At 38.7% G+C, this 288,358-nt stretch overlaps 2 protein-coding genes across 2 annotated transcripts; one reads left to right on the top strand and one right to left on the bottom strand.

Annotated features, from left to right (window-relative positions):
- Positions 1–14,687: 14,687 nt before the first annotated feature.
- DIPK2A (divergent protein kinase domain 2A) lies at positions 14,688–32,762 on the bottom strand. Its single transcript, XM_075418015.1, has 3 exons — positions 32,050–32,762; positions 19,926–20,229; positions 14,688–17,279 (listed from the first exon to the last, which is right to left on the bottom strand). The coding sequence occupies exons 1-3, from the start codon at positions 32,701–32,703 to the stop codon at positions 16,948–16,950; spliced, it is 1,290 nt and encodes a 429-aa protein (XP_075274130.1). The 5' UTR covers positions 32,704–32,762; the 3' UTR covers positions 14,688–16,947.
- A 35,104-nt stretch (positions 32,763–67,866) lies between these two features.
- On the top strand, positions 67,867–287,892 carry SLC9A9 (solute carrier family 9 member A9). The gene is made up of 16 exons (XM_009931818.2): positions 67,867–68,105; positions 78,948–79,150; positions 83,211–83,288; positions 83,908–83,984; positions 118,205–118,320; positions 126,907–127,012; positions 154,054–154,192; positions 156,271–156,376; positions 166,593–166,681; positions 186,529–186,642; positions 188,324–188,435; positions 193,821–193,974; positions 223,202–223,250; positions 228,810–228,889; positions 282,900–283,005; positions 283,529–287,892. The coding sequence occupies exons 1-16, from the start codon at positions 67,931–67,933 to the stop codon at positions 283,739–283,741; spliced, it is 1,917 nt and encodes a 638-aa protein (XP_009930120.2). The 5' UTR covers positions 67,867–67,930; the 3' UTR covers positions 283,742–287,892.
- The last annotated feature ends 466 nt before the right edge of the window (positions 287,893–288,358 follow it).

Below are 288,358 nucleotides of genomic sequence, written 5' to 3'. Positions count from 1 at the left end.
CTCAAAGCCCTGTCCAGCCTGGCCTTGAACACTGCCAGGGAGGGGGCAGCCGCAACTTCTCTGGGCAACCTGTGCCAGTGCCTCACCACCCTGAGAGTGAAGAATTTCTTCCTTATATCTAATCTAAATCTGCCCTCTTTCAGTTTGAAGCCATTACCCCTTAGTTGCATGATCAGCTTGATGTAGTCATGATAATAGTTTCCTAAATATTTCATTTGTTTTTAATTTTCTATTCTAGTCATTAAAATCTCAGAAAAACTAATGGACAGCAATCCCAGTGGACATTAAGGTTACATCAAATTTAGACATAATTAATTTCCTCTGGTGTCTGATAAAGGTTTCCTGAAAGGATGCATGCACTTAACTGTCCTCAAACACATTTTAAACTGACACGAATGTAAACTTGATTCTGTGCAACTTCACTTAAACTTCACTTTAAAGGGTGTGTTTAAGTGCTTTGTCGAATCCGTTCAGCATTTTGATATGGGCAAGACTACAGTGTTTAAATGTTAATCTTTCAAAACCAATTCTATTAGGACAGACTTGTTCTGATCCTTCCAAGCTGACAGGAAAGCATGGGTGTAAACAGAATCAAAGAGCACAGAGAAATCTTTCTCTTCTTTGCAAGACAGAACAAGGACAAGTTACTGCTGGAACTCCCGAGTTACCATTTTCCAGAGATTTGCATTATGAAACTCCGTACAGGCAATTATTATCATGTTATGGTATGATATGTAAATGCATTTATGTGACAGTATTGTGAACCTAGATCTAAAAGCTAAAGAAAAACTAAGAAAAATTTGTGTGTGTAACCTGGGCGAAAGGGAGGGGGAAGGAGTAAAACTTTTCAGTGTATAAAATCCTAGAGAATCTGACCCAGCAATACAGATTTCCTGAAAACCAGAACTGTAGCCCAGATTTTTCATGTATTTCACATTTCAGGATTAACCGATTCTTTGCCACCTCTCAGCCACCCTTCTCCTCTTCAACTTACTTGCAATAAATTTCAAGGTATTTTCAAGAACATTTATCAGAGGACTGCTGGACGTCTCTGAGCCCACACACCTGAATTTTCCTTCTATGAAACCCAGTATGGGCAAGGGAAACAGGCTTGAGCATTATTATGCCTCTCCTTCCAGCCTTGGAAATGTTTCCTGTTTCACACTTTACAAACAAATAAACATATACATGTTGTAGTACAAACCTTGAGCATTCAGTCTTCTGTGAGAGAGATTTTCACAGTTCAGCCACACTTTAAAGCCCCGAATATAGCATTTTACTTACCCTAAAGGACTGCTTAAGCAGGCTTAAACAGTTCAGCCACTCTCAAGAGTTTCCCTTCAGGGAAAGACTTGGCCCAGAACAGTCTACTTTAAGTCCATATGTAGTAAACCATCTCCAGTGAATTCTTGTGTGTCCTTCACTGCCGGCACCTCATCGTCTCCTTGCTGAACTGTAAAGTGATAAAAGATTCCCTCGTTCCCTGCTGCCACGATGCCTACAGGCAGTACAAAATGGTAACAGTTAGGCTGGTAAACTGTGACAGCAACTTCCAGCACTGACCAGGTTTGTTTTACTGCTGCTTCCTCCCACACCTTTTGCTGGTCCATCCACATGTAGACTAATGTCTAAACTGTTACTCTCTGGGTCAGGATTGTCTCCTTGCTTCTCTATTTCACAGAGATCCTTCACGGAGAGGCTCGGTCCTTGCAGTGCCTAGATATTACCATAATATAAATTACTTCTACTAATAATAGTATCATTATTGATGTTACTTTGTATGTCATACAGAGAAAGATTTCTAACAGCACCTTAAACAAGTCCAGGCTTTGCTTTGATGTATGTGAGCCCATTCTTGAAGACCAATACTAAAATACAACCTCAGCACTTAAACATTACACACATCCCCTGTTTATGATCTCCGTGCAGCAGCAATCAATACTTCCCTTTCTGAAGAGCTTTCTACAAATACCAGCCTTCAAAAACCGGTAAAGTCTCTGGTAACATACTGCACCTACCGGTAGCACAACAGTAAGGGAAAAATCAACCTTTTGATTTTTAAACTTTGCACAAACCTTGGCACACTGTGTGCCTTCACAGTGCTGTTCTAGTGCTCAAACATCACTGCACGGCAAAGCCAGCTGTAGGCGTCTTCAGCAGGGAAAACTGTGTGGCACATATATGTCTGGCTAAGCCACGGTGACCTGCACCACACCTCAGCATGGTACACGTTGGCAGCAAAAGGCTTTCCTTCTGCTGCCTAGGGGAAAGGAGACAGCAGCTAGGTATGTATACCGTATTTTTGCTACAAGAGTTCACAGCACCCATCCCTGCTTTTCTCGACTGTGTGTCTTCAAAACACAGCATCATCTTTCAAGGACTTCTGGAGGAAGGACTTCTCTGGTACAGAGTGGAACAGCCGGTCAGGAGGTGAGTGAAGCCAATACTTACTCGAGATCTCTCTCCAGGGGTATTCAAGGATCCATGGCCCTGTCAAAGCTCGATGTGATTAAGAGTGGGAACATCCCCTAGGTTCCTATTACACGGCAAAAAGCTTAAACATTTTACATTTTATTAACTGTCCATGAGGGTGGGTAGGTGAGATGGTCTCAGATTCTTTTTTCTTTTTCTTTTTTCTTTTATAATTTCTCCAAGCATTGTTTTGTTCCACTGAAAATGAAGGATTATCAGAATTTTATTTTTTCCAGACATCTTACTGCTGTAAATTGGTTAACTATAATGAAAAGATCCTCTATAGAATCATAGAATCATAGGTTGGAAAAGACATCTAAGATCATCAAGTCCAACTGTCAACCCAACACCACCATGCCTGCTAAACCATGTCCCGAAGTGCCATGTCTACACTTTTTTTGAACACCTCCAGAGAGGGGGAGTCAACCAGCTCCCTGGGCAGCCTATTCCAATGTCTGGCCACTCTTTCAGTAAAGATATTTCTCCTAATATCTAATCTAAACCTCCCCTGATGCAACTTGAGGCCATTGCCTCTCGTCCTATCACTAGTTACTTGGGAGAAGAGACCAACACCCACCTCACTACGCCCTCCTTTCAGGTAGTTGTAAAGAGCAAGAAGGTACCCCCTCAGCCTTCTCTTCTCCAGGCTGAACAGCCCCAGTTCCCTCAGCCACTCCTCATAAGACTTGTTCTCCAGACCCCTCATCAGCCTCGTTGCCCTTCTCTGGACACACTCCAGCACCTCAATGTCCTTCTTGTAGTGAGGGGCCCAAAACCGAACACAGCACTCGAGGTGCGGCCTCACCAGTGCCGAGTACAGGGGCACCATCACCTCCCTGCTCCTGCTGCCACACTATTCCTGAGACAAGCCAGGAGGCCGTTGGCCTTCTTGGCCACCTGGGCACACTGCTGGCTCATGTTCAGCCAGCTGTCAACCAACATCCCAAGGTCCTTTTCTGCCGGGCAGTTTTCCAGCCACTCCTCCCCAAGCCTGCAGCATCTCATGGGGTTGTTGTGACCGAAGTGCAGGACTCGGCATTTGGCCTTGTTGAAACTATCACATGGTGTTATTAATATAGAGACCTTACACACAGCAGACAGGAGGAAGTGAGAGGTTTACCATAGCCTGCTGCACTATTTTAACTGGCAATTAACATGCCTATTATTTTATTCTATCTTTTTTCACTAGGAAAACAAGTTGGCAGTTAAGAGGATATCATGTAGTTAAATATTACTGGATTTTAGCATATTCAGCAAGTAATATAAATGCTACCATTTTCAACGCTGAGCTTTGAAAATCTGGTCTGTATGTATTAAAATATTCCCAAACATACTAGGGAAAAAAACCTGGGGAAAAAAACCTGCAGATGTATAAAACAAGATGAATAAAAAGGGTACCTGTGAACATTTTGACCTCAAAACCGTACTCGGTATATAAAAAATATAACTTCTAGAAACATCACCTTGTTTTGATGCCCTTGAATGCATGCAACATTTTTCTTAAGTGACCAAATTACTTCAAAGTCATTTCTGACACCTTGGACATCTATTCAAAATTACGAAACCCATAAGGCATTGGTAGACTGTTGTCTCATCTCCCTCCAAGGTTTGTCAAAGTGCTGCAAATGTCAAGGGTTATCCCTTAATAAGACAACTAGCAAGAACATAGAGGCCTTATCAAAACGCTAGAGAAGAATGGACCTCAAATAAGTGTATCATTAAATAAAACAGATCTTTGAATTGCAAACATATGATCTGAATACTCTGTTAAACAGTTTTCTTGTAGGGGAATCATCTGACCATACATTTCAGCCATTGAGAATTACAGCTCAGTATCCCTTTCTACTACATCCACTGATAGACAGTCAGATACTGGTGGAGGTAAAGTTCCCAAGAAACTGGACTTGGTCTGGTCAGAGTAATTGCAAAGAGATCTCCAAGATATACCGCTATTCCCAGAGTTAAACACTGTTTTCTCTTCACATGGAACCTTACGAAGGCACACTGGCTAATGTCTGCCACCGTAGGCTTCCTGCTGCAAGCTAGAACTTTGCATCAAACTGAACTAGGAAATAACATATCCTGAGCCCTCTGAACTCTGAAACATCGTAGAGGTAAAGCATTCCGCCTCTACCTGCATGCTGCTGCTCTAATATTTTTTGTTCTCTGAAGAGCAACCAGTATCCACCAACACTTGGCCTTCGACTCTTTTGTTACTAGACAAAGAAAAGTGTAAGTCAAATTAATTCTGGCTCTTGATTGCAAAGCAGAAAACAGTTACCAAAAGGAAATCGGCAGAACAAAAGATCAACATCTACCTGGAACTCAGGGCGATTATGGGCTGCTGAACAGATTTCCTTCCGTGGACATCTCTCAGCTGCCTGGACTGAGGGGCTATGTCAGCAGACATCCTCCCCTCATTGTTTCTTCTTCGGAAGAAACAACTCTTACCATGGTTCATGGTCGTCCCATTATATTTCTTTTCTTTATGCTACATACTGAGCACAAATAAATCTTAAAAACAGATCCTACCCACCCCAATACCTGCTCTTCCTGCGATTCAGTATGCTGATATCATTGTATACCAGATGCAAATTACCATGTGTAGCTCGCTGGGAACAAAAGCTCTTCTAAATGCAATCTCGGCTCCCTGGATGACTTTCCAGTGTGTAGGCTATTTTAGACATGGTTCACTCTCCCTACAGTGCATGTGAAGTAAGAGAAGTCTGACTTACAATCAACTTCTATGGTATATTTTCAATTAGTGCACTTTCTCTAATCTAAATGACTGCATTTATCTTATTGCAATACTTCCTAAATCACCATATGCACTTAGAAACCATTTATCACTCAGTTACCATACTACTAATACCATTTTCAACTTCTCCCCAGCATTTTTTACAGAGACAGAACACATCACAGAAATGGGTGTATTTAAGAAGTTACCACATTTGGACTGTGCAGCACCTTCTTCCCCACGCACTCTCTCTGTAGGGAATCCACCACAAAGCTGTAAAAGGAGAAATGACCTGCAAAATGTTTTCAAAATTAATTTAAAACTACATCAGGAATGAGTTTTTTAATAGATACATGCTGTAGCACACTCCTGTGTTACATCAAAAGAGTCTTAATCTCACCATAACATGGTGATTATAAATTACCAAAATGTCTTTTGTAGATATGTAAATCTCCTAGATGTCTTTAGCAGACAGTCAAGTCCCGTTTTTTCACACATCTTCCAGTTATTTGCCTATTCCCACAGAGTGTAGTTTCCCACACGCCTTGACATTTCATCCTACAATGTAGAACTGGCCAAAGAATATTAAATTTTAATACTGATTTTTAATAACATTTACATAATAGGAATAACCTCTCTGCTTGGTAGACTATGAATTATGAATATTTCTGAAATACCAATAAGATGATGAAGACATTGTCGTAGGTAATTGATTTAATTGCAGTTTTTATGTAGCCCAAGTTTCCCTGTCCACTCTGTGACTGATCTGGTATCTAAACAGTAAGATGGGTTCCCTCCTTTACCTTTCCAAACCCAAAGTAAGGTTAAGAAATAGCCTTGAATTAATTGTGCACATAATTTCAAAGGGTTTACCTTCTCTGGAAGTGAGGATGGCAAATGGTAACAGACAATAAAAACTTTAGAAGTTTAAGAATACCAAAAGCAAACAGGTGCAAAATGGGTGCTGAGGCCCTTCTCCCTGCCCTTTGAAAGGGACATCACTATTAGCAAGGCCATGTGCTGCTCCAGAAAGCACTTTGACCCTGTGAGCAATTTGCAGATGTCTGATTTAAATTTGTAACATGGCAACTTCTAAAAATATGCGAGGCCTTAGGCTTTAGGCACTCAGAGACTGTGTCACAGTCCTGATCAGAGCTGCTCCTACTGCCCCCATCGTGCTTGTACCAGTATACGTAGTCATCTACCGTTCCCCTTTAAACCCTTAACTCCTACATCGCCAAGTATTAGGTAGGATTTTGATATATTCTTTAAAAAGTCACAAAATAAAATATTTCTAATGAGATCCTGTGTCCTTTATTTATTTCCATCAGAGGCTTTCCTTAAGAATACTAAGTAGGAGGGAGAGACAGACTTTCTTTTGTTTCTCTTCAAAACCAAATGTTCTCTCCTAACACTTCATTTCTGTCCACTAAAAGCATACAAATTTAGACCTGTTTAAATACTTTTTGCTTCTTTCTAAAAGCATAAAAAGGTAAATGAAATCACGATGCACAAGTGAGACCAAAAGCACATTTTAAATCTTAAATCCGTGTTTAAAAGTATTGTGAAATTCTACGAACTAGTGCATCTGGTAATCTAAATTCAGTTTTCTGGAATGTGGGATCCAAAGAAAAATAAGAAATACAGCAATCAGAGCTACCTTTTAAAAAAAGGCTTTAAAAGCTGCTTTAAAAACTAATGGCATAAATGACCATATAAGGCTACGTGTCGATCATCTGAACTCTCTACTTACAGGTACCTCATTTTTCACAAAGTAGACTTAAAAAAGAAGAAAGATTAATTGTAAGTCAAAGAATAGCAAGATCTGCCTCTTGCTGGAATAACTTTTTAACCACTAAAAAACCTGAAATCATTAGGCATGGTCTTCTAGTCAAAACAGTACACCTTTAATTTGAAAGTTCATCTTCCTTGACTCAGAAGTCCACTATTAATATTACTTCAGTGGAGTACTGCCAGTATGCAGTTCATTAGCCATGTCAGTGTTCAGCTGCCTGCCCCTGAACCATCGACTTTGCTTGGAACTGCTGGGTAATCCAAATATACCATTGCTCCACAATTCCTAAGCTCTTTCCCCTACGTTTTAACTAACTTCTTTAGTTCAAGTTAAAGATCACTGAATCTGAAAGACACTTCTACACTGTAGTAGCTTATGTAGTTGGAGACAGAAGCTAGAATTCAGGCATCATTTTTATATAGACTGACACCTTGGTCTATATATCATATTTTCCTTTACCTTGTTTCTTGGCTACTTGCACATATGTATGTTACTGCTCAGCTGCTCAGGCCCAGGCTAAGCAGGATCCCAACTAACAGTCCTTTTTTCTTTTCCCCCAACACAAACATGGTAGAAAAATTGTTCAGGCAGTACATTGCTGTAGTGTACAGCAGTACACAACACAACATACACTTATTCAAGCAGTACTAAAATAGCATCTCTGGATCAATGTGTCTGAGCTACAAAAATTTCGTTACCTGAGATCCACTAAACATTATTCTGTATCTAACATGGGCTTAATTAGTAACATAGAAAGCAAGTTTGAACAATATGGGATTAATTTGTATGTATTCTGTAAAAAACTCTATGTCGAAAACTATGTCCCTCCTAATAAAGTTACCATTTTTTAAAAATATTTCATCCCACTCCATAAAAGATCTGCTCTATGTTTTCTTAATCACAAAAGAAAAAAAGTAGAGATTTTCCATTTGTGCAGTGCATGTATTTGTTCTTTCCTTTCTCTGATTCTTGACCTGTCTGCTTGTCATGACCACAAGTCTGACGTGACACGGTACCTTACATGATCTGTGGTGCAAGCTCTGTGAATACCAACTAACAGCAACCCACCTGTCACAGCTGAAACATATCCAAGCAATTTGCTATACACTAAAAGCAAGTTAGTCAACAGAATGGCTCATTGCTTAGATACAAACTCCAGTATGGCTGGGGCTTTGGCATCTCGCAGGAGCAGTAATAAATCCAGCCTAGCGAGGAAGTCCATAGGAGCAATGGTGGTTAAGGCTTCTCTGCTGCTGAGCCACAGCCACGTTACAGCACGGCCGTTCAGCGCCCTGAACTCCTGCATTGCTCTTTTTGTGCTGAGACACAGAAATCCCAATCACAGTATTTCTCTTTTTCAACGAGATAAAAATGTGCATTTGGTAAATTTCAGTGTAGCTTACGATGCTTTACTTACCCAAGTTGTGCTTGCTTCTTCCATGCACCATTCTTTGTTTCACTCCTCAAACTACTGTTTCTAATTTCCGGACTTCTGACAGGTTGTAGTCTGAGGCTGGTGAAGTGCTACGTCTCCAAATCACCTTGTACATTAATACCTTTGTGATATTTTAATATTTGCTAAAAATGAGATTGCTGGCAATGCATCTATGGAAGCTTCTAATGCAGCTACTGCTTACAGTCCTGGGTACTTTTAATTCACTACAGTCCTGGGTACTTTTAATTCACACAAATATAATTCGTATTGTGGCTAATGTCATGATTTCTAAGCAATAGAACACATTTTTATTTCTTTATCTGCATAATACAGAAGTTCTGATGATCTACTAATGAAGAGCAGTGCCGGAGATCAAGAACAGGTACTACCTGTTCAATCAAACAATCATAATATGAAAACATGGTTAAACATGGCAGAAGTGTTTGCAGTTACTGCTCATTTATGGAAAAACAGCCCATTATAATTATAAAATTCTAGTTAAAAAAGTAACTCAAAATTTCTAAAAAGTGATTTTGCCAAGATTTTAACATAATCACCTTTGTAATGATCAAAACAATCAATAATCACAGTTCCTTATCATATAAAGACAACAGTGGCATATATTCTCAGTTATTGCATCAGAAATCAAAAAACTTACTAAAGAATTACTTAAAAAAAGAATAGGAAGATCATTAGTCTGTTTCAAACAACACCTAGTTATAGATTAACACCAGTGTAAGATCAGTTTTTAGGTACTTCAGACATCAGATCTGCTGATCAAAGTGACTTAGGTAAAGACAACAAAGCAGGGAAATAAAATTATCAGACTTTTCACAAGTAAAAAAAAATCCATTAAGTAAAACATCAGTCTTAGCCAAGAACTTGGAGTCCAATCAGAATTTTGCAATAACAGCTTATGCTAAATATACATATATAGAGAGTGTATAGATACACACAAATTTCATTTTTACACATTTACATAAGTAAAAATTGTGTGTGTATATTTGTACATGTATATACATTTGTATATATCAACAAAACTTGAATGTGACATTTGTCATTATGTATAAACTTAAATTATGTATAAACTTAAGAACTCTGAGGAAGTTCGGTCAATGCAGGGTCTTCACTGTCTAGTGAAGAACCCATTTAGCTGCTGGAGTCTGGGTTTACATCAACATTTTGTTTCTGAGAAGTAAGGCAGATTTGAAGTGAATCTTTCAGACACCTTCTCACTTGCAGGTGTTGGTTTGGTTGCAGAGTAGTGTTGATGCATGTGAACCAGGTTTCCTGCAGAGAAAACTAAGCCAGAAGCTCTTAGCCACGTGCATGCCAAATGTCTTCCAAGCCCTAACAGCTACACGCAAGTTCAAACCGCTAATTGAGCATAAACAGACGGAAGATGCTCAACTGAGGAGACAAACCTCAATTTAGGTTTAAGCAAAATCTCAGACACGTAGACAGCAAAGATGTAGGCTTTGGCACCAACGCTACAGCCTGCTGACCAGCTCCTGCTGCCCTGAACCACGCAGCAGGAGAGACACAATCCCATCCTAGCAGACACAGCAGCAGTTAGTACCAGGCAAAGAATGGCTGTGCTGCGCTCAGGGGACAAAGACCTTGCAAGCTTTTGTCTTCTTCCTATTGTACTTCCTGTTAAAGTATCTGGATACATGAAAAACATTTATAAATTCAGACAGCGGTGTCCAGAAGCAAAAGATTTCTACAAAACTGATAAAAAAAAGGTTTCTGACAGTGTATGTATTTGATGATGGGGCAGGTGTACATCATAGCAAGTATATGCCCTATAGAACTAGATATTGGTCCATACTTCTGTAGTATAGCACAACCACGCTTCCATTAGCTAGGCTTTTTTACCCAAACCCCACCTTCCTGAAAGGAAGGAGGAATGCAATGACCCTTTGTTTCAACTGCCAATTAATTATTAAGGAAAAAAATACAATGTTAGCAGAAAGCAAATCAAATCTATTTATACTATGATTGTACTTAATGATTATGCTGAAAATAAACAGTATTTAAACAGAAGAAAAATCATTTAATACCATGTATACATAATTTTCCTATTTAGCAGAGACAAAATACCACCTCTCCTAACAAAAATGTTAACAAAAACTCTAATAACACAGTCTTGTATAATGCCTTCGGAAAAAAACCTACAGTATCCCAAATAATTAGAAAATTAATTAGAAAAATGATGCAATGGCATAGCTGACAGTATCTGCAAAAAAGACTGGGAAGAACTGTAACAATGTGTACAGCTGAGAAGGACTGGAAGGTGAGCAGCTGAAGGGATAGCTATCCAACTGTTTTTATCTGCCTTGTCAAGTTCTCCTTTGTAAACTAGGAAGTTTTTAAACCAAATATCACCACCAACAAAAATAAACACAACCAACGGCATGTAAGTCAAAGAATGTACAGCTGCAGTCTGAGAAAGAAACGTGTTTTTCCATCCTTGGTCAAGCCTGTTGTTCCTCTAGAATAAACGAAGTGACAGCTGCCAGGCTTTAAAAAAGCAGTTAGGTGTTCACATGTATAGCTTTCATAAAACAGCAAGAAAATTAAAAGAGAAATGATTTTTTCAAGTATATTGATTAATGCTCCAGACGAGAACTGGATAACAAGCGGGAGATGAGTTTCAAGAAATTAAGACCCAAAGCATACTTTGCCATATTCATGTAACTTCATGCATTCATGGTACAAATATTCTCTGCTCATTCACTGAGCGTGCTGGCTGTTGATAAAGAGCAAGCTCCCTTAAAGAGAGCAATTCTTAGATGTTGTTGACAACTACATCTGCTTTCTGCCAGAGCTCTAAATTTACCCTTAGGAAAGCAAGCACGAGCATCTCAACATATAGTTTCTAAAATGAGTATCTAAATAAACAACTAGACCTGCTCTTGATATTCTACAAGAAGTGAAATAATTACAGTCACACAATAGTTTGGGTTGGAAGCACCTTTAAAGGCCATCTAGTCCAAGCCCCTTGCAGTGAGCAGGGACATCTTCAACCGTGTCAGGTTGCTCAGAGCCCGGTCCAACCTAACTTTGAATGTCTCCAGGGATGGGGATGGAATTAGATGGAATAAGGTCCACTATTGGTATACTGATTTTCTACTGTGAGGCACTGATGTCAGCAAGTTCAAAATATTCCCCTGATTTTTTGTTTCCTCAGAATTCTGATCATTCTTTCATCATGTTCTCTCTCCAGATGGAGGTAGGACCTTCTCCCACAGTGAAACTGCAAGTTAACTTACAACAATAAGAAAAAATTTTAATATCTGAAACTGCCAAAAAACCCCACAAAATGAGAAAACTGTAAGCTTTCTTGTAAGGAAAAAATATTTGTTAAGGTCCAGGTGGCATAGTTGCACACTGAGAACTGCTAGATCTTAAAGAAAACCAGACATTCCTATCCCAGCTTGAACAACCAAAGACGATGAGATCTTTCAAGTCAACATTAAACTGCATTAATGGTTGGAAACAATGAAATCAGCTGCTCTACTATTTTGAGGAGTTTCACAGCTACTTTTGGAGGAAAAAAAAGCACAAAATAAAAATGCATCCGATTTTGCAAACCCCATCCCTTTAAAAAGATACCAGGCATCTATTTGGGAATCTGTAGTTATGCCAACGGCACATTAAATTGATGCACTAAGCCTCCATTAATGGTATCAAAAGCTAGAATCTGTAGTAAAAGTTAAGCATATACAAAAGCATCAGATTGTTCAGAACAGAAAGATGTCTATTAAAATTCTTTGACTAATAGACAAGCTATTTGAAACACTGACCTAAAAAAAAAAATGCTCTCTTTTTTCTATCTGAACATAAGTTGTATATTAAACAGTCTATTTTGCTTTGAAGTATATTCTGCTCTGACATCTCTGTCCTCAGAAGACCGGAGTTAACCCACCAAATATAAAAAACAGCCTCAGATATCTTTTCTTTTAAAGTCTGGACTTTCCTGCTCTGACCTGAACAGGCAAGTCAGTATTTGTGGCAAATGTTCATTACTAATGCTCCTGAAATTTGTCTAGCTTTTGAACCACACAAAAGAGGTATAGTCTCACACTTCCAGTGTGGCAACAACAGACTCATCTGCTGCCAAAACAACAGACTCCTCATTGTCCCAACATCACATGCACACTCCACAAAGACATCTAGCAGCCACAGGGCCTTTCTGCATCTTGCAAAAGCTCATTAGTGCAGCGTACAGTACTACCAAAGACTTTTGCCCAGAAGAATAGTGAAACTTGTTCCTAAAACTCAGTATGAAATATAAAAAGAATTTGATGCTTAGAAGTACCCCAGGCAAACTGACACTTGTCAGATCTAGAGAGTCACATTAAAAAAAAAAGGACAAATCAGTACAGGAAAAATGTCTTTAAAACACCCTAAAACTAAACTAGAAGGAGATAAAGGTGTATTTAAACTAGTTGTACATCTTTGAACACGATCTGGAAGTAAGGAAACAGAAAACAAGTCACTGGCAGACATCTCAAGTAGAAATAACAGTGATGTTAATAATAAGTGAACTGGTCAGACGAAGGCTATCAAATAAATTAGCACGCTTGTATTATGCAACTTCAAAAAAAAAAAGTAGGTGAAACCAACACTAATGCAGTTTCCATTTGATGGACTGGATTTCTCAAGGCTTAAGAAGACTATGAGATAGAAAGAAACCATGTGGAACTTCAAAAGCAGTTTAAGTAGGCTGCACACGAAATCTTCAAACGGAGCAATATACTTCCCTAATAGGACAATGCTCACTGGACACGTGCACTTTGACAGAGGTTTTGCAGTCCAATCTATCACAATCTCCAAAGCACAGGTTTCAAACCACATACATAACTAACAAAACAGCTTAGAATTTACTACTGAATTGAGACATGTCATATGGAAAAACAGGAATCCATGAAAACACCGTTGCTGGTTTCTGCAAAAACTTCAGACTGACTGCAGAAATCCAAAACATTTTAATGTCTTTTAAAGACAGCCGAGGTCTCCACTCTAATAAAGACAAATGCATTTAACCTCGTCTCTATGGTAAATCAAAGTAGCATACAAAGTTTAACATATTTGAAGTGTGTCATAAGAGAGTATCACAACGAAAAAGTACCTGGTAAGAGAGTACCAGATACACCCTGTCTTGAAGTTCAAGGCAACCAGGATCCGTCTATGCTCTACTCCGGAAACTGTTGAAAGAAAAGATGCAGCAGTTATTCATGTTGGTTTCTTCTTAAGATCATAATGATCTTGACATCAGAGGCACGCTGGAAGTTTTCAAGTTTCAATCTGCATGTTTGCAGTTCCTGGAGATGTAAGTTCAGGCAGCAAGAATGCAACTAAAAAAAATTACAAATCCAAGTGTTTTTGAGACAAGTTTTTCCTATATTTACACAGGCTCAGAAAGTCAGAAGGGAACATACACTCTAGTATAACCGCAGGATTCAGTTTCAAATGCAAATGCTCACTGAAAAATCCAGAATAAAGCAGAAACATCAAAAGTTATTATGTGTTTATATTACATTAACTGCTAGAATATTGTTCAGAAGAGACAGTGGTACTAGCAATATCAATGACTCTAAATACAAGGAAAAAAACATTTCTCAAATAATAAAGAGAGAAGACATCAACTTGTTTCATTTGAAAATATTTTCTTTCAGTTAACAGAGCAGAGATATATGGCTTGATCAAGTTCTTTTTAAGAAAATGAGTCCTACTCATGATAATCTCAAAAACAAAAAGATTCCTGACAGATCATTCTTTGGATCAGTCTACTAGAAAGAAGGAGGGGGGGAAAGTTCCTGTCTGTCACTTTGACAATGGTCCATTCTGCAATACCACACAAACTAGTTCTATGTATATTTTAGTGCATCCTAGACTAAGTCAATCTTAAAAGTCTGATTGATCTGAAAATCAATATCTGAGATGAGGTTCTTAAAGTATTCTTTATTAATATCATTAGAAGTTGCAGAAACAACTTTCTTGTAATATAAAGGCACAGGGAGACAGTTTTGATAAAATATTCCAATCAAACAGTAACTTACAGTACAAAAGGACAATTGTAATGCACATACAAACCCCAAACACCTCATTCAAAAATATTTCACTGTGTTCATCAATAATTATGGGCAATGACTAAAAATATAAATTGTTATTGTACAATAAATATCTGATAGGTGCAAATGGAACAAGATTTATTGCTCTCCACAATACTTTCCCTGTAGTTTGTTTTTGTTTTTTTTTTTTTTTAAGTTCCAAATTCCTTTTATAATCAGCTTTAGTAAATTATTTCTGAGGGAACTAAACCCCAAACCAAATCTGACAGGACATTCTGACAGTTACAGAACTGCCTCAAGTAGTAAACAGAACTGGCAGTGTTTGTTTCTTTTACAACTTGAACAATCATACTCCACTCGCTCATTGGGAAATGTGGTAAATATTTTAAAATCAACTTTAGTGATAAGTCAAGGCTTTTATGGTAGGCTAGTATTACCTAGTCTGAGGGCTAGTCTATTTTCTTCAAATAAGTGGATATTACGACAAAAAATAACATGAACCTTCTCTGACAGCTTGTGCCAGGGCAAGTATGTAAAACCATTTTCAAATGAGGGGAGGGGACAAATGAAAATTAAAAGCTGCACTGGGCATTTTAACTTCAGAAAACAAGACAATGGATTGGGAGCAAATTAGGACTACATAGGCAAAGATGACTTCAAGTGAGAATTTTGAATTCTAAAATATCCTTAAAATAGTCATCTAAGAAATCAAAAAGCACTTTGCATCTTTATATGGCTCAACTTCTTGAGCTTTGAGAAAGAAGGGCCTGCTAGTGAGTTTGCCATTTTCCTCACCTTGCAATAATTTGGTAAAGCAACTGTTTCCATCAGTCTTCTGGTGCAGTCTGCGAGCTATACTAGCTCTGCTTTCGAAAGTAGCACATACTACCTCGCTCAGAATTCTTTTTAGCTTGTATGAAATATTGTTTTACACACACATTTAAGAAATAGTCGTTTCCTTCATTACTGTTACAAGAAGTAATATGCATACATTTCCTAAGAGTATCTTTTTATGAACAAGACTTCAGAAAAATGAAGCATTATAGCAGTTGTAAAAAAAAAAGCAAGCTTTGAAGTGAGTTCTTGTAGCTTTAACAGATTTTTATAAAAACTGTAATTTATGAGAACAACTCCAGATTTACACAAACCTCAGCAAGTCAGTTTGAACTGCACTGGGAACAGGCCAACAATAAAAGGTGTTGTTCAATAAAAGGTGTCCAGAGTGAATACCACTAGATCAATTTAGTTGGTAAACCAAAAGATGAATATTCAGTAAACTCCATTACACTTTAATTCAACAGAATCAGGAATGATGTAAAACAAACTGCTAACTTTCTAGACGTTATTATTATTCAGATCAGGGTTTTCTTCTAGTATAAGCACACAGTTTTAAAAGTTCTTCAAAGAGTAAACAAGGACAACTGAAATTTGAATCTTGAGAATTACTACCTTTGCTAGCATTTTTTTTTTGTTACTATTTGTTTAGAAACTAATAAACAAAACCATTTTCTTTGGTCTACGCTTAACTACATTGGACTAATGAACTTTTACTTTTAGTCAAGCTTCTATCCCCAATTTAAATTCATACAGATCTTTTTATTGTAGTCTCTCTCCAATTCTCAAATTATCTCTGTTAAAAATAAGAGTTTGCTCACACCATGATTTCCTGCTAAACAGTCATGTGTATATACTGGCATGAAGGGTAAAAGTTTTGTACAATAATTACATCAAGTGATATTTCCAATGGCAGAACTACAAAGGACATCAAATGAATGGTAGTTCAAATGACAATTGAGTTTATGATGAACTTAAAAAAAATACACAATGTCTAAGCATAGTAAAATACAGTGTAAAACTCCCTAAAAATAGACAGTAAACATGGGAATCCTGCACTCACAGTAGGAACGTGCTGCACAGTACTAACATGAAAGCCCGTTAAATTTGCAACAATGCAGACAGCTAGATTTACGTGGATGTGAATGCCACTTCAAGGTGTTTAAACAAACACAAAAATGAGACAATGATGTCAGGAAAACGGCCTTTAAAACAGGCCATCAGTCTAACTTGACTTTCCAAGTAAGAAAATCAGCTTCACAAAACTGTGACACTAATGTAGTTTTATGTAAAGTACCCTTTGACACACAAGCTGTCAATTAAGCTATCACAGTCTTTTTTTACCTACTCCCTTTTAAATAGTTAGGGAGGAGAGTCAATAGTAGCTCAAGTTTTAGTTCAGTGAGTACCTTGTCTGTTTGCAAAGGAACATTATAACACCATAAAATTATGTTTTTATGGTACTTAGAAAACTGAGAAACTAGTTTCTTTTTATTTTATTTTCTCTTTTTAATACGTAAGTTCAAAACTTCATTTTCTATGTGTCTTTGCAATAGTGTTTTAGCCAGTGTTGCAAAAAAATTTTCACTGTGGACTACCTCACATTGTTACTCAATTGTGCAAGGTATTCACGCAGTTCTTTCGCCGCTTGGAATCTACCATATCGCTTCTTTGGGTTGGCACACTCATCCAGCAAGGCCTCAAGCCGGCCATCTTTGGCAATTTCAGCTGGGGGGTCATGAAGTAGTCCTCCAGAAGTGCCACGCCACGTGGCATGTCTTGATAAAAGGTTCTGACAAATAGCATAATAATTGTGGTCCACAGTGACACGAGCACAAAGAATTTCTTTCGAGAAGGACAGACAAGCTTCTTTGTCACAGTCATCAAATTTGCTTTCATACCATACATCCCAGTTTTCAGGTTTATCTGTGAAATATAAGGAGACAGTAAAAAAACAAACTGAGAGAGAGGAGGAAAGGGCATATGTGCATCTGAATACAATCAAAAGCTCAATACACAGCAAACTGGTAATATTTAAACTACAAACCAACTCTATTTAGATGACTTCTTAAATGTTCTAGTCTAAGATTGCATCTGACGGTTTGATAAACCCTTCTGCTGAAATGGTCCTGGCAATACAAAAAACAAGGGAATGAAAGAAAAAGGGTAAAATAGGTAGCAAAGAGAAGGAAGCAGAAAAAACAGCCCACTAAAACACATGAAATCTACATTCACACAGATACCCAAAGGAAAAAATGTAGCACGAACAAGTACAAGAGAATGATTCACTACTGAAGTTCACAGAGAAACAAGTAACATGATTTATTTTAGCAACACAGATTTGGTTTCCCCAGTTGCCCTGGGAACTAACAGTGGTAAGTGGTCTACCAAAGCACAAAAAAAACATTGCAAAGTAATTGCCATAAACTTCTGAAACGTTATCTTCCAACCTCTTACTTTAGACATGGTAGTAACTAAGAAGGGCGTATAAAAAAGCAGATGCATTTCATATAATCTCTGAATAGAAAAAATTCAACAAAACAAACGGCATTTACATACATCTATCAACCCTTCCTTATATGTATTTAAAAAGTTATCAAAATTTGAAGGTGTAACTAGTGGCTTTGTCACAAAGCTTTCTTTAACTTAAAAACCTGATTTACAGAAATTACCTTCTACAATAACACATAAAAGGTTATTAAGTATGAGATCTCCTGAGTTCTTACTACTTTTTGTTAGAAAACTTTCATCTTAAGTTTCTAGATTACTGCCAGGTTTGAGAAGAGGTCTGTATCATGGAGTCTCATAGTTTTGCAGATCTCTTTTAGCACTGTGATGTACAAAGAAAAATGTATCTGTGTTTGGTAGTGTCTGAGCTGACTACTGGTCCACTCATTTATGGTGTACTGCAAGCCAGACTAGGGAAAAAAATCATGTACTGAAGGCTGACTGCTAAAACTGTAAAAATATGATGTAAAATTCATACAATGAACAGCAAACCCGAATTGAAAAAAAGTCAGCAAAGCAGAATGGAGAAAAAGGGCTTCATCAAACTCAGCTATGATATCCCACATAGAGTACAATCAGATATTACTGTACAGTGCAATTAGACAGAATGTACACATTCAACTATCTAAACAGGCATATTAATCACTCTAGCCAGAGATTGTTTAATGAAACTTTACAGGATATTAATGAAATCAGTATTAAATGTCAAATTATATAAAGACTAAGAACTTTCTTGTGTCTTTATTTGTTTTCTGTGTTCTTGACTAATTGTTAGATTACAAATCGTGCAGCAAAATCCTAGTTAGATCCAATTAGTCTGAGAACAATAGACAACAGACGTCAGCAGGACACTTTTGGCATTTAGCTTCTGCAAGATGCTACTTGCTCTTATTCCATGTACACATCAACTTTGAAAAAGTTCATTTGGTCATATTTGTGACTGAGCAATTCAGACACGCTCCAAAAGTCAAAGTCTTAAGTAATATTATTTTAAGAGGGTGGAAAAAGAAAAAAAAAAAAAAAAAAGAAAGTTTGTTTGTGTAGCCCATAAGTACTAAAGTAAGTGTAACGGATATCCAATACATTAAAAGGTTTTCTTGGTAGACTCACATAATTTCAATCCAAGCTCCTTGAGAACGTATAATAAATCTAACACAAAAACAAAACAAAAACTTCACACCACCAAAAAAAAACCAAAAAACATACTTCCTTGTAGAAAAGTATGTGGATAGCAAATACCATCTCATTCAGCAGCACAGCATATGAAGTGTATTTGCAAAGCTTAAAAAAAAAAAAAAAACATTCACCCAAAGCAAACTGGAATCACTTGGCTTACTGCCATGAACTTCTGTCGAATCTTGGGTTTCATGTTCAGCCTTTAGGTCTGTAAAGTTTTCCTTATAAGCTCAAAAGGAATATAAACCCATGTAATGACACTTTGTCAAACAACTCTTCTGCTGCCACTGCTTTGAGCTTTTACAGTTGACAGAAAGATGAATGAATTTTCACTATTCCCATTTGGAAACAGCACTAAAATTACTCATTCCTTCAGCTCCATTGTTACAGAGCACCGACCTGAACAACTGAACCAGAGGCAGGCTATGTAACCAAGGCAAAGCAGGCCATAAGACCGTCTTGTCATTCACAGAAAACAGAATGCCAAGACTTCCATCCTTACAGACGTCTGGAAAAAAAGCAAGGAACGTCTCCTAGCTACTGCAGACAAGCCAGCCAGCCCATCTGTCTGCCTGTCCATCCATCTGTACAAACCCGTCCAAGGTCCAAACCCTCTCCTCCCACCTCCACCTCCCCATTTAAGCAGGATTACAGAGATTAAAAGTATATGTAAATTAAGTTCAGGTAAGCGCAATGCTTCATAAAATTGACAAATTGGTCAAGTTAATTAGTAATCTAATTGCAGATGAGAGATAATTAGTTTGTTAATTAGTAATCTAGTTATAAAGCCAACAAAATGGATATTTAGCAACTACACATACTTTAAATATTGTGCTTGCAAAGAATCAAGAGACATGGCGTGAGGGGAAGGGAGAGAAAGAAACTTACTCTGTCTGATTAACCTTTTATCTGCTACCAGAACGTTTTCTGCATCTACAATGATAACTTTCCCATCTCTTGGTCCAACTGCAAAGTTGTCAAAGCTGACATCAAGGAGGTAGAGTGCAAATTCAAAGTCATTATTTGTCAGCTGCTCAGCTATTTCCATTAACTGCCAGGCCAGATCCACTCGTTTCTCCCATGGTGCATTAAAGTAACTCCACAGCTCTTCTCCAACGTAATTGACAGCCACCATTCTTCCACATGCTCCTAAGTACTTTGCGAATGGCCAGCCCTCATCAGATGGAAAACTCTGTACATAAAAAGATTTTTTAAAATTTTCATTAATACAAAACAGCTTAGATTTTAAAAGGCTGTTCAATAAAATTTAGGAGAGACACCTGTAAACATCCATCAACACTACATTTCCATGTACTTCTAAGTTAGGGGGGAAAGAAAAAAACAACACAAAATATATTTACGTGAGCAAGAGGCCCTGCTAGACTACTAAAGGGAAGATACACATTTTCACATACACATGCACAATTCCATCAATTATCTTTTTCTATTGGTGTTTCATACACATCTGTTGTACTAATGCAAGTGTACTTCCCACCAAGATAATTCTGTATCTGACATTTTTAATTAAAAATGATTTTTTTAATAACCTGAAGGAAAAAGATTTAAAAAGCGACACCTCCTTCTCCCCTCCCCTTCCCATTTTTCCCAGTTGATTGGATTCCTTTGAGGATCCTCTCACTTGAAGATTTCTTACAGAAAGGATTACAGAACAGATTAAGGTATAAAAGAAAGCTTAGGCTTTCTTACGCCTCTAGTACTCCTTAACAGGCTACCTCTTGATTAATTGCTACATAAATACTCTGTGTGTCTATTACACACAGCCACATCACATTTTTATCAAAAGTAAAATCTGTCTCCAACAGCAGCTTTCATGGAAGTTAACATAAGAGACTGAATAGTAATAACATACTACAAGTGATAAAAACAAAAACACACCAGCGTATTTTTCCTACTTCTGTTAACTGAATGTGCCCCAAGACTTCAATCTGAACAGACAAGCATTTAAAAGGTATCCTCCATACTATGCATCAGGCAGAAACCAGAAAAACATTAATTTGAGAAGCCCCAAACGCGCAGAAGTTAGCACTCTCTCAGAATATAATGTACACTAATTTAACAATTAGGAGATATCACTGTGCACATGCTCCTTTGCCATGCACTACTCTGCTATCGTGTCACCAGAAACAAATCGTAATCAGTTCTGCAACGATGATGTAGCAAAGGTTTTACCACATTTGGGTTGAATGGCATGGTGGGTTTCAGTCCAAACAGAAGCTTTATACCTCCTGAAATCCATGATGGCAGAAAACATATACGGTAAATGGAGAAAAAGAGACACTGGAAGGAAATACATCATGCAGAACAGATCTGAACTACAAGACCAGTCAGGGAAGAGGTGCCCAGCACTCACCCATCTGTGTGTGTATCCCACTTCAAAAAACAAAAAAATTTAGAAAAGTTGTGAGTGCTTACATACCCAATTACCATAGCCTTAGAATTCATACCTCCCTTACAACAATCCTTAATTTTACCTATGTCTGTGCTTCCTTTGCTAACAAAGTTTTGATCATTTTATCTTAAACATTAGGCATCAGCTGACGCTAAGCCAAGGTTAGAATACTGATGTTAGTCAGAAACACTAGAAGCTCTGTAATACAGAAGGAACTGCAAGCCACATCTACTTGGAAGAATTAATACTGCTTCTTGAAACGCAAACAGCAAAGTTAAAGCTATACTCAATTCACACACTAAGACTCCAAATTTAGTATTAAAAAAGCCCTGAAAAAACAAAATAGATTGGCTTAGATCCCAACAGTCAATACAGTAATATAAATCACCCATACACACTCCAATCTTTATTCACAAAACTTGCTTGCATGTTTCACTAGTGGTTTTCTGTGTAAGCACGCTTCCACGACAGTGGAACCAAGTTTCTTTAAAGAGACTACTAACTAGCCTCTGATCCAAAAAGTCATTGAATCAATGAATTCTCCAGCAATATCCAAGGGGAAAATTCTTTCAAATGAAATTAGTTATTTACAAAGGAACAGTCCAAATGTATGTACCTTTCAGTCCTATATCCCATGCAAGTCTACTTTATCCATATCTGATAAAACCAAATTTGTATCTTCAATTGGAGAAAATTTATCCGGTTACTTTTTCTGATAAACACAGGTTTAACTGATTTCACCAACTGTGCATAATATTTTCATATTGCTGCATTTAATCAGCACTCAATGCAATATATTCACATAAATTGCTACAGCAATGATACCTAAATATTTTTATCTAAGTATGACTTCGGAAGACCTCATTCCTTTTCTTTTCCATGTCTCTCCTTTCCTGTATTCCAGTCCTGCTCTGCTTATGCCTTTGCCTCCCTTTCCAAATACAAATTCAACCACAAACAGTTGAAGTTGGCAAAGGCCATGCTACCATTGGAAGTGAAGGTGTCCATCCCTCCCAACCCATCAAGAACACTCATTTCCATCCCCTCCTCCATGTCCTTAGGAAAGCAATGCAGCTGGTACTCTCTGGGCTGGTGGTCAGCTGGATCAGTAGCCTGATCCAGCTCATCACATCACCACATCATGCTAGTACTGACAAGAGGAAGCGAGAAGGCCTGAACAGCCAGGTGCAGAAAAGAGGAAAGGAGCTAAGAGAACCTTTCCTTTCCATCAGCAGCAGGGATTTACGTAATGGATTAAACTGATTTTGAAAGCACAGCATTAGCCACAATGGTACACTGATCTTCAAAACACATCTTTTAAGCTTCCTCCATTGTGTACACTGAATTTCATTTCACACAAGAAATTCTAGGAGCAGTTTGGTTTATTAAGAAGTGAACATCTCAAACAGTACTAGTAAAAATCTCCATGCCATACTGTTACACAGATATATTTATAACTCTGTGGCAATAAAAAAGACCCTTTGACAACAGGAGTGCAGGGAATCCTGCCAACATCTGCACATGTACAAACAACATCTCTCTTTTGGCACCCTTCCAACTGGCACGCAACAGCCACATCTACACTCCATTACCCAAGCCAGTAGCCGAGGAAGGGGATAAAAATATGTACAAGTGCCCCATTCAGCAGGTTTATATTCACTTGGTGAATTTGGCAAGAATATTAATTGAAGTGCAGATCTGTTGTCTTTGCAAGCAGAGATTTGTAACTTTTTGTACTATTTTATTTTTAAAGCATCTTTCTAGATGAAATTGCAGCTAACTTAACATGAGGATCTTTTTTCATCATGTACTAAAATTTTGAAAGCCAGTAAGACATGAACACAAATTTGTATGGTCCTTAAACACGTTTTCCATGCACAAGTTGCATTTAGAAACAAAAAGCTTACATAGCTGCCAAAAATCTCAGATTTCTGTGGAGTAATGCATAACATTATTTTATTTTTTCTTTTAATTCTCAAATTATTAGTAGTATATTTAATTAGATATTTTTTATGTGAATATGCTATTTAAAGACTTTAAAATGTGCATTTGACCATTAAGATAAAAACTAAGCTCTTGTTCAAAACCAGAAACAGCTATCTGACAAAAGAATCTGCAATTCTGATGCACCCACTCACATTTTATCTGTGAATATACACATAAATGCCATGGAAACCACAGACAAATAAGCTTTTAAAAGCTGTTTAAAATACAGTAATGCATACGAAAAACTACAAACAGGTAGCTTAGTAAGTTTTCCCTCATTAAAGTTGTTACCCTTCTCTATTCACAGAGAAATATGTATAATCTTCTAATAGAAACATGGAAAACATAATTATGACAAAAACTTCTGCTACCTCCATTCCCAGTGACACATATATCAAAAAAATATTTTAGTTGCCCTAATTAACGTAACTACAAGATACCTCTCTAAGCACGGTTTAAAAACCTAAATAAACCATGTCAAAGGGACAAAGCACATTTTGTTCCTCAAAGAATAATGCTGCATCTATGTCTTTTAAAAAAAACACACTGTAGTCTGACAATAAATATTGACAGTTAATAGGGTGAATTTATCATTTCACTGAAGCATAAAACACACTATCAGTGCATTTGTCTTCCTCACTTCCATCTGTCTAAACATTAGAAGATATACAAATCTGCCACCAGTTTTGAGCATTCAGAGCTGTGAATTAGATCATGCAGTGAATACTCACCAGCTTGAAGCTGATAAGGCATATTGTAGTCTGCAATAACACAAATCCCCTTTGAATTAAACACTTAAAAGAATATTAGTTTATCATAATCAAGCATATAACTCGTCCTAATAATCAAGTCCAAAAAAAGCCAAACCAGTTTAACAACTGACATCTTTGAGCTACAGTTCCACTGTACCATTAAAAAAATATGCTTTTCATTTTCAAAACTACTCTACAAGATGCTATGTCACTACCAATTTTTGTATAAAGTGAGTTCCATCTAAAAAAAAAAACCACACACCCCCCAACCCCAAAAACAAACAAAGAGCTACACCTTAAATATGATGAAATTAAAAACATCTGCAGAACAGAGTGGGGACTTCTCTTCCGACTCCTTATGACCTTGAAGACCTTCATGGCAAAATTACACCCTTTGTCATGCCTTTGCTAAAATCATCCAACTAAACTGTGTTTGCCCAGGCACAAACTGGCATGGCAAGTAGAATTTAAATATGCTCCTCCTCAAAAGGAAAAAAATTAGTTCTGTCTCGCAGAGTACTGTTGATTCTGCAGTGTAAACAGAAGTAGCACTTGTATTCGTCACCAAGGCAAATAAGTAGAGCTCTGGAACCACAAAGACCTGGAGATCAGATTTTACAATTAAACTTTTCAGATCAAAGAAGGTTAAAAAGCACAGTCTAAACACAGATGCCTTCTTTTGTCAGGAAATGATGTGCATTCTAGAAGATAGGTATTCAAATGTATATGTGAATGCTAGTGAGTATAATGAAAACAACTGAATTCTCAACTATACACAAAATAATTTTACATTCAACTAAAACTCCCACGAAAATTAAGCATATACATATATATAGTCTACATAGACGCAATGAAGAGTGGGTTTCATTGAATATTCCAAATATTAGTATTCCCACTGAAACTACATTTCTTTCATTTATTTGACTTTTGTTCAGTTTTATTACATTTCAACCACTTACTACATACAATTCATGCAACAAGAGATACATATCAGGCTTAACTGGCACACTATAGGACAAAAATACACAAACAACTCTAAATATAAACCCACCCAGAATTGGAAGTTGCTCAATGATTAAGTTGAACACTTGAACTGTAAAAGGTGTATTTCACAATGTTAGCAGAGGTATGTCATTTCTCCAAACAAATTAATGAATAATGATTAAAGACAAGAACAAGAGAAAAGAAAATTTAATGTCGTATTGTTTTTTACCTGTTCAAATTAGTTTGTAGTTGATTAAAGCTTGTTCCAATTAAATTTGCAATAGATGAAAATTATCAGTATCTACTTCTCATCAGTTACGAGTCTGGAATATCTCACAATGAAGAAGTCCTAGCAGATATGGCCTACTCTGAAAGTTAATTTACAAAATTGAAGAGACTAAAACAAAGTCTCAATTACTTAATTCAGGGAAGTAAAATACAGCTCCCTCCTCTACATCAGACATACTAGAAGCAAATGGACAACACTGGTATTTCAAGGTTTGGAATGTGGGGTAACACGCTTCTTTTGTGTTACTGGAAACTGCTAAGAATTGCAATTTATCAGGAGGACTTCTGTTTATGTCTGTAGGGTGATTTCTCAGCAGCCTCTAGATTAAGACAGTCATTCATCATAATACCTACCCCACAATAACTTGAAGAATTTCTACACTACTCTAAACCATTCCTTTTACTTTGCTTACATGTCTTCACTTCAGGAAAGTTTCACCAAGAAGCACGACAAAAATAGTTTTGATTATTTAAGGAACATAATTAAACATAACATAATTAAATATGATAAAATGACAGTATGAGCCAGCTCTGGTCCAACATGTATGCTCATATGTCACTGCAAAAAATAACTTAATATATCTGTAGCAGTATACAGTGAATCTTTAAAAATGGAATAACATGAAATTGCAGATAATCATAGAGTCTCACATCAGCTGGAGATAACATGACAAGTAACCATTGATCTCAAACAAGTAGGTTTTAACTTTTTCATAAAGATCAGAGGAAAATATTCAACATTTTAAAATACTACACACTAAACACTAGTTAGTATGTCACAACGCCAGTATCCGTATGAGGCAGGACTTAAATAATACAAGTGCACTAGAGGACACATCAGGCAGTGCAAATAACTGCCTCAAATCCACTACTTGCTATTTAGCATAGGAATTCTGTATCGGAAACATCAAACTGAATGAAGAAAATTTAAAAGGCACCAAGTATTAAACTGGCTGGCATTCTACCAACATATTTAGAATAGAATTACAGAAAATAACCTATGACTAGAACAGTGTCTACGATAAAAGAAGAATAGAGAAATCCCAGGCAAGAAAAGTTGCCCATTTACTTCTTACTGAATTATGTATGGATCAGTAAAATAATTCTGTAAAACATTTGGCTAAATTGATACTTTGTGTGAATTCAGTGCAAGAAACTGTTTCAATGAGATCACAGTTAATGCTTTAATATATGTTTACCAGATGTCAATTATTGTTCTTCCCGTAACCAAACCGAACAGAAACCCCAATGATGACATGAAGAAAAACCGGAAGCATTTTCGGTTATGTGGCCAAAGACTGTGCATGCAGAGTAATTATACTAGGAATAGAGATACAGCTGTTGGTTTGGTTTTTTTTTTTCCATGAGGAATAACAATGATCAGAAGTTGTGAGAAGAATAAAGCCATTAAGTTTAAGCATTTAGAAAGCTAAATACATATCTGAGGGAAGGGCAATGATTTACACAGCCTACTAAAAAAATGCAGAAATACTGCTACTTTCCATAAAGGTATTGGTATTTTTCTTAAGAGTCAGAAAAATAACAGTCTTTGAGACTTGTAATTTACACAGGAGATACAAACATTCACCATGTTCTTTGCAGAATCTCCATTTTAAGCAGGCCGTTAAAAGCTCCAGCTCGAGACAATGTTGCATTAATGCACTCTGGATATAATGCACAGACACCTACAGTTTGAAAAACCCTCACATTACTTGCAGCATTTTCTTTACTTATATTTTAATAGCAAAGTTTGTGTGCAAACGTCAAGTTTGCTCTGAAAACAAAGCAAATGCATTGTCATTGGAATAGTGCACCCAGCGGTACCGTACACCAGTACAGCAGCCAGCACAAAGGCAGCACTGAGCATTGCAACGCCAGCTCTAGGTGCACTTTTGCCACAACGATTCCTAGAACCTATGTTTCAGTTTCACCAGGACAGATGTAAGCTGCCTTTTCAGCTAAGCATAACATCTTAAGGAGAAATACAACCACTTTCCTGAAAAACACAATTTTCTTACCTAGAAACAATTTCTTACTTTCAGCAGCAGTGAGTTCTACTGTAGTCTCCCTAACTCCCAGAACAAGGGATTCTCCACTTCGCCCTGTTTTTTGGGCATTGTTGGTTTTGGGGGGTGGGGTGTCATGTTTCAGGACAAAACTTCACATTTTGTCACAGGCCTTCATGTGTCGGACAACGCGTGGTTGCACACTGCTCAGAGCACGGCAGCTATGGTGGCACCATGACAGCAGCTCAAAACTGTTAAGAGACAGCCACAGTGGCTCTAAATAGGAAATGTGGAGACTGATTGAGATCAGGAGCTCTATGGAAAATAAGAGGTATGTCTAGAAAAAGCTAAACTATTTCCCCAAATCTTTTGTGTTGAACTGCCTTGGTTTTGGAAAAAAAGCTTGTTAGGAATTGGGGGGTGGGGAGAAGAGCAGAACTTGTGTAAGAGTCGAAGACTGAACAACAATCTTGGCCTCTACAGAAATTAGCAATAGGCAGCAAACATTTTTGATTCTGTAACAGTAAGTTCATGTTTCTATTTGCCAGTGAAGATAAAAATTAATCATGTTACTTCATAAAGTTGAGTAAGATTCATTATTTGAGCGCACATCACAGTTAAAAAAATGAAGAAAGTTTCTCCACTACAGCTATTTTTAAAAGACAAACTAGAAGGTGGGTGGTTTATAAAAAGTCATAGGGTGAGAATAAACCTACTTACATCCATGCTGGTTCTATGAATTCTGCAAGAATTGAATATTCACACTGTACTCAGTCTGCAATCCAATTTATTTTTAAAATTTTGCTGTTTCTTCACAAGACAACTTTGGCCGACCGATATTTGCAAGTGTTTGACGCACACAGCCATCATATTCAATTACGAATCAGATGCCATGCACAGATCCTATCCTCTAGGTGACTCCTATTTAAAATACTCCCTTTTCCTTTAAACGAGTTGAAGGGAACAGTAGCAAGTTTTGTTGTTGCTTTTGTCCAAATAAGCTGTTCATGTTTATATAAAATATTGGTTTAGATGTAGTAAATTTTTATTACAAATCAGAACTTATTTTACTAAAAACTATTTGCCTTTATTGCAGGAAAGGACTGTTAGAAAGAGGAAGGAAAATACCCAAGCCTCTCAGAAGTTAAATCTTAAATATTTACACTTCAAGCTAAAAAATTCTTTCCTCAACCTTCACATATAGGTTGTTTCATTCAAATGTGAATTCAGATTAAAAAAATATGAGAGGATTTAATTACTGACTAGTTTAGCAAGATTCTATGAAAGTAAAAATAATATTTTAATACCTAGAAAAGATGTAAACTGTACCGAATAATAACGCAGCTGTCCTTCCATTTGCTTCATGAAGTTCAATGGCAAAAGTGGCTGAATTCTTCACTGAATACACCTATGCAACTGTTTAACAAATGTGGCTAAAGAAGGTTAACAATAAAGCTATAAAAAATACAGATATTGAGTAAGGGTTAGAAGAAGTAATCTATACAAAACTGTGCTGGTTTACTACTGTTGAGAGACTTGTAACAAAAGTATATCCTGCTGTGGGTTACAGCCCCACCGGAAAACTTCCTGCAGCAAAAGCTGTAAGTCAGTTGTCACAATATGCACTTTGTAAGCAACGCCACTTTAGGAATAATCCATACTCCAAATAGGCTTCAAGCTAAAATCCCACCCTCTGATAAAGTCTTATAATCCACAAACTACTACCTCTAGCAGATGATGACAGTGAATTTTCTACTATAAATCAAAGATCAAGCTTTAAATTCAGTGCTTATTTACATCTGGTTGCTCCTGTAACTTAATTAAACAACACAGAACTTTAACACACCGAACACTGAGAATTTAGAAGTTCTCTGCTTCTAAACTAAAACTGTTATTCATGACAGTGTTTTAAACAGTCACAGTAGTGTTTCATGAAAAGCCCAAGGCGAAAACTAGCAATACTTTTCCTTGTGCCTTCCAGTGACAGACAGACAGCACCAGTTATCCATTATTATGCATCCATTTTTTATTTATTTATTCATTTAAAATTAAAATCTGAATCTTCACATGATGCGATGCGGGTTTCCTTTCTTGGAAGCAGCTGATTTTTAGAGCAAGCCTACAAGTCATTCCCATGCCAACATGTGCCCTCATCAATACTGCAGACACTGTACTATAAGATGTTTTACATATGTCTAAACACAAGCAAACTTCTCAGTAGTCAGTTATCACTTGTGGAAAGTTACTCCACCTCTCATAAAGAGTGTCCTGCATCTTGCTGTTGCAATAGCTGCATAACACAGAATTCTCCATTCCTCACGTGTGTCTCGGGTAGAGGCTGATAATGGAGTGGTACGTGACATGTTATGCAAATGAGAAGAGTTCATTTAGATTCATATATTTAAGACATTTCATTCCCAACTGAGAGAAGGTATTCAAGCCATTAGTACCTGCTAGCAAAGTTGATTAATACTCTTCTAGAGAATATGCTAAGAGTGTTTCAACACACAAAGATGGCCCGAAGTCCCCCAGAAATATTTCCCAGGATATGTCTATTCATCAGCATTTACCAGACTCTGCAAAGCACTTTTGATCTGATAAGAGGTGACAGACAACTTTACCATGCTCTGGACTGGTAAAGGCTGCCTCACTCCCACCGATTTGACCTGCTCTGCTCTCAGCAGCACCTTCGCTCAGATAAATGGCGAGCAAAGTACTTGCTCAGTTCACATTCAAACATTTTCATCTCTTCAACAGACCTGCTTGTCAGCCTCAGGACTCATCCACAGCTTATCAAGAAGCTGACAGGAATCAAGGCTCTCAAATCAAGCAGTGCTGCCCACTGCCTTTGATCCACCCCACAACAGTAAATGCTGCAACTGTGCCATACCCCTTGTCTGTGAAGAATACATTGGCGTGGCAAATGATGAAGAAACATACAGAGCTGTTTTCTGGCCATCTAAGTCTATGCTTAGTATGCTGGAACCAGTGTTCAAAACCAAAACTGTAAGTTACATGAAATGCAGCCAAAACAAATTGATTGTCGAAGAATTTCCAAACATATTCAGCCAAGCAGGTTTGATTTTCTTGCTTAAGTGGAGTTTCCTTTTTCACTGTGCTCAGGAGCAACTTCACGGCAAAATGGAAGAGACATGCTGTACCCTAAGTCCACTGAGAAGCAAACTGCAAACTTTGAAAACAAAACCCAAGAGCTGTACACAGAGAGACGGAAGGGCAGAAGACTTACTACCCAAAAAGCATATTTTTCATTAAATAGAGTTCATAAGTGCATTCTCTAGAAATTAATCAGCAGGTGAATTTGCTGGAGGGTAAAGCCTGCAGCGCAGCTTTTTGAGCATTAGATATTTCTTGGCCTCTTACTAGAGAAACAGCAGATGTTTATAACCGTAATCATGCAGTGATGCTTTCAAACATATTTGCAAATATTCTTTTCATCATACATTGGATAAAGGCAAGGATAGTCCAGTAGTCAGACCAAACAATTCTGAGTCCAAACTTTCACTAAGGGCACACTTGGAGTTCCGTCAATAGTGTTAAGAGCCAAAATACAAAGCTCCCAACCTAAACACAAATGCAATAGAAGCAACTGAGTGGTGCCAGAGAATAAAGCAGTTTCGTAACTGAAAATTTACATGGCACGTTAAAGCACAAACTTCTGGTCTGCGCACATAACCAGTCCTCCTAATTAAAGAGTATAAACACATAACTGCTGAAAAGAGAATACTGTTCACTTATTTGTTGCTCTGTTTTCAGGCTATGAAATACCGATTTCTAATTTTTACCAACAGAAAAACAAAAATTATATTTAGTTAAATAAAGAACATAAGAACACGAGCTAGCACGAGTCCCGTTCTTGACAAGGGAAGCACAACAGCATTACGGTAAAGTCTCTACCCACCGCCTATTTAAACCAGACCCTACAAAACCAATCACCGATTCCCACAGCAGCCTAGGGAGTGTGTATTACGGCAGATGCCACAGGATCAAAGCCCAGTGCTGAACGAACTGTAAGTCGGGCACAGACCCGCCAGCACGCAGCTGCCCCGCAGCTGCCCGCCCGCCGCCTCCCCGCCACCTAGCAGCGGAGCGCGCTCCCCGCCTGGGCCAGGGCGGCGGGAAGGACGGAGAACGGGCTGCAGCCTTCGGGCACGGCAGCACCGAGGAGGAAGGCAAACGAGGAAAACGCAAAACAGAGTCTTTGAGGGAGAAAGAGAAACTGTCAGACCGAGCGAGACAAACAAACGCCTCCCGCCCCGGGTGGCGATCGGAGAGCCCCCCCGCAGCCCCCCCGCGGCTCTGGGCTTTACGTGGGAGTCCCTGCGAGGGCACAGACCCAGAGGAGAACCCCGCCCGCTGCCGCTGCTGGAGGCCTGCCTGGCAGGGCCCCGCTCCCCCCGACACGGCTGCGACGGCGGCCGAGACCCCAGCCAGAGGGGGGAGAGGGGGAGGGAGGGCCGCGGAGCGAGGGGCCCGGCCGGCGCGGGCGGGCGGGGGCGGCCGTGCAGTACCAAGGAGAGCAGGCGATGGCGGGCGGCACTCGCCCGAGCGCCGTCGGGCGCGCTTACCTGCAGGACCAGCGGCTCGGGGTTGAAGGCGAGGGTGATGAGGAGCTGCATGCGCTCCGAGTCCTTCAGGTTGCGCAGCAGGAAGCTGCCCGAGTCCTTGGTCTCGGCGTAGCGGCGGACCAGGCGGTCGAGCAGGCGCTGCGAGGGGCAGTGCACCAGGTCCGACCAGCCCTCCACGGCGTCGGGGGTGAGGAGCCGCACGTCGCCGTTGAGGCTGGCGAACTCGGTGGCGTGCAGGGCCTGCAGGAGGTCACAGCGGCCCCTGCCGGTGGCGCGGCGGCAGATCTTGGAGTCGATGTCGGCGAGCTCCTGCGCCGAGCCCAGGCGCTTGAGGACGACGCGGCGGCTGCCCTCGCGGGGCTCCCCGTAGCGCGCGAAGTAGACGTTCTTGACGTTGAAGAAGTCGAAGAGGCGCAGGCGGCCCCAGCTCTCCAGCCGCAGCTGCCCGTTGAGGAACTTGCGGCACCAGCTGGTGCCCCAGCAGGCCGGGCACTTATTGAGCTGCAGGAAGCGCCGCTCCGACAGCTCGTTGCGCTGCAGCGAGGCCAGCAGCGAGTGCGTGTTCAGCACCAGCGCCGCCGCCAGGCTGCCCAGCACCGCCAGCTTCACGTAGCGGTACAGCCGCCCCAACTTCAGCGACACCAGCCGCAGCATCGTCCCGGGCCGGCCCGGGCACCCCGCCCTCCGCCGCGCTCGCTCCGCGCCCCGGCCGCGCCGCGGCTCCGGCACCAGTAAACTCTCCGCCTCGCCGCTCGCCCGGTAAAAGGCGGCCAAGTTACTGAGGGGACGGCGGGGAGGGGAGGGGGGGGAGGCGCCAGCAGCCCGCCGGCCCGGGCGGCCCCGCCCCCGGGGAGGGGCCCCGCCGCCGCCGCCGCTCCCGCCGCCGCCGCGGAGGTGGGCACGAGCCGCGCACCTCCCCCCCTCGCCCCGCCCCGCGGGGTCTCCTCCTCCCGCCGCTGCCCCCGCCCACACGGGGTGGGGCCTCGGCCGTGGCGGTTGGCTGCGCGTGACGCGGCGCGGTTGCGTGCGGTCCAACCCCCCCTTCCCTCGGCGCCGGAGGGAGGGGCCGCCACGCACGCGGTTGGAAGCGGAGAGGGCCGTGCGCGCGCGCTGAGGAAGGGGCGGGGCGGGGTGGGGTGCCCTTCCCGCCTGCGCAGCCCCGTGCCCGTCGGAGTCTCGCTCCGCCCGGGCAGCGAGCTGCGCGGTCGGCAGCTGCCACCGCCATGTTGTCCGCCTTCCGCCCCGCGGCCCCGGCGCTCACCAGCTGCCAGCGGGAAGCGGCCCGCCCAACACCGGCCCGGGCCAGCGGCGCTACGCGACCGGCGGAACCCGAATGCGTTGCGGCCAGTGCGGTTTCCATCACCTCGGGCGGCCCTGCCCGCCCCGCCGCAGCCCGCGCCTCAAAGCCACCCTCAAGGGTCGCCGACGCGGTCCCGCCGCCGTCGCCTGGCGCGGTGGTACCGGCGCGGTTCAGACCCGCCGCTGAGCGGCTGTTCGCTGGCGCGCATGGCGGTGCCGGGGCTGCCGAGCGCCCGGGACGGCGGGACCGGCCGCCCGCCCTCGGGGCAGGCGCGGCCCTTCGGCGGCGGGAGCCCTACCCGTCGTGCCCGGTTTGCCGTGCTTTTCGTCAGGGAAGGAGCACAGAACAGAGGTTCCTGCAAAACACCTCATGCAACCGCGTGTAGTTTACGAACAACTGAAGTGAGCTTACAGCTTACAGAGTGAGTTTGGCTCTCTGGGGCCGCAGGACAGGTTTTCCACTTTAAACTTCCAGCGCTGGCGCGAGGCAGTTCGTGTGTTTGATTAACGTCTCGGTTTTGTGGTGGGTTCGCTACACCTGATCCTTCAGAACGCATTCGTCCTGTCAGTACATGCCGTCACCGTCTCATCAGTGGAAAGGAGAAGGTAGCGTGCTGTGCAGGCAGCCTTCGCGTGCTCTGCTGTCAGTGCTGTCGATGCTACTGGCCACAGGTGAAGAACCATTCTGTAAAGCTGACACAGAACAGAATAAAAGAGATTAACTAGAAAAAAGGGTGAAAGTCTTAATCTCTTCCAGTATGGCTTTCCTTCAAGTGAGCCTGTGCTCCCCCAAGTTAAAGACAACCTTCATATTACCTGTTCAGTCTCAAAAGTACAGTAGGGATATGATGGTTGGGGGAAGAAGTGTAGCAGATGGATAATTTCCAGTTATTTTCATTTGCATGATACATAAATTTAAGTGCTTAATAGGTAGAATATTGGAAATATATTTGGCTTTTTACCTTAGCATGTACTGATCTCCCTGTGTACTGTGTTTTGACCTTTATATGTATAAAAACTAAAGAATCCATCATACTGAGGTTTTGTCACGCTGTTGTGTGTACAGTGATCTGTCAAGCATGACCATATCTCATTCAACACGTCTTGTTAAATGCTGTTTGTAGGGTCAAATCATCCGATCAGCAAGTTCTGGTCTGCAAACCACCGGTTTTACTAGAAAATAAATACATATACATAACAAATAAATATACGTAGTCTTCCTTTACTCAGGTATTCATTTGTGGACACACTGCTTGATGCCACATTTCAAATAATAATAGGTCCTGAAAGATGAACTGTTTCTTTTGCTGGATGTAAACTCCAAACTCACTAGCCAAGCTTGTCTCGTCTTCTTTACATGCTGTTTCTCCATCTAAAATTAGTTACTCTGTAGCTTAATAAGTCACTAACAAATCCAAATATACACAAATACATTGAAGTAATGTTTCTTTTCTACGTTGCTTATTTCTCAGGCTTCCTCATTTGCTCCGTTGTAGGAAAACAGCTTGATCCTTCTGAATATGAACAGAATATTTTAATCTTTACTAGGTGAAAACATCATTTTAAAGTACAAAGAATCTTCTGAATAGTTTAACTAATACGCTTTTCCAACAACAATGTAGTGTTCTTAAAGCATTTGACATTGCAAATCCATAAGCAAACAAATCTGCTATTTATAAACAGATCAGACAACTTGTTCTGAGTTACATAGAAGTTGCTATTTCTGGTTTCATAGTATTCATTGGAGACTTTGGGGGTTGTTTCTGAGGGATAAAGGAAGGTGGAGGCTGCCTTTTTGTACAATGTGGTTGTAATTTGGTTTCACAGATTTACAAATTTTGCTTAAAGAAACAAAGGAGACAGGAAGATGCAACTGATTGCATTTGGAATACTGAAAAGTGAAAAAAAAAGTTGAGGCAGAGTTGGTAAGTGAAAGCAAAGGAGGGAGAGCGACTGAGTAAAAATGATTAATTGCGAAAATGGTAGATGCATCTTGTAGCTCTTAAAAAGCATGATTTGTGAATGATACATGTCAGGAGGAAAGGGGAATCCATTTCAAGGTTCAGGGGAATGCAAAACAAACTAGATAATGCACTATAATATGCATTTCCTGTTTTTCTAGAGTTGCTGCCTTCCAACTAAGCTTCAAAATAAACTGCAGTAGTTTTCCTGTGAAGACTTGTTATGTATGACAATGTAATTCATCAAAGATTCCAGTGACTGGAACGAAAATACAGACTATCAGTGGACTGCAAGCACGTGAAGTTCTCTGATGTATAGCAGGTTAGTATAGGTACAGATGGCTGCTTTGCAGTAGCTCAGCAATAGGGTCTCAGTTTGCTGTATGTTATGAAGTGTCTTTCTAACAGTTACCTATTATGGCTGGCTCCATATATGGATATGTTTCATCTCCCATAACAATGTTGTGTTGGAGTTATGCATAGACCTTTAATGTAAGTGGACATAATACATTCCCACTGTTTTCGGAGACATCAAGAGGCTTCATGAAAATCACAGACTGTATGGCTACAGAGATGTCTTGCACAGCATTAAATTATCTAGTATATTGATCTGAAAGAAGACTTGAATAGATCCAGGCCTTTTGTCTCCATAACGAGAAAGCAACCACCCACCCAGAATTACTAGGGTACTTCACTCTGAGCTCTTATTTCAAACTACAGAATGAGCAGCTGTCCAAAATGACAGCTATCTCAAAATTCTTGCAGATACTGCAAATTAGAGTATCCTCTTTTTTTTTTTTAATTGTCTGAGACTCATTCCCATATTCAGTCACAGAATCCACTTGCCACTTTCAAAATAGGGATCATTGTCTCATTGTCACTTTACCCAGGCAAGTCTGAAAGATGTACCAAGAAGAATAATTCAAAGTTCTGCAGCTTTATAATCAAGAGTTTACGTATTTATGTTCACATGCATCAGACTGACTACATACACATAGTTCAGAAGTGTGTGTCACAGGAATAGCTGCAGTGGGCATGCCTGAGATTTCTGAAAATTTTGCCTTTTTATGTTGGGGGACATCCACAGATTGGGACAAACGTTCAATATCCTCCGACATCTTTCAAATTCAGTCTCTTAGCAGAAAAGAGAACATAACTGAAGGAATCTGGATATGCGGCTGGGCTGTGTAAACTGTCTATCCAGCCAACGGTCTATCCCAGTCATCTTGGAGACCAAGAGGGAGGGATGATGTTTGCAACTGCCTGAGGACGTGTAGCATAACCTCTGTTCTGTGCTCTACCTGCTTGGCATTCTTCCTCCATTACTTCTTCCTTTTACTTTCTTCCTTGCTTGTATTATATTCTTTGAACAGCTGAAGAACCTTACAGGTTATTTGAACAGCTTAACAATGGTACAGGTTATTTTGCTGAATCAACATCCTAGCAAATGTGCTTTATCATCATGATATGCACATTTGATGATTATAGCACTGAACTTGAATATCAAAATTTCCAAAAGTATTCACATCTTCAAGTACAGGTTAAGGATAGTCATTATTTTTGTCCTTTAAAATCAGCATGGATTTTTATTCTGATTTCATGCAGTACATTCTTTATATTGGTGTAACAGTAAGGTGACAGTGCTTATGTTATTGTGTGAATTTATTTTATTTGTTTCTCGTGGAAACTGTGAAGTGTCTCAATGAAAATTATTTGTTTTCATCTTCAAACTTTACACAATAGTTTTACAATAAACACATAAGGTATTTTCTTTCAGCACAGAATTTTGCTGCTTTTACACGTAGCTTAATTTTGTTCAATTAGTTCTATGTGTAAGTATACATCTGTTTATTTAAATGTATCATTGCTTAATGTGGGTTTTCAGGTTTGTCTACTGGGAGGGTTTAGGGTGGGGTTTTTTTTGTTTTCTTCCTATATACCACTCAATGATCAGTGGGCAAGTTTTACATTAATCAGAATTTTCATGGCATGAAAATTGTGGGCCCCTGAAAGTTGTTCTTCTTTTTGTATTATTTTATACAAGTATGAACCTGATAAGACAGCACCAAATTTAATAGAAGAACATTGATTGGACATTGGCTTGGACTTTTCATGAGTTGTCCTGGGTCTGATGTTACTGATTTCAAAGGATTCTTTATAAGTAATTACTCAGATTGGAAGAAAGGAACTGAAAACCAACTCTCTAATTTACTTCATCATGTTCGTTCAGTGGTGACTGTCCATCTGCTAATAAAGTTATCTTATTGTAAACAGCGAAAATCTGTAATACAGGAAACCATATGAATGCTATTGGCAAATTTTGCATTCTTCTTTACTAAAGCCCCTATTATTATAAATGAGTCTCTAAGTGACTATGGGAATGCATTGCTATGGTAACTATGATCCACAACAGCAGCTGCTTGCTTTCCATTGCTGTTGCATATATACATTAAAGATGTCTCTTCTTTCAATTTTAATGTATTTAACCTGAAAAAAAGATATCAGCATTTCAAAAGCTACACATCTAATGTTAAATGAAGCCGATCTATAAGTTAGGTTTAGTTGGTTTTTCCATTTCAGTCTTAGAGTTGTTAAATATTAGCTAAAACCTTAGCTTTAATGTGATTTGTGCCATGAGATGTTACTGCACAAGCAGTAACGCAATGAAGTCCCTTCCGCACTGTTTTGTCAAATTCAAAAGATGAGAAGATTTTCCAGTAATTCAGTTTCAGGAAAAATGTGTATAACAAATACTTATCAATTTTTATAATTATAGTCAATAGTTGTGAAGAAGTTTTCCTCCCTTGACAGCCTTTCCAGGAGGAATATATAATTGGGACTTCTGTTCCAGTAGTTTGTTTTTTTTAATGTCCCATACTCTAGAACTAAAATCCAGTCAGTTGTCCTCCGCTGCTACCCTGTACTCTATTTTACATTTCAGAGCAGTCTTTAGATCTAAGCTATGCCATTCTGCTATCTGTTTTGATACTTCCTAAACAGTGTGTCTCTTGGTGCAGGAGGCAGAGGAAGTACAAAGTGTGTTCCTTATGTCGGTAAGAGTAAAATAATCCCATTAGTCTTCTTAACAATCTTGTGAGAGAAGTATATTATCCCTGATTTAAAAATGAGGAAAATATAACACAGAAAGATTACAAGTCAGATTCAAATCTCTAGTATTACCTACAGCAGTAGAATATTCCTTGACATAGAAAACAGTCAAAAGAATTAAAATCCTGTGTTATGGTTTGCCATGCTGGTCTTGTTATCTGCTATATCAAAAAATGTAAACTATGACTGGAAAAGTTTCAGAGAAGAGCTGAAGGGTGATCAAAAGTATAACTTCCTTGCCAGGAGCAATTAAGTAAACTAGGACTGTTCAGTTTCAGAAACAGGTATCATGGAGGGATATGATAAAAGTACAAGATGGTGAGTATAATGGAAAGGCTGGATACATCTCAGATGTTTATCATCTTTTCTACTGCAAGAATTACAAGAAACAGTTAAAAACCTCACAATTTAGGTTAATAGCATCCTGATTCAGAGCAATAAAATGAGTATTGCAATGAGTAATAGAGCTGTGGAACTCCTTGTTGAAGAGCATGGCAGACCCTCAAAGTTTGTACTGGTTCTAAGGAAGACTGGGCAGGTTCACGAAGAGAAGCACATTGAGGCTAGCTGTGTACACAGAAACTGCATCTGACTTTGGAAGTCCCTGAGATGAAAAGGATTGCTCAGGTGTGAAAAGTCTGCAAAAGTATATGTCCACCCTATTTGTGCTTCTTCACAGAATCACAGAATGGTAGTGTTTGGAAGGGACCTCTGTGGGTCATCTAGTCCAACTCCCCTGCCGAAGCAGGGTCACCTACAGCAGGCTGCACAGGACCTTGTCCAGGTGGGTCTTGAATATCTCCAGAGAAGGAGACTCCACAACCTCCCTGGGCAGCCTGTTCCAGTGCTCCGTCACCCTCAGAGGGAAGAAGTTCTTCCTCATGTTCAAACGAAACTTCCTATGCTTCAGTTTGTGCCCATTGCCCCTTGTCCTGTCGCTGGGCAGCACTGAACAGAGTTTGGCCCCATCCTCCTGACATATCTCCCTTGAGATATTTATAAGCATATATTAGGTCCCCTCGCAGCCTTCTCCAGGCTGAACAAGCCCAGCTCCCTCAGCCTCTCCTTGTAGGAGAGATGTTCCAGTCCCCTCACCATCCTTGTAGCCCTCCGCTGGACTCTCTCCAGCAGCTCCTCATCTTTCTTGAACTGGGGAGCCCAGAACTGGACAGACTACTCCAGATGGGGCCTCACTAGGGCAGTGTAGAGGGGAAGGAGAACCTCCCTCGACCTGCTGGCCGCACTTCTCTTGATGCACTCCATTAGCTTTCTTGACAGCCAGGGCACACTGCTGGCTCATGGTCAACCTGTAGTCCACCAGGACACCCAGGTCCCTCTCCACAGAGCTGCTCTCCAGCAGGTCTGCCCCAAGCCTGTACTGGCGCATTGGGGTTGTTCCTCCCCAGGTGCAGGACCCTGCATTTGCCCTTGTTGAACTTCATCAGGTTCCTCTCTGCCCAGCTTTCCAGCCTGTCCAGGTCTCACTGAATGGCAGCACAGCCTTCTGGTGTATCCACCACTCCTCCCAGTTTGGTGTCATCAGCAAACTTGCTGAGGGTACATTCTAACTCTTCATCCAGGTCGTTGATGAAGAAGTTAGACAAGACTGGGCCCAGTACTGACCCCTGAGGACACCACTAGTTACCGGCCTCCAACTAGACTCAGCGCTGCTGATGACAACTCTCTGAGTTCTGCCATTCAGCCAGTTCTCAATCCACCTCACTGACCACTCATCCAGCCCACACTTCCTGAGCTTCCCTAGCAGGATGTTATGGAATGCCTTCCTAGGCATCCACTTCATGGATACAGTTAAATGGCAGGATGTTGGTCTACATGGATATTTGTTTTGGCCCATTAGGCTTGTCCTTACATGCCCATACCCTGTAAACAGCATCACCTTTCAAAATATAAAACAACAATAAAATATTTAGTGTTACTGTATTTGGTTTTCAAACTTGAAACAAATGCAAATATTTGAAAGTTTTTGGCAGATCAGCTCTTTGACAGTAGTTCCATTATTATTCTCCTTATAAAACACTGCATTTTTAAATGCTTGATCTTCAGTGTAAGCTGAAGAGCTTAAACACTTGCTTTCATGTCCATTTATTGACATATTTTTTAAAACCTAACTGAACGTTTCCTGCCACTGGGATGAATCTTCTAAAGGATGTAGAAGTTCTCTTAACTGCATTTTGTTAACTTTCAAGAGTAGGGAACATAATATGAAATCACTGAGCTCATTAAAATTAAGTCATACTAGAAGAAACAAAGAGTTGTTGACTGTGAAAGTACTTACCACAGTAATGAAACGTAGAACTTGAGTTAGAAATTGCTGCCACAAAGGACACTACATTTTAATAATTGAGGTTTTCTCTGTTTCTTAAGGAATATAGCTTAAAGTGTGTTCATACCACCCTGTAGCCTTTCCGGAGGCAACTAAATATTTTGAATATACTGTACTTGCCAAAGTGTTATAGCTCCACCTGGCAGACCAGTAACAAACTATTCAAAAGGAAAAGATAAATTAAATAAATTTTACTGTCATACAAAGTACATTCTAGAAGAGTTTATGACAGCTAATGAGAATGGTGGTAACGAGAAATAAATTCTAAACTATAATAACAGGGATGAAGTTTTAGTAAGGAGAGTAAAATACGAAGAATAAAGACAGAACATACTGTATAGCAATAAACATGTTTAAAAATTAAGGTTAGATATAGAAAAGATAGGTAGAAAGTGGTAGATAAGGTCAAGCCTTAGCTTCTCAAAATCTTAAAATGTTGCCATCTAACTGTGAAGAGACATTTTGCTAGCAAAAATACTTACGTGCTTGAAGTTCTGCTGTGTTCAGAAGGGCTGAGCATATCTTACAAAGCTTTAGTCCCTTCAGATTTGAAAACAACAGTAAGCAATCCTTTGCCAGTGTCACCTGAATGGCATAATTCAATAGGATGATGGGCACATCTACCAGATGTATCGCATCTATCAGTCAAAGCTGCTTACCTGTCATCCTGTCTTTGCATCGTACAGGCCCTAACAAAGGATTTGTGATTCCACTGTGAGAGTCAAGAGCTCAAATGCAGTATGCAGCATTCCCTGTAGCAGTGCCTGTTCTGAATACGACAACCCAAAGACCTTCTTTCTTTGGAGTGTGCTGCACTGAAAAGTCTGGGAAGCTGGCCCAGCAATTTTTTTTGTTTTTTCTTCATTTCCCTAATGAAGACTTAATCTAAAGGAATCTCTGAAATCTCAAGTTCATCAAAATAAAAAAGCAAGTCTTGAACAAGGTAAAAAAAGGTACCACTTTTTGTCTTCAACTAGTTTTAATGGGGCTGCCAGTATAACTGTGTCTTTAACCAGAGCTTCTGTAATACACTGCAAACTCTATTGTAAATAGTTATAGTCAAAGGGACTGAATGAATAATTATAATCAAGGGACTCAACAATTTTAAGAATTTTTGCTAAGGGAGCGAAGATCTGAAATTGGCTTCTAATTAGAAAAACATTGCAGTCAAGATTAGGCTTTCTAAATAAAGGATTAGACACTGAAAGTGTTACACTGATCCACTGTTTGCCCACATGACCCTCTGTAACTAAGGATACTTTTTTTTCCTATGTGGACTCTTCCCACCTTGTTTTCTCCTGCTTGTGTCAGAACTGAAGCTACAGATGTCTCACTTGTCAGAACTACCACAGATGCACCAGTACGAATTCCTTACAGGTTCAAGTGTAAATGATAAACAAACCTCTCATTTTAAAAACAATTGTATCTGATAAGTGAGAGCAGCAAGGAAGTATATGTTAAAGCAACAAACAGTAAAGGGTTTTTTAAAGGCGTGGAAGGCTCACTGAGTCAGTAAGAACAGGACTGCTAAAGAGAGTTAAGATATTTTCTTCTGCTTTAACACTCTTATATAAAGCTTGGATTTTACAGAATGGAGAAAATACTCAAAAGATGAAGTAAGGCTTTTACATTTTACAATAGTGGATAAAACTAAACTAATTTCATTACTCTTATATGAAAGAGAACACTTAGAGAATCAGAACCTGCGGGATACGAAACCGCACCAGGAGATACGGATTTTTAAAAAATGGTAAAGGCCATGCTTTTAAAGAAAAGTCTGACCACATAAGAATTTAGCCCACCTCTTCCCCCAAAAAATACATTTCAAAAAAGAATAGAAGTTTTTTTCGTAACTGTTAAAAATGTTATTTAGTCCAGAATCAGCAGTACTATGGTATAGGAGCTATGAAAAGTTCAGGTTGTCCAGTGATTGGTTTAGTCCAGGAAGAAATCTCTCCTAAACTATTTGTCTAACACAAGAGAAACTTATTCTTATCTCCAGCAAGAAAGTAATTCTCTAGAACAGTTTTACATTGGTTTACACAGGCAGTTTTTTCTTTGCATTCTTCTAAGTCAAGCAACCACTGAGGATTCCTAAACATTCAATAAAACAACCAAATGTCGTGGAAACAGATTTCTCTTTCATCATTGCTGTTTTAGAATTTGGAAAGAATCTTGCTGAGAGGCAAAATACACTATGTCACAGTCAGCACCACTAACTGTAGCCAAAGACTGTTCATAGAATCACAGAATGGTAGGGGTTGGAAGGGACCTCTGTGGGTCATCTAGTCCAACCCCCCTGCCAAATCAGGGTCACCTAGAGCATGTTGCACAGGACAGCGTCCAGGCGGATCGTCAATACCTCCAGAGAACGAGACTCCACAACATCTCTGGGCAACCTGTTCTAATGCTCTGTCACCCTCAAAGTAAAGAAGGTCGTCTTCATGTTCAAACGAAACTTCCTGTGCTTCAGTTTGCACCCATTGCCCCTTGTCCTATTGCTGGGCACCACTGAACAGAGTCTGGCCCCATCCTCTTGACACCCACCCTTAAGATATTTATAAGGTCCCCTCTCAGCCTTCTCTTCTTCAGGCTAAACAAGCCCAGCTCCCTCAGCCTTTCCTCATAGGAGAGATGCTCCAGTGCCCTCATCGTCCTCGTAGCCCTCCGCTGGACACTCTCCAGCAGCTTCTCGTCTTCCTTGAAGTGGGGAGCCCAGAGCTGGACAGAGTACTCTAGATGGGGCCTCACTAGGGCAGAGTAGAGGGGGAGGAGAACCTCCCTCGACCTGCTGGCCACACTGGTCTTAATGCACCCCAGGATCGCACTGGCCTTCTTGGCAGCCAGGGCACACTGCTGGCTCATGGTTAACCTGTCAGCCACCAGGACACACAGGTCCCTCTCCACAGAGCTGCTCTCCAGCAGGTCCACCCCAAGCCTGTACTGGCGCATTGGGTTGTTCCTCCCCGGGTGTAGGACCCTATACTTGCCCTTGTTGAACCTCATCAGGTTCCTCTCTGCCCAAATTTCCAGCCTGTCCAGGTCTCGCTGAATGGCAGCACAGCCTTCTGGTGTATCTACCACACCTCCCAGTTTGGTGTCATCAGCACACTTGCTGAGGGTACACTCTGACCCTTCATTCAGGTCATTGACGAATAAGTTGAATAAGACTGGGCCCAGTACTGACCCCTGAGGGACACCACTAGTTACAGGCCTCCAATTAGACTCAGCGCCGCTGACAACAACCCTCTGAGTTCTGCCATTCAGCCAGTTCTCAATCCACCTCACTGACCACTCATCTAGCCCACACTTCTTGAGCTTCCCTAGGAGGATATTATGGGAGACAGTGTCGAAAGCCTTGCTGAAGTCGAGGTAGACAACATCCACTGCTCTCCCTTCGTCTGCCCACCCAGTCATGTCATTGTAGAAGGCTATCAGATTGGTCAAGCAAGATTTCCCCTTGGTGAATCCATGTTGACTACTCCTGATGACCTTCTTTTCCTCCACTTGCTTAGAGATGACATCCAGAATGAGTTGCTCCATCATCTTTCCCAGGATGGAGGTGAGGCTGACCAGCCTGTAGTTCCCTGGGTCCTCCTTCCTGTCCTTTTTGCACATTGGAGTGACATTGGCTTTCCTCCAGTCTTCAAGTAGTTCTCCTGTTCTCCATGACCTTTCAAAGATGATGGAGAGTGGCTTAGCAATGACATCTTGCCAGCTCCCTCAGTACTTGTGGGTGCATCCCATCAGGCCCCATGACTTTGTGAGTGTCCAGTTTGCTTAAACAATCTCTAATCTGATCCTCCTCGACCAAGGGAAGGTCTTCCTTTCTCCAGGCTTTCTCTCTTAACTCCAAGGACTGGGGCGCCTGAGGGCCAGCCTTAGCAGTGAAGACTGAAGCAAAGAAGGCATTCAGTAACTCCTCCTCTGTCACCAGGGCACCCACCTCATTCAGCAGTGGGCCCACGTTTTCCCTAGTCTTCCGTTTCCAGATTAAATTACAGATGGATCTTAGCCTTTGTTGTTGCATCCTTGCATGCTCTGACAATGTTTCTGTATTCCTCCGAAGTGGCCTGTCCCTGTTTCCACTTTCTGTAGACCTTTCTCTTCCATTTGAGTTTTACTAGAAGCTCCTCGCTCATCCATGCAGGTCTTCTGCATCCATTGCTTGATTTCTTACTCATAGCGATGCACCGATCCTGAGCATGGACGAAGTGATGCTTGAACAGTAACCAGCTCTCTTGGACCACCTATCTTCTAGAGCCCAAACCTATGGTCTAAGTAGGTCCTTGAAGAGACCAAAGTTAGCTCTCCAAACCCCAGGGTTGGGATCCTACTTATTGCCCTGCTTGCTCCATGCAGGATCCTGAACTCCACCATCTCATGGTCACTGCAGCCAAGGCTGCCTCTAACCTTCACATCCTCAACCAGTCCTTCTTTGTTTGTCAGTACAAGGTCCAGCAGCATACCCTCTCCTCATTGGCTCCTCCACCACCTGTGTCAAAAAGTTATCATCAGTGCTCTGCAGGAACCTCCTGGACTGTGTGCCACTAGCTATGTTGTCTTTCCAGCAGATACCAGGGTGGTTGAAGTCTCCGCATGAGAACCAGGGCCTGTGATCATGAGGCTACTTTAAGTTGTCTGCAGAAGGCCTCATCAACTTCCTTTTCCTGGTCAGGTGGCCTGTAGTAAACACCCACAACCGTGCCATATTAGTCTGTCCCTTAATTCTTACGCATAAGCTCTTGACTTGTTCTTCATCCACCCCTAGCCAGAGCTCGGTACATTCCAGTTGCTCGGTTGAGTTGTGTTGCTTGGTTAGAGATGACATCAGCTCTGATGTACCACAGAGCCATACCACTGGTAGGTACACTAGGTCTTGTTGATAACAAGTTGATAACAAGCCTAGAAGGGCAGGACTGAGGCCTTCTGAAATTAGCTGAAGGCAGCCCATGCTGGATGTACTTTTATCAGGGAAATGGACTAGATGATATTCAGACACCCTCTGAAACCTAAATTAATCAGTGATTCTGTGATATTTTCCAATTCAGAATTACAGAATAAGCTGTTGGTTGGTTAAGCAATAGATTTAACTGATTTAGCTTAATAAAGGGCTGACTGAAATTTAACTGTATGCAATATGTAAGACACCTGACTGGATGATTTAATAGTCCTTTCTGGTCTGGGAAGCTGTGAAGCACATGAAAATGCAACCCATTTTTTTAATGTTACAATATTAGATATACCACAAAGTAGAAAAATGGATTTGATATGTACTGTCGTCTGCTTAGCACTTCTACTGAAGCTTTGTTAAGAAATAAAAAATAACAAATTGCTATCTTGTCAGCATAACTTAAAAGCTCATTTTAGGTAGCTTTTGTTTCAGCCAACAGTTTCACATATGGAAAAACATACATTGCTTACTCTGCTTTGCAGATAAACACTGTAGCAAGGCCTACGTGTTTGCAGACCCTATAACAAAGATGACTAGAATAAGGAATATCATGGTTAATCATGCCCCAGACTTTCAGGAAAGTTGGTTATGTCCACACAACTGAAGTTGTATAGATCAGAGCCACGTCTTGAATAATCCGGAAGGATATGTTTCTTTTATTGTAAGAAGCACAACTAAGTAAAAAAGTATGGCTTCAGTGCTTAGCAAAGTGGCTAAAAAAACTAGGTGAGATAAAAATTAATCAATAGGGAGCAGAGAATTAAAAAGGAAAAAAAAAACCCACAAGTAAAAAAAAATGAGAGAAAAAAATAATCAGAAAATTCATTAAGAGAGAAATGGATTTAACCACTTGGTAATTAAAGAGAAGTCCACTGATTCATCTGTTAACTGACAGCTAATTAAAATTTTCTAATCACAGACAGTTAACAAGCAAAGATACCAAAAATGAGGAAATAATTGAATTTGTATCTTTAAAAAGGAGGGAGCAAAACCACAACCAGTGTTAGAGCTGGAATGGTCAGGAAAAACTTGCAAGATTAACATCTTGAAAGGGCATGTAGAATCCCAGTGCAAGATCTCAGCCAAACTTATAATTAAGTGATTTTAGAGGTGATCTTTTCCTCCTGTAAGTGTTGTTATGGTGGCCCACTGTACATTTGTGACTTCTGACATGCATTTGTCTGCAGAAGCAATACTCAGTTTTGGTTTGTATAACTAGAAATATTTTCTAAATGGATCTCAAAAGTGCTATGTGGGCATAGTTTATTCTTGGATAACATGGATACAGTAGCATATTCAAAATAAGCAAGAGTGTTAAGATGTACTCTTCTAGAAATAGAAACAGTAGTCTAAAAGTGGAAAAACTAGCATATGGATCAAATTATAGATCTAGCATAGTGGGAAGAACAAGACAAATGAGTAAGCTTAGATTCACTAATCACAACACAGATCTAAGGATAAAAATTAGCCACAGACAGAATGAAAAAGAAATAAATTATTTCATTTTAGTTCATTTATAGTAATTGGGAAATAAAGGATTACGGCTATCACAGACAGAAAAGTTAGTTACTTTTTAAATATGAGTTTGGGAACATAAATTACAGAATAGTAAAAAAAGGCAAAGCAAAATGATACACAGAATTTTGGCATCATATCTATTAATCACTTTAGGACTATGACAGTGAGCAAAATGTGACCACCTGTGTTCAAATAAACGTTTGGCATGCAAGTGCACCATGTTCAGAACTCCCATTAAAATCATTTTACTACAGTTTAAATATTACAACTAGAAAGTATAAACTTAACTGAAAGCTAGTTGAAATGAATGCTTTGCCTGCAGGATAATAGTGTGCAGAGGTAGAGGTTGGTTTCTTTTTCTCTGCTCATTAAATCACTGCATGATCTAGACTTTCATTAACTGGAAAAGGTCTAGAGACCTAAGACAAACAAATATATTTTAAAAAGCTGTTATTCACTTATTGTTTAACTGCCTACTAAAACAAAAATGAAAGGAAAATTGCTTGACGAGGTGAAACATTTGGACAACATTGAAGACAGCTTTGCCAGTAATATATATTTTGAAGTTTCTGACTGTCCTAATAAATACTTTTTCTTGTTTGTACTGTAAAGCACTCAAAAAGATGTAAGTTTACAGCTGGATTTTTTCTGTTTACCTGACTTCTGTTCAGGAGACAGCTATACCTCTGGTTTGATTTCATGAGTTGCATTAGCCTTGAACATTTGCCACGCTGAAAGGCAGCTTAAAAATGTTTGTAGTGTTATTCTAGTCATAAACAGTGACATTAAAAAAAAAAAAAAAAGGGTGCCTTATATTTCCTGGAAAGCAACACTCTGCCCGATTTTTTTTTTAAATTAAAGCACTGGAAGAAATGAGGGGGTACAATTAAGGTAGCACTATTTGTTTAATTTTCGTTTATTTCAAATTTGATTTTCACTGGTTTTGATTGAAAAATTAGTAGCTCACAGGAACAAACATTAGTGACTGCTTTGACAGAGGTCCTCACATTTTTTTAACTAGGTTCCGTAAAAGACCATTATATATTGCTGGTTACATAGACAGAAAACATTGGTTCATTGATTCTGAAGTATTTCATTTTAAATATCTTGGGTTCAACAAACTTTTGCTGAAGCCAAGGTAGAGCTCCCTCAGAACTCTACCAGGGTGCAGCCATGATAGTAATGGACAATCTGAGCATCTTTCATTGTTACAAGACAAAGTGATAAAGAGCATGCGCCCAGTCAGAAGAGAGAGCAAATGCTTGTTTTCCTCCGTACATATCTGAGGTCATAGAATTGAGAAGCAGTATTACAGAGTGTTATTTTATTAAAATAACATGTCTTTCAAGTTCACAGATCATTCACATTTCAGAGCAACTTTTGCAGCACTCCTTATCAGTCACTGGTATACTTGGTATGAGAGAGAAGGAAGAAGGAAATGTCCTTCCCAAGTCCAGACATCAGTAGTTTTATCTTCTGATTCTGAATTAATTCCTACAGAGGCAAGGTCAGTTAAATTACATACTTTCTGTACTTTACTCCAGCTGACAATCTGCTGGTTATAATGCAAGAACACAAGGGCTCAGATAGATTTTTCTGACATGGTGTGCCATCTGGCACAAAGCAGTCTTACAAATGCTGCTTCCCTGCTCTGCTTTTGCAGATCTAGTGACAGCGTAATTGTAAGCCCTGTCAGTTTTCAGTAGCAAAGTTAGCTTAATACAATCTATCTGTAGGTATCAAAATCACTGTTGCCAGATGCAGTGTTTCATGGTCCCAACTTGAAGATGTAATTATATTTCCATGCAGAAAGATTCTCCAACATTAGAAGTACACTTGAAAGTGCAGCAGGATTAAAACAGGTAGGGAATTATATCTGTGACTGGTTGGTATATTGGTACTTAATGGAGTAACACATTAGGTAGCAAATGAGTTATTTCACTGTTATGGGGCCAGATTGTGATCTCATTTCCTCAGGTGCAAGAGACATGAGAATCTGCTTTTAGTAAGTGAAGCAGAAACAGAATGAACCATCATGCAGTAGCACTGCTTAAGCGTTCCCAAGCAGCACTATCAGTACATCTCACTACTGAGGCAAGGATGCGTGTCTTTGCAGCTTTGATTTCATAGCATTCTGAATGATGCTGGAATGTGTGGTAATGTTATGATGCTGCACAGATGGTGACTGGCATAAAATTACTGTTTCATTTGTGATCCAACTCACAATTCAACCCTAGGTGTCCAGCAGGGACAGGACAGTAAACCAACTCACTATGACAGTTTTTCAGTGAAATTTTTAAAGGTCTGGCTAAATGCTGCTGTTACTGATGAAAATCTTGTTTCCTAGACATTAATGCTACAAGGGAGAAAAAAGATTGCAGAGTTTATAGTAAGAGTACCGTGTAGTCAGATATGCTGAATAGCCAGGTCCGCAGTTCTGAAAAATACCTCCTACACAAAGATTCCATCATAGTTTTTCCACACTTATTGATGTACAGCACTAAATGGTGTTGATTTCATCTTCCTCAGTGTACTATTCAGTGTCCAAGCTAACAGAAGACTCTCCTTCAACCTAGTTACAATATAATATTGCTCAGTGGAATCAATATATATTTCATACTGTAGAGGTACAAAAGAAATTGTGTACACTTGCATTTAACAACCATGATTTTGTACTCCTACAGTTTAACTGTAGGAGTACAAAACACTTCTGAAAAATCAGAAACATGTGAAATAGCTTTCTGTAATTTACCTACTCTATCTTAAACTGAAGCAAAGGCAGTTGTTACTGCAAATTTACAGGACAAATGAAAATATTACCCAAAGCATAGATTATAGCAGGGGATTTTCTTATTTCCCAGAAGATTCCAAACATATGTCATAGTTTTGCAGAAGTGACAAGTACTGTATCTGAACAGATCTTTTTGGTATGCCACTGTAATACTTTACTGTTTAGGCTGCATGACTGGCAAGATCCCAGCTTTCTGTGATTCTGCAATTTTAGAAATGCCATTCTCCCATGGAAACCTCTGTGCACTGGAGAAGTAAGTTAAAAATGGAAGCCCATGAGTTCCACTCCATACTTTAGCACACAGGGAACAAAGACATTAGTTTTCTGCAAGTGGGATTGAAATGGAGGGCACAGTTGAAAGAAAAGATGCATTTTCTGTATAGCTATTGGCAGCTTTTCTTCAAAAGCATATCGTATTTACAAATCAAGTTTTTTAGCACTATTAAAGAAATACATCTATTTTTCCCTGTTAAATAACACTGTATTGGCTTCTATTTGCCTTGCAACAGAAGCTCAAAAAATGGTATTACTAGCAACTTTTGCTTACTGATATGAATGCTGGAAACAAAATCCATTATTTACAGTATTTTTGAACATGTTCTCTCACAGTGAAGATGTTTGGACAATTTAAAGTAACTTCAGTGCTTCCTTAGGACAAAGCATATACTCTGTATAATCATTTTAGCTGACGTTTTCAGAAATAGAGGCCTAAAGTATCTAAATTCATATGTAAAAATCTGAAATGGGATTCATTTTTATAATGAATCCAGGTAGAATGGAAAAACACAAGTAACAAGTAGTGAATTGCTTGGGTTTATGGCAATATCGCCTTTATGAACTGCAAAACAAATGTGTCTGCATTGGATTTACATTGCACAGAGAGAAAAAAGCCAAGCTGAAGCAGAATAACAGTAATTTACGGCTGAGCAGATGACTAATTAGGCTAACCCTAGATGTGATTCCAGACAAAAAGTTCAGTTTAAAAATACATTGTTTATCTGGCTAGCTATTCTTATGGTCCCTCCCATCCATTTCAAATGAGTAATAAATTTGAGAATTATCTCAAAGGGATTCTTTCAATACCAAAAATCATACTATTTTCCTTTACAACATTATCATTTTAATAGAAATTCTAAAAGTGTTAAGGAAGGACATAGAAATTTGCCAATTCCCATTTGGTGTGCAAATATTCCTCTATTTTCCTGCTATGACTGCAATTCAGTTTAAGATGTGCTCTTATTATATCTTTTAAAATACCAAATATATTTTGAAATATCACATGAACACTGATGTGACCCACTTTTTTTTTTTTAAATAAAGCAGTGCAGAAAAAGGTATTTCTCAGTGTACAATATTCCATTTTGGGGATATGCTGAATGACTTCTATTAGTCAGTAACTTTAAATAACATATGAAAACATTTTTACTGACTTTTTTTCTAAAAAGTCTAGCTCTTATGCAAGATGTGAATTACTAAATTCCATGGAACCAATTTCTGTAGGTGATTTAGGAGACTGACATCTGAATTTTCATTGGGAAAATGCAACCCATTGTATTACCAGAATACTAACATACTCACTTTTTTTGTCTACCATCTTAAGACATGAAAAATATGTATCATTATAAAAATTACAATATCTACATTCCAAATACTTCTAAAATGCATAATTCCTAAATAAAGAAACAACTCATGAAGCCAAATTATGGTATTTTCAGTTTTACTTCTTTCAAAACACCTAAAAATTAATTAAGTATGCAAGATGCAAGTATAACCCAAGTGATTGCATTCTTTCAGAGCCAATAATTGACCTTTTGCTCACCCATAACATGTCTTTCAACAAAAGGCCATGTTCAAAACCAGACTTAACAAATACTCAAACAAAATAGCCTGTGCTTTGCTGGCAGAGTCTTCCAGAGTCACAAAGAGAACTTTAAAGCCTGCACATTAACTAAACCTAGCAAACATCTTTTAGGATGTAATATATCCCATTTAACACCCTCCAAAAGACCCTGTTTTTTCCCATGTGGAATACTGAAGAATATATGAAGAACTACATTCAAAAGCTATTTCCCTGTACCTTTAGAAGGTGGAAAAAAGATGAAAGCAACAAGAGGAGGAGTGCTGAATCTTTATGACTCTTTTCGTCTCCAAATCCAGTAAAATCCAGCTTGTCAGGAGGTGCAAGTTTTTGTCTTTTCCAGGACCAGTTCAATTCACTCCACTTTGGAGTAACAGAATATGTAGATGCACAAAATTTCTAGGGTTTGCTGCTACTAAAACAAACAAACAAAAAAAGGACTGTTGTGAGACATTGATCTAATAATCTCTTATTTATGGCTCTTCTCATTTTAAAGAACCTTGGTTCTGGTAGGAGAGGACCTATCCTGCTATCCTCTGTACACCTTGGAGGGCTGTACTCAAGCAGGTAGAGTGTTGCCAGGTTTAGACTCTCAGAAATGGTGGAGAGAACATTCTTCATGGAATAATGCAAGCTGTGCTCCAGAGGAGAAAAGTCTAGAAACAGCAATATGTAATCTAAGTTCAAACCCTTTTTCTTGCTTTTTGCTGAAACTGCCTTATAAGGAACAACTGTTTTTCCTCGCCTGCATCCAGTGGAGATGGAAGACGACTGGCAAGACAGAGGACAACAAGGCCTGTAGAGAACACTGTAAACAGCATGTCTGAGAACAAAGCAGCAATACCACAAGTGCTGGCTCTGCATGAATAACTTCCTACCACTTTATATCTGGGATGCCTAGCTGATTTCTCCTAATATTATTTCCTTTTACATTTAAGGATGTTGGGAAGATACTCTGTTTTCCTTAAGAATCATCTGAGCTGTGAGAGACATGAACATCCACAGAAGTCCTAGTGTCATGGAAGCACACTGGTTAATCAGTTAAGCACTTAAGGAGCACTTGCCAGGACAACATGTGTGATTTGAAAGCACACAAATCTAGCTCTGTTCCAAGCCTTCAGTAAACTGGGATGGTGAGCCCCTCTATTACTCTCCCTGCCAGTGCCAGAGAACTATAAATTTTAATGTGGGGCATGGGTGGAAAAAACATCCTCAAGCAGGGTATTAGTATCTGTTCTCCCTCCGATAGCAACAGAGACAGCTTTGAGTTAGTTTATTGCTTATTTCAGATAGAGTATTCTTACTAGAAGGATATGGAAAATAATATCTCTCTTTCAAACACCAGAATATAGTTTGTCTGTAAGTCATACAAGAATGCACTAGGCATCCAAGCAGAGCACGTGAATAATCCAAAATACATTATGTACACACGCAAGACAACAGGAAAGAATTCCTCACATGCCTCAGAAATAGAACAGATTAGCCAGTACATAATTCATAAAGATTTTTTCTGTGAAGCAGAGTAGTAGAAAATCTCACCAAAATTAGTGGTCTCCACGAATTTTCAGTATTTCAGTTCCCTGTGTCTCCCACAGCAAACAGATCAGTGGAAAATATTCATGTAATGCCTAAGAAAGTGAAACTTCAGCAACAAAAACAATAGTTCTAATGTTATTCCGTGACGAGACTGACAGAGGAATGAAAATGCAGGAGTCACCATATGATGCTTTGAGTACAATGGAATTTATGTATAACTTTTTAATTTCAGTTCTACGTTATAAATGGATTTTGTGCACATAAATTCTTCAGACTGCTAACTTAATTCTGAGTGCAGTACTTGTTCGCTTCCACTCTTCTCTACCTGCAAGTTAAAGACCTAGAAAACAAAACAGCAAGGCACTGAGTAATTTGGAGCCTGTTCTAAGCTGGCTCAGGCTTTGGAACAGATGACCCCCGCAAGTCTCTTCAAACCTGAATTATTCTTTCATTCCAATTTTATGATGCTAAATCAATCAGAAATTCCAAAACATTATTGCACAAGTTTCATAATCAACAGTTGTTAACAACTCATGAGCCTCTATTCACAGAAAACCTAGCATGCCTAAACAGCAAGAACAACCAGTTTGCTCAACAGGCTAGTATCAAAACAAAGAAATGCCTAATATGGACTTTGATCGTCAGATGAGTCTGATCACCAGAGGAGAGCAGAATTCATAAGAGAGGATTTTTTTCATTACTTATTCTAGGAGTCTTCCACAGCTTAGCTTTGGAGAACAGTACAAGAAAGAGAAACAGAAGTGACTGCTGCAGCAAAAAGAAATGCCAAATTTTGAGGAAATTATATGAAGGGAAAGAAAAGAGAAGTGAGCCTGGATTCCCTGAGTCTTGGCCTGGGCCCAAAAAAATGCTACAGAGCAGTAAGCGTACCAAAAACATGGGAGTACGCACAGAGTTCTAGTGTTCTGCATGTATCTAACAGTACCTGGGGAGCGACTCTAGTAGAAATCTGTACAAAATATGTGCTGATACAAGGTGTGATTTACTAAAGACATCAGTTTTTCTGTTGTAAAGGCAATGATTCTCCACTCCGTACTCTTGCCTTAGCAAATCAAAAACTTGAGTGTGATCATTTTGGCCTAGATCTTACGAAAGAGATCAATGGTAGTTATTTCAGGTACTTTCATAATTTTTTCATCTGTTCCTGACTGATTAAAATGAGCAGATTTCCATACCAAATAGGCACAGTAGAAGTCTGTAAGAGGACTTCTGGATTTTTTAACTTGGCAGCAGCTGTTAAAGTGGACATGTCAGAGGTTTTATTCTGACCATGCTGAAAATTAGACATTCTATAATCTTGCCTGTAAATTAGACCTTATTGAGGGGATCAAGGGGAAGAACTTCTGTAGTCAGAAGAAACTCAGAGCAGATTTCCCTAAAGCTTCACAAAAACAGTGGATAAACAGGAGAACAGTAATGAGTTCCTAAAAACACTGCCAGATGAAGGAACAAGTGACTACAACAGTCATATGATAATCTGGGCATAACCTAACAAAACAAACATAATTGGAAGGACACATCAAATATAGTGCTTTCCAATCTCAACTTGTACTTGAATTGGATTCCCACAACTTTAAAACTATCTCCAGGGTACCTTAAATAGAACAGAAATAGCTCAAAGGCAAAGTTGGCTTTAAGACATTCTTCAGAGGTCATTCCCATAGCGTTGAAAAAAATCAGGGAGACTGCCAAGAAATAATGGCCTTTGGAAGAACAGCATTATATCTGCCTTTTCAGTAGGCATACCCCTACTCTGATGTGAAGATATTTCACTGAAAATATTTACTCTCTTGTCACTATTTCCACAAAGCAACAATAGGGAAACATTTCTCCTTGAAGAAAAGCAAATGATCTAAGATTTTTAAAGATGACATTTTCATTTCATGATTTCTCTCTCTAAAAGAATACACACACACTCCAAGGACCATGATATTTTTGATCCAAGAATTGTCCATTTTTCTTATTTTAGTAAAGACTGATTTAAATGATAATCTCTTTCAGAAATTATAGTCACAGACATCCAAGTTTTGTTACCAGGTTCAGATGTTACTAACTGAATGAAACCAAACTCTGTTTGCTGCTGTGCTGAAAGTGGATTCCTTTTGTTATTTATGTGCGTGGGGGTTTAGGACCAAACTGTGGTCACACTGAAGTTAATGGCAAAGCTCCCACTGACTTCAATTAGAACAGAATTTGGCTCACAGTCTCATTACTGAGCATAACAATTAAAAGAAGCTTTTACAAGCTGTATTGCTGTGTAAAAGGGCATGAACCATGTAGCAGATTTCATTGAACCCATAGCCAACAGTCATTACTATGGCAACTGAGGTTCTAACAAAGGTAGTCACTGTCTCTGTAATCATCAGGTGTCTCTATAGCAACTAGAGTTTCCAGAGAATAAGAGAAAAATATTTGAAAACTGTCAGTTGGAAGAAAAGAGGTCTGTGAATAAGAAGGTTGGAACCAAAAGCAACATAAGGGTAAAACATGGCTCAGAGTGAAGAGAAATGATTGTGTGGAACCTATGCAGACAATGGCAAAGGAAGCGAGAGCACAGGCCGAGGGCTAGACTGGATATGAGAAAGGGGGCAGTTCAGGCATTCCCTTGGGTAAGGGAAGCAATACGGCACTCCAGGCACATATTCGCAGGTCTAAATTACCTATGTTTTAGACGTTATTCTCTTAAAAACTGGATACTACAGAAGAGAAGCAGGGCTAAACCTCGTCTGCAATAGGAGTTTAAGTCCACCAGAATTTTCAAAAGCAAATACTTGCACTTCTTGTGCCTACATTTCTTTACAAACAGACCTGTTTCTCTTCAGTATGGAAGAACGCAACCTGTGTTCTTGAAATGCTGCTGCTGATAGCACAGTGCAGTTATGTAGAAACGATGATTAGGTGTTCTTAATGTATCTTATTTACAAGTTTTTAAACAGCGTTCAAGTGAGAAAGGAACAGCTGCTGTTTGGATACTGACAGATGAAAGCAGTATTGCTTGTCATAGGTCTATTTTGGTACAATATGTTTTTAGGCTCTCAGGTAGGAAGACAGCAGCGTTACCTTCACATAAGAAAGGCCGGTGTATGTAAACAATAAACCCCTGCCAAAAACCGCTTTCTTTTGTAACTTCTGCCAATATCATTAACAATTTTGACCTAATCTGATTCCTGCTGAACTCAGGGAGATATGAATTTGGGCGAGATGTTTAATTTAATTAGGAGTAATCCAAATTGTTCATGTTCAGAGACTAAAAATAATTCAGTTAGACCAGCATGCTTCCTCTGAAAATAAAGTCACAAAACTATTTATATGTTCCAAATGGGGTCTTATCCAGTATAGTGATGGACTACAATACATTTCTTACATAAAGCAAAACACCTGTCTTTAGCCTGAAGAATTGATAGAAGATCCAATATTGCTAAGTCAGATTTTCATTTCACGTGTAAAGAGAGCCCTCTCCTGGAAAATACTTTCAGATTCAACTCACGAGAAGGAACACTGCTTGTCATGTAACAGCCAGTTAAATCAGGTGTTCTTCCCACTTTCCTTATTAGTACACAGTACGATGTAATATAATTTGTATCTGAAACAGAAGTGACATACATTTGTACAACCTACCTGAGAAAAACAAAATGCACTGTAGCAATATACTTTGTCAGGCAGCTCTTTTTTTTTTTTTTTTTGTTAAAGATTTAAATGTCAGCCACAATCAGGATGTATACTGCTGCTGCGTGCCAGTCCTGGATTTGGTTGCGTTTCTGTAGTTGCTGTATACCCACCACAAATGAATAGGTGATGTGGTATCACTGTTCATATGGAAGGGCAGGGTATTGTCAGTGTCAGCAGCCCAGGGGAGCTGAGTGATCTTCAAAGATAGCTTCCTCAAAGCACAAGAACCTCCCAACGTGCAGAAAGTCAAGCAAGCATGGCAGAAGGCCACTGTGGATGAAGAAGGAATACCTGGCTGAGCTCATATGGGAAAAGGAAGCACAAAGAAGGTGGAAGCAGGAACAGGCAACCCAGGAGGAATACAGAGACATTGCCAGAGCATACAGAGAAATGCTTAAACAGGTGGAGTTGAAACTCACTAGGGATACAAGGAAAAGGGCTCATATGAGTACAATGGCAGCAAAAGTGGCTATTGAAAATGTAGACCCACTGCTCAGTGGGGCAGAGAAACTAATGACAAAGGTATTCAATCCACTCCCAGCCTGCAGCACAATCTGTGGGACTGATGCGTTACGTGCTTTATATGTAACTAAACTTAAACCAGTAGATATGCACAAGTCCATGCTTCCACAAGTTGAATGTAAGCAGTGTGCTACAGTCCTTCCAAAAATGGGCTAGCTAAGAAGCAAATCAACCTTTATGTGTGCTGAGATTTCATTAGAGAACAATGAGAACATTACATTTCATTGTGAATCCCTCTCCTCTTTTTAGCTCCCTATAGTAGTTTCCCAGTAGGAATCACAGAATGGTAGGGGTTGGAAGGGACCTCTGTGGGTCATCTAGTCCAACCCTCCTGCCGAAGCAGGGTCACCTACAGCAGGCTGCTCCAGAGAAGGAGACTCCACAAACTCCCTGGGCAGCCTGTTCCAGTGCTCTGTCACCCACAAAGTGAAGAAGTTCTTCCTCGTGTTCACCTGGAACTTCCTATGCTTCAGTTTGTGCCCATTGCCCCTTGTCCTGTCGCTGGGCACCACTGAAAAGAGTCTGGCCCCATCCTCCTGACACCCACCCTTGAGATATTTATAAACATTTATAAGGTTCCCTCTCAGCCTTCTTCAGGCTGAACAAGCCCAGCTCCCTCAGCCTTTCCTCGTAGGACAGATGCTCCAGTCCCCTCACCATCCTCGTAGCCCCCCGCTGGACTCTCTCCAGCAGCTCCTCATCTTTCTTGAAGTGGGGAGCCCAGAAGTACTCCAGATGGGGCCTCACCAGGGCAGTGTAGAGGGGAAGGAGAACCTCCTCGACCTGCTGGCCACACTCCTCCTAATGCACCCCAGGATCCCACTGGCTTTCTTGGCAGCCAGGGCACACTGCTGGCTCATGGTCAACCTGTCGTCCACCAGGACACCCAGGTCCCTCTCCACAGAGCTGCTCTCCAGCAGGTCTGCCCCAAGCCTGTACTGGTGCATTGGGTTGTTCCTCCCCAGGTGCAGGACCCTGCACTTGCCCTTGTTGAACCTCATCAGGTTCCTCTTTGCCCAGCTTTCCAGCCTGTCCAGGTCACGCTGAATGGCAGCACAGCCTTCCGGTGTGTCTACCACACCTCCCAGTTTGGTGTCATTAGCAAACTTGCTGAGGGTACACTCTAACTCTTCATCCAGGTCGTTGATGAAGAAGTTAGACAAGACTGGGCCCAGTACTGACCCCTGGGGGACATTCTTTACAATTGGTATCTTTAAGTTAAATCTTGCTATCTAGACTGTTTTTCAGTTTATTAAAATATGAAAAAAACCCACACCACAAGGTGGAAAATCAAGCTGAAAATGAATATTAAACCCACAGAAATAAACTTGGAAATATCTCCTTCACGATCCTGACATTTAACAATGTGGATTAATTTAAACTGTATAAATAGGTAATAGCAATTTGTCAGAATTTCATAATAAATCATCTCAGTTCTGAACCTATTGGCTAAAACTGCCTAAAACAGAACAGATCAACTGTAGTTTGATAGCTCATAGAAGCAAACTGTTCTCTCTCTGAAAGTTTTAATTTCTCCAGAAGTGCTGGCATTTCTGTCTTCTCAGAGAGAAAAATGCACATGAGCATTTCAGCCCTCACTTAATTGAAATTGTTCTGTAAATGTTGGTTCCAGCATGATAATTACAGTGTGTTCAGCTGGTCGTTACATCCCAGGGTGCATTGAATTCATTGGTGCTCAAAAGGGAGAAAAGATTCTCCTGTGTTGATACAATGCCTGGAGACAGTGACATATGAGCAGAAATATCGCAGCTCTCTGGGAGATTAAAAGTCCCATTCCACTTAATGTATATTCATCATTTGGTTAGACAGTAAAACAGGCTCTGGACCAAGAAGGAGGAAAAAAAAAACCCAAAAACCCCACACTCTGCCTTCTGGATAGAAAGATGTATTCCAGTAAGCAGATATTATTTTTAAAACTATTTTTGACTAAGAGTAGTAGACGTAACATACTAGATATATAGCTTATGTGGACTTATTTCTATCATTAGAGACTCCATGACTCATATAGATAGAATACCAGCAATACAAAATAAGCAATAGTAAACCAGAGTTTGACCTCAGAAAAAAAAAAGAAAAGAGAGGACAAGATCAATAGCAACCAGCAAATAAACTGATTTCATAGGAGGGCTCTTCTAAGCAGTAGAAGAACAGATTTCAAAATCCATTGAGGCCTGGCAGTTACAAACTGACACTTAGCCCACCAGTGTGGGGCTTAGTGGCCTTAGTCCACAGTATTTCACAGGCAGCTGTGTATCAGAACAGGAGCTAGCAAGGCAGATCTTCCTGGCTGGAATGGATTAAAGAAAGATAACCAGTTGTGATCCCACTAATCCTGTTCCAGTCTGTCTGGGGATTTTAGGCAAGCAAGCTGTGACAGAACATTTGTTGTCTGTGCACTGGCAATGTGGTTGATTTCTCAGTTTCAGAGATGGTTTTGCGTGGTTTTGTATTTACATATGTAGATGCACTGGTTTTCAATGTTTGTTTTTACTTTTGGCTGTACTTCTCCTATGCTTGCATAATTGCCAGTGTTGCTAAAGCATTGTCTCTTTGCTTGGAATTCCCACTAATTATAATTACTATAATTAATTACAATTTTTACATTGTGAGTTTTCTGACAATATTTTCCAAGATGAGAATCTCTTTACTGATTTACAAGACTCCTCTTGCTTTCTATTCAATCTTGATAGTTTCTGTAAGAGCAGACTTCTACATCTGCCAAGCTAAGGGAGGAAAGGATTATTGTTCTGTGAAATTCATGGAGTTGATAAGGTGAACATAGAAAATAAGCAAGACTGCTACCTCTTGTTCATAAAAATGACATGCCAAGGGAGATGAAGCAAATATTATTTGTAGTAAGAGCACAGTATTATGAGAATTACTTGAAATACTACCCTCCAACAGAAACTTTAACTTGTCTTTGGCCTGTTAAAAAAAGTTCAGAATATCTTCCCTGTGAAAACTTTCATCATTCACCTGCTAGCCTGTTCTGAAAACCAAAATGTAACTTTTTATTTTATCCAGATCCCTTTCTTCTTGATTTATCATCTGTTATCAATATTGTAAATGTGATGCAGCTCCTGCAAAGCTTTGTCTTTCTACCTGACCTGCAAAAAAACCATAATTTGAAGAGAAATTCTTCCACTTGGGAGGGGAAATGGATGAGGGGGCTGGGTAGCACTGAAAACGTGGTTACATACAGAAACGTGGAAAGACCTGAGCACAGAAAAATCGAACAGATTATCTGGTTACCTTGCCAACAATTTTTCAAAGACTGATAAGGTTTTCTGAGGCCATACTGTGTTTCGCTTTTTTTTCATAGATGGGTCTGCTTTTTCAGCACAGCTGCTTCTTGTCTACCCACATTTACCCTTTTTTCCAGAACTGTGCTTAGCAAAATATCCCTGAAGAAACACTGGAGAGGTGAATTGGTTTAATTTATCTCAAGAGGTATCTGGTTCTTTGTACCTACATTTCTAATAAAATAGTGTAGCATACAGAGAACAATGATACAGTTATACCATTCATCACAAAATATAACCAGACTAACTGGATTGAAACTTTTAATAGAGGCTTTTTTATTACTTACAGGTTTCACATTAGCTGTTCACCATGTACGACCCTGAACATTTGGGACATCCTTCTGAGTAGCCTATACATGACAAAATGTCATCAGATTATTAAAAGTAAAAAGCATTCTTAAGGTCCTCTACCAGATAGCTCCAATCTATTTCCCCCAGTAATGCATGCATAAAATAGTCACTTGCAAACACGTTGCATCAGATAGTTAGCTTGCCTTAATCGTCATGTCTTTATATTTTTTGTATATTTCAGACAGCGTATAGCAATAATATAGTAGTGAACTCCTGTGTGGATTGCTGCAGCTGAACATCTGGCCTACTTCAATATGAAAATTTGCTTCTCTGCATCCTCAGCCATTACATTGTTTTTCAAATGCCTTGTCTGATACAGAAGGAATAGGAAATAAGCACCAGTTCCTATTCGTAAAGCAAACTTAAATAAGTGAATGCCAAAGGCTGATATTAAGATTACCTTTTATTCAGAGAGCACTTTTCACTCAATGATCTCAGACCATCTACAAATATTAATGAATTCCTAAAAAGCCTTGTGAATTATATAAACAGTGCTATTCCTAATCCTAAAATTAGAAAGTATTGTACTATCTGTAAGGAATCAAGCTAAATCAATGGTATTCCACAGTTGTAGATAAATTGCGGCAGGTAGCTAAAAACAAGTATGCCGTGTTTTGCAGAAAAAACCATGCTACCTCTTGTTTTGTAGCACTTCTTCATAGTGAATGATGGCACTAAATTAGAAAGATTAGAAAGAAAAACAGCGATTTCTGGCAAACATGTTGTCAAATAGGAACAACCGTGTTGTGAGACACATAATGTTTTTCAGTTACATACACAGATTTTCCTCTGTATTTTAAAAAAAATTTGAAGAAAAGTATTCTCTTCGAGGTCAGGCCCTTAGCACAGATCACCTTATGAAAAGTATTTGTATGTTTCAGTCTGTATTACTCAGTCACTAGAAGAGTCTGCAACACCAGCTTTCTACTTGCTAGCACTGCATGTGAATTTCTTCCAAGATCTGTCTGTGGATAAGCTTACACTGCTTCAACATGGCCATTTTAAATACCTGATTCTTTAGAACCTTCATGAACATTAGTAGTGGCAACAAGTTCACTTGTAAACCTATTTTATCTCCTTCCCAAAAAATGCAAGTTTAACTCAGTATGTGGAAAAGAGGCCCACTGATGCAAACCTGCATTAATTTCTTTGGAAGAGCACAGTACGAATACATACTAAGAATGCTGAACTGTTCTGGTTGGAGGGGAAGAGAGTTTTGTTAAAATCATTAGGACAAAGTCCCTGGAAAATGAGTATCTATGATAAATCTTTCATCAAGATAGAATGTATCCACACAAATAATGAATTTCATTTAGAATTTAAAAAAAAACACCTTAATACGTAATTTGGAGAAATGCCTTTGCCCAGAATTCAGAAATCTTATGGAATTCACAGGGAATGCTCTATGAACCAAGTGACATGGAAGATGAAAATAGTTGACAGAAAAAGCCATTTGAAGACATTTAGAGTGTAAAAAGGAAAAAAAACTCAAACCACACAACACATGGAGTTAAAGAAAAGGAGATTTTATAAATTTTTTTTCTGAAAGCTAAATGCTTCGTTTCAAGTAATCAAAATTTATTTTTAAAGAAAAAGAGGAAAAACTGTTTGTTTGGCATAATGGACACACAAGCTAAAAATTCTATTAGTGTCAGCTGCAGACATGGATACAATTATAGGATTAGGCAAATATACAAGGCTCTGTGAAGGATTTATACAATATTTGAGAATTTGAAGAAAAACAACAGTTTCAGATGTCACTTCTGGGTTCCTCACAAGCAGTAACTATGATGGGTGGCTACATCTGGAAAGCTGATTTTAAATTTTCTTGTGTTTCTGAAAGGAAAGCAATACCTAAAAGCCCAATCCTGTTACATGATGAATGCTATTTAGAGCCAGATCTCCCTAAAATTGTACAAGAAGCTGTGCTCAATTTTTGGCAGAATTTAAGCCCTGAGTCCAACACCTGCAAGCCTAAAACTTTCACTCAGCTAACAGAAAACTCTGATTACAATGTTTCCCCAGCGTGTAGTGTAGTGCTTCTATGTATGAAGGAAAGTATTAAAAAAAAAAAAAAAAAATCACTTGCCAAACTCAGAGTATATGTAGAAACAGGACTATTTAGCCTAGTATTTAAAGCCATTACTGCAAGAGGTAAAACCTGATTCATCTCATTTATCCCAACTTCTTTGTAGCTATCACAGATATTCTAACAGTTTAAAGAATAGAGACACTTGGTCTCAGACTCCAAAACCATGGTTACATTTCCTCAAAGGTGGCCTTGAAATATTTAACTATTTTCTGTAGAGGTGTGAGTTTTTTCTACTCAAATAATTCACTTCTATGTAACCTAAAACATGGAAGCATTTAAAGTAATAAAATACATAATTTATCCCTCATCCATTACAGCAATAAGCTCTTGAAGAATAAGGATCTTTTTATTATGCCAACATTAAGGAAATATACCCCTTTAGCTATCAGTAAAGAGAAAGTTTGATACGTGTCTGGATTAGTTTGTTAAGTCCAAAACCTATTCAGTAAGCAAGGCTTAAGTCAGTTAAGTCACTGATTCAAGTTAAGCACATAGTCAAAAGTTTGTAGAGCTGGGACACTTGGCCTTACTTCTCAGATTCAGTCTTTTTCAAAGCCCTTATGCTGTGAAGATTCAAACTTCAGAAACTTACAACCTACCAAAAAGTAAATCTCGCACAAGCCTGTGGTTTTTAATTCAGTAGAAACAAAAGAACAAATAAAACCGGTTAAACAAATATAACCCCCTCAACATTTTCCCAAAAAGGGCAAGGTTTTGTAATGTCTGAAGCAAAATTACTAGTAGCTAAATTGTCTTTCCTGAGGACAATGATGTTTTCGGAGTAAAGCTTTTATTGATACAGATGTCTTCTTACATAAAAGAAGTCTGGAAATGCCTTCAGTGCTTCTCTAAAAAACCCACACCTTTCTCTCTTATGATCTTCTTTCTCAAACAGTTTCATATACAGAAACATGACTGATCACCCACTACACAATTTAATTATTCTCACAGCATGTCCATTTCCTTCTGAACAAAGTCCAGTCTTTTGGTATCTAATGACCATTTTTTTAGTTTTGGGGTTTTTCCCTTGAATTATGCTTTTCCATATAAACAAGCAAATAGAAAAAGAACCCTAGACACATAAGAGCTCTATGTCAAATTCTTTACTGGGGAATCAAAGAAAGGGAAACTGTACTACTTTCTGCCCACTAATACCCTGCCTAGCAATTTGTACTCTATATGCAATAGTCAGAAAATTCTTCTTAATATTTTCCTCAGGATGTTCAATACACTCTAAAATACTTCATATTAAAAGACAGAGTGCAAGAGAATTCAAGTTGTTTATGAAATCTAGATTCTTTCTCCTTTGCTCCTAAGCAATATACCTTTTATTCACAGGATCACCCACTGGGGTTTTTTTAGTGTAACTGATGTGACCAGTATGCAAATGGATAGGACACAGAACAAATAACTATGAGATTTCCGTCATTTCCACCTCCAGTTATGGATCAATAAATTAAAATATGTTTATTGTTCAAATGTGATACTAAATCTAAAATTATTTGTTTCCATTTAAGCTCTGTCACGGTGCAAATTGCTATAGCGTGTGATTGTTTCACAAACATGCATCAGATTACCTTGTGAGACAGGGCAGAATTATAACCCTATTTTGCAAAAGGGGAAATGCAGCTTTGGGAAATTAACGCTTACACATTTCAAATATTTCCTACTACAACTGTTCTAGCAGTAAGGATGAGGAACGTTGTTGTCTGGTGAGAAATATGGGTTCAGGTAAATTCAAATAGAAAAGGGAGTTGAACCTGGTCTGCCAAATCTGAGGCAAATAGTCTCATCACTGAGATTCTCGGTATAAAAAGACCTCCTTTCACTGTTTTATGCATCTTTTTCCATTGATTTTACTATAGCCCCTTCAAGTGACCTATTTGACAAGGGTAGCAAAGAGCTCTGGCTTTCCTAATAAATAAATCTTTGTTTTTCATTGTGATGGATACTGAATGTGGTTATTTTCAAATGACTTTTGTTTTGTTTTTGATACTTCCATATCAGAGAGGGGTGATCAGTGTCACAATATTAAAGTCACTGTTATTTCTAAACTGTGAATCACAGAATCACAGAATCACAGAATCACAGAATAGTAGGGGTTGGAAGGGACCTCTGTGGGTCATCTAGTCCAACCCCCCCGCCGAAGCAGGGTCACCTACAGCAGGCTGCACAGGACCTTGTCCAGGCGGGTCTTGAATATCTCCAGAGAAGGAGACTCCACAACCTCCCTGGGCAGCCTGTTCCAGTGCTCCGTCACCCTCAGAGGGAAGAAGTTCCTCCTCATGTTCAGACGGAACTTCCTGTGCCTCAGTTTGTGCCCATTGCCCCTTGTCCTGTCACTGGGCACCACTGAAAAGAGCTTGGCCCCATCCTCCTGACACCCACCCTTCAGATATTTGTAGGCATTTATAAGGTCCCCTCGCAGCCTTCTCTTCTTCAGGCTGAACAAGCCCAGTTCCCTCAACCTCTCCTCGTAGGGGAGATGCTCCAGTCCCCTCACCATCCTTGTAGCCCTCCGCTGGACTCTCTCCAGTAGCTCTTCATCCTTCTTGAACTGGGGAGCCCAGAACTGGACACAGTACTCCAGATGAGGCCTCACCAGGGCAGTGTAGAGGGGAAGGAGAACCTCCCTTGTCCTGCTGGCCACACTCTTCTTGATGCACCCCAGGATCCCATTGGCCTTCTTGGCAGCCAGGGCACACTGCTGGCTCATAGTTAACCTGTCGTCCACCAGGACACCCAGGTCCCTCTCCGAAATGATATCCAAATATCTCCGAATATGATATCCAAATCAAATCTTCATTTTATTTTTTTCCTTTATATAAGCCTTGGCTGTGTGACTAACATTTTAAAAAGAGTTGCATCAGTTGTATAATGAAATTGCTACACCCAATTCCCTTGTATGTTATTTTGTGATTCAAAATACAGTAGTGAATAATTCTCAAAAAATACGGTTAACATAGAAGTTTTATCCTTACTTGAAATTGGTTTGCATGGTTCATTAATTTGGGAACTATCAGCTGGTTTTTGCCAGCTTTTCACTTCAGAGAGACTCCATTGATAATCGATTCAGAAATAACAGTTTTGATTTAAATAATTCTGAATGTGTTTTGCAAATTATCAGGTAAAATTACAAAAAGAAAGAGAAAATGAGAGAAGCACAAAGGAGAGAAGATAGTGAAACAGTGGAGGGGGCAGAGTAAAACTAGTGGCAGAGATTGAAAAAAAAAAATCTGGTAAACAAAGAAAAAGCATTAATTAACAAATAACTAGAAGGAAACTGCTTTTCATACAAAGTGAAAGCAAAAATGAAAACCTGTAAAGCGTGATGAAATTAGTTCACACAGAGGACAGAATTGGTTGGTTGCCACGCAAAAATTATTTTAAAACACTGAAGCAACAGTGCCTCCTTAGGAGCACTCATACTGTTACAAGCTACAGCCCTGAAATTACTGAAAGCATGAATATCTAGGTATTTATTTCTATTTTATTCACCTTTGATAAATACCTGACTCGGAATGGATAGTGTATGGATTAGTTTGGCCCAAAATGCTTTTAAAATAAAATTTCATGAGACTGTGACAAAAAAATGAAAAGATTGTCCTTTTCTTAATGGGAAGTAGAATCAGGATTTCTTTCTTATGAAAATGACAGTTTATTTGGAATCCTCCAGTATAATACACATATTGCAGCCTTGGGCTTGGACAGAGAAGCTTCTGAGAATTAGCTACAAATACTAAGATAATTTCTACTAGTTTTCTGGCTTGAGTAATGTAAATGAAAACATGCAAACCGCAGAAATGACGGAAAGTAAATCCCACTGCATTTTATTCGGTTTGATGGGGTTTCTTCAGTGGTTTTAATTCTAGGTAATGGGACCTCTGCTTCTACAGAGATGTCTCAATCTTCCTGCAGGATCAATACAAGTTCAAGGCCTAAATCTTGAAATCCTTATGCATTGTTTTCTTTTCTTTTTCTGTCTTTGCACCGTAGTAAAGTGCCACCTTTATTCCCTGTCACTTGCATTTAGAAGTGCAAAAGAGGAAAGATTTTAAAACTTCAAAAATGTGCCAATGGTTGCTATGCTATTCTTTTAATGTCAGTTTTTCCTTCTTAAACTGTCAAGACAGAAATATGATTTTTAGGATAGAAATTATGCTGTAAATTACAGGAACAAACACCATGAACAGACGAAGTTTTACAACAAAATTTTAGAAACTGACAGAGCCTGAGCCTTGGAGGTGATTTGTGCATCTACAGCGAGAGCAAGCGCAGTCCAGCGATGCAACCGTGACATTAAAAATGAGACAGGGCAGCTTTAAGAGAGAAACAGGAAGCTGTAACTAGAATCCAGCTGAATTCTGAGCTGGGGCACTTTACCCGGAGGCTGCAAATGAAACAGATGTGCTTGCTGTGAATTTCTGTAGTACCTGGACTTTTTTTTTTTTTTTTACCAAGGGTGATAACACTTTCCTTACTGTGATTTTTTTTTTTCTTTTATCTTGCACATATTTTCCATAAAGGGAATGAAATGGAGAAGTTGAAGAAATATGTATCAGTGAAACATGAAGATAAGTTTTATCATCAGGGAGCCGTGGAGTTGCTGGTTTTTAACTTTCTGCTCATTCTTACAATATTAACAATTTGGTTGTTTAAAAACCATCGATTCCGCTTTCTGCATGAAACTGGAGGAGCTATGCTTTATGGTGAGTACAAATTCAAGTGCCAGCTTAACACGGGATGTTGCGTATTTATGATTAAGCACTTCAGATCAAGTGCTGACAAAGCTCAGAAAATGTGCTGAATTAAATGTCATCCGCTTCATAACTGTACAGTAAAATAATAATGTAACATCATCTCCCATGAAGCAGCCAGAGGCTGACTTGTTAAGGGAGTGACTATCATACGCTGCTTATCCTCACGATGTGCACATTGTGTTCCTCTATGGGCAGACAGCCACTGCACGACACTTTGGGAGTTAGGGAGTTTACCGTTTTCAGATGAATGAAATGCCCTCAGTGACAGAGATCATTTAATTTGAGTCTTTCCCATGCTTGTTTTGTGTAACATTCAAAGCTGTTAGACTGAGGAGCCTTGTGGATCCAGCCATGTTCTCTAACAAAGTTTAAATGATCCTGGTGTTTTTCTCCTGGTTTTTCTCTGTGCCTTTGAAAAACAGACTATGAAGAATGCCTCTCATGTCTTCTCTGAATGCTGTTGTTGTACTGTAATTTCAGTTTGCTTGTCTAGTTCTAATATTCTTTTATGAAGTTTTGCAATATTGTGTATCACTTTCCTGTAGAACTTTCTGCATTGTCCACTGATAAGAAGTACTCACTAGTTTAATGGTATACACTTACTTGTGTAATTTCTTCTCATTCTCTTACAATTGTTTCACTTGGAGAAAAGGGTGTGACTTCCATTTCTATTACCATAAAACACACATAGGAGGGTAACACTCTCAAAATGGAAGATATAAATCAACAGCTCAGTTATTATGTATCTAAATGCCAGCCTGTTTTGACTCAGACTCATTCTATACACATCACGTACTCTAGCAGTGTAATACCCAAAACTGGTTTTGTTAAGATTGAATATTCTGAAGAATTTTTGTTTATCACGGCACACGGCATGCAAAAAGGTCTATGGAGGTTTAACTGCAAGTCTGCAACAGAAAAGGTAACCAACTCCTGCATTTTGAAAATAAAAAGCTTAATTTGTTCTTTCTATATCCAGCGTTTTAAGACGCTCTCAGTTCCACTGCAGGACTGCAGCTGAAGACCACAGTCTTCCTTGTATCCCTTTCAAACTATTTCATTAGATAAATTACCTGTATGGAATTTCAAGAACGTAGGCTATTTCATCATCTTGACTCACTTGTTATTTTCACAAGTGACTTGATACTTCGCAAGAAAGCAAGTAAACAAGAAACTCTTGTATGAACCCAGTCACTGAAACCCTAACACCTGGGTGAGCAAGTCTGTGAGATCTCTTAATTCTCATCTGCCTTGTACTTATTTCAAAGTTGTGAAAAAATATTTATTTGATAATATGCCCTTTTTCTAATCTTGAAATCTGTTGCACATAGAAAACACACTTCATCTGAATCAGCTGAGACTGAAATACACATCAAACAATACTTGGTTAAACGCAATGGTTTTCATTGTCAGACATCAGTTAGATTGTTGTTAAACAGTTTCATGGCGTACAAGCTACATCGCATCCCTGAGAATACATTTACTTGTTGCATTTCTATTAACATCTATCAAAAGGAAAACCATGAAACATTGTGCAACATATTAAATAAGATCAACTTGTAAATTGCAACACTGTTTCTCTAGTTACATGAGTGACTGTTCCATAGTAGCTTCCTTTACTCTATTGTGCTGTTTCCCATGCGCGTCTGATGACATTTGTTGAAGATTTAGGCAAACGCCTATCAAAACAGAAATGAAATACAGGGGAATACAATATTACACAAATAAATCAGTATTTAATTAGAGTTCTATCTGTCTTTTGGTTCTGTTTTGCTGCCTGCCCGGAACATGATCTGCACATCATGAGGATAACCAGCTCATGATATTCTTTTGATCAGTTAAGAGACTGGTGCTCCAGCAGGACAGAGCTTTTGATTTATTAAAACATTCATGAACAAAGGATACATTCCTCATGATTGTAAATAAACTATTTAGTGTTGCATTAGTTATGGCAACCTTCAAAGAGTGGAAAAAAGCTTATTCATAGGAACCAAAAAGCTGATGATGTCCTTTTTATTGTTAAAAATTTTGGATATGGGTTTAGGTATCTTTACCACTGGGGAATAGCAATAGTGAAAGGAAAGTAGAATTTCAGAAGTCATGGTAGAGGTGTCAGATCAACAGGCAGCAGCTTTGGGAGAAAATCTTCGTGGCACCAAGCACTAACAGTGAGTTAAATCCTGCTCTTGCTTAATTTTTTGCCTTCATTATCAGAACAATTCTGCTTTATACCTGTTTTGTAGAAACCAAAAGTCTCCGTCCTACAGTTTGCTTTACTTCAGCCCATTGAACTGTTTGCTGGATATGTGAATAGCAGCAGAAGAAACTGATAATTTTCCTTCGAGTAATAGAATCATATGGCCACTTATTTGCAGACTGTGTTCCACAGTATGATAGATGGGTCTGTATTCCTTATCAAGACAGGGTGCCACTGGGGGTATAGCAGTGGAAAGGATGGAGAAAGTGAAATATGAGGAAGACCAGGAGAAAAAAACCCTGCAGAAATACAAAAACAGGAAGAAGTTTTGCAGTTACTGCAAAGTGCTGAACAGCCACAAATTGAACACTAGGAACAGCCTGATAGAAAGTTCTATTTAAAGTATAGAACAAACAAAAGGGTTGTTTGGGGGTTTTTTGCATATGCTTTGTAGGAGAATGCAGTTTTAGGCTGAATAGTTCCAGCTAAAAAAAAAGCCCATACTGGAAAACTGTCCATTTAGAAACTTTAAAAACCTAGATAGATTATTCTTTTTCTCAAAGCAACCATTCAACACTAAATATAGCTATATTTAAATACACTATAAATAACTTTCTGCAATTGCAAAGAAAAAAGCCAAAGCATTTAGCATAACCCAGAATTCATTCACAAAATTAATTCAACAGGAATTCAACATTATTTCACAAAAAAAATTAGACATATGTGTGTTTACATTTCAAGGCATTTAGCTTGAAAGTATTTATACACTCAAATTGTTTTGTTTGTTTTGACACTAAACTGAAAAATCACTTATAAACAAGAAGAATAAAGACCTACCTGTTTATTCATTCATTCCTTTGTTTTCTAGTATCTCACAGAGCAAGAGCATCCTTTATATACATTATCAGCACAATTTTCTATACAAGAGCATAGTCAAAATTGGTGTAGTAGATTATCTACACAAGCAGTACCAAAAACTGAATGCACAATGAAAAACTGAGTGTCAGTATCCAAATTTCTCATCCCTCCCAAAATTTAAGTATCAGGGCTACATACAGGTGCCACCAGTTACCTCTGATTAAGAGGCTAAAGTAACCTGCAGGTGAGCAGCCAGAACTAGACTTTAACAAAAAACCTAACAGACAAAAAAAACCCCAAACCCACCACCAACCCACCAATACAATCCATGCCTTTGACCTGCTAGGTTAATTAGCAGCTTTGGTTGAAATTGTTCTCAGTTTGAATAGTTGTCACCCCCAGGGAATGTGTGATACTCGTTGGGGTGGAGGTGAGGCTGACTGAAGATGTACCTGCCTTCAAAGTTGTGCTCTGTAGAACAAGTTGATCAGGCTGGAAGGACAACAGAAAAGGATGAATGATAGAACATGGTTATCGTTAGCTCTCACAAGAAATGGCTTTGTGCTGTAGTGCTTAGAGATGCTTCCTGAAGTTCTGAGGGGACTGGAGCATAGTCAGGACCCTAAAATTTAGGAGGGCAAATTTCCAGCTCTTCAAGGAGATAGTCAGAAGGACTCCCTGGGAAACAGTCCTCAGGGACAGGGGAACAGAACAGAGCTGGCAGGTCTTTAAGGATGTATTCCAGAGAGTGCAAGAGCTCTCGATCCCCAAGTGTAAGAAGTCGGGCAGAGAAGGGAAGAGACTGGTATGGCTGAGGCAAGAGATGCTGGTCAAGCTAAGGAAGAAGAGGGAACTGCACAGGCAGTGGAAGCAGGGACTGGCTTCCTGGGAAGAGTATAGGGAAGCTTCCCTGTTGTGTAGGGATGAGGTCAGGAAGGCCAAGGCACAGCTGGAGCTGAACTTGGCAAGGGATGCAAAAAATAACAAGAAGGGCTTCTACAGGTATGTCAGCTGGAAAAAGATGGTCAAAGAAAGCATACCCCTGCTCACAAGTGAGACCGGCAAACTGGCAACAGCAGATGAGGAGAAACCTGAGGTACTCAACAACTTTTTTGCCTCAGTCTTCACTGGCAACGTCTCTCCTCACCCCTCCTGAGTCGATGGATGGCATGAAGGAGACCAGGAGGGTAAAATCCCTCCAGCTGTAAGTGAAGACCATGTTCGGGACCTCCTGAGGAACCTAAATGTACAGAGGTCCATGGGACCTGATGAGATGCATCCCAGAGTCCTGAAGGAACTGGCTGATGTAGTTGCCAAGCCACTCTCCATGATATTTGAAAAGTCATGGCAGTCAGGGGAAGTCCCCAGTGACTGGAAAAAGGGAAACATTGTGCCCCTTTTCAAGAAGGGTAGAAAGGAAGACCCTGGGAACTACCGACCTGTCAGCCTCACCTCTGTGCCTGGGAAGATCATGGAACAGATCCTCCTAGAAGATATGCTAAGGCACATGGAGGCCAGGGAGGTGATTCGAGACAGCCAGCAAGGCTTCACCAAGGGCAAGTCCTGCCCGACAACCTAGTGGCTTTCTATGATGGTGTAACGACAAGGGTGGACAAGGGAAAACCAATGGATGTCATCTATCTGGATTTTTGTAAAGCCTTTGACACGGTCCCCCACAACATCCTTCTCTCTAAATTGGAGAGCCATGGATGTGATGGGTGGACCATTCGGTGGATAAGGAATTGGTTGGATGGTCGCAGCCAAAGGGTAGTGGTCAAGGGCTCAATGTCCAGATGGAGACCAGCGACGAGTGGAGTCCCTCAGGGGTCCGTACTGGGACCGGTGCTGTTCAATATATTTATCAATGACATGGACAGTGACATCGAGTGTACCCTCAGCAAGTTTGCAGATGATACCAAGCTGAGTGGTACGGTTGAGACACCAGAAGAACAGGATGCCATCCAGAGGGACCTGCACAAGCTGGAGAGGTGGGCCTGTGTGAACCTTATGAGGTTCAACAAGGCCACGTGCAAGGTCCTACACCTGGGTCGGGGTAATCGCCGGTATCAATACAGGCTGGGGCATGAAAGGATCGAGAGCAGCCCTGCTGAGAGGGACTTGGGGGTAGTGATAGACGAAAGGCTGGACATGAGCCAGCAATGTGTGCTGGCAGCCCAGAGGGCCAGCCGTGTCCTGTGCTGCATCAAGAGAAGCGTGGCCAGCAGGTCGAGAGAGGTGATTCTGCCCATCTACTCTGTTCTGGTGAGACCTCACCTGGAGTACTGTGTTCAGCTCTGGAGCCCTCAGCACAAGAAGGACGTGGAACTGTTGGAGCGGGTCCAAAGGAGGGCTACAAAAATGATCCGAGGGCTGGAGCACCTCTCCTATGAGGACAGGCTGAGAGAGTTGGGCTTGTTCAGCCTGGAGAAGAGAAGGCTGTGGGGAGACCTGATTGCAGCCTTTCAGTACTTAAAGGGGGCCTATAGGAAAGATGGGGACAATCTTTTTAGTAAAGACAGCAGTGACAGGACGAGGGGTAATGGTTTTAAACTAAACCAGGTTAGGTTTAGGCTGGATATAAGGAAGAAGTTCTTTACAATGAGGGTGGTGAAACACTGGAACGGGTTGCCCAGAGAGGTAGTGGAGGCCCCATCCCTGGAAACATTCAAGACCAGGTTGGACGGGGCTCTGAGCAACCTGATCTAGTTAGTGGTGTCCCTGCTCGCTGCGGGGGGGTTGGACTAGATGTCCTCTAGGGGTCCCTTCTGACCCAAAACTTTCTGTGATTCTGTGATTCTATGATTCTATGGAGGAGCGGGATTGGAGGTCTACCAATTTTTTTTTCTGTTTGCCTCCAATTGTTGAGCTCTTGGTGGGTGTGGAGTGGCACAGCTGCCTCACAGTAGCCCTTCCTCAGCCTCTTCTGAGGATCACCTGCAGCATGTTTGGAAGTGAGGCACATATCACTGTTCTTGATTCAACTTTGGTGGAGGTGTCTAATGATTAAGCAATATGATTCTTATGCCTCCTAAATCCATTATGCCGCTTGTGTAGAATAATTGTAGTTTCCTTGTGAATGTGAGTGTGGTCTGAGTACCCCTAATTCTCAAAGGCAGCAATGGATGGAAGAAGTCCCAGAAAGAGGAATCTCTAGCCCTCAATAAAATAATGAAGAGCACTTCTTAGTCTTCCGGACTACAACATTCATAACAAAGAGAGATTGTCAGGATTCAGAGAAAAGCATGGTGAAATCATGATCAAGGCAGAAACTGACATTTTGTAGTGGGCAGGTGAAAAGAGGAATAGCATTGTTGAGGCAAAAAAAAAAATTTGGAAGAAATGCTAAAATATTTGGTGAAAATCAAGTAATGGCTAAAACTGCATCCCTGAGAGTCATTATTAAGGAGGGCGTTTAACAGCTGACTAGGTAAAATCCTGGGGAAAGAACAGTGCTGTTGAGCTCAGGAGTTTGGCGTGAGTGACTTAAATCCTTTCCAATACTCTCCAATCTATGATTAAGGATTTCATCCTGCTTCCATTGAAGAAGCTGGAGAATCTGAATTGCCTTCAGTTGAAACATAACTGAGCTCTAGTTAGAGTGAGATTTTGCTGCAGAATCTTACTTCAAAGGACAATTGAGACTTTTTAAAAGACATATGTAACATTAAATACACCCTTTTCTGTTTCCATCTTGCATTTAAATAAATGTGGTTAAAACACAAATTAAATGAAGCCTTGGAGCTAGTTTTGAAGGACGGTGTCTTAAATAAGGGGAAGCTGAGACGAAAACATTTATAATTGGACTTGGACTCCTACAATACAGGATAGGTACTCTACTTTGTGCTAGTACACTCAAGTTTAGGCTTGCATAAGAGTTTGCACTTACAATTACCTACATCCTTAACTGATGTAATACTATTTGAAACTTTTTAATTTGTGCTAACCAGTACCTTAGTATAATACCTACTTGTGATGTCAGGTGACGGATGCAGCATTATTCCTGAGTCATCTTCAAGGAGATTTAGCTGCTGAATTCCTGGACTTACATGGTAAAGCCAGGCTTTCTGTGCATGCCACTATAAAATCAGAGCTATTTGTACAGAAGGTATGATTTCACATACCAAAGTTCATAGAACTCTGTGAGAAAAACTTCGTGCTTAGCTTTTCTGCCACGAAACACTGATTGCAAGGAAATTAGAAACTATTAGTCTTTTTTCATAGTAGATACATCAAGATGATATTTCCCAAATGTCGGGGTTTTTTCTTTAAATTAACTAATGTTTCAGAAGATACATTACAAAAGTATGATTTCAGTTTGGAAGGAGGAATAGTGGAGAGTGAATTATACACCTATTTAAAAATGAATTATTTCTGTTAGAATATGCTCTGGGCTCCTGAATTCTATCATGAAAGAAATGATATATAACAATTCAAAGCAGAAAGTGCATTCCATAAATGATGCACCTACTAAAATATTAAACACATTTCCTAGATTTTTAATTCACCGGGGGTTTTATATACAGTCTTTGGCACATTTATTATTACTGAAGGAAGAATACAATCCCATCACTTATGTTGACATTTGCAATGTAGTGTACTGATAGCAATTGTCTTTGTCTGAACTTTCCACAGAGCATTTGAGAATATTCTGAGTCAACCCATCATTATGGATCCCATCCACATTTTGTTCAAATTTAATACGTTATAGAATTTCCTTGAGAGCTACAAGGACCTCAAAGCCCCACTGATCGCCTGAGAATATCGATTGTTAGAGTCTTCTCTAATGTAATTTCTCCAATATATGTATGCTGTTGGATACTCTTACAATTTCCTTGTTCTTTCATTATGATTTCATTGCTTGTGTGGCTGTGTACATTAACCAGATCTGGACTCCATCAGAGGATAAGATCTAAAACTGGCAGAAGAAAACCCAAAAGGCAAACTTGAATTCCATCTGTAAATCTCAGTCAGCACTGATCTTTATTGCTCTGCAGCTACTGTGATCATATTTTATACACTATAATTGAGGACAGTTGTTTTCTTTTTTAAAACTATCAAACAGAATTTTTTCAAAGTATGTGCTATATTTGCCAATATAACACGCATACTAGGAATCTCAGAATGTTGTAGGGCACAGTAGTCCACCTGCCTGAACAACAGTGATGGTAAAGGCAGTGTCAGCCGGTCTCCGCTGATCTCCCCTGAGCAGTTCCATGTTGCCACTCAGACAGTTATTATGTGTGCAAACCACATAAACAGTTAAACTTCAAAGGCTAAAAAATAAATCAGAAGAACTCTGAATAGGAGGATTTAAACTCTAATTTAAAAAATAATTTTCATGTTTCTAGCTCTTCATTCATTATTCTTGAGCTCTCAGTTAAAAATAGCACTATTTCCTTAAAGTCTTATCTTCTGTACGCGTCAAGAAGACTGTTACTTGTACCAATAAGCATGGTGCTCATCATTACCGGTATAACAGAAACAAGGCTAGGAGAAAACAAGATTACTGTCCTGCATAATTTTGGAAGACATAATGTGAGGGTCTAGGTAAAACTATCCAGAAGGCGGCAGGTTAATATGACAGATGCTGCAAACAAACAGGTAAATGTTAGAGGCCAGGAAATGCAGCAAGACAAGAAGTTGGGCAAGCACAGAAGAATCATGTGTGGGAGAGATAATGAGGGACATACAGGGAAATTTTCTAAGCAGACAGAATGCAGAAGGAAAGAAAAGGGAAATGAAAGAGGAGACGACAGGGTGGGTGAACAGGTTGTAACGGCACAATCATCTAACCAAACACTTCTGTCTTCTGACTGCTCAAAGCCTGTTCCATCTTGAGACCTGATACTGATTCTAGCAAACTGTGTTGCCAAATATTCCTGTTCTTGAGTAGTCTTTTTCTGTCAGTGTCCTTGCACAGGCATGGGTGAACATCTGAAAAATATTTCTGTTACCTGAGCTGATTAAGTCTATGTAATACCTGAAAACAGAAGTGCAAGACAGGCTATAGTGTAAAACATTGAGTGATAGGAACGAAGATGGTAAAGGAAAAACTAAAAGTTTTCTGTTCCAGAGAATGAGAAGGAACTATCAAGCCTTGTCCAAGCATCACATGAAGTTGAATTATCCATGTCTTTGAAATTGAATTTGAAAATCAAACATGTGGTTCTTCTGGAGGAAATCTAATAAAAATAAGATGAAAACCCTGACTGTTTGAACTAATTAATGGTTTTCCTGGGTTCTGACTTATATTTTTGGACATCTGGGGCTGACCACTGTACAAAACATATTTCACAGCAGCACATGCAGTGCTTGCTTCCCTTTTCCCATACTTGCTTTCCCCTAAAATTTTGAGGAATTCTGTCTTTTACTACAGCTAGATTTATTATCTGATTTATTGCACAAATGCTTTATAACTTAAGAAAGTGGCCTTGGGATTTTCTACTGCTTGTCTGAATCTTCTACCATTTAAAAAAAACAGCCATACTATACAATAGATACAAAACAAGCATATATACATATGCCTGCTAAACAACCAATACAGCTATTACTCTGTTGTAGTATCAGTCCAGGAAGCTACAAACTTGCCTTACATATGCAAATCTGCAGCTCAGAGAGTCTCTGTTACAGGAAAATGTGATAATAACAAGACATCCTATTTATCTCTCTGGGGGTTTATGATCACTTCTATCACCATGGCATCTGATTACTGGATAAAATGTAAACTTTAATATCATATTTTTCAGATGCTTATTAGCTATTTCCTGTACTTTCATTAATTTCTTATCTTTCATTAGTAAATATATCTATCTAGATGTTTAGATGTCTTCCATCAATATTTAATCTGAGTATTCTTAGCATTTTATGAATGTGTTCATAATTAGTAACTGTAAAGCTGTTCATCATATATGTGGAACATAAAATCTAGACATAGGACATAAAAGAAGCATAGAAATTAATTTTGAAAGCAAATCCAAGCCTCTGAGGCTGGAAATAATCTCAGTAATGTTATCTGGCTAAATATTAGTCACCTCTCCTGAAGTAATCATGCAAGTTCCCACTAGAGCCAACAGAAAGAACCTTCCAGAGGATAATTGCAGAAGTAGATTTTCCTCTCTGTTAACTGTAAAGGGAGCCGAAATGTCTGTCTTAATTAAGAGTCCTAAACTGTAGATAATCAAATCAATTAATCCCACTCTTAATCTTCCTTTCCTTCCCGCTTTTGTTTTCCCATGTTTATACAGTCTCAAAAATACAGTCTTCTACAGACAGCAGAATGTGCCCAAGGATATAGTGTCAGCATTTTGCCCCCATGAACGAAGTGTGTAAAATCACCAAAAACTCGCTGATTTCTGTATGCTGAGTACAGAATGTTAGTTATGCAGGCATCCCTCTTCACTACGTATCTATCGAAAATGCAGTGGTGGAGCAACTCAGTTAATAACTATATCAAAATAATTCCAGCAACTGGATCGTAAAAATAGGAGTACAACTGAGCATATGTCAAACCAACATCTGTATTCTAATGAGATAACCATTTTGGAAGAATGTTTTATGGTCATCCATGAAGTGTTGAGTGAGGTGTACCTCTGTGAAGGTGGAAACATGGAGAAAGTGGTGTCCTAGCTTTAAGAGAGTTCATTTTTCTCCAAATCAGTAATTATGTAGCACCAGATACTTAAAAGTACCTGAATGTCTGTGGTTTTTCTTCTTTTTTTTTTTTTTTTACTCTCCAGGCCTTGTAATGGGATTAATTTTACGATATGCAACAAAAGTATCAGATGTTGAAAGTGGAACTGTTTATGAATGTGAAAAGCTGAAGTCTGGGCCATCCACTCTACTTATTAATGTAACTAATCAGGTCTATGAATATCAATACAAAAGAGAGATCAGCCACCATAATGTCAATGGTCACCAGGGCAATGCAATGCTTCAGAAGGTAAAACCTATCTTATTTTTGTTCTAAACTGTCTAAGATATTTCTTTTATTTACACCCTTGAGAGAGGAAAACAAGTTTTAAGCTAAAATATGACAGAGAGAGAAAGGCTATTCTGAATTTAGGGTGAGAAGGGTAAGTGAGGAAGGAGAACAGGAGTGGAAATCAGGTGCAGTAGAAACCTGACCATCATTTAGCATACAACTGGCTGTACACATGCAGAATTGTTGCCTGATCTCCTTTAGGTGACAGTCCCACCTCCTGCAGACACTGAGTTCACTTGCAGGCAAAGCTGTTACCTTGGATTCGTTGCCACCAAAACTTTATAAACTCCATGTATTTCTTTATTTGTCCTCTGTCTTAAGTGACTTGCTCTGGTAGCAGAATGCAAAGGAGGCTTACCTCCTGTTTATAGCAGAGTAACTACAAACCCTAAACATTTTACAAAGTATAAACTTGTAAATATGTAAACTTGCATAGAGAAGTGGGTTTTGTTACAACGCTTAAATGCATCACAACGTTCTCATACAGTCATTTGCTACTGCAGTGGTCCTCAGTGGGGATTTCACTGGCTATCCCCCAGCCTGGGGAGCCAGCATTGTGGCACTCCAGGCTGATGCAGAAAGGGAAGTGTGGGATGAAGTTTACAGTCTTCTACAATGCATGGCCTTTTCTGTTTTCTAGTATATAACAATTAAAATATTTACTTTGTTAGTATAGTCTTCCCCTTCCTTCCAATATTTACTTTGTGTAACGTTCACTTAAAAACTGACAGCAATTTAAAGAACTCACAAGTGCAGAGGGACTTTCTGAAACCTGGATTTTATGCTCAAAGACATCACATATTCACATGAAGCTTCTAAGTTCTTACCATTTTTTTTTTTACTATACTGCAATATATTATTTTGCTTTTTTCCAAGTATTATTGTTTATCTAGCACATTAATACGTGTTCCTGGGTATTATAGTAGTTACCATTATAAAAACTTTTAAATTATGCTTAGAATGTAGACTGGGGAACTTGGTGAAATTAGGATTTAACCATCTGCTCAAATTCCTTGCTGATGCAGCACCATTTTGTGCCTGTCTGTCGTTACTGCCAGATTCTTGCCATTTTCAGAAGGAACTAGACTGTCCAGGACGCTTAGAGCTGTGGTGGGTGCAGACAGGAAAATACTGTGGCAATCAAACTAGTTAGATTTTGCTGAATCTTCACCCTTTTTCCTGCTTGTTGGTTGCAAGAGGTTTGTCTTAGTCAAAGTGTGTGTTTAGTTTCCAAGGCATATGTACTAATCCATTACATTTGAACATCTTCGTCAAACCTGGTATACTGAAGGTGACTTGTGTTATCAGAAGGGGGGAGCACTAACTTGCACAGAAGTTTCTGTTGCCCTTACAGGGGATTGTCCACTCTGCTTTCCATAGTCTCACATTGCCGGAAGATTCTTACAAGACTCAACTGTGAATGTGGGTTTCTCTGTGTTGCTGGAGAGGCCTCAGCCTGCCTAGATTTTCACTCCTTTTTCCTTTAAAATTCTCCAGCAAATGCCCTCTTAAAAAAAAAATAAATAAAAAAGGAAAGAGGGAGGAATTAAACAGTATTCAGGAGACTGTAACAATGCCTGGCAACCTTCCTGACTAGCAAAAGCACTAACATAAAAACCAGAAAACATGACCACACTATGCTCTGGTTTTTGTACAACTGTCATTCCCTTTTGACCTCAGTGTAAGAGTTTACCAAGTGCATTTAGCAGGAAGAAGAGACTGTGCCATGACGTAAAAACCTATATCCTTCAGAACACAGTTTTGAATAATAAAACATGCAGTCAGGATTTCTGATGTCTATGGAAAAAATATTTTAATGTATTTGTTGAATTAATTCCAAAATTAACATTTAGTTAGGCTATTAGTTCAAAAGTGAAGAAAATCCTTTTTCTATCATGTTTTCCATGAAGTTACCAGCACAGCTAAAGTTGCTGGCACATTATTTGCCAGCTAGGTTTTTTTCAACTTTGTAATTCAAAGTAAGCAGAATGGAAAAAAAGGCTGAGCTTTCACTTCCTGTTTATCAAATCAAGCCGTCTGTTAGTAAGAAGACAGAAGTAATTTTGTAGGCAGGTCTTACTCTTTTGAAGCTAAATAATTCATCTAGAATACTGTAGCCTTAAAATATCACTTTATCTGAACAAAGGAGCTGTGAGCCATTGCATTCATTACATCCTGTCTGTTTTAAAAGTATTGGTATAATATAGCCTGCTGACAGAACAGTAAACAGTACACAGGCTTATGAAAATATTTTTTTCTCGAGCGACACTGTGGTTTTAAACAGGATTCTGTTTTACTGAAAGCTACTCATCAAGAAGTGCACCAGCTGAACATTGTCGTTGGTCTCTCTCCATGCAACTATGAACAGTGTAGTGACAACAGCTGGAATAAGAGCTTTTTGCCTTGCCTAACATCATTCTCATTCTAGCATTACTTTAAAATTTTTAATAGATATTCTGTGAACTGTTTCTGAATGTTATAGAAACAAAAATGAATGTTTCACATGAAGGGGCTGACTGAGTATAACAAGCTGCATAACAGAGGATGAAGAGGTGTCTGCTGCTGTGCCAGCTGGTGGCTTGGAACAGGAACCATGAAGAGAGTAACCCAGTACCATACCTTCAGTTCTGAAAGTAAATAGCACCTTAGCTATGTCTTTGCAGAAAATTCAGTTAGTCTTTGCAGAATGGCTGAATCTAGTCCTTAGCTTATTGAGAGTATAAGGAAACCCCTTTGGCTATGAAACAGATACAAGATACGTAGGCAGTAGGACACGGTTAGTGCCTCTCGGGTTAAGTAACACAGTGCTATATTGCATCTTCAGTAACACAGAGGTAGATAACTGCCACCAGAAGCCAATTAGTTTCATTGCTATGACCATATGACTTACAACGTCAGCACATGCAGAAACAAAAAAAACAGCAAGGAACCAAGGATGTTACTGGTAAATTAGTTGAGCTGCTAATAATTAAGACCATCACAAAACCCTCAAATCGAAATCTGGAAGAAAAGGCTTTATGCCATTTGCGAATTTCATGTCTGTGTAGGCAGTCCTTTTGCCAAAAGGGATAATTTGTTCTTTGCTACACTTACATTTTGTTAGGAATTAGAAATAGCTAGTTACTGTGGAGAGTATAGAGCTTGTTTTGTTGCAGTCAGGCCAAAACTGATTGACTGGATTGGACCAATCATATTTTACAAGATGTGTTACAATGGAAATGATGCTACAGAAGCAGTCAGCAGATTTATTGAGAAACTTTAGGACAATAGAAACCTGTGCTGGCAAGTTAGCAGAACTGATTATACAATTATAGTTGAATGAGTTATGTAGCATCTGAGCTACTACCTAGCCCCATGAATGTTCCTTTCCTGCTAAAAGTGTGAGGTAAAATATATTTTTTATCACTTTCAGGTTAACTCAAGTGAAGTACTGAAGATGATCAAAGTGTGAACAGTTATCATGTGCAGTAATTCCAGAAAGCACATATTAGCTGACAGCCAGTAGTTCATTAAGCAACATTAGCAAGCTCTGTCTGTGCCTAAACAGATACACTTCAAAGGAAACATTACATTTGTTTTGGTGGTATAGGCCTTTTCTTTGACTGCCACTCTGTTTGTGGGGAATTGAGGCACAACACTGATGCTGTGACTTCCCTGAAACTGAGCAGGAAGTCCATGGCTGAACGAGGGATTAAGCTGTGGGGCTGTCAAGCTGGGTGTCTGCTAATGCAGGTACTTACTATCACAGGTAACACTGCTTGAATGTGTTCCCTGTAAAATAGTGCATGACTGGTTTCCTTCTTTAAGGAATACTTTTCAAGTAGTATTCTACATATATAAGCAGTAAAGAACTGCACATTAATCCTTGTAAGAAAACAACTCAGAATAACATTCTGGCCTGCAGAGATTGAAGCTGCTCCTGAGATTAATCCTGATAAGAAGTTACAATTAAAACCTATGCTATCAGATTAAATGCTACTTTATTTGTCCTTACCCTGTCTTTTGTCCTTTCTGGCAGATGACATTTGATCCTTCTATCTTCTTCAATATTTTGCTGCCACCCATTATATTTCATGCTGGATATAGTTTAAAGAAGGTATGTGTCTGTTTCTTATATTACAATAGTGACTGAATGTGATTGTTATTTTGTAGATCCAACAGGCCAGTGACAGAGTCAGTTAATGTATATTAATATATATTAACATATATTAACAGTTAACATTATATTGCATGAGAAGTACTGGACAGGAAAGGAAGCAAATGAGAGATGCATGGACCTAATTCCGCTCCCTTTCTGCACCTGTGCAAAGATTTGATTGTGCAGTTTATAACACTTGGGCATTCCTGTTTTCAGAAGAGACTGCTTTGAATCTGGTGACACTCCATGTAGGCAGCAGCCTGTCTGTGTTTTCTATACTGCATGATCAGAACTTTGTTCAAGGGGTGGGGTTGTGGTACGGTTTGCATCCAGTACGTTCAGTGTGAACTTCTGTTCTAATCCTGGCTGGATACATAAGAGAGGGAATTTTGATGGCATTCCACCAGGCTAAAAATTAATCATCTTTAAGTGTATTCTCCAAAATAAATGATGTAGCCTATATTGTTTGATCCTATATTTGAGATATGGCACTTCTAGATGTAGTGTTTCAACTTGTTCTGAATGTTCTTTTATTGACTGTATTACAAAGGACTTGTTTTCAAACTTTCCTCCCCAGAGACATTTTTTTCGTAACTTAGGATCGATTTTAACCTATGCCTTTTTGGGAACTGCCATCTCCTGCATTGTCATAGGGTAAGTGAATGTCTTCTGCTATTATTGCTGAAGCCATTATTAATGTGTGGTATTTTTTCTCAGTTAAAAACTAAACTGTAAAAAGAATTCCAGACTCTGCATGGTCAATATACTTCATAATTTGTGTAACAGATAAAGTGATTACTTATCAGGGAATGCTGAGATGGAAAAGAAAAAACTCTTGGATAGTAAGAACTATCCAGGGCATTTGGGAAATTGTGTCCTTGATTTCTGGGCTGTGACTGATGTAAGTATGAACTGCTTTCTAAAACGCTGTAGCTTTAACCATCTGTCCTGAGAAACAGAACCACTCTCTCGATTGAAATTCCATGTTTCTAACCAGAATTCCTTCTAGAGGAGCACAGATCTCAACAGAAAAGGCAGGATTTTAGATCTCAAGAAGGGGAGGAACAGACACCTAGTGGCATATATGTAAAATACCTGGAGTAATTTCAGAGGCTAAGTGAAACTTTTTAGTTGAATATTATGCAAAAAGCCTCAGTCTGGAACTATGTGTGCATTTAGCCTGGATATGACTAAATGGCTTATGCAGAAAAAGAGGAAGGGAAAGAAGCAGAGGAGCAAAAAGTCCTGTTTTATTTCCGTACCTCCTTAGTGAAAAGTTTCTAATTTTGTTTCAAAATTTGCCTAATTAAAGAAAAGAATTGCTAGTCAGAAACGGATTGTATATTTCCAGGCTAGCATGATGTGAAACTTTTGTTTGTCTGTTTGGTTAGCTCAATCAAAATTAAACCAACCATTTAAAAATCCTTTTGGATCTTGTAAGTCCATGTGTTTCACAGTATTTACGAATATCACACAGACAGTTCAACTCTCATGTTCTGGAAAAATTCCTGATGCAGGTGAAAACGAATGACCAGAGTTGGTTTCTGCAGCGTAACTGTGTAACTGGGTAACTGTGCCTGCTCAGAGCCTGACTGAGAAAGGCAATGCACTGTTCACAGTTTAACCTTAGCATTGTTAGGCATCCCATGGCATTTCTGTGCTACGGAGTGGTGCAGAGACAGCTGAGCTAGCTGAGTTTGCGTGGTCTGTGGAGGTGATGGAGCAGTGCTGCATGTGAGTGAGTAAGTCTTGCTGGGAGGCGTTGATCTTGCTGGGATTGTGCAGAGTCAAAATGCGAAAAAGTCACGGAACTTTCTGGTGTTCAGGTTTTAGACTAGGAAGCACACTACGTCTTGTAGGATTTACTTGAGGTCCTGGGCTGTAGAACTATGAAATATACCATTTAAATCTCTGCATGATATGGAAAGATTAATGGAAACACTTCGGGTTTTGTGAGGGTGCTTGAATTTAAAACTGGTCAAAATTCTGTACCTATGAACAGTACTTTCAAATTGTAGAATCAATTGTTTATTTCTGTCTTTTGCCTCTCTTTATAATGGATGTGCTGCATCAAAGTATAAGCTCCTTGCTGGCATTATTATGAGTTAGAACTTTCTCCTTTAATGTCATTTTGATAATAGTAAAACACATGAATGACCTATAACTTACAGTTCAATGATTTTAAAACTGTTATTTTATGGGTATGTCATCTTGGCATCCTAGACTCCTAATAATCAAGTAGCTTAGTAAGCATAATGTACCTGAGGCACTGTGGCTATTAAATGTTCTGCAAGCTATGGCCGCTCCAAATGTCAGGAAATTTTAGACTGCACAATGAAAAGCAACATTCAAATTAAGAACACCCTCCATGCTGAAATAAAAGGAATGTCAGCTCTGTCTGTGGCTGTTTCCCCTTCATGTGAGAAAAACTGCTGAATATCTATGGGTTAAGGAGAAAGGATACTTTCCATTTCAGACACAAAACTGTAGCTCCAGGAGACAGTGTGACATATATCTCACTTACGGGAGAGGAAAAGCTTACTCCTGCTTTTCTTTCTGAAATTTTGCTTTCCTTGAGAAATGGCACCTCATCCTCTCACCTCCCCTATTGCTTGTTCTCCTCTGGAGAAGGATGTGAGGCAGAAAGCTCTGGATCTCAGGGATCCTTCTTTTCTAATGGGAACAGGCATGGAATTTTAAAGACTAAGAATACACAGGATTCCACAAAATGGCATAATCAATCAAAACAATTTCCTGCCTGGTTGCTTGATGTCTCTACATTTAAACCACTCAATTTCTGTTTGAGGCTCTACAGCTTGTCATAGAGCTCCAAAAGCACTTATCCACATGAGAGAGAAACATCAGTATCATAGCATTGTCACTTGGGAAATGAATGTCTGCTCATAGATCCATGAAGATCACAGTTTGGACAACTACACCACTCGTGTATTTCCTCCATCTCTATTTGCAGCAATATACACCTCCGTATGACCATAGCTCTTGGAGTTGCTTCTTTTCATACCCATTTATGTGGCCATTAGCACCCCTAAGGTTGCAATTATAAATTCAGTAAAAAATCTATATCCTGATAACGGTTTGAGCTGAACGCTAGCACATTACTGAGGTAACAGTGGTTCTGGATCTCATTAGGACTCTTCCTGTGCTTCCTCTCACTTCTCTTAGCCATTGAACATTTCTCTCCTCCAATTCTTAATAGCTCTGTGAGACTGCAGAAAAGCAGTAGCGCTGTCCAGCCCAGTGATGCTCTTAAACATGCATTTGGTTTATGAGCTCTGACACACATCATTGCCCTTTGTAAATGGAAAATGCCAGAGCACCTTTGATAAGCTTGTTAAAACAAGCATAATATATTGTTTAGCCTAAATTCCAAATACTGTCATTCCTGTATCCATGTTATTTTATCTAAAACAGAATAAATGCAGATAGAATCACAGAATCACAGAATGACAGAATCACAGAATGGTAGGGGTTGGAAGGGACCTCTGTGGGTCATCTAGTCCAACCCTCCTGCCGAAGCAGGGTCACCTACAGTAGGCTGTAGAGGACCTTGTCCAGGTGGGTCTTGAATATCTCCAGAGGAGACTCCGCAGCCTCCCTGAGCAGCCTGTTCCAGTGCTCCGTCACCCTCAGAGGGAAGAAGTTCTTCCTCATGTTCAGATGGAACTTCCTATGCTTCAGTTTGTGCCCATTGCCCCTTGTCCTGTCTCTGGGCACTACTGAAAAGAGCTTGGCCCCATCCTCCTGACATATCTCCCTTGAGATATCTGTAAGCATATATTAGGTCCCCTCGCAGCCTTCTCCAGGCTGAACAAGCCCAGCTCCCTCAGCCTCTCCTCGTAGGGGAGATGTTCCAGTCCCCTCACCATCCTCGTAGCCCTCCGCTGGACTCTCTCCAGTAGCTCCTCATCTTTCTTGGACTGGGGAGCCCAGAACTGGACACAGTACTCCAGATGGGGACTCACTAGGGCAGTGTAGAGGGGAAGGAGAACCTCCCTCGACCTGCTGGCCACACTTCTCTTGATGCACTCCATTAGCTTTCTTGGCAGCAAGGGCACACTGCTGGCTCGTAGTTAACCTGTCGTCCACCAGGACACCCAGGTCCCTCTCCGCAGAGCTGCTCTCCAGCAGGTCCACCCCCAGCCTGTACTGATGCATGGGGTTGTTCTTCCCCAGGTGCAGGACCCTGCATTTGCCTTTGTTGAACCTCATCAAGTTCATCTCTGCCCAGCTTTCCAGCCTGTCCAGGTCACGCTGAATGGCAGCACAGCCTTCTGGTGTGTCTACCACACCTCCCAGTTTGGTGTCATCAGCAAACTTGCTGAGGGTACATTCCAACTCTTCATCCAGGTCCTTGATGAAGAAGTTAAACAAGACTGGGCCAAGTACTGACCCCTGGGGGACACCACTATTTACCGGCCTCCAACTAGACTCAGCGCCACTGACGACAACCCTCTGAGTTCTGCCATTCAGCCAGTTCTCTATCCACTTCACCGATCACTCATCCAGCCCATACTTCCTGAGCTTCCCTAGGAGGATATTATGGGAGACTGTGTCGAAAGCCTTGCTGAAGTCGAGCTAGACAACATCCACGGCTCTCCCTTCATCTACCCAGCCAGTCATGTCATCGTAGAAAGTTATCAGATTGGTCAGGCATGATTTCCCCTTGGTGAATCCATGCTGACTTCTCCTGATAACCTTCTTTTCCTCCACTTGCTTGTTGATGACTTCCAGGATAAGCTGCTCCATCATCTTTCCAGGGATGGAGGTGATGCTGACCGGCCTGTAGTTCCCTGGGTCCTCCTTCTTGCCCTTTTTGAAGATTGGAATGACATTGGCCTTTCTCCAGTCCTCGGGCACCTCTCCTGTTCTCCAGGACCTCTCAAAGATGATGGACAGTGGCTCAGCAAATCTACTACAAAAAGTTTTTACTAGGACCAAGTCCTGCTAGCAATTGAAAGTTCAAGCCCATAGTCAGGGATAAAGATCTAAAGGAAGCTCTAAGGTAGAGGACTAAGCACTGAGCAGCACTGAGCCTTGTACTGTCCCCCACACAAACTCACAACCCCCACTGAAATCATTGCAGACAAGGCAGTAACATATTCAGAATAGGGCTTATGTGAATGTGAAGCATGTTTGCATAATGTATGTGCCAGGATAAGAATGAGATAATGAGTGCAAGAAGAAGAAAAATTATATAAAAACTTTACTGAAGGGAACTAACAATGAGTCCTAAAAGAAAAACATATCCTGATAGATGGGATGAAGGGCTATAGCTGTTACCAAAGAAAGAACAGAACCCTGAGTTACTTCTATATTGCATTGCTGCAGACAAATATTTTGTGCATAGGCATGATTAAACATGTGCTTACTTTTTATTATATATGTACAACACATATACATGTACAGTACATCCACATACACCGGCTTAGGCTCCCTCTATCTGCAGCCTCTCGTTGGGACTGCACTCTGCCTGCCTGGGTGAATTACACAGCACCCCATTGCGAACTCCTCCCGTGGGGCTCACTGCAGAGACAGGGTACCCCCTATGACAAAGAAGGACCAGACCTCTCTTTGTAAACCAGAAACAGCTGGGAAATATCATTAATAAAGAACAGGAGCATCATTTGGATTGTGCAAACTCTTTGAGTGCTAAAAAGTTGCCACAGCACACACTCATACAATGCTGTCTGTCTCCTCTTTGTAAATCTTTGCCTTTGTGTAAGAGTCTGTGTTCTGGCACCAAGAAAGAACAACTGTGTGAAATTTGAGTCAAAAGCGTATAATCAGATATTCCCACTGAGGGCAGGGGAAGGAGGGGTGGGAGGGATTGCTTTTTTTTAGTGAAGGCAGTGCTGAAATGTAATTGCTTTCGACTCAATACTGCTCTAAGGAATGCCTGCCCCTGTTAGCCGTGATACTGTCTTCAGCCACTTAATACACATGCAAGTTACAGTAATTCCCAAGGTCTTCCAGCAAGGCCAAATTATGCCCTTTGCACTAAGTCTGACTAGCAAGGATCCATGCAGAGAGATCCCATGAGGGAAAGGAGAAACTCCGCCACTCCCAGCCATATCAGCTCTGCAGAATTGCTGAAGTTGTCCCTGTCATGGTGAACAAGTCTGCTGATGCTGGGTCTCCATGATACAAGTTCATATAAGATCCAGTCTCTCAACAGATCTTTTCTCTGCCAGGGGGTTCCAGCTTCCTGTCTGCTGAATAATAGTGTGGGATGATCCATGACACTGCTCTTTACTCCTAAGAAAAATCATATAGGTTAAGTCTCTCTGAGGCCTTCTCCGATACAGGGTGGGCAGTCTCTTGCTGTAGCAGACTGCCTGAGTTTCCCAGACTCAGAGAATAATTTAGGTTAGAAGCAATGTCTTGAATATTTCCAAGAATCGAAATTCCACTGGCTGTCTGGGAAACCTGTTCCAGTCTTAACCACCCTCACTACAAAGATTGTTTTTCTGTATATACAACCGGAATTTCCCTTGCTTCAGCCTGTAACCATTTCCTCCCACCCTTTCACTATGCATCCCTCAGAAGGTGGCTTCATCTTCTCCTTAACCACCTGTTCACTGAAGAGAGCATTTAGCTCCCCTCCTAGTGACAAGAGAAAGCTAAGCTGCTTTTCTGGAGGCTGAAATAACCCAGCCCTTTGTCTCTTCTCATACATCATACCTATCAGCCCCCTAATGTTCTTGGTAGTTCTCTGCTGGACTGTCTCCTATCAGTCTGGGGGTCCAAAACTGCATTATTCCAGATGCCACCTCACAAGTGCCAAGAAGAAGAGACTAATCACTTCATTTGCTCACTACACTTCCATGAATGCAACCTGGTTTGAAGTTAGTCTTCATAGCTGCAGTTATGAAGTCCACTTCTGACTGATGCTCAACTTGATAACCTCCAAGGCTCTAGGCATTTTCTGCACAGAGCTGTGTAGCCAGACAAGGTCCCATGTGACTGCTGCGTGGGGTCACTCCATTTTTGCAATATGTATTAGCGGTATATTGGTATTAGCTGTATATTGATGACTGCCTGTAAGTTAAAGCAGCACTGAGCTGACTGCTCAGTGAGCCCATGGAAACTGAGCTGTGGAAAAATGAAATGAACACCTGCCCTGGTTGCCTTTTTTTTTTTTTTTTTAACCTTTTAGAAGAAGCAGGGAGAAGAGCCTAACATTAGCTTCTGCAAAGAATAGCATTCTCTTCCCTTAGGTTTCTTTTTAATAAACAGCTGCTAGGATGAATCTTCCAGAATCAATGCCTGTGATAGATATTTTCAGTTTTGATAATGGAAGAGTGCTTAAGTATTTGGAAGAATCTTGACACTATGGTAAGAACCTATCAGAGCAATGTATGAGGTACTGAGTGAAGGGACAGTGGAAAGATTTGCATTTTTTTTCCCCCTCTTGAAATCATCTTGACTTCTTAGATCATCAGCGTTCTCAGTGCCAGCCAGGGCCAAGATGGCTGTGCACAGGGGCACTGCTTTCAGAAAGTTGGCCTTAACCATGATTTTTGATTCGGTTTCACTTGGGTTCTCTTGAATTGCAATGCCAAAATCACATTTTAGTTATTCAGAATGCAGCATGTTTGCAGTCACTTACTCATATTTTTCCAGCCTGCCTAGTATGTTTGGCAAGGCCTGATTTTTCTGGAATTTAAAGCTCTCTGAATGTGCAATTCAAATAGAAAACATATTTGCAGATGACTTAGGCCAAGTTTGATCTGTCTTTGTGGCTGCAGTGAGAATTTTGCTTGGATAAAGCTGAGACAAAAAATAGGGTTTGGATCAGAAAAAGACAGAGTAATTGTAGTTTCAAGACGGTGAAGTTGTGAAATAGAAATAGCTGATAATACTGGTGTTAGGAAGAGTCATTCCAAGATCATCACTGTTTTGAGAGGAAAGATGTAGTTGTTTATATTAGCTACTCAGTTTGTATAGCCTTCTCTGGCTGGTGAGGTAGGACTTCTCCATATTCCAGCTAAAGCCAAAGTTGGTTATTTTGGCCTGATTAGTTCCAGCACAAGTCTGTGAGTGCATGGATGTTTGTTTTAGAATAAGCGTATCAGATTGTCTCATGGTAATCAGTGCCTAAAAGTGAACTTCTTATTAAAGAAAACTCCACAGAGAATCAAAATATTTCTTCTGTGCATCTGTGTTTAACTGCAGCGGCTAACAGTTTGGACAAAGAAGTCTCTTCTGACATTTAAATTAAAGTGTAAGGAATAAGTCATGATACTTGTTTCTTACAGTCAGTCAAGAATCCTTTCCCTTGCCATTCCTTGCCATTCTACAAATGAATATTCAAATACTTGTTGCGTATGATCACTAAAAGCTGAGTATAATATAATATAATACATTTCCTAAATTCTTTCTTCCAAAAACTGAATCTTAAATGGGTGTCTTTGAAAACCAGAACAATTTTTTGTTTCTATACACACACATACACATATATAAATATAAATTTATAAGAAAGAAGGAAAGAAATATGAAGAAATATCAAATACCACTCCAGATATTTTTGAGGGGAAAAAAAGGCATTAGATTCGGTTTTCCAATATAATCTTTCTATGGAAGTAGTATTTTGCATTCAAATATCTGTGGTATCACGATTCAATCATCATGTGAAAATGTTTTTAGTTCACTCTTAACTGCACACTTTTAGCAGGCCGTCTTTGTGCCTCCTAAAGTAGGAAGGGATGGGCTGAATTAATAACGGTGTCGCTAAAAAGAAGCAGTAGCACGACATGTTCAACTTTTCTTCACACAGTTTATATGGGTATGATGCATCCTGACAGAACTATACAGTGAAAGACTTAGTTGTCTCATCAGTATACTTGTCCAAATGTACTCCTATCAATTAGGAGACAAATTCCTTCCCCTGGCATACCATTTAAACACACTATTTACAATTAATCCTTTTTAGTAGAAAACAATCTTTCAAAACAAAAAAAAGTGTGACTTTTGTGTGTGTGTGGTACTTTCATTTCCTCCTGAAAAATTAGCTTATTTTACAACCTTCTTCTCAACAAGTAGCTCGCTTATAGTAACAGGAGACGGACTATTGATATACTGATATAATTACATGTTTTCAGTAGACACAGGTTCTATCTCTCACTAAATGTGTGGCAGCACATGCCTGAGAGGTTCAGCATGCAATAGTTATGTTTACTGAGCACTGCATGACTCGGGATTTTTTTTCTTTTTTTTTTTTTTCATTTTCATAGATATTTTGGTAATTTGGCAAATGCCAAATGGATGTTCAGTTAGGTTATAGGTGTGTTCTATATTCCTTTCTGACTGAAGCTTAATGGAATACACAAATTGGGTCTGCTGATGTGAAGCAGTATTGAGTTTCCAATCTGATTATTCTTTCTGATTTGAGGGCTATGGATAGACTTTACAACTTGGAAACTAAACACTTGTAGCTATGTGCTTCATTAGAGCGAAACCAAATGTTTGGCTTGAATCTACTGTGCAGTGCTATGGGATTCTTCTGATTTTGGGAACTGCAAGGAAAAATGAGGCCAGGTTAAGGGTAACAGAAAAAAAACTCTCTGTTACAGATCTCTTCATAAACTAAGCAAATATCTTTAGAACGATTATCTGCTGCTACAATTCCTAAGCTCTTGCCTTCCCACATGATCATTTTTGTACTAATATAAAATTAGTTCATGTACAAGGAAAGTAGTATTTTTTTCTAATTACAATATTGTTTTCTGCTGCACGTTCCCACCAAATGACACAAAAAAACCCAGGTCGATCTTTCCTCAACACCCCACCTGTAAATAGCAAATGCTTAACCTCCCTACAGGCAAGAATAAAAGCTTTATTTTTGGTACAGACAGAAACTGGTTAGGGGGAGTGTTAAAGTGCCTTGGTGCTGTAGAGATTAACTGAGAGAGAAAGAGGGAAAAATTATATGTAGACCATTTGTCCTCGGCAGTGATAAAACTCCCTGAACATCAGATATCTGGCTTTAATAATTTCCATTAATCTTTTGAGGCCAGATATTCAGCCTATGACTGGAAATAAAGACAAAACTAGTAAGCAGACATTCATCTGAATCTAGTATAACTTTTGCAAGAGCACAGCACCTGTGTTGGTACCCTTTTTGGTTTTTTCACTGCTTTCATGTCCGATCTTGGAGTGAATGCTGGCATTTTCTTGCAGTCATGAAGCAGTATTTCACCATTTTTGCATTGACTACAGGAAACTCAACAGGCATGATTTAGCTGAAAAATCAAGCAAAGTCTCTGCAGAGTTCTCCAAAGAAGGCAAACTAACACTGAGCCCAGCAGGAGAAGAACTGGTGTGTTCAGCTGATATGTGCACCTCAGTGCCCCAATGCAGTAGCTTTGATTCTTTGGTCAGCCCCAATCTAAAACAACTCCATTGCAGTCTGTGGAGTGCAAAATGCAACTCACAGCTGCGGTTGCAAGGGGCAGTTCCTCCTTATCACTTTTATTTAGTGGTGTTTGGAGAATCCAAAAATGGGTTAGTAAAGTATGAGTTTAGAGAAGCTTGAAAATATATACTCGCTATGATATCTGGGTGTAGGAATTTGCAAACGGGGTAAAAAGGGAAGGGGCTTTTTTGTAGACATAACTCTCAGAGAGTTCTAGCAGTTCTAAGTTATACAGTAGTAGAAAAAAGCCTCTAATTTGAATGACTTGTCAACTTATGGATAAAAAGTTAAATCAGTTAAATCAAGACACTGATATAAAATAGTGTTTCCCAGACCACTAACACCCACACAGAGCTGAAAGTTCTTCCAACAGTACTTTGATGCGTTCAAGTATGTGTGTTGCTGCAAGTTCAGTCACAATTTGTAGATATTTCGCAATAAACATCTGACATTGTTTACTGCAGCAGAGTTGATCATGCAGAAAGCGCAATTTTTCTTCTCATAAACAGATGTGGTGAACAGCAGGGTGTAATTATTTGTATCTTCCAGGAGAACCCCTCAGCATACTAAAGATATTGAAAGAATTGTATTATAGGGAACACTAAAGGTGTGGGACTGCAGAGACAAACAGAACCTGTTTTAATTTGGTACTTGATACCCAGTGGGTTCTCCAGGAATCCAGAAAAAAAATTTAAAACATGCACTCTTCTGAAAAATGTGCAAATAGCATTTGTTGCAAAATAGGAAAAACACTTGAGTCCAGATATTTCTCAGGAAGAAACCCCACACTGGAGGGAAGAGTTTATTTGGGGTTTTCATGTTCGTTTGTTTGTTTGCTGGGGTTTTGTTACAAAGTTTCTTCCCAGTTGCCTTGGAAGTTGAAGTTTTTTACTGCAGGAATGAATACTTTTGGATATATCTCCTAATGCCTTCTTCCTTGATCTTCAGGGATCCTATAAGGCTTTACACCCAGCTTCCTTGGCTGCAGCATCATTTAGAAGTCTCAAGTCTGCAAGACTACTCTCATAGTATCTATATTAACTTTCAGGGCAAACATCTTTACAGAGCTGGTGAAATGGAAAATACACATCCCTTCCGGCCCCATATCCTGACAGTCCACTGCCATTCTTAGAAGTACATACCCTTTTCCCAGAACAATTCCAGGCTACACAGGAGATGAAAGCAGAAAGAGGAGGTATACTGACTCTGGTGTCTTTGTTCTTTTTCCGCCTCCTACAGATATTCTTCCACACTGCATGAGAAACCTGCACACAAAGCATATGAGAAAGGCATCTCTACTTCAGCCCATACTATGCGTTGCTTCAGGCCATACATAACTGTATGGGTTTGCTAGGTAGTAAGCCATGCCACACTTCCTTCTGAGTCGAGGTGGGCAATGACATGACCTCTATAGCGTACACAGGAATTTGTGAATTGGTTGCAAAGTGCTTTGAGTTTCTTCAGGGTGAAAAGTGTAACAGAAATTTAAAACAGAGGAGGAAAATCCTGTTCTACTTCAGTAGGGTGGAGCTGCCTGCAACCTTTAGTCTCTTCAAAATGACAAGTTTACTGTTAGACAGATAAAATGCTGACCAACATTTGGAAGTGTACAGGCGGTAACTCACTGGCGTGCTTGACTTGGAGCAGAAAGGGAGAGGGTGACACTCATCTCCTACCTTTTACCTTGAAAAATTTCATAATAAGCCAACTCAGAGGATGCTTTGCTCACTCACCCACCACCATTTTACATATCCCTCTTCAGAGCTGGTTGATCAAATTGTACGCTTGCATCTGATTGATAAAACTTTTATGGAGCACAACTGCTATTAGGCTGAAATGTTTTGTAAGCACATCAGCTTTCATGATGGCTCTGGGATAGACACTACACTCAGTGGAGATGGAACCTACAACAGTTGGTCTGATCAGACAGTCAGATTCTCCGCAGTGAAAGACAGATGACACTTACATAATTTACAGAGCTTTTCTTCAGCTCCTGGTTGTTTCTGAGTATTAAGATAACAATGAACCATGTAAGGTGTTGCCGTAGTCTCTGAATACTTTCTGAGAAGAAATTCCATTACATTTGACTCCATACTCCATACATTTGACTATGTTGATAAACTGCAACAAGTTCAGTGGATGGGAACCAAGACAGACAGGGGCTGGGACATTTGCCCTGTAGGAAGAAGCTGAAGAACCTGAGCTTGTTTAGCCTAGGTAAGAGAGGCTTTGAGGGGAGGTTATCAAGAAGACAAAGCCAAGCTCTTCGCAGGAGTGCATGGTGGGAGGACAAACTGACAGACATAAATTGTAAATTAAAAAAGGTCTGACTTGATAGAACCAAAAACTTGTTCAGCATGAGGGCAGTCCAGCACTGGAACAGGTTGTCCAGAGATGCTGTGCAATCTCCATCCTTGGAGGTTTTCAAGATCTAAGTGGCTAAAGCCCTGAGCACTCTGGTTTGATCTCATAGCTGACCCTGCTTTGAGTAGGAATTTGGACTGGCGCTGTCCTGTAGTCCCTTCCAACGTAAGTTTGTCTACAGTTCTGTGATGCCATAAATAACATACATTAGAGCAGAACGTATTCTGCCCCTAGTCCATTCCTTTAAGCCATTTTGTACTTTCAACTTTTCTACCACTTTTTCTTTTGATTCAGTTATCTTAGTCCTCATCATCCCATACCAACAATTAGTTTCCTGGGCAGTTTTTCTTTCTCCTTACCTGTTTTTGAAATACGGAGTTTGCAATTAAAAAGTCTTACTGAAGAGAAAACGACTAGGATTATTTCACTTCCTGCTACAGCAAGGACTTTATGCATGCAGATGGCTCTTAAAATGCTAATTAGCCTCCGCTCATAGCCAGCTCCCTACCTTAAAAAGGAAAAGTTACTTTCATTTCTGTAATACACTGGTTGGGCATTTGCTTGCTCTTTGCACCATCACCTCTCCCCAGCTAACCACTCTCTCTCTGAAGCTTAGCAGCAACCCATACTGAAATGTCAAACCATCACAATCTCCACGCCCTTTTGACCTCTCCCTTACTGGGAGCAAGGGTGCTTTTACCTGTTATGTGGTATTTGTGTGCATGCTGCAAGTTTTGAGCACAATGATGTCACTAGTGAAAAATACTTGATCTGTAAAAAAACAATGACTAATAGTGAAACTCTGCAACAAGAACGTAAGGTCATATATAGACACGCTGACTGACCTAGATACTGCACCAGCGGTGCCTTTTTGTAGCCCACTTATGTCATATGAGAGGTTTGCTGTTACTCAGACTGAAAATGCAAAACAACATATTTTTTAAATAGGCCACCTTCCTTTCACGCATCCTTACAACCCACTCAGTGGTGACAACAAGGAAAGACTCATTTTGCTGAGAAATAGGGATTACGTTCAAAGTTCTGTTCGCCTGCTTGATTTAATCCAAGCGTGACTGCACATGAAAACACTAGGTGTGTTCCCTGAGATTGATTTTCATTTATTTGATTTTGGGAGGGGAAAGAGTGTGTGTTGGTGCAATCTCTATGGAACAGAAGTATCATAAAGTGAGATTAGGCAAGCAGAGGAACCTGTCTGATGTTGTTCAGTCCTCTTACAAATGATGTAATCTGGTTTATGCAGTTGCCCCCCATTGTTCATCAGGATATGGACGCAGCTGATTTCAGTTTCTGCCTCTTCAAACAAAATTCTGAGTGAGATTGCTCTTCACCACTCGTCGCAGTCATTGAATAATTTAAGGTGGAACTGACCTCAGGTCCAGCCTACTGATGAAAACAAGGCCAACTTCAAAAGTTAGAGCAGGTCACTCTGAGCCTCGTCTGGCCACGTTCGGAATACATCTCAGCATCCGTCTCTGAGGAACAGCATTAGTAAACAAGTGCTAGCCGGATTTCAAACCAATGTTTGTGACTTTTTGAGACCAGTCGGAGAGTCGTTTTTCCACCCACAAGTTCTTCCATGTTAAATGACTTGATTTAACCAGCTTTCAGTGATCTTCCTGTTCACGTTGTCTTATCTGGGCCGTACAGAAATCCACAATTTGTGCTATAGCATAGCATTATTACCCATCTAACCCATCTACTACATGGACCTTCTCATTCAAAGAAGTTAAAATACCTTTGAAGCTGGGCTTGATTTCTAGGCAGCAGAATATTGCCCTCACGTTAGATGTGGGGCAGTGGACTTGCTGACAGGCGAAGGGCTGCAGCGGTTCACTCGGTGCCAGCAACAGAGCTGGGAGGCAGCCCCGAAGCCCCGGGCCCTGCTCTAACCACGGGGCCGTGGTACGTACAACTACCAGCACCTGAAAAGCGCCATTTTGCCACCAGCATTCAGGCGGCTCGAGAACCCGCGTGCCACCGGAGGGAGAGCGGTCCGGGGGAGGCCGGCGGCGGGGGGCACGGCCCGAGCCAGGGGGCTCCCGGCCGCAGCTGGGTCACCCGGGACCCGGGTCCCCGCGCAGCCACTGCTCCTCGGCGATAGAGGTACCTCACGGTAGCAGCCAGCACCGCGGTGAGAATAAAAGCAGCACGAAGCACGCTCTGGTGCATGAGGCGGCTGCGTGGAGAATTCCGCCCACAACCGCAGCGGGCCTCGCGCCGCCCTCACACCGGCAGCGCCCGCCAGCAGCCAGCAGGTGGCGGCCGCGCTCTGCCTGCGCCCGCCCGGCCTGGCCCCGCCCCCCTTCCCGCCAGAGGCCCCGCCCCGCCGCAACGCGCCCGCCCCGGCGCTGCTCCGGGCTGCGGCGCTCGGGTAGGGCGCTGCCCTGCTCTGCCCGGGCCTTGCCATGCCCCAGCTCCGCCCGGCCGGCCCCGCCGCTGCGCTGCGAAGCGGTGGCCCCTAAGCCCGGTCAGCGGCCCGGCGGCGGGGAGCGAGGTCCGGGCGCGCCGCGTTGGCGGGGCGCTGGCTGGGAGCTGCGTGTGGATGGGTGGGGGGGAAGGCGGGCGGGAGAAACGTCAGGCGGACCCAAAGGCAGGTTTGGGGTTAGGTTTTAGATGATTAAAGAGACGTATTAAGGAGGGAAGGAAGCATTTTACCTCAGACAAAACTTTTTTTTCAAATGTCTGGTTTCTATTTAGAGCTCTTCTCGGGGCGGGGGAGGGGGGACACAGCACACCTATCCTGGCGGTGGGCCTAGCGTGGGGGCATCCAGATTCAGGATGGCTGGAGCAAGGCAGCGCTCCGACTGCAGATCGGGAAGGGCCCGCGCCAGCTCTCCTCTTCATTGTGCTCTGGGAACAGCTTCCAAAGTGTGCAGGAGCCCCCCTGCTCCGCTTTTCTCCAGCTTTAAGCTCCAGTTGTAAGGGCATGCTACAAGTTATCAAACAAGTGTCACCCTTCACAGATCACTCTCCAAACACTGACCTGTCCAAGGACTCTGAATAACACAGTAAAATAAAAAATTCTGATGAACTATTACTAGAGAACTAGGGATGTCGCGGATGTGAGGGAAGCTTTTAGCTAAAGTTGTTGTCCAGTATGCCTAAATGTCAGAATGTCAGTAATCAGCTTTCAAATGTTTTCACTTAGTTTTCTAAATACAGACTTTGAATCATGACACAGTGATTTAAGGACATCACTAAAAAAAATTACATTAGTTATGGGAACATTTGCAGGACTGGAAGTGACTCAGAAGCCCGAACCAGTTGTTGCAGTGCACTTCTAGTTAAAGGAATCGACTGCAAAACCCATTACAGTTGCAACCTCTCACTGGCAAATTGCAGCCTCATTAGTAATCTTGGCAAGATGACAGGAGTTTTACATTAGTGATCCTCTTGTTAGCCCCTCAAGTGTGCGACTGAAGCGCTCTTTTGGGAGCAGTCTGTGGGAGTCAATGTTGTAAATATGTTTCCTTTATAGGCAAACAGATGCTCTCTGTCTTTGGGACCATCAAACTGGCGCATTCACGAACACACAACTCAAAAATAAATGGGAAGAGAAGGTAGTCATTAAACCTGCCAAAAATTAAGATCCAATGCTAACTGTAAGCACATAAATTTTGTTATATTTTCCCAGTGAGCCGAGACACGTAAAGCAACTTCTCCCTCTCCTTGCAAAACTGTCTCTTCATTGGTGTGGATGTTCTATATCACTCATATATGATAGGGATGACTTATGTAATTTTTTAAAATGAAAGAATAGATTAATCTGTTAATGACATCTTGACCTGTAATGTGTTAACATTACTACAGAGCAGCATCAGTTGTTATTGAACCAGCAGTAGGCAGTCCTGTTCGTGTACTCCACTAAAACAAGAAATTTATATAATTAGGAACAGGTCTGCCACAAGTATCCACAACTCCTTCATGTGTCCCTCACACCACAGTCTAGCTGAAAGCATGTGTGATGCATGTGGCAAAGGAGCATTATTATCTCTTAACTGTGTCTGGGAGCTAAGAAGGTAGCAAGACTTTTCCCCTACTGGTGGAGCAATTGAGTAAGAAAAAGAAAAAGAGTAACGAGTAACAAAGCCAGGATAACAAACCATTGTGCTGTTAGAGCAGCAAGGAGAGCGTCATCAACTGGTGATCAAAGCTTATGGTGAGGGAAGGGTACCTTTGATTTTGGTGTTTGCCCAGAGAACAGGTGCACGTTAGTAAAATCTGTAGGGCTCAAATACGTGTCCATGAGTGTCAGGGTCTGGCCACGAGAAAACACTGCCTAACGGGACAGCTGGCACTGCTCACCCAAGGTTCATGAGCTATGCAGACTTCATGCCTTCAGAGTATTCAGCCTCTTTCTCTGGCTGAATTGTCAGTTCATAGGCTTTCAGTGCAAGGTAGAGACAAACAGCCATTGGGTTCTAAAGGTAAAGATGTTCAATACAGCGTAAGGACAGACTCCAGTTTTTGTCACAGATTCTTTAAACCAGACTTGTTCTTTCAGTAGGGAAACTGTTCTTTCCTTAGGTTGACCTGGGAAAGCTGTGGAGCATCCAGGCAGGCAGCTTCCACATCAGCAGAGCACACTGGTAGCAGGTTAACAAATTTCCCAATAATTGCCCACGAATGCTTTATGAAGGACAAACAGTTCCACAAAGCTTCTCAGATAATGTTCCCCCTGATTAAAAAGCCTCAGGATGGGCTTCTCTGCTGAGGAGAAGAAAATGCCACACCGTGAGATTAGTTTGTCGTGGGCTGTAAACAAGGCCTCTGTAGCCATACCATTCAAAGCTATTGCTCCTCTGTGTTCTTCCTCTGTTCATTGAGTGCTGGCCTCTGGGTGGCTTCTGCTTTGAAAGAATTAATTATTCAAACTCTGCCTAAATATCTCTTTTCAGCAACAACTAACCCCGTTGTATTACAAGGACAAAAACCTTTGATAACAGCCAGGACAGATGGCTGAAGCTAAGCAATGCATTGCAGAGGTGTGCCACACCTCTGTGTTATCAAACCTGATTTTACTGGCAAACCTCATTATCTTTGATATTTTCATTAAAGTGCCACACTTGAGGATGTTCTTGTTGTTCAAAAAAACTCATATTCTATTATTTTTAATGCCTCATTATGAAGAAAAACTGGAAAACTTGATCCAAGTGCAAACTAAAAGCTGAACAATCCAAAGAATGTGAACTATGTCATTTAATTAAAATCTTATTTGAGGACTTATTATTTATCTTGTGGTGTTTTTTTATCATATTGGGGATGGAAACACTGCAGTGTTATTCAGCGAATATCCATGCTGGAATGCTCTCTTCTTTCCATAGTGATACTGCATAAGCCCCTGTCTCAAGGGAATGTGGAATAGTGCAGTGCCAAGTTGCTGTGCCGAGGTATTTGTGCCTTCATGCTTTCTTTTCTGCAAGGCCTTCTGCCTCTAAAAAGACATCTGAGCTACTTTTCTCTCTTTCTCTCATTTCTTTGATCTGCTCGATCATTATAGTCTAATCTATTCTTAATTTCCTCTTGGTAGCCCATTTTGAAAGCCTCATGTATGATTTCCAGTTGATAAAATTGCCATTGGGATGCCCTTTCCCTTCCTTTAGCGTTGATCATCATCACTGGTGAACAGATGCTGGGGAGGCAGATGATCTTTCAAGTGCAGCAGGGAGGACTAGGAGGAGGGTGCCTGGAGGCAGACTGAGCCACTTAAAAGCATGTAGTCACACACGGTGGTGTTAGCTTGCTTCGGGTAGGAAGGGGACTGAGCGCTGAACATCAAAGTGCAATGGAAATGTAAAATTCTTAGTGCCGTCATTTCCTCCTTTCATCTGTGCTTTTTCTCCTGGCAAGGTGTTGCAGGCAGTTCTGCTTTCTATGCCACCAAATGGATTCAAGCTTCAGTGAATGTAAATGGAGCTCCTAGATCTGTTTTTCATCCTTTAGAAGTTCTAACACTCACTAAAATCAACTTGAGATTGAAAATATTTTCAATCAGCGAAAGCAAAAGCAGTCTTTCTAGGACAAACAAGGCTCAGATATTCTTCAGGTTCAAGCTGCAACAGGATGGGGAAGAGCAGGAAAATTGGGAACAATCCATGCTAGGTGACTTCTTAGGCCAGGTCAAAGTCAGATGCTGCATGGTACCGACAGATTGGCTTCCGGGCCAGGAGCTCTGGTGCAGAATCCTGCCTGTCCTTTCAACCCTGTGTCACATCCCAGCTGCAGCCAGCTGAAGTGTTCAAAAAAGATGTGGAAAACAAAATGTACCAAATTTGTACTTAGAGCTCCCTTTCTGGGTCTGTGCTGGGAGCTGGGAACACCCCAGAATCAAGCTCGTGTAACATTTTGCGAAGGGAAAGGCTACTGGAAGAGAATGATACCCCCTCTTTTAGTTCTGTCCCCCAGAAAATACAATTTGCTTCAAACAAGGCTTTCCCTTGGTGAAATGCCTGGCTGCTGCTGGGGTAGGGTTGGACAGCAGAGGGTGGCAGAGCACAGGTCTAGGGCGGACAGGGGGTGCTGGTGGGTGCTGGTGGGCCCCAGTGATTCCCCCCCACAATCCGGGTGGCTTTGTGCGGCTGAGCAGGTGTTTAACATTCATTTCCAGTCCCAAGGCTTCCTCATCTATCATGTGGGATCAAGATTTATTCCCTGATCTCTTGTCACTAGTGCTATTGCTTAACTGCAGACAGCTCTGCTGTGCTCTTCTCTCTTGTCTTGCATATTCTGTTTGGTTTTTCCCACATATTCAGTTACTAGAAAAAACATTGTCATCATTATTTCCTTGTACAGCCCAAACCTCTGTTGACTTCAGTAGGTGTTTGACACGTGTGAGTAATTCTGTAACGGCTTTAACCTTTTCAATGCTCCAAAACATAGATCAGTGATAATGGTACAGGAGAAGTCGCCGTGAAAAAAGAATGCTGCATATGTGCGTGTATATCAAAAACTGAAACGTAATATAAAAAGTATAAATATGAGTTAACATAGCTAGAACTCCAAACTAAAGGAAATAGAGATCCTAAGGCTCATTTTTAAAGCTTTGTTAAGAAATTCTGGAAATACTTACTAACTTAATTACTACTACTTAATTAGAGCTATACCAACAGGCAGCCTAAACCAGTGAATGTTTACTTCTTTCTGAAGCACTTTTGTGCGTAGTCTCAAAAATTTTTCCCATCTGTGGAGGCCCGGCCGGATTGAAGAAAGACTTCTCTAATGTGTTAAGAGCAGTATCTCATAAACTGTGGTTCAGCCTGTGGTACAAACTGCTACTGGCAAGCATTTTGAGTAATCAGTTGTCCATATGAGATTAAAGAGAAAAAAAAAAGATTTCTGCAACTTATAGCTTACAGTGAAGTCTAAGTAGATACTCTGTAAAACTGTGTTTGTGTGTTAAACGTATTTGGCTACAGCTGCCGAGTCATACCACAACCAAAAGTTACCATAGTTCATAGTGGGCAATGCTCAGTGATGTACTATCAGTTAATTTATACTGGTGCCCTCCCAAGAAAGAAATATTCTTCAGTCTTGCTTGTTTAGGAATATAAACTGTCTCTGATCTTTGAAGTCATGAAATGAAGGAGCAGATCATGAAGGCACAAAAATTAGAGCAACAGAAGAGCTGTTAGACCATATAGCTCATTATTCTGTCCCTAAAAGGCTACTCTGCAGTGCATTCTTGAGTACTTTGTCCTGTATACATAAAAACCTGGGAGCATGGAAATAATGAAGGAGTAATTCTAGTGTGCAGAAATGTCAGGCCTTTTCTCTCTGCTTTGATCCAGCTATAGGATGAAGCAAAGCAGTAATTGCTGCCATTATAGAGAACAAATCTATTTGCATTTCTACAGTGCTTCAGCTTTAGCTGTGAATGTCTAATCAGTCCTATTACTGGAAAAATATTTTCCAGCCTCTTGTCAGATCTATGTCTGATTGCAGTGCATTACTACATAGCCACTTAACTCCACCCATGTCCTGGCCCACAGCAGTAGAGAGCTGTGGTGAGGATTTTTGAAGCCACTGCTGGGGTGTATGAAACATAATATAGCAGCGTCAGTGGTTCAGTAAATACTCCTTTTACCTCTAATAGAATACTGCCCAGCATAACATGCAAGGGTAACTGTGCTTCTAGAACTGTAAAACTGAATAATGCATGTATGAAGATCCCATTGCACACTTTTGCAGGAATAGTGATATTTGCCCCAGTGTCCTTACTAGCTTTAGCCATAAGAACTACATTGCATTTTTCTCACCCAGACTTCCCCTGCAGTTCAGATTGTAGTCCGTATTTCTCATTCCCCATTCTACATGCTTTATCAGAGTGATGAGCACTACTGAGTGACTGCTACATTCTGATGCAAGCATAACTGCACAACGTGACACATATTTATGAATTTACCCTGAATATGAGTAAGTTGCATTTGCTTTTCTATCATCAGTAGTGTTCTGCCTTCACAAACCTAGAAATTTAAGGTCAGTTTAAGCTTAATACACAGTTCTCAGGTCTGACATAGCCTGCTTGTTTCCATCACCCAGCACAGAAGTCTTGTAACCTGGCCAGGTTACAGATCCCTGTAGGAAAAGGAGGTGACTGGAATAGCACAGAACTGGCACACTGTCAAACTGCTCATGTGAGCAGTAGACATACTAGAAGTGAGGACAGATCATTCATTACTCCTGAGTTCCAGCTCTGCTCTCTCCTTGATAGCCCTTGGTTCAGCTAAAGGAGCCCTAATATAAAATGTTGTTCAATCGGTTATCATAGACTAGGCGGGAAAAAAAACCAAAAAGTGCAACTTTCAACGAAATAACCAGCTTGTTCTTACAGGGGAAGTTGAGTTTGCTTTTCTCCTTTTTGTTATCAGTTAATTTATGTTTGTAAGTATAGTGTCTTATGAAGCATTTTATCACATGGATTTGTTTTGCTGGTAGGCAAATGTTTGTATGATTCATCCAACACAATTGTTCATGCCTAGAAAAGAAAAGGGGACTCTTTCTCCAAGCTCTTTTAACTACTCAAAGATCAATAAAGCATACAAAACATGTTCAGGGCGGTGCCAGGGACGACAGTCATGCCCAGTGAATAGCGATGTAAGTCCAAAGTTATTCATGCAGTTACTCTGCACTTACACCCTATTGACAGAAATCAGCGTCTAGGAGCAATACTCAATCTGAGTAAGTGAAAAAAAGGGGACACAACAGTCTTTCAGTGTTATTTTCAACTAGCCAAGTTCCATATGCTTGCATTATGCATGTTTGTATTTAATTTGATATGTAATTCACAGAAGTTAGGCAAAAATTGTTTGTCCCCTGGTTTGATGATTTTGCGCACCCATTTAAGAATTATATTCCCTGTAATCCACCATCACTGTTAAAGCTGTTCTGAAGTAAAAATCTTTTATACAAATATCTCAATCTTTTCTCATCAAAAACATTTATTCTTCATATATTTACAAAGTAAATTTTCCACGTGAAAGCAGGCAATACCTCACAACTGCATTTCCATTTAATCAATTTAATTATCATTCGTTTGCCTCACCCAGGAAACATTTAAGGCAATTTTCCACTTAATCATTTCAACTAAAAGCTACAGTAGTAGCTTTAGATTTTAAAGATTGTCAAACCTCATCCTGTAGAATAAGAAATTTTATTTGTTAAATAAGACACGACCATTCTAAAGATCCTGTAATGGGAATAGCGTGCCCTGTAACTGGGCATGTGCAAGCCTTGGAGTTTAGATAAGTGCCCTTCAGGAGACGCATCGAGTCACACTGCCCTAAAGATGTTACTTCCACAAACTGTTCAGAAGTGCTATGGTAAAACTCTCTGTTATACACCAGACTTGTGCCTGTGTAAGTCTTCTTAATTGGATCCTAGCGCTACTAAAATAAAATACAATTCTTTAGAAGGTTGTTCTGCCTTCAGGGGAAAGGAAATGAAAAACTGGAGAGAGTGAAGTAGATCTTGACATATCTGTAGATTTATGCTAGAGGTTCAATCATATATCCTACAGGATCCTTCCTATAGGTTGATATCCTACAAACCTTCCACCTACTGCCTTCTACTAGCAATAACCAACTACATTTCCTGGCAATTCCTAAGCTTAAACGGGACCTGTCTTTGGTTGTTGTCAGTGAGGAGCATGGGTATAGGAAAGAGCCACAGAATATACTGCTGTGTGGGAGGTGTTCGTGCAGTATGAACTCCACTAAAAGAAAAAAAATAGTGATTTCTACATAGGGCTTTTTACAGGGTTAAAGCCTGTGAGGCAGAAGTTTGTGGATCACTCTGGTATGGTCCAGATCTGACAGAAAGCAGCATGCACTCTGAATATCTAGCACATTCTTGGTAGAAAGGACAGGAGGTTTTCATTTGAAATGTCATTCATTACCTCGAACTGGTCACTTGCTTTTAAACATAGTTGAAAGCAGAGGATTAGGGCGTGACTTCTCTAATCCCGTCCTTCACACTTTCCTCAAAGAGCAGTTGCCTAACGTGCAGTGCGTTTGGTTGTGACTAGTCTTTGCCCCAAGGGATTTTCTGGAGCAAGGTAGTTTAAAGCCTTCTTGGAGCTGAATGTAGATATTTTTGGCAACCAATCTGGTGGAATTTTTGGAGACCATCTTTGAGGCCAGTCACTGGCATAAACCACTCCGTGGTGCTGCCTGAGGAGCAGGGAGGGGACAGTGAATGTAGAAACACAAGTCTTCTGATTGCTATTTAGTGGCCCAGTGTTCACTCTTCCACGATTCCCCGTGCCTCTCAGGTACGGTAACTCACTGAGCTATGTTTGCCATACACGTTCTGTGGCATCAGAGAGAAAAAAGTCAAATCTTCAGCACATCATTGTCATTACCATAATTAGCCATAATTAAAGAACTGTTTTAACAGATGCATATTTGATGCATTTTGATATAAAAACAACAAAACTACAATGAAGTAAGAGCTGTGTTCTATGGAGCAGAACTGACAACACTGTGTGAAATATCTGATTAAAATATTTGTTTATCTACTGAACAATGTAATCTGTGTGATACAGTAATATAATCAGGGTGGGGAAGGTACAATTCTCATGATGCTGCAGACTCATAGCTGCAGACTTAGCTTCTTCATAGGACACTGATACTTGTCGAATTTTTTAATATTAATACTTCAGAAGCCACAAACCTATTAAATAAGAGTGTTTGAGAATTAAAAAAAGTACCACAATGGTGGACTTCTTTCGACTCTGCTGCTATATTTCATGTATTAAAGGAATATTTCTATCCAGCACACCAATGAAGGATAGAAGTGTAAGCAGGAGATAACCTGTTTGGCATAAGTTAACTAACTGTTTTGAAGCTCATGTCCTGCTGACACATTCTGAATCATATCAGGACAAATACTTTCACCCTAAGAAGTTATTTACTGCCCTAGAAGGTTCCTGTTTCTGAAAGTTTATTACAGTAGTTTCATGTCACATTAGACCTATCTGTATGTCTGTCATTCAGTTAAATTTTAAAGTTTTTTCCAAGAAAAAAAATCGCAGTTTTCAGCTGACCAATGAACCTCATTGCACGTTAATACTCTTATATCCCTAGAAACAGGAGCTAGCCTGAACACAAAAAATCTTGTCATTCTCCTCCATCCTTGCTTGCTATAGCAAGGATGCTGTTTAAAAAATAAAACCAAACTTAAAACTTTTGTTAAAGGTTGGATGGGTTTCTTTTCCAGTCTACACACTTAGAGAGATTCTCAGACTTTCAGTGGTCTAATTTTTGGATTTCAGTTACTAAAGAAGAAAATATGGCACAAGACTGAACCATATCCCAAGAGGTAGCCACACCCTAGTTTAGAAACATGAAACACAGGGTTGATATTAAGTGTCCCTTATTTCTATGGGAGACTGAACCCTACCCAGGTAGATACTCGAAAACTCAGGCTTTAGCAAGGTCCCTGTCTGTCCTAAAAACATTCAACTGCTTCATCAAAAAATTTAATTTATATTTCAAAACTGCACTATAAATTAAATGTCCGTCTTGGGTACCTGACGATCTCTGCTTGTGGTATGGGTGTGAATTTCTCTTTGTTCTTGAGCACTTGTATCACTGTTTGACTGAGCTAATCCAATAAAAATGCTAAAAAGGTTTAAAACATGTTTCTCCATAGTTCATTTCATGCCCTATTTTACAGCAGGTTATTCTGTAATCTAATTTACATTATTCTGAAATCACAAATTATCATATTATCTTTTAATGGTAACACAAGCTCATTTAAAGAGATGCCCAGTCATCATGAGGTGCTCCAGTGAAAACCCACTGTAACAGGGCTTTGCAAACCTAAGATCATGCGTTTTATATATTTTGATTGGAAATATTAAATGAAAATATTTTCATATTTATATGTAAAATTCTATATTTACACTGTATTTTTAAATACGAGGCAAAAATATTGCTGTTTCATAATCTTGGGGGGGGTTCTTTCTGAAATGTAGAGAATAGCTGAATTATTAATGAAATAGTTCAGAGTGAATAATAACCAGAATCAGGAGTCTGTCTTCCATGTAGATTGGTAGCAGGTTAGTGTCTAGCAATGCTTCTGTACTTCGAGAGTGAGTTCAAAACATCATTGGTTTTCACTTTCTTGACTCAAAATACTTTTCTTCTGAATTTCTGCTGAATCAGACTTTTTTCCTTTTAATCATTCAGGTCTGTGAGGTTTGAAGACTTTCCCAAGACAGGTCTTTTATGCTAACACTCTCAACTGTCCTGAAACCTATTTCTGAAAGTCAGATCCTACTGTTACAAGGAGTTCTGAAGAAAACTCATATAAAAGTTTTTTTGACACAGGGCATGTTCTTGAGGTTGAAAAGAAAAGACAAACTGATCCTCATTTATCCCTCTGTCAATATAATAATGAGGTGATACTCAATGATATTAAAGGTTAGCTCATAAAAGCTGATCAAAGGTGAGGGAAACAGATACAAACCTTTGTTCTTGGTCTGCAGCTAATCTGTGATACTTAATGCTATCAGATGTTTTTAAAGCCATGGATTTAGCAGCATCTTTATTAAAGTCAGAGATTTATGTTGATAATGAGATGGGATTAGGGGTCTTCGCATTTCAGAATACAAAGAACCCACTCATCTGAGAACTAGAAAGTTAATTCTCTTATAAAAGACAATTTTATAATTAGCTGCAACAGGTTTTCTTGAACTGACAAAAACTCTTGAATACTTTGACCAGACTAAATTCTTCAGAATATTGATGTCTTGTAGGTAAAGACAGAACCTTGCATGTTAGAATTGCTATAATAATGATAATCATTGAAATAACTCATTGATGTACTGAATTCATTGCTGACTGAATGAATTAGCCAATTAATTAGTGAATCTGATTTACCTGACACCCTGATTGACTTCATGTTTTAATTCAGTATGTGACAACAGTTGTGTAATCTGAGAACTCAGAATTATTGACGTTTAATTACAAAGTTTTAAACTCCTGTAGGTAATACCCTGTCACTCTCTTATTTTCCCTCTGTAAACTAGGTATTTTCAGTCCTTCTCTTTTCATATAGAAATCTCTTAGTGTTGCTAATATTTTTTTTTAGAAATCCATGACCTTCTGTACAATGGCGATTTAGGCATTTATAAAATAATCTACCATTATTGCAACTGGAAAATCTTGTACCTATGTCTGATTTTTTTAGATTTTATTTTTACTGTCGTGAGGATCTCCATCTCAAAATATGCATGTAAGATTGTCAATTATTCAGCATCTATTGGAGGTTCTCTCAATTAGTAATATTGAGTAAAGTAAATCCTGATGTAATGTTTAAATCCTTGTAGTGCAGTAAAGTATTCCATGGCACTATGATTTGGACAGAGGACAGTTGACAGTGTTTCATGGCTCATTTGCCCAAGTAATTATGAGATTTTAGTCATCACTCAAAGATCAAGTGCAGCTTTTTCATTGCAAAGAGATTCAGGTTTTCATATATATAATGCGTAATGGCTCTGCTTTAGATGGAGCCCAGGAACACAGGGATCCTGAAGCCGTATTATACTCATTGGAGGAATATTAAAAAAGCATTAAATAATATTATGCAGTTGTGAGCAGTGGTGAATTGGTCTGTGTGTCTTTGATGCAAAATGTTGTAAAACTATAGTACAGTAAGGGCTATTTGAAAGACATTCTGAAAAAAGAAGGTTTTAAAAAAAAAAAAAAAACCAGCCTGAAATACCATTTATTGAGAGTTTCCAAATATGTCTGGTGACCTCAACTAACTTCTCGGCTCACGTAGGTCCACACCTTACTCCCTTTTGTTCACTCCTCGCTTACTTTTGCTACCTTGTTAGCATTACTTAGTAAAATCTACCTGGGCAAAATATTTTTTTCCATTTTAAAGGAAAGCATCTCCATATCTCAATAGGTATTTTCTGTGGTCAAATGTACTACATAAGACTAACCAAAATAAAATTCATACTGACATATAGCAGTTCTTTACTTTGTTGAGCACAACTCCGTAGGAGGTTGGTTTTAAGTAAGCAAAGGCTCAGACATTCAAGCTATGTGACCACTTGGGCGTTCTGCGTGGTGTCATTCAAGCCAGTCCTAAAGCATCAAACACAAATGTGGTTGGTCTTCCCTAAAGTCAAAGGACTAAGCTTACTCGGGTGTGACAGCCTTGCAGTTGGGTGGAGGTGCAGCAAACACAGTAACCCCTGAGCTGGCTGGTGGGGATGCGGCGGTGACAGACTGGTGCAGGCCTCCGCCACCATCCTGCGTACGTGCACCTTGCTGAAGCCCGTGACTGGATGTGTTCGCAGGTGTTTCCATTGACCTCTCCTGGTGTCAGTGTACGAGCAGTCTCTCACTTTTGTCCTATACAAATAAAGGTGGGTTGTAGAAACTAAGGTAAATATTTTGAGGCATGTTTCAGATCTCTTCACTTTTTCTGTTACCAGTGGCCCCCAAATTGACTGATATAGAAACCTAGGCTGTCTTTTCTTCATCCACGTTCAGTATCTGTTTGCTTGACTGTGAATAACTGAGCAGCCATCACTTTCCCACAAGTCCAATACCACAAGAATATTTAAGAAGTTTAACTGTGTTGCTCAAACATGGCCTTTGTTACTCATACCCACATACATCAAAACTCTGAGTTGTAAGGTGTGTTTCCCTCCATCAGGCCTTTCTGTCAAAACCTACGATTTAAGAAGCAAACAGAAGATAATCTGTGACTACTAAAAGAAAAAATCTTCATGGTAGATCTTTTTCATTGCTCATTGGGAAATGCTAAGCGAAAGTACTTCTTCCATCACCAAATGTCCTGCCAGGAGCACAGCTGTGCTCACTTGAACTCTTTGTCAGATGTACAGATGCTACAGGAATGCACAGAGTTCTAATACTCTGCTGTTGAACAGTCATTGTGGCTCAGGTAACTAGGTATGCAGTGGACTTGTAAAGCCAGTTTCTTTTGTGTCCTTGCAGTTATTTCTATAGCCAAAGGGGTTTTCTTCATGTGCGATTTACACAGAATAGCTAAAGGTAAATTTACGATTGGTTGATTGTTACCTGAGACACTTCACTGAGGTTTTCCGTTGTTTTGATTAGTTAGCAAATGACTTATTGAAGAAAAAGCCATGACAATACCCTTTCTAGTGACAAAATTGATTTAAAAGATGACAAAAAGAAGAATATACTAGTACATAGAGCACTTTGAAATAATGGATCACTGTAGCCAAAACATTTGATGTGAAGCATTCAACTGTATAGAAAACATTATAGGAATATATTGGTGTAGTAGAAATAGAAAGATCAGAATAAAGGAATGAGTATTTCATTTTCATGTCTACTATTTATGTTCTTCAACATACATTTTAAATTCTGATTAGTGACATTTTATTACTGTTGTGATATTGATCAGCCAATTGCTATGTTACGTCATACACGAGCAAGAATAAAATCATCCACTTTTCCTATTGTTGGCTTACGAATATTGCTGTTCCTTGTGAAAAGAAGGAAATGCAACTCAAGCTTTTTTCATCTTTTGCTTGCATGATTACAATCTGTAGCTATGTTCAACTGGCTTCAGGCTACAAGATAACCATGTCTAGATAGAGCAAGATTCTTTAGGGAGTTAAAATACAAGATGAAAAATTCTCTGCAGATTAGAAAACATATTTGGCAAGAAAGATTTAAATTACAAGTCTCATTCATGCTCCATAGCACAACTACACAAACACTTTAAAGCTGGAATTATGCTTTTTAAATCTTTAACACAATAAAGACCTTTTGCAGTGAGATTCAGCAGTGATGTTGGAATGAACAATAACACTAAAGAAAATACGACTGCTGATAAAATCATCAGGCAGATGGGGCTGTCTGTATGGAGGATAGGGTACGTACATTGTACGTCTACACTTAGCAGATTCTGTTACATTCTAATTATGTCCCCTACGGCTTTAAATTAAGAGTAGATTCTTTCAGAACTGATAGGCTTTCCCTTTAGCTTGCGTGTGAGGGCACAGTTACTTATCAAAGCAGCAGCATCATGTAAACCAACCTGCCAATATGTATTTATTGCCATAATTTTTTTCAGTTTGCTCTAATGCAGAGGGGTTGATGCTGTGATGCCAGTTTGTGCAAGCCGGAGATTTGGCCAGGATTTTTTAGGAAGCAAAGCTGAGCACAAGACTTCTCACCTGACTGCACCATTCAGGCATATTTTTACCATGAGAGATTTGTAGGATTTATTTCAGCTTGTATTTGTCTCATTTCTCACATGTACCTAAGATACCTTATGCAAAGGTAGCCTGCCTGTCATTGTCCTCTTGTCCCCATTTTTTCACCATTCATGCATTTATAGCCCTTCTCAACAGTTCCTTTGGACACCATGTTGTCTTGCATTCCCAGAAATGCTGGTAGCTTGGGCTGGTTTTTTACCAGTTGCATTTAGGTATTGCACAGCCTTTTGTTCTGTGTTTAGATGTTGAGTATGCTGCTTACTGACATGTTACTTATATGGCCTTTTTCATCCACCCATATGGGTAAAACTCTTGCCAGGCTTTTGTCTTGCCTGCCTTGATGACTCCAGTATCTTTTTCCTTCAGATAAAGATGTGGTCTGATCCCATTTGTGGCTATTCACAGTGCTTCTGTTGAAATCTCCCAGCCCCCTGACTGCTTCTTTCTTTGCATCTTTCCTCCAGCCTCCCCATCCTGTTCTGTGTCAGACACACCCAACTTGCCTACACTTTAAAACCACAAATTATGTCTCTTCTACTAGCAGTATGCTGAATAGAAGTTTTACTGTTTAGAACTTTCTGACAAGAGCTTCTGTAAAACCCCCAAAGCAGTTTCACTATCCCTTTTTAGATCCCCTCTTAAAACCAGCTGTTGCTAAAGGAAACTCTTGCAAAAAAAAAGGGCTTCTGCTGAGCTGCATCTAAAGCACTTCCTGAGCATTTGGATAGTTTCTTGTGCAGTAATTACTCTGTAGAGTCCTTCGGAGAGGGCTTTTTTTCTCCCTCTAGATTTAAACAGCAGCTAGTTCAAAATGTCCTAATCCCAGAGTATCCTTCCTAGAGAGCAGCTTTATAAATAAATTCACTTGAAACTTCCAGCAGTACCCAGACAGCCAATGTGCTCTCCAAACTCCTTTACCCAATGCACGGCAATAAAAGATTAGTAGCAGAGCAACTGTGGTAGTAAAAAACCTGGACCTTTGACATACGGAGATTCTTCCCTCTTTTTTCACACAGGCAAGTTTTAACTGAGTCCAGGTTCAAGAATATAAGGACAACCAACTGCTCAGAATCATTAAAGCCTTGCAGAATTTTTGTTCTGGTTCTTCAGTGTCTGTTATTTACTTTGATTTTTTGTCAGTCTCAAGCTTATTTTGTGGTGGTGTACTGAGATTTTATGCAGTCTACTTGCCAATTCATACTGGAAATTATGGTAGTTAAAGCTTAGTTTCCCAGAAAAGAAGACGATTCTTACTTCAGCAAGTCAAATATTTATATGGTATCTCCTCTACTGTGTAATGACAGCATTGTATGTAGCATTTTTTAGAGATGAGACACTTTTTAAGTGCCAGACTTGCATAATCTGGAAAATTCTGAATTCTCCTGTGTTTCATTACATTACTGTTTTTTTCTTTTCCTGTTGAAGTGGCAAAAATAGTTGCTCTAGCTTGATGGGCTCCTCCCCACACTTTCAAAAAGTTATGTTTGTGTATAGAAAATGTCAGCTTTCCTGCAGCAAAGCTAATCTGAGTTTTATTCTTCTATTGTATTGCTTTATTAATATTCCAGATCCATGACCAAATCAGTTATTCACAAATACTATTTGCAGTACCAAACCATCACTAAGTCCAACTGAGAAACCTTCAGTGACTTTTTATTACTGATCAATTTACTTGCCATTTCTTTGTAAAATACAATGTTTCTAATCATCTTGTTTCTGATCACACAAAAAAAATTGCTGAATTTGCACATTTATTCATGACAATATGAAGTTCATAAGGAGATAGGGCAACCCGCAAGCCAACTCCGTGTTCTATATTGATTGTATGAAGCTCCTTGAACAGTTGTATATTCCTAGATGCAAAAAAGACATGGTTTGGGACACTGTCACCTAGCAGAATCCTTTAAGTTGCCTATACAAAGCTGGAGGGACAGAGCAGGGAAGAATTACACTTCAAAGTGTAGGGTCAAGCTCAGACTCCCTTCACCCAGGATGAGGACCCAAATCACCTGATACCACATCACGCTTTCACATTCATGCACTTTCTAACTGTTTAGGTTAATGAATAATGGTTATTGACTAACAAGGTGGAGCAGCTTCTGGGCACTGGGAACCCAGAGTCACTCTCTGGCATGGTCTTAGTATCTAGGAAAAATGAAGAAGGTGAATGGTGTGAAGAAAGGTTTTGAGTCTGAGGCTCACATGTCTTGCTCTGTTAGAGTTGAGTGAAAAGGGACTGCAAGTGGAACCACCTCTTTTTCATTCAGCTTTGGGATTTGTGAGGCCCAGGTCTCAGTATCTCTCTAGCAGACCTCACTGGCAAGACAGTCATTCACTAGTTTGTGAAGCCCAAATGTTCTTTAGACAACCAGTATGTGCATTGTATAGTGCTGCACAAGACCCTCCCCAAAAGACTTGCTGGAGTTAAGAGGCTTTGTGGATGAAAATTAAGGGTCGTAGAGCTCTATGACAGCAGAACTGAGGATTCAGATTTTCAACAAAAGCCTCCCATCTAAGTCCTTTCATGAATCTGTGCCTCCTTCTTTTTGTTCTACAGAATACTACTTGCTAGTTCATTTTGGGAACACAAAAGAACAATTATCTCAAGTGGCTAGTACAGTATTCTAACTGATGCACACTTTGCAGTATAAATGCAAAATCCAGACACATACAGAAAATTGCAGCTTGTGATATATCTAGAGAAATATAAGAAGGTAAATTCCGATTTTTTTAGTAGATGCATGAGTTTATACTGTACTATGACAAATTTATTAAATTATTCTCGTCTGGTCTAAACTGCCATTGTTCTGTTAATTTTAAAATCATCACAGAACGTATTCCAGTTCAGAACTGCCTTTTGATTTCTAGTTTTCAAAACAGCATTTAAGTGAACTTTTTTGTGTAGTTGGGAGAAGATGACAAGTAACCAAATTTTGAGATGACTAGAAAATTATAATTGAAAATGAAAAAAAATGTTTCTGTTTTATTGCTACTTAAAGTTATTGTAAAGTTACTGTAAGTGAAGGAGGAGTTGCATTTTCTATGGCTGTGTCTATTAAGAAATGACTGATAAATGATTAATGATAATTAAAATATATTACTTTCATTAAAAATACACAGCTGTTAAAGAAAAGACAAACCACTGTGTTTTAAAAGTTAATTTACAATAGAACATGATTTCTATGCGTGTTTTCATATGTGTTAGGTGGAGGTAAGTACAGATTCTTGTGGTTTATTTAAGCCAGCAGTCTCTCACAGAATCACAGAATCACAGAATAGTAGGGGTTGGAAGGGACCTCTGTGGGTCATCTAGTCCAACCCCCCTGCCGAAGCAGGGTCACCTACAGTAGGCTGCACAGGACCACGTCCAGGCGGGTCTTGAATATCTCCAGAGAAGGAGACTCCACAACTCTCATGTAATCCAAAACTATGTCTGCATTTAGTTGGGTTTATGTCTGAAAAGGTGGACCTTTGCCATTTTAGCATTACCAAAATGTATTAAGTAGTTAATGAATTAAAAAAAAAAAGTATTCTGAGTTTGCTATTCTCTTTTCTCAGCTGGATGAGCGTTAACATCTCAGTGATTAAATCAGCACCGTTGTTTAGTTCGATCTTCAGCTTTATTTGCCTTTGCAGTGCAGCCAAGAATTGAGTGGTATGTGAACTAAGACCAGGTTCTGTAAGTTTTCCACAGTCCTAAACTTTATGGCAAACTTAGACCTCCTCTGTCAATGAAAGACTCCTGAATCCAATCTTGTCCAATTCCTCTGGAACTTCGTGTAGACAGTAAGCAGAGACAAACTGAAAATACTTACTAATGTATAAGAAAAAATGCTAAAGACCAGAATGATATCTACATTGGGTGTTTAAGGAATTATCATGACTAAATTTGCCAGGTAGTCAAAACTTGATTTTATTTATTATTTTAAAATATTTTTAACGGAGTCAGAAGAGTATCTCTTGTCAAAACTGCAAGCAGGTTTGGGCAGTTATTTCTAAAAGGCACGTGTATACTCACATTATTATTAACTTCTGAGACAACTGCAAATCAGGATAGCAGCACCACAGTCAGTTTTTGAAGAACTCATTCCTTAAAGCAAACATATTTGTGCCAGGGATAAAAAGACTGACTTCACTGTAGGGTCTTGAATCACTGTTCTTTGGGAAGGGAGAAGGTGAGCTCATCAGTCAAGAAGACCCACAGCTGGATAAATTGTTTTAGAACACTGGGTGGCTAACTGTTTGCTAGGCAGCTTATGTAAATACAGACACAAGTACTTCGGACCATTGGGGAGTTCTGTGGTGACCTGTCTGCTTCCCCGTACTTCAGAAAATCTACAGCTCAGTAAAGTATCTGAAAACAATTTGTAATTAACTCTCAGGCTGTTTGTTTAGTAGTGCTTTATCTGCCACTCTGATCTTCTGTACTTTGTGACTTCAGAAACATCTTAGCAGTATCACTGAGGGCAAAAAGTAGCTAAATATGTGAATACATGTAGCTCTGTTTATATGATTTTTTTTTTTTAGGTCTGTAGTTAGAAGAGCACAGTTGTCAATCTGTGTGTTGTGTTTATGCAAAAAGTACTGCATGCAATGGAGTATTTTATTAACTAGACTGGAAATGTACAAAAATTTAAAAATCTACTACAGGTTCTAACAGCAACTAAATTCCTTTTTCAAGATATTTAAAGACTCTTATTTGAATACATGTCTCAGATTATTATTAATTACCTAATTATATAAAAAAATGATAACACTTCCTGTGAAACTAGGGACGACTTCGCAGTGCATTCTCAAGTGTGACTTTGTTGCCTCACTGTCATTGTGAGTTGTTAAATATCTGTCTCATTTGGAGACCTCATCTGGAACTCTGAATACAGCCAATATTTAAAAGCTGATAGAATAAAACAATTCATTTAGAAATATTAGGGGAAGCCACATAGTAGAACCGCCTTTGTTTAAATGTTCTATAACATCAGACAAACCAGTCTTAATAACATCTTCTTAAGCTTACATTATCTTTCCTTTTGAAAAATAAACAGCTAAAAGCATTGTCTTCTGCTACCAGCAGATGACAGTTATTCAGAAAAGTCTTTGCTTTGGAATTGTCTGTGATGTTCCAATACAATACTTGAACAGTTCAATAGGAAATAGAATTTTTATATGACAGCAGTTTATGTTCAGTATTCATATGATATGTTTATTTAGAAGACACTGAATAGAAGACCTGCTTAATACTGAATAAGATCTGCTTAATATTGTAAATTAAGAATAAGTGTTATATACTCTGCCTGAATGCCTGTCTTATCTTCCCCCTGACAGGTTGATAATGTATGGTTTTGTGAAGGCCATGGCACACATTGGCCAGTTAAAAGGATGGGAATTCCACTTCACTGACTGTTTATTTTTTGGATCACTGATGTCTGCCACAGATCCAGGTAAGCGTCAAAATAAATTACTTTTGAAAAAGTCAGAAAAGTAAACAAGAACAACTGAATGTACCATAGAAATGTTCAAATTCTCTGTTCTTGATTTTTTTTATCCCCATAGCTGTTAAGTGTCTGGTATTCTGATAATTATAAGTCATACTGGCTCCAGAGATCCCTTGTGTTTGTTTTAGTATCTGATTTACCTTGGTTTAACTCACAAAGTTTATAAATGGAGTAGCTAGGGAGATTGGAAAAATGTTGTTCTCCAGCCTTCAGGACACCTGTCTGTTTATTGCTGATACGAAAGCTGCTGTAATGCTGGACCCTCATGATTAATAATTTAGACATTGCATTTGTGTGTGATCTAGCTCACTTTAAAGATATGGGGACCCGACCTTTCAGATTTGGCCATATAAATGCCTTTTATAAGGTATCAGTTTACAATTTGAATGCAGCATTTCATGATAAATACAACTCTAAAAAGACAGATACCAGCAGGTTGACTTCAATTTGCAGATGTGAGATTTAAAACCTAAAGTTACAGTAAATAGCCAAGTCTGGGAAACAGACTCAGTGAATTTTGGAATCACAGAATTACAGAATCATTTAGATTTGAAAGAACGTCTGGAGGTCTTCTAGTCCAACCTCCTAATCAAAATAGGGCTAACCTCAATGTTAGCCTTAAGGTTTCATAGATCTGTCCAGGTTTTGTTACGTTAAAAATGTTAATAGGAGTACTCTAATATTAGAAGGAAAGTATTGCTTTTTGCATCTGTGGGACAATGTTGAAGGAAGAGGTGAAAAAAGGATTTTTTGATATGTTATCTACAAAGAGACAAAGTAGAAAGTCTGCAAAGGTACACAGGGTTTTTGCAAAATTTTCAGTTGAACTGTTACAGGCAGTGGAACAGAAAGCATTTTATGATGCACATGACATGCTGCATTAGTGTAACTACCCTTGAGAAGCTTCTCTGAGAAACTTATAAGTCTTTCAAATTCATGACTATTAAAACAAATGACAAAAAGAAACATTGTTCTACAAATTCTTTCCATTCTTTAAATGAACCCTCAATATTTAACAAAAGACTTTGAGCTTGTGATTTATCATTCTAATAGCTTAAAAATGTGGTATAAAACAATTTATTTCTACAAAACCGGTTGTTGCAAGATTGCTGTAAAAGCTGCATCAAATTGTTACTCTCAAATTAATCCAAGCATCCAATATGCTGCCACTTATAAAGTCCCCCAGCTGCTTTAATAAGATTCAGCACATGATTGGAGGCTATCCTCAGAGCAAGAGAAAAACACAGAAACTGAAAGCACAAAGAAAACTAGGAAAATAAGTTGCTTATGGAGTACAAGGTTGCTTAGAGCTTCTAAGTACATTTCTTGATCGTGCTATGAATAGAGTTTTGCAGTTGGCTTCGTTTCTTTTCCTATTTTCCAGTCCAATACTATTTAGTTTCACAAATGAACATGTTGACTTATGAGGAGAAATCTATAAGACAAATGCACTGATTTTAATTATAATAGTATTAAATCACCACTGATTAATCTGGAACAATCATGAGAAAAAAAAAAAGAGAAGCTCTTCTTGTGCTGGAAGGAGTAAGAAGTACAAAGATTACTCTTGCCAGATTTTTAAATAGGCTTAAAAAGCTAACATGCAGTTGAGAAAACTACTTTTAGTGTTACAAACTATCATTGATTAATACTGTTTGTAATTACTCTTCTGCTTATATTGAGTGCCTGTGTATATCCAAAAGTTTTTTTTAATGCTGTCTTTCTCCGTTATCTATTCACAATGTTCTAAGTCCTTACATGTTTTAGTAATCTTATCTGTAAATTTCAGTCCCTCAAAGACTTAGAGAATTTTGAAAGAAATTTTTGCTTAATTAAATGGTAGACATTGCTGAAAGTATTTCATTGCGTTGTAGGATTTGCCTGTGAATTATAATCTCAAACCCTGTAAAGAGCTCATTGGAATTCCAAAATCAATTAAAATATGGTCCTCTGGAGGACTGACACATGCTAAGGCATAAAATGCTCAGTCTAATGATTTTATATGTAATATCTAGCTTTAAAAAAAACAGAAATCTCTGGTAAAATGTTGTTAGTCTTGTAGAAGTAGGATAGAATAATGAACTACTGTCCTAAGATGAAATAATAAATTCCTGTCAGATTTGCTACCTGGTTTTTGATTTAATTCTTCGCTGTGTTAGATTATAAGATCATTTCAATAAGAGATTTAATTTCCCTTGGATGTGGAAAGCAATTGAGTCTCAAAAAATGTTAACAATGTTGACTTGACAGAAGTTGTTTTGATTGTTCCTTATCTGTAATAATAAAGATAACTGGTGAAGTTTGCATACTAAATGAATAATTTTACTACAAGGTGAGTAGATAAATGTATGCCAGCTGAAAGTTGCTAACATTGTTAGGAAAAAGGAAATAATGTCATAACACTTTGTAGGTCTTAGTTTTGAAGGGTATTGTAAGATCTTTAATATAGAGATTTTTGCATAAAATTAGTTCAGAAGAATTGCTCCTATATGCTATGGGCTCCCTTATATAGAAAACTGGCACCTGAACTAATATTAAGAAAAGAATTTATGATGGGATATACTTGGGACAGTGTTTTGCATTATACACTGTGATCCCCAAACATCTATGATACTTAGGGATGCCTCAGACAACTCTCACATCTCTAGAAAAAAAAAAAAGGTAGAAACTTTATGGACAAAGCAAGGTTACTTTTATTTGAATCACTCATTTTGCAGGAAATATCTCCTAATTATTTATCATTTTCAGCAGAAAAAGTTTCTCATTTCAAGACTTCGGGTGAGAGGTTTAGTTTCTAAGAAACAGAATCTTAAAATTCTGATATTCTCTCTTTATTAATCTTTGATTTAAAATGTCAGACCAGTATTTGTATTTTTCTTTATTCTGATCTATAGGTATCATTTATCATGTAGTTGGGGAAATAATTTCTTCTTATTATTCCATCTGCGTAAAACAGCACAGATTTCACTCTTAGCTGTTGAAAGGGCTTCTCTTGTGTTAGTATTGTGTTTTGATTTCCAGTATAACCTGACTCTGCAAGTTTTTTGGTGTGATCCCTTCAAAGGGGACGGAGCAGTTCCTCCCTATGTTCTGGTACACGCGTCACTCATGAAGAGCAGCAAAGAGACTGTGGAAAAGGTGCTGGTGTGGGGAGTGGAGCCCCCAGCTCTCGGCCCTGAGCATCAGAGACCTGCAAAATGAAACTGCCTCCCGTGTGAGCACGGAGGAGGATATTCTGATAGCTGTCCTCTGCAGTTGAAAGGCAGACAGAGCAATAAGCCCAGCAAAAGACAGCTGCAGGGTACCAATGATTGTAATGGAATAAGGGGAAGGACTGAACAAAACTGACACGTGAATGAAAAGATTTGACCTCTGCCTTAGCCACTAAAAAAATAGCTGGGAAGTACAGCTTTGGCAGTTTGTCTTAGCTGTTGTTATTAACACATTCTGTGCAATGACCTTACAATCCAAAGATATTTCTTTATCTTGGGGTTTTTTTAACTTTTGACATTTCAAGCACAGAAAACAGATTTACCTTCAAAAAGTTTGCTGAAGCACAGCTATTTCTGAGCTAGATGAACCCCCCTTACCTGTGGTCACATTGATAATCACACAGCTCTTCTCTATTTGAAGTTACTATGGTTACAGCTGAACTGGAGATGTGAGTTGCACTGCTGTTGTTATTGATAAAATCGGTTATTTATCAGAAAGAGCAGTTTCTGTTTCTCATAAAATCATATTATTTTCTGTTAAGAAGCATAATTTATAAATACAACAAATTAATAATTTTATACACTGGTTATATAAGACTGTTTATAAATGTGTTTTTAATTAAAATATTTTTATGCTTTCTTCTCATTCACCACTGAACTAATCTGTGAGTGGTGTGACTGATTAGTAGGGAAATTAGACTATAATTAGATTTGGAATTGTTATTTATAGAGAAAAATGGATAGGAAACAGAAGTGAAATTTCTCTCATCTTATTTTCTTCACATTTGATACTACCTTCCTAAAAGAATTTAGGCGCATGAACTATGAAAGACATTAACAGTTCTAGTCAGAATACTGAGGTATAATAATACCAGTACTTTATATAATGATCTCACTTATTTTCTGAGCTTCCTTATTCTTTTCAAACATAACAGCAAAGAAATACTGGATACAGTTAGCTTAGGGATTGTTGTAGTTTGCTGATATTTCAGTTGTGCATGCTTTTTACAGGAACTAGTAACAAGCCAATTTGTTTCTACATATGTCAAAAGATATCTTTCACAAAGCAGCTCCACAGACACTTGTTCTGACTTGGGTACAACCAAAATCATCCTAGACTTAGCATCTAACAGATGTTACCTCAGTCCATGAAGTCAAGGAAGAAGCGAATCAGATTTCTGTTGGCACAAGTTCTGTGAACATCTTAGATGCTTCACTATTTCTTGCTTCCTGTCACTGAATTTTTTAATGAAGTTCACAACCCTTTCTGAGTCAGGAGCTCTGATACATGTTATTTCTATTTGTGTCCATTTTCTACTGCCACAGTAAATGTTTGTTTGCTGTCCCCCAGTTACCTGACCTTCTAGCCATCTAGTTCTTTACCTATCTCTATCTCTGTCCTCGTATGCTTAATTTGGAATAAGAGTTGAAGAGATGCTGTGTACTTTAATGAAAATTAGTTTAGTATTTTATAATGCATATTGCAACTAATGAATTACATGAGACTTTGAGTAATCTCCAACAAAAAATAAGCCCTACTTACTGTTACTCAAAAGTGCCTTCAGAAAGCCAGAGGCCGTACTTACTGCAGTGTAGTATCTACGACCTTTACTTAGATATGAAAGTTATAGAATCATAGAATCATAGAATGGTAAGAGTTGGAAGGGACCTTAAAGATCATCTGGTTCCAACCCCCCTGCCATGAGCAGGGACACCTTCCACCAGACCAGGTTGCTCAGAGCTCTATCCAACCTGGCCTTGAACACTTCCAGGGAGAGGGCAGCCACAGCTTCCCTGGGCAACCTGTTCCAGTGTTTCATCACCCTCATGGTGAAGAATTTCTTCATCATATCTAATCTAAATCTGCCCTCTTTTAGTTTGCAGCCATTCCCCCTTGCCCTATCACTACACACCCTTGTAAAAAGTCCCTCTCCATCCTTCCTGTAGGCCCCCTTCAGGTACTGCAAGGCTGCTATAAGGTCACCCCAGAGCTTTCTCTTCTCCAGGCTGAACAGCCAAAACTCTCTTAGCCTGTCCTCGTAGGACATTCTCACAGATTCGATATTTTACTGTGGTATATGAGAGCAAATACTGATTTTTTTTAATTAATTCCCTGGGGTTTTCATGTCATCCATCAGGAAAAAGCATGATGTGACTACTTTGGACAATGATGATTATTCACAGAGTATTATTCTATCCAGAGAGTAGTTTAAATTAACTTTTGTCAATAGCAGAGTATCACATCCCTTTTAATATGCCCATTATGAACTATATCCATGGATTCTTGTAAGTAATGAAGGCAAGTGTGATCTTGAGGAAATGACTAGACAGTAGTTAGTGAAAATGTTTTACTGAACTCTTAAACAGGGTGGATGTGCTAAAGATTATGCAGTTCTCTGTTCTTATGCAGATACTATTTAACATTTTCGTTAAAGATTTTGCTAATGCAGCGGAGTATGCTTTTTTAATGTACAATAATATGCTGGGAGGAGATCACAAGCACTTTGAAGGACATGATTAGAACTCAATATGATTCTTGCAATGATTTAAAATCCACAAGGATAAATACTACGCTTAGAAATAATCAACTTCATAGACAGACGATAAGAAATGAGCGTTCACTGCTGAAAAGAATTTTAAGTTTACAACCTGAAAATGAGTCATCAGTACCAATACATAGCAAAAAAATGAAAACAGGATTTATTAACATGTTCTAAATCATCTTTTCACTCTATCTCTTGACAGCAAGTGCCAGCTACAGTACTCGGATCTGATTTTGGGCACTGTATTTCAGGAAAGATACGGACTGATTAGAAGTGATTAGAGGGCTAGAAAACATTACTGAAAGGAGGGGACTGAAAGAAGTGAGTCAGCTGAGGGAGGAGATGTCTGAAATGAGTCTGAATAGGCAAGATATTGCTGGAAAGAAAAAAGGAATAAATGTGACAAATTATTTGTGACTCATTAGGCTAGGAATGGAAATTACACAGACTTGAAGAGCAGGAGGGGAGATTTAGTTTTGACATTCAGGAATAACTGCATTTATAAATTGTATGAATACTGAAGAGCAGGTTAGTCTCCCTTGGGATTTTTGGAACCAGCATCACTTCAGCTCTTAAAAACAGATCAGATAAATATCTGTCAGCAGCGGTCTGGCTGAAGCTTGCTGTGTCTTGGGCCAGACAAGCATACGGACAGAGCATAGACCAGAATTCTTCAGTCAGGGACAGGTACTGCTGTAAAGAAGATCCAATAACATCCACTGGGAATGGGAGAAACATTTGAAATCAAAGATTATTTCTGAGAACCCAGTGAACTGGGGAGGCTCCCACAGAAGAGGCAATCGATGCATTACTGTGTTGCTTGCTTTATTATTTTGCTTTCATTTGAAAAGATTTTAAGTCAGATTTTTGGGGTAGAGTTGGGGGAGAAAGCAAGAAGAGAAAGCTATTTTCTGAAGAGGCAAGAGGAAGGAGAGGAATGTGTAGGCATCTGTCTAATTGGCTTGGGCTGCTACACATACATACCAACAGTGCATTGGACTATGATTACTACTTTATTTTCCTTCTGTCATTATTGCAGGGACTATTAATGTGAGCCCAAACTAATTAGCTAATAAGCAAAAGCTGGAAGCAGCAAATAGTTTTAGAAAACAAGTCATTTGTTATGCCAATAACATGAAAGAATGGGAGACTAAATTTGAGTCCACATTTAGCACATTAAGGCAGTGTTGCTAATCAAACAAAAACCTGTATATAGATATTGGTGAACCAAGAAAATGTCTTTTGCCAAGAAAACTCCTTCCTACACCTTTGAGCTGTCTGGGGAAAGAACTATTTTCCTGGTTTAAATTATAAGAGCACTGGGAGTAGATAGGCAAGGTTACCAGGATGGTTAACTAGCTAATTTAAATATAGCTATATCAGCAAATGTTCAACTACACAGATCTCCTAAATAATCTTCTGTAGAATAACACTTCCAAAATTCTTCAGAGATAACACATCAACAGAGATCACTGACATAAAATCTCACAGGAGAACTGAGAATCTATTTTAGGTTTATAAACTGATTTTTAGATTACAGAGACATTTATGTGCCATTTATAAAATCTTATGGGTAATGATTTCAAAGTTCCAAGAAATGTTATTAAGACAAAGCATAATCACCTGTTCATGATTTCGTGTGAATTATCAGCAGTCATATCAATGTGAAAGTATATAATTTCTGAAATGTCAGATGTTAAGATGGCATCCCAGAGGCACTCCTAATCTTTGGGATTCCTGGGATATGAGGCTGAAGTCAATTGCACAATTATGTACTAGAATGAGCATCAGTGAGTTACTGTGTAATTTTTAATCATACAAATAATTAGGAGCCTTTACATTAAATTCTGTTTGAAAAGAGAAAGCTCTGCTTTGTCCATGTGAAGAGAGAATAATAATATCAACACAGAATGTAGATAGCCTACTTCATTTGGAGATTCTGAAGTGCTAGGTAGATCTTGGGGAGGTTTGTGATCGCCTGTTTACAGGTGAGGAAACTGAGGCATGAAACAACTAAAGCATCCTTTAATACCCATAGGACTTAATTACCTGAATATGAGCCAAGCATCTAAATGCCTTCGAAGATGTGTGTCTAAATGACTTTCCCAACTTCAACCTAAATTCAACACACGCTATTTTTTCTATTGCACTGGTAAGCTAAAAATCAAATATAGCGTATAGCTCAGGGAGAAGGAAGGGACTTGAATTAATGATACGCTGAAGGAACCTTAAAATGGGTTACAAGTATCAGATATCCTGATCTAAATGAGAGGGCTTCATGACTACAGATATGCTATGCTTGAGGTGAAAATGGTTATGCTGCTGGTGGGACAGGGTATAAGGTTATTATACATGTTCCTGAGTGAACGTGCGTAGCAGATAGATAAGTATTATTATATCTTTCTCAAAATGGGTAGACTGCTACTCTCATCACACAAAAAGTCCATGGCAAAACCCATCTTGTCAGCACCCTTATTTCTCCTTGCTCACAAGATCACAATCGTTTATGCACAGTAAAATATGCTGTGACATTTTCATTTATGCATGCGTCTCTGTGTGAGAGTTTCTTCCTAACTCATCTGAAGGGCCAAAACTTAGAGACTTTCTGGACGTAAGGATCTTATATATTTTAGTTGATCCCTTTCAGCTTATTGTTACCCACTCAGGTAATAAATAAGAATGGACTTCTCAAACCTCATATTCTAATACTGCTGTATTTCTTGAACTGCCAGAGGAATATGCAAATAACAAACTCACTTTGCTTTGTCTCCATACAGTGACAGTCCTTGCTATTTTCCATGAGCTGCATGTGGATACAGATTTATACACATTCCTGTTCGGAGAGAGTGTCCTCAATGATGCTGTGGCTATCGTGCTGACGTAGTAAGTACACACACCTCCATTCTTTACCTGGTGAGATAATTACAAGCTTTAATTGCTGATATAATTCTCACTAATATAGTTTGTGCTAGTATAGGTATAACATCTGAAGATTTCACTACAGAGATGTAGTTCTGGAGTTGTTCTTGGTTTGTTAAACACCGAAATTCCAATATTCTTAATGATAACTGTGTATCCAGAATGTAATTTTAATGCATTTTCTTCAACCTAGAAAGCAGAGTATTCCGTAAAATGTGCAAATTTAATTTAATATGATTTCTCATCTAAACAAGATGTCTTGAAACAATGCTGAATTAGCACCTAGGACATAGGGCAACTATAAAATTGGAGACAGGTTCTTTTTATTTTTTGTAATCTATTATTTTCTAAGATTAAGACCACAAGGTGATACAGAGTACCTCAGTTTATCTACTTCTGCCTATTGAATCTGACAGAGCTTCAGCTGATAATATTATCTTAAATTTATATATAGCCGTTTTATTGTCAGGAATTCTTAAATAGATCACAGATGATGGGCCAAAGTATGATGGGCACAAGTATGTGCTGTCTAAAAGCACAGATGCTAAGTACATGACTAACAGGATCTCAAGTTAACTCCACTCTACATGTATTATATGCTTCCTGGAGCTTTGCTAGAAATGCAAATAATTCTCTCAGATGGTCTTAAAAGTAACAGAACTCTGCAAAATCAAATTCAGTTTTCCAGGATGCTTGAAGATGCTTCATAGTAAATCCCCAATCCAGTGCCACCTTTTTCCTTAAAATACTGTTCCCCAAACTAGGATTTATCCTATCCTTCAGAAAAACAGACTTTTACAGAGTTTACAGTAGTTAAAAAAAATTCAACTTTATATTTTGTCTGAAACCCCATGGAGAAACTTAGAAGTATTGAATTGCAAAAAAAAACAAACCAAACAAAATTGTTTCACAATAAAAAAAAGTAGTATTTCTATTTAATTTATCATTCACCAATTATCAGTCTAGTTACGTTCACCTACACTAAACTCCTCACGCTGTTTTTTAGAGCTAGAGTAATATTTTCAAGCACTGTCAAGTGTCTGAGCACAGCATTTCATGATTAGATAGAGCACGGCTGTCACATTCAGTGACTGTGGTTGCAATGTGTCACTTAGGAGGGCATCTAGTACATTAGAGAATAAAATGCACAAAAGGAAAACTATACAAAGAATAGAAACCTCTGTAGAGAGAACAGATAGAAAAGCATTCAAGCAGCTGTTAGAATTGGAAAGATTCATGTAGGTGACAAAAAGTCTGCGATTTTTTTCTCTCTCACTTGGCTTTGTTTAATTAAGGCCTAGACATTTACAGTGCATTTAAACTCTTCATCTGTTCGTGCAAGGTTCCTGTAGACTGTGGAACCGTTGAGCTATAAGCAACTCAGGGAGACCCAGAATATTTGAAGTGCCTGTAGTTTTCAGTCGCCATGATGTCAAAGCACGTGTATCTCTTCAAAGGTGCAACTCAACTGCAAAGCATAGCTATAAAGGAAAGTACTATCAGATAGTACACGATTCCCGAGTTGCTAACCTCTGCTCTTCCCAGTACCCCAGTCTAGGTTATGATCCTCAGCCTGCACATGGATACAGAAATCTACAGGAAGGATGCCAGATGCAAATACTGGCTATCTACTTCTCATGTTTTCTTTGCTGTACCTGGGAGATTACAACTCTTTTTTTTTTTAGCATCGAATCTCTTGTTACTGGAAAACTAGTGCATTTTTCTGTGTATTCAGTGTGACTGATACTTTGATTTCTCTGATATATTTAGTGATTTGTAGAGGCTGACCAGAATCATCATTTCACATCTCATTAATTTCTTGCTTAAATAATCATCTTCTGCACAAATACAATGTTTCTGCAACCTAATATGATCTTCCTTCCTGCAGCCTTTTAAGTAAAGATACATCGTTAATAATGTCAGCTTCAGTGCATTAGCACCCCGCTAAACAAAACCGAGTTTAAATAAAGAATGTTATTTTTCTGTGGCTATAAAAGAACAGCTAGGTTTTTTTCTCTGTAACACATACCACTTTTGAGGATGGTGCAAACACAACATGTTCATAATTACAGTAATAGGGGACTATTTAGAAAGGTGTGAGAATAATGTTTACAAATCTAGAAGAGCAATAAGAAGTCATTTTGAGCACCATGTGATGGTAAACAGAAAATAGAATAAGAGAATACACAGTGTCTTTCATTCAGTAACAGAATAACCACGTTAACGTCTGCAAGAGCGACCCTCTGCAGGAAAGGGAGGAAAAGAGGGAAGGCCCTTATGGCTGGCTGTGGCAATTTGGCGAGTGAAGGGAGTATGGCTGTCTGCCAACAAGGCTCTATATTGATATCTTTCTTCTCCTTCGGCTTCTCCCTCCAGCCTCTATTTTTCCTGTGCTGTTTATCATTTAGTTTCAGGACAGCAGCAGGACCAGCTACCCCTATATTTTTCATGCGGATTTTACAGTTCACAGGAGCTGTGTGTTGCTGCACTGGTATGTGCAAATGCTGTGACCAATTGCCCTCAGAAGATACTCATCAAGCACACAAGTTCTCCAGGCCAAATTAGCCACTTGCCTATAGGCCATCTTGCCACACCAAACACCTGGGTGTTTGTGGTAATTGCAAGATTTCATTTACACTGCGCTATTTTAAGATAATCCATGCAGGAGGGATCACTGTGAATCAAACTGACAGTAGTGGCTGCAGAAAGGCTGACAAGCTGTTGTGCATCTGGGAGAGCTCAACATACACAAGGCCAGGGTATTGCAGCAAGGGTATTGTAGATGTAACAAGGATTTTCTCCTGTAGAAGTGACTTACAGAGTTGCTTACAACTTTTCATTAAAAGTCTCTTTTCAATAAAAAGTCCATGAGAATTCACACAGAAAACAAACACTTTGGAAGAAAATGAGAATTTAAATATCCAAAAAGAGTAATTTTTGAGCCTGTTTTATATGAAGGATTCAAGATATTTAAGAAAAATAATAATAGAGCCATACAAGACAATAATTCTTAGATGTCTAAAAATGAATGCTTTTACCCAGAAAAACTATATGACTAATTATGCCATGAATATTTCCTACGTACTTTGTGTTCCAGGAAATTGACTTGGCACCTGTGCCCACTTTCTATGTCTATTTACAGCATAAGCTTTATCTATAGAAGTAATTTATATATGCTAACATTACAATAAAGAAATAAAACATATGTTGGAAAAATATTTGAGCTTCTTCTGAGTGTGTTTAAACATGCATTGATTTCATCACAAGAACTTTACCTGAGTTTATTCCGTAGCTTCCGGAATGAAAGAATACCATTTAAGATTATGCTGCTTGTGTCACTATATCATAATATATACTGCATGGAATGACTTCTTTTGCTTTCTTGGGGGTTGGTCTATGATGTAGCAAATATTTTTATAAAATATTCCAGATGATAGCTTTTTTTACCGCTGTTTGTATCCTCTAACTCCTGGGTTTTCAACTTCTTCAGCTTTTTTGCAAAAATATTAACAACAAAATTTAGCTTAAAAATGTTCCGGCACACAAAAACCTGTTCTCTTAGCTATAAATTTAACCTTCTGCCATCCAGTTCCCTGACTGACAAAGCAGCAGTTTGTTCAGCTTTGGCTACGCATAGGCATTCATGCGATAGGACGCAACATTCGAGGGGATCTGTTTCATTCAGAGATTTCAGACGCAGGAATGTTCATCATTGCAATAGACTGTCTGGGTACTAAGGCACTTCTTAGCTGTGGACTACATTCTAAAGATCAAAACTGAGAAGCTTCCCAGTAACTTTGGTGGGAGTTGTGTGTGATGAAGACTGAAGATGGTGAGATGATGAAGGTGTAGATGATGATGATGATAAAGATGATGAAGACTGAGCTGGCTGGAAATGAATAATTTATGGATATTTTTGAGCAAATTGCAAAGATTAACCTCTTATTTCACTCTCCTTCCTTTTTAATTGTTCTGTCTTGATACCATATATCACTTGTTAAAGAAAACATCCACATATGTTTTGAGTGCTCATGCTGCAGGTTTGGACTTAGCATAGTTTTTGCACATTTGCAGAGAAATTTGATGAAGAAAGTGTGGAAGAAGTTGTAGAAAAAGCATTGAATAGCTTGAGAAATGGCTGGAAAGTAGCTGAACAGGTCATTAGCATCGAGACTGTATATTTAGCAGAGCTATTTAATCTTTCTCATGCTGAGTGCTCAGTGAGTGCAGGATGTGGAAAGCAGCAATGAATACTGATAGGTGTTCCCTGCTAACAAATTATCTAAGAGAGCATTACAGGAGAGATGTTTCCATTGTAGTCAATGTCAGAAGCGTTTGTATCATCAGGATGCAAAAGACAGGACTTCCTTGCTCTGCTGGCTCTGTACCACAACTCAATGGGGCTGATGAGTTTCATCCCCCTTCTAGAAGAGGTGATAGTGTGGAAGTCATGTGGGGAGCAGGGACATCAACACATGGCAGTATCTTTCACAAGTAATCAAAACAAGCGAGTGGCAGCCAGGGGACACAGGACATGTGACATTGTGACATGCGTGACATGGCAAGGAATAGGTTTTCTAGCACTGTTATATGCAATCAAGAACAGTTTGATACATGAAAGTGGAAATCCTGGAGATAGAAAGTGCGGCTGAGGATCACATGGCAGCGAAGCCAGAGAACACAGAAACTGGCTGACGTAGGAAATGAAGATTTCCCGTGTCAAAATGCTAATTGCCCTAGAAGGCTCAGAAGTAGAGATATTTTGGGGCAGAGAGGAAAGTAAGACTGCAAGAATAGTTTTCCTGTGAAGCTTGGCTTGCAGTTTTTAAGTACGTTAAATGGTGTGTAAAGGACGATATAATCTGGGAGGTTCAGAATAAGGTGAAGAGGAAAGTAAACAAAAAATACTGGATTGTTTTGAAATGGATATCCTACCTTTTTTTTAATTTATCTATTGGACGCAAACCAACACATGTCATAGCATGCCTCTTTTCTGGTCCAAAAATATTTTCATTCTAGTCTAGGAGTACCTTATACAAGTTAATATTACGCTCAAACCATTCCTTCTTGGCAGAAGTTCCCTGGAAGGTTGTATGGGGCTCTCTGAAATAACATGGCAAAGGTAACTGCGACAAATTAATTGAAAAACAGTATCCATTTCCAGGGTAAATAACTCAGAAGCCAGAGTTCATCTCAGTTTGTGCTGAGCACCCTCTAAGGTTGACATTTCTCAGATGGTGATCCCTATAATTGCCTTAGGAAATCAAGGGAATTCCTTCTGTCACACTGGTGATTCTTCCTGATAGGTACAGTCATGATATTACTAGTTACAGTTCAGTTCAGACCTCTTCAAAGTATAAGAAACTCTTTTGATCAAATGGATCTCAAATAGAAAATTAAGAAGGACCTCTAAACCTTCCTGGTTTTAGTTATTTGTGTACTTGTCTTTTTATTACTTCTGTGGGTTTTATTCTGTTATTATGTCATTGAACCTGAAGGTAGTTTACACAGAAATAAAAAGTAATCAGAGACTAAAGAAACAGACATTTGACAAACCCTAAATATAGGTACATATATTCAGTTTATGTTTACTTAACTTGGTCATTAGCCTGTGAAGTAACTATCCATTGTCTGCAAGTGTTACTTTCCTACTTTCACAATTTCTAATTGTGATTCTTTGTTTATTATACTTTAAAATGAGCAGTTCCATAAAGGACATGAAAAGATATTGTAACTATGCTGCTGAATAATGAAGTTGGGAGCTGGGATTTGCGGGAAATAATACGATGCAGATCTCAGTAGATGTGAGGCTCTCTTTACGATTATTTTAAGCTTTCTTCTTTTGTCATGGGCTGTCACTAATTTGGATCCTTTGCCCTGTCATTTTTGGAGAAGTATTCTATATAGATTTTGCCACACTTTGATCCCTGAGCCCATTGAATAACAAATTTTGCAAAGGAAAGAAAGCTGAATGTTCTTGTATCATATTTTTCCCTTAAGCTCCATTTGTAGTCAGAAAGTGGCCTTTAAATTGACATTGTGGGCTGCCACATGTGCTATATCAAAACCTTTTGTGTCATGTGTAGTCAATTAATAAATAAAGACTTTTTTATCAGCCAATAGATAGCATATTGCTATCTATGTCAGCATGTTGCTAAGCCACTCTCCTTCATCTTTGAGAGGTCCTGGAGGACAGGAAAGATGCCTGAGGACTGGAGAAAAGACAGTGTTGCTCCAATCTGCAAAAAGGGCAAGAAGGAGGACCCAGGGAACTGCAGGTCGGTCAGCCTCACCTCCATCCTGGGAAAGATGATGGAGCAACTCATTCTAGAGGTCATCATTAAGCAAGTGGAGGAAAAGAAGGTCATCAGGAGTAGTCAACATGGATTCACCAAGGGGAAATCATGCCTGACCAATCTGATAGCTTTCTACCATGGCATGACTGGCTGGGTAGATGAAGGGAGGGCAGTGGATGTTGTCTACCTCGACTTCAGCAAGGCTTTTGATACTGTCTCCCATAACATCCTCCTAGGGAAGCTCAGGAAGTGTGGCCTGGATGAGTGGTCAGTGAGGTGGATTGAGAACTCACTGAATGGCCGAACTCAGAGGGTTGTCATCAGCAGCGCTGAGTCTAATTGGAGGCCGGTAACTAGTGGTGTTCCTCAGGGGTCAGTACTGGGCCCAGCCTTGTTTAATTTCTTCATCAACGACCTGGATGAAGAGTTAGAGTGTACCCTCAGCAAGTTTGCTGATGACACCAAACTGGGAGGTGTGGTAGACACACCGGAAGGCTGTGCTGCCATTCAGCAAGACCTGGACAGGCTGGAGGGTTGGGCAGAGAGGAACCTGATGAGGTTCAACAAGAGCAAGTGCAGCGTCCTGCCCCTGGGGAGGAATAACCCAATGCGCCAGTACAGGCTTGGGGCAGACCTGTTGGAGAGCAGCTCTGTGGAGAGGGACCTGGGTGTCCTGGTGGACGACAGGTTAACCATGAGCCAGCAGTGTGCCCTGGTTGCCAAGAAGGCCAATGCGATCCTGGGGTGCATTAAGAAGAGTGTGGCCAGCAGGTCGAGGGAGGTTCTCCTCCCTCTCTACTCTGCCCTAGTGAGGCCCCATCTGGAGTGCTGTGTCCAGTTCTGGGCTGCTCAGTTCCAGAAAGATGAGGAGCTACTGGAGAGAGTCCAGCGGAGGGCTACGAGGATGATGAGGGGACTGGAGCATCTCTCCTATGAGGAAAGGCTGAGGGAGCTGGGCTTGTTCAGCCTGAAGAAGAGAAGGCTGAGAGGTGACCTTATAAATATCTTAAGGGTGGATGTCAAGAGGATGGGGCCAGACTGTTCAGTGGTGCCCAGCGACAGGACAAGGGGCAATGGGCACAAACTGAAGCACAGGAAGTTCCGTCTGAACATGAGGAAGAACTTCTTCCCTCTGAGGGTGACAGAGCACTGGAACAGGTTACCCAGAGGGGTTGTGGAGTCTCCTTCTCTACACATATTCAAACCTAGCCTGGACAAGGTCCTGTGCAACCTGTTCTAGGTGACCCTGCTTTGGCATGGGGGTTGGACTACATGATCCACAGAGGTTCCTTCCAACCCCTACTATTCTGTGATTCTGTGATTCAACACTTTATCTTTGTTTCAGTTTCCTCCTCATATGTAGGTAACTGGGAGTTCATTTGGTCTAAGAATCTGGTGAAGTCTGTCAGCCTGTATCCCATAGCTACTTCTGAGATTTATTAGGCACTGTTAGCAAATAGCAAAAAATATGATTGCTTCAGTATTGAGTCATCGCATGAAAAAAGAATGTTTGTTTCTCCATTGCCCTTGTATTTTTAGGCATTTTTGTTAATCATGTATTCATGCCATTTCTTACTATCTATATATAGTCTATACATAGTCCTATACTATTTCAGCCACTGGCGTGAAAAAGAAACTCATTTAAGTTCTATTTATTTCCAACGTGTATCTGAGTGCAGACAAGATGTTATTCATACATCCTAGGTATATCAGTATGTCAGTAATATTGTAAAAAAACCTTATATTCATAAGTGGGCTCTTATGCACATGCAATTGATAACTTCAGTATGCCTACACATAAAACTGTTCAGCCTAGGTACTTCTTTTTCAAAAGTTTATAAGCCTTGTTCCTTGCCAGCTATTGTAGAACGTATACACAGAGACATGCTTCCAGCCAAGGAAGAAAAGAGAGAAATACAAACACTTGTGCCATCAGACCCATGACAAAAAGGTAAAAAAGATTAACATGTGCAACTTTTTCCTGCTTAAAGAAAATAGGTGGCATATAGATTTCTAAGGGTGGGAAGAGATGGTGAAATGGAGATGAAAGAGAAAGTAAGAAATTGAACTGATGAAAGCAACAAATGGAGACTGTGAAGGCATCGACAGAAAAAAGAAGCAAGAGTGAGAAAACACAAGACGTGGTGAGAAACCAAGATAAGGCACACTGCATAAACTCAGATCATGACGGTGATACATAAACCTGTAGCTAGGGCTCTTTAGAGGGAAGAAAAGCTTCTTTACTCATGGAGATGCAGAGAAAAACCTGGTTATTTTTCTCTGGTGCGATTTTGCAGTTTTATGTTGTTTTGCTAGGAATCTCTATGTTTAAAATCCTTAAGTAGCACAACAAAATGTGCTTCTGAACTGTAAAGAAACTGTGAAAAGTACAGGAATTAGTACAGCCAGTTGTAAAGAGTGGTGCATTGCAATCAGGTAATGAATCTGAATTCGGAAAAGGAATGAGATTCTGCCAGAAACACAAGGAGTTACCCCCAGACCCTATCTTTGTAGCTGTCTTCATGTAAATTAATTTGGCAGAAATGGAGGAACTGAGGAGCTTCTATGAGCTCAGTTTGAGCAGTGGCAGGCTTAGATAGGTGGTTGCCTTCTCAAAACCTGTGCTAGAACTTGCAGATCAAAGTAAAACCAGCACTGTATCGCAACAGGCATAGGAAGAGTTGCACTGTGGTTCTGACTTGCATGACTTTGAATGCTTGACAAAGATTTAGGGATTTCAATGCCTGTGAGCTACAGTTCTGGACAGGATGACCAACTGGATCTCTGGGGTCAGCCATAGCCTCATTCCAGATAAATATTATTTGTGATTTTATTCCCACGAAGATTCCTGAGGAGGGATAACTGTAACGCTGTGCAGAGGAATAAAACAGAATTACCTGAAAACCTGAAAGAAAGCGAAATGCTGGATGGAAGCTAAGCCCAACCATTTCACTTTCTGGTTTCCCTTAGAAAGGATGAATTTAGCTACTATTCCCAGTATTGTTGGAAAGGCTTATGTACCAAGCAGCCATTCAACCAACCAGCCAACCAGAGTAACTTATAAAGTAATAGAGCAAGGAGTTAATTGTGCAACAAGTTAGTGAGTGATTTTAAAAGGTGGATGAGAAATCCTTTCCATCTATTATTTCTATAATAATGAAATTATGATTGTCCATCTGCTCTTTTTACCTTTGAGGAATGGTTTAGTCCCAGCTTATTTTGTTGATGATAATTAGAGTTTCACGTCACTGACCATCTGGAACAGGAGATGTGAGCACTGGGAAACTAACCAAACTTCCTATTAGCAAGAACTTTAAAAGAGCTTTTTTTCCCAGAATAGAGGAAATCCCACATAAAATGATGGTGTCCTTGGTTAGTAAAACTTCCTTTCTTTTCTCTCCGTGAGCCTTACTGTACAGACCAGTGTTGTGCTTAAGTCAGGGGTAAAAATGCTATGGGATTTGTGTAATGCTTGTTATAGCTGGAATTTCAGTATGAAAATGGAGACTTGGAACAGAATATTTTCACAAGGTAATCTTCATCACTATGTTTCTTTCACTTTTTAATATTTCATCTCCCTTTTTCCAATATCAGCTCCACATTAAAATTCTGCTTTGCTTCTCGTTAATACAGGCTAAAGGTCTTTCTAGCTATAAGTTATCTAATTGGCTCTGTTTTGTTTATGCAATTTATTTGAATAGGCAGCCTTCAGTCGTAGTCAGCTAAACTAGAATAGATTTCAATGAGTACTTTTATGGAGATTGCCCTCAGGGATGTATGAAAATGTAGCTTAGCTCAAATCAACTGGGAATGTCTGTACTTGTCATATCCAATCAAATCACACTAGCTGCAGGTATTTCTGTCCACTTTTACACAAACAAACTGATAACATTTAAAAATATGAAATGCAAGCTCAGAATTAAGAACGCTGCTCGCAGTGCTTGCAAATCACATCTAAGAGGCAATTATTTAGCTACATTTTCCATACAAATGACCGAATTGACATCAATGCTTCTTCATTTCAAAGATTTCTATTGGGAACTCTTCAGAACTGAAGCACACCCTGGTACGAGTCAGCTTGTTTTTCGAGCTCTTCCAGATGTTTTTTCTTTTCCAAATAACCTTTCTCTAGTGAATAAGACAGATTTTCTGAGAGCAAGATAATTGCATAAGGAATCTAATTCTACTTGCAGAGACAACTCCCTTTTAGCTTAAAATGAATGTATTGATACTATTTCGCTTGAAGTGTTCCAAAAGAAAGCTCGTTTCATCCTCTCTGGATGAGGTACCGTACATAAGAGTCTGTCTGGTACTTGCAGTAGACCAACATATTTTTCAAGTCTTCTTGGCAGGGAAGACAGGAGAGGAGTATGTATCGGAAAGGTGAGAGAGAGCTTGCCATTTCATTTACTGGGTACCCACCAACACCTATTCGCTGTTCAAACCTTTTCCAGAAACACAGTGTTGAAGATTACAGCTATCTCAAAGAGACAGAGGTCTTGTTTTGCAGGATAAACCACCTTTAAAATTCTTATATTCTTTGGAGATCAGGTTGTGATTACATGAAAGAAAAACATGTTCACACTGTGGGAGAATGGACTGCATATTTCTAGTGGCTACCCAGGAACACTAGGAAAGACTGAAGTCTCCAGTGATCCCTCTGTGAACCCCTCCAAAAGCTATGTGGTGTTTATACAGTTTAATCAGAATTTCATCATTCTAACCTGCTCGAAGTCCTTTTTTGGTTTGGGGATTTTTTTTGCTAACAGCAACATCAGGTAAACTGGTTCCCAGTGCAGGCCTTGGTCTTTTAAGACTCAAATTCTTAAGCTACTGAGTCTGTTGGAGTGAATCGACATAACTCTGTACGAAATTCTTTTGTATGTGCACATGCGTATATACTTATGCTTGAATGGGGAATCATGCATAAAGCACATCAAAATAATACAAAGGTTATCAAGTACTCAAAAGTTACATAATGCCCCAAATATATTTTCATGTTTTACAGAAAAGGAGTTGAGAGGCACCTTCTGTGAACATTTTCATCAAATGTAATTTTTAGGTTTATTTTTTCATACATAGAATCCTCCCTTTCTCCATACCCAAGACATGATTTCAGTGTTCGTGCTTTACCTTTTGGATTAGGAACTTTAATGTTTTCAGAATATATACTTTTGTCACTTGAGCAAAGAGAATAATTGATAGCAGTAGCATGCAGCTGCTTTCCTTGAGTGTCAGGCACAGCAGGAGAAGAGACTTCATACCACTAGATACTGCATTTCATAGCTACTTAAACAGTAAGACTCAGCTAATTTCTATTCTTAGAATTTATTCCAATGGTTACAGAGCTCCACTTCTTCACTGTTTCCACCTGCTTTTGTTTTGGTCTCAATCTTCTTCCTTCTCTCTCCTTTATCTTTTTAATAGACAAAGGTCATCATCTCTAGCTCACTCTACCCATTCTCCAGAACTGCATGACCCACTCCACCATTTCTGCTGCAGTAACCAGTCCTTTTGTCTCCCACCTGAGATGAAAATAAATTGTTTCTAAAGATAAAATAGGATTGTGAACTTTTAATCCAATCTGCTTCATTCCCTAAAGCCAAGAGGTACCCTGTCTTTATTTCTGATACACACATCTGTGTGTTATCCTCCTTACTGTACTGTGACAAACAGAGGAGATAATGAGGACAAGTCAGAGTGATGCTTCTGGTCAGCTCTGAATGCTGGTAAAACAGTAGATGGTGGAGTTTGGGGAGCAGAAATTTCAGGGAAAAAAATAATATTTAAGTTTTACATGGCACATGCCTAATACAAATGAGATCTTAGGAGATTTTTAGCTGGTGAATTTTATCAGAACTCTGCTGAGTTTCATCAACTAAATGTGTCAGAAATGTTTAGTTAAACACTTAAAAATTTGCTCAATGTCGGCACATTTTCACAAGGATGAAAGAAAGATGCATGAGTGACAGATGGGTAATTTCCTCTTTCCTCCTCTTCTAAGTGACAAGTCTGAATTTCAAAGTGGTACAGTGAGAAAGCTGTCTAATTATGTCATTATAAGGTTTTGGTCCGAGATAAGCACAAACGTATTCTCTCGATAGTGGTTCGGTAAAATGGCTAAATTAAAAAAAAAAAAAAGGAAAAGTCTTCACAAAGAGTGCAAATGCAGCGTGAAAATGTAGTCTAAATGGTGTCATTTTGGCAAAGTCAGAAACCATGAAAAAGCAACACCCAAATAAAACCAGGGCGTTGCCTGGCATGCTGCAGTCATGAGCTGGGCTGAAAGACAGGGACCACTCAGGGCAGCAGCGGTGCAAGTGGCCTGAGAGCGGACAGTGTGACAAAGCTGGTTCATTTCTACCACGTTTAGGGAAATGGGACTTACAAGCATTTGCTCTAAAGACCATCATATCAAAGAAGAAAATCTGGTCTTGTTACCAGTTTCCTCTTAACATGTTTGGTACTTTGATGTTCCCTAACTAATTGCTAATTATAATGATCTACGTATTCTGAATGCATATGTGTATTTTATTTGGATTCATAATGAAATTCCAGTACATTTCTGGGGAGACCTAGTGCTATTAGTATTTGGATGTTGAAAAGGAAGGTTTAAATATCATTAAAACTTTGATCAAAATAACATCCCAACAATACATTGAATAAACTGATATTTGCAATTTTCCCTTAGTAATTTATCCATTATAAAATCTCACAAAAATGAAATAATTTTTAAACATACAGCATTTTCATTTCCTATCCCCATTCATTGCATATTTATGCTCACTTAAAAGAAATCAAAGTTTTTCCTTTCTACATTGTTCTACAGATCTGTAGCAAGCACAGCCAGAAACGACAGTGAGAGAAATGAGAATAACAGAGTGCCTAGCAGGCTGCTGTTCTGTGCCTCAAACACACTGGGGAAGGGGTATAGCTAGATGAAAATATTCATGAAGAAAATATTTCAGCCTCCTGGACCATTTAACAGTGTACATCTTCTTTATTACAGTATTTTTATTCCTACACAGTAATGTTAAAGGTATTTCTAAACCATCATTTTAGGATGTTCACAGTTTTGCATTCTGTTTCTAGAGTTAGCAGGACTTAGCCCGTAGCTAGGAGAGTGTTTTTGTTGCATGTTGATAGAGTGAGGTGAATGCAAAAGTTTGAGACAAGACTCCTTCATTCTAATGATTATGAGGGTAATGAAGCTAGTCAGAATAATTTTCATTTTATTAATAGCTGTGTTTAAGCTTCATGGAACAGCCTGTCTGGGGAAAGTATCTATTTTAAAACTAAGTGGTGGAAATTAGAGCGTTATACTAAATGTTTATCCATAAATCAATGGAGTCTTCAAAAATCCAGGAGGAAAAAATATGTTTGGCTGCCTGTCATTTCTGTGAGATTTTCCACAATGCATTAGATCTAGGGCACAGGCAATAGCAGATACTTTGATTTTAAATGAAGGGAGATCTTACTTAACTTTTTTAGTCTTACAATTGAGGAATAGTTCCTGACCAGCTACCAGTTTTCTGTCCAAAAGCCTTAGTGTATGTACTTATGAATAATGCATTTTTATAAAGGCAAGAACTCCCATCCAATATATTTGGTATAAGGTCTCTTTGATTAAGGGATTTGCAGTAGATTTAGGAAACTGGGGAGGGGGACGGTGCTAGAGTTTTATTATCCAGATTATTTTCATTATTCCAATGAGCCTTTAAATTGTTCAAGAGAGGCGTGTGTTTCTGTAGCACTGCTTAAAGTTGGCTTAGCATTTGAAACTCCTGTAGCAGGGATAGGGAAGTGAAGATTGTACCAAGAGTTTTGTGAGAAATATCCCTGAAGATAGAAGTCAGAAACGGAATGTGTGTGTTCTAGTATTTCTCTTCTCGCTGTAATCTTTAAGGATGAAAATAATTTTTACCATTGTGATTGCCTTAGAGTTTGGGATTGAAACTCTACCCACATCAACTTCACTGACTAACTGGTGATTCCTCCTCTTTATTTTACCATGGGTGAAGTTGAGTAATCCTCCAGACTAAAGGGTATTTGCAGGTTTCGTAAGCACCACTGGCTTAAAGCTTGAGCAAAACAATTCCCACAAGGTTCAGCTGCTACATCTCTGTTGCTCTCAGCAGCCCCAAGCTGCTGAAATGAACCATGGAGGCTGTGGATAGCCAGCTACAGTTTAGAATGGCTTCAGCAGAAGTAGTCTTTTGCAGCTGCTAGGTAAGGAGAAGAGGTAAAAGACAGGTGCAAAGCTACCTTTCAACCCATCTGCCATCCTGCCCAAGACTCTCTAAACACCTCTCTTGTTCATGCTTTGGGCAATTGCTTTTCAGTCAGTATTTGCTAGACATGTAACTCCAAACTCGTTTTTTTCACTTTGCAGCAAGTCCAGAGCTACTCCTCTACCACATTCTCACAAATTCTCTCTTTAAATAGTTTTTTCTCTAAAGTGAATTGAATGGGCTATACCTTCCCAAGACAGTGCGTTTTTCTAGCAGATATCTATTAGCACATGTGTTGGGACTTGTTGAATTACACCACCTTTGTGGAGCACTGCCCAGTAATTCTGTTTTAATGTTCTGTGTCTAACATTAAAGGTATAGCAGTGATTTTAAAGAACTTCAGGCTACAGAGTGATAAGGCAACAAGCAATAGGTAAGACTGCAATTGTTAAATTTCTACCATGGCTTGGATTTTTCTTTTTACAAGCCGTAAAAAACAAAACGTTAGTGTATTATCAGAAAGGTAAATGAGGAGAGCTTCCAGCCAACCTTGCTCCTACTGGAACATTAGTGCCATTCTCTATGCAAGACTGACCAGCTTTTCTAGCAAGTGAAGTGCGTTTCCCTAAGGTAAAATTGCATTCTGTTGATTTGCTATATTTGGATCAGGAACAGAGACCTAAAATTCAGAATATCCCCAAATCCCCATTTTCAGCTCCTGTATATCAAGAAGATAAACATGTAACATGTTTTGTTTCTGACATTATTACTGCCAACGCTAGAGCATACAATTCACATCTGGATTTATTTTAGGCTTTCTCATGATAACAGCTGCATTTCTTGTCTTCACTTGGATACGTTTTTAAAAACGAAAATTGCCATGGCAACAGCTGCAACCATTTATTATAAAGCAATAGAAGTGGAACTAATATTTGTGAGAGAAGTTCTGTTATCAGGATAGTATTTCAATCAGACAATGCCAGAGTCATTTTCTCCTAGCCTTTCCATTTTTTAGAAAATAAATATAGAAAATATTTTCAATACTGAAATGTAGGTGGGATCGAACTGCTCAGGAGATTAAAAAGATTTTCTTCTTTAGATTACTGGCTCATCTTAAATCCAGATTAGCAAGAGGCAAAAATTATCATCTGTTTGGTGGACACATGAAAAAAAATTGATAGGGTTACTGAGATTTGAAAATCGCATTCCCATACTAGCTATGCTCTCAACTGAAACACAGAGACAGCAAACTGAGTACATCAGGTATGTCTTCACTGGGGGAGAAAAAGATGTGAGCTATCCTTGAAAAGCGCTAATGCCTAGTGCTAAGGAAAAACTAGTAGACAATTTGCAATGCTAACACAAAATAGTTCAAAATCAACTATCCTTTCCTTAAGATTTTGTTTCCTATCACTTGCAACATACTATGCTACCTGAGGTACTAGTGTGCTATTTTCCCTATTAAAATGTGTCCAAAGAGAGAAGTTTTGCACTGACCTCAAGGTCATGTTGTCCCAAGTCAGGACTGAGGTAGGGTCATCCAGTGTATGGCCCAGGTACACTGGAAATCATGTGGCCCATTTTGTTTGCACCTATTTCTGATATTTCTCAGAGCAATAGACTTCTTTTTAAATCTCCACAAGAATAGGGGTAAGAGATTGACAAACTGTACTCCAGATGTTGAAAACGTACATGAAATGTAAAACTATTTTCCTATTTAAACCCCTTCTGACTATGATAAAATGTGTTTTGCAAGCACAGAGTGTACGGGGACCATATACCATGTTGTGTACACATACGAAGGATCACATTTCTTCCCATTTATTACACGTTAGAGAGTCTTAGGTGGGAGTGAGGGAGAACACTGAAATAGAAAGAACTTTAGATAGACTTTTGGATGCCTTTCACTATAGTTTTTATGGGATTTAGTGTAATTTGTCTTCATCAGTTGCATTCAGCATCAGGCCCCTCAGTGCACTGTTCTGTTCACAAGTTTCTAACGATGCTGAAGTTGTGTGAAGAGGGATTGGAGGCTCCTTGCTTAATCTCTTAAAGAAAATATGCTGGAAGTGGAAAAGCCTGAGGCTGCTGATAGGCCGGAAATTTGGCACAACACTTTAGTATGGCCAGTAGACTATCTGTCCGCTCCAGCAGCTACCTGCATCCTCTAGCAGCTGACTTTGGTCTGTCTGGGATATAGTATTTTAAACTTTGTAGCATATGACCAGTAGCATGCTCGCAGTCCTGGCCTTCTGCTTCGACATTCAAGGTTTACACCCTCTGTTATACTTGAAACAGGGCAGTTACATGGAACAGCGCAGGCTTGGCAGACCAGTGGTAAGAATGGGGTCCTTCCCTGGTTTATGACAAAGAGGAGAGAAGCAGTAAAAGAGAAGGCTATTTGTTTTCCCCAAGATGCAGAGGACTGAGCACTTAGATCTTCTTCACACTGTCTCTGGGAGTACTGAGCTGTCTACAGACAGGTTTCCCACGAATTTGGAATGCTGTCTGTGAACAGAAGTTGGACACACCACCCTTGACCACATCAGTCTCAGGATCTTCATAAGCAGAGGCCACAGAAAAGCTCTTTCAATATTAAATAAGAACATGCTGTGTATGTTCTTTCATTGATCAGCTAAGCAATCTGATATTGCCTCTCTACTCCTGCATTCAGATTCATGCAAGGGGATTTCGGAGATTATGGTGTGCTGTAGCACTGTTTAATCACCTAACTCTCTGGGAGAAAAAGATTTAAATCCAAGAGGAGGGTGATGTGAGTAGGACTATGCATTTGTGAAGGATGAAGACTAGCTATTATTATAAATAGAAGACTGCTATTCATCCCTCTGTATTTCACACTGCAAACAGGTGTACTGAGTGTAGTGAGTTCTGCTACAACGTTATGACCATGAGTCAAACCCTAAAAGAAGGCAGTATTGTCTGCCATAAAATATACATAATTTTCTGCTATTTCAGTCTAAAGCTTCTCCTGAGCAAAATCATGGGCTGGATTCTAAGAAAATTACTGTTCTGTGAAGGTTCAGTGTAAACTGTTTCCGCTTAATCTCTACTAGTTACCCATAAGAGCAAAGGATTTTTCATGGCTAACCAAGCTCCTTGAAATGTTCCCTAAAGTGTTTGGGTCATATTCTAGATTTTTTGCGAAACCAGTGTAAATCTGGAAAAGCTGTGTTAAGTCAGTGGAGTTACTTCAGACACTCATAGTTGTAACAGTAGTTTGAGGCAGTTTCTCATCTAGAGTGCTCAGGCAGAATGACAGTAAATCATAGTCATTTAGTGGTAATCTGCTGCAGCATTCTAACGTGTATCACTCAGTGCAGGCAACCATCAGGCTACACTGTTTTATCAACAGAGAGGCAGATTTCAATTGACATAGATGTATGTCACGTTTATTTGCAAGAATGTGGTCACTGCAAAAGATGAGGGTAGTTGAAAGATTTCATTGTCTCATCCTGGAGTTATCCCAACAATTGTAGTACAACAGGTGGGGGGGGGGGTGTAATTAGGACCTTCTATCCTTCCGGTATTCACCTTCCCTACCTCTTATGGAGACGTCAGTCAGCATCTTGTTAGTGTGCTCTGATGTTTTATTCTTTGCATTCTGTGTGTACATAGTAAATTAGGTCCCATAGTATCACGTTTTGTTAATTTTATACAAATAAACCTGAGCTGTGGATGGAATTAGGCTTCCAAGAGCACATGAACCTCTTTTCCCTACACTCATAGAATGCTTGCAATTTCAAATTAATTCAATTTTTTGTCCTTCAAAAGAGATATATCATTTTCACTGAAAATTCTTACTTCAAGGTCTCATCACCCTGGACTAATGGTAAGAACTGCCACATAAATGGCAGGTTGTGCAAATGCTTCTGATAACTATTTATCAGCTCTGCTCTAAGTAACTTTGGAGGCTAGAGGCTCACAGTCAAGAAATTGTAGAATAATACAAAGGTGAAGAATGACATAAGGAAGAAGAAGAATGTAAAAGTGACAGGAGATAAAGATCTAGCCATATATGAAGAAAGTAAGTGCTGCACACTATTGTTAGAGAAACACAAATCATTAGATCATTTTACAAGTTCCAATGGCTGGGTCTAGAAGCGAGAGAGCGGGAGTAGATGGTAGCTCTCTCAACTCAGGTATCGGGAGAAGGGAGGCAAAAAGATAGTTCAGGCTCACAGACAAACGTTAGTAATACTGCTAACACATACAGTGCATAGAGTTCCCTTCATGGCACAATATATAAATTTAAATTATAGGTTCCCTTTTTGGTTTTTACTATTTTCTTTTTGTTCAGGAAACAGTTTTAGCTGACATGTATCTTGGGGATTATTCCACTTTTTCGGTGCCTGAAGATGCCTTCACAAAGTATGAGATACTATTATTCACCGTACATGCTCTGCCTGGGTTGTTTAATTTTAATTAGCATGATGCAGCAGATTTGGTTCAAATAACATATAAGAATTCATTTCTTTTTTCCTTCAGATACTGATTAGAGAATTTTTTTCCTTGCTCATTGTTTCTTGTTAACTCCGAGAGTTGGTGGTTTGATATGTCACTGATTGCCAACTTTTACAGTATGCTTTCTGTGCAGAAAAACTGCATATTTTTTACAGTACCTTTCTAATTTGTAGGTTCTATTTTGCACAGGCATAAGTGATTACAGAGAGATACAAGGCAGGGGGAAATCCAGCTATTCATATTAATACAATAATAATTTACTTATCTATATCTGTTCCTTGGTGGTTGATTCTTTGTTTCTACTTTCTTCTGCACTATATGCATCTTCGCAGTTGCTGAAGCCACCAAGAGCTCCCTAACTGGGAGAACAGACTTCAAGCTGCTCTAGATACTCAGGACATTTCTCTTTATGCAATGTTTGAAAAGAACAGAAGTTAAACACTGAGTTGGATTACAGTTCTGATATCCAGGTGAGAAAGGATCATAGTTGCAGGCACAGAAATCTGTAAATTGCGTGCCTTTTGATATGATCAGCTCATAAGTAAGGACAGTCAGACACTGGAAATAGCATAGCACAGAATGCCGCACACGCTGTCACACACGACCCACTATCAGCCATCTGTTTTCTGCTGATGTGCTTCATTCCTCTTAAAGATATGGGACAGGCTTTTCAGAAAAGAGTTTTGACTGGAAAATGACTGTGATATTTTCAAATAGATTTATGAAAATTAGACATTTAGAAGCAATAGCAATCATTTAAGAATGAAATATTCCTATACCAAGCCTCAGATTAACACTAACATATCTTACTATTAAAGCATTAGTTTTATTTTTCAAAGCATCAGAAGTCCACATTGCTGTTCATCAGGATTTCTTTCTGTCAAAGATAAAAATAGGGTAGTATTTGCCTAGAACAAGGTAATGAAAAGTTAAGATACTTGTGTGGATATATTAGTCCAGCATGTACCATTTCCTAGATGCAGAGGGGTAGAGAAGAGCCTCACCAGATCAGATATGACTTTAGAAACTGTTCAGCCTGCAGGCCCATTAGGTCATTACTCATTGTCAAAACCGTCATCTCACATCTCCTTTCTACGTGTCTGTAGTGACTGCAGGTCTGTAGTGACTGACTGCTGATCGGGATCAGAGGGAGAGAGTGTTCCCAGCACCTCTGTCAGGAAGGCCTTACAGAGGTTTTTCCTGGGCACCAGGATATTGGCTTCAACCCCATCGAGGCAGGTGAGCTACCAGGTTCTTTAAAGGCAAAGGTGGTGGAATTTTCAGGGCAAGAGTAGGTTCACTGTGATAAAGAGATGGTTTCAAGGCTCTCTAATGAGGTAAAGAAAGCTTCCTAAGGGTAAGTGCTAGGGAGGCAGAGGAGGAGGGAGAATGATAGATTTAGTAGAGACAGCAGTGACAGGACGAGGGGTAATGGTTTTAAACTAAAACAGGGTAGGTTTAGGCTGGATATAAGGAAGAAATTCTTTACAATGAGGGTGGTGAAACACTGGAACGGGTTGCCCAGAGAGGTAGTGGAGGCCCCATCCCTGGAAACATTCAAGACCAGGTTGGACAGGGCTCTGAGCAACCTGATCTAGTTAGCGGTGTCCCTGCTCGCTGCAGGGGGGTTGGACTAGGTGACCTCTAGGGGTCCGTTCCGACCCAAAACTTTCTCTGATTCTATGATTCTATTTTCTGCCATCTCTGATGTTTGGGGGTAGATGAGAACCAAGATCTGCAGTAAGGAAAGCCTACCTGGAATTACTACCTACACAAATTAGTCATTATTTTCTCTGGCTGTATTGCAAGCTGCTGCCATGTGTCAGCTCAGACCTGAGCACAGAAGTAAACTGAAGTAGCTACCAGTGTAGAAAATATTTATTATTAGCTGCCAAAATTCACTCCTGATGAGCTCAGCTGATTTCTGACTGCCCAAGTTAACGGGCAGAGTTACTCGAATTCTGCAGCTCCTTTGGAATACCACTGAAAAATTTAGTAAGCTATACAGTTACAGCAGGTCTGAGGATACTTTGTTTCACCACAAAAGGAGCCCGTCTATCAGTAGAACTAGCCTATGATATTCTATGTCAAGTGAAAAATCTAGTAGAAAGACTGAATTCCGTTTTCATTTGCATGCAGATGTTGCTTTTCCTCATAAATAGGAAAACTTACATTTTTCATAAAGTCTGTGACAGCTTTACTTTGCCAGCATTGCTGGTGCTTTGGCATCTGCCATCAGCTAGCCACTTTGGAACTGGTAACAGATCCATTTTGAGAAAAGTTTCCATAAACAGTAAAAGCCTTATGCATGACAACAGTAAGTGTTAGTTTGGTTTAAAGTAATCAAAACAAAATGTCCTATAGTAGTTCATAAAGTCTGGAAAAACCTAGAAAGGAACAAATGTCAGGACAGAAAAGAGAGGAAGCAAATATGCTGTGACACAGAGAAAAAGGAACAGAACGTAATCCCAGCTAGACCATTTTTCTAGAATTAAAACCAATAGCACTGCTAGTAGTGTGCTGAAAAGAGGTTGTGAGCAGAATACAAACCATGATGTGGTGCGTTGCCAAGGAGAATAAAGTTTTGGATATCCAGAAAAATGAAGGTTCAAATGCTAGCCACTCAAGCAGCAACTCAGTCACCAGTAACTCTTTTTGCAGTTCTTATACACATATAAGTAGAAAGCTTAATATGTATATTATGTGAAATCCATGTTTCTGGAGCCTTAATTCCCTAAACATTTGCAAATATTGTCAGGAATAAATACCAGGGCGAGAGATTTCTTTACACAGAATGATGTTCAAAATACTCATTTATGTTCTTTTAATGCAACTTCTGTGCATTTGCGTTGCTTATTGATCACTCTTTTAAACACGTCTGAAAAATACGGTAAACTTGTTTATTGTTGGAAATTTTCATCTAGCAGATTTCTATATATTTACCTCAAGCTACTGTTACGCCTGACTGCTTTTGTAGTCCTAAAGCCTTCCCACACTGGTGCGTCTCTTCCTTGCTCTCCCTTAATTGTCTGCAAGCCTTTTCTACTTCATATGTGCTTTTGTTGCTTTACCATACTCGCATCCCAATCTTCTCGCGTTTGTTTTTATTTTTCTAGTTCATCTACTTACTGTTACTGTGTGAGGAGCTATGCTATCAGGAAGCCTGGAAGGCTTTGCCAACCTAAAATTTGCCAAGAGAAAATGTAGGTGTTTGGTGCTATACATGCACTTTCACATCTAGCTTCTAGTTCAAACACTGACATTGTGGAAAAATTACATTTCTGTCTTTTCAGCATTATTCCAGCACTTTTAGGAAAACTATATAGTTAAAAAGTTGTGTGGGAACAGAAATTGTTCAGTTCAGTCCACTTCTCTGAAAGCTCCAAGTTTTCTAACACAGTACAGTGACCTACCTTTTTCTGTATATTATCAGGAAAATATAACCTTCTTTCCCTCTTAAAAGCAACCTTGAACTCTAGAATTTCTTTTTTCCCGTGGCCTGTTTTATTTTTCTTAATTAGCAGCTGGTGAAATCACTGTGTAGCTCTATAATTATTTATTGCCTGAGGGAGATCCCACTTCATTCAATGAAGGTATTTTAAGGAATGTCTGACCTTACTGTATTTTCAGGTATTTTTTTTTATTAATAGATTGTTCCTGATTCTATTCTGTGCAATATTAGGTAGCACACGATAGTGCAGCAAATAGGAGGGAGGCCACTGGGCAAGAGGAAGCCCTTTGACTTAACAGGTAGAAAGAAATTTTCCTCTCCAAAGGTAATAAGCTGTTTGTTTTCATGTTGGTCAAATAGACAGAAAGACAAAGAAAATAATAAAATAATTTGTTTATTGGTTATTTTATCATCATTGATGCCACATCATACAATTAGAAATTTTCTGCTGTTTACACACATTTTCCTTCTGATGCTTGAGTATGCTTTCTTCAGCATATTGCCTTTTTCTAAAATTCATCTCATACATGTGTTGCATCAATTTGGCTTTTATCAAAACCACGGATCTTTGTGCTGTTCCGCTAGTTACAGCTGATTAACATCTCTTTATTTGATGCTGCCACACTAGCCCTAGGCATGTCAGGCCTTGACAGGAACAAAAGGTAGGATACAAGATTTAACCTCACCTAGAGATTTTTCCTCGGAAAACTTCCATGACTTCCTGAGAAATCTTTGCTCTAATCCTAAATGCTTTCAATTTTTTTTCAAAAGGAAAATACATTGTGCTGCATTGCCAGGCTGGTAAAACTTACAAGAGGAAAAGAATTTTATGAATAAATGAGATTTTCCTTGAGAATAACTGAAGATGTAAAAAGTAATTAAGATGTAACTGGAAAAGTAACTGTACTCTTCTTATTGCAATAGCACTTCTGCTTGTCATGGACACCTTTAGTATTGTATCCCCATAGAAAGAATGGGATTCTGTCTGTGGGAATATACCCCTAAAGGGCATATTCTATGTCCATAGAAATAAACACTTTTCATCATGCTGAGATTTCATCCTAAAATCATCTTAACAGATCAGGGGAGGAAGAAGCAGAATGATTAGCATGATTCAACTGGCACAAACCGTTAATCTTTCTTTCTGTTTCAAGCAAAAGCTACCATCCTAACTTGCAATTTGTTGTATAAATAAATATTGCTTGTATTTCCTTTTTGAAAGCTGTGAAAGCACTTGACCCTGTCTGTTGTTATATGGTCGAGGAAGCACAGAAGAACTGGAAAGAAAAAGGGCTCTGTTAAATAGTTTTCTAATACAGAAAGTGCTCTCTAATCCTTATAAGAACCAGTAAGAAAGCTAAATATTATTCTTTACTACAACGAGAAGGAGAGGCAGAGGTTACCAAACTTACATATAGGTAGATAGTAGGCACTGGGGCAGGTATTTGTGAGATATGCTTATCAAGCATTCAGTGAAGACCCAATAAAAGTCTTTTATTCCTATCCCTCCACTCCATCTCATTATAGGTGGTAGATAAAGCATATCTTTATCATTAGTTCTGTTCATTTATTAATCTCTGAAAACAGCTTTCTACTGCATTTATTTTCAGGATTTGCTTCATCCACCTCTGATACAAATTTACAGAAACAAACCCATTTTTTTATACTAGTTCACCAATTAGAAAGCCTCTAATATTAAAAACTAAACACAGTTTCAGATTTAGTATCAAACTCGCACACTACTTGTTAATGAACTGCTATCAACCCCTTTTTTATCAGGCACAGAGAGCAGATAGCAGAAATGGTAAGTCATGCCAGCATGTTTATTGAATTGCTCTCTGAGGAAAGGGAAGAAGAATAGAGGCACTTTAAGTTTAATTATGGTTCTCTCCAATGTTAGACTTCGCAGTTTTTGTTTTCAGGTCAAATAAATGGCTTGGCAAGAAGTACTGGAATAAATAGGATAAAATTCTGTTGAAATACAGCTTATATAGAAAAATAATCAGGTAAATTAGTACTATATTTCACATGCTTGAAATGGTTAAAAGTTATTGTTAAAGAAGAACTATTCAGAAAGAGAAATAATAGCTCTAGTACAGAATAGAGCAAAATAGAAAATAGACCTAAATACTGTTTGAGCTGTCGGGAAACCTGAGTTCTGGAAAGATTTAGACCAGAAACCACAGTTAGCATAATGAGCATATGTTGTGTTACGGTGCTTTTAAAAAAACATGGGGTTTGGGGGGCATATTGAGTAGAAAAATTTCCCAGAGAGAATGAGTGACTCCATGTTTGTTCCTGAAATAACTACATTAAGAATAGGATGCCTTCTTCTAGTTTTCTCCATACCTGAAAGCTGTTGGTAAATTGAAGGGCAAACTGGAACCCCAACTGTCTTAACAAAGCCAGCTTTTCTTGCCTTAAGGTTAACATACTTAATAAAACATCAGTTAATGGCAATATCTTATTTGTGACTACTAAGCTTTCACTCCATGTGAAGATTTTTTGTTTTACTTTGTATTACTGAGTATCCCTTCTGTGGGCAGAGCTCATCAATATAATAGAACAATTTTCCTTGATTCTAGTGTGTAGTCAGGTTGACCTCTCTGAATTCACCTCTCAACACTTGTGGCAGTGCCAGTGTCACAAAAGATCGATTCCTGATTTGCAGTTCACTAAGCAATACAGCACAGCAGCTGCACTCTCGTATACTTACTGAGGACGAGTATGAGAGAAACAAGTGGCTGCTTTGCTCTCAATACATGTCTGAAAGTTTTAGATCTAGCAGTTCTGGTTACACTACCAAATAGTTTCAACTTTAAATAACTAACCAAAGCCCTCCCTAAGCATACAAAATACACTTAGTAAATTAGACTATAAACATATAGCGTCACAGCTGATGGGATTTCTTTTGATAGAACTATTCTGTCAGTTTAGAGATTGTATCTATGGCTTAATGTAGTTCTTTATTTCATATGGGATCTAAAACAACAATTTTTGAGTAGGCCAGAGGTGACAAACATTTCAAGAATCCTCTGCAGGCAAGAGAAGCAAAGAATTATAATTGACCTCTGGTCTAAGAGAGCCACAGTTGAAAGAAGACTGAAAATTTAGGCAGCAACATGTCAATTCGCATTTCCTCGGGGGACAATATTTTGTGTACTTATATTAATAGCACTTTCTGCTACAAATCATCTCACTACTTTTGTGTTGGTGCTAATCAGTGTAACTGGAGATAGCAGATTTTGGTGCCTAGTAATTTCTGTTGCATTGGATAAGTATTCACTATTTGTATTTAGTAGTGCTCTACCATAAGCCTTTAGAATCCTTGTGCCTTTTTAACAGACTGAAAGCAAGGGATCTCTTTTCACATGTCTTCATATTATTTGGAGATTGCTAAATGAATTCAATGGTTTGGAAAATCCTCCATACAGTGCTTCATCTCTCAGCCTCATCTCCAGATGGAAGCCATCAGACTGCGGGGATCACTTCTTAATATGCAAGAGCTTAAAATATTCAAAACCATTTAAAAATTCTAAATTTTTAATGCTTAAAATACCAATCATTTTTCAGCAATCCAAGCTGCTTTCTGGAATCCAATGCCAAGCTCTGTACATTTTCTTTGACAATGAACATAAAAGACCTACAGTACTGAAAGTAACAGAACCACAAAGATCTAAAACGTTGCTAAATTAGTTTGGGAGGCTTAGAGCTATTTTGTATCTATTAAATCTAATGCTTCAATAACAAAAAGAGCCCGACATGCTTGGTGTTACCCATGTTCTGGGCAGTAACTGACTAGTGACAAAGAACGACCCTGAAACTCAAAAATGCTTTAGTGCACTGCCTTGCCTCTGGTGGCATCATTTCCCATTCAGAAATACTCATGATCGCTGCACTGAGGGGCGGGGAACAGGAGATGACCTCTGACAACTGCAGCAATTTCTTTCTGTGGGACAACATTCCTTCTGTCCACGAGGTTTCCTATTGTTGAGCTCTTGATGTTCTTTCAGCTCTATTTATGAAGGGTTACACCAAGAAGGGAACTATTAGGTGGTTTATGACAAGATTGCTGCTGCAGATTTGGTACCTACTGTGATTTGTGTCACCCATTTGAGCCTCAGCCATAAAGCTGCACTTTTTGTCAAAAATATTTGTGAATATATAACTGCTCTGAAGACATATGGCCAATAAATAATTCAAAGTTATCTATCTTCCCTGCAGTTTTCTTGTATACCTACCACCTTTTAATGTTTAGTGGGCCTGGAAACAATATTCTTTATGGCACTTCTAGTATAAAAGTGTTTATTTACTAGCAGCAGAATATTGATTTCCAGTGTGATACCTTGAAACTAAACCATTGGGTCCCCCCATTCTCTATCTGCTTACCTCTCCCATCTGCTATCAGTGCAGAGAAGCCTTGTTTTGCATTTTGAGTCCCTAAAAACATCCATTTTTAATCATTGATTCCAATATCATAACAATGCAATTGAATTCACTATTCCTTGTTCTCTCCCTCTCCCCATCCCTTTGTTTTCTTTTCAGCTCCATATCCATTTACAGTCCTAAGGAGAATCCTAATGCATTTGATGCTGCTGCTTTCTTCCAGTCAGTGGGAAATTTTCTGGGGATTTTTGCTGGATCATTTGCCATGGGATCCTCTTATGCTGTCATCACAGCTTTAATATCCTTTATAGTTTGTTTTAAGAGAGAAAATCTAGATATGTTGGAAAAAATGTGTGATATCTGAGAGTGACCATCTTTAGTTTGAGCCCAAACCTTTTCACTGTTGATTCAAGACTTTTGCAAATAAACAGTCAAATCATAAATTGACAGGAAATTTCACTTGTCAGAATCCACAAAGAAATTAGTATGCAAATTTCTTTTTAACATTAGGCAGGACTCTGGTCTTTATTTTACGGTTTGTAAATAATTACTATTTTAGGAAAGTGGTTTGAGATATTTTGAGGTTAAAACATGAATTTATGAACTACAGCAACTAATTTATGAACTACAGAACAGCGGCAATTATACAAAAATACAAGGCAAACACTAGACTACAAAACACTAGAAGCATGGGTTGGAAAATATGTCTAAGTTCATCAAGTCCAACTGTCCAACCCACTGATTTCCCAATGCCTACTAAACCATGTCTGGAAGTGCCACATCTACACGTTTTTTGAACACCTCCAGCAATGGTGACTCAACCATCTCCCTGGGCAGCCTGTTGCAATGCTTCACAATTCTTTCAGTAAAGAAATTGTTCCTAGTATCCAGCCTAAACTTTCTCTGACACAACTGGAGGCCATTGCCTCTTGTCCTCTCACTGGTTACCTGGGAGAACACCTGCCTTACTACACCCTCCTTTCAGGTAGTTGTAGAGAGCAATAAGGTCCCCCCTCAGCCTCTTCTTCTCCAGGCTGAACAGCCCCAGTTCCCTCAGCCACTCCTCATAAGACTTGTTCTCCAGACCCCTCACCAACCTCGTTGCCCTTCTCTGGACGTGGTTCAGCACCTCAATGTCTTTCTTGCAGTGAGGGGCCCAAAACCGAACACAGTACTCGAGGTGCGGCCTCACCAGTGCCGAGTACAGGGGCACGATCACCTCCCTGCTCCTGCTGCCACACTATTCCTGAGACAAGCCAGGATGCGTTGGCTTTCTTAGCCACGTGGGCACACTACTGGCTCATGTTCAGCCAGCTGTCAAGCAACACCTCAAGGTCCTTTTCTGCTGGGCAGTTTTCCAGCCACTCCTCCCCAAGCCTGTAGAGTTGCATGGGGTTGTTGTGACCCAAGGGCAGGACCTGGTTCTTGGCCTTGTTGAACTTCATACAGTTGGCCTCGGCCCATCGATTCAGTCTGTCCAGATCCCTCTGCAGAGCCTTCCTACCCTCAAGCAGATCGACACTCCCACCCAGCTTGGTGTCATCTGCAAACTTACTGAGGGAGCACTCAATCCCCTCATCCAGATCATTGATAAAGATGTTAAACAAGACTGGACCCAAAACTGAGCCCTGGGGAACACCACTTGTGACCGGCTGCCAGTTGGATTTAACTCCATTCACCACCACTCCGTGGGCTCCACCATTCAGCCAGTTCTTTATCCAGCAAAGAGTACACCCATCCAAACCATGGGCAGCTAGTTTCTCCGGGAGGATACTGTGGGGAACAGTGTCAAAGGCCCTACCAAAGTCCAGGTAGACAACATCCACAGCCTTTCCCTCATCCCCTAGGCGGGTAACCTGGTCATAGTAGGAGATCAGGCTGGTCAAGCAGGAAGATCAGGTTGGTAAATGAAGTCAGTCAGTTTAACTAGAAATAAAAGCAATATCTGTTGCCCTGCATTTTTTTCTTGTGTTTTACAGTTCTTCATGTAAAATACTATCACAGAAAGAGCAGCAATTTTAATCTGTCTCGCATTGATGCAAATGTAAACAAAAGCCCATGTGTTTGCAAAACTGGACAAAATTACTTTCCCCTTTTTCTGGGAAAAGAATATAAAATGCAACCAATTAGGGATTATTTCAACAACCACAAAAGTACTTGAAAGAGCCAACTTGTAGAATTTACCTTTTTAAAACCTGTGCTGGATTTTCCTCTTTGTGTGGGATAATTTAGAAGCTGTGCAGTTTTTCCTGAATTCAACTTCTATAGATGCGTATAGTGGGGGAGCTTTCTTTCTTTCATCCTTTCTCAGGTTGGGGGCAATTTTAGCTTACAAAACAGCTGGATTTTTATTTTTCCTTAATAATCTTTGAGCACTTGACAAAATTTACAAAACTGTGTGAATTCCCTATGTTGGAGACAGGTCTGTTTTTCCTCCTGTCCTGGAGTGCCTTCTTATCAGCAGAAGCCGCTGGTCTTACAGGTAAGTGTTTCATTTTATTGAATAAAAGCAGTTTTATAATATGCCTCTAGTGTGAGAAAATTGCATGTTTATTTTGAGCATGACATCATACATAAAGCTTTTAAAAGCCAGTTGCTACATTGGAGATGGTTTCATCTTTTAACTGTAGAGACATTGAATAGTTCTTCCAGACAAAGGCTGATTAGATCAGACTAAAGCCCACAGTCTTTCTTCCCTATGTTGTCCCAGCCCTGTCAGTGCCACTGTTAATTGCCCAGCTCTAGGACCAAAGCTGATGGTAGGTCTGAGGAAGCAAACACACGGTGTCGCGTGACTGTTGGAGATGGTGTGCTCCTCTGCATGCACTGCGTGTCCTGGGCCCTCCTCCTTTTTCCCAACTATCAATGACTAAAGAGAGGACAGGGTCATCCTCAACATTGCCAGGGGGTTGCAGCTACCTCTGGATTAAAAAAAAAAAAATCATCTTGTTTGGTGTGCCTCCCTAAGCACATTTTGCAGCAGGAGAGGTACAGTCGTGTCCCAGGGAAGTGGGTGTGATCCCACTGAGGTTTTGTTAATACTGAGACAGAAATTGTGCAATCACAGTCAAGGCCCTACTCAGAGACTGCTTTTTACAACATAAAGAGTCCACAGAAGTTTAGGCAAAAGTTATAAATGGATATAATTTACCTTGACAGCAACCTATTGTATAGCGTTATTTGAAAGAACAAAGTTTGTAAGAGCTCAATCATTTTAACGTTCTTGATGCTGTCACCTCTGAAATCTAGTGCTCTAATTGATGTCACGGAAAGTCAGGGGCAGAAAACTGCTTAACGGAGTGTTAATGCATCCCATGCTGGTTTGTTTGCAAAATGGTTCAAAGCCTTTTGAAGCCAACAGTTATATTTCTACTGACTTCTATGGAGCCAGCATGTTACTTTTTTAATATTAGCCACACAATGAAACTATTTCAAAATGGGTTTTAACATCTGCATCTTCTGGCATATTTGCCATATTAAATATACAAATTTGCTTCCTGCTTACTGCCAAAATCCTCAGGCCCATGAGTAGAAAGAAGAGCACATAAACTGAACAAAAGGATGGTATTCCATCACACGATGGTATTCCATCACATACTAGCTGGAATAAAAGTCCATTTTTTGTCTTTATGCTTAAGAGCTCTTAAAAATATGACACGATTACTACATAAAAATGGAGGTAAAGAAGGGTGATTATTAATCACTTGTCTTCTCCTGGAGGTAATGATTTCCTAATGCAATGAATTCCAAGGAAAGGCTGTTCTGAAATACATTCCTAGCTGAGAACAAGGATGCTATGCTTCAGCAAACACACAACTGATGTTATACATTATATATTGTACCCAAAAAGTGGATTTGTAAGGGAAACACTAATATCTTTCAGAGTCTCAGTGCTTCCGTATTTTGGGCATAGGAACAAACTTGTATGTCCAGACAAAAGATAATTGACGTATATCTTTTCTGCATACTGCAAATGTGATGACAGACAGCATAGCCTCTCCTGGTAGTCACTCTGAAGAGTGTTTCATTACTCTTTTCTTTTGCAATATATAAAATATCTGAAACAAAAGACTTAATTATTGAATACCACAGATGGTTTTTACAGTAGCCATGGTGAGGAATTTTACATAGACAGAGGGAGAGCCAGAGAAGGAAAGTGGCACCAGAGTAAAGTTCCAATTAAAGGAAAAAATAGAAAAATTTTTGGGAAATTTAGTTATTTCTTATAAAGAAAAGAACCGATATAGGCATATAAAAAAGAATTGCTCTGCCAACACACAAATTTCAAGGAAAACATGTCAAGCCCTGTTAGGTTTGTCACTAGCCTTTTTTTCGTGGGCATGTTCTGAGTTTCAGGTGGAAATTCTTTGATTACACTGTTGTGAGGAGGCAAAGTTTGATCAGTTGAGTCTTTGCCCTTTAGTTTCTGTGAAAGGCTTTTGTCAGAAGCTGTTACAGTGGAAAAAACTCATGGAGCATTTCTTGTAGCTTCAGAAGTTTGAATCTGTGTTTTGTAAATGCGTTGACTTTATTAGTAATGTGCTAACATTACACTTCAGAGTGAGTATTTTTAGTTGTCTGGTTTAACCAGTTTTGAGGTTGCTTTCATCTTCTCTCAATCTCATCTGAAATAGCTCCACTCCTCTCCTTTCATAAAATGATTTTAAACTTCCAGTTCAGCAGGAGAATTACTGCATTGGTTAAGAAATTTTCAGCTGACTTGGGTTCTGTTGGAGATACAGATTTCAGAGGTGGCTCTGATTTCTCACACCCATGCTAAGGAAATCTGTGCAAAATGCAGTTATTGCATGCAGTCTCCCACTCGGGTATGTGATGCACGAAGCACCTGTTGCAGAAGGCGCTTGGAGCCCAGGGGAAAGCCGGTCACCCTTCAGAACACACTCAGCTCTTCATTCATACCCTATCATTTTCAGGCTTTTCTGTCTCACTTGCTTTGCTCTTTGTCTTACTTAATTCATACATCAACTGGGTTTTTTTGGTGTGTCTATCCTCAGAAGCAATCATTAGAATTAAAGAGAGCATCGTAACCATGAAATGACCCTGCTGGACCACTCCATTTAATGAGCTAAACTCCTAGTTCGATGTCTTTTACTTCAGTAGGGTTGCTTCAAATATATATTAACTTGGTCCATTGTACATTTAGTCCTATATTCGTCTTCATTTTCCTTCGATATTGTGTCTCCTCTGTTCATTCCTTCTAAATGAACTTCAAGGATTTAACTCTAGACATCAGTATTTCCCTGTAGCTATTAAGTAATGTAATTGCAAAATAATTTTCTTCTCATAAGGCTTTCCACACTAGTTTTTCAATCACTATCAGCCTTTTGATATATGTTATTGAAGCATATCATAATTTATGAATATCAGGCTATACAGTTTTTTGCGTAGGTGTAGTAGGTGGTAAAGCTCACTTGTTTAGATTGCAGATTTTTTAAATAAAATGTGAATGGAGAGTAGCACAGATCAACATTTTATAAAATGTTTTATTCCTCTACCTCAAGATATCCTGTGATATATAACACATAATATATGGGCCTGACCCTGGTTGAAAAATGGATGTGATGAAACCAGCAACTCAAAATAAAACTCTGGGATGACTACACAATTATTGTTATACTGATAACTGTAAATTATAGATTAATGTTATGGTTATTAATCTTATAGCTATATCATCAAGCTGTGACACATGCATGACAAATTGATTCTTATACAGTAGAATCTAATTTGTGCACTTTCTGATTTGCCCCGAAGTATATCATTCCTGACTGCTGAGCAGAGTCGTAATAACAGAGTACTATAGTAAGGTCAGTGTTAATATAGTTGCTTTCATTTTTAAACTTCATTACAGAATATGTACTAGTAGGCTATGAAAAAAATCACAAATAATTTAAATTAAACACTTGTCAAAATAAATGAGGAAAGTACATCTTAGGTTTATTAATTGCTTGTTCTCTTGCTTTATAATTAACAACATTTGCTAATTTCTAACGGATCACTCAGTCATTAGTCTGTGAAAGATTCCATCATGTACATGGGCATTTAATGTTCACCTCAGACCCTCTCCATCTACAGCTGTTTGAATTAAGTAGGTACTAAAGTAAAAAAGTTTAATATACCTGCAAAAATGCATTCAAATATATGTATGTGAATTTATTTGCATTTATGTATTCAATTAATGCGTACTTCAAAGTCATATAGAATTTATCACTGTAAAAGCATCAAAATTACAGCCAACCGCCTCTGATTTCTACAGGCCAAAGACCTGCGCTACAAAGCAAGGGAAGACAATAGATCTTGCAGGAAAAGATGTTGGAGGGGATTATCTTCATTCTTTTACTGTTTTCTGAAGCCCAGCCCAAAATTTTTGTTTTCTGATCATTATAAAGGAGATAGCTTGTGATAATAAATCACTACTGCTTCCACGCCCTCAGCAATTCTTGTCTGAACATTTCATGATATGTCTGACACCTGCCTTCTTATTCAGGGGCTCACAGGAGAGCACAGTCTACTTAGTGAGAAAGCTTTTCCTCCAAAAATAAATAAGCAACTTATTATGACTGATCTGCCCAGGACAAGTCTGAAGATCTGGTCTCTCACTGAGGCAGTTTTGCGCTACCTTTGTATTTAGGACATACCAAGAACATACGTTGCCAACTTCCATTTCCGTTAGTACTGCTAACAAAGTGCATTTATTCTTGTGGCTGTTCACTTTTTCTATCTGCTTGCTGTAATTTGAACTTGGTCTTCTATCACTCTCAGAAGAGATCTATCAAAACATTTCTGTCTGTGGTTCTGAGCACTATGAACACAATGCACATTGGTACCTGGTTGGCTTTAGTTCACTGGGCTGGCATTATTCCATAAAAGGAAGTTATTCTGGGCTTTAAGTTGCCAACCTTGTGGTTTTCTTCACTTTATTCATAAGTAGCGTGCCATGTGTCATACACAGAAGTAGGTAGACACCTCCCAGTAAGGAGGGAGAAGGGATAGCTTGGCTTCTAGGTCAAAAGGAAACAGACCTCAACTCTCTTAAGCTACTTGGGCCTAAGTAGGAAAGCAGGCTTTTCATAGATAAGAAGATGGCATTTACACTGCTGTGCAGAGACAGATGATGACTGGGCAAGTTAGCCACAAATTACTAACCCATTACTTGCCTGTAGGACTTCAGAGATGGCGCTGGGTGATCTATGTGGTATTCTAAGATGGGGAATGTCAGGAGGATTCTGTACCTTAGAGGATGTTTTAGATATATTTTGCTGACAGATAAGCTAGATCCAACGCTCTGTGCACTTTCAGTTATCCCATTCGCCCCGTTCAGCAACATCACTGGACCAGAATATGCACACACTTGAGCCAGTGCTTGGGTCTGGCTAACTTAGATCCTGTTGTACGTATAGCCTTTTAAGACAGCAAGGGAAGAAAAGTGTTTTTACAGAAAAGTACCTATTCTAACACGGCATTAGGCCGAGATCGATGATCAGTCGCATAAAATTAGGATAGTGGAGTCTTATTGCTAGTGAACAGGTTCAGGATAAACACAGCAAGCGCTCTTAGCGTGTCTAAAATAAAACCTGGTGTGTCTCACTGTAGGAGTTCCAATCTAAATTGAATGCAACAATTCATTTGGGGTTACAAAATTACAACGCTGAAGTGCAGGTCTCACTTGAAGCGTGCAATACCAATGATCATTCCTCAGATGAGGGCCTAAACAACTCCCTCAGCTCTGTCTTTTGTTGCTTTCTGTCACTCCCAACATAAAATCAAGCTCAGACAACTCCAGAGACGAAAGCTCCATGAACAAAGCACCAGCTTTGGTTCTGCACTGGTGCAGGTCTGGTGCAAGAAGCCTTGAATCTTTGCTTCAGTATCAAAAAAATGATTAGTCACACTTCATACCCACTGGGAAAATAGACTGAATAAGGATATTGTTGCTACTGCTTTTACAGTCTTATTACTGCAACAATTTGATGCAGAAGGCAGTACCTCATTTCCTGCCACTCACACACTCAGTCTGCACTGGGATGTGCCCAGCAGGTGCTGTGGAGATATTCTGACGTAAATATGACTCCAAAATTAATGTTATCCAATTTAAATAATTATTAGCCAGTCCTCATTGTTCTCTTTTCCCCACATTTCACTGCCTTTGATGAAAGACCAGTTCCTGTTGCTTGCTGTACTGTGGGATTTGCAGTCCATTGTGCATCACTAGAGAGGCATCTCTGAAGCTCTGGAATGCTCCAAAGTTGGGATGAAAACCAGTCAGTTTACCTGGAGATCTTTTCAAATGAAGTTATATGTTTTATCCACTGCCTTGTTTCCCCAGAAGGTAGAGGTTTGGGGGTTTTTTCCTAAATTCCTTTTTTTACCAGTAAAAGACCTGACAGCTAGAGACATAACATCAGTTTTATTGTCTCAGATTAGCAAATTTGGACTGTGGCCAGTCACTTCCAGGTTTGCGTTAAAAGCACAACTACACGTGCTGCCCTTCTCTGACAAAAGACAGACTTTTTCCCAGTTTTTCTCTTAGCACCAGCTATTGAAAAGCAAGGGTACACTTCATTTTGCCTATTTGTGAAGTGATCCAAAAAAAGATTGTCTTTAAGTGACAACATGAGAATTATTTTTAGATTGACACTTATAATCTTCACACCACCAGCAAAACACTTTTAAAGATGTAAGTTACTCCTTTATCCTATGTTATCTTTTGATATTACCAGCTTTTGTCCTAGCAACAGTTTCAACTAGAAGTATTTGGCAAAACTAACGTAAGAAGAAGTTCTCTAATGGCATAAGCAGCTAACAAGCTATCACTATTTCTCTGTTACACAAGGAGCAAAAACATCAAATAACATGGTAAGCTTTTATTTCTAATAAAATCTCTTCAAAGAGGTTGAGCTGCAGCTGAAACTTTACTAGTGAGTATAGATGTTTTATTGTGAGGTTTCTCATTTTTTATATCAAGCGAAAAATTTCAGTAACTTTATAGACACAAGCGGCTGTATTGCATGTAACAACTGAATACTCATTTCAACTCAAAACATTCCCTGTTTACTTTAGGTTAGCATTTTGTTCAGCAATTGTAGTAGTATCTCAGTAACTGCTAAATTTGCCACTTAAAAATGAAACAATGTAACAGCACTGTGAACTGACCTGAGTCTCCAGCACACCGAAATTAAAGCACTGAGTGCCAAGGACTGGTAAAAGGACCATCTCACCTTATCTGCCTCCCTGCATCTATTCTTTCTGTTTACCATTCCAGTATTACCATATTTGCACTTATCTATTTCTCTGTTAAAGAAAGCCTGCAAAAATTTAACTACCTAATTTATGTTCCATATACAATTCATGCAGTATTTTGGTACCCAACCAGCTAACTTCAAAATCCAGCTTTAACATTCTTACAAACAAAATCCAGATTGCTTTTTCTATCTAACTAAAAAGTTCTGTGTTAGGATCTTTAGGTACTTCTCTTTCCTCTGTAGTTGCATTAACATGTAATTGGCCATTACTCTTAAGTAATCATTTTTATGGAAATGCATTACAAACAATTTTCTCCAAGCCTTTCAATGAAGCATTCATCATGAGAGGCATGGCTGGTACATATTAAGCCTTCAATTGTAGCAGTCGAAATATTCCACCGCATTCCCCCGGTCTTCCCTGGAAACAGAGTGTCTGGTTTCTACACTTGCATAATTACATGGTTCAGATCATTTATTCCTATTGTAAAATCAGATCTGGGCCATTTTATTCCTCGTGTCACTCTCAGTTCTCTCACCTCCCATAATTAACAGTTTCTTAGCAGTCAAAAAACATTTTATATCCATAGTTGAATTGAATAGTCAATTTGAAAAATGCAAGACTTAGTATGATGATGATTCATGTAGAAGAAAATGAATCAGAAACTCTTATCTTCATTTCTGTTACTGAGCCTGGAGCTAGTGACACATAGCTACATTACTGATTGGCTATGTTTTTTAACTGAAATTTCATTGTTTGACCATCTCATTGCATATTATTAATGCCTCAAGAATTTTTTAACTCCCCAGATTGGTTCTGCACAATCAAATAAGGTTACCAAGAAAAAAGACGCATTAGATGCATTTAAGAGAACAATTAGACCTCACAAACACATGAACTTCCTGGAACACGTTTAGGCAGTGACAATCTCACTACTCCACACATTATTTACTGCAATGAGAAGTCCTAGTGTAGTTAGAAAACAATAAATATCAAAACAGACATAAGAAAATAAATATTAAAAAAACAAAGACACACCAGTTAAAGCTCAGTGGAATTTCTCTTGACTGCAGAGACTGTGTTCTGTAGAAGCAGTACAGGTAAATTTACAATAGAAAGAGAACCCAGAAGCAAAGAAAATGTCCACAGCGGTTTGTGGGGAAAAAACAGATTTGCTTTCTCATTTTCTTTCTGATGGCATTTATCCCTTGTGCCAAATTCATCTCAGATTTTTTTACTCCATACTTTTTTCTTCCATCAAAGGTATATTAATGCCATGCCTCAATTCATCCCAGAAACAAGAGTAATTGCAAATAAAGAAAACTGGATTTTGGTGGACAGTATTTTTACAGTTAGCAATCCAAAGAGAGTCGGAAACGTGAGAAGGACATGGTGAGGTAATAATTACTTCAACTGGTACGTGGCCACATGCTGCTCCCATATGCACACACTCCCCTAAATGAAATAGTTTCAGCATTTTTTGCTTTGCCGTGTTTCCTCATCTATACTGTGTGTTAGGGGAGTAGGATATTTCACTGACCTCCTGGGCCCTCTTGCTGGTAAAATTCAGACTTTTAGAGGTTTGGGTAAGCCCATTAAAGAACCTGTCAAGGCACCAGCACTTTCACCTGACACTTGTTCAGTACATTACCATCCATTTGTTCCTGTAACCCTGTGAAGCCCATCCTGCTTCTGTTAATCCTTTTGAAGTAGCAGATTGTTTCATACTGGGTTTGCTGTGCAAAAGCCTGCAGCACTGTAGATTCTGCCCCCTTACCGAGCCTCTTCTTGCTGGGCTTTGTAAACTCAGGAGGTTCACCATACCGGAGAAGCTGGAGGAAGCCTTGTCCAGTTTCAAGTCCAGGACTGGAGGCACAGATTGGGATCATTTTCATTATTCTACTTAATGCTCTTTGCTTCGAGTAGAACTGGTTTATATGTTCAGTTCATGGTAGTTTAACCCAATAAATGCCTAGAAAGCTGCTGCACAGTCACATTGCAAGGATGGATATTGCCTAAACCTGGACAGGTATCTTTTTGCTTGCTTTGTTGCCCCAGTGTGTTTCCTTGGCTTCACCAGTGTTATTTCAGTACATGTCAGCAGCCTATGAGCTAGAAGTTACCTAACAATTTGCAGAGCAGCCCATGAGGAAGCAGAACTAAAATGCTAATTAGGGTATGTTGGGGCTCTTAGACAGGAGGTAGTGAGTAGAAGGGCTGAGAGGCATGAGAACCGAAGCATGGTAGGGTGGTTGGTGGAACACTGCCTGTACGCGAGCCCAGGCGTGCGGGGTCACACTGCGGGCTGGCTTCGTGCAAAACCCCTTGGTGCTCGTGTGCTGTGCACCCAGAAAGCAAGCAGAACATGCATGCTTCACGTGCTTCAGGAAGTGCGCATGGAAGTTTCCAGAGGAAAGACTGGAATAGATACGAACAAGCCCTGAACTGTTGCGTAAATAATTATCTGTGTAGATGTACACCAAGTTTAAGAAAAGCACAGAGTGTTCTTTCTTCATGGGCATTTACATATATGGTTACTGCTGGACACTTATTTTTGGTTTTTCCCTTTTCTCCCTGTGTGGGTTCCTTCTGCCTTATCTGTGTCCAGATCTGACAGGAAATTGAAGTTACAATCTTATCAGCTACTTTAATTATAATACTGCATTACAGTGACGTTACTCAGTAATTCTAGTGAGCTAGGACCAGGGCCAGGGAGGTAGTATTTCGAAAATATGAAAAATCACTATAATGTAAATTTATTATTATTATTCCTGACAAACCTGCTGCCCTGCTCCTCAAGACTTTCCACAAGCTAGGAAGTATAATTACTGCCACAAGGCTACAGTCATTGACCTAGCCATTCTGGGCAATGCAGCTTACACCTGCCAGAGCATCACTTTTCAGCGGTGTCATGTTGTCCGCCTTGCACGTGTTACACACTGCTTGTGGTAAGGCTAATAATCAGACACAGACTGAAATGACTTTTCTCTGTTGCAGTCATTCAGTACCAACTGCTCTCAAACCATTTAAATGTAATAATTTTTTTTCCCTTTCCTATTCAGTCTCTGCCAAAGTTTTAAAATAGTCTGAAGTCCTTCATCTTATGATTATTTTAGTCTTGCCTAACTGTCAAGTCAGATTATGGTCAGATGTTACCATATATTAATTCAAACAAATTTTCTAGAGTTTTGGGCCAAATACACAGCAGTGGAAATGCTATGAATGCATGATGGATCGGGTAAAAGATTCAAGACTTCAATGATTTTTAGCAAAGAAAAAAAAATGTAGTTTGTTTGAAAGATGCTCTTATAAAACATACCTTAAAGTTATTTTGTTATAAAATGCTGTTAACGGTCTAATTAGCTTTTTTTATGCAGCCCTTTGACAAACCGAAATAAGAAAATAGAAGCAGCTAACTCTGTTTTTTCTTTGAATTTCAGGTATTGTTGCAGTCCTTTTCTGTGGAGTCACGCAGGCCCATTATACCTACAACAATCTGTCACCAGATTCCAAAATGAGAACTAAACAGGTAGGGCATGGAAATAACTGACTTTGTGTCTTCAACTGGCGTAAGGAATAGACAGAGGTATAGGAATATAGCTGGATGGGATTTCATCAACGCAAAGGAAGAGGCTTATGTCTTCACTAAGGGAAAGACTGGAGGTTTTGTCAAGAAAACAGTAACAATTGTCTGGATAAGCAGAAAATATTAGAATCTGTTCTTCCCACGAGACCCGAAATGTCAGTTTGGGAGATGAAGGGTGAGGAGATAACAGTTTACACTAGCTTCCATACAAAAATGCTACAAAGTTCAGGAAATCAAAGAGCTGTGATAAATAAGAGAGAAGTGGTTGGAGAGATTGGATCCATGTGGATTTTTGCAAAGGAACTGTATAAACTGCAGTCTGGCCCACAGACTTGAGCAATGGCATCATTTCATTTCTGCCTCGTTAAAAATCTGACATAATTAGAAAGATAGTGATTTTTTTCCATTGTATTATTTAGAGTTTAGAGACAAGAGCAATTTGATCATCTGTTTTTTGTTTGAACAGGTGATTAGTGCAATTGTAATTATTTTTTAAAACTTGGGGCTGTTCTTAGTACTAGATGTATGGCAATGCAGTGTGGAAAACACTTTTCGGCACAAGGATTAACTTTAGACTACCTCGCCACTACCTAGATGCTGTAAGAAGTCATTTAAACACAGCTTTCTTCCCTTTTAATGTTGACTCATGTGTCCCAAGAACCCCTGGTTGTAGAAAATCAATCTTCTAAAACAAAATGGAAACATACGATGCAAGATTATGATTTTCATTATGTAATCTGGAACCTTTTTCAGCAATTCCTGATTTTTAAGCATCAGAAATTTTACGTAGAAAATTTCATCACTTCTTGCACATCTCAATTTAATCAAAAATCCCATTTTCTAGCAAAAACAGTTTGATAGAAAAAGCACTGGCTGCAGTATCAGTTCAACTGTCAGACTCTCTCAGATTTTAAATCACAAAAAAGTTTCTGGTCAGTACGTCAGAATAAAGTGTTAGCTATTGCACAGGAGAAGTCTTCTCAATTGCATTTCTTCATACCAGCAGAGGCTGATACTTTTGAAAAGTATTCCAGCAGAGAAGAGAGCCTTTCTCTGATAACCGTGTCGTAAGGGAATAACATTTATATCTACTGTAGAATTGTTTCTATTTTGCAGAAATACTGAATTGCATATGCTGTTACTACCCTTGCATATAACAGTTACAATTGCAGGGATTCATTTGCAAGATTTAGTGATGCATAGTGTCAGAAAGAGAAAAAGAAAGGCCATGGTATTTTCAGTTACATATGAACCTTTTCAACAGAATTAACTAACATTTAGTTTAGATGCATACTGATTTTGTTCATGTTTACTCTTTCATTCCCTCCCATTCAACACTGCAAAACAAAATAGTGAAAATAAACTGAATCTACCCTTGAACACACAGAAAGGGGATTATGTGTTTCTCTATGGAACTATGAGTTTTATGCACCATTTCTGTTTTTCTCTTCCCCCATAAGCTCTTAATCCTCAGCCTCCCTTACGATATGGTTCAAAAATTGTTGTTAAATTCCTCTGAATTCTTCTAATTTATTTTCTAATCCAAAGATTACCCATTTGTATGCATCTGTTTCAGCAAGACCTGCACTGCCTCTTTCTTCCTCTCCCTCAAGAATTCTCTTCAAGCAAATTTACTAAGCCACACACTTGGCATTCTCGTAATCATATGTGACTTCAGTGCATTTTAAATGAATGTTGTTGCCCAGACAGACGGCTTCGCTCTCAATCTAAGTCATTTTTATTACTCATTACTGGCCAAAATCAAGGGCTTTTCAGTTCATTTATAGAATTATTGCAAGGCAGTCTCTCTCTTTTGTTACAATATGACAGATCTTTCAGTAAGGACTGGTGAACTGTAATGCACGCTGACAAAACAGTGAGTTAAGGCTGAAGCTAAAGCTGACAAAAAACATGGAAATTAGATTTCAAACTGTAAATCAGATTGTGAAATTGTGTGAGCTGTTTTTAAACAAATGCTTTTTCTCTACTGCTTTGCATAATTTTCTTTACATTTTTTACTGGCTGTTAAAATTTCATAGCTTGATGGTAAAATTCAATATACAATGATAGAGGTGCTGTTTCTGGCCATGATGCCAAGTTCTGCATTTCTCATAATACCTGACCATTTGCTCTAAATGAATATATAAGAAAAAAAAGACCAGTATGATTTTCTTCAGATAATGATATGAAATGAAAACTTATCTACAGTTCTTAAATGAGAATGTAAGAACCTCTATTAAGAAAGCCTGTTAAAAGATGCCATGTAATTATTAGTCCCCATGTATCCTTTATTATCCGGTCAATCACTGTTTAACATTCCATGAAAGAGAAATATTAGATTTCAAGCATGTGAGACTTACAGAATCTGCAAGTATCAAGTAACACAAATCTTGTCATAAACAATGGATCATTTTAACACTGTCATAAGAAATGTAAGATAACAAAGATTTAGTGAAAAAGCAGGCTTTAGAGAGTTTTCATTCAATCTAATTATCCCAGTTCTCACTAAGTGTTTATAAACATTCTGTCTGTGCATTTTTATTGTTTATTTTTAACATGAATGATGTTTTATGGCAGTATTTTCAAGTCATCATCACTGACTATAGTCATAGCGATTTTAACATTAAATTGACACTGCCATCCCTGGCAAAACAGTTTGGTCAAACAGAATGCTCCCGAGTTTCATACATTTAAAGTTTAATTTATCCAAAATATCTTTAGTGAAGAAGAAGATGAAACTGCTAGGACCCGATCGAAAGCTATTTGATTCTGTGCAGCTTTCTCTAGAATAATTCACAGCTGCTAGCATAACCCCACATTATGTTGCAGACAAACTGTTGCTTCTAAATCTTAAGACATTAAAGTTCAAATTTTACATTAGGTTCTTCACATATAAGGCCAGGTTGCATTAATTTGCCCAGCTACAGTAAGTCAGTGGCTGGGCAGGGTGTTGCTAGAAATTACTGGTTTGTTGAAAGCAGGAGACTGTAAATCCCTACATGTCAGCTCTAGAAAGGGATGCACAGACGATACTGTGTTTTCTACAGGAAGAGAAGACATTCCTCACTACTTTTTTCTCTCTGCCCTCTATCTGTTTCACTCAAATGCCAAGCTAAGACCAGCACAGTTTCTTAGTGGTGGAGTGGTAAGAGAAGCATCTACCTTCTCTAACAGCTATAAATGTTATCCATCATACTTATGAGTTACATCATTTTTGGGTACGTTCCTTTCACTCCAGGGAACAGGGCCATACCTGTCTTTGGTGAAGTGTGCAAGGATTTGGAGAATTCTGCTTTCAGACAAATGACAGTGCCAGCAAGTCATAAAAACTGGAAAGGGAATTCTGAAATGCATCTCCTATGGAAGCAGAGCCAGGGAATTACTAGAAGGCACAGGAAAGCACACCCAGCCAGCAAGGGGGTATGTCACACACTGCCCTGCCTGTCTCCATTCATTCCACCAGTCTAGCCCTTGTTTACATAGTTATCTCTCAAATAGCTGTGTCTAACAAGCTTGTGAAGGTTGCTTTCTCAAATGAGGTGTGATAGCATTTCTAACTAGTTAAACAGTTACTCACACTTTTTGCTGATCCTGATAGCAAACCCATTAGGGAACACCTGCCTTACAGACAAAAGCTTCTGGCCTGATTGTTCAGCTGCACTGGGCGTGCAGTATGCACAAGATGCCACATTAAGATTTCAGCAGACATTCACCTCCAAGGTTTTACACAACCTTGAGAGCAGGGTAAAGGTAAGACAAGAGAACTCAGTGATGCCTAACTTCTCAGTAACTTTACCAAAGTATTTAGTCTTACTTGGACTGCTAGAGGAAATTAACTTACCCTGAAGGACTGAAAGTTCAGACTGGTCTTTGGGCTTTGCTCACTGATGGACGTAGTACTGACTGCTTCAAATTTTAACCTCCATACTATAAAGCAGACATGGTTATCTCAGACTGTGAAAAGTCATCACTTTGCAGAAGAGCTTCTAATATCTCCTGGAAATCCCTTGAAAATACATTAAGCCTTCAAAACTTGCTTAGCTCATTTGTGATATAGCTATACATTTTCCAACAAGGAAACAGGCTAGGGATCAATTAGCTGATTGCTGGATCATAAACTGAGTTTGGTGTAAAAGGGTTGTGTTTATAAGCATATTAATTTAGTGCTACTTAATCATATTAATTGAAAAAGGCTGACAAAACTATAATGAAAGAGATAAGTTTTTAAATCCTCAGAAACTGTAAATCAGATCATTATAGTCTTTTGACCCTGATATGTCATTGAATGGCCTCAATATGGACTTCAGACTTGATGCTGTTCCATCCATAATTATTGACTCACTTCTGAAGCAAATCAGAACACAAGAGTACAACTTTACTTTTAAAGTATACCAGTGGAGATGTCCAAATCTACTGAAACAGGGGGGAAAAAAAGATCAATTAATCAAAGGAGCGGTTCCTGAACAGCAATCAGACAATGTTTAGTGAAAACATCCTTGTAGGACTAAAGGCAAAGAGGTGGCTGAAGTCAGTTTTGGGCTCACCATATCCAAATGAAGCACCACCACCGTGATCTGGTCATTCTGCTGCTTTTCTGTTGGCCCAGCTATCTTACAAACAAGTTACCAGCACACCTACGCTCAGAATTGAAACAACAGATCTCCTTTCTCTAGATACATGATACAATGACTACCTTATAGGATTCTTCCCTCAGCTATCTTTTTGTAAGAAAAGGAATAATGCACTGCAAATTCTGCTCCAGTAGCAGAATGCTTTCTCCTGACTTTGTTGTTAAAAGCACACGCAAAGAACTGCAGCAACTGCTTTTACCTTTCTGTGACAGAAGGGAAGCAGCTGAGTAGAGATGGCTGTGTACTACTACTGCCCAGACTGCGTCAGTTTGCTCTTTGCGAGCACACGCACACCTAGCACCCATATTGTATGTGGGAGAAGCAGCCCTCTAAAACCATAGAGAGCAACAGCAAAAACAGAAATAGGTTTAGTGCCCTGACCTTAAACACTCCAGTCACACAGGACGTGTGTGCCCTGTGGCTTTAGTCTTGCTATTGCTGAGTGTTTAAGAGGCCAAACAATTACAGCTCTGCTTACTTCTAAAGCACACAACCTGTATTAATTTATCTCTGGTTAATGCCTGCTATTTTCTATTATCAGACATTGGATTGTTTATAGATAATTAGTTTACACTTCTAGGAAGAAAACGCCACACAAATGACGGGATTTAATGGCTCTTACAATTCAGTCTCTTGACTTTTAAATAATTCAAGAGTATTTCTAGACTGAGGAAAACCCTACTTACAGTAAAATGTCCTCGATAATTAGCAAAGCAGCAACCACCACAAAACATAATTCTCATCCTTTTGAAAGGAGCAGCCTAATTGGAAGCTGCTGTTGTGATTTGTTCAGGAGCTCCACTTACGAAAAAATTACCTTTAAGGCACTGCAAGAGGTCATTCCACATAAATGATTGGCAGAGAGAAAGACTGAAAGAAAATTGTCTTTCAAACAAGATTACTACCAGTATCAGATGCTAATCAGTCTTTCCATATGTGCTGTGAAGGAGGAATCTGCTTTCCCAGCACACCACAATCACAATTGTCTGCAGGAAAATTTCATACTAGAATGTTTTTTTATTATCTTCTGAGGTATATAGCACCACGAGCTATTTAATATAAGGAAACATATTTGGTGGCTAATACTCTGCAGGTAAACTGGAGATTCTTTTTGACTAATACATGGCACTCAGGTCTGGCACTCTTGTAAAAGTATACAAGAGGTCCTTGCCTAAAGGATTCAGTAATGTCCAAATTCCTAGTTAGCATTAAACAGGATGCATGTCTGAAGTACTTTCTTCCATTTAAGTGGAGACTGAGCATAAAAGTTAGTTCTGATGGGCACTGTCTCCTTCTGTCTCATGGTTCCCTTTCTGCAGCTGGACAAAAAAACGCAATTTCCAACCTCCTTGAACCCCTGCAAGTTCAGACTCAAAAGCAATAAAGACTGGGACTTCAGGCAGTGCTGCTCAGGAAAGAGTCCAGGTGACCAACTTACAGTGGTCAGTACAAAGGCCTGCAGAAGCAGCTACTTCTGATAACAAGAGCAAGAAAATAAAACAGCATTTGGCAAGATTTATTTCTATTTGGATAATATTATACGGTTTTCCCCTTGTTTTAGCCAGTTTTGCTTAAACACTTTGGAAATTAGTTACATTAGGGAAAAACCTAACCTTGCTCTTATGTTCTTATATTTCACCAATATATATATATAATTTTTTTTTTTCCAGGACATAGAAATGCCCCTGTTCTTTTTCTTTCTGAGAGAATAAAATGATACAGACATAAAAAGGTTGTAAGCCCAGAGTTAAAAAAAGAAGAATGGCTTATGCTGCATTCAGCACACGGCTGTTAGGACTAGATACCTGAAATTGCAGGTAGAAATTTCTGCTAGCTTTGAGACACCTAACTTATATTGAAAACAACAGAAGTCACAGTTTTAGACCCTTCTAAAAGTCCAAAAGCTCACATCTCTAGATATTAGCTATCATTACAGCTCTAACCTAAGCACCCTGAAGAGAAGCAACCCCTCATTCTTGTCCTGCGCTTTCCCTCATAACGTTCAGTTTTCCCTCCGGAGGCTCTAAATGAGCTCAAGCTGCGGCAGAGGCATGCTGGCGAAGCCGCGTATTCCTGAGCTGGACCGTCATAGCTTGCTAACTCAATGCATCTCTGCAGAGCCACTGGGTCTGTTACAAACAGGCTGCCCTCGTTTATAAATTGCCTTCTTATCTCTAATTGAATATGCACCACATGCGTAGCACTCATAATAATTAATACCTTTAAAATGGGTTGCAATTGACAGGAAGCATACAATGAATTCCAGTTCTCTATGCAGCTATTTTCTGTGTTTAGCAGAAAAAGCTGAAGCCTGGAAATGTGCCAGATGCATTGTTTGACCAGATGTACCATAAGATCTTGTGGAACCCTGTAGAATAGTATAACGCTATAAAGAAAGCTAAAGCTGCTTACTGTAGGGGTTTAACAAGAAGAATCATAACAACACAAGAAAATCTTGATTTCTGCAAAAGGAATTATACTACCATGCCTTTCAATCCGAATTTCTGAACAAAATCCCTCATTATCTGACTGATGTTCCTGATTACTTAACCATGCTAAAAGAATGTTAATCTGCAGTCTCTTTATGTGCAGCTCCCCTTAAATTTATGTGGAAATGCTGTAATTGTTTCCTCTCTTTTAGCTGTGAGCTACATGATGGATGGTAAACAGCTAGGAAACATTGCTACAAGTAAACTGATAACAGCAGGCTTTATAACTATGGTATATCAGTAATTAGCTGCATAATTTATGATTTAGATCATAAATTAGCTTCTATCCTATCCACAATACTGAATATATTGGGTGTCCACATAAAGAAATCTCGTTAGAGTATTCGGTTCTATACTTCATTCTTTATTCTCCATTTTTGCTCTGTTTTTGCATACCTGCTTTAGTGATTCCTTTAACTGAGAATGTGCAGATTTACTCTGACCTCATTAGTTCCCATCAAGCACATGTCCCTTTGTCATCAGCATTTTGTGAGGAATACCGTATTCTAGCATCTTACACACACACCTCCCTATAAATAAAAATAGTATTTTGAACCTATGAAAAAGAGATCTTGTCTCAAAAAAACAGAGGAAAACAACTTTTTTTCATTTTGCTTAAGCACAGGAACTGGAAAATACACATGCTCAAGTGAAATTCATACCCTGGAGAAACCCAGAACTGTAGTGAAAGCACTGTTTCTACAGAGAAGGTTGTCTTGTTGAAAAATTGTGTCATTTTTGATGCTGGTAGGCTAGGGAGCATAATGCCGTATGCAAACTAGTTTCCAAATGGCTTCATTAAAGTTTTTACAATCTGTTTAAACATTAAACATTTTCTTTAAATATTAATAAAGTTCTTTGATTGCTAAGGTTATAGTTTATTCTTCACAGCGCGGTAGCAGATGCCAGCAGTTAGCTAACATATACCAACTGGAATTAAAACCTATAGGCAAAAATCTCATTGGCATATGGAGAAATATGTAATGGAATTCCAAACTGAGACACATGCTGTAGTTTCTTTGAAAGGTGCCCTGAATCACAAATGAGACTCTCGTAAGTCTTTGTCTGTGCAGTGGAGACAAACTGTATGGGGCTATGTAAGCTACTGCAGAATCAAAAAGCTGGTTTCGGTAACCACACAGATCATGTAATTTTACTTTGCACACATCCGTCATTGTGTCTCTCTCAATCTTCTCGCAAGAGGTTTGAAGAGCGACCTCTGAAACTTTTGTCCTTACTGTGGGTAGCCAGCACTTCTCCCTAGTTTTGAAGTCTGTGTCCATGCAAAGATCCAGCCTTGCACCCCACCTCTCTAAAGCGCATCTAGTGTGCGCAGAGAATCTCCTCTAAGTACCTAGGCTGTTAAATCAAGTCCCTTCCTAATTATTGCCATCCTGCTTGTCACTGCAACTGTGGGATGCATAGGGAGAAAAAGCAAACCAAAATCAGTCTAATCCTGGGCTATGAACATATTCTTGCCTCATGAACATGTCGTGCTGAAACAGAACAAAGTGTAGTTTAACATGACATGCTGAGAGTATATATGGTTACCTTTAGTTTGAAATCTATCTTACTCAATTTCATGTTTTGCAAATGTTGACAATTACAACATTATCTTAAACATATAGTCAGTCACAACTCAGAATTTGTGGCAGAGATAAAAAATAAAAGTAGGATTCTTCATTTAAGCCATTCTTCATTTTTCATACAGGTAAATTGATGTAATACAGTTTTATGTCAGGAACCAAAGCCCTTTGCCATTAATGATATTTGGCTTATGCTATAAATGAAGAGGTTCCAAATATTATGATAGTATAAGTAAAAACACTCAGATTCTTTCTTAAAATACAATTGTGTCCCAGTGGTAATAATTTTCTCTAACTTTTTCTTTGTCTGAAAGATTGACACTTCACATTAATGTTAGGTGATTTCAGTACAGGATTTATCAATTAATTCTCCAATTGTGGAACAAAGCCTGTAGAAAATATCTGTATTTCTATGCATAATACATTATACTGCTAAATTGGAATGCAGTAAAATTATTATGCACATAGGTTTACATAGTTTTTAATGTTGAGGGTATTATTCATAGGTTCCTTTGTTATAACCCTGTGTTGCCTTACACTTGGCACGAGCACATGTCAATGTGTTGATAATTGCTCTTCCCCTGGGGACACTGTGGTAAAGCAACGATGATAGCTGTTTGTTGCATGGTTAGATAGGTTACATCGTGATCTTTATAGAGCATCAAATATTTTGTCACAAGTGCGCACAGACCTCGCTGAAGGAAGCCTGCGTGGTTTGGGAGCTGGCAGCTCTACTGATGTCCGGAGGCCTCTCCTGCCCCTGCGAACGGCAGTGCTTTTGCCCTGCCCAGAGACTCCTGGGGCAGTGGGAGGCCTTAAGGAATTTGAGCTGTTGTGTGATTTCTGATGTTCCCAAACTGCTACTGACAGAGAACCATTCTTGCAATATGAAATATGTGTTATATACCTCTCCTTTCTAACTTACATGATTCTTGCATGACTGCTGATCCCTTACAATTCTCTTGCTAGAGATACCATCTGCAAAACTCCATTATCAGCTAAAAGACTGCACAAAAGCCTTGGCCAAAGCTTTTTACAAATATCTAGCTAAGACTAAAATTCTCTCACAATAAACTGCAAGAAGAAAATAAATACATGTAAAGAAGACACTACATTAGTCCAAAGCACTCACCAGCATCCCATCTTTTTAGTGACTGTACAGCTGTGTTTCCATTATACGATCAATGGATTTTCTACCTTCAAAAAAGACATTTATACAAAATGGTAGGACAGTGCAAGACATACTAAACAGCCAGCTATAGCTCATCTCTTTCTTATGGTCCCATCTGTGGAAATAACTGAGGGTTAAAAAGCTGTTTGTCCAAATCTTTCAGATTAAATGTCTAAATTTAGAGGGGCAAATAAGTGCCCCATCTTTCCACGCGTTTTGGTACCTATCTACTTTCATTCACCTAAAATACTGAAAATAGCATGCAAATCTGAGCATCTGTTTCAAGCTTTTGACTTTTAATTCTGCTTCAGTCACACTAATTTAGGGGGCGTTGATCGCGCTTTGCCTCCAGTGAACTTGAGAAGAGTTCCAAGCATCCTCAGAAGCATACATTCGTGTAGTGACTAATACTTTTCTGGAAAAATCATTTCTCTGTATGAGGTGCCAGATGATACTTCCCTAGTCCACCCCCCTTCTGCTTTCCTACAGATTCTTATCAGGAGCTATTTTTAAGGCGCATTAAAGAACGACTAGTTGGATCTTTTTACTATGGGTATTTAATGCGATATAAAATAAAGAGTGTCCTGAGCTCTCAGATTTAAGTACAGTTGAAGGCGTATCTTAGTTTAGGATTTCTAATTTCTGCACCTTCTTTTTTTTTTTTTTTTTTTTTTTGGCTGATAGCAGTTGTGGGATTAGTAAAACATTACCAAGAAGGCTACTAGTAATTTAGTAGACCTGAAAACACTAGAAATCTTTGCAATGCTTTCTCCAGCAGCTTCTATCCTGTTGGTTTCAGCCAGAGTCACATTATAGCCATAAGCAAACCTGCCCCATTAAAAATAATTATTGTTTATATTCAAGTAGCCACAGGCTACAGGTTTGTGTACACCTGCTTCAGGGGCAAGGTTTCACCTTTCATTCTTTGCACCCTAACAGCATCCAACTTCTGTAGCTTTTATAGCTTTGACATTATTAATCTTTGCCCTGTTTGTGCTTAATACTACCTATTCATCTCCATCGGCTTCTTTTACACATACTGTTGGTGTATGCAGACACACACAAGCCCACATATACATTCTGTGCTATGTAAAACGCACATATAAACAGCGCTGATAATTTCCTCTCTTTATGTTCATCACCTCCAATTATCTCTCATCTGCAAATTTTGGATATGTTTCACAGATACAAGCGCAGGGCTTTAGACAGCCCTTCACCACAGGAAATTGTTCACTCACTGTGGAAGTACCAAGGTTGCAGCCACTTTGAAGCCAGCTTGTATTTGATGACAGCTTTCTTGTGCTTTATCCACAAGATGGTCATTTGTACTGTTTTCAAAAAGTACATCACCAGCGAGTATCTGACATTTTCTGTGTTTAAGAAACTGGACCTTTTACACTTACTGTTGAAGGAAATCCCCCTCACATTCTGTCTCCTATATCTCATCTCCATACAGTATGTGCTCTAGGTTATATTCTGAAGTATAAAGGACTGTTAGATAAAGACACGTACTCCAATACTTCACGAAAAAAATGTGACACAGAACAACATAGTTGCAATTCACAGTTCTCAGTCTTTTTGTCCAAGTGAATCATTGATTCTTGAATAGCAGCTTACATCAAGAGGCAGGAAAGCTGTTTACGGATGATTGTAGAAATGAAACAAAAAAATTCCTGAATTCCCACCCTAAACTTTGCCATACAAGAGCAGATCAGGGGACCTACTAATCTAGTAACCTACTTCAGAAACTGGTACTAGAACCTGCAAAGTAATTGCAAATGATACTCCTGAACATAACTATAGGGTAGCATTCTGCCAAGGCAATGTAGTTAGAAGTTGGCTTATCAGTTATAAGTATTCAAGAATAAAAAATGGAGCTTAATATCATCAGGATCTTATGCTATTCAACACCAGTTAGAGGTAGAATAGTTCTTAGAGGGAGGGTGCTCTCCCTAGGTTAGAAAGAGGTAAGGTCTTGCATCCATTCCCCTCCAGCCTCTGTAAACAGTCTTCTAAAAAAAGCAGTATATATATGGAAAATCCTGAACAAATAACTGTGGCACAGAAAGTAGAAAAATTACTGAGTAAATACTCTTTTATCGTAGATTAGGCATTGAATAAAAACAAAACAGCATGTCATTGGAAAAAAAAACATGAATACTGCCACTGTTTTCTGTATAAAGGTAAAATGGAGTTTTTCCTAATTTACAGTTCTATAGCATTTTTCCACAGAAGAACTTTTACAGACTGTACAGGGAAGCATCAATATGGGTAGATAGAAGCTGCAATATAATTTCTATAGAACAGGTGCAAAGAGAGGGAGTATTTGTCCTGTAGTATGTTGGATTTGCAGTGATGTGGAAATCTTATAGCCATGAGCATCAGATAATTTTTTTGCAGTCTTGATTCTTGCTGGGAAGCATGCAGAAAAAACACTACAGACTTCAGAAGAATCCATTTTTTTTCTTCCGAAGAGGCTAAAGACCCTTACTAGTTCCTAATAAGTCAAAGACTGACTGAATTTCTTTCCAACACCCAAATCTTGGCAAGGAATGAAATTGTTTTTACGAACTCACTTAATATTAGAGAATATTTCCTCTCCGCAAATTGAAATAGAATAAATTGCATTTATCCTCCCTAGAAGTTGAATTGATCGCTTGAGGTTAGGACTGTGATGGCAAGTCACAGGAAAAAAAACACTTGAGAGGGGTGAAAAGAGAAAGATGAGATTGATTTTGGTTTACTTTTGAAAAATCAGCAGCAGTTCCTCTAATTCTGACAAAAATGCAGAAACACAAAAGATGTATTAGTTCATTGCAATTCTAAAGATGACTAAATTACATTGAGGAGATTACTGCTTTTCTTTGACCAGAAGAACAATCATGTTTTAAAGCATCTAAGTCTCCTTTGTTAGCTGCAATTTGCTTTGGCAAAGCCACAAATTATTTCTTTCTTTTGCTTATTTTTTGGACCATTGTTCTATATAGCGCTTAACTGCCAGTGCATGATGTCCCTGCTTTCACCTGATTGATGTACTGCCCTAGAAAGATGCCTTCCAAGAAACTATCTTGCAAGTTGCTCAGAATAGGTCACAAGCTTAAGACTAATTTTTCTTGATGTTATTATTATTTTGCAGGGTTTTTTATTCTTTTTCTTCTACACAGTTTATTCTCTGATTTCAGCTTTATAAGAATACTAGCTTAATCCCAGACAGTACGGTCTGTTCACAGCCTCACATTTTTCCATTACTGTAATTATCCCTCTATCAGTGAATGAAACAGCTATCAATGTTCCCAAAAATTTCCAAATTCATCCTTAAACACAGTGATTCCAGGACCACCATTAATTGCTGACCAGTCGAAAGTTTTTTATGTCCCTGCAAACAATTTTCCAGGTACACTCTGTTATGCCGCATCTTGAGCAGAACCCTGCCTTAATACCTACAGAGTAATACAGTGCTGCTAAAGTAAATGTAGAGAGCTTTAACTGCAGTAATCCCCAAGCACATTGTCTTGATACAAGCAAGTACTGATGATTCCTCCTTCCTTTGTGCCTGTGACATCTCAGTTCAAGAATTTAAGTTAAATAAGCAATTTGAAAAAGGGTGTTTCTAGTTTGTGAACCAAATAATAACTTAGATGACAAGCTGTAGCAGCAACAGCATCATCCTTTCTGTTCTGGCGATACCTTCCATTAAGGCGTCATTCTTGACTTATTTTTAGGTACAACTTAATGCTTGATGTTTAATAGCAAAAGTTGGTTGTGCTGCAGGAAATGGAGACAGCCATCTAAAAAGGTTCCTTCTCTTACAAACTGATCCATGTTTGAAAAAAGACAACAAAGTTTGCAGAAAACCCATTTCCTAGGCAACTTAGCAAGACTATTGATAGAACAATTATTTTTTCTACAGCTAGATCCAAAGGCTATTAAAGGCAACATGTAAATTCTCATGAGGCTCTGAATCTGGCTATACAGCCACAAGGGCACACCAAAGTTTCTACTGCTCCCCATGCCTTACACATATCAGAAATTAGTATATGGAGTCTTATATTTTGAACGGAGTCGCTTGTCAATTAACTGATAAAACTGAATAACAAAGTTCTTTCTGAAAACTAATTTGAATCTTGTAATTAATTATGCTGACAGATTTGTTATAAATACAAACCAAACTAAGCTGCCATTCACCCCTGCGGTTAAACCTTTTTAGAAGTTCTGAATGTTTTACTTTTAAAGTCATTCTCCCTCTGATTTTCATTGCTCCAAGTAGCTTAGAACAAGAAAACAATTCTCATTTAGATGCCTAATTTTCAACTTTTGTGGTTTAAACTTCTTTTTTCCCAACAAAGCCATTCAAGACCTGTAGCATTTTTAATAATAGAAAGGATTGCTGTTTTCTTTACTTCTTTTTTCTTTTACTTACTCAGTTCCTCCTCAGGCCTTACAAATCTTTTAAACCTCTCATCTCTATAGGGAAATAGAAAGTTATTGTGTGCCTTCCATAAATCTGGTGGGGTGAAATTCATTGAATTCAGAAGCAAAGCCTACTGATAAAAAAGGCCAGAATTTTGCCCTAAGACATAAAAGATCTTGTAAAAATCTCTCTCTTCTAGTATGTTTGTAAGTTTACAGTCAAATATGCTTGGATATCAAAATTAGCACCATAAACAAATTTATATTCTATCAATTTGAGTTGCTTTTACTGATTCTTTCATCTAAGCATGTTATTCTAGAAAAGAGCATTATATCACTATGCTGTGAAGATTCATTATAGCTGTATAAAGGATTTCAGGCAAGAGGTTCAAATTCAGACCTTTTTCTGATTTTGAAACCTCTAATCAGAAGAGAAAGATTAAATAAAGCAATTAAGCTATAATAAAGGCTTCTGCAATCTCAGAAAAATTATGGTAGTCTGAATTCTCACTGCATTTTAATTCAGAATAGTTAGGGGAAAGCAATTTTCATCAACTATTGATTTATCAATATCCTTGACTTCATGGAACATTTTTGATAGCGGTGTTCTAATTAAATAGCATTATTCAAATATAATAAATTGTATAACCATCACTTAACATTGACTACTTGGGATTTTAATAGCTCTCTATCACCTTCCAATCTCTCTTAAAAAGTATAATCAATTTTACATCCTAACTTCCTAGCTGCTGTTGGACTACTAAAACTCTCCCTATTTTGATGTCATGCAAGAATGTATCACCTGAGACAGGTGGCATTCCTCCATATTGCTAGCAAAATCAATGCAACTAGAGCAGCCTTGCAGGTGCCTGTAAGAGGTGGATGACATTCCTTCAGCAGGTATTGAATCAAGTGAAAGAATGCAATATTGCCATCAGTAAGTAAAATTCACTGAGTTTTGCTGGAAATAAGCTGTGGAGGTAATTCGGCTTTTACCCGATACCCTCGTACCAACATTATTCCCTTGAGATGAAAGAACACTGTTTGTAATTCTGCTGTTAGCTGGTACTCTTATACTAACTTTATTCCCTTAAGATGAAATATGCTGTTTAAAATATTAGGATTTGAGAAATCTTGAATTTTCTGTCTCCCAAACCACAAGGGGACCGTGGTATAGAATATGCTCGTTTTCTCCTTTTGATGCTCCTTTAAAGAATTCTATTTTTATTGCAGCTGAGATTAGAACTTAGTGCATCCCATCTTCCAGGTGCACTAATTACTTACCTAGATAATCTTTCTAACAGTCAGTGAAAATTTAACTGGTTCTATAAAATGGATCAAGTTGCAAAACCCATTTTGGCGTAACTTGTTTCTCTAATGTCTTGAACTTAACTGTGGGGGTGGAAGGAAGGAAAAGAAAAAAGAAGACACTTTCCTTATCTCACTCAAAAGATAAAACTAATACAGTTTTTATATGGTTTATCATATAAAATTTTTCACTTGAGTTAAAATAAAATGTCAGTATAAGACAAAGTTAGTGGTTGCAGCAATGCTTAAGGTGTTGGATTGATTCCTCCCTCTGCCAGTGAGAACAGAACTGGAAGTGGTACTTTCCAGAAGAACATCCCAACTTAAAACTGATTTTTTGCACATCACAATTGCTAAGAGTAATGGCAAACCTAAGCATATTTGTTGAATGATGTGCTATTAAATAAATAGATATTACTTAAATTTTAATAGACATTTTTAATGTAAATCTTTTGCAATATCCACAGAGAAAATAACCAAAGCAAAGCAAATGCCAGATTCAGGACCTCACTGAGCTAAACATCTAAACCAAGTGCCCAGATTGGTGTTGACACTGGTGATTTATTAAACTTTTGCTTTCAAGTTATAAGCAGATTTATAGACTTCATGGAGAGGTAGAAATAGCACATTACAAATGCATTTTTTGAGTTTTATACAGAAAAAATGTCTTATCGCTATGTGTATATCAAAATGGTTTCTGGTATAATTTTCTGGTAACCTTGGGGAAACTAATGGCATCATATGAGCACTTTAATGCCAATTTCATTTAGAGTAGAAAGGGATTAGTGGTCTGTGTGGGAGGCAAGGGAAGGGAATTTATGGTTATAGACAAAATACTTTCAAGGACTCAATATCTAGGATTCTAATCCTAACACTTTTTTCTTTTTTTGTCCATGCAAGTAACCCCACTTGCAAGTACATATATTCAAAATAAGGGAAATTTCTGAGTGGCATTTAAGCAGACCATGGACCAGCATGGACCTGGCTTATGGCCACTTCGACAAAACAAGGATGTTCTGCAGAGGCTAATGTGTTTGTTGCAACTCTTCTTGGAACTCCTTGGGTGTCCCAGGAAATTATAAATTCCGGATGAAAATCTATTCCTCCTGTTCTTCTGCTTCTCACCAAAGGTCCTGACATCTCTTCTTTAAAATAGTGACAGAAACATTTGTGTGAAAGGCACGACAACTTGGGAAAATGCTTCTATGGAAGCTGTTTCTTAGCATGGTTTTCAGAAGATCTCTTCAGAATAAATTGTTTTGTTCTGTTGGGATTTATGCTGCACAGTGCTGACAGTTACGTGCTTAATAGATTATTTCCATGGGCTCTGTATTACTGCTGAACAAAACACAGAAGCTGAAGGAACACTAAATAAAACACTATGCTGAATACAGGAATAAAAGTGAAGTCTGGAGGACAGTGGAGAAGTTTTATGTTATATCTACAAGTGTCGTGTTCCAGGAAAAGGCATTCAGATATCTCTTCTTTTATGACAATAACTAGTTCTGAAGCAGTTTATACTTTTTAATATTTCTTTTGTTAACTCAGAGTGAGAAATTTGAATAGGTTGCACTCCATGAATAAATGTGTCACATGAGTGATATACTTTTAAAAAGAGAGAGCAAACTATATGGGGAATACAGAAGACTCTGAATGAAGCTAACGAGCTAGTTTTTCCATTCTAAGGAGTTAAATCTTTCATAAGAGACCGTATCATGGCTGCGCCTGGAACAGGAAGAAGCCTACTCTAAATTAACTATTGAAATAGCACCTGGATTTTTGCTATACAAAGGAAGGAAAGTAGTCTGAATTTAATCTTCTAGCAAGTAGGCAGTGCTCTGACAGAGGAAGAGCAAAATACATAGAAGTTAGAGATGAGAGGGGGGAAAAAAATACAGCACAGCTCAGCACCAAAATTCACAGCAAAAAAAAATGGTATTTGGGTTGTATTTGCTCTTACAAACAAACCAGTCGATGTCCAGCAATATGATTCCAGAACTGCAATAGATTACAGTGTTGTGTGTTATCTTCAATAGATGAAATGGCTAAAAGCGTTACATACACTGTAAATATGGGCTAAGAAAACTAATTTCCTGTGCCGGTGGCAAAGGAAACATTGGCCCAGCAAGTGAAGGAAGTGTATATTGTTCATGTGGATTGGAAGCACACAGTCAAGAGCTAGGGATTTTTCTTTTTAAGCATCACTTACTGAAATTATTCTGGAGGTTTGAAGATGCACTGAAGTAGGAAGAAACAGGATGTACGTAGCCAGAAAAGGAGGTAAAGTTATAGGGAAGTGTAAAAGATGCACTAAACTGAATTTACAAGAAATACATAAAGACTGCATCTTGACCAGATTGCTGGGAGACAAGAGGTGACAAGTTTAAAAGCAGTAATGTCTTCAGGCAAGAGCTTGAATTTACTACTAAAGATTATTGAGAAAGAGTATACAGCAAAAGCAATGATACAGCAAAATCTGGTTACCTTCAGAAAATGTATGTCAACCAAAAGTCTGGAGAATACAAGAAATAAACTTTAGTTCCAGAAACTGTGTTTCTAAAATGCATCAATAGTAGATGTACTTTACATTTGTTTAAGTCTTGAATGAGATTTTGTAAATGAAGAGTGAAATGGAACTCAGCTTTAAAACCAATGGAGCACCTTTATCTTATCCCAACAACTGAAGTGTGTGGTTGTGGCTCCTCATAACAGTACCCTTCCCTCAAAAGATTTTTATATATACAAAAATATATTTTTATATATACACAAATATATTTTTATATATATGTAGATCCTGTCATAACACTCCTGATACATTGTGTAAAGCATAAGAAAAATGTGTCAGATTATATTTGCTCCCAAAATGGAAATGCAGAGATTTATTATAATAATTTCTAAGGGTCACAAGATCCCATACTTTGAGGTTTTTTGACAACTGGTTTCTCTCATTTAAGTTTAATGTAAATAATTTAAGTGTACCAACTTGCAAATATTTCTTGTGTTTTCATGTTGCTCAGCATTACAGCACAAAATGGGGCTGTGGAATGTGTGCTTGGGATAACTGATGGTCCTGCCATGGGGTCCAAAATATCTTCCCACATACTACTGGGTTTTATGCCATTTTCTCTCTGAAATTTGTTTTAGATAATGAGTTTGACAGCTCTCATTTTTCCTTTGTTAGATCTTAGTGACTGTTATTGGATATTTATTTTTAGAAGCACAATCATATTACAAAAAATACATTAGCCTGTTGAGGATGAATAAAATATCTCCATAGTAACATTCCAGATAGTGATGTATGACTGGTTGTAGAAAGACTGATGAACTTCGGCCCTAATTCTGCACCAGGATTTGTTAGCATAGTCTCCTGAACCCAAAAGTACTTCAGAAGCAAAAAGACCGCTTTTTCTCTGCTCTGTAGTTATTTGGTAGCAATGATTGATTTTTTCCAGATGTGGATAAATATGAAATTTATTTTATTAGCTTTTATATAATCAGCTGCAAACACAATCAAGAACATACTTTCAAGGAAAATTAATATTTTGGCTTTGCTTGTTTTTTCCACAGAAGAAATCCTACCATAATCATATATTTTAGGCTTATTTTATAAAGTGTTTAAAATATCTTAAATATTTTGGTTTAAAATGAGTCATTGATATTGATGTCCATACAGTGCAAAAAAATTTTTCATCTGCAGGATAACATCAGTGGTAATAAAAAAGATCAGGTTATATTTTACAGGCACAGGTTCTTGAAAGTCCATTTAGGATTGTTTTTTTTTTCTCTCTTGGCATTGGTGTTACCCATACCCAGTACAGTATTATGCATAGCCACTCATGTAATCAGGAGCCATTTCCCAGGCTCATCTGTGTAAACATGAGTGAAGTTAAATTCCCTCAGCTTCATAGCAGTTTGCACTGAAGCTTGTATAACTTACTTGCTGTTTATGTATTTTATCAGTTGTCTATGTCATGCTTTGATACACAAATCAGAGAAAAACATGCAAGCAACTATCATTTTTAAAGCTAAAAGACACCATGTATACTGTATAGCAGATTAGATAGTTTTAAAATCCACCCATGAAATAGATGCAATTTCCGTTCCTTTTGTCTAAACAATTCTGTATTCCAAGGGAATCTGGTGATAAACAGTAGTTAGTAACAGTCGTAATTATGTTCTTTCTCTCTCATTTCAGCTGTTCGAGTTCATGAATTTTTTGGCTGAGAATGTCATCTTCTGTTACATGGGACTTGCACTATTCACATTTCAAAATCATATCTTCAGTCCTCTTTTTATATTTGGTGCATTTGTATCCTTTGCTTTAAAGAAGCAGATGTCTATGTACATGTATATATGTATTTTTATATATATAAAGAATGTGTGTTCCATGTGGAAAAAAAAATTTCAACAAGCAAACCGATCAATTCCTTACATACTAAAAATCAATTTTTTTACAAGTTTAAAGGCAATCGTCTTTATTACGTATATCTCAATAATCGGCTCAATGCGTGTAAGCACGTGGCCTTTTGACAAGTTGTTGTTTTGCAGATCTGCTACAAGGCAAATGTCTTTAAACCAGCTGAGGAACTCTTGCCAATGGTTCACAAGGGGGGTGGGAAATTCGGATGTGTATTGGGACACATCTATAAGGACAGGTGCAGGCACAGAAAGTGTTTTTGCCTGTCCGGAGCCAGTGCAGATCCACAAACTGTAGAGCTGCCTTCAGACAGGTATGTGCCATAAGTAGAACTTCCCAAAGCTACTTATATGATATGAAGTCCTTAAAAAGCAAACAGTTCTGCATTGCTCAAATCTTTCCATCTTTGTATTTGATATCTCTAGTGTAAGTGGAACTATTTACATCATCATGTATCTAAGAGACTGGTAAGACAGAGTCTGTGTCTAATTCTGCCATGGTTTCTCAACAAATCTGTTGCTTATTTGTATAGTGGTATCAATACTTTTCACACTGACAACTCACACAATAACTTTTTCAGCTCAGAGCAGCAGCCCTTTGCTTATCACTTTTTGATGAACTGTAAGAGCTTTGAAAGTTGGGATCATACTCTTCACTTGCAGTAATTTTCATACATAATTTACAAATGAACACTGAGAACTGCATCACAGCTGCCTTGGCTACAGGCTGGGTTGGGTGGCAGAGAGGACCGCCAGACTGCGACAGGGCTGCGCCGGACAGCCGAGCACAGGCATGCGAAGCAGCCACTGCTAACGCATGTCCTCCCAAGCCCGTAGGAGCTTTAGAGCAGCTCTTGGCCCAGCAGAGATGACACACTCAGACGTTACCACTCAAGTACTTCATCTGTTTTACAGTCCACAGCATGTCTCAGACTAAGAGTGCCGTAATTGAGCCCTAAGAGTCACAAGACAAGGGGAGTATGGCACCTGCTAAAAGCATGTATAAAGAGCTCTGATTGTCTTTTCTTTTAATCTGAAATAGCCTCATATTTCTAATTAAGGCAACTTTTGTGATCGTTCCACCGAGGAGTCATAAAGAACTCCTTTTCAAAAATCTCCAAAGAAAAAGGAAGGGGAAAAAAAAAAGTGCTGGGTATAGACAATATGAATTGTCAGGAAATAAGAAAGTAATCACGTTCAAAAGCACATTTATTCTTTGCAAATTGCTGCTCAAGGAGATTATGCCATCTCTGCAATTGGTGACGGGCATTTTGCTGAAGGACTGAAGATGAAGTCACGTGATACAAAAGTGCTGAGTAAAAGTGGAATGATTGAGGTGGGATATATAGTGATGAATATAAAACCAGGGTGTCTGGGGAAGACAATCTCTGCCACTGCACAGTTTTATAATGAAATTTGAACCAGAAGTACCTGACATGTAAAATATGAAGGAAGATAATCTCATATTTTTTTTAATTACGCTTTTAAAATAGCTTTGGAGAAATATTGGGTTTAAGTTAACTCTGTTTCATCAGTAGTTCCTCTACCATTTTCCTCAACATCTTACATTCTAGGTGGCAGTTTTTGTAGCAAGAGCTTGCAACATATATCCACTTTCTCTGCTTTTGAATTTGGGTCGAAAACAAAAGATTCCCAGGAACTTTCAGCACATGATGATGTTTTCAGGTAAGTGCTATTTTGGTACCTTTCCTGTCCGCATTTACAAACTGACAAAGATCGTCATCTGTCACTAGAAAAAGCTGCATCTGTCACAAACAAGTCATTATCTCAAAACCCGAGATGGTCTCTTCAAAGCTACTGAAGCAAATGGATGTATTCTCATCACCTTCACTGTGCTCTGGACCTATTTCTATTGACTTTTTGTAAACCTACCACCCAGGAAGCCAGTCTTTAAACCCATCATCCCCCATCTGTCTACACCTCCATGACTATTTTGGAATACCGTGTTTTTATGTTGTGTTGTTTTAGAGGCACCTGTGGTATATCTCACAGTATGCTTACGTGCCAGCAAATAAATATCCAGCTTTGAAGGTGTTAATACCGATACTCAAATCGGACACGAGCTTTGGCAATTGCTTTAACTTCAGGAACAGTTTTTGCTTTGAAACCTGAGACTAGGAGACTTTAATTCCACAGACTTTTTCATATGCATTCCCGCCTGATATTTGAGTACTTCATTTTACAGATTCAGATTTTATTAATTTTTAACTCTGGTTAACATTGTAGAATTAAAAAAAAAATAAAATCTGGAAGAGGGAGCCATGTTCTACTATGATTTGTGCATCACCCCCTGAACTGTTAAAATCTCAGCTGGATTCTGTATCTTTGGAATTGCACAAGATAGAAATATTTCCACTTGACTTTCTGATACTGGTTAGGAAAAACTCATTTACAGGCTAAGACTATTTGTTCAGTAAAAGACAGAAACACAGATCCCCTGATGTCATTTATGAAATAATTTTCTAAAATTAGAAAATCAGCATTTTTTTCTCCATTTTCTTTCTTTTTATACAAAAACCTTGTCCAAATTTTTATAGATAAAAGTTCTTGATTGACAGCCTTGATATACACTGATCTATTTAGCCAGATAACAAGTAAAATACAATGCGCCACATTTCAAGCTTCCTCATCAGGAGTACTCCACATCAGGGTGCCTCACTTACGCCTGTATAATTCCATCTCTCTAGAGAGCAACACAGTAGTTCATTTCTGTATCCATTCAATCCTTCTGCTAAAAGCTGTCACTGAAAATGTCAGTTAATACCAGCTAGATTGTAGTGAGAGATGATGACATACATCCATTAGGAACTGGCTTTCAGACTGCCTGCTCACCGACAATTATTAGCCATGTATGTAGATCACTAGTAAAGCTAGCAGGCGGCCAACGAGGTAACAGCATGAAAAACAGCTTCATATCATTAGTTGTCTAGTTTCTGGGCCCCATTTTTGCTTTTATTTTTCATCAGATAAAGTACAGAATTAAAGATCTTCTAAAATATATCTATTCTTCAAATTTTCATTCCTCGTTTTCTCCAGTCAAATTTCATTCTCCACAGAACTAGGAGCCCAAAGTAGCCTGCAGCCAACAACTGAACGTGAGAAGTCACACTCACACATTAGCTTTCGAGTACAATCTGGCAGCTGAGAACTGAAAATAGTGGTATTGAAAACTTCTAAAATGCAAATGTTAAAATACTCAGAAAAGTAGTTTTTCACTCATTTCAAAGAAACACTATTTTGCAGAGAAAAATAACTTTACAACATCATAAAAAAGTAAATGGCATCACCTGTAAGGAAAGCAATAAAGACTGACTGCCTCTCACACTGCCAGCAGCTGCACACTTCACACAACACTTAGAATATGTGGATTTTCTGAGTAACCGTACTTTTTAACATGCACTAAGGTTTGTACTCAGTTACCAATAACATTCTTATTTACTATAATCTGATCACACTGTGTATAGTGATAAACAGAGAAGACTGCCAGAAGAGAGACACATTTCTGATATGACTAAACAAGACATTGAATTTGAGTTTGGAGGAAGACATTTATTGCCTACACAAGATCAGCAGCAATATTCTGGTATAGCATCAGATTCTAGTCAATCCTGGGGAAAACTGGGCTTCACTCAGCACAGCATCACACACTATGATGTAGAAAACAACAAATTCAGGGTTAGTTTTGTTTTCAATCTTACCATTACTGAATGCACCAAATGTTTGCTGCTTTCTTTACTGTGTTTTACTGCCATAACCACCATGAATATCAAAGTCTGAAAAAAACAATTAAGATCAGGCAAGTATATTATCAATTAGCATTTGAGTATACCTTACTCTGCAAAGAAATCTGCTGAAGTCATTAAGTTCTACTTTTTGAGAAGTATTAATACATTTATAAAAAGGTGGAAGAGTTAGGGCTTGGAAGCATTTACGTAGCATTTTGATTTATTACATACTTCATCTGCTTATGCCACTCCTCTAACAACATATTATAGAGGGTGGATTCACTTTTACAACTATATTTATTCATAATTCCTCACAATATTCCACTATCAATCAAAACTAGATTAGTCCTTGTATAATTAAGCTACTGCTATACACTAGCGGTAAATACTGCATGAAAAATGCGTGATTTCAGTTCAGACCCTGCTATGATGCCTTAAACTGGTAATAAAATTGAAAAGGAAGGAAAATAAATGGATCCAGATGGACTTAGCAATGGTAGTAACGTGTTTGATATTTGGGCATCACTGCCACATGGCCAGGAGGGGACTATTTCACAGGTACAGTACTGCACCTTCCACTCTTCTCCAGTATCTCTATTTACTTTTTAGTGTGCTTTCCACTTCACTATAGCATATAAATCAGCAAGAGGGAGGCTTGTGGGACACGGTGCTACAGGGGTGGTTGCTGTTTGTATAAGACATTGCAGCAGCAGTGGAGTCTGAAAGGGTGGAAGGCAAATAGAGAAGCAAAACAAGAAAGAATGCCTTGTGTACAGGCAGTGGCTGTGCAGGCATTTACATCTGCGCATACATGGTGGTGGGAAGTGTCGAAGTGAACTTTTCCAAGATATAAAAAGAAATCAGCTAAAGAGAAAAGAAAGCAAGGAAGAAGAGCAGAGAGAACTACAGCTGCAACCAAAACCCAAAACACCAGATCTACATACAGAAGGTATTTCCCAGCAGATTCTCTCCACACTCCCCACAATCACTGCTGCCCTCAAAGGCTCTTCAGAGGAGTGGGTTCAGAGTGACGTGTGTGTGTGAAGTGTGATCAAAGGTTGGACAATAAGCCCAATAGGACACACCTTGTCTATTCTGTGGGCCTCTGAAGCTTAACCCTTGGGGTGGTTTTCTTTGGAGGTCCTGACACATTAAAGAATATCTCTTAAAGATGAGTCCCTGATGACTAGCACAGCTAGCAGAAAAATCTGGTAGGCAATCTGTGATATAGCCCAAAGGTTCAATGGATCACAGCACAGCTGTGGAGCTGCTGTCAGTGTGGCATCTCTGAAAGAAGAGGGGAGACAATCTCTGCTCATGGTTCATCAGATTGTTTTCCTTCTACTGTGCCACTGTCTCCAGGTGTGGCTGAGGTACCAGTGTCGATTAGAGCCAACCATTCCATTGTGCTTTGTTGGTATTTTTCCCTGAGGTGTCACAGAAAACCTGAGCTTCCTTATCTTCAGCCTATTTCAGTACCTTACCATTTTCTGAGACTGTTCAAATTTCCTTCCTTCATTTATGCTGTTACTTGGATTGTATTTTGACATATATAATAGTGCTCCTTGCTTTTCATTGAGTCCTTACATTTTAGGTTATATTCATCTGCTTCCCACTGCTTTACTTGGAAGCAAATGATTTGTTTGATTATATATTTTACTTTAAACATGTTTTTTAGTTAAAACTGAATTAGCTTTCATGTACCACGTTGAGCCTTTTATAAATGAAAAATGCTGTGAGGGCACTCACTGTTTCTCTACACTGAAGAAATACTCAGTCCACTGCTCAAGAATCAGAGAATCTTAGTGACATATTAATTAACATTTTTTTTTAATATTCCCTCTTGCCAAAAGAGATGTTCTAGATTTAATATTGCACGTACCATTGTGGTGCTGTTGTGGAAAGCAGCAATGTTTTCCACCAAAATGTAGCCACCAATAATTTAAGCATTTAATCTGGACTAGTTATCTAGATAACCACTATAACCACCAGAAAAGACCATTTCAATAGTGGTTCCTTCCCTCCTCAAATATGTGTTTAAAATAAACCGATATTTTTTCCCATCAGAAAATAGTAAAGCATGTGCATCCTGAGAGATGTCTTTTACAGAAAAGCAAAGTCAAGGACAAGCCCACTTGTTGACTGCAGTGTTATTTCCATAAAAGCAGACATTTCAACCTGCTGCCACTGACTATTTTCATCTAGTGAAACTGCAGTCTGGTCCTGCCTTGCAGAAATGGCTTTGTGGTGTTCTCTGGATAAATTGTCCATCTTCTATACAAAATAATTCACATTCTAGCTATGTAATCTTAAAGAGCTTAAGAGTTCTACTCCAAAAATAGCTGCATTTAGCAGCTGATTAAATGATTCTGCATATACCATCAGTGCCTTACAAGAGGTTTAATTATTAGATTTAATCTCTCAATATTTGCAAAGTACTTTTTTGATTCAGTGTGGATTGTATACGTATGGAATTTTTTTTAGAAAACCATAAAGTAAATTTAAATAGATAAATGAAAAGCATTGGAAAATATAGAGTATTATTTGTATTATGCATTCCAAGGCCTGGAGGCACTAGCGGGCTTTTTTTCCCTTCTTTTTTTAAAAGTGTCACACTGTGAGGACCTATTTAGTTAGCTTGTTACTACCTATGGGGCTTTTTTTAAACTCACTGTTAGTTGTTTTCTCCACATTTGTAAGTTTTTGTTTATTCAGTCTCTGTAGGTGTATAATTTTCCAACTATTATAATATTTCAAGTATACTAAGAGATAAAAATCTACATTTAAACTGCATCCCCTTTTTAGATACTTAAAATCGTATTTTAAAAACTATTCATTGTTTTTGAGTCATAATTTTTCAGACTGCTCTTAGGACATTGAAAGATTTTAAAGAAGCTTTCTGTTTTTTCAAGCAATACATGGGTAACCTATTTGGGTACAGATTTTAATGCCAACCATCTTTCTCACTTGCACCTGATTTCATGAGTAGTCCCACTGAAGTCAGGAAAACAACACAGGGAACACATTTCTTTTTTAACATGCATTAAGTCCAGATTATTAAATTTGCAATTATTCATGACAAATAATTCAGTAAATGTAAAACAAATGTATGATTACATGAATACGAGAGTAGTTTCATTGCCCACTTTTGCGAAGTTGCTTACATCGCATTGAACACCATCTTTTCGATTAGCACAATTCTGCATTTTTTAAGCATGGTCACAATCTGAAAATTTCCTCTGCCCTTGGAATTGGGTTTGGGCTGAAAAGAGTAAAATTTTGTTTCTCCGTCACATTAACTTCATCATTCTTGTCGTTTTTTCAGGTTTACGTGGTGCGATAGCATTTGCATTGGCTATTCGAGACACAGAATCCCAACCCAAACAAATGATGTTCACAACTGCACTGCTTATTGTGTTTTTCACAGTCTGGGTATTTGGTGGGGGCACGACACCAATGCTCACGTGGCTTCAGATCAGGTTAGTACTTCTCTTTACACTATCAACCATCAAAATAGAATGCAATCACTATTCATCAATTACTAAATTCCTGCAGCTTTCTAAGGCTTACTTATATGCTTTTGAATAGAGTTTTACAAGCACAAAGAGAGCATTTGGCTACCTGGTAAACACTCCATACCACAACGAACAGTTCATTATGGGTTTAGACCCAGGTCAGACCCATCCTTATTTCCTAAGAGTCTGTTTCACTACTGTTCCTTTTAAACACTGTGACTAAATGTTAGCAGTGTCCTCCTCAGGGCTGAAGAAAGAGCTAAAATGGCAGATTTTGCCCTCATCTAAAAAGGTTTGTTTATTACACAAGAGTGTCATAAATAATATATTTCTGTTTAAAATGTGAATATTAGGAAATCTGCCTGCATTGGTGTATCATTCAGCCTGCGTTGTTGCATCATTCAGCCATTAATTTATTACTCATTGTTTTATATATGGTCCTTCACTATATTATTTTTTAAATTACTTCATACGCAGGCAGCAATGAATGACAATGAGAAAAAATGAGAAAAAAGCAGGAAATGGGAAGCTGGAATAACAAGTATCTAATTTAAATGTAGTGTCCTGCCAAGTGTGCTTTTTTGAAACCCCGGTATTAACAATAAGAGTGTAGTGCTATTGTTGAGTTCTGGTTACTTCATAATCCATTTAGAACTCACTGCCATGGTTTGTAAGGTCACCAAAGCAAACCTCAGTATCAAGATATGCTTGTAGTTCACAATTCCTTATCATTTTTTCTATAGATAGCATATGGTTTCCTTGTTTACAAAATGATGTCCGATTAACAAGGCTTTGCGTCAGACTGTTGCTGTGAAATACCAGCTGAAGATAACTAAATTAGAGCTTTAACAAAGAGCATAAAGAAAAGCTTGCAGGCAGAATAAGGACTAGCATGCAAGTATACTGTATAGACATAAAATGCAGGCATCCATATGCAACGTGAGGGCTTTTTCTTTCTGTGACAGTTTTATTCTTTTTCATGGCATCCCTCTTATGTCTGCTAATGTCAATCAAGTTCATTACAGTTTGGATATACTCCGCCACTATCAGCCATCTTCTGAGATTTTCCACTTTTTCACTGTCACTCAGCAAGAGTGGCAATAGAAATGTGGGTGAGAAAGAATATTCTCATTGGATCTTGTGGGCCAAATCAGTTTGGATTACTGTAATAGGAGATTCAAGGAATAGTTCTGAGAACACAGTATGGGAAAAGGAGGTAGGCAGTAGTCATATGTCTAGTGTAAGGATTTCAGTCACTTGATGCCTGTCCTGGTCTAGTTCTCTAGTTAGTTTTTAAATGAACATTGTCAAGTGCTTTTACTCACACAAACAATTTAACTGGATGCAATGGCATTTCTTCTGCTACTTAGTACTACCCAGAGGTGGGAAGGCCCACAAGACCGCAAGTGAAGGGCTGACTTTCATATTAACTATTTATATTGTTCAATGGAAGTATGTGCTTCTTTCTTTACCCACCTGCACAACAGATTTTTACCAAAGACACCGAAAGTAGACAGTCATTATTGGTCTGAAATGCTCATCTCTTTGGGGAATCTCCTCTGAATCCTAGCAGATCTTCCAGGCAGATTTACCAATCAATTTATTTTTGTAACTAGGATATAGATTTCCTTACTATAAAGCTATTAGGTTCACAATTCCCACTTCATTTCTTGACATCAGAACATACAGCTTCATAAATTATGAGTGTGTGGTCAAACTGAGATAAAACTTTAAACAGACATCTTTGATTACAAATGTATCTTGAGGCTCTGATTTCTCTTTCTAGTGAATATATTTAACTGTCTTTGTTATTACACCTCAGTATGGAATTTTGTCCTTAGCTACAAGCATTTATCATTTTAGTCTTATGTAATTTTGCTAAGTAATTGGATTTAAAGGTGGTAGTAATTCATGCCAGTTGATACCTGTGTGGATTCTAACAGACACTGGTTTGCTGAGAGAGTTATGGGGCTCCTCCGAATTACACCCTCTTGCTTCGGACGCAGTTCCCCAGTATGCTTGCGGCAGTGCCTGAATAGCAATTCTGAGCTGCATCTATCCCCACTTTTTTTAGATACAAAATTAAAAGAGAAAGATTGTATTGTTCAAGCTAGTTTGGAGGGTTCAGCTCACAAAGCCAAGGGAAACTGAATTATGAGTACCAAAATGATGTGATTGTCTGTGAAGACACTCATTAGAATGTGTTGGTGTGTCATCAGTTACAAAAAAAAAAGGGTGAAACTGGTGAAATACTGCAACTATGTCTGTAACTACAGAAGAGGGACATTGGTCTCACACTAGCCCTTAAGTTTTCAGTTGATGTGAATTTACCCCAGGCACCATCCCAGGGCAGTTTGACACCACTTCTGCAGAATTCCCCAGTGCTTTAGGGAACCAGATTTACCACTGTTGTTCAAATCCAAAGCAAAGTGCTAGATCAGTTCATCTAAATAACTAGAAATAAAATTATTCGCATTGTCAAAATTAAGTACTTACAGGAAATGAAAAATATATGAATGGTTGCTTGAAGGTCACAGTGACTACACTGAATTTCCCTGTATAACCTATGAGTTGCTGTATAGGTAAACTTTCTTAAGAGACAGAAACAGTCAAAAATACAGTAGTCAAGTGAATAGCAGTCCAAAGTTGAGTGTGCTTTTTTTGCCAATTAACCATTTCATCGTGATTATCCAGCAGGTAATGTATTTCATTGAACAGCAGGAGCTCCGAAGGTAGTAAAGAGGAACATGTAATTTCTGAGACTATCTGTATGAATTGGATCTATTCACACGTGTTTTAATTTGTGCCCACTCTACCTACGTGGAATAGGCTACAGTTCTTATTAGTACTTCAGGAGATGCAACGCTTAACCCCTCAAGGTTGATCAAGTTCGTCTTATCCCAGAGAGAAGTGCTCGAACGTATATGTTACAGACCAACTTATTCACAATTTGGTTTTAACACATAAATAAATTTAACATTCATTAAGCTGAAGATATGTAAAAATAACATAAATTGCAAATATCCAACACTAATGCATTTACCATTTGCTCTATTATAATGCATTGCAGTGTTAGTCAAGGTAAAAAGCAGTATTCAAGATCTGCACGGCCTTCTTACTATATATTATTGTCTACATATTATACTATGTTTCAGTGATTTATTGCACTCTCCATAATTTACATTGTGAAATTCTCATAGTGGTGGCCAAGACTCTTTGTATATCAACAGAGTATAAGAAAACAGAACAATGACAGTTTTTAAACAACAGTAGTAATAGTCTTCTGAAAAATCAGTGTTTGTTTCCATAATAACTGGAATTTCCATAATCTTCCACCTCTCCTCACAGCAACAGCATCTGATCTGCTTTTCCTTTTTTTCAGTTAAAATTTAACTTAATGTAAATATAATCTGTCACTCTATTTTTAGAGAAAAGATGAAGATGTGTCCTCAGAGATAACTACCAGCTGATTTATTCCAGGAATATGCGTGGCTTACACAACACTTGCAAATTGTTGCCAAAACATATAGTAAGATATATTATCAAAACTAACCATGTGCTACTGAAAAAGGCTCCATTTCCATCTCCTATTTAACACAGCAATATCACTCAACTATCTCACAAGGTTGTAAAGGCCAGCTGTCCTGAGAGCTTTTGTAAAAAGAAGCTTAAATGGATCCCAGTAGTTCACCTAAGTTTATAAAAGTTCACAACTCTAGGTCCTTTCATTTAGCAAATGAATTATGAAACAAATGCTCCTACTTAAATTATAACTTGAAACTAAGAAAGGTTCTTGCAGCCTTGGAAATCTGACCTGCTAATAGCAGAATTTATGTCTATGTGTCTCTAGATGTCAAAATACAGTTTTAAAAGGAATCCATACCAATCATTCACGTTATTTTACTAGTATATTTACCCATACAGAGTAGCCTTCAAAATGAGTTTTCAAATTCTTGGCGAATTCTCTTTTTAACTTTGTTCTAGAAGAATGAGACATACATTTTCAGAAATGTCTTATTTATTTTAGCTGTCTCTTTTTCTAGATACCTGAAACAGAGTTTCAGGAAGTGTTGAGCGCTCCCTTTCTGAAAATCGGGTCGTATTTAAATGTTCGCAGTTGTCTGATGCAGTACTATAATGTTTCTGAGAATTGAGGCATATGCATAGTCTGTTAGTGTGTTATCAGTTGGCGTTCCGAGAGCAGAATTGGTTGCATCACGTTCCTAAATAATATGTAGTCTTTTGGCTTATCTGAGAGTTATAACTAGAAAAAAAATTGCTTTTACTGCTCTTGGCAGACAATGAATGAACCTGCATCAGTGTATGAGAATAATATCATGATACATCAAGAGCAAAACAAAGATAGACATTTAAGCATGAGTTCACAGTCAGATTGAAGTATTCCATAAATGTGCCTTCGGAGATGTTGAGTATTACCTGCTAATGCTTTTGGATATATGCCTCCATTCCCCACACTCTGATTAAAGAGAGCGGTACATTTTACAGTAAATCTGCAATGAGAGGTCTGGCGATAAAGAATTCTCCTGACAGACAGAGCAAAAATACAAAGCTGTTGATAAAACATGTCCTATAAAAGCATTGTGCTAGGTATTAAGTCCTGTTTGTTTATCATCACCTCCTGTGTAAATGTTTGTCAAGGGATTTCCAGACTCTTTGTACATCTCTTTGCAGCAGTTCTTCAGTGAATCAGGAGATTTTTATTCCATATTCTAAATACTAAGCAGTATTGAATAGTAACTCTTAATACTGTGCCTATCTAGCCATTGCCTTTGGTATGTATTTTAGAAACTGGCTATGTCTGTGTGCCTGGCTGCCCTTAAAAACATGCCATCTGTAGTTCACCTAAAACTTCACTTCCAGACCTCCACCTTTCTCTAAATGCTCAAGCCAGAAGCCTGGCATACAACATTTTGGGGGCATGATCAAGGCTATCCAGACTCACGTTCTCAGCAGAAGGATCTCATCGTTACGTTCTTCTATGAGAAAGCACCAACTCAGAAAATGAAATTTATCAAAACAAATTATTCTTCTAATATTCAGACATTGCCTTCCCTAACTTCTATTTGACCCAAACTTTCAGATTCACTTCCAAATGTTTCCCAGAGCTCTGCTTGTTCTTTTCACTGTTCAGATTCCAGCTTTATAACTACACACAGCTATTTCTCTTTGCCCATCTAGGCAAAACTAAACCTAAAAATGTCAAGGTTATACACTTCAAAAACTTTCTTTGCATTGATGGAGCCAAAAGGCCTCTGATGGTGAACAGCAGCTGGTCATTCATTCACACTACACTGGGACAAATACAGCATACCTTAATACAGTCCGTGATCTCGGAGAACACCAAACATAGAAATGCGTCAAGTGTAAAAAGAATATAACTGAAAAAAAAATCTAATGTAGGTAGCAAGAATAAGAGGAAAGGATTCACGTCCTATAAGTTAAGAGTCCTCAGACCTGTTTGAAATGAGTGCATAAGCAAAAGAGATATTGTTGCTGTGGAAGCTCTTTTCTGTTTAGTATGGGAAACAATGCTGACTGGCTAGGAGTAGAGTGCGGGTAAACTGGGAGCAATATTGTTATCAGCATGAAAAAATCTGACATTTTCAAGGGTCAAGTATGCAGTAACCCCCCATCCAGATCTACAGCAACAAAGGAAAGGAAAAATCATTTACAGATTACATGTAGACGTATCTCTATCACTGCTGTGAAGCCACCAAAGTCAAAAGAGTTGCCTCAAAGGTCTATTCTGTTTATTCTTCATACACTGAATCACTCAACCCACCCAAATATGTATTCCTTGTAGGGTTTACCTGTATCTGTTTTGATGGTAAAACTGCATTGAAGAACACTGACAGAACATAAGAACTCAGCCTAAAGGTTGCAGAAAGATCTATTGGAGGACTTCTTACCAATTCATATTATCTATTGCTATACTGGCAAAGTAAATATTTTAGGTAAAGTTTTTAAAGTTCTATTCTGAGTTTTTGTTTTTGTTGCTCCACATTTAGAAGGTCCACCGTAAAACATAAACAGACCAGATTCTTTTGTGGGAGTTTCCTTGTGGTATGGCTACAGCCCTGTTTTCTAAATAAAAAAGGAAAAAACATGACAGGGCTGTTTCTAAAACATTCAGATTATCCAGCTTAGTTGTTGATGCTTTTGAAATAAGGCCAACTATTTGACTGTATCACATCTGAAACATAAAATTATAACATTATTCAGTGTTATGGTGTAAAAGTTTGAAAATCATAAGACTGCTAACTCGTAAACTCCCACCTATTTCAATATTGCAATATTTTAATACAATAGGAAATGAGCATCCAGCAGACATCAGCACCCAAAAGTCACTAACCAGCAGAGTTCAATGTCATTGAGAATGCTAGGATATCCCTTTACAATAAAAATGTTTCATGGATAAGCTATTCTTTCAAGAAGTCAAGATTTTGGCTCCTTCAGTATCCAACACTTCAATCCATTGCTCCAATATCAAAGGCTAAGGTAGCGTGTATGTTTACCAGAGTATCACAGTAGGGATGCGTGTGGGCAGCAGGGTGAAATGCTGTGGCTTGACCACTTATACCATGGCCATCTACCAAAAAAAAATGGTTAGTAGAATAAGATTCTATGCTTATCCCAACCCTTTATCAATTGATTGTAGAATGCTGAAAGATAGAACTTTATGATAGAGCAACCAGAGTAACAACATGACCTTGGCCAATATTGTAGCACTACTGTTTCTGTAACAAAAATATTCTTTTCGTTATTCCCAAATGCTATAGTAGTATCCCCTGTGTTCAGCTGTGTTCAGAGAGATGCTGCAGAAAGACAGTTTACAATGCCACAGTGGTAGTGCTCATCACTCCCAAGTAGGAAGCTTTGATCTGTTTTGGTCTGTACTTTAAGTTTCCAAAGTTGTTCTTTTTGCCTCCCAGAAGAGGGCCTTCAAATTCAAAAAAAAAAACACAAAAAACAAAAAAAAAAACCCACCACAAAATCGTGGGCTTTGGAAGGAGTTCTGCCTTATCTAGAAAGGCAACAGCTGTGGTAAGAAATCTCAAGGGCTGAAATGGTGGTAAAAATATGACTGAGCCTCAGGGCTCCAGAACAGGAGGTGCTGAGCAGGAACTTTCCACAGCCTAAAAACAAAGATGGATGCACCTTAGATCAAAGGATTAACAGATTGTTTTAGACAAGGTGGATGGTGCTGCCTACGTTACTATTTTTTTGATACTTTCATCCTTTTTTATAATGACATACAAATTTTCTTATTTAAAAAACTACCTGTCTCTGAGTTCTGAGAGTTATGATTTGCCATCATATGGCTGTAGCATCTAGATAGCTTTATTCACTTTCCTTTCTCAAATCAATTATAAGAGAAAATTATCTTCTTCAAGACCACGTTTGTAGAAATCTGTATGAATGGGATCTATGGGAGAGGTGGTGATATAACTGGACTCTTACATTGCCATGATAAATCCGCCAGTGTTTGCTAAGCAGAAGCCTTTGAACGATAAGAAACGGGCTTAAAAGTTATCTAAACAGGACCTAGGCAATGTTAAAACTCATGATTTTCATACCAGCCTCTATCTGCAGCACCTGCTGTGCTGTGGGCACAGCACTGTGTATTACTCAATACTGTACTCGGTGATCAAGCCATTACTAGAAACTGCTCACATTTAACTTGACAGGAAATTCTTCTCATGTAAGGCTTCCTCCATCACTAACTACGTTTAGGTTCTGCATCTTTACCCGATAATAAGGAAGAAGCCTTTCAGATACTGGTGGGTGGACACAACCTGCAATAGTAGGGTCCATGGGTAATGGACAGGCATCACCTGTCTCTGGTATTTGGAGCTTTGAGAAGATGGTCAAACACAGCAAATTCAAGCAGAGGTCACATAGGTCTCAGCCTTCTACTGACCTGAAAACTTCTGCATATGCTTGACAACCTCCTGCCCCAGAGCTTTATGAGCAAAGTGGACTGGTCCCCAGTAGGTGATTGAGCCCCCTCAGCTCCTAAGAGACTGTCTCTTACTGTAAATACAAGTAGTGAGAATCTTGAGACTCTCTTAACCATATTAAAACTTTCAGAGTCATAAAGTAACTATTTCCTGTAGATTCCCAAACTGTAAAACAAAGAATAGTAAGTCTTAAACACATGTTCTACGCCATATTGCGAAGTCCTGTAGTCAAAAGTGGCTTAGAAACTTCAGGTACATTGAAATTCAATGGAGCTGGAGCTCATAAGTCACTTTCAAAAGTTTGATTTAGACAGCTTCATGTGATGCTAAGTGGAGCAACGCCTTCTCTAGCCTTACTGGAGTGAGATGTGACTACAGCACTCGAAAGAATGGTGTCCTGACAGCTGGTCCAAGCAAAGAGGCTGCAGTCAGCTGAGGGGAGGAGGAGTGATCCTGTTGCCTGGTTAAGAGCCCATAAGAATACTGTACTCCATTGCTAAATTCTGCTCTGTTCATAGAGAAGAGCGTGAAATAGTACATCTCCTGACAGTCGTTGGTATGAACTAGGAGTTTAATCTCTACTGCTCCTTGTTTAGTCCTAATTTAAGTGGAAGATTTACTCTGAGTAAATACATCTTAGCTTTCCTTTTTCAGCCTCACGTAGGCGCACGAGGATTATCCCTCCTGAAACATAGCTAGTCCTTGAGACACTCTGAATGCAACAGCCAAGAGCACGTGTTCATATCTTCAGATGATCCATAATTCAATAGTTAGAAATTATTATGAACCTTCTTAATTGTTTCACTTACATCCCTTTGAACATGTTTTCCGTTCACCATTTGTCAAGAGGAAGGAAGGTCAGTTTAGAAAAGGAGATTTAATAACATGTTTTCTCCTGGGCTTGGCACATTCTCTCTTCTATAACTGTATTCCTTTGGGTCATATATCCTCTAGAGTCCTGGAAAACAATTCAGCGAAAGTGAAGGATCAGCCTATGTATCTTCAACTGTAATTTGCAAGTGACCACAACATAGAGATGAACAGTTCAATTAAAGACAGTATGTTTTCAAGTACAGTTACATTTCTGTGCGTTTTGTACTGTTTATTATTTTGTTTTTAGAATAGTCACAATCAGTCTAACTGGTATTCTCTCTCGGTAACAGAAATAGCTCCAGTAAAAAAAGCACAATTTTTGTATCCAGGGTCGTATTCCTCTTTAGCCATAGTACAGTGAGTATTTGAAATTATGCTGCAATAAACACTCCTGTTGAGACCCCAATTTCAGCCAAGCCACTCCAGCTCACTGAGTTCCTTTTAACCCAGACACACTTTCAATAGGGATCACACTGTCTTTGCCTGGAAAGTCTTTTAAATCCTAACGAAACCCTCTGAAATCCAGAAACACCTGTAATTTAATGTAACAAGTCTAACCAGTAATGCTGCAGTTATTTAAAAATTACTGCTGTCCTTAACTCACCAACTATCTGCACCTGTGAACGTGTAAAGGACAGCATTTTGCTTAGCGTCTTTTACACTGATGATGGTTTGAATGTTCCTACACCAACAAACACTATTTGCATATACATGAGAAACCATGCTGCTGCCTCCCTAGGCTCTCCTCAGCACTAGGATATTGCTGATTTATGTGCAGACTCTTAGGTCACAAAATCTACATTGCTATTTGAAAGGTAAACATCACAATTGCAAAGAACACCTTAAAAATGGTTAAAATAAACCTAAGCTAACAAGGAAGCTTTTGCGTGAGTTCATGGACACTCCGAAACAGTGGCTCAGAGAAGACTCTGTCCCACGATTATCGAAGGAGTGTTCAAGACACGTAGTTTTGCTGATGAGCCCCATCCTTGCTCCACACAGTACTCCGGGTACGATAGAAAAAGCGTAGTTTCGGGTTGGCTTAGGAAACTGCATGGCTGTCCGTCACTCTCTGCCCACCAGTCTGTGGGTAACAAATGATCCAGGAAGACAGAGGAAGAGGCAGTTTTAGTTTCAGCTGTAAGATGTTTAGGCACTATAAATAACTATCAGCAATTTCAAGTATGGTCAAGCATACTAGAGATCACTGTGATTAAGCATTTGACTAATTTTCACGGTAATCTGTTGATTACTTGAGCCATGGGTCACAGAGAGCAGAAGGTCAGATTCTGGTTTATCACTTCATCCCCTTTAATGTCCTGTAGTAGCACAGCCTATAACATTGGTTTAGATCTTAAAGGTCTTTTTTTATACAAAAATATTGCTAGATGTGATACTTTCCATTTGCCTGGTATTCTTTGCCACCAGTGCTGGATTTGTTGGTATATATACCTGTAGTGCGTATGTAGTATCCATAAGAAATAGGAAATGGTCTGATGTTCCTGACTAAAGACATATTAGGGAAATGCATTCTGCTTCAAACCCTGAGATGTTTAGCATCACACATGAAATTATCTGTGAGCAATGAAAACAATTCTTGGGGCACACCCACAATGAAAGGGTTAACATAATAGCTACTCTTATAGTAGTAGCTAGAGCATGGTTAGCCTGGTAAATGCTATAAATCAAGAAGCAGTATGAAATTGGACATTAAATGTATTGGATGTTATTATAAAAAGAGGAATTGGATAATTTCCTTTCATTTCTATCTGAAAATGAGAAATCATCCAGGTAATGAATCTCAGTGATCTCCTGAAATGCCTACCATTTATTTGCAAGGTACTTTTCTGCTAAGATAAGGTGTGCATTTGATCTCTCAGAGTTATTCACCATAGCATTTTGCCTGAATGATACTAAACAAGGTTTATAAACATTTGTGCTGTAATAGTCCTTGACAAAATAAAAAGACCAAAATACAGAGGACTTGGGCTTTCTGACTCTGACTGTGAAAGGCGGTCCTGGGCAGCTGTTGAACGGGAGATTTTGGATTGCAGTTGTGACTTATGCATGACATGTACCTGACTCCTGCTGTCAACTCTGCTGGTCTTTGTTGGCCAGAGGGGTCTAATTTAGGGCACAGTCTCCTCAAATGGCAGACAGTTAAATCCCACCTCACATACCTCGTATTTCTAGCTCCACATGGCTACTGAAAACAGGAAAGGAAGGAAGAAATGAAAGATATGCTTTTAGTGCTAGAAAATTTGGTACAGGAGAGAGGTAAAATTACACAGCTATCAGAAGACTCATGCCTTTCAGTTTATTATGAATAAATGATAGGATGAATTTTCCACATTAAAAAATCCTGGAATAATGTATAGATATTTCCAGAAAATTATAAATAAACCTAAAGCTTGGAATAGAATCCTTCCAGCAGGATTTGTGTCAATTAAAATACTTCTTTTATTATCTTTTAAAAAACTGTTGGTTTAATATGTCTGAGTATACAAACAAAAGGTTTTTTTCATTTCATGCAATCATTTTTTTTCTTCCATTAAACTGTATCTCCCTGTCACACAAAAGGTAGCTGCTATGCAGCAGTCAACATGATGAAGTTGTTCAAATGACAAATAAGGGATCAAACCAACCTATCTGCTAGGGAACATCTTAATTATCTGGGACTTTAGAACAAAACATTATTTATTTCTTTCCACCAAAATATGCCAAATTAATTTGGACCTCTATCTCCAACTAGTCCACCAAAATTAAACTGGTGCAAGCATAAAGCCAGTTGACTTCAAGCATATGCCAAAACTATGTTGCTTGAGGATAAATAGAAGGTAGAGAAAAATAATTTGAGCCTTTAAATTTTGAGATAAATACGTGGTACGAAATCCTGACTCTAGAAAAAACAACGATCCCATTTACTGAGGTGAATCTTATACCCCTGCTTTGTAGGTATCGATCAAGATACCTCTTAACTGTCTCTATTATTGACCAGATGCTGTTGCTTTTTGCAAAAGATTCCTCTGGAAACTCACTGAACTTTCGTATTTTAATATTTTCATATTTTAAGAACTCTTAAATAATACTGACTAGCTGGGTTAAAAAATAGAAAGGTATGAAATTTATATGGTCTTCACACTTGTTAGTTTGCTTAATTTCCAAAGTGCGTATGTTCATTCTCCCATTTTGCTTGACAAAGAATATTGGATTTTCTTCAGCAAGAAAATGTGAAATGAATGTTTAATTTTCTAGGGATGAAAGTTTTCATTTAATTTTGACTTAAAATATCATTTCAGTCTGAAAAAGCAAAATTTCTCAGTTTTTTTTAAGCTTTCCTGTGGTTTTCCTTTCTACTACCAAGTATTGCACACAGTTCAAGAATATTTAATTCCATTTTTAAACTATAAAGGAAGCGTAGAAAAAAACAAACATATCGTTTGTCTTCCAACAGGAAAAAAGATGCTAAATGGGAAGAGAATTAGGCCGTAATGGTCTTATACAGTACATGGGCTGTGATAGAAATCTTTTTGTAAATCTAAACAAATAAAAGCATACATTGGTATAGCTGGGTGTATCTGGGTTTGCAGAGGAACTTAGTGACAGTAGAGAACGGTGTGCCAAACTTTCTTGAAACTTCCAACTCTCATGAAACATTCCCCCAGAAATTCTGAACTTTCTCTTCTTTTTTAAAATGTAGAGTGGAAGGAAAGCTCTGGCACCCTTGATAACAAACCTACCAAGTTGTTCCAGAATTAGTTGAATGTGAAAGGTTAATTAAAGTAGATATTAAATAACTTAGGCTCTGTACAGCAGTATGGGCTTTTAGCATTAAGTAAACAGCTATTTACACTATAATACAGGCTTTTTATAGTGAATTATCAGTGCAGAAATGGCCCAAAAGTGATTTGCTAGTCAGCACATCTATAAGATTTAAATGAGAGAATTACCTCTTATCTCAGCAAGAAGTAATTGATTTCAATGCACTTAAAAATATGTTATCAGTTTCTGCATTTTTTACTCCTTCAGAGATACATAATTTTGTTACATAATGACAAATAATATGTAAAGGAATCTTGAAATTGTACATAAAATTCTCTTTTTATAAATCCAAGATATTTTCTATGTAACTAAATACCAAGAACAGCTGCTGATATAAAAGCTTATATACAAAGTGCTCTTTATGTAGAATACTCTAAACTGAAATCCTAAAAACCCATACTTTGCTGAACTAATCTTACAAGTAGACAATGCGGTGTATACCGTGGCCTGGAAACTTCCCAGTTGCCTTTGCTGTTCATTTACCCATATGAATTAAGCCTGGTCAGGAATCACAGCGTAGGTTTGAGTAGTCTGCCTCAATCTCCTGAGTCTTGCTCAGTCCCTGAGCTTTTCTAATCTCCACCCAAAGGGATTCCTGCTGTGGCAGCCTCTGTTTTCATTTCAGACACAGGAAAAGAGGCCCAGCTCTCCCTCTTGCCTGCTCTATCCCATCAACTAGTGGTATGGACTTGATGGTTTGCTTCCTCTGTCTCGTTCAATTCGCACACGTTTCTTCCACATTTCTGGAGGAACTCTAGCCCAAACTTCACCAGTTCTGCACATATATGCATATGTATCCATGAGATAAGGAAAGCAGAGAGGGCAGAAAATAATTTCAATTAACTGAACCAGAAAATGAGATAAAATTATCCTGAAGACCAGTGGTTAATGTGTTCACTAGGGAGGTTTCTGCTCCTGTCCAAATAAGTGCTTCTGTTTCATCTAAAAGGAGTCATCAACTAAAATACAGTAATCTTCTGTGTAGTAAAGATCAGAAACGAGGTTTTCCAGTACCCTATTCGGTAGTCTTCAGAGGAATGATTGCTCACGTGCTTTCTGATCTAGTCTCCCTTACATATACATATATTTGAACTTACTTAAGATCAGGCTTTTAAAAAAGACCAAAGATTGTTATTTTTTCGTCCTGAAATCAGTGAGATGACATTATCTCCCATTGATCTGACTGTCCTTTATTGATCTGAAGATCTCGGGCTTTTTGTGACTAGCTCCCATTTCAAATGGGCACCATTTGGGCTCCTCAGTGCTTATATTCCTTTTGAAACTGATGCTTGGGCATGGTTTTACATTTCACTGATTCTGAAAGTATGAAGAAAGCTTCTCAGCCCATAAAATGAGTTGCCAAATCTGGTTCAATCACCATGTCTTAGTTTACTGACCAAAAAAGTGGCATTATTTCCTTCTTTCACATCTTCAAAAGTACTGTTTTAACACTTTCACATTGATAACTAATAATATCATCCATATGCCCAACTTAATTCCAAAAGTCAGTACACAGCCTACATCCTTTCGTATTTATGCATGATGTAATACTGGAAAAAGAAACACAGTATTGGATTCCTTGTCAGAGCATTTCTTTGTATTGTCCTATCACTTTGAAATCCAAGTCATAATGGCCATGTGCCATTTTGCTATCACTTACATTGAAAAGCTGAATTATAATCAAGTGACAAGTTCTCCATTTTAGGTTAAGCAAAAGTCACAGCTTTCAATCCATTTTATTACCTGTTTCTCAACTTGCATTACATTTACATAAGAGAAAGAAGATGCATGTGCCAGAAAGCAGCAGTGATATGTTTAAAATGTAAAATTAGCTAATCTTTTCCGAGTTTCACAGTGTCTCCTGCCTTCCCAGTCTTGTCTTTTAGATAGCAAGCTCCCTGGAGTATTTTCTACCACACTCTTGAGTTGTGCCAAGCTAAACAAACTGTCAACAACCATCCTAACAAAAACCTACACAAAATCCTTTTTAAGAAGCTTAATTTATTGATAATTTTGTCAATAAGCATTCTCTGTCAACAAGAGGAAAAGTTATATTTTACAGGGCTTTTAAAAAATTAAACCAGCTTGTGCAGTTTACAACTCAACTCTCTCTGGATCCCCATGTTACACCTCAGACACATAGCAAATCCTTTAGATTTAAGAAGCACTATCTCACAGTATTTACCGATTCATTAGGGTGCAGGTCATGTGGAATTTGAAGCATTAGACTTGCCTTTCAGCTATCAAGTTTTCTTGCTCTGTTTGGTAAGTTAGGAACCTGGAGCCAATGTCAGAGTATCACATATTTATGAATACACCGACAGAACTATCACATACGCCTGAAGTCACTAGCCACAGAGAATTACTTAGAGCCCCAGGGAAGCAGAGTAGCAGTGGATAAATGGGGACAGATCCTCAGCTGTTGCAGGCCATCATAATAACCATTCATTTATTTTCTTGGCCTGTAGGCAGAACTATAATATGTTTTGGGGATCCCTGATTGAGGCAATTTCTCACTCTACTTTCTCACTTTGCCTCTTCATTATCTCATGCAAGCTATTGCTTTCATTGTCATCGCTGCTTGAATTCAGATGTTGCCTCATAGTTGATACATACAGTAGTTTATTCTTATTTTTACAAGGAGGCAAAAACACAATGGGAATGGAGTCCCTTAACCGAAACACAGCAAACACCTTCCAACACACTGCAAAGCAACACAAGAAACATAAATAAAACTAAGAATCTTTATAGCACACTCCCTATCTCATCCTCCCAGCACTCCTTTTCCACTGCACTCGTTTTAAATGGCAGCCAACTTCAACTGGGTGCTTCAGGCTTTATGCTCAAGCTGTATATGGTTATAAGGAGAAGAATAAAAATTTAACAAAAGAAAGGCTAGAAGCTTTGAAGAGTATCTCAGAGTGCTTTCGCAAAAAGATAAAGACTTTAATTAATTAGAATGAAAGTGTTTTATCAACCTTAACTACAATGTCACAGTTAATAAGTACTATTCAAGAAGGGGGTGACTAACCCTCCTGCCGGGTACGCATAAAAGGCTTGTAAGGACTGGTGCAGGCAGCATTAAAATCCCAAAACAGCACATGCTTAGGAGAGAGCCCCCAGCAAACCAGACAAGAATGCCAATTCAGTTCATTACCAAAAAAAAAAAGAAAACTAGGAAATTTTTGACTTGAGATGGACAGAATTAGCAGAATCAAGAGGCTTGTAGCCACAGCTGAGTAGCTGACCCAAAAGGAAAAAATCTAGCATTGACATTTGAAACCTTTGATTTCCCAGAATAAGTATTTGCAAATACAGAATAAGTGCCTATTATTTCCTAAATTCTTCTGGATACAACATGACATAATGCAAATGTATGTATACAAGTAGAATTTCACCTATGTTAGGGCACCAGACCCTGGCTTCTGCATTATTTGCATTCCATTTAAGCTCTTATCCTCTCCAGATGAATGAATTTATTACCAAGCCACGCATATCTTAAAATGTGAGACTACTAAATTCAAAAGTGAAAAACCAAAGCTAACATTTGTGTTTACTGTACTTTCTGAACCCTAGAAAGAGATTTTACATACTGTGAAAGAAGGACAGTTCCTATAGTTCTGGATAAATACAGCAACTAAGGCAGAAGTATCTATCTTCATTGCTGTTGTACAAATAAAACTCTCCTGCAAACTGAAAAGGAAAACAGAAAAGAACCAACAGAATAACATTTTATCAAAGCTATATACTGCTGCTATCACTGTGTGCCTAGCAGAACTTACATTATCATGAATGACATCGGTCCAAATTTGCCAAATGCACTAGAAAATATTTTTTCCCCTCTGGAATATCTGTAGTACAAAGAGTTGGAGAGTCTGTGTGTGAGTGTGCACGCCTGCACATTGCTATCAATAATGGTTTTTGCATTGTCCAGCATTGTAACAGCATGACTACAGATCGGTGTCTATTTTGGAGACAAGAAGTTTGTATATGAACAGCCATGTGAGATCTAAATGTATTGCCTGAAATTGGTAAAGATGGCCCAGTTTCTGAAGGAAGGATTACATTGCAAAAGGAAATTGAAAATCAGCTGAAATTTACACTGTCTAAACTAACCAGTGCAAATATCAGATCAAGATTATAGTAGAATAAAGTAATTTATGAATTAAAAACAACATGGAAGGAGAAAAACACTAGATGATGAAAGGAAGCATACTTTTCCAGCACTTCCATATAGCCACTCTCTGTCAAAAAGACTATTACACTTTAATTGATATTTACTATATCAGAGGCAAATAATCTAATTCAGGTGTTGGGTTTTTTTTAATGGTGGAGTAACAAAATTAAATAAAATGGCTGTCTTTTTGAGTCATTTTTTTATTCTTTGTTGTTGAGAAGCAAAGAGTAGAAGAAATGAAAAATTAAATTTTCTGTTAAGCAGTGTTTTAGAACACTGTCTTCACAAACGACACCACTGATTATCCTACTGTATTTAAAGTGGCTTTAAAGAATGTTTTGACATGAATGTGCCGAAGTGTTTCTCTGCAATTAGAACTGAAAGGGTTAATAATTGTTGACACTGCACACATCAGACAATGAAAATTTAGGCAAAACTCTTCCATTTCAGTACATAACATTTTACTCAGTGCAAGACTTTTCCCTAGGTTCTTCCTCTATAAAGCTTGATTTTTAATTGCAAATATAAAAACAAGATGCATACCCAGAGCTGGATAAATTTAATGAGTGTGCATCTGATCTGTAAATAAATAAAATTAAAATAAAAGCATTTTTAAATCTCATAGCAGTCGTTTTTTTCTATGTTTACATGACTAAGTTACAGCTAACTGAGCACTCTCTGTCCTATAATATTTACTTCTAGATGAGGAAATATGAAAAAATCCTGCCAACGCTTACTCAAATTACCAAATGCAATGTATCTGGTTATGAATGGAGTGACCTCAGCTCTAAAGGCCATAGCGTGGCAAGGTTAAGGCCATTTCAAGAATTCAGAAATGCCATTTTGATTTACCCTTTGCAAAACAGTTGTACAGCATATCTACGAAGGTACATTCTCCAAAATACCATATATCTGTTTTACACAGCCTTGGGTCAATCAATCCATACAAGTCCTTACTATCATTTTGTGCTGCTCTGAGCATTTCAGACAGAACTTAGGCAAACATACTTCAAACTGGGAATTAAATATGAAATTAAGCAATGCAGCTGATTTACAAACTGCTTGTGAAAAGACCAGCCTAAATGGAAAGATGAGTGACTGCTTTCACGCAAGGTACCTTGTCACCAGTTCTCAGCAGCAAAGCCAGTAGCATTTACTTAGTGTTTTCGTTGTAGCATACCTTTAGTTTGACCAGCTTTACTCTTCACTTCCAATGACTATGCACAGAATTGCTCCCAGTACCAGATTTATATGGTTAATTTAAATGTTGATGCCAAAGATGAAGTGCATGATATGTTTTCCCCATGCTGTGAGCCCAGGGAACTTCAAGTTGGTCATTTTATTTTTTTAGACTAATGCCTTGAGAGCATTTAATGTTTTACTTAGGGTTAATCACATTAGCAATAATGTAATGCATCTACAATGGCCTGGGCTTCTTTCCAAAGCTGTGCTGTTTATGTTCAAGGAAAATAAAGGAACAGACACCTAAAGTGATTCAGAGAACAAACATTTTACTGCGCTAAAAATCATTGACATAATTCACTGGAGGGAACTGTTATTTCTGAGCCAAGAATTAACTAGCCTCATCTGTAGGAAATTGTCAGAATACATCTGAGCACAGGTTCTTTTCCTCATACAGATCTTTTGCAAAATCAGTTCTCATTTTTCCTGGCTGGCAAAGCTCATTAGTATTCTAAGTAGATGCCAACAAAATGGCCTAATTCCTGGCTTTGTTTTTTTTTTGAAAGCTGTATTCATCTCTATAGAGTTCATAAAAGGAGTGCTTAGGACATTTGCTATGTGCAAAAATGATACTTTTTGTAATGCAGTGGTGTTTCTGTCTTTTTAAATTAACTGAAAATGCATTTTAATAACATTCCAGGGAGGGTTATTAATACAGTTTCAGAGTTGCGTACAGAGCATTTGATCTATACACTTACTCACAGCATGGGGAGAGGTATAGTAATAATACTGAATTTCTTAAAGCATATGGAGACTGATCAGTATTGTGTTTTGTGTACTGCGTCTCATTGAAAGGGTGGTACAGAGATGCATTTGTGTGTGTTTATACATTTCCATTTTGCAACATCTTAAGTTAAAGCAAAAAAACACCTGTCATCAGTAGTATTTCCTCTCTGCATGATCACTTGTCCTTAACACATGTGGGCTAGTATCAGTCTCAGCAGCTGCTATGCAAAATAAAAGATCATTTGGCTTACAGGGAAATCAAAATATACCTTTTTTTTTTTTCCCAAAAAACTGTTACAGGGTAAAGAGTTTGGATGGGAGGCATCACAGTCACCTCATGACAGACTTGCCACTCTGTGCTCTGATCCAGTAATATTTCAAAAGCTCAAGTCTGTTAGGATTTACTGGGTTGTCACTCAGAAGAAATAGCTACCAAAACAGGTACCAAATCCCACCCTTACTCCTAAATCAACACTGCACCAATGCTGTAATATGATATGAGGGGATTCTCTTGTTCTAGGAGTACCACCTCTCATCTGAGACACAAAATTCAGGTGAAAACTAAATAGCAAACTGCACCCTTACTAACAAAGTAATAATTGCACTGTATATCCCAGCCACCATCATGCACATTCCTCATGTCTAAATTTTCCTTGCAGTTTTAGAAAATTATTCAAGTTACATTATTTTTCATGTGTTATCATTTTCCAGTGTCTCTAATCGCAATGTAGTATTCCTGAGTGAGGTGACCTTGTAACCACATTTTTCTCCAGACATATCTGCATCTCAAATGAGTCTGAAAATATTTTTTCCAATTTAGAACAAACCCAGTTTTTAATAATTTTAGAACATTTTAATATTAAAGATTATACTGTTAGCAGAAGAGTTTCATTTTAGAAGGCTGCTGGTAGCAATGGAGTTACCCCAAATTTTAGACTTGCTGAGAGGATTTGGGGGTTGGGTTTTTTCTGTAGCTGAGATTAAAAATAAAAATTTAGGAGGATTACGGTCCTTTCAAGCTTTCCCATCCTTTGCCCATAAATCTATGTCTGATTACCTACAAGCAATCACATACCTGTTCAGCAAGTAAAGAGTGTGACTGAGAAGGGCAGTGGCTATGTAGCTTTATGACACTGTTCTGGGCTTTCTCTCTGCTTTTCTTGATCTTCAAAATAAGAGGGAACTTAGAGACAGAATTTAAAGTCTTTAAAAGTAAGCAGTAAAATGCTCACCTTGTTCTATAGATCTCGGTTTTTACATAAATGAGCTACGTGAAAGGATTTATTTCGCTGAGAAACAGTACAATGATGTCAAAAATTAAAATGACCACGACATCCTTGTACAGCTCAGGAATGCTGAGAGATGGCAAAATATTAAGGACAGGCTCTTTGGAAACACTCAGTGCTAGTCTAGCTTTGCTCCTTTCAAAGTCAATGACACCAGTGACATTGGCTTGAACAGGAGCAGTTAGGTGCATGCTGAGCGCCCTGTGGAAACCTCCCCCCACACTGCAATTCCGCATCTACACAAAAACCACGGGACGCATCTTCACAAAAGGAAGGATGAAGAAAAACTGCTCTTTTAGAGCGGGGGGGAGAGAATAGGCTGACACACGAGCACACAAAATACAGTCCAGTCCTTACTAAAGTAAGGGGAACAAAGCAAAGCTTTGCCGAACTGCCAGAGGGGTCTGAACACTGCCAGGTTTCTAGAAAAACAATTGCATCCAAGATACGCGTTTTCCAGATAAGGATATAAAAAAGGGGCAAGGCTGATGGAGTTTTCCTCATGCTTTAAACCAGAAAGTTTATTAATCTAAATCTGGACTACTAAAAATACCATTTTATGAAAGACTTTTCTTCTCCCTAAGGCAGGAGTAGAAAAATAAAACATGCAAGTGAATTGTTACTGTGCAAGTTACAGCTATAAACAGCGAAGTAGAAGGTTATGGCTGGATCACATACCACAGTGCAATGACAGGCACGGGGACAACAGACGACTATATGCATAAAAACAAGAAAACCAAAAATAAATTTAAAATGAAAAATGAAGGGGACAAAAAAAAGTAAAGTGAGAGAGAGTTTCACAGAAGAGCCATCAGTACAGAAAAGCAAAATAGTGCTGATCAGCTGGTGTCCTGAGTGGATGTTTAACACTGCTGCCAAGGGTCCGTGGGTGTCACCAGCTGTCTATGGGCCACACATTGAAGGTATTTAACTGGGCAACTCCTGTGAAGTCCAAGAAAACAATTCTAGAGAAAGCACAGAAATCAAATTTCTCATGCACTCACTTACTACCAGAGGCAAGAAGTACTGTGAGTTTGGATCCCAAAAGACTGCATGCATGTGCATATATACACATGAATGTAAAATGGCCTTGCCCTACAGTTTTCAAAATCAAGCTTTAAAATGGGAATCACACACAGCCCACTGCCTCAATATGAAAAAGTCCTAAACTGACTTACAGCAATGTGCTGCAAGTTAAATCTGCCTAGTTACCTGTAACTAGTATGCCATTAGGGCAAAGTAAGGGTGCAGAGTGGGTTTGGCAGAGTCTGTGGCTGCTATTTTTCCTATTTGACATGGAATTAAATCTAATTCATGCAATTACTGTGTCAATGGAGTAAACACACAACGTGCATTTCCCATCCAGCTAGATTTGGTAATCTTTGGTGTAACAAGGCTATGTGTCATAGTGTAATGCACAATATAACAAAGACCTCTTATTCTAGACTGAGAATCTACTACAATGATCTTTTCTTAAATCTGAAAACAAGTCCCAGTTCTTACACAGTCGCCACACAGAAGTTCACGTTATTTCGATTGCTGCCAACCTTCACGCTGATTTTATTCCAATTCTATTCACATGCACTGATACTATGACAAATTATGATTTCTAAAAATTACACAAAATTTAAATTATGCTCATTTTAGTCGACTTTGGTTCACATTTTTAAGCAAGAGGCCTGATTCCTCACTCCAGGTATATTCATGTAGCACAACGGCATACATAATCTACTGCGTGTGCCAGAAGAATTGTAGGCATGTAAATCACTGCTCCTCAGAACACCTGAGTTTGAGTGCCATGCTGTCATGATCATAAGACATCTAATATTGCATTGCCATACAGATGTACCTTGTTACTTCAAAGCAACCAAACTATTTTAATGCTCCCTCCAATATAAAGATAAAATAGGATTAACAGAATTATCACATATCTAAAGATCCAGTTCATCATTCTAGTTACTATCCACATAAATGTATGATGTAAATGTGAATGTAAGCCATAATCTATTTTTAAATTTTAGCATTTTACTTCACACAGCCGCACAGGCTGTAAGTAATTGGTAAAATTTTATGCAGTGACGTTATCTACAATTTCATAATCTTTTTGACACTTAAGATTACATCTAGAGATTATAACTTGTAGATCTCTTATAGACCATTACAGTTCCTTCTTCAACCATATCTTCTACTTGCATTTACACATTCTCTTAATGCATCACAGCCCTTCTTTACTTGGAAGGCATTTATACAGTTACCATATTGATTTGATTTAATTGCCAACTTTGCAACCAAGTAGTTCTCCACAGGTCCACAGGCCTTGACAGTAGGATTAATGTTTTGCAGTAGCATTTCCCAAAAAATTATCATACCAGTTTTATGAATTTACAAGTTCAAAAGTCAAACTATGGCACATTTATCTCTTACTCACATGATTCTACAGATCTAAGATTTTACTGTTGTTCTGTTTCAGTGTGTTGTGTAGATAAGATAGCATTAGCCACATGACAAATAGCTGTCGACCATTTAGGAAACATTGTTTACCTGATAATTTATTTTAACCTTTCTCAGCATGAAATTAAACTGGTTTATTCTTTCTGCTGTGAAATACAAGTGATTATTCTTGCCTTAAGCTTGAACTGAAGTGTTTTCATTCATTAGCAAAATCAGCTTAAGCTGAATTTTGAAGATCTGTACTCATGCCATAATTCTCCGTAGGGTTTATGTCAATCAATATCGTACTGTAAAAATGCAGATGTTTTTGACAGCAGCAGTCCACAGCAATAGTAATATGTAGCAGCAATCTAGTAATCTAGAAGCAAAAGCAGATTTTAGGTGTCAATTTGTTAGGAATACACATCATACTTACTGCCACATGGACAAGAATAATGACCTGAGCAATCATTATTTATCCTGAAGGTTTTTTAATTTCAATTGTAATGATTTATTAGAGACGGTGAAACAATCTTTTTTGGATTTTGCTCATGTTTCTAGTCTTTACAGTTAATAATTCTGTACTGAATGCAATATGCTGATAATGGATAGCTACAAGCTTCAGATTTACTCATGCAAAAATATTCAAGACTTTTGTTGCAAATGCTGTTTAATAGCCATCTTTGAGAATTGGGTTATAAATCACTTACTCGGAAAACCCTTCCTGGTATGTGCAGTTTTTTGAGGTATAAGCTGAGGCTTAAAGACTGTTTTGCTTACAGTGAGACAGCCAGTGGAAGGCTGAGGCAATCGCACTGAGAAGGTGAATTCTTCCAGTAAAAACCTTTGATAATTAATAACAATACTGACTTCTTTGCTGATTTTACAGCAGCGCTCCTAGGGCGTTAAACAAAATCATAGCTCTGCTAACCTAGATTTTGTATAAACATAATGAAGGATGCGCACTTACAAACTAAATACACAAAACAGATGAGCAATGGGGTGGAGGAAGTATTATTATCCCCATTTTATAGTATGAGGCCAGAAACGGAAAGAGATGCCAGACTTTCCACCTCTTGAATTGCCTTTGTTTCCCTACTGATCTAGACAAAGACGTAGAGGAGAAATGGCTAATTGTGACCCTTATCTGACAGCTCTGTAATATCATAGTCCATCATGTACACATTCACCATCATACACTTGGATCAGGGAAGATTGTTACATTAGAAACATTTCTCTCACGGACTTTCCCAAGCCTGACGTTTTGTTCATTAATTCATTAGCTGCATTAAATAACACGCATATAAATAACTGTTTCTTGGGGCTTCATTGGTGCTTGAAGTTGAAAGAGGTTTGGTACAAGAGAACAATATGAGCAGGACAGTGGATAGTGCCACCACCCATACCATTCTCAGGCCAGTATTTGTGGCACTGCTGAGCGGTGTGGTGTGGAATCACCTCAGTTTGAGGTGACTGATGAAACCAGGTTTCCCAGTTCTTTGCAGGATACTCAAATTGATCAATCATTAAATAAAAGGGGGATGGAATCCACTACGTGCTCTCACACCACCATTAAATTTTATTTAATTTTCAAATAAAAGCAGTCCTGCCTGCTTCACCTGGAGCACAGCTAAGCAAGTGAGACTGTGTGGCGGGTGCAAACTAGAGTAGGTGGGACTGCAAGCAAGATTCAACTCGCGTGAACTGGGCTCTGGTCTGCAAAATACAGAAAAGCCTATACGAGCCCAGAAGTAGAATTTCAGTAATTAGAATTCAGATTTCAGAGAAATGTCTCTATTTCCACATTTCTTATCACCTAAGGCGAGGGAGGGCTGAATCACACTTGTAAGCATAGACACCAAAAGTTCTGCTCTGCATGCCTAGATCCTTGTGAAGAAATGAGTCTATACATTTTTTTGTGGCTTCATTGTAGAAAGGGGAGGGTTTATTCTACAGGATTGACTGTATGGTGATTTGAACTGAGGGAATTAAAAGTTTGCAATGCCTGAATAGTGATTTACTACTCAGTATTCCTATGGATTTGTTTTGTATTTCTTATTACTGGTTCCCCTGACAATTTAGGATTTATCTTTCCCTTCATTTTCATTTCAAACCACATAAGAAAAGATGTTATCAACTGCTCTGTATTCAGTGGCAAATTCCTCCTCTTATTACCAAATGCATTCTGAATGTTGCTAAAAAAAATGATGCACTTGATAGCACACGGGGATTTAAATACCATCAACTGTAAAGGGTGCTTCTGCAGACTAATGCACAGTTCCTAGCAATGCTCAGGCCTAATTGTTAAAGCCTGACTGAAGTCACAATCTTCACTTCCAGATTTTGAATACAGCAAATTTGAACAATCTCTGAATCCAGGTTTTGATCCAGTCATTATTAAAAAACAAAACATCTCACACACGCACCCCTTCCAAAAAAAACACCCAAAGAATAAAGAACACAGTGCGGCTTTCAGGATTTTGAATTCCTTCATATTTAGGGCATTTGAATCTAAGACATTACTAAAACTTGTCTAAATACACAGAGTAAATAAACTCCACTGCAATACAGGCATGATTAAAAAGTCATTGCATTTATCTTTATCAACAAGAAGTCATCCTAAATGTTTAATGTATAGAATAAAAAGATGCCAAAATAGAAAGGCAGAAACAAAAGCATACAGTATTTAGAAGAGTCAAAAAGAAACGAACAAGTAATAGGCAGCAACCAGGAAAGTGGGACAGAAGGATGGAAAAGGGAAACTGCAAGAAGTAAAACTGCAGAAAAGGTACTAAAAAATACTTTTCTGATCATCCACTCAATCTTCTTACAGAAATGGAAAACTGAGAAGCTTAAAAGGGGAAAGATGTTTAAATAGATATTAACAATAGCATATTTCTTAGAGGCCTTCATAGTAATTTATACGAATTTTAAGTTTGCAAATTCTAGTGGCAATAGCATGAAATCTAGCAGGCCTTTTGAGGAAGTGAAGGATGTAAACTTGAAGTGCGTATCTGTGCTTAATTTCGGTTGTCTTGACTGTCTCATATAATTTGTTATGCTTTGTTTTTTCAACATTTCAATTTAAAAATAGCATTCTCGTTCATGTCAAGTGTATCAGAGTTAATTATAGCAGATCGTGATTTTCAATGCTAGGTGCCTGATGTTAGGCTCCCAAGCCTATGTTTGGATGTGAAATAATTATCCTCAATTTCAGAACTGACTGAACTGAGTCTGCTTAGTGCATACTTAATAAAATTGCTAATGTTCAAAAACTTATTGCTATTTTAATGCATTAAAAAGCTCTCCCATAGAATGCAAAGAATGATCTGGTCCTTTTCCCAAGAGACTTTAAATCGATAGGCAAGCCTGCGTTGTCCACACTGATCTCCGGTACTAGGATACTATTCCATGAGAAAAGCAGCAACGACATCTGACCCAGTGTTTTACACAAGAGTGGAGATCAGACCAAAAGAAAGCATCAGCTGTGGCTCTGTGGCACTGATGTGGCATAGAAGCCTTCTTTTCTTTTTCGTATGTGAAAAATCTAAGACAGGAGTCTGATTTCATTAGATATTTATTGCTGGTTTTTTCTGACTTTAAATATAATACTCCTGTTAAGATTTCATGTGAGTATCTTCATATGTGCCATATTATGATAACCTATTGTCTGTTATTGCCAGAATAAACAAGGCAAAACAGATAGCTAGCTCTGTACCTATAAGGATTAGAACTTCTACATGCAGAGAACGTTAAGCATACCACAAAATTCTGGGAAACTCTGTAAATCCAGATGTTTTTTTCTATGCCAGCGGATTCCTGATGTCAACGTGATTAATTAGCAGCTATATAACTGTTAGTAAAACCACATACAGCCAGAAACACTGGTTCCTATTGGCCCCATTGCCTACACCTTTTCACATTTGCTATTACAGTCCTTTTAGTCCCGGGTGAAATGTTTTCACAGAATCACAGAATCTGTTGTCTTAGCTCATTCTATAATAAACCATCACCACTCCAACACACACAGTCAGAACTGGCAGTTTCTCAACTCCAGTAAGTTCAGAAGTGCATGAAGGCTAAATTACTTCTGTCCCAGCAGACTGGTTCTTTGAGGTCAAGGCAAGCTCATTAAGGAGAAGAGTGTGAGGACGTTTATACTGTAGCCTTTCAGCTGCAGCTATCATGCATAAATACTTTGAATTGTTTTATTTCCAGAACTGTGCAGACCCTTAACTACTGTACTGCTGGTGTTTTTCTGTACTGGTCAAGTAGTGTTGGTAAATGCATCTAGCGAATAAGCGTAGTCTAAGAAGCAGGGCATGTAATTGAGTTCAGAAGACTCAGATTCTCTTTCGGATTCTGACCCGTTTTACGGGTTTGGGATCATCGCACCTGCATTTGTGCCACTGTTTCAGCCTTTACATCCCGCTGTACTTACGCTGTACACTCTGCAGCGCAGGACTGTCTCACACTGCTTAGTTTTACAATGCCAAGCACAGATAACGCCCTAGACACCACTGTTTTGTACCTGACAATAACAAATTCAATGTCAGATAGATGGTTAAACCTCAATGCAACGTTTCTTTTCCCATGTAAATGTTTCCATTTTAATGAAATGGAAGATACGTAACTTGCTTTACTCCAAACTAATGAAAATGTCAGTGCCATTAGAAGTTTTTCTAGCAATTTAAAGAACAGGACAAAAAACCCCAAAGAAACAGCTATGCATTCTGTCTCCTTGTTGAGTCAGCACCAGGATTGTTATTTTTAATAAAGATAGAAATATTTATGCCTGAAGGACTTGAGAGCTGTGATAGAAATAAACATCTTTTTTCTCTCTTCCATTCAGTATTTACATATAAAAAGCATCTACTTTGCATATAGTTTCTGTCATAGTCTTTGAATAAGAGTGTGTGCATAATATTAACAGGAAAGAATGCTGAGGTATGTAATAGTTCATACTAAATATTATTTTAAATTCTATTTTGATGTGTTATTACTAAAAGCAAAAATATTCTCAAGAAGGAAGACTATCAGAAAAAAAGTAAAGTGGCCTTAAATGTCTCATGAAAGAGTATGTGTTCTTTGCATAACTAAATTCTGTATTGCCGCATCGGGATCGAGGACTCGTCATACGATCAATATGATCAGACAAAAGCCAGTTTATTGCGCTACAAACCCATGTTTATATAGACACATTACTTCCTTGCCACGCGATAGCTCTAATGTGATTGGATGCATACACTGTCCATGCACCGTTCACTCGTACTTCTCAGTCTCTGATTCATGTGACATTATCAGCCACGAGCATCAAACTCCTCCTCAAGATTTTGTCTGTCTTGCTTCTTGCGGTTAATGCAGGCCTTTTAGTTCCTCATTTCTTCGTGTTGTAACAGGCTTCAGACCGCAGTTGTCCTTGTCTGTGACCTTGAGGCCTGCTCTTTTACAGGCTATCAAGAGTCAGGCTCAGAGTATCTGGAGGGCTCATCACATGGCGTGGTTCTCCAAATATCCCACACTGTATTAGCTTGATAGACCTGATACTGTGTGGGAGCTTGTGAGGCATTCACAGAATCACAGAATGGTCGCAGTTGGAAGGGACCTCTGTGTGTCATCTAGTCCAACCCCCCTGCCGAAGCAGGGTCACCTACAGCAGGCTGCACAGGACCTTGTCCAGGCGGGTCTTGAATATCTCCAGAGGAGGAGACTCCACAACCTCCCCGGGCAGCCTGTTCCAGTGCTCCGTCACCCTCAGAGGGAAGAAGTTCTTCCTCATGTTCAGACAGAACTTCCTGTGCCTCAGTTTGTGCCCATTGCCCCTTGTCCTGTCGCTGGACGCCACTGAAAAGAGTCTGGCCTCATCCTCCTGACACCCACCCTTGAGATATTTATAAGCATTTAGAAGGTCCCCTCTCAGTTGGTCACTCTAGCTGTGCACTTCATAGTCCAGTGATAAGAAGGTTCATAGTTCATCATCCTTCACTGCTCACCCTCCTTTCTTGGTGTGAACATCAGCACTACCCTTTGTTATTCAGCTCCTAACATTTCTCAGTTGCATTTCTCATCAGTTCTGAGGGTCAGCCTTATTCAAAATATGTCAATTCTTCCACCGCATCACTTTTAACAGCCAGTTTCATTTTTTCCTCTCCATATTAGTAATATGACACCCAGGTTCTCATCATCTTGCACATCACCTGTTGCCGTCTCCCTTCTGATCTGCTTCCTTGCACCTTGTGCGCCAGGTAAAGCCCTTTCCAAATGCTATAAGCTATCCATAAAGAACAGTCAAGAAACGCCAGTCCTGCAGTCCTGTCCTCCAGATCTCTAACTCCAGTTCTTCCTCAGCATTTCTGTTCTGCCAGTAATTACAAGTTAATGACTTTATTGTCTCTCCCCAGATATGGATCAGAGTCAGGGTAAAGATCTAATCTCAGGTTGTATGAGTGGCAGTTAAAAAGCATCTCAAGTTTCCTAAAAATTTAAGAACTTCCTTGATTTAAAAAGTGATCTCAATGTTTTGCCACCTCTTCTCTGCATTTCTCACCTAGTAGGAAGTGATTGGCACAAGAGAAACATTTCTACCCTCAAAGCGCTCTAATATATATCAGATCATTACCATATGTCTTTGTTTGTTTGTTTTTTTTTAACAGAGTTGGCGTAGATCCAGATGAAGATCTGAAAGCAGAAGCTGCAAGTCAGGTATGTCAGGATTTTAGACACACATGCTGAATTAAAAACTGTTCAACTGTTGGCAGATCATGTTTGTCAAAAATAATGTTATAGCTAAAAATATTTAAAACAGGCAAATTGAAAATAAAAAGGAGCTGAAAAGTATCTTCGTTGCACAAGGTACAAAGAGAGGATATATTTTTTTCAGTGTGCATGCACTAATGAAAATTTTGTAACTAAAAATTTTATAGAGTTTTGAAGAAAATTCTAAATAAATAGGAAGATATCCTGAGAGGTTTAATAAACAAAATAATAGAAGTATTAACATGATAAATCCAAATATTTATCCCCTTCCAAATACTGTGTTTATGGAAATGAGACATCTCAGAAGAATGCTTAATCTCCTGGAATAAAAAAGGAGAAGGTGTAATGTTCAATTCTAGTAGGTCAGGTTTCTGAAAATATTTTTCAGTTATTTTTCACATGGAAACCAAAGTACATTGTGAACTTGAAAACTTTAAATAGGAGGCTATTTAACAAGCTGCAGCTGTTCATCTGTCACCTTCCCTTTTTTGTCACACATGTATGGCATTGTTTCAAATGCAGCACTGCCTGCAAGAGCAGCAGAAATCTACAGAGACTCAATACACAGAGACATAGTATGTGCTTCAGCCTAGTAAGTGCAACAGCAGTACAACTAGGGAGAAGCAATGCTACAGTTGACAAGCTGCCAAGGAAAAAAAATCAAAAAAGTGCCTAATGCTAACTGCATTCCTGTTTCTAGTTAATACCATCCCATGCACTCTTTCAGACTGCACAACTGGAACTGAAATTGAAATCGCCTAACAGTGATATCAGTGCAGAAAATAAGTTAGGGCAAGACATGAATAAGATACTGTATTCACTTGAAAATATATTAAAGATATCATTAGGCAAAATTTTAATATATCTTATGTACTGAGTACTCTTAGTATATGCACGTTTGCACAGATCTGAAGGCATTTACGGTCTCAGCTTTCATTGAAACTGAATGGAATTCAGGTCCCTAACCGTCCTAATGTTTCCTTGGAAAAAATAAAAATAATATTATTTATATCTGACCATATCCTTAGTTTTACAACTCGGTCACTATGAAAACGGCTAGCATAACACTCCATTGTACCATGCCAAGGTACTGATTTATTCTGCATCTGAGCGGACTAATCACTAATATCTCTCCTAAGCATCTTGGTAGGAATTCCTGCAATGCCTCTGACGAAGGCCAGGACACAGAACCTTAATCTATTCTTGATTGGATTTTAAAGATATATCATTTCAGAAATTTTCTACTTTGCAGCACTCATGAATTATCGAAGATCAGAGAATGCTGAATGCAGTATAAAATTGACTGAATGCATGCTTTGTGAAAACCTTATTTCTGCAGAAGTCAATAGGCATCTAATTTTCTCCTCCTTTTATTAAAAATGAAAATAATCATGTTTATGAATAACAATAACACGTCCAGTGTCCCAGCTGTGCCCTGTGAATTAACACCTATCTCTGTTGACAAAATCCAGCAATACAACACAGAAGGTGTAAATAAATATAACACCTTTCATGCCCTAGCTTGTCGAAGTCAGCGTTCCTTGTAGTAGTAAATTTTACCTTGGAAGATAGTTTTGCTGATCTGATTATTCTTCCCCCCCCCCCCCCCGCAGTATTCTATTTTCATTTATCTGACTTTGTATTTGACATCTCAGTCTTTTACTAATTTGGACTTTTGCTGCATTCTCTGCAGCCCTCTGTGGTTTTGTTTTAACTCAGTCCCCATCACAGTTATTCAGTTTATCTCAGGCTATTTCTTTTAATTTTCTTTTTCATGTCATCTCTCATTCCTCTTCCTCTTTGTTGTCTTTTTTCTTTCCCTTTTTATGTTCCCTTTCCATATTATTTCTAGTATGATGTTTTTATTTAGTTTACCTACTTTTCATTTTCTTCCTATGTTAGTGTGCCTTCACAGTGAAAGCAGGGTTTTTTTCATGCATATATCCCTGGACAAATAACATATCAAGTGCCAGTATCTCCTGCTGCCAGTTAAAGCTCTTTAACATTAAACCACATACCAACTCAGTGCTGTTAATTGGAGCATCAGGGAGATTGTACCAGAATTAAGAACCTAATATCGTCTCAAGAATAAGATGCTTAAAAGACAATAAAATTAATGGAAAATAAGCCTCTAGGCTCCTCCCTTCTCAGCCAAAGTACTCAGCCAGATTGGGAATGCCATAAGGTCTGCTGTGGAGATTTGAATCCATCTCCTCTGTGACCACCCCAACTATCAGGACATGGGGTATCTTGCTCCCCGTGAACCTCCAAATCCATATCTACAACCAGATCTGGATTTTTCAGGGGCAGAAAAGCCTTAAATACCTTCCACCTCATGAGTACTACGTCAGAGGCAATAGCAGCTATATGGCTGCATAAGCCTTTTTCTTTCCTATCTCTTCATCTTGATCTCCCTTCTTTCTGTCCTTTCCACAAATTCAATTTTTTCTTCTCTGAAGGACTTTCATTTGTTTAGTCAATACTTCCATGTACACAGTTGTTTCTGGACTTCTGGTTACGCTCTATTCTGGAGTGTCTCAACCTGTAATTTTGTCAGTCAGCTAGCAGCAAAATCCAGTAAAAGTTGTAAGATCTGGAACCCAAGGCTCCTTCCCTCGCAAACATGTAGAGCCTTTTAATCTACAATTAGCACCTGGACTTCACCATGACCTCATCCCTCAAAAGCCCCTCTCTGTTTCCTTGTGTCAGTTCTGCCTTGCCTTTTGTTAAATGTGTCTATCATTAAATCATTATCACAACATAAGCACAAACATAAGAAATAATGACCTCATATTCATATCCATTTACTTATTGACGGACTATCATAACTCAGTTCTGAAAGAACTAAACTACATAATACATACTACAAATAATATATATTGTATAGAAAATAATATATAAAAACAAAAACAGTGTGTAGCACATACATTCAGAATATAAGCACCGAAAGCTAACTGATAACCAGAACGCAGGATACATAATCACTAAGCAGAGTTACAAAGTTGAGTTATTAAAAAAAAAGACAAAAGCTTGTATAGGAGTGTGCTTTTTAACTAATTGCTGATAAATAAAGATAGGCAATAACATATTTTATTCAGATGTTTTATGTATCAGAAATTCTGCTATGTTAACCTCTATTGAGACAGCATAAGAATATATTTTCTGCAAGCATTTTGGAAAAATGTTGTAGATGTACTATTGATCTCAGGAGAAAACTGAATAGCCTGCAAAACACCTATCTACATCATCTCTGTCAAACTACTGTTCATAGTTTATTTAACCATACATATCTTTATTAGTATAATAAGGAAATTATTTATACTTTCCCCATCAGTTTCATCTGCCAGCTGGTTGGTGAATTTCTTGCAAGCGACTAATGAGAATAATCTCCATATGGGTAATTCCCAAGGAAGACATCAGAAACACTGGCATTCTCACTTTCCAGAGAGAAAACTGCTGTCCGGAAGAGGTGGTGGACTGTCTCCCTATCCCCCTATCCTGGTTTTCTTTAAACCATGACAGTCTCCTACATCTACCTCTCTGAACTGTAGGGAAAGTGTTAAGTTCCTTTTTAAGTTCTTGGGATCCAAGGATCTGCAAGAGCCTGAAAGCATTTCACGGACATCTTCTGCCATCCCTCGACTGTACTGTCTACACAGGAGCTGCACTACAGACAACTACCCAGATTCCCATTAACGCAAAAGTTGATAACACAACATGTATTTCATATACAAAAGTAAGAAGGTGCAGCACATGTCCAAACTCGCAGAGCTCAAACAAGCCAGAGGTTATAGGCCACCAGAGAAGGTGTGGAGCAAAGCAGCAATAAACATTAGTGCAAGAAATAAAAGCAGGTCCAGGTCAGGACCAGCAAATTCTTGGAGAATTATACTCTTGTAGACTATTTTGTCCACTGCTTTTATATGGGAACAATTCATGTTCCTGTATGAGAAATGTTGTTCCTGCAAGAGAAAGGCAGATATACAATGAGTTTGGAATTAACCAACAGCACTATGGCTTCTAGAAACATTAGCAGTCAAATCAAGGACACGCAGGCCATTTACAGAGCGCTCTGTGCTTTGTGCTTTTAACTAGCCTTCCTCTGCATTGAACTCATTGGCTGTGTGCTGTAGCCCACACCATGATATCTTTGCCTCCACACCTGTACTTCTCTTTCTCTTGTCTCTATTCCTGTCCACCCCAGTCCTTCACCTTATTTCTTGTTCTGACCTAAGGTAGACCTTACCTGCCATCACACTTGCTGCTTAAAGGTTTCAAATCTTTTCCCAATCTGTATCTATTTTGCCAAAATGCACTGTTAGATATTAAGAGTGTCCTGCTGCTTGATTAGGAATTAGTGCCATCTACTTCCCCCCTTCAGCCTCCCCAGTTGTTAGGGGGAGCTGCTAAAATACTCAATTCAGTAACAAGGAAACAGATCCCAAGCATAGCATTTGGCCTGTTTGGTGCATTTGTAAGTTCACTGCGACCACCTTTGACATTAGCAAAATCATAACAGCTACAATATGGTTTCTGTCTCCATATAATCTTCTTCGAAACTCAGTGAAATCAATGTAAAAGTTCCCATGTACAAGTTGGCTTGGAACTAGACCTTGCAGTTTTGAGGATCAGACCATTGAAATTACCATCATCAGCCAATTTATGTGTATGTTAATGTATAGTAGGAAATTAAATTTTTAATATATTATTAGATTAAAACATAAAAATTATTAAATTGGTTTAAATTTGCAGAAAGAAAAATACTTCCATTAAAAATAATCTAACTTGAAGCGAAACACAAACAAGATAATAATGAAGTATCCTCAGAGAACTGGCAATACCATCCTGCCACTAATTCTTCCCCTGTTACTGATGTGGTGCCCAGAGTATGGCCAAGCTGTGCTTATACAGATAAGTGTTTCTAATGTATTATTCCAAATTATGACCCTGAGTAAAAGGACAGTCCATCTGTCTACCTGTGCAGCACACCCCAGAATCAGCTTGCAGAATGGCAAGCAGCATTTTGAGTCTTGTTGACTTGTGTTCCTCTCCCCTTGGAAAGAAGCACAGAAGGAAAAGTAGTGTCATAATTATTAGAATAACACGATCCTTTTGGGAATGACATTTTGTACAAAACACACAAATAGCATCTGATCTTGTAGGAGTAAACTGAAGTAATCCCACAATGGCAATTAGATCAAAATATCATTTTATTGACCTCAGAATATAATGCTTCTTAGCTGCTTAATGAAATTGGAATCATTAATAAAAGTAAATTATGTACTCTTCCAATGAGTATATAGCAATGAAAAATGTGCTATATGAGCCAATTTCCTCCTGAACTGATTCACAGAGATGACATTTGTGCGCCAAAGAAGCTTTTTAAATTAAAAAAATGTGCAGTTAATTGTAATTCAGTTTGACATGTATTTTTAATGTTGGAAATCCATATTTTATTTATGTTATAAAAATGCTCTTCACTTTATTCATTTGTTTATTTTGCAGAGTGCATCTAACATGGATAAAAATACAACCAAAGCTGAGAGTGCATGGCTGTTCAGAATATGGTATGGCTTTGACCACAAGTATCCTTTTCTGTTGTAAGCCATAGATGATAGTTGCATTACAGCTGGCACCTTCAAAATATTTAAGAATCCAAAATTTATTATACTTTTAAAAACAAAAACATCATTTATTTTAACATGTTTAGTAAGAAGAAGAAATTTTGAAAGTGCAAAGAAACAGAAGGTCTTGAGAAGCTGGGCAGTCCAGTGGTAATGCATTCCTGAATGAGGCCATGGGAAGTGAGAACAAGGTAAGAAGCTCTGCTCTACAGTAGTATATAGACAACAGGTTTAAATGAATTAGCCTTTTTTAAATTCCAGGATAAAACTAATCTGATTATTAATCAGATAAGGTGTAAAATCTGTGTTTGGAAAACCAGGAAGTCATAGACTGAAGCAGCCCAATGGCTGCTGCCTGCCTTGCCTTATATTCAGAAAGTAGTAGCTCCCCAAAAGAAAGTAAAAATAAGACAATGCTGGTTTACCCACACCTATTACAAACAGGGAAGAGTGCAGCCATTGCGAAGATGTAGCTCCCTGGACTTCCCTGGTGCTCCGACTTCCTATGCCCTAGATTTCTGAGCCTTTGTGCTTCTATTCATATGCATACTGAGGCACATATGGTAGAGATCTTGAATACAGATGCCTGATGCTTTCTTCTAGAAAGTCTGGTTTTCATGTCTTTTGCATTTCAAGAAAATATTATAAGTGATTTTTTTTAAAATGTTCTTAAAAAGAACATCCTCCCAAAGCCAAGGTAGAACATACGCTCTTTGACACCCATGCTGTCGCTAATGGCTGTGTAAAGATGATAAAAGCTACCATTCTAATTTATGGTCATTTTAAATTGGCTCTGCAAAGGCTTTGCAGAGCTATCAGTGAGACCCCACAACAACAATCATGCCCTAATCACTTAACAGAGATATATGATAAGAGAAGCTCGTCTGCTAATTTCCATGCATACTGGCTCAGGAGCTGAAGAGGCAAAGCTCTACCAGTAGTCTCCATTACTCAATAGCACATCTACTGGTCCATTACTCTGCACTACTGAGTAGAGATCAACGTTCAAGCTACATATATGTTTTTGTGACACCAACTGCAGCAAACTCTTAGGAACACTGCTTCCTTAGAGAGTTTAAGTGAAGTTTTCTTTCAAAAAGACTTTTGATGAAAAAAAAGGATCTTTTTGGATAAAAATGAATGTATTGCCCTAATTCATCTACCAGAGCAGTTTCAAGGTCCAAAAAGCATTCAGCATTAAAATGTTTCCTTAGCATAATTTTTCAAGAATACTTAGCAATAGTAGGTCAATGCTGTATAAAGGGGAAAAATATGTTTAAGTGTTAATGCTGAGTACTAGCATAAGTGGCTTTAATGGTCACCCAGTCCCACTGCTTTTTCAGAAGAAATAGCCTGTGGTTGTGGTATATCTTAGAAACTACAAGTCAGAAGGGACAGATGAACGGGGGGGGGGAAATTGCTCTGAATAAAAAAAAAAAAAAGTGGAAGGCAAGAACAGGACAGAGGCATGAGATAAAAAACTACATGAAAGACAACAAGGGTAGAGATAGAAAACAAGGGACACAGGCAGAAGGGAAAGAGAAATCAATGTGGAAAAGTCAGACAACATTATCTGCAAAATAAAAGGACTGTAGAAGGCACCAGAAGCACCACTTCTCAGAGGTTATCTGTATGGTAGAGATCTTGAATATGTGTCTGATGCTGTTTTCTAGAAAGTCTGGTTTTCATGTCTTTTGCATTTCAAGAAAACATTTTTTTAAAAATTACTTAAAAGAACAAATTTATTCCTAAGTGTCAATCTATCTTGCAGTCAAGTCATAATCTTTCTTTAGAATTCAGATTTTCAGATATTGTAGCCCTGTCATTATCCTGAAATATATTTTTATTACAAATAATACTTCTACATTTTACTAATCCTGAAAATGTATGCCCATATACCTGCACAGAATAACGGTTCAACCCACTAATGCTGTGACTCACAGCTCTGAGCATTTCTTTGGTATGACTGCTTTTGTAAGACATTCTTTTCAGGGAGAGAGAAATTATCCACCCAAACTTTCTTTTGTCTTTCCCTGCCTAATGTTAAAAAGCTGTGCTGCTAAATTTAGAAGAAGAAATTGTCATGTAGCACAGTGTTTGTGCCCAGTGCATGATTGCATAGAGCATTATGATAAAGTTTTCAATGAAAAGATACTGCAGAATAATAATCAATCTGGTTATATACTTCAAAAGCATACAGGACTAACATTTCTGTAGTTTGACATTTGCTCTTAGGCATTAACCAAAATCTACCCACTCTGCTGGCAATAACATCTCTTATGCCTGTTTATTTCACAGGGGAAAAGCAAGGAAATATCACTGAGGAAATCAAAAAGTTGCGCTGTTCCTTGCTGTCCTTAGGAATGATTTCCACTTAGTTCAGTGTTCTTAGGCAATAGCAATGTGCCACGCTGGGGTGGAAATATCAAAAAAAACCCTGAAATTCTGTTTGAGAATCAAATTTTATTTTTATTCTGAAAGAAACAGTAGGACTCTGATCCAGAGCCACCTGGGTTCAATGAGGGTTGTTTTCTTTAAACAAGTATCTTTGAATCAGGTATTGACACCTAAGAAAAAGAAACCATTCTCTAAAATCTAGGCTAAGAAATTTTAATAATGGAATAATAAAAATTAAGAACAGCTCATTTACGTACTTAGAGGTATCCCCTTGGATTTTCATCTCAGTAATTTAAATGAGGAAAATGCAAAATAAAATACTTGATATCTGACATTGTGTAAATTCCCACGAATTTATTTCAACTTCTTTGTTTTTACACCTTACAATGCATTACTATTTGAAGCTGTAATATCCTACTTAAGGCTAGTGGAAAAATGAGGGAATAAACAAAGGTGTTTCAAGAATTTATCAGGGGAAAAAAACCAAAAATCTATAATCCAGTACTGTATACATGACTTTATATTGTTGTTTGTGTTTTTGCAAGGCTGAAGTAGCAAAGTTTAGCTAACAAATCAAGAAGTAGGTGGAAATTTCATCCTGCATGGGCAAGGACCTGTGTCTATAAGGGCAGAGCTCAAACTAGTGGTGAGCAAAGTTGTCCCATTCCAAAGCATCCCACAGCAAAATTGTAAGTTTGCTCCCAGCTAGCAGCAATTTGCTTTTAACTCTTCTCAGTCCCAAACCTCTTACTTGCTTACTCCAACAAATATCACTGGTTTTTGCCTGCCTAGTCCCAAGACACTCTGTACCTACCTGACTAGAATTAGAATTCCTCCTCTACACAGGCCTGTATTCGCAGCTACAATCTACCACTAAAAATGAAGGTAAAATTAATATAATAAAAGCATCTTACAAAATATCTTAATCTTTTTTTTTCCCCAGCTACTGTAGACTGAACTCCTGAAATCTTTTCTGGTTTAACATTATCTTACACGAGGCTTTTTGTCCCCTAAGGCTTTTTTCTCTCTCTGTATTCGTATAATTCTCACTTCCTCACCCAGGGACGTTTTTGCTCTCGCTGATTGTTCTGTAGCATCAGTCAGGAAGATGACTACACGGTTCTTCTGACTTCTCATGCTGTATAACGAGAGGAGAAGGAAGGATTTGGGATTGCTGCACTAAAACACAAAAGTGCAAAAATAACTGAAACTGAATACAAAAAAAAGAGAGCATAATGTATGTGCTAAGATGTTTCCACCTGTTAATACTCACTGTCTTCATAAGAAGCCTACATTATGTTGCAGGATGTGTACTTTAATTGAACACAGTGAAACCTGCACTGAGAAAAAATAGTTACTGCGTAACAGGAAAAGATATGCAAGGTTGCAATAGAAGAAAGCAAGAAAGGAAGGAAGAGGGACGAAGACTTCAAATGCACGGTAAGTTTCTGTGAACACTTAATAAGTGTTAAATTGCAAGACATAGGCCTTGGGCCCACCTGCAGCCAAGTCTAATCGTTTTTTTCCAGCCATGGTGTAAGGATGAGATTGCATGTGACATGGTCCTCCAAGACTAAACAGCATGACCAGACCACTAGCGCTGGCGCTCTCTGGCACACGCGAGGGGTGAGAGGGAGAAAGAGAGATGCGACGATGGTTGTTAGCTGGCCAGCATGGGTATTACAACTATTGGAATGACAGCCCTACTGCATATCCTCAATACTGCTTCAAGCTACCAAATAGCAATGTAGCTGTCTAACTCGCACAGAGCTTTGCTTTTCGAGTGGCTCACATGCACACTTCCACGAACAGAATAGGAGGAGAAGAGCTTTCTGCTTCTTTACAGATTTCTTTTCAATCAGAGGAACTAACATTCGGTTACACTGAATAGAAGTAGGAGTCTGGGACAGAGTGAGCCCATTCTCCATAAAGCAACTTCTAAAAGTGTTTCTACTTGAACTGCAGTTATCCATCATTCAGATACATTCCTTTCAGTTTAAAAAAGGTTGTTTGTGTCCTGTGCACTTACCTGAAATCAATCAGCCAAAAGAAACTGCATTATTTGTAGACCTCAAAAGTTTATCCTCCTTAACTTATCAGAGCACCTATCATTTTATTTCTCCTGTGCTTTGTACGTGGATAAAATGGACATAATGGCTGCCTATGAAGTAAGATAAGTACTATTCTGTGCCTGTGAGAAAATGGAAAAGCTACTAAAAGCAAAAGTGAATTCCAGGGTGAACTGACAATCAAAGAAAAATTCAGCGTTTTGTGGTCTTCAGCTGAATTTTCCTTATGGGATGACTTGCCACTCTGATATCAGACACAGACACCTTTGGAAGGAAAAGACAAGAGGCTGTAAGCATGCATGTGCACACCAATTTCTCTTACCTGCTGGTAATGCCTGGAGAATGAAAGGTTTCTTAATTACTAATATTCTGATTTGGTATTCTTTATCAGTTCAGTGACAACAGCAAAATAGCACACAGCATCCTAGTTTTGGACCACAAGCTCATTTAGCTAGACAGTTTTCAAACAGAGAAGAGACAATCTTATCTCAGAAAGACTTCCGTCTAATTATGAATCAAAGCAGCATCAGATAATGCAATGTAAGAAAATTCAGGTACCACACAAACAGTAACACAGGATTGGCTAGGAGGAAAGGTAGACATCATAGTATAGATATGCCAACAGAGCACAAGAATCAGTTTTGCAGGTGTTACAAGCAGATCATTATAAAAATTGAGAGGAAAGCACAAATCTTAGTAAATGAATTGCAGTGGATATAACAACATGAACAGCACACAAGAGCAGCTGACTGTGTGATAAGGCTTTCTCAAACATTGCAAACTTGAGCAGGACAGCGTCCCCAGAAGGTATTTTATGATTAGCAACTGTTGCCTGAACTTGGTTCAAAACTCATTCCAACACCACGTTTTCAAGCACATGATCTCAAAAAACATTGTTCTTTTTACAGCACAGATAATTAGTTTATCTGATTTGGTGCTATTTCCTGACCCTTTCCGAGGACGCAAGATTGTTGAAACTCTGCAAATTAACCCAATAAACAAACATGGCTAATGATTAACCATAATAATAAGTGACCTCAGTTTGTCCTCCACTCACAGAAAGAAACCTGGATAAATAGTTCTTAAACAATCCCACAGTGAATATGCAAGGAAAAATCATTCTGATTTGTACAGTTTCTCTCATGTTAACTCTTTGAAAATCTCATTCACGTCCAGGTTTTTTTTACAAGAAAAAAATGAAAAAATATGAGTTTATAGCCTGTATCGTGGGCTGCATCAAAAGTGGCATGGCCAGCAGGTCAAGGGAAGGGGTTCTGCCCCTCTGCTCTGGTGAGACCTCACCTGGAGTCCTGTGTCCAGCTCTGGAGCCCTCAGCATGGGAAAGACAGGGACCTCTTGGAGCGGGGCCAGAGGAGGCCACAGAAATGATCCAAGGGCTGGAACCCCTCTGCTGTAAGGAAAGGCTGAGAGACTTGGGGCTGCTCAGCCTGGAGAAGAGAAGGCTGCCGGGAGACCTTAAGGCAGCCTTCCAGTACTTAAGGGGGGCCTACAGGAAAGCTGGAAAGGGACTTTTCACAAGGGCAGGGAGGGATAGGACAAGGGGTAATGGCTTCAAACTGAAAGAGGGTAGATTCAGACTGGAGTAGATAAGTATAAAGAAGAAATTTTTTACAGTGAAGATGGTGACACACTGGCACAGGTTGCCCAGAGAGGGCGTAGATGCCCCATCCCTGGAAACTTTCAAGGTCAGGCTGGACAGGGCTCTGAGCAGCCTGCTCTAGTTGAAGATGTCCCTGCTCTCTGCAGGGGGTTTGGGCTAGATGGCCTTTAAATGTCCTTTCCAACCCAAACCATTCTATGATTCTGTGAGTTAACATAACAAGTACAAATGCAAAGTTAAATTGTGTTGAAAGAAAAATCTCTAGTTCTTTTACAGTATTTGACATATGATGTTTTTCACCCTTCCATTGCATAGAGACATATGTAAAGATTATTTCTTGTAGCTTCTTAATATTTTTATTGCAAAATAAAACCTTGAATCCATCCTTTCACCCATGATCCTGAAGTAAGAAGGGAACTGCAGGAATTTAGTTCCACAAAACAGGAGAGTAAGTTTGAAACTGTTACTATTTAGGTTTTTCATCCTGACACTAAGATCCAGTACATTACAGAAAGGTCTATTTACATGTTTAAGACAACAACAACAAAAAAAAAAGGCAAAAAAAAAAAGTTAGGGAGAAAAGGAACTGACAAAGGAAGACAATAGAAAGATCAGATTATTCTTCATAGCCTAATTTTATCTCATATAAAAGAACACAAATACCTAAGTCATTTTGGAAAAGGACTTCTTTTTGCCAATGTTTTAATTTGCTGGTAGCAAAGACATTATATCAAATTTCTTGATTTCTTTAAAGTCTTCATAGTAGTATGCAGTGCTTTTGCTTTTAAAGAAAGAAATAGACACATATGTGGGGGAAACTTTATGGGATTTAAAGAAAAAAATCAATGTTCAAAATAGTGGTTAAACAGTACAGGCATGAGACAAGTGGGAAAGGAGAGCATGTAATTATTGTTGCAGTCTGAGAAAAGGGGAAGTGCTTTAATGTGAAAAGAGTTTCAGAGTAAAGTAAAAAAAAAATTTTGTAAGCTGTTATCGAATCCTTGTTGTCATCCTTTGCAGACATGCTGAGCCAGGTTCTATTTTCTGTTCTTTGCGTCGAATTGTCATTGATTTTTGTAAGAGTTTTGCATGGTATCTAAGGCAGAACCTGGCCTACAGCTTATTCTAGACAACTCAGTGTAGAATCACCAGCTTTTCCTATTTAACATCCTAGCTCATTTAACATAGCATACCTTTTGTTTGTGCTGTTCAAGGGGTTCTCTCTGATAACAAGGACCACAACTGAATATAAAGACAGTTTCACAGACCCCGATGACCCCAATATAAATGCACGTGTCTTGACACAATTATGTCACTTACTGTCATGTAAAAATATATTAAAATGCATTAAAATCTGAAATAGCTAGCAACTACAATCCTCATCCCCCAAAGAGTTATAAAATTCGAAAATAAAATTGTTCATAGAAGAAATATAACATTTTAGTCTTTCAAGTACAAAACAACTCCAAAGCTTGTTTTAAAAGTCAAAACTTTTTTTGTTTTTTAATATTTCTGAAATGTTTCCGAGGCTCATCAACTGCATAGGAGTCTGGTAGCCCACCAGCTAGTTCAGAAAGTTGACAAGAGTGGAGAAGTGGAACTGGAGCCTCTGGACCCCGAAGAAATCTGGCTTTTGCAGGACTCTCAGCAGCAGCAAACATGTCTGCCACATGTTTTGACAGAGCCAGTGGAGTAAAGGGGAATGGGGCAGGAAACAAGTAAAGCTTCCATGTCCCGCGCTGCTGAAACTGACATTTTTTTATTTCAGTAAACCCATGCTTTAAAACATAGAGATAACAAATCTGAAAAATTTTGAGTGGGTGTGACTAATTCCTTCAGTATGTTTTAGTGGCTGGCATTAAAGAAGCCCCCTTCTCTGGAAAGCACCACTCTGTTTCATCCCTGCCTGGGGGCAAGCGGCCAGTCCCCCTGGCCTGAGGAGCCTTTGTTACACCCGAGAGCTGAAACACCCGAGCCATTCCTCCCAGATTTACCAAGGGCCATTCCTGAAGCTACTCAGCAGACCAGTGGGTGCTTTCAAGTTCCCCCAAGAGCACGTAGCACTTCATACAACCAAGGTCTCCATCAGGCAATCCAGCTTACAGAACTGTTTTTGTTTTTTCTCTTAATGTTATCTTCAGCTGTATGAAGCCACCATATACAGCTGTAGTGTTAGTATTAAAACTAGAGAGCATCAAGATTTACACTTTAGCCTAAGAGAAATTCAGCACATACGCTGCCATGACAGAACTGAGAGTATTCCTCTTATAAGCATATTTTATACACAGGTGCTATATTAATAGCTATTGACCAGGAGCCAAATGTTTCAGCATGGACAAAAGACACAACTAGAAGAATGGCTACATTTAAAAAAAAACACCATCCAATTCTACAGCTTACTTCTATCTGCATAGCTGTCTGTTACAGTACCTGTCAAATCAAAATACAGAAGTTGAAGGAGTTGCTCTACAGCCTAGTAAAGTAAATGGACCCACAATTTATTGACCTCACCAAATTATTGGTCAAGCCATCTTAGTATTTTCTTGATTTTACTAATAAGTAATTATCATTCCATGTAACAATTTCTTATTTTGCTTTAATTTTTCCTCCCCATCTCACTTTATTATTACAGCATACTGTAGTCTAAACATGCAAAAAAGCAGAAGCCTAGGCTTGTATTAGTCCACTCAAGCATGAAATTGTAGTTTGTTGGCTGACAATGCTTAACAGCACCCAGGAGACCTAAGTATGATATAAGAGTACCGGAAGCTTATAACACAGATTTAATCAAGCATAACTTAAAACCTTCTTTCAAGTCTCTTACTATTTCATTTACATGCCTGTATGTGCAAAAAGTTACTTTGCATACATCTAAAGTGTTTTTAAGTGTTCTTCTGCATGTATATCTTTCACTGTTGCCTTTCCAGTTACTTATCACATATCAGAATGCTTGGGCGTGCATGCAGCACATGCTGCATACGTAATACCATCTATAAATGGCACTTTTACAGCAGCAATTGTCACAGCAAGATACTACTAATTATAACATCACCTAAGCAAGAAATTGTTAATACTTCCTTACAAAGGTCTGTTATTAACGTTACATTACAGTGGCATTTCTGCAAAAGCTGTGAGACTAAAGGAATTCAGTATGATTAAGGTTATTACCAGGAATGCCAAAGGGCACATTAATGATTTTCCATCAGAAAGTATTCTTGAATTTAACTCTTTTACAGAAAGCCAATATCTGGATGCAAAACCCTTGAAGTCACTGACATGTTTTCAAGGGCCTTCAGTGGGTGTGGATGAGGCCCTCAATACAGGCCTTGTTTGGAAACGTAGTGTGTATATTGGCATTTTTCCCATTTTAGGTGGTTGCTCTGGAAAAAAGCACTGTCGGTATCCTTAGTTTGTGTTGGCTATGATAGTTTTGAGTTCCACTACTTCAGCACACTCTGACACAGAATCGCCGATAAGGCTGAGGCAAACATGCAAGTGTGTGAGGAAAAAATTTTTTTGCGTCTAGTTTTAAGAACACTCTGGCAATCAGTGATTCAAAATAATGCGATTCTTGGCAGCAGAGAAACTCAAGAGCCATTTTGTATTTCTCGATATTGAAATAGGTGCCCAATTCACTAAAACATGTGCATCATCATGCATTCAAATATGTTGTGAATCAATCAATCTTAGTATCAGTTCTTAATTCAGCACTTCTTCAAGGGTATGCTAAGGGAAGGTGGAGAGGATAAATCAAAAGAATGAAAATATTGATTTAGGGCTGACTACAAGTTTGTATGAGGTCTCACAACAGACCATCACATCTAATGAGCTCACTTTAACTATTATTAGAGGATGCAAAAGTCCTCAACAAGGGAGACAAAGTCTGCCTTTCATCTTACACCATGCTGCAGGCTTCAAGTACAATGGAAGTCAGATTATAGTGCCCATAGGAACACAGACTCTTAATTTAGATGCCTAAAATATCAGCAGACCACTTCCGAAAAATTAAGGCTGTGGGCTTTTATTTTTCATAAACATACACCCAGAACACTCAGGAACCGCTTGATTTCTGTAGATTCAAGTTATCCTAGCAGGGTTTACTTTTAAAGCTAGCACCATTCCTTCCAGCCAAATATGTTTGTGGGCTTCTTGGTGAAGGCTATTTGACAGAACTTATCATCCTGACCCTCTTTGCAGAGTGTGATACAGTTAGTTACTCAAAGTAAATACAGCATTCGGATTTATATAATCTTTTCCTACAGGCACAGAAGCTGAAGAAATTTTGGTGATAATACTTGTAGAACTTTATCAGTATGTATCTAGTCATCATAAACAGAGTCCAGTTTGATGTACAGATAAAGAAAATGAGCCACAGTTCCAATCAGGGCACAAGTTCTACTACTCTGCTAGCGGCATCATAACCATAAAACCTATTACTCTCCATTCTTAGCAACAGAGGCGCATAGGAAGATGTTATCACTTTGAAGGTTTGGCCTGTGCAGAATGGGACAGCACAATTGTTTTATGAACTTTTTTTAGTCTACTTTTAGAAAAAGGAGCTATTCATACGTCAGATGGTCATTCACAGGTCAGTCATATAGAGGCACAGAGGGAGAGGCATAACAATAGATTCTAAAATAACTTTGACAAAGTGTACATAGTTTTCCTGAAAGATCATGAAAATAATACCAAAATTTCATGGTTTCGATGTCCTGGAGCTGCTATTTCCAAAAACCAGAAATACCGTCATGGAAGGTTAGGAGACGCACACTTAATTACATGAAGGAATGGAAAAAGTATTTTAGTCTGATGATTTTGGTCAATTTTTTTTTAACTTGTGCTATTATAACTGATGAAAATAGTTTTAATCTGTTAAATATGTATTTTTAAATTATTGCAAAGGATGCAGACAACATTTTACAGGTTTTTTTTCTTCCATGTAATTATGTACCAAGAACGCAGTTGTGCTATGAGGGGTAAAGTGTCACTCTAATTCTATAAAGTTCCTAGCCAGTGCTGATGGACTTTGAGTGTTTTGCTGTCTGTTCATGAGAAATTTATAGGGGGTGTTTTATTCAATCTGCTAGAAGCAACCTGGTGATTTTTTACCACATTATTGTACTTTAAATATTTATTTTTGGATGCAGAAGTAGGGAAAACCAGTTGAAGAATGAAGCATTTCTCTACACTTCTTGAAATATGGAATTTCTTAAAATAAACCACTGACATTGACCATAATCTGGAAATTTTAAACAGTAAATAGTTATTTATTATAACCTCGTTAACCAAGCTTCTGCTCAGTACTGCCTATTTTAAAGAACAGAAAGCCCCAGCATTGCAAAGTCTATAGGTAGTTCAAGAAGAGGTTCCTTCCTTGTTTCATTTTGTGTTTGGTACACTGCTAAGGACCTGTGGTCTAAACTCAGAGATTACTTGAACTGTGATTGTTATGCCAGTGTAATATCATTAATTTAGGGGCAGTCCGTTAGTCTTAGTTTAGACTAGTAGAAGAGAAGCTGTTAATGCATACAACCTTCAAGCCTTTCATTAGACATGTCTTTGGCTTCAATATCTTGAGTCACAGTTAACACTAGCAAAAAGAGCATCCCTATTCAAGTCCACTAGTTACCCTAACTAGTGGGAAAAAAATTCCCTCCATTCCACATCTATTTAAGTTGCATTCCTTGAGAAGAAAGTGTGGGGCGAGTATATTTTTCCTCAGCTATCTCACTATCCTGCATAGCCTCGCTCATGAAACTGCTTATACTTTCTCATTCTCCAGTGATCAGCCATCAAGTGGGAGGGGAGAGTGCAGCCTTAGAGCAGAAACCTGATTTACACTTTAACTGTTGACAGAACATCTAAAACCAGTTTGGGGAATTTTGAACAGTAATGATAAGGCCTAATATTTTCAATGTGATTAAGATAAGAAGTGATAGACCATTCTTTAATGGGGAAGCACAGAAATGTTTTTTACTCATAAAAAGCCCAGTATAATTTATTCAAAGGTTGAGTCCTCATTAAAGTTACAGAATAGTGCATGTCACAAATGGTTAAGGTTTTGAAATTCTTTGTGGATTATTCACTGAAATTTGCATTGCTACATAGTACAAACTATTTTTGGATTCTGCATAAATAGAATATCTAATATAGAATTACATTATAATGAAATCTGCAATAATGCAAGTAACCATAAAGTGCTTTTCATGTGCCACAGGCATCCAAAAGTTTCAAATGCATAAAATATGATTACACTTGCTGCACGTATGACTGCATATCAGGTTCATTCACATTTAATTGAAACTGGGATGTAAAAAATACATGTATATGGTCTGCTAAGACATAGTTAAACTGCTTTTTGATACTTTGTCTCATGGCCAGTATCAGTGGGAACTGGAGTGAATAAAGATAGTATTGGTCTTTAGGACTTGGTCCTTCTAGCTAAACTGGAGACTTACACTTTGTGCTGTGCAGAAAATGCTATTTGTTAATGATCCATGAACATGCAAAAAAAGCAACTCTGGATCTGATTGTTCCACAGGTTATTACACATTTAAAGAGCCAATATAAAGATACAATTTTTATGTTTAATTATCTGTGATAGATATTTCAGTGATGCTGTAAATCTTAAAATGTAAGGAAAGCATAAAAAGAATAAAAAAAATATATGTATACATATGTAGTCCATATTGAACATAATATTTTTCAGCTGTCATTTCCCCCACTTTCATTCTCACTGACACATTGGTACAGCCTTAGCAGCAGGATTCAATAGAGAAAGCATGGCCTCAACACAGGCCGGTCTGTATTTCGCCTGCTAGGATATTCTTTTAGGAAATAGAAACAGTTGATTCAAACCCTCTTGGGCTAAGAGGAACCAAAAATCCTGATTATTTCTCTTCCCAGATCAGTGCTTTCACACTTAGGCTATTATGTAAAAAATGGCCAGTAACTCACCTGGCAGCTAAGATTTTTTGGTTGAGTTCACTGCTGTCTCAAGGAGTTAGGGATGGTACAAGGACGCCTAACTTATCATGTCACTTTAGGAAATAAGGCAGAAATGAAATATCTCCACAACCCTTTCCGAATTACAGTGATACTAAGGTGTCTATCTCACTGATACCTCTCCTCCCAGCCCAGGTCGCTGTTTAGCATGCGTAGGAATACAATTAGGAACCTAAGGAGATTTGTGGCTAATAATGCAGGTGATTTGTCGTGTCAAATGCCAGCTCTGCTCATTTTATTAGACTATGCATCTTCAGCAATATTTCCAATAACATAAAGGATAGCTGAAAACTGCATTTTTATTTTGAATTCTCATATAGTAATAAATACATCTACATCTCTATATGTTTTTGCTTTAGGCTCTGTTGCTACAGATTCAACAAGACAGCCATGTATTTATTGTGGTGTTTTTACTTTTACACTTAGAAGAGTTAAATCCTATATTTTAAGCATAAATACATGAATGCTTACATTAAGGGTGCAACTACAAAGTGAGCATTATGTCTTGTACTGCTTTCTCAGTCTTCCTCTATCTATGTATCCACCCTTTTTACATCACAGAATAATAACCTTAACTATTCCAATAATGACACACTTACAGTTTCCTAACATTAGATATGTCTGATCAAAATAAACAGCTCCTGGACCAAACCTTACCACACTTGGTCCGGACACATAGCAGTTCTGCTGGGAGTGCCCAACACCCCTTCATCACACCATGGGGTTTACGGTAATAACCCTACTGAATTGGTCAGATCAAACCTGACACGAGGCTTAAAGAAAGGTTGGGGTGCGATTCCATGCACAGAGTGGCAGGTGCAATACACTCAAATGAACAAAAATGGCTACACATTCACTAATAAGCAGGCATATCCTTGCTTTGCCCCCATGTGCAAGGTAACTGCAGTCTGAAAGCTACCCTGCACATCAGAGCAGTGCCAAGCCAGAGCTACTAGCTCCTGAGTGTGCATGGCCTGAATTACTGCAGGCCAAGTAGGTACACTGTGAAATACAGCTAGGAAGCTGTTGCAAATAGCCATGGATCAGATCAGGTTGGAAGCTCAGGACCAATGCATCACAAATGCTTTCTCAGGAGCTCCTCATAAGATACACCTGGGACCCGCTCCCACAACCCTTCCCTGAAAGGCCCGCAGTTCCCTGGGTGCAGAGGAGAGTTCCTGCAACAGATGCATCAGCAAGAGTTTGCCCCCAAAACCTCCCGCCCATGGCTAGGAGATACACTATGAGCTTGTCACTACAGATAGATATTTTCTACTCAAAACTTTCAGAGGTGAACAAAAACAGAGTAGAGCAGTTCGTCAGCTGCAAAGCAAATAGCTATGACTCAGTTTATCACAAACAATAACAGAACAGGAATTAGCATTAGCAAGCTAATGCTTCATATGATTGTGATGGGTTTTTTAATCTTGTTTCTAATTAATTTTGACAGATTGAATTAAAATGCTTATTTGCTTTGCATTTGATGTGCATGGGGCCCTTCCTGACTTCATCTCAGCAGATCATGTGCTGTCAGCGCCAGCCTTTGTGAGCCCTTTTTTTTTTTGACTCTGGAGAAGAGGACTAAGTCCTTATTTCCATTTGTTAAATATATTTAATTTATCAGCAAGATTTTCTTGCTTTTATTTTGTTTTGCTTTAAATTTTACCAGATGTAGAAGGTTTACTTTAACTTGGATATTAATGCATAAGCTCCCATTTTGACTGTGGAGCCCTCTCACTATATTCCTTTTTAAAAGCCTTCCTGTGTTAGTTCCAGCTGAAGTACCAGTGGAATAGGCCTCTCATCCTTCTCTGTACTTTCTGTCAAAACACTTGCAAGAAACATTTTTGAGACATTTCAACTGGAATTAACAAGAGAAGACTGATTTCCTAAGGTATGCATTCTTTCTCCTGACAGAGTCAAGGAGACAGGCTGCTTCAGGAAAGAAATTACTTTTCTTGCATTCTTTTCTTCTTCTGACGTATGAACAATTCCTGTTATCATTAATTTGGATTCTAGATGCTTACAGAGGTGGGTGTAAGCTCCTCAGCAACAGACATTTTTTAGAGCTACTGTGCGCAAACTATGAAACATCGCTCAAGACTAATTCTAAAGCACTACAATCTATCACACACAGTCAGGAGATTATTGGATTCTTATGTTTCTGTATCCTATGTCTTAATAGCTGTGGTTTTGATGGCTGCTGCTAGAATGCACACATTTCAGGGAAATGGAGACAAAAGAAGGGAGAAAGAAAAATCTTCTAGCAACAAGTTTCGCAGTAAATGACAGAGCGCTTGGAAGGTCAGAGCATATAATTATTCTGCACAGAATTTCAACTAGTCCCCTTAGACTATGCGTTAATTACATTTGTAAAAGTTGTGTTATCTGAGCATGGAGGTGACTTCTTTGTTCTGTGTTTATGCTGCCTATTTTATGTTTTAATTTAAAACTACAGTTACAGAAATTGTGAAAATAGCATATAGGAAAAACATATAGATTAATTACATGCAAAAACAGCACACATTCATTGCCACCTTGTGTTAGTGTCAATAAAACAACAAACCCCCAATGAAAAATTCAAAATAAGCTCCTTGGAATGAATGGAATTGATATGACTCCTGACATAACTTAGCTCTTGCTCCAAGTGCTAAATCCAGCACAGATGGAGTCAGTTATTCTGCATTAGCACTGCTGTAACTGAGGGCAGAATTTTCCTTGGTGACTTCTTCCTGTTGTTTCACTGGGTTGTGAAGACTGATGTAATGGTGGTACCAGGCAAGAATAGCCAGTCTTGAAAGGTGGTTGGTCCAGCACACACTTCAGTGTTTATCAATAACGATCACTAGCTGGGAACGATATCCAAGGTTACAGGTAGCCTGTGCGCTAACAAGTGAAAGGGTAGATACCTGAGCTGTCCGGTATGCAGTATCTTGCTCCTCCTTCACATAAGGTGCTGAAAAAAGTAGTCCTGATTTCTTCTGCCCCAGAACAAAACAAAAATGATAGAAGCTATTCTTAAATGAGCTCTTCTGGCACTGAAATGATTAAGAGTGGTGTTTACAGTCCATTCCTACTGGAGGCTGAGATGCTTTTCGACTGTCTGCTGTGAAAGCCAGAGTAAACCCAAGCTGAGCACAAGAAATCTGAAAGAATTAGTGCACCCAGTGTACACCACCATCCCTCCTTACAGAGTCATGCAGAGTAGGGGCACAACCTTGACATGTCTTTTCGCAGTGGAATAACCATCTTCAAGATCTGTAATCCAAGTAATGAGAGCATCTTACATCATGTAGATCTTAAGCATGTGCTAGGATTTTAACCTAATATACATACACTATTTGTAAGCTGTAGGGACACACAGAATACAGAACAGACATTACAAGGAGGTCAGGCAGATGTTAAGGAGAGAGACATTTCATCAATGTGCATGTAAAACACATGAGAATACAAGCAAAAACTTCACTCGTCTTCGGTATTCCCTGAAGATTCCTACATTATTAAATAATATATCATAACAATCTAAGGCAAATTATTACTGATATATTGTGGGGGAAGCAGCCTACATTTAATGCTGTATTTGTTCATGTATATTTGCTCTATTCACAGATATGATGACATTTTAAAATAATATATGGCCCAACTCTCTCTTTCCAAAATGCCAGACCACGCTAATTTACAGCGGTTGGGAAGCTGAGGACACTTATGGCTTCAAACTTAACCTGCAAGTTACAAGCCAAGACCAACCAATACAACAATACAAAGACAAGGTGATATATTAACTGTGAGAAATGAGAACAGCCACCTTTCAGCAAGAAGTTAATTCTAGAGACTTACTATTGCAATTTCCAGAGGAAGAGGACATTGGTCAGTTGGAAGTGAGCAGCTGATCATGATTTGTAGATCTGCATAAAAGCCATGAGTGACGGATCAAGCTTTGAAAAATCATTAATCATCATTTCACTTTTTTATCCTTCCCATGCTGGAATTTACAGACTTGAAGTCAACCTCTTCCTGTTCTCTCTCAGGTGCTGAGGGGACTGATTTGCTCTCCTGCTAAGGAATATATTTAACATTTCTCTTTGGCATGCTTATTTTCTCACACTGATTGAGTTAAGATTAATCATCTAATGAGTTTGAGTATGTAGCCAAAACACATGCACCTTAAAGTGTTCAAAATTTCCTTCAGTTCTAAGAGACTGGTCAGTGATATTTCTGCATTCATCACAGCACTAGCCTTTTCACTGGATGGCAAAATTCTTTCCAAAACATTTGTTTGAAAAGGTATCTGCTTTCTACCCTGATGATCTAATAAATCTTCAACTCTAATCACCATATATTACTACCAGCACTACAGTTTCATTGAAATTCTTCAGTGTTACTCTTCACAGGGGTTTGCGTTAGTGACTGTTAAGGAGTTAGTATTTAGGTTTTCCTTTCAAAGCTCTTTCATCCTCTGTGAAGCACTGCATCACTTCAGTTCTCCAGTTCTTGCTCCACATATGTCAGTATCCAGTTGTGATCGCAGTTTCCCTACCTATTTTTTTTCCTGTCTTTTATCTTCACCTGATTCTGAAATGCCATTAAACCTGTAGCTCGGTTCAGGTTGAAATTTCCAATAGAGCCTGATGTTTTCGTGCTAGAACTGTTGATTTTCCTCACTGCTTTTTGATAGTTTTTTTCCTGAATCAGATTTTTAGGTGTTGGGTGGGTTGTTTTGGTTTGGGATTTTTTTTCAAAACAAAGACTGTGGTTAATGGTAAGTCATTCTACTCGATACGCTATTGTGTTTGGGACAGATAATCTCTTTAGCTAAATGCAGGGAAAAAAGCGAAATATCAGATGAAAACTTGATCATTTGTTTTGCTATCTCATAAGATCTAGGTTTCTTTGTGCACGTTTTAGTGAGGATGCGCACACCCTTAATCTTACAGAATGCCTGTGACACTCTGAGACAGCTTTTTTTATTGGTGGTATCAAAAGAATATAGAAAATGAAAAATCAGAATATATCTCACTATTTGCTAAAATGTACTTGCAGCATACAAGACAGAACAAGGGAAAGCTGTAGTAAATTATGAAGGGAGATTACATGCTCTCCATATGATGAAACTCTAGTCAGTCATGTTAGCTTTAAAGGAATTTGGAAACTGAAATGGGGCTTTACTGGGAAAAGAAAAAAGATCATGGCACACGCCAAAGGCCAGAGAAGTCAATGAGGCACAGAGTATTGGGCCTTTTAGGCCTCCCTATATCCGTAGACAATAAAAAAAATCCATGAGCTTTATTGTCAGTAGATGGTTTTGAGCTGCTATTCTACCATCTATAAGCACTTGTCTGATATTCTGTAGTTGCAGTAGACGTCCAACAAATACTAATCCTCTAGGAGCATACTTGTAAAATTCATCATCTTTTCACAATCCTTTGGGCCAAGAATATCTGACCCTAGGTTAATTAATAAATTGCTGCTAAAACTGAGATTGCAACATAACTACTTGATACCATATCTAATGTTTTCAGCATCCATAAGACACTTTCAACTATTGTCTATGGGCAATAATTTTTCTCTGAAAAGTCTGAAGGGAGTCTAATAAAACCTGAAGAGTTGAAACTTGGATAAACATCATAAGTCATGCTTCCGCAGTAGACAGGTTAAAAAAATAAATCTGTAAGATCCTTCCCTTTTGATCATCCTACAGGGTTTTTTTTAATTGATCTAAATTGCTGCATGTCAACCATTATTTAATAACAGCAACTGCATAGAAGAAATTGTAATTTGATGACCTCCAATCTGTAAGTTAAAAGATCTCCATGAATCAATAGGTATTATTTCCATATATTAATTTTTTTATTGGAATCATCCATTTTCTCAGTCAAACCATCAGCATGGCATTTTCAACACTTAAAACCAGTCATGAGGCATCTTTACAGAGCTACATACAGATTTTACCATACATACACACATAGTACAATCTGTATTTTTAAACTACTTCATATGTGACTGCATGCTAAATGACATGAGTTAGATACATGCAAAAACTAAGCAAAACCCTTCTCATAGATATTAGTTAAGCCATATACAATATACTAAAACTCCAAACTGAAACATTTAAAACCTCTCCATTTACTACGGTAAGGCAAGTTCCATAATTACACAGAGAGTCTACCACCACTGTAATTATCCCTGTTCTTCCCCACAAGAACCAATTGCTGTGTTTTGAACTGATCTATAAGGGGAGAAATACAGGATCACATATTTAAATGTAGCTCTCCACCCTGAGCCTGAAAATTGCAAGCCAGCAAACTTGTGATTCAGAAAAGCCTGCTGTGGTATTTCCTCCAGTACCTGGAGAAATCTCCGTGGCAGAAAATAGAATGCCTTTCTCTGCAATAGCTGTTTTGATACAGCAGAAAAGGAGAAGTGCTGCCCACTGCTCCATTAACAAAATTGCCTCTTGGTAATCTGTGAAAACTCCAAAGTAGCTGAAATCCTTGCCTTTTTTTTTTTTTCCCTGAGAAAAGCACTGAGTTGTCCTCCATTTGCAAATCAGCACTTCATTGCTGCAACACATTTAATAGCTTATATTTTGTTTAGAGACTTTTACAAGATGTTGTTCTGCACAATTCAAGTGAAAGTCTCTTGAGGTTTCTCATTCTTTGCTTAGATATACCACCAGCACAGCCACTGCTTAGGAAATTGTAAGCTATAATGCTAACAGGCTGTGACTAATAGTCACTGGAGAAAGCAAATTGATAACCTTGTGTGAATGGCAGCCTATTTTCTGATTTTCATAAACATTTGATAACATCCTGTTAATGAAACTTATCTTGCTCTTTATTCCTGACAGACAAGAGCATCTTCTGCATCTTACTAAATCTGACTAACGACCATGACAAGTCTAGCCTGTTTGCCTCTAGCAGTGCAACACCTGTCCTGAAACCAGGATAAATTCCCTAACGGCCCACACGCAGGCATCCCACTTCTGCTACTGCGTTGCCACCAGAGCCTGAGCTAGCTCATGTAATGGCTGGCAGGAGAAGCCCGCAGGAGCTGCGGTTGTGCCTCTGACAGCAGTACTGAGTGTGTCATTGAATCTAGAGGATAAGTGACAAATCAGAAGAACGAACTTTGGCATTTCATAAACAAAATAATGTCCTGGCTCACAGAGCTGACAGCTTTTCAGATATTGAGGTAAGGTATGTCTCCAGTCTTGGGAGGCAAGAATGGGCAAAAGACTATATGATTTTTGTAAGATGCATAGTAAGATTTTTCACTGATGAGGGCACAGAGGAACATTCAAGAAATTATGTAGGAAGAAAGGGGCAGAATAGCGGTACAGCTCACCTCCTCCCTTTTCCAGCCTCTCTCAGCATAGCTCATGCAGCTGGTGAAAGCCCAGCAGCTGTGCCCTGTGGCTGTGTCCCCAGAGGCAGCACCACCATACTCCCCAGCACAGGGCTCTCCTAAAGCCCACCTACTGTAGCTGTCAGGAAACAACTCGGCACTTATAGTAATCGAACCAGATCACTCCCATCATAACGGTCACTATTCATTCTCCAGCATCACTATGTAGTGGAGAGATACTATTTTTCCTTTATACCAAAATTAAAAATATAGATACATCAATTTTTTTTTCCTTCAGCAATTTCTTATTTTTCTTGACTCCTATGTTCACCTAAAAGCAGCTTTTCCTTTTCTGTGCTTACAACAGGGTAAAAGTGCAATTCTTTCTGTGGGGTACCTATTTTGAAGACTGAAATCTCTCCCAGATACTTTAAATATTGGTCATGACTGGTTCCCACACCATTGATTCTATGCCATGTGGCATCAGTAGATATCATCCACTCCTGAGAATGAATCAGTTCCTGTATAACTGGCATTTTCACCAATTAGCAATCCTTCCATGAGATGCACATGTCAAAACAGTACGCAAGTTTGTTTTCATGCTGCTGCTGTGTGTCTTAATTTTGTTAATACTGCTTGGACATAAAATCCAAGGACATTGCACAACTTTTATGATTTTTTTTTTTTACTTAAAAATGGCTCTAGTTTTAGGAGGTAAATTTCACAAAAGACACAAAATATTCAAGAACCATTGAATTAGAAATCCCCTGAAGTTTTAAGAAGAATCTTAAGGAAGCCCCTACTACACCTATTTAAGCACCTGAGAGAGGTTTGCGAGTTAAAGGATCTTAGGCTTCTGGTCCCAGGCTCACAACAGTTTCACTGTGTACCTTTCACAGAAGTTGCATGGGCCGTGATCACCACCACTGAAGTAAAAGGGAGCTTTTCCACCCATTTTAATACATACAGACTTGGGCTTTTTTTGACCCAATTTTCAAACCAAAGGTCTGTAATGCATGTATCAGTAGGGTCTGTCAGCACAGGTCTGAAAGCACTATTAAATATTTATTCTTTCAAAATTACATAAGATATAAATACTACTGTTCCCTTTTTGCAGCCAAGTAAACCACAATATGCCGTAGTTAAGCTACCAATTGTTGACCCGGATGTCCATTTCTACAGATGTAGTAACAATAAATTGCCCCTGTAACTGTGCATTCAAAGATGATTCATGCCTTTTATGAGGCTTTTTTTTTCTTTTCACAAGTTGTGTGTATAACAGTACTTGCCCAGAGATGGGGAAAATGCTTGTGCTACGGTAGACTACCTGGAGAGAAAAACTAGAATGTTTAAAAATGGTGGAAAGAAAGAAAACAGTAACTTGATAGATCCCTACTTTGCTATTGTTCCCGCTCTTATCAAAACTTTCTCATCAGATTTGGTATCATGAGAGAAGCAAGCCATGAAACTGGCTAGTGAACATCTCTTATACTAACAGCACGCTGTCTGCAGGCAGGGTCACTGTTGTTGCTACAAAAAAGGAGGTTGATATTTAGAAGAAATAACAGAACAAGAAGCATGTTTGAGAATTCTGCTTTTGTGCAGATGTTATGCAATTGAAGAGAAGCAAAAAAACACCATTTCTTTCATAAAGATGAGTGATGAAAACATGAGAACACCACACTTGCACAAATGAAACAGTCATTGCATAAATGCAAAACTGAATGCTTCTATATATACAAACACATATGCTGCTCTGTGAGAAGAATGCTTTTTTTGTAATCCAGAGGAAAAAAAAGAGGGGGAAAAGATTAATGAAAGAAATTGATGTAATAAAGTAGGTGGAAGAAAACCTTAGTGCCATCAAAATAGGTGGAAACATTTCCACTGACATCAGTGAAGTCAGGATTCCACTGTGCCTCTACACTGGATTGAAAGCTCTTCAAATACTAACATTGACAGTGAAATATATTTTAAGTGACAACAAAAGGCAAGTTTCTAGCAGAAGGGATTCTAAATAAAGGTCAAGCAAAACTGTACATAAGCTTGAGGTCAGGTTTAATGTGGCATTTTGGACATGAAAATGAGGAATAGTTTCCTATTTGCAGCTAAGAAGTTCAAATTTTGGAAGAAGTCTTCTTTGACCTACTTACATGCGGAAACCTGATGGTTTCAGAGGACTTCCGACTGGGGAGAAACCTAATAGCATCTGTCCTTTCCAAAATGCACACACTTGCCAATGTTAAGAGCTATATTCTTATCTTCCTTCCACAAATACAAAATACATTTTAATATTATGCAAAAAACCACCTTACAGTAGCTAAAACTATCTAGATTCCCCAAAATAGACATAAGCATTTGATTTACTGTTTGAAAATTAATGTTGGAATTTTTTCCTTTCCATGGATTATTTTTACTTTTTTCTTCCCACCCTTCTTTCCCTGTAAGGCAGAAAAACTGAGGTATATGTTTTCTGAGGGGAACGAATCACTGGTTTCTGCAACTGGAGTGCCAGCCTTGGCTATTCTTGGAAAACCAAGATGAACACATGTGGTTGCCTGAGAGGTGCCATGCTTTTGTTTCACTTCAGCTCTCATCAGGTGAGATCTTTTCCCTAAACTAGACTGCTGCAAAGGTAAATTAGTTCTAAACTGCCACAGGTGGTAAAAATGTGACTAAAATGCACCTTCTTACATTGTTCAGGTGACTACAAATCTTAACTATGTTTTGTCTTTACTAGTTGACAACTTTTTGAACAGATTGAAGCTTATGCAGAATGCTGCTCTGGGAGAATCTGATTTATCTCGCATATCAGGCTGCCACATAGAGGCTTCATACGTTAACTGAATAGATCTGAGCCCTGGTTCTTACCTAGTATCCCTAGACTTAGAAGAAATTTCAAAGAGTGTGGCACAGCCCCATATTTTGCTCCTTTTAATCTGCATTTTATGAAGTTTTCTCTATTTTGCTATCTTTGCATCTTGTCTCATAAAACTGTGCTTACCAGTAGGGCAATATACCTATAATGTGCAACCTTCAGGTATCTTTATCGTAGGATAGATTTAGTTCTCTTATCTTGAAGTTTCTGGTGTGGTTCTGAATTTCATCAAAGATCATAATGAGAGTCTCAGAGTTGGTGATGTCTTCCTCAACTGCCCTTTTATTTGTCATATTTCTGTAAAGCAGATAATACTGTATGCCATCAGCAACATTGATCCAGTAACATTTAGAAACCAGATTAAGAAGACCTTCTTGAAGACAAGTTTGTTTTTCTTTTAAGTTTAAGGATACTGTGTCCTTATACCATTACCATGATGGCACACCTGTAGCTGCAGTAATATTTGCCATATACAGAGGAATGAGCTTTTGTTACTTTGATCGGTGTGAAAGACATCTCATGAACTTCAGAACATAGGAAGGACAAGTAGTATCATTCCACATGAAGTATCAAGCAGTCATTTTCCATTTTAAAAGCTCAGGTTTTTTAATGAAGATGTAAATAAACTACTGTACTAATTTAATCTCTCTCCTGAGTAGAGGTATTTAAACATTCTTCATAGGAGAATCGGAATGCATCTCAAATACCATCTAATTGCATGATAAATGCATAATACTAGATAAAAATTTTGTACTGTTTAATGCGCAAAGTATTCAAACTCTAATATCAAACCTAGCGCCTGACAATAAATCCAAGCTACAATGAAAAATAAAATAGATCTTCATGCTTTACTCATACTCTAGTAACTGTCAAACATCACTAAGGAATTTTTTTCTCAATGGACAGAATGTTTTCAGCCGAGCAGTAGATCAGTAAACATGTTTCGGCTCACAGCTAAAGAGTATGTTTAGATTCAAGAGTAGAAACTTGAATGTTTCCTGCTGTTCTTTGGACAGATATCAAGTAGTGGCATCAGTTCTTGCTTTTCTAAAAGCTAGAGTAAATTATAACTAATCCACAAAAACAACCTGTATTCAGTACTGCACAAGAAATTTGCAATGTAATCCACAAACCTAATTCAATCATAACGTTGATGTGACATAGAAAAGCATAGAGCAAAAACGTCAGAATCAAATTTCAGGCTTAGTAATCACAGAGGTCAAACAGTTATTTTTAAAGTATTTGCAGGTTTAGATATGAAGAAAGGTGAAAAAACAGCAAGATAGTTCTTACTGATGCTGAGTTACAATGCAGTATATTAAATTCACAAATTTCTGATACAATTCTGAGTGTGGAAAAAAAGATAAGTTATTACCTGTACGTTAAGCAGAGCCATGGTGGAAGAGAAAAATATCTGGAACAGAAACTATAAAAAGGCAAAAGACTAGTGGGGAGGAGGTTCACTTGAGATCACAGGATGTTTGTTTTATCTCTGACAGAAATGGTGACCTGACAACTCACACAAATTGCCTTACTTCAATTCAGCAGCGAAGTGAGGAATATTAGGCTTATCTAAGTCTAACAGAGGGACTAAGGCAGGAAATTAGCCAGTTGTATAGTCCATCCCCCTTCTCTGTGTGTTCCCACTGAAAGTCTCCCACACTATCAGCTGTCTCCTTTCCTGCTTTTCTCAATGGTTTGACCCACTTAGGATGATCGTCTTTCTATAGCCCTGGCTACTGGGGAGCAGAGTCCCAAGCAGAGGAGGCAGATGATGTTTAGTTGGTGAAGGAATGGTCCAGGAAGGCTTATAGAGAAAACGCATTTTGGGAGGACAGGTACATCTGATTTTTTTATTTTTTTTAATTAATTGGCAGAGCACTATTCCATCTCTTTAATGAGACATCAAGTAAGGCATGATTCTTTTGCCTAATGTTTCAAAGTAACATTAAGACTACACAAAAATAGTCCTACAGCAGAACTGCCTAATGCAGGCAAAACCTACTTGGTTAGGGTAATTTTTTTCCAAAATACTCACTTAGCTATGTTTCTTTTCTTATGTGTTTGCTGTGAACAACTTTCTTACAGATTCCACCAGCCTTTTTTTAGTGTCCAGCTTCAAACACACAGAGAATGTGTCTATCTGGATACTAAAATAAAAGCAGTTATAACATTGGAAAAGGGTCAACTTTCTTAGAAAATACTATGCCCCACACACCTGGCACTTTCAGTATAGGAAATCCTTAGCGTGACTAGACAATGATCTTCTGGATAAGCATCTAAGCCTGCAGAAAGCAGTGCATCTATCCACACTGGACTGGAAGCAGAGAGGATTAACACAAAGTTAAAGAATAGCTGGCATTTTTCACAGCAAATAGTCTTCTTGGCTAACTACTGTAAATCGAATTCCATAAATTATTCTTCCACTTCACAGGCAGACGGGCTAAACAGACTTTCTAATTTTATTTGTTGCTTTTTAGAATATGCTGGCTTGATTTGCATAGATGTCTCACATGAGTCACTACTTCTATTCTTGTGTTTCTCTGTGTAAATAATTTTCTCAAACGGTTGCAGCGCTGAGGTAAAATAAAATATATATTATGGTCCTGATTTATTTAGGGCTCTAATCTTATTTCATATAGCTATAGCATAATTTACAGGATATACCCAAACGAACAAAACCATTGACTTCAAGGACACATTTTCAGTATAGTCAACTAAAGGTACAACAGTATGAGAAGCAGCATATCAGAGTCCTATAATTCAAAAAAAAGTGCCCAAAAGTCAGAAGCTTCCAAGATTTTACAGATGCTGATACTTAACAACCTAAATGGCAGACATAACACCCTTCAGTTGTGAACTATCCCCATAGGCAGCTCCATTTTGTGGTGGCTAAACTTTGCATCAGACGCTGAATCTCAGTTTTTAAGGAATTCTGGAAATCCCTTGAGGTGCAAATCTCTCTTGGTTTCTCCCCTCACAGCTGCTGTATCTTGTCCAAGTAGTTAAATACTCAACAAAGCAGAGAGAAGAATGGACTCTAAAGCTTGTCTGTGCCTCATGTGAGGAAAACGAGGCTCAAGGCAGTGTCCAAATGGGTAAACAACAATATTAGTAATAGTAATAACATTAACAGATAGGACCTGCAAAGATCCACCACAGAATGGCACATAGTCCTGGCAGTGGTTTAACTTGCAACTCTGAATCAGGCAGAGTAAATCTGAAGCAAGTCTTTTGAATGTGTTCCAGCCCCCAGGCCAACAGGCATCTGGAGTTATGGGGAGGAGGCATTATTTTCACAGAGGATGTCTAACACCAGATTCCAGTTCAAGATCCGAAGAAGAGGTAGAACCACTGATGAGAGTGCCTGGCAGAGCAGAGCGCTAAACAGGTAGAGGTACTTCTGCTTCCCATCCTCCCTTGGCATCTCATTCCTCTGCAGCTTCAGTGAATTCTCACTCATCTGGACTCTAAAGTCTATGTATGCCAAAGTCTTGTTGTTACAGAGGCCAAAGCTCATGGTTCCAGTAGGCACTTTGGGATCCTGGAGTTACATGGTACAGTGCTGAGTGTTACAACGCCCAGGTACCCCACAGAATCAGTTTCAGAACCAGTTCTGGTAAGGACTATACAGTACCTCAGCAGATGCAGTTCTGTAACTCCTGTGAACACTATGTGGCACCTACACAAACAAGTAGCATCAGGGGGTTTGGTAAGAAAATGGGTTATCTGCAAGGGCTATAGGACTGAATCCCTTGACCTGTTCCCAAGAAAATGATATAACTACATTTAAATCTTCATTAGCATTATTTTTCAAATTATTATGTAACTACCACCACACTTGGTTTACAGCTGATTACAAAAATGAGTTATTTCCTTTTCTGCTCTCGAAAGAGTTGTTTCCAGCCCAGGCAGTGGCACAGGGTACTACTGTTTCAGAACAGAAAGTCCTATCGAATCGCACTGGCTAGACAGAATAAGGGAAAAGGGAAGCAATCCATCTTTGGAGGACTGTGTTGCATAAGCTTGCTAACTACTTTCAGCTGGCAGTTTATTCTCAGCACTACCCAGTTAAACAGGTTGGAGAACTTACACCCAATCTTTATTCAAAGTCATTCTGGCTCAATAATGATATTTTAAAACTGACTTATTTAAAGTGGTGCAAAACCTTGAGTGGACACCTTTAGTGCACTAGACATTCAACATACTTAATTTATGATTGAATTACCTGATTTAGTTTCAGTGGTGCAGCCCTGAATATAAATATGCCCTAAGGTAACAAATTATGTAGCAAAATGCAGCAAAAAGTCTGAGCATTCTAGTAGTTCTTTGGAGAGATGCCAAAACTTAATAACATGAACAGAATAAATAAGCTTTACAAACAAATCTATTTTTCAAAGGTAACATCTGTTTTGCACTGGCTCCTGGTGTGAACAGATTCATCTGCGCACATGCGTGACTAGGCTAGTGGGGATTCTGTGTATTCAAATACCTATCTGCACACTATGCCTTCATCAAAAACTCTAATGTAAAAAGGATTCCAAGAGTTGCTTTTCAAAACAAACTTCTTACACCTGTTTTGCAAACTATTTCATATGAATAGTTATATTGAATAAGTGCTTAGAATCAAAATCTAAGAATATTCTTGTGTTTTCAGTAACATTTTTGTAATCTTTCCATGCCTGTAAGCAAAGCTACTTCATTAATCCTTTAATCATATAAGTGAATTTTAATTACCCAGATTGAGTATATTTTTAAAGGCTTCTGAAACTAGTTGACATTTGGTCATACTGGTTGAAAATAAGGAAGGAGTTTACTCAGTTATTTAAAAAAAAAAAATAAATATCTGTGCTCCACAGGATGGGATAGAGTCAGCTCTGCCTGTAACACTAAAGTATGCTTCCTTCGCAGAGGCTGTTAGATAGGTGTTCATCAGAAACCATCTTCTGTCTTTGGACTGTGACAGAGAGTTGCCAAGACCCTTTATTTGCTAGGCACATCTAAGGTACATCCAGCACCAGCCCACAATCTCACAAGAAAGTACTGCACTCAGCCACGCTAATGTGTTACACACTTTCATTAACACATAGACATTCTTTGCTTATTTATTTTCCCAGGATGTTTATTTACTCAGAAATCTCTCGTCCACAGGGAAGGGAGTCTGAAATTCTGTCTGAGGCAGACTATTTCCCTCAGTCACAATTTTTGGAATCCTGCCTTTTTGCTACCTCCCTGGGACTTCCTGCACACCAAGACTGTGCTGTGCTAGAAGCCATATAACTGCTTTGGCTTATGCTGTGTTTCATCAATTTAAACCAAATTTTCCACACAGTATATGACGCAACCTACTTACATCAAATATACAACAGAATGTGCATGAAAACTTGCAAAATGGATGTTTTATCTTTGATTTACAAGTTTTCTGAAGAAGCGGAGATCATTATTTTAGTTGGACAGAAATTAGACAATATTATGCTATGCACAAAGCCAAAGAGATTAAATAAAAAATGAATACTTGCCTTCACTCAGTTCTGTTACAGATAAGGAAAACTGTGGGTTTAGTGTATTGAGTTCTTTTTCTGTACTGCACAATTAACGTTTTGGTTTAGTTTCTTTTCTACAAATTAATTTCCTACCATTGCTTTATAAAACCTTTATGCATTGTTTTGTTCTTTCCCAGTAAGATTTTCATTAAATTTTGCTCATGATTTAAAGTTATAGTGCCCCTGTAAACACAACCCTTGCTAACAAACAAAACTATGAATTATTAATAGTAGTTGTTAGTTTGGGGAGCTATCTGAACATTAGGTTATTCTAACATCTCCTGGGAGTTGGGCAGGTACAGGGGAAGCAAGCAGTATCTTGCAAAATCTAGGAAGAGAGGCTGTGTGCATTGGGTCAGAATCCCTTCATGAACTCTAGAGCAGCAATAGCTTCACCTTTCAGCAGCTGCGGCATCACCGCTGTTGCTGCAGAGCCTAAGAATAGCTGATGAGCTCAGCTAGTTCCCAGTCTCAGCTAACACATCCTTCCTACTACTGGGTCCCTCAGGTTCCACAAGTTGAAACGCGCATGGAGATTCACCCCAACACTTTGCATGAGGTCATAACCACTGCATCTGGTCATGGATGCAATGCATGCAGAGGGGCAAGGAAGAAGGGAACACAGTTTGGCCCTTGTGAAAAATATGTAAGCTCCAACATCACACTATTGAGGAATTTTCAATTTCAGCCTCAATAAAACTCAGAGAAGCAGCTGTGAGTGACAGGAACATTCTATAATTCACTGTAGCCAGTTTCAGGATCAGATAATATTCAGCAGTAGAAAGAAAATCAGGGCATTAATGCCCAAAAGCCAAAGGGAAACTCATTTTGAGGAAATCACTCCTGCATTAGGTAAAATAAAGGTACTGAAGAAGAGCAAGCCAAAAGACAATAAAATGAAAAGCAATAAAAACATATTGTTTCTTAGGCTTTGATGTTTTTTTTTTTACTTTTTCTAGTTTTAATTTTGATCTTTAACTGAACAATGTAAAGTCAAATGAATGGGAACCATTTTGATTTTAAATCTCATTTTATACCTAAAATTTGGGGCTGGGGTGTGAAAGATGATGTATGTGTGTAAGTATATGTGTATAAACAACATGATAGAAAACACCTACATAATATAAACGCAAAATCATGTGTTTATATTTTTGTTATTTCTATACTATTTGTTCTCAGAACTTTCAGTAACAAACAGAAGGCTCCACTGTGCTCAACAGTGCACAGAAGCCAAACAGAAATCTCCCACACACCCTACAGAACAGCTCAAGAGAAATGTGAGGGGTAAAACAAAATAAAGAACATGCTTTCTGGAAAATTTAACAAGTGGATAATGTAAGCTAGGATGCTGACAAATGGAGGTAGAAGCACAACTCAGACCTGAGTAAGAGATGAACAATGGGGTGGGGCAAGTCTGTGAAAATTATGTCAGTCAGAAAGTCTGGGGAAACAGAAAAGAGTCCAAGAGGAAAAGAAAAAAATGAGGGAGGAGAGACTACATATATGAACACCCCTGGGATTTAGCATGACTAATGATCACCAAGTCTGAAATCAAGTAGATGAGTCAGCAACCTCTTAGCAGGATCTCACTCTTAACAGCAGCAGTCCGAAACACCTCTGTCTTCACCGAATCACAGACTGTTCGGGGTTGGAAGGGACCTCTGTGGGTCATCTAGTCCAAACCCCCTGCTGAAGCAGGGTTGCCTACAGCAGGCTGCACAGAACCTTGTCCAGGCGGGTCTTGAATATCTCCAGAGAAGGAGACTCCACAACCTCCCTGGGCAGCCTGTTCCAGTGCTCCGTCACCCTCAGAGGGAAGAAGTTCTTCCTCATGTTCAGACGGAACTTCCTGTGCTTCAGTTTGTGCCCAGTTTCTTTTAAAGCTGCAGTGTTACAGCTTTAAAAGTTAGAAAATATCTCTACTATTGTCCTTCCACCCCTTGTGTATGCAGTGTGCGCCACAATACACACTAACATTTTTCCACAAAACCCGTTTTTTTCTCAAACCTCTTTTGTTCATCTTTCAGTGACCTGTGCGCATGTTAGTCCTTTTCCCATCCACCCTTGCAGGACTTTACTCACCTCCTGATTCTCCATCCAAACATCAGGGGAGAGTGTAAGATGAGAACCAAGTTCATCGGCCTCCCACCTCAACCCCTCCACCTAGCTTGCCTGACAAACTCCCAAATGCAAAATTCATCCAATTACACTCTTCCTCACCCCTTATTACTACCTCCCAATCCCTCCAAGCTCCATAATAGTTTATCTTGGCATCTGAGAGACAGAGATCGTTAGGGCAGGTCCAGAACTGGAGGAGAGAGGAAAGTGAATCCCAAATCTTTCCTAAAACAACCATCCCTTGGTTACTGAAAAAAAAAAAAAAAAAAGAAATGTAAATGTTTATATGAGTTCAAATAATTTAGCTAGTTTCGTATTGTCACAGGAGTACCATGAAGTAAAACTCGCACTTCTAATGAGTACTACAGAGCTCATTTTTGACCATTGTGCAGATATTTCATTTCCTTGAAATAATGCTTCATTTGATCATGAAATGTTTTATAATACATACTATTTATATTACACCACACTGTCTAGTCTGAGTGGGGTGCTTTTAGGTAGCACTACACTGCCAATATGAAAATCAAAATAATATTAGCTGGTATTGCATATTTGATTTTTCCACCCTTTGTTAGGCCATCCCATAATACTATCCCACATGAACACACACAGGGACCTCCCACTAAATCTTAACTGAAAGCCAAACTCTGCAAGTGAAGACCATACAATATAGATTAAAGCAGAATGACTTCATACAGCAAGGCCACAAATACTGCCTGGGAGTGGGGACCTGCCAGCCTCAATTCCTCAAGGAAGCTGAGGAATATTTTCTGTACGTTGCTGATGCTAGGGACAGAACTTGAAGTTGATGTAGCTCAGCAGGGTATGGCTAAAGACTGAATGAGTTGTCTCAGTTTCATCAGTGATTGAACTGAGATGCAGGCAAATAAAACTACCTGACACACAGCATCTCAAAATGATGCTAGGTCTGTTCAAAGTTCTGTCTCATCATTAAAAAAAAGCAGGAGCCTGATTCACCCATTCAGACAATGTTACTGCAGCCATAAAAGACAATCTGCTGTCATCTTTTGTTTCACAAAAAGCCTTCTGCTTGCCTCTCAAGATAATGTTGTAAGAGTTCCTTTGTCAAAACTGTGAGGTCAAAAGAGTGCTCTGCTATTAAACCTTTCTGTGTCTTAAATTCCTTCCACTTCATATGTCACATGCTCCTTTCAGTTTGCTCACCCAACAAGGTTCACAGGAGAATGCCTCAGTGTCCCAGAGCAACAGGAGTGCAAACGTGCCCTTCTCAGGCACCTTTCTCACATTGTCAGAGTGCTGTACTGTAAGTGACAATCAGCCTGATACTACGACAGAAATAACTAGAAATAAAAAAATCAAGGAGGGAATTATACAGAGAGACAGTGTAACTTAGAATTTTTATAGTAACTGATATTCACAAACACAGCGAAGTACAGCTATACATTAAGTGGCATGTCAAATATCAGAAACAAAGTCAATACAAGACTAGGAAGAATGTAGACCTTTTAGTTTCTTGTATCATACACTTTCCAACATGCTTCACTGCTTTGTGAACCATATGAAAGTCAGATCGAGTTTTCTTTTTAACGTGGCAGACCTGTCATCTTGGAAATCATGCAAGTTCACTAAACTGTATACCATAGGACACCAAAATATCATCACGTCTCATAGTATTAGCACAGGATCACATTACTCCAATAACTGTCTCCAACTGTTTAAAAAAAACAGTTTATTTCCATAGTTTCTAGTATCATTCCAGTATTATTTCACTATCTTAGTACTAGAAATGGTGAAAATCACCAGCTGTGATTATTGAACTTAGACTACAGACTTTCAGGAAATCAATTTCTCCTCCTGCTAGACAGCATCACTGAACAGTAGCTTGGCTGGAGGAAGTTTGAATTTTAGGGGTCAGCCCTTTCATTTAAAGTTCTTTTTAAATGCATCGTTATGGAATTTGACATTTACAATTTCTGACCAATGACTGATTTTCCCTTTTTCTTCTTTGTCCTGGTAGGAAAAGAGAAACTATTTGCAACATATAGAAAAAAAAAAAAAAAAAGTAACACATAACTGGTAAATCTTTCTTTGAGAATCCTGTAAAAGTTTTTGCAAAGCAGATAAAGACAAAATAAGGCAGGTGGTGGAGGATTTTGACAGTCTTTATCTGAGATGGCATTTGAAAGGAAATTATGTTTAGATGACAGATTCATGTGCTGTATATAGTGATTTTTGTCTACTCTTGTGCAATAATACCATTAACTTAAACAGAGTTGCATGAATTCATTCATGAGTCAGCGCGCAAAGAGGATGAAGAATCAAATCAACTATTTTACAGCAACTCAGGACTTTGTTCCTTAGGACACAATGAATTAGCAAAAGTTGAGAAGTCTCAGAATTTCTAGTAGGTCCATAAAAGTATCTTGCACACAACCCTACAAACAGTATTAGTTATGAAAGTTCAGACATTTGGAAGCAAATTGCTGCATAAAACCTAGGTGGTGTATACATAAACCCACATTAACTAAGATTCATTAATCTTTTCCATGATCCATTAAAAAAAAAAAAAATGTAAGCCAGTAAACCCCACACTCTTACACAAGAGAGTAAAACCCAAAAAACAGCAAAATAGTTCAGAAGGATAACCTCTAGAGTATCTTTAATACTCTATTATATGTTGGACATCTGGCTAGCTGCTCTTCTTTTTATTGCTGCAAGTTGCATGAAAGATGCTTCTTTTTGTCTACTGCATAAACGCATGAACGCAAATACTAGAAGACAAAATACAACATAGGCATTTGCAAGCAGTCCAAAAGATTCAAAGCTAAAGAGACCTGTCTTTTACAGAGGGCTCAGATTAATTTTTTCCTCATTCCAAGACAGATTATGTATCAAATACTGTTCTTCAGAGTGTACACACAACCTGTTGCCAACACTGAATGAAACATTAAAATAGTGTAGATACCCAAGCACCATTTTTATTACTTAAGAACAAGCAGGCTAAATGGCCATGATGGATGAACTTTTACAACAAGAAACCTGAAGTTAATAATTATGACAAACCGGAGTTCAAATTGTAGTATCATTCCTTTCCCATCAGGTACCTATCTACTACTGCTGTCGTGTTAATTTAGCAGAAAATAAACCCCCTTGCATTTTAACTCTCTTCACCAGAGTGGGAGGCTAGGTGCGGCTAGGTTTAAATTCTGAGTGATATCCAATTTACCACTACCAGTCCAGTCTCGTTTAATATATACATTAAATTACCACGATTCTGGATACACTAATAGCAGTCTGCACCTTCAGTCCAGTCGTGCTCATGAACTAGCACGGCCGCGTTTGGTCACGTTCAGTGAGAAACTGTGACAACTGGCTACTTAAACAGTGCAGCTTTATTTGTGCAACAGGTATATAGGTTTTTTGAATTGCCGGTGATAGTGACTGTCTGCAAGAAAGCACGTGCAAATATAAAACGTGTGAGAAGCTTATAAATAATACAGCCTGGCTATAAACATTAGGGAGTAACTATTCCTGAGAAAAGCGCTTAGTTTGAGTCTCACCCCAAGGCGTCCCAAGGGGGGGAGAAGCAAGGCTCAGCCCGTCGGCCAATCCCAGTTGTCGGAGGCAATCTGAGGTGGAGTTCCCTTGACTTGCTCATGGTGTTATCTTCTTTTTCTCCGAAGATCTACGGTGTTATCTTCTTCTCTGAAAATCCCCCATTTCTCTGGTTATTTTTATATCCTTTCTACCTTTAAGGTGGAGTTTGAGTGACTGTAGTCATACATACTTTTTATCATGATTGGTGTAAAATTTTTTTGCTTCACGTTTAAAGGTATAGGTTACGAAAAATCGAGAGCACAGACTCGAAGAGGGGTGGTCGCACCTCGGAGGTGGGTAGCCTTTGGGATGGAGGTGTGTTTTGGTATTAAAAAGATATTAAAACGAGCAAAGTTCACGAGAGGGTAGCACTTTGGCAAGGTTTCGAAAACCTGTTGGCTCAGGGGGCCAGATGAGCTGCTTATCAGTTCTAGAGAACCATTTCTTCCCGCTTTATCATCACCGAGCAGGGCCACAGAGTCTCCACTCCATCCCATCCTCTATGGTACATTGCAGGGAGTTGCTGTGTGAGTGGATTCCTCTCATGCCTGCTGCAGCTGTGTCCCATCCTCAGAGCTCCTTTTGATTTCATGCTTTTCCTCAATGGGTGAACACTGCTACGTTTTTCATATAAACCTTAATTTTCAGATGTAAAACCTTAATTTTACTAATAATTCCACATCTGCGAATTTCAAACCTCTGGTATTGTTCCATTTCTTTTAAACCATCACACAAATACACAAGAGCCATGCAGTCCAAAAGGAGGGGTGATTTTCTTTTTTAAAGGACAATGTAATCTTACCATGGCATGCATCTTAATTTGCTGTCAGAAGTGACTTCATGAAAAGGATCTAATCAGATAACACTTACTTGTGCCAATAACGTTTTTAGAGCTTTTAATAGAAAGTGCCTCTTACTATCTTCTCGGACTGGTTTAGGATTAACTGGTTTGACACCCATGATTGCAAATATCAGATGAATAAAGTGAATTTAAAGAGTTAAGAATAGTAAGATGAGTGAGAGTAAATTTCAAGTTTATTTAGGTTGATGGCATTACAAAGACACAAATCATTATGCTCTGCATGCGAGTGTCATCTAAACACATTCGCATTTCAAATTCTGTCTCAGATTAAGACTGCTAAAGTGTTGTATTATCTGCCTTATTTTACCTCTGTCTACTTTATAAATCAGCATAACCAATGGTGATACTAAAAACTTGGCATTCAAACTGGAACTAAGTCACTCCAATGATACACTTCATGTTTTTATAAAAAGTTATCCTATTTTAATTCCTTTTGATTTTCATTTCTTCCAGTTTCAAGTCTCTTTCCGTCTCAAAAACAACTAATAGCAAGGTTTTACCACATAGCCCCTTAAAAAAACAACTCATTTGTTGGACAATCACTGCATGAATTAAAAACAGTTAACATTACAGGCCACAACACTCAGTAAGAAGTGTCATGCTCTTTTGAAAGTCTACCTACTTATCTGGAGTTTGAACTATGGATACAAAACCCTCTGCTTTTCAAATGGCGACTCTTTGTGAAGATATTTTACAGATACTTTAAATCAGAACAAGAGAAAGCTGCATTAATAAACTCTCAAAAAAAGAGCAGATTGCAACATATCTGTCAAGTAGATCAAATATTACATTAGTAATCATGTTTTATGGAATGATAAACTGAAAAATACATTTATAAGACAAATCGTTGACTGAGCTAGGATTCCCATCTCCTGAACTAAGATGATGGTGTGTTGTTGTAAAGTTCAAGTAATATTTGTGAAATCTGTGCAGCCTGCTCTAGGTGACCCTGCTTCAGCAGGGGGGTTGGACTAGATGATCCACAGAGGTCCCTTCCAACCACAGAATCACAGAATGGCAGGGAAGTGCTAAAATATGGTGCCTGACAGAAGCACAAAGTATGATTATACCTTATGAGTGTAGTTTCTAGCGAAAACTATGTAAAGAGCAGCTAGTAATTAAACATTTGACAAATTTGTCAGAATAAAGTAAGATTAAAGCCAAACATTTAAGCAAGAATCAAACCTGAAACCTAGGAAAACACTGTTATCAAATACTTTTAAACAGACACATTTTTTTCCATGCTTTTACTTTTAAAAACCTCACAAGCCTAACGGATCAAATTAATTCCTTCTATTCCTCCACTCTAATATTTGATGGCCTCTACTGAAAAGAGAGTTTGTGAATATATTTGCACACACATCCACGCAGTTGCAAAGAAATATAAGTCCATGTTGCTCAAGTGGCGTCTTCACAGAACCAAGTCATAAATTACAAGAAACATCCTGAAAAGCTGTGCTTGAGGTATGACAAATCTCCTTGTGCCTAAGAAATTTATCTAAGTAGTTCTTGAGCAAATTGTATCTGTTACTGACACTCTAAGCCAGGCTGCTTTTGCACTGCAACTACTAAGAAGCTCTCCTCACCTTATAAGATGATGTTATTGGTTATATGAAAATAAGGACTTGCCAGCTAACAAGGAAGATGTATTAAACATGAGTGCTTTGCAGTGTGTTCTCATTTTATTAGTTGCTAGGTGCTTGACTGTATGTTATACTATTAGATTTCTTCCCTTTCTATTATTGCTGTCCTCAAGATTATCTCTTTGCTCAAGTAGAGTAATCTAAGTCTCCTCAGTACTGGTGACACCATCCCGGTTTTGTTTTGCCCCTGTTTATGAAATCTGCTTACAAACACTACTTTATGCACCAACCTCACTTACGTGTAACAGGACTGTTCCCAAGACTAGGGCATGAGGCACACCCCATGCAGCCTCTCTCCATTATTAAACGTCCTTTGTAAGATGACCCAAGCTGGCTAAACGGTAAATTAATTTCTTCTCTCTCTTCTAAGGCATACTATTCCTTTTTGTCTCTCTTAAATAATATTTTCCCACAAGGCAATGTACCTTACACACTTTACTTAAACCTACATGTGTATTTGATCTGTTACTTCAACCTTGCGTAGCAAACCCGTTATCTTATCAAAGTTAGATATTGGTCTAGTATGACACAATCAGCTTTTGTTAAAAACATGTTGCATTTTATCCAATTTTCCATGTAATTTCATGTCCTTGCATTACCCTTTTCCTTCAAAAGGTGTTCAAAGACTTTGCTTAGTACTGAGGTCAGACTTACATAGCCATCCTTAACTTAAAATACTTTTAATTCTCTGTCTTTGACTACTACCCTAGGTCAGACAAAGATGTATTTGTACATATCGTTGGGCCTTAACTGTGCTGGTCAAATATTTTCCCTCAAAACTGTTTTCAACAGACAAAGCAGCTTTCAACTGAATGAAAATGCCCTGGGAAAATTCTGGCTTTTCACTGAAGTGTCAGGCATCTAAACCCAGCAATATTTTCATCTGAGAAATCAAGGATATTTCTATTACAAATGTTAATTTAGCATCTTTCAGGAATTGGAGTTTGAGTCCCTCACTCTGATCAAAAAGAGCTTTCCTGGATGTGCAGTAGTCAAGAACTACTGTGACAGAATCCAGAATAACTCCCACCATCGTGTTCAGACACAGAAAATTATCATTTAAGAAGGGACAGACAGAGAACTCTTGTCTGCAGTCTGGAGGTGCGTATGCCAAAAAAAGCAGAGGGAGCTGCTCCAGTGGTGCTCTGGAAGAAAATCATTAGCTATAGAGGTAAAAAAATTATATATTTTTAGTACAGGTCTCATAATCCCTCATCTGGATTATGACAATGGCAATAACCCAAATGGATGAAAGGAAATTGTCCCTTCAAGGGGTTCCTTATGGTTGCTGAAGTGAAACTAAGACAAGGCAACCTCATCTAAGTGTTTCATAGTACCGATACCCACAAATCATCGTACACTAACTATATCATAGAATGCTTTGGGTTGTAAAGATCCTTTAGAGGCCATCTAGCCCACCTCCCCCCCTGCAGTCAGCAGGGACATCTTCAACTAGGTCAGGTTGATCAGAGCCCCATCCAACCTGGCCTTCGATGTTTCTGGGGATGGCACCTCCACTACCTCTCTGGGCAACTTGTGCCAGAGTTTCACCCCCCTCACTGTAAAAAATTTCTTCCTTATATCCAGTCTAAATCTACTGTCCCTTAATTTAAAGCCATTACTCCTTGTCCTGTCACAACAGGCCTTGCTAAACAGTTTGTCCCCATCTTTGCTACAGGCCCCCTCTTTAAGTACTGAAAGGCCGCAATAAGGTCTCCCCGCAGCCTTCTCTTCTCCAGGCTGAACAAGCCCAACTCTCTCAGCCTGTCCTCATCGCAGAGGTGCTCCAGCCCTTGGATCATTTTTGTTGCCCTCCACTGGACCTGCTCCAACCACTCCGTGTCCTGCTCATATACCAGCTACTGCCACACTGTTAAGCCTTCTGGGCAAGGAGCTAATCAGGTTTCTGGACACCACACCTAGTATCTCTCTTGCATCTCACTAACTCCCCAGAAGATGAACATCTGTCCCTGGGAGAGAAATTGTCGTGGGCAGAGGCACTAGGAACACTCTTCCCCAACACAGCTTCCTCCTTTGCTGCTGTTTTCCTAGGTGCAGACATCCCCAGCTGATCCCATGCACACAGGTTTGCTCCAGCTCTTTGGGGCACAGAGAAAGTAGCACCACTGGCCAGGCAAAAAGGAAAGAAAAGCAGCCGCCCTCCAGGAGAAGCAGAGGTTGTGCAAAACACTAGGACAGGAACTGGACAGCACAGGAGTGAAGACAGACACAGCATGGAGTGAGGATGGTCCCAGCTATGCAGGGTGATATAGGGCCACACACAAAACTAGTGTTGTAGATACTGCCACAACCTGGTAATTTTACTACTCGTTTACCAGTCAGATATTTGTAATCATGACATTTGTGAAGTTTAAGTCTAGTTAACATAGCTTTAAGGCAGCTCCTGTGACAGTACCAAAGGTATCTGTTGCATGGGATACATAGTGTGTGTGTGACACCTGTAGCAAAATAAACATTTGACCTTCTCAAAGTTGTCCATCACTAATCCTATCCTAGCTGGAGTGGCGCTTTCCCTACCCACCATCAAATGCCTTGCCACAGCACATTAACAACAGTTGTGCAGAGATAGACTAATCTTTGATCTGGTGTCAATTTCCATGAGATCTTCCATGTGATTTGGTGATATTTTTCCAGAATAAGAGAATAGTCCAGTACTGTAATTGTATTCATATGTTGGAGACAGTTAAAAAAAAGTCAAAATTACTTTAAATCTGAATACTTTGCACACAGCAATTTTCTCAAAGTGCTAAACGAGTAAAGTGTCCTCTGCAGTTGGTTGTTGACAAATTTGAAGCTAGCGATTATAATTGGGTACAAAGCCAATACAGTATTGTAAAACTCATTCAAGAACTACAGGTTCACATGCAAATATAGTGAAATACTTATTCCACTGGTAAAGAACAAAGAGGAGCTTATATGATGTGCTTCCACAGAACATTAACAAGCTAAATGAAGCACAGCTAAGTAACTAGAAAGACAGTGTTCAGTATGTGTAGTCACACAGACATAACGTGGGACAATTAGGCACATAAGAAATCAAGAAAACACAAAAAGTTATGCTTAATTTAAATATTAAAAATTTCTCAGGTACTATCCAACACATATAGCCAACTATCTTTCCAGACGGACTTTGATTGAGCACTTCTATGACTTTGCTAGTGTCAAAAGTCTTCCAAGATGTTAGCTAATTAGATTCATAAAGCTTAAGTTTCATGGTGCACATGGCCTTTTACATTCTCAAGTCTGAACTCCTGGACATCAAATACACTTAAATTTCACCCTGTACTGATTTCAGAAACTTGTGAGCTAAATGACACCAGGTCTCAGGAAGGTATCCATTTCCGATCAGAAAATATCAGCAAAGAAGGCTTCATTACTTCCCTCCAGAATATTTTCCACTGGTTAGTCACTGTTAAAACAGATAAGTTTGTGTAATTTAGGACAGATTTAGCTTATTGCCTGCACTAATCTATTAAAAAAACCCAACTTTCCAGTATTATGTTTTCTTTCATGAAAAGGTACTTACAGAGTTCATTAAGACACTATTTTACCTTTTCCTTTAATTTTAGTGTTTTGGGGGAAGAATGAGAGGGCTCTTTCTTTCTTGCATCCTTCCCAACTGTTTGAAAACCACTTTAAGACATGGATCGCTGCACTGGGCATGGTATTCCAGCACTCGTCAGCACTCGCCTCGCTAGTGTCTAATACAGAAGGACTGGCACACTTGTTTTATTCTCTACTCACTGTTTGCGTGCATTGCTTTCCTCAGAGCTTATGAAAAGTCTTGGCACTACAACCCACAAGCACTGCAGGGAAGTTTGGGCCTCCTTGCTTTTTATTTTTTTCAGGAATGCAATTAGAGGAAATGTATTTGAATAAGACCAGCTAACCAGGCCATCAGGGCACGTCTACACAACTGCTCTGTCCTTATCATGATTTAGCCCACATCATCCAGGCATTTTATCATCAGCAACTTCATAGTGGTGAAATTATTGAACATCAAATTTCCTATTGACCTCTCTAAAACACGCATTGAAATACTCACCAATTCATGGCAGCTCTCCACTGGCAATTACTATTTCAGGTCTATCAACCAGCCAATTCGTAACCAATTTACTGCATGTGTTATTGATACTATAGAGAGCCAGTTTTTTATCATAATGCCATTCCAAATGCCTTAAAGCTTATTACATGCAGGTCATTTTTATCAAACTTGTAATTTCATCCAAGGATAAAATTAGATCTGTCTGACAAGATCTATTTTCTATAAAAACATTATCAACAACCTTATATGTAGATTAAATAGATGTTATTGTCACTGTGTTACAATTCTCTTCTTCCTTGAAGGCCACAGGAAAAAAGTTCCAAATACAGCCTAAAATGGTCTATCTAAAAGGGCTATATCACAGAGGTGGGAGAAGGTTTCTAGTACCACACACCAGAAAGTAAGAGTGTATTTTTCACTTTTATATTATGCAATTTTAAACTAATTATAATTAATTAATGCTGGGCTGGTCTTTTTTTTATATATAATTGCTGACAATTTGCAATATTAAGCCTCTTTGATACTTAGTCCCCAGATTCCACAGTAAACAGGGTGAAGATAAACATAGGTCAGTTTAAAATAATTTCTTGAAAATTTAAATAATGTCTAGTGCAAGATATAGACAATTTCCAATTTTGGCAAAACCAAAATATTTATTTGACTCTTCCCTATTTCTTTTCCACTTTTTCTAGAAGAATTTGACTTTAACTTTTCAGGCAGCTCATTCCCTAGTACAGCAATGCAAGCTCTGTATTTTCTAAGAGACTACCTTGGTGCCAGCTACTTCTATACTGCAATGTTACATAAAATTCATTAAGTACTCAAAAACACGACTGCTACTGCTAAGATATCCAGTGAGCTTAGCAATATATTTCTTGTTTCCACCCTTTCTACAGGTTTTATGGGAGGTTTGGGGGTTTTTTGGTTTGGTGGGGTTGTTTTGGTTTTTTGTTTGGTTTTTTTTTTTCTAATGTCCCATCATGGATTTTGATTTAAAAAAAAAATTAACGGTCATCATCCCCCTAATAAATAACAGGCGACCTTCAATTTGTATTATTAATTAACAAGACACAGATCTAGATGCAGTGGTCCATATACCAGAGTACCAGAAAGCCTTGCAAATTCATGTGCCTGGGGCAGTATTGTTCAGGTCTATTGTTCACATGGAAAGCAGGATGCATACCATACCTACTGCGCCTCAAAGCTCTTTCACATTTTGAGAAAAGCAGGTCCAAACAAGATTTCAGTTCTTTGCTTGAACTTCTGTCCTCTACACTAGAGTGTTCTGGTTGTTATTGAATTAGCTGTAGCCATGCCATTGCAGAAGATTGGTTATTTATAGGGCCAGGCTGTCCATGCTCCTCTCACAGGCTTAGAAGTCACTTTTATATCTTTCAGGTCTTAGTCATAGGCATTCCTGGGAACCAGAGCAAGAAAGTCAGTAGACCTTCTGTAGTTCCAGAGAAGAAAGGACCATGCTTTTCCTCCCTCCCACAGCAGACCACAGAGCTAAAGGGAGTTAAAAACCTGCTGAAAACAGGTCCCCTCTACATGCAATGACATTTTGGAAAAACTTAGTGCAGTCAAGTGCCTTCAAGTGACCAAATTCCTTCTTATGCTCTCTCACAGGAATAAAACACATCAACAGGCTTAGCTATCCAAGTGCCGTCATCCAACCAAGCTGTCATCAACAGCTACACAATAATTGGAAAGTTCACTGAATCAGAACAAGCCATACCTCTACCAAAAGAAAAAAAATATGACTACATCAGTTTTATGTGGAGGAAAAATAGCTGTGAAAAAAAGGAAATAAACAACTTAAGTCTGTGCAGAGTTAGTCTTTTGAATACAAATCTAGGTCTAAATCAATTAAAATGTGAAGTTATCTGGAAATAAGCCATTAGAGCAATATCTGAGTGGCAAACAGTTTTCAAATCAGATCTGGATTAGAAGTTGAGTGCAGGAGTTGTCAGAAACGGGAAAGGAAAAGCAACATTTTCAATGAATGTGTTTCTTAACCAAATCACATTCATGGAACAGCTACACTTGCTCATGCACAGTATAGCTAGCTTTTGTATTATGAGCAACTCGTGCCTGAAACCCCAGTAGCTGACCTCTATAATGTTTCTGTAATGAAACACTGAGAATGAGAAAACCTCATGCTCATTCTTTCTGCACTGTACTTCTCCCCACCTCTATTATTGCCTGTATTTGGGTCAGTGCCAGCATTGGTACATGTATGCAGTGTATTGCACCAATAAATAGAAGGGAATGATGCCAAATTAGAACAAAAGTATCTCCTATAATCTCTTTCCAGAATCTTTCACTGAAAACATAATGAACTGTCAGACATGAGGTAGGCAAGCTTTAAGAGACTGGCTTAACCTCTCTGAAACTAATGCCTCATTAATACCTGCAACATCTCTAATAACACATCAAAATAATCCATTTAAAAGAATTACAAAAGCATTTTGTACTTTAGTCAAACACAGCAATGACAATATCACAAGGGCACAGATTTCCTTGTACTGTGGCAGATTCATTATTTACCGTCATGCCGATATTCCAGCAGCAGATGGAAGAAATAGAACCCTCCAAGTATATCTTGTGGGTTGTATAGAAAAAGGAGCGGGAATTCCCTCACCCCTCCCAGAGGCCAAAGGTCTTGCACCCCCTGTAGCCGTGGCTCACACAGCTCCAGTTGTGTTACAGTATCAGATGACACCTCCCTTTATCACAGGCTCCATGACTTCTTCAGGCAATGATTGTCACACCTTGAACACCTGCTGTAAAATCATCTTTCTGTTTGCATGAAAGAGAGTGCCCTTTAATTTCCTGAAGTTCCCACATCCCTTTAAAAGTGTAGTAAAACAGAACAAAGGCTTAGAAATTCTCATTACAGCTTCTCATCTGGAATACCATAGCTTTGCAAAACTGTATCCCCTTTAAATCTAGCAAAAAGTCATTTTATTTTTCCACCTTTGCCCAGCTATATTTCTAACCAAACCACAGCAGTCACTTGCTGCACTTGCAAAAATCTATCTTGTTTGCATGCACCCACCCCACGTTTCTCATTTTCCCCACCACAGCGCACCGTCCTCACTCAGCATACTTTTCTCTAGCATTCACAGGCTTGCAGGAAAGCGTTCCATACAGAGACAGAGATTAAGAGTTTGGTTATCCTGCTCCAGACTAGTATGACAAGAGCAGTGAGACGAACTATCCCAAAAGGAAAAGCTAGAGCTAGATTTCCAATTTCTGTTTTATATTTGATAAGCTTCTCTGCTACTCAAAAGGCAGCTTGATGTCTTTAAATGTATCCTCTGCACTTTCATTTTCATCTGCCACTGTTCCTATATAAAATATTCTGGTTTACCTATTTAAAATTTTAAAGTGCAATATTAGAATAAATACCTCAGATTTCTTTCATTCCTAGCAGTATAAAAGCTGCTGTTATCCTTGTTCAGTAAATATCTTTTTTTTTGCTAGGATCTCTGCCATAATTCATTATCCTCAATTGTTTTTTGCACTGAAATTTGCATATCTCTTAAGGAACATTTTATCATGAGGATTTTCTAACTGGTCTTCCTTCATTTTAAAGCATCTTTACAAAAACAAAGATCTGGCTTGCCAGCAGGCTACTTTCTTTCTATTACAGCAGAACCTAATCCTGTGCAATATGTCTTCCCTTCCACAACACTGAGTCCTTCACTTAATGTGCTTTCTTCACTAACCTATTAGAGACTTCCACCTTCATCCAGCTAGCTAATTGTGTGTATAACATGGGTTACACAGCGGAAAAAGCTGCTGGAGAATCCAGAGACATAATCTTTAGACCAATCTGCTCACAGGACTAGAGATGCTCAAAGGATATACTAAACTAAACAAGCTTTCTATTAACAAGGCTTTACAAAGGCTATCCTGCTCTTAGCAGCTCAGCACAGATTAAAAGACCTTTTTTTAAGTCACTCCCAGCACCTCTTACTCATTACCCAACCGGCCAGAAGTACAACACGTTACTGAATAAAATAGCCTTCCACAACAGTGCTAAACCACTTCCTGATCTTGTCTCACAGGTTTTGAATCTACCACCATATCTGGAATGGATATGGTTTCTGACACTTGTACAAAGAAGCAATAATATTATTTCATTAATACATTGTATGTTACCCTGTTGCTGTCAGCTTTGTCATAGCTTCACCCCGCACAGGTCACCTTGGTGCCCTGCTTTTATGTTCTGTAGGGATACACACATCCTGGATCACAGTTCCGTTTCTACGCTCTCATATGGGCCGAGAGAATAGCTCTCTGGTTTACCTTCACTACTGTACCAGTCCTCAAAAAAACTTTTTCAGAATTTTCCTTTTCTTTGGACTTACTGCTCCCTTCTCTTCTGGCATGACACTTGTTTCCTTATTTACTCTCTTTATTCCCCTGTCTTCTGATGAAGCAAGAGAGAGTCTGTTATTTTTATACAGATCAGGTTTTTGGTGGTTTTTTTGTTTGTTTTGTTGTTTGTTTGTTTTTTCTCTAAAAGATACAGTACATTATCACTTTTGTCTCACTGGTTTTGTTAGCATCTTTACAAACACACAAGCAAGCATCAGAATATAAGACACATTATTCCTCTAAGCCTTCCTCCATGTTCATAGCTCATCCTTCAAGAAAATTGTGCAAGAAAAGAAATTCTTTACAGGATTTTCTCATAGGGGATCATATTTCCCTTTCAAGTTGTACCTTTATAACTGTGAGAGCAACCTCTGAATCTTGGCAGTGCAGAAGCTGGAGATTTGTCAAAAACAGTCTCCACAGATCTGTGAGCTATTTTACCTGCTATTGTGCAGCTATGTCTATGTAATGATGAAATATCTGATCTGATTTCCTGAAAAAATGCCAAATAATTCTTTTCCTATTTGAGTATAGTTTCAGTGTGCTGGCTTTAGCTCTCAATTCGTGTCACCAGAGGGCCATAGCAAGAATATTACTCCAGCTGTTGCTTACAAAGCTCTAGCAGACATTTAATTGCCTTGCTTTCACTGTAGTATTTTTGTTTGAGCACAATGATGCCCTTCTTGCTTGGAAAGTCTTGTTGACATTACTTTCTCACAACCCACTCCTTCCACCACCCTCCTGGTCCCCAAGTTCTCCTTTCCCACGGTAGAAGCACTACAGCCATCGCTATCCTCAGTTCCTATCTTAGTAGGTGTGAGTTCATTGTACCAGATATAATTTATTGATCAGACATTTTTAAAAGCTATGTAGCTTTCACTTCATTTGGATCAGATCTTTTCTTTCTTCCTCTATGATGCAATTGAAGTAATCCATTTGATCAAAACAAATCTGTACTTGTACTTCACTGTGTTTAAGGTTTACTCTCCCTGCACCTTGCAAATTCTTACATTTTTGGTGCCACTGGTATTAGATTATCATTAGCAAGGCAAGTAACCACTGCCAGTCTTCTCAGGCAGACAGTGGTGGCAAGGACATTCTCATGAAACAGTCTTCCACAGTCTGCATAAATCCCTGCTGACTTGCTCTTCTGCATTCATTCCCTCCACCAATACCAGGGCTGAAGCATTTTATACAATGAATGCACTTCATGTGAAGAGCTTGAAAGTGAGCTCATCTGAGGCAGCTGGCACCAGAGCCTTTTTCAGGCCTTAAGGGTCTATGCACAGCCAGGTCACACCAGTGTTCACCCTTTCTAAGTCAATAGCTTAGCTTACTCATGCCAATGCTATCTCCAGTTTTGTAATCATGTTAAAGATGTACCATATGCAGAAGTTCATTTTCTGCAGGAAAATAAACCCTATTGCCATGCCACGGGTAGACCAGTTTCGCAACGTCCCGAGAAATTTTCTATGCTTTCAAACCTGCCAGGAAGTCTTTTTAAGTTTTTTCTGAGGTGGAATTTCTGCTTATGAATTCCATGGTCATTCAGGTTTTCACAAGCTTAATGATTTTAAAGTTTTTGTTTCTGCTGTCAGCTTTGATGTCATGTTTATTACACAAATTCTTTTTTTTTTTTTCTTCTAAATGCATTTAATATAGTATTTCCTAATTAGGAAAACTGATGCCTTTCATACAATCCTAGTTTCCTTGGTATGGAGGATGTTGTGTTTGGTTTCTTATATTTTGCCTCAGGGGTTCTGTTTTCTTAGGTCCTGAAGTGAGATTCATTTCGCCAAACTTTAGATGCTTAATTATTAGCCATCTAAGTCTAATCTAGTTGTTCAGACTCTTTTATAGTCAATAAAGGGAAAGAAACTCATCCTAGTTTAAATTCATTCCAGTTAACTCCAGCACTGCAGGATGAGACTAACTGCCTTGGGATTTGGCCATTTCTCTTTATTGATCAAAAAGTAAGACTGGTAGATAAGCTTTCTTTCAGATATCCTACTATGAGGTGTCTGAAGATAGGGGGTATGAATCCTAGCAGTTATGTCAATTTTGACTCTCGCACATTTTTCTGAAAAGTCACATACATGTTATCAATGCTGATGTCACTAGTGCAACACATCTCTTCATTGCATGTGCAGCTGACTCCTGTGCGTCTCCGGTGGTGCATTTTTTTTTTAGTTGGTTGCATTTTGGTTGGGTTGGGGTTTTTTGTCAGATTGAAGGTCAGTTCCTTGTTCTTCCGTGATGTCAGGGAGGATTTTTTCTTCTTCTTTTTAGCTGCCTCACTCAGTCTGCATCTTCCAAAGCTCTTTCTAATGTTAATTTGTCTGACATTTGTGCCTCTTCATATATTCCTTTTGAATCTTCTGTGAATATTTTCTTCTATCCTTTTGCATGCCCCATCCTTCCATGTTCAAGAGCAGCTGCATTACCCATTCATCAATTACATAAGCAAACCTCCACTTATGTCTCCGAGTTTTTCTTTGCACGGAGGCGATATAGTCAGGATATAATAGGTTTCAAACAACTCGAGTAGGGTGTCTCAATTTTCCTCTGCTTCAGTGAGCTCACAACTAGAAGGCCATGGTCTGCAAATACCCCAGACATTTTACTCAGTGCATACTGGAGAACAAGCCACTTCTCAGTCTACAGCCGCTTTTGTATAAGAAGACTAAAGATCCATTCTATTAACTCCCTCCATTTTGCCCACATGTCTTCTATGCTTCTAGTTTCAAAGTTGAAAGTAGCAAATTTTTAGCCATATTCTGCATAAAAGCCAGATTTAATTCTTCGGGTCGGACACTACATCTGACTCTAGAATCTGACAGACACACTTTCCTGTAAGGAAGCACTGAACCAATTTTTATTACCACTTATTTTCATCGTCTCTCCCTGACTTTCACATGTCTGAGAGCAAAGACAGACAGAGACAATGAATCTTAAAAAAGAGAGATCTGCTGATTTGACTTTGCAGGACTACAGTATCAGCCCTCAGTTGTTTTCTATTTTAAGTTACAACAGTAGTGGGATTTTTTAAAAAAAAAAAAACACTTCATAAAAAGAGAAGAAAGGGTCACAAAGAACTAGAGCAGAATTCACTAGTAAAAACTGTAAGTTAAAATACCATTTAAACCAGATTTAGTGATTCCTTCTCAGATTTCTCCACAGTGCGGGTTATCTTTACATGCGAAGTCACTGTAGATTTCATGGTCTTTTCAAAAACATACTGTATTATTCTAACAGTTAAATCTAATATAACCACGCCCTGCACTTTTCAACCAGTCTACACTTACAACTTCCCATCCTCTGAACAAAATTCCACAGTACATGAGGAAACACCATTCTCTCTTGCGAGACAGGAGGAGAGACCCCTCTAAAGAAACCTCTCCTCCTTCATGTGATTTTAATCTGCTGTGCATGCATTTAAGACCTGGAGATGTCTCTGTGCCTCACCAGCTCAGTCATGCGCACAAGCTGTTGTATAATGTAACTATAAAGTAACCAAGTAATCTCAGTCAGCTGTTAGCAGGAGGCAGTCATGTGCAGACCTTGCCAGATAATCAAAGTTTCATGGTTTGCCTGCTCCTGCGCAAACACTACCAAAATGGAAACGTTTGCTCTTTAAGCTATCACATAGCTAATATCAAAATCATTCTCTTTTATCTTGCCTTTTGCCTTTTTTTTTTTTTTTTTTTTTTTTGAAAAAAACCACCAGTCTCTACCAAGGAACAAAGCATCATTTGTCCCTACTACAGAAAACAGATTGAATGAACAGAAGTGCCATCTTTTTTTTGATACCTTTCTTATGTATATTTCTTCACAAATAAAACAAAGAGTAATATTAAACTCATGACATAACTAATTTACAGACTTAAATAAAAATATTCACAAAAAGGACGCTTGGAAAAAAAAAAAAAGGCTGCAAAACCTCAAGAAATCTTAAACATTGCACAAAGGATGGATTCTGGGAGTGGTGACATTTATCTCCAGAGATTTATGCCTACAACAGAAAGACGATGCCTAGCAATAGAATATTAAATAACATACATTTAACAAATTTGGGTTTATAGCACAGTTTGATATAGGAAAACAGTATCTGGAAAAATCACTATATATAGTTTTGAATAGCATCACAAAAATTCCTGTACTTTGGGGCTTTTTAATAGTAAATATTATAGTGTGAGCATATCTGCCTTTGGGGAGGGATGGGATTACCTGGATTTACAGAGCCCCCATTATGCAATGAAGCAAAAGGTGAAACACGTTCTGGGCCAAATGCAGGGTTTTGCAGAGCTGCTGTATGTATTTCTAAACATGGCCACATCATCTGCTTTGGTGGGTGGGGGGTGTTTGGTTTTGGATTTTGTTGTTGCTGTGCTAGGTTTCTGTTGTCCCTCCCCACCAACTACAAGTTATTTCTCTCTTGCTATTACGCTTCTCAGCAGAGTCACCGCTGGTTCTAGGACTCTGTTCCTCCAACAGAAGAAAAGTGAACCTCCTTAAAGTGCTAGTCAAGACAGCCACAACATTTCTGCCAGAATTTTTACCTATTCAAGCACGCTAATGCCATTTTATCAAAAAGATAAATAATGATTTTTACTACCACTCAGAATTTGGACAGAACATAATAATTTAACAAAGAGCAGTCATTTGATGGTCAGTGGCTGAAAGAACAGAAATTTTGAGATTCTCATTTTTCATCCTGTTATGACAAAAACTATTTTGAAGTCTCAGAATTTTCTGCATAATGGAAATCCTAAATGCTCTGCAATGTGACTAGTGGCAGCAGCACTTCTCATTAAGATTACCTGAGACTTCTCACTTGAAAAGTCTAGTTCAGGTTACCTGTATTTTTGTGACAGGGTAGCTGTATAGGAAGAAAGTTTCCATAATAGAAGTTTCAGGCATAACGTTTTTGGGAAAAAATAAGTCACACAATTCAATGGTTTTATTCCCGATAAATCCTCGAGATTACTTTTAAATGCAGTATATTTAAAGCAAAGACCTCATATTCCACCCTGGAGATGTCTTTTTGCCATTTCTTTGAAACTCAAACCTTAACTAGATGACATCCAGCCTTAACTAGATGACACTGTGAAACTCAAAAAAAATGTCTATTCATACACTTTCAAAAAAAATCTTCTTCAATTTCAAGACCTAAATTCTGAAGGCCCTGTTGCATACTGTACCCTCCTACAGCCCGTCTGAATTGCTCCGCCTCATCAGTCCCAGCAAACAACCTGCCTGCTGTTCAACTTCAGGCGACATTGTTCAGACATCTGCCAACTGCCTTGTCTGCAACGGCATTGCCTTCTTTACTTGTTGCTGGGCAGTACAGAAGAGGAGTCAAACTCAGAATAGACAGAAGCTGAACCAACGAGGGGCAAAGATTTAGATGTTCAGTCTGGTGGCAGTAAGACAGGAAGGGAGGGGAACTGTGCCTGGCTAGTGGCAAAGGAAGACTGAACTGCCTGGGCAAAGGGATGTTCAAAGTGTTACCACCTTTAATACATTAACAATGTTCTTCAACACATTACATTGTATGGTGCAGAATCTGAGACATGCAGGAGGGCTGTTCCACCCGGCAAAGACCAAAGTGTAAATCCAGAAGTAGGTTGACTGATGCAATGTTTCCCTGCTATCTTTTCCCTATCCCTGAATTAGGCAAGCATGAATTTTGTTCGGCAGTAATTTTTGAGTTATGCTAAGAGATTTACACTTAGTTGCTTCCAATTTTTAAATCAGCCTTAGTGCAAAATCTACCTTTTTCTATTGCACTACTTAAATTATTTCTCCCAGGAGCTGGACCCAGAGCAGCTGGAGTGTGATAAGACTTCTTGCCAGCCTTAAAATGCTACAGACCCATGTCTGATACACTTTTGAAATGCCAGCACTGCACATAGATTAGAATTCCTCTTTCATGCTGCACTGAACGACGTGATTATGTCTGTAATATTATAAAGCAACTGTGTCAACAATAATGAGGAAACATTTATGCCACCGGTTATTAAAACAATGAAAAATAGGCCACTGCAATGTAAGTTCCTTTAGTGGGCTGAACAATAACTAGTTAAATAAGGAACAAAGATACATTATTTATTACAGAATCAGAAGCATCACACCACTCAAGAAAATGGTCTTCACTTTAAACTGCATCTCAAGCGGCTTCAAAGCAGAAGCTCAAACAATTCACAATGAACATGTTAGAGCAAATGCAAAAGGAAGGGGACTAAGAGGACCTGTTGCAGCCCAAATTGAAGCCATCACTCAACTTATAAGTGTACACTCATAGCAACCAGATAAACACACTAGACAGAAATTCATGCTAAAAGTGGTGGTGGTTCACAAGATTAAAGACTACTGTGTCAGCCAAGTAGATTGCCTGTTTCAGCATGCACCCCCTATTCCTATCTGATGTAGTGCTGGTCTTCATGCAAGCATGGGAGGAAAACAGGACTCAAATTCTTACTGAGAGGTATAAAAACCTATTATAAAGTTATAAGGCTGCTCAGAAGTAAGGCCTAGCTTAGAGATCATCAAATTAAAGAGGAAACAGAGTAATATTCATCTTCAGTTACTTATTCTGGAAGAGAATAAGAGAAGAGAGCAAGCAGAACTCAGTATAATCAAATACAACTTCTACCACAAGCCTGTATTTTTCATGCTATGTCTGACAACTCAGTTCAAACAATTCAAGTTGTTTGTACTAACAAAGTCAATATTTCCAAAGATTAAAACTTAGAATTAGGCTCCTACTTGCATTTTTGGCCTTGTAATTAGGTTTCTCTGAAGTGCTGAAAACAACTCTGATGCCGTTCATACATTGCGTTTTAATAATAGCTCTTAACTGCTTGGCACTTCGGAGGTTTCAAATAAGATTGGAAGTGGACCAGAAGAAGATTGTTCAGTTTGATTTTACTCTTACAGATCTAAACTTTCCCTACTCAGTTTGATCTCATGAGATTCCCACCTTGACCATGGTTCCCATAAGATTTTATATTAAAATCTTGCAATCTTTTTTAAAGTAGACCCAATTACTTTTTCACACTAACTCAGTATATAACCTTGCACGAAGGAATCACAATCTTCTGACAGATGCAATTTAATTTTTAAAAAATACACAAATGCACACACACTAAACCCAGATACTCTAGAACAAATTCCATAGCTGTAGTATAAAGGACAGAAGAGCAAGTTATTTAGACTTTCAATCTGTAACTGAGATCACAAGGATATTTTGCATAACAGTTTCTTCAGGATACAGAATTTGTACTTTGTGTGTAAAGAAGTGATACCATAAATAACCAATAATGAAAGAAAATGAGACACTGGGATGGTTAGGTTTAAGACCCACTGCTACTTAGTATTTCTATAATACTGCTGCAGAGCTCAAATCACTACTCAGTTTTACATTTGTTCCTTTCTTCTTTAAGGAGGCAGAGAGAAAGAGTGAGGGAAAGAGCACAAGCAAGAAAGCAAGAGAAAGGAGCAGGAGTGAGAGTGGGATGACAATCAATAAAGCAAATTTTCCCTAGCAGCAAAAATAGCTGACAGACCTGCTTCCCAAAGAACACTGAAAATTACTTTGCGAGTAAAAGGAGATAAGTCAACTTGAAGGACTCATGGGAGAGCTGTTATTGACAGCTACGAGGATGATATAATTGCTCAAGACGAGCAGGTTTTTCTTTTATCTCAACAAAGCACTTTTGGATTAAAAGATTGGAAAGACAGGTGCGAGACAATAGCATAAAGCCTGTTCCTAACTTATTTACATAATTTTATATGAAGGAGCATTGACGTATGAAGTGTAAAACAAATTTCTTGAATGCTGAAAATAAAGTATTACAGAGAACAATTTATGCACACTCCCAGCAACAAAGAAACTTAATATTTGATAAAATATACTTTGCCTGCTGAAGAAATGCACTGATTTTACAAAAGGCTGAGTATGTGTTTCTTCAGAAAGTGTTCACTACTGTTCTTACATAAAGTAGCTGATACAGTTGCGTCTTAAATTGTTTCCTGTTAAAATTGCAGAAGAGATCACACTACAGCAAACTGTAGATGAGAATGGTAAACAGGATAATCTAGCGCACATTTCCTCTCTTTCAGCTACTACTGCATTTATGTATCCCACAATGCATCCCCTTCAGCCATTCTGGTACCCTTCAAGACAGATTTTGAGCATCAAGTGTTTTGGGGTTTATTTGGGGGAGGGGGTCTTTGGTTGTTTGGTTTGGGGTTTTTTGTTGTTGTTAATGAAAAACGTTGGACAAGACTGATGACGGGAATGTACGCAGTAATGGGTGGGTAAATAGATGGTACTTTCTGTCTCCATTCAGTTAGATGATTCCCTTATGCTTTAAAATGAAATTTCTTTGTGTAATAGAGAAGCATGTTAGTATCGATATCTGTATGGGAAATATTCTTTAACAAGCTTCACAGGTACCTAAAACCTATCTTAACCCACGCCGGTCCACCTCTCACAACAACATTACCTGAATGGTGTAATCCTGTTGCCAGGCTTCTGACCAGCCCCAGTGCCTATGGAGTAAGTACCCAGCTCGGTGCGCTGTATTTAAGCTGTAATCCTAAAACTGCCACACTCAGTGAAACACTTTGGTAAAGTCCCTTTTCCAAAGCTTATTACTTTTAAGGCTAAGAGTTATACAGTTTCTTCAGGGCTGTGGATAAGAGGTCTCAGGAAGTGCAGTGCTACATTTTCAAGAATGGCCACTAATGCTGCGAGCATCAAATATGAGTGACACATTCGAAATAATTCAGCCAGACACTGAAAGTATTGGCTACCCATCAGTGACATATAAGCACTGAAATTATCTAAAAGATCTGAAGGGTAGGTTATGTTTCTCAACACTGCTCAAGAGCAGAACATGGTAAGCAAGTACATGCTTTAGTCAACATCAAGATGGTAAATTAACACCTGAAAAAAAGTAAGCAAATAATGAAATAAAATGGAAGGGGAATTGCATCTTACTTGTTCTTCATTTAAGCCTTAACAAAAATCCTCCTCAGGAGTCTCCATTCCACTGATCTTTGTCTTTGTTTGAATACAGGATCGACTGAAGGATGATGGCACAGATTATATCATAAATAATGATGAATTGACTGAAAACCATGAATCGTCTGCTCACACCCCGGTGCCAGCACAGGACAGAACAGGTTCCACCCAGGCTACAGGCAAGGAAGATATTCATGAAGGAGACCTAGGATTAGGAGGGTACAAACTCCAGCTTGAACACACTGCAGGTCAACCACAGAAGAATTGACATGAACAGTGTAATGTTAATTACAAGAAATAAGACTAAAATAAAGAAATAGGATAAATAAGATACTACTATGTGAACAAGAAGCTAGAAAACATACTAAGCACAGAAAGTCAAAGAAAACTTAGATCTTGCCAACTAAATGCCTGTTCCCCCCAGCAAAGTGTTTATCATCATCCATATACCTAGAACAATATGGAAGTTTTCTGACAGCAGCAGTCCTTAACAAAATGTAGGGCACTGCCAGCCCAAATTGCAGTCATGGGTTGTCTCAGCGCTTGACTGTACCATGCCCCTCACATGTACACAGGCCTTTGAATGTTGATGATAGTCTTTAGTCAGCTGGAACGGAGAGAAAAAGCTTTCTAACATATTCATGCTTGCATGATGACAGCACTTTTTATACAGCTGGTCCTGAACAGATTCACAGACAGCTACTACTCCAGTAGTTATTACACTTATAAAGAAGAAGCAGAAGATTCTTTGTCCAATCAGTATGTGATCTAAAAATACCTAGAATGTGCATTGCAGCACCTCGGTCTTGATAGATTGAGCTCCTTCATGCTCACAGTACAGACTTTTCCTGACAACCAGCCCAACATTTGCTTTCTAAATGCACCTTATAGCCAAGTCCTTTTAGGGTTGCGTGCAGCTTGGCAGCACACAAAGCTCAGATGCTGGGAAAAGTTTTGTTGTTTTGCAAGATCATTCTAAATGTATGCTTTTATCTAAGAAGATTACCATTTCATTTTTTATTGTTCAAGGAAAGTGAGTTTTTTCTAATCAAATATTTCTGCAGAACAGCTGTATCTTAAGATTGGCTGCTCCAAGGATAAATGTGTCCATCTCTCTATTTATGCTGGGCACTCAGTATCACACTAGGATGAAGACAGTGGTTGTTAGATATTAAAAAAAAAAAAAAAAATCAAACACACAGAAGAGGAGAGTTTAGGTATGAAAGTATTAATTGTGTCTGCATAAACTCAGTAGCTGGATAAACAACTAGTCAACCATACATACAGCTAGCTACCATATACTATTAACCAAGCATTAGCACAGATCAGCTTTGGCACTTATCAGCTAAGCAATGAAAATAGAGGGACAGAGCCAGGCTTTTGTTGTTAGAGCACGTGCCTTTTCTCACTGCAGGTGTTTCAACTAACTGTGCATGATAATGTTGCTACTAAGAAAGTTAAACCATGAGGAGTTTTAAAATAAGGCCATTCTTAATATAGAAAGACAATGAGCAAGCAAGAAGTTTGTAATCTGTAGGAATAAAAATCAAGCCATCTCCATGAATAAAGCTGAATAAGTCTTGATTTCACCACTGACAAAAGCTGAAACGCAAACTTAAATATAATCAAGTTTTAGTCATTCTTTTCCAGGCTAATTAATTTCTGGTTAAATGTGACTCCAGAGCAGCTGTTTTAAGCTTAAATTTGAACACTGGAATTCTATATGCTCTTACGAAAGATCAGAAGCTTGAACTGGCATTTTATTTTCCCCTAAACACTAATCAAAGAACTTCAAAGGATCTTAATCCCCATGTGGTTTAAAACAAATAATATTCATGCATAAGAAGTTCTGAGAAGAACTAATGAATTTCCAGCCCCCTGCTTTGCCTTGTTTAGCTGCATGAGGTGTGAAAAGATGCACAGCAGGTTGGCAAGCAGGGATGGAGAATGGCTGAGGAGGTAAGGTTTTATGGCCTACTGCTGTGCACCCTACAGCATGCAGTGGGAGATAGCAAAGATCAGAGGAGGCAGGATAAGCAGCTAGAGACACACTGCAATGAGGTGAATATGCGGCAGCACAGCGAGAAGATATTATCACGGATGGGTGCTAACACAGTCCTGATTTCAGCACCCAGAGTTTCTGATTTCAATCTTCAGAAGTATCGAGTGCGTGTCACCAGGCTTCCCCAGCTCCCTGGGAAGCACAGACCCCAGTCCTTAGATTACACTGCAAATCAATAAACTGCTGCAGTATTATGAAGATGCAAAGCTGTTTTTTCACAACTGCTACATGAACTGGAAATGACATGCTCTTCACCAACGGTTCTGCTCTTTGATTCTACTCTGAAATGCATCCTGCAGCATACTCTACAGGGTTTTTACTGATTTATTTATTGTGCCTATGTTCAAAATTCTCACAGTTGTGCAATGTGGTAAACGGAGAGCTCTGGGGTCTGAAATTCTCTGGTTATCAAAAAAGTCTATAGCGAAAACTCTCCACACTGGTCTGCCTGGATGCCTTAAAGGGCTACTTTACTCAGTAAAGAAATTCATCCCACTTTACTCGGTAAAGAAATTCATCCCTTGCAAGAGAAGAGTGCATACTTCACATCTTCACAGGCCAGATTTTGATGTTAAGACTGTCAACAGGCTGAATCAGTGGTCCCAGCAGGATGGGTATTTACCATCAGGGACCATGCTCAGCCATCTCAGCATCATTGGCTTTTAAGAAAATTAGTAATTTGAGCTGCAAGCAAACTTGAAACTTACACTGAATGACAATAAAAGTCTAAATTATCCATTACACTATTCAGCCTTGCCATTTTCTAATTTTTAAGATATTCTTTTCATGACATGCAGATCAAGAGAGTTAAAACAACATTAGAACAGATGATATATTTGTATTCAAGGAGAAATTATTGGCAACTAGTAATTCTGCACGACTGTTTAAACAGAGTAATGGATGTGAAGAGAGGCCTTTAATGTTAATTTACAGCTCATACACTGGAGATTTAAAGTACTCAATATCACACAGTGTTTGACTGCACGTGGAAGTCTCTCATGATAAATGCGAAGCTTTTCTTCCTATCTGAGTTAATCTAATAAAACACTGCTTGGAAAACGAAATGTAAAATATATTGTCAAAATGTAGTGACTGTGCACTCAGTATGAAGGCCAAAATGTTAGGAAAGATGGAAATCTGCAATATTGCTAAAGCTTTCAGGTTTCAGAAGTAATAACTGAAATTTCATACTGAACTGCAGAGAGCATTTGGCTAAGGTTGGAAGCAGCAGAATGAATCCTGGCTCTACAGCAGAGTCAGTCCAAAAAGACACTGTACTAAAAATATCAGGTCGCTATGATAACTTTTTCACATAGAAGTGCAACATTTGGTAACCTCACTGAAAGCGGGGGCCGTTGGAAGGAAACATTTCATGTTGCTGTGTTAAGAGCTCAAACTTTTCCATAGTAACCACATTAGAGTTATCTTCAGCAAACTCATTAACCCTGTGCCTAACTTAAGCCGCTAAACTAATTGCATTGAAGGCGTAAGACCAGTTCACACCCTCTCCACTTACCAACTTAACGTGCCTTGCTGGGCTGATGATAGTCTGTACAACAGCTTTTTCTTTCCTTTTGAAAGCTGGTCTGTATTTTCCTATCAGCCATCAAGTGATGCCTAGCCTGTAACATCATTTACTGTGTACGTTTGGGTACAACATAAATACAGCAATATACAGAAGTATTTCAGACACACATGAGCATTACACACGTGCTTTCAAAACTCTTTGCTTTCACAGATAACATTAATTATGGACTTCAGGGAACAAAGAAAACATCTTGAATACCCACTTTAGAGATTGCAAACTAATTCTAAAGACAAAATTGTTTTTCCTCTTCTTTGTCCTAGCAAAAGGGAAAATAGCCCTTTTCAACATCTTCAAGCAAACCAGTTCTGAGCATTTTATATAACTTAACACAAGCAAGCTCATCTCTGGCAATATAATCCCAACAGACATGAGTTCTGCTCAGCGAACTGTAAAAGACTTGTCAACATTTTTATTTTATAAACAGTCTTTCAGAACTTGAAAATTCTCTAGTTGATCCAAATTTCCTAAGCAAATGTTAGTTTAACCCACAGCCTTCGTTCCAATATCAGTCAATTTTCAGATCATGAAATCTCCTCCTTCCTTTAGCTCAATGAATAGTTTTTATGGTATATATTACTGTTTTGGAGTTAGAGAAACTACCTGAACATGTTTTTCCTTGAATACCGGTTTGTGTTCTCTGGTTTGGGGTTTTTTTGTTTGTTTGTTTTTACATATAGATTTTTTATGTCCCAATCACATACTGGAGTGCAAGTTTCTGATCAGTATGAAAGAAAACTTGTCTTTATTCATCCCTTTCAAGCAATTAAAGGAATAGGACAGCCTAGTGCAACAACGGACATCAGCCAAGCAAGTATCCCCTTCAACAGCCTGATGGTTCAAGTCACACTTACAGATTTAAAACAACCCACTGGACATCCTGGTGTGTGTTAAGAAGCACAGACAAATTTTTCTAGAAGCAGAACATAATGTTTGTCAGCTCCATGGTGCCAGTCAATGGCCCAGGTTTGCGTTGGGAATGAAGAGCACAGGGACTTTCCTACAGTTATCGCAAGACGGGTTGAGTCTCCATCTCAAACTTTAGCTCTGTTTCTAACAGCCCCTTGGCACTATCAGCATGGGCCCACTGCAGCTGCACTGCTAGAAAAGCCACCAGCCAAGACCATCTCGTACTTCCATGGAATTCCACAGGAAAAATCCACAGTCTTCATGTTTCCAGTTACACCCTTCCAGCTTTCGCACTGCTAACAACCACACTGGCTTCCTCCCACACGGGC

The sequence above is a fragment of the Opisthocomus hoazin genome, chromosome 4 (assembly GCF_030867145.1).
Source record: "Opisthocomus hoazin isolate bOpiHoa1 chromosome 4, bOpiHoa1.hap1, whole genome shotgun sequence".
In the NCBI taxonomy this organism is placed as follows: Eukaryota; Metazoa; Chordata; class Aves; order Opisthocomiformes; family Opisthocomidae; genus Opisthocomus; species Opisthocomus hoazin.
This window is presented reverse-complemented; position numbering and strand designations above follow the sequence as displayed.

What these genes read in the sequence shown, in the direction of transcription:
- SLC9A9 (XM_009931818.2), top strand. Translation starts at nt 67,931, where the DNA reads ATGGAGAAGTTGAAGAAATATGTATCAGTGAAACATGAAGATAAGTTT. An exon ending in CTGGATATAGTTTAAAGAAG is followed by an intron (nt 83,289 to 83,907) that starts GTATGTGTCTGT and finishes TTTCCTCCCCAG; the next exon opens with AGACATTTTTTTCGTAACTT. An exon ending in AGAAGCCGCTGGTCTTACAG is followed by an intron (nt 156,377 to 166,592) that starts GTAAGTGTTTCA and finishes TTTGAATTTCAG; the next exon opens with GTATTGTTGCAGTCCTTTTC.
- DIPK2A (XM_075418015.1), bottom strand. Translation starts at nt 32,703, where the DNA reads ATGCTGCGGCTGGTGTCGCTGAAGTTGGGGCGGCTGTACCGCTACGTG. An exon ending in CCGAGCCGCTGGTCCTGCAG is followed by an intron (nt 20,230 to 32,049) that starts GTAAGCGCGCCC and finishes TTTTATGTACAG; the next exon opens with AGTTTTCCATCTGATGAGGG. An exon ending in TAAAAGGTTAATCAGACAGA is followed by an intron (nt 17,280 to 19,925) that starts GTAAGTTTCTTT and finishes TATATTTCACAG; the next exon opens with ATAAACCTGAAAACTGGGAT.